Here is a 254,424-nt window from a genome sequence, read left to right as displayed (position 1 = left end):
CCACAATTTGGGGAATTGTGTGCATGGAGCCAGTAGGTACCGTGCTTCCCTGGTTCCTGCTGGTACGAGTCTGGCTCTTCCCTAAGTGTCGGATTGCTCTAGAAGGGAAGTTAGGGTCAATTTACGTATTATACCTAATGTCGTCCAAGGATTTTCCACGCATAGGACCAGGGTGCGTAGCCGAATGGCACAAACGCTCACGAAACGAAATGCTAGTCTACCAGACTACCTTTCGCGGCGTTTCGTTTTCGTTTCGCGTCGGAGAAATGTCATTCGGCTACGGGGCCAGTAATGCCCTCGCACTAAGTCCACAACTCCACATCCTTATAAAGGGTGACTTTTAAAAAAGCATGATATTTACCACACACCTTTGGGCCCTTTCGAGCACTACTGCCTATACTGCCTGTGTATCAATATGGTTATTATTTGAAATTAAAATTTTCGTCAAGGGTATTGCCTAGGTAGTTAAGATACTTTACGGTGCACAGTGTGTTATTTTACTGATCTGGGCGGCCAATATTATTTTTGATGTTATATTGGTAGTTCTAGTAATATTAAGCTAATATTGCATTTATTTTATCTATACGGTACGGAAATTATGTTGAAATTATAAAAAAAAGGATTTTTCAATATTAGCTCAAAGTAGGTATAATAATATATGTACAAAGTATATACAAAAGTTAAAAAAATCAGTCAGAAATCGTTTCACTTTCATCAGACGAAGACGGCTGCGGCTCTGTGGATATTTCATAATTATCATCAGACACCACTTCACCTGTATGAGGCTCCATGGGAAGTAGCATATCGAGAGTCTCTGTTGCGAATGGCTTTGTCTTTTTACGCGGTGTTGCTCTCATACCTGTTATTAGAGGATCCGAAGTCATTAGTAATCTGTTCAGTACATCCGTATTGCACGACACCCTCGAAAACTTTCGGGAAAAGTTTTGACGGTAGAGACGAAAATGTCTGTTTCGGGCTTCCGCAGCCTCTTCGGACAATTGCCCGATAGGCAACAAGGCATTCTCAATTACAACTGGGCCGTGAATCAATAACTTGTGCATCGTGGGGGTCATACGGCACCATGGGTAAAGTTCAACCTACAGTGTTGCTGTTTCATTAGTAAATATCGTAAATTTATCCAAATTAATTTTGTGGCCGCTAGATATAGTTTCCAAAATCACTTTACAGCGATTTATTAAACGTATATCAACACTCGACATTTTTTTTTAAGAAATCACCTTCTTTATTGTGTGCTGCAGCCCATATAGATCTTATTTCAGATTTAAACCGGCTAAAATTATGCTTGATTTCCTTTATTTGTTCCTCATTAAAGCTTTCCCTACTAAGCAAATCATTTTCAAGAAAATCCAATTTATTTTGTAAATTTGGCAATTTCGTTTGTTGCATCAACTCGAACAACTTAGATCGACTTATTAGCTTAACATTAGATGGCCCTAGAAACAATAAAAAATCAAAATAAGCAAAAAATAATAAATTTATAAAATCATACATTATGCCCATATAACGTTTGGATGCCTAATTTTCCATTTTCCGGAGTATTTCTGTGAAAAATCAAAGCTTAATCGTAAACTAGAATAAATGAGGTATGTGCTACATGTATTATTTCTGCCGGGACTCCTCGGGAACCACAACTAAATGTTTCCGATAAGTCAAAGTACGAGCAAAATGAGAACGTTAAAAGAATGTACATTTGAATGACTACCATATCTTCATAACATAATCAACCCTATTAAAAACATATATAAACGAAACATCCTTACCTGCCATCATAACATAAATTATATATTTTACCGCAAAAACATACAAATTCACTGTTAAAAGTCACCGATTTGATATGTGTCGTAAGTGCACTTCAAATACTTGATATTGCAACCAGCTATTTATACGAGGAAAGTTTAGCGATAAGGTCGAATACATTGACAGATTATAATGCGTCAATAAGTAGACTTTCTGAACCTACCTCATTATTCTACCCACAATCAGTTTTAAAAAATTGACTTCTGGCCGCCCAGATTAGTGATTTACCATTCCGTGCGGTGGTGGTTTCGAGAGGGAACTGCAGTTATCAATCTTAAACATGGTTCTAATACTCTTTGACATGATTACTATACTCTTTGACATGATTGACCATAAATTTCCCCCACACCCCCCACCTGCACCAAGGCTCTGGATGTGTGGGTGTGACAGAAAGAAACTTTTGGTCATTCAACCCTGTTCTTGACCTTTTTGGATCTTCTACTCTAGACACTCACCTACTAGTGTATTATAGTGTTGCTGCCGTGGTTTTACTTGGTAAATATGATTGAAACCTATGATATTCAATAATCGTTTAATATAATATAATATCAAATATGTCACTTTTAGTGTGTGTAATGTGTGTATGTGATTGAGTGTTGAAATAAATCTAAGTGTACATTTATTTTTAAGTGCATTCATTTAATATTACTTAATTTATTTGTTGTCTTTCCGTGGTATTAAATACAATGGTCTTAAGTAGGTAATTAAACAATTTTGTAAGCTACGAAAATTGGCTTCATTCTTTATGTTTTGAGGTATGTTGTTCTAGACTTAAATAAAATTAGCATCGAATAAAGGCCTTCGTTAAACATTTTTAGGTTAACACTTGGGCTAATTTTTTACGATGGCGTAAGTTGTGAATTGGGTTCGGATTGGCAGTTTTTTTTTTAAATAAATTTGGATATTTTCGCACAAATTTACAGGTTTACAATTTGTATATATCGATGTGAGTGTAGGTACCCACATAGTTCGCGCTGCCTGAATTTTAATTTATTTTCTAGCAGATTTTTTTAAATGTCTGTATGTTTCTTCAAAACACTGTAACGGTACTTAATTCAATATAGAGTAGTTCTTCGAAACCCTTCTGGAGTAAAGTAATGAAAAAAGTAATTTCTCTATAACATGTATAATGCTGAATTACTCTTTATAGTAAACACTTACCTAATCTCTAGATCTCATTATTATTAACACTTCATAAATAGTTAAATACTAAGGATCGTAATTCCCACTTGATCTATCAGATGTTATCAGGCGGGTCTATTAAAGTCTGCTTTTATGGAACCCAGAGGAAACCAAAATACAAAAAGACCTCAACGAGGAGGGTCGGCAACGCCCATGTACCTACAGTCGAGTTCATAAATATGTGTACATTTTTTCACCTAATTGCAACGAGCTAAGGTGAAGAAATGTACACATATTTATAACTCGACTGTACTATCAGCTGCAAAAGTGGATGGCGCATTTATCAATGATTTCATTCATAATTTTTCCGTGCACTTTTGCAGGTGATAGTACCTATCACATCGAGAGTTGCAGGTGCCCATAGGCTTAGAATTTGACGGCATGGAAACGGATGCTTGTTTGCGTCTACACCTAAGTAAGTACCTACTTAAAAAAAACTTGGATGAAAAAATGAAATTAACTAGACATGTTTTTGAAGTTATGAGGAGTACACCTATCATTCATAACGTAACCCTGAAGACCCTGAAGCCCAGGGTTCTTTGGGATCGATTCAGCTGATTGTGTCTCGAGAGAGTCGAGAGTCAAGTCTGCGTAAGGCACGCCTGATTGTGCGTACGACTGCGCGCATCAACTTGCGGGCCAAAGTTTAGGTACTCATTATAAAGAGTACTCTTCCCTAAAAAATGAATTTAATTTTATTTTCTAATTTTTTATTGACAATGTACCATCATCCACACTGCTAACTGAAAATTTGTAAACGCTATTTCAATGGCATGAGGTCTGCATATTAAAATTACTGCTGGACATAGCCAGTAAAGGGTTTTTCTTAAGTTGGAACTAACACATCTACTCGAAGTAGAGCAATTCATATTACGTGTCAGCTCTACTTTGAGTAATCTGCGCCTGAAGCATTCATTCCTACTGTGTTCTTCTCGTAGCCCGAAGGTAATGGGACATGTTTTAACGGGCTTCTAAATGTTTTCTACTGTACTTACCATTTTACTGTCTTTTTATTGCGCAAAAAAGTCAACGCAAATGAACCAAACCTATTGAATTCCGTTTAATTGGGTAATCGAGGAAATGCCGCACGAAGTTACTTAAGTGGCTAAAGCTGTGATTGTTTTTCACCACTTTCGAAAAAGGGTGCTGTTTTTAGTTTTAAATTTTGAGTTTGTAGGATAGCTTCGAGACACGGAAAATAGAACTAGTATTTGTATGCATAACGGCGTTAGATCTTCATGGTAACCGTTTGTAGATTTCCAAAGTGTCCTTATTGCAGATAAAACATACCCTTTAGACTTAGAACGCCACATTCTTCGATATACATAATAATTAAGAAAATTATTGATCTGAAAAAAAAGACCCTCGTTAGAAATGAATATGAGTAGAGTGTATTACGAGTAAGTAGCTTGCCAGGTTGGTTTATTTTGGGTTTATGTACGGGCTATGTTGACAAGTTATGTGAGGCATGAATAGTGCCGTTAAAAATGTAAGTTATTACCACGATAATTATAAACATTCATAATCTAAAGCCGCGGCCCGATACAATATGGTTAAGCAGACTTGGTTGGAGCTGTTTGGAAAAGCAGAACAATTTGACTGTGGCAGATATATTAAATATAACCCAAAATATTACCTCAATTTAGAACATAATTAATGGTTATACTGATTATTGAATTATTAATAAGTTTTGATTTTCTTATCATGTGCGAATCTAGTAGGTAATGAAATCGAAATAGTTGATTCGGCTTATTTATTGGAGACAGGCTGTAACTTTATAATTATTCTGTAAAATATGTAACCATGAAACCGGAACAAATCTTACTTTCTGGATTCAAATTTCCAAAGTCAGTACAATAACCTCTTAACTAGGATAACGAAACGACAAATATAAACTTTTGGAGCAAAACTGCGGGGTCACCGGCAACAAAGGGGAGCCGCAGGCTACCCACTATTTTACTCCCTTTCATGGTAAACTGCGAAAGCCTTTAGGCAGGCTTCAAGTGTCCTACTTCGCAAAATGTATCCTATAATGCCAAGGACACTTTGAAAAAAAAAAGAAAAAAAGGTAACAATCTTAAAGTTTCTTGTTACACCTAACGCTATTTAGAAACCTAATAATGAAATGAAATGAAATGAAATGAAATATTTATTTTCCAAGTAGGCATATTACAATGCGCTAATGAACGTCAAATAAAACTACGCCGGCTCTAACCCTACGCCTCAGCCTCGAGAAGATTTCAGTCCCCCCTCAGTTGGAGGGGGGTATCCACTATGGGACCGGCAAGAAACTCGGCGGGCCACTTCTTTTCAAAACATTACATCTTATAATTAACATGCATTAAAAGACAAGATACAATTTAATAAGCAAAAATATTCATAAAAAAAAATAACACTATGGAAATTAATTTCAAGAAATTATATAAAGTACAAAGCTACTAATATTACTTACTTTATTTATTTGATTTATTAGTTTTAAATAGGCCCTCGAAACATTGTACCAAGAATGCTGGCGACATTTCCTCACTGTATTACTTATATGTCTTTTCCATCACGGAACAATGGTGTTCCGGACCTTTGGGAGGCGTGCGCGGGGCCGAAGTCAACGCGTAGAGGCCCTTTTGACACTTAAATGAAATGTACCCACCGAGCGGATGCTGCCCTTGCCCGTATCATACACACGCAGAGGCAGCACCCGCCAGGGTGTAAGGACTATTTGACAATTAATGGAATGTAACTGTACCAACTCGCGTCTTATGCAATTTTCACTTCCACCCCTGGAGCATATAGCCCTAACGACTCCACTCTGGACGGCCAGCCAAGGCAAGCCAGAGGTAGAGAGTCCTGCCCCACCCACCCGCCTTACGGGTAACAGAACTCCCCAGGAGCACTCGGGTACGCGGGGTCGCTGTTCCCCAATGCGTTGACTGATTGCACTGGTAAAACCAGTGGTACATGGGGTCGTCACATCCCTATACCAAACCAATATTACTTATATTATTAGTAGGTTTCTATTTTATATCTAAGACGCTATTTTGAATATTGTCTTCGGTTACCGCGATAGTTACTCATGAAATAAAACTATGGAATAGTACATTACGATACAAGTGCGTAAAAAAGGAAGTTCGAAACGAGTGGCGATAAATTAAAACACGACCGAAGGGAGTGTTTTAAATCGACACGAGTTACGAATTTCCTTTTCGCACGTGTATCGTACGACGTTTTTCAGTACAGATGAGCCTCCGAAGTTTCGACCTGACATATAATGAACCACTTCTCGAACTAGTGCGTAAAAAAAACACCATCTGTACTGAAAATGAATTTTTCTCAAGCATGCAATGAAATATTGTCTTTACGTTCCTTAAAATGGGCTGGGAAGTATCGCTTTTTGGGCGCAACAACTCGAGAGGACTGTAAAGGGATTTCATATTATTTTTTAGGCCTAGGCCTGCAAAGTAACTTTTTTTTATAAAATATTGTCCTTTAGAGCATTTTTTTTTATTTCATTGTATGTTTGAGAAAAGCACTATACATGCCTCGGCGTGAAAACGGATTCCCGGCCTCGTATCCCTATCCGTATATACCCACTTGGCCGGAAATCCTCATTTTCCCGGCCTCTGATGTAATGTACTATTATCACCCTCGATTTTAAGTTGACCACGAACGCTGTAAAGTGTTCGAAATGTCGGGATGAATTGTAAATTCATTATACCAGAGATGTTAAAAAATAGGTAGTGCAATGTATTTAAATACAAAATGCAAATACTTTGGTTTTTTACCTATTTCAAATAAAATTACAAAATAGTTTTACAAAACGGTATTTGAAATACAAAATGCAAAATAGGTATTCTCAAAATACCTTTATTCAAATAAAATACTGTTTTGACATAAGGTAAAACTTTTATTTTAAAGATGTGTTTAAAAATACAGAATCACCAGAGAGCCCAGAAACCTGGCTCTATAAAATTAACACGTTAAAAAGTGAAGCCAAAAATGGACTGTCTCCATGTCTTTTACCTAATATTATAAAAATCGAATCTTATACTTTTAAACGAGCAATTCTTGTATATTTATTTATTTATTTATACCGACGATCTCGGAAACCGCTCTAACGATTTCGCTGAAATTTGTTATGTGGGGGTTTTCGGGGGTGAAAAATCGATCTAGCGTAGCCTTAGATCCCGGAAAACGCGAATTTTCGAGTTTTCATGAGTTTTTCTTTCGCGTTAGTAAACGTAAAATATGGTCGTTAATTTCGCCGCGCGCGCATCGATTTCGCTTAGCTCAGTCGTACGAGGTCGGTCTAATGTACACAGATAGATCGTAGGTGTCAGGGTTTCGAATCCCGGCCAGAAATTATTTTTTTGTTTTTTGTCTTTTTCTTTGTTTTGTATTTATAAGAGTTTTTTTTTATCTAAAGACGTGATATATTAAAATAGAACCGAGCGAAGCTCGGTCGCCCAGATATTGAAAGAGTTATATTGCAATATGTATGAAATATGAAAAAAAAAAATCCTAAAATAATAGTATATTAATTAAGCATAATACATTACAGCTGTACTAAATAGGAATGCCTACAGTCATTAGGTATACGAATCATATGGATTTTCCCCGATTTTTCAATGTTCACTGTCAGGGTGCTGGGTCTGGGATCTTGCAACAAATCGCTTACTATTTATTGAACCTTAATTATTATAGGAACCACTATATTGGCAGCACTGAAAATAAGTGTGTTTTTGTAATACATTAAATTAAGCGCTTCCGAATGTGTTGTCCCGGTCAGTACATAACTTAGGCAGACAAAGAAAAAATATAATACGCGCTCGGTACCATCTATCTTACGTCAAAAAGTGACAAAAAGCATTTTGTATTTTGAAGTGGTAGAAAATGCAAAATACTTGTACTAAAAAGTATTTCAAATAAAATACAAAATAGTTTTCGATAAAAGTATTTAAAATACCAAATACAAAATAGGTATTTTGTATTTCTATTTGAAATGCTTTTATTTCAAATAGTTAACATCTCTGCATTATACCTACTTACATACATACATACATACATACAATCACGCCTGTTTCCCAGAGGGGTAGGCAGAGATCACGGATTTCCATTTACTACGATCCTGACAAACCACTTTCGCTTCAGACACTTTCATAACATTTCTCATACACGCTCGTCGGTTTCGAGTACTTCTGACCTGGCCTCTTTGCAATATTTCCCCGATTTGATCAAGAAAAGTTCGCCTAGGTCTTCCACTACCAACTACCTACTTACGCGATAAAATCTGTTTTCATAGTTTTATTTTATGCTATATTTATGTTTTTCAATAAAAATACGTTAAGATGGCTTACCTTTGTCTAGGTAGGTAAATAATACTGAAAAACACGTAGTATAATCCGAAATTATCTCAGTAGGTCTTTCTGTTAAATTATCATTTCACGCTACAAGCATTGCATTATCGAAAGGATTTGAATAGGTTTTTCAAATCTATTACAACCCTCAAGTATGAAATCGCGATGAAGCTAGTTAAATTGTAGTTTCATGTCCCTGCCTAAATACTGGCTTACCTGATCTACGAGGACATCGGAAAATCTTTTTCGGAAATTTCTTCATTGTGGTTTCCTTTGCTAAAATTCAGCTGTTTAATACTACAATTGATGCGTTATGTTATGAGTAAGGTCTACAAATTCTTTGGTAACCTACCTAAACTTGTTAGTGAATTCCCGACATTCAAATACTTAGAAACTCAAACGCTTGCGTTAGGTACTAAGTTACCACACATTTAGAGTCCATCTAAATTTTAAGCCAACTTTGTGTCGTCTTAACAGATTAAAGTCAGATAGTACTTACATATATTATGTCATTATAACAATATCGCACCCTTGGTACAATAATGCAATATGTGACTTTACGTCGATATTCTTTTTATTGCGGAAAAAGGCTTAAAATAGTAAATTACAGTATACTTCAAGAAAATTATTTTTATCTCTTTTAGTTTTTGAGATATTTTTCTGAAAAACGACGTAAGTAAAAGCAATGGACGTAAAAGAATGCCACAAATGCATATGCTTCGTTTTTTTACGTCGTTTCCGCGAGCGCAATGCGGCGCGCATGCCGTCGTAAAATCAGTTGTGTCAGTGTTACCGGTACATTTACATGTACCGCACGATAGATCTAAATTGGCATGAATAGGGTGCAAAAATAATATCCCGAATGGAGAATAGTTTTAAATGTTATTAAGTCAGTCTTGCGTAAAACTATCGCATCTGCACATACATCTGTTGAAGTTCTGTTTTTTGGAGTATATTAGGCAGTCGGATGATTACATACCTACGATATTCTTTATTGATGTTTGGCATATTAATAACTATCTTATAATATTTTAAGTATATTTTACTGATACTATGAATTTAACGTAATTCTGACGTTTTTTAAAATATTTACATATAACGACGGATCATCACACGCGTCACATGACCTTTGGTAAAACAATGCCGTATGTGCACATCCGACGTACTATTTTCAAAAATAATGCATTAAATAAGACAGAGTTAAGCGCATAGAATTACTCGCATATACAAAAATACGCAAAATTGAACACTAAAAAGTTATCCTTAAAAATTCATTCGCGAAATCTTTAAACCTCTCTCCTGAAAAGTGAACATTTTGCAGATGTGTTGTTATTTGACCAAGGGTACGATATATTTTTCCCCTCACTAGCTCGGAAACACGTGTTTTGTCCTTTAATACCAGCGGGTAAAAACGCATTTTATCCACTAGTGGGTAAAGTAATTTGACCTTGAATAAAGTCAAATTAACTGCTTTAAAATTGATAAAAGTAGGTGAATCTAGTAATAAAGATGATTTACCACCTGTGGAACTACTGGAAGCAGTGATAAACGCATTTTTTGCGTTGTAGTTTCCTCGCTATAGTGAGGGGAAAAGTTTTGTGTTACACTCGGGTGCAAATGTATTTTACTTCTCGTGTGTTAAAAAACTCGCAAGTTCAGGATTCTATTCTCGAACCACTCGCTTCGCTCGTGGTTCAACTATAGAATCCTTTCACTTGCTCGTTTTTCAATTCCACACTCGGCGTTAAAATACAACTTTGCCCCCTTGTATAACAAATAACTATTAAGTACGTAATTTGTAAAAGGATCATATTACAAAAGATATTCATAAAAAAAGTCAAAACCGCGAACGCGATTTTAACTGAAAATTTCGCGCGGCCGCTGAAAATCTTGTTTCTTTTTCGCCCCCTAGTACGTGATGACAGCCGTTCTAGCCTAGTCGGTAGTGACTAAGGGTCCCCCCACATCTAGCGTCTCGCGAGCGTCGCGTCGGGCCAACTGTATGGAAAAAGACGCCGCGTCGACGCGACGTCGACGCAGCGTCAGACTTTGCCCATACAGTTGGCCCGACGCGACGCTCGCGAGACGCTAGATGTGGGGGGACCCTAAATGAAAGTACCTATGAAGCAGGAGGCTAAGGGCACAAATCCCGTTAAGGGCATTTATTTGTGCGATACCTATTCTTTACCCACTGACTTATGGACGTTTTCTATGTAGACTTATTTTTACAAATTGTGTTGGGTACGAAAAACTATTATGCAAGAAGAACACGTGCAGGCAAAACTTATACCGTAGCTCTTTGGCGCCATCATTGATTTTTGCCCTTGAAATCCTTTCTACATCCGATATCGGATCGGATAATGTTTAAACACTAATTTGCTTATGGTTTTACTTACCTAACATGACTGAGTATGAAGTCGTGGGGCATAGATACTGAAAGTTAGCTGCAGTAGGTACAATCGTATTTATATTATCCATAGAAAGTATAACTTTTCCGTTGAATGTGCATGCGGGGATAGTTTTACCAACGGTAAAGCGGGGCAAATCTCGACTGGGGGGCAATTATAACTAATCCATTTTTTCCATTATTACACTATGATGTTGAGTTTTACATGTATCCACTAAACATGCCTACCATATATTACCGGTGGACACTCTATTTAATAATGCAAACATTGTAAAACTTGCAAAAAATGGACCAGTTACATTTGCCCATTAGTCGAGATTTGCCCCGCTGTACCTTACTACTTTTGCGCAATGTTAATAATTTAAAAGTACAATAATTGTATTTTCCCCTCACTAGCTCGGAAACACGTGTTTTGTCCTTTAATACCAGCGGGTAAAAACGCATTTTATCCACTAGTGGGTAAAGTAATTTAACCTTGAATAAAGTCAAATTAACTGCTTTAAAATGGATAAAAGTAGGTGAATCCAGTAATAAAGATGATTTACCACCTGTGGAACTACTGGAAGCAGTGATATACGCATTTTTTGCGTTGTAGTTTCCTCGCTATAGTGAGGGGAAACGTTTTGTGTTACACACGGGTGCAAATGTATTTTACTTCTCGTGTGTTAAAAAACTCGCAAGTTCAGGATTCTATTCTCGAAGCACTCGCTTCGCTCGTGGTTCAACTATACAATCCTTTCACTTGCTCGTTTTTCAATTCCACACTCGGCGTTAAAATACAACTTTGCCCCCTTGTATAACAAATAACTATTATTATGTCGCTTTTCGGTGAAGGGAAACATCGTGAGGAAACCGGACTAATTCCAATAAGGTCTAGTTTACCCTTCGGGTTGGAAGGTCAGATGGCAGTCGCTTTCGTAAAAACTAGTGCTACGCCAAATCTTGGGATTATTTGTCAAAGCCGACCCCAGGCTCCCATAAGCCGTGACAAGTGCCGGGATAACGCAAGGAGAATGAATGATGAATTGTATTTATTTTCACACGTACAGAATCATAACACGTATGATATACGCGTTGAAATATTGGCTTCTTTCTACATCGTGTCGGTTTAAAGATTACCGCTTTCGTTTGGAAATGCCTATTTTTAACAGTTGTATCATAGATAGGTGTCGCAGAAAGCAAACCGACACTAGAACCTCAGGGTGGCTAGCCGAATGGCACAATCGCTCACGAAACGCTCACGAAACGAAGCGCTAGTAGATATCTATCTCTATCGCGCTTGCGTATTGGCGCGACAGAGCCAGCGGCGTATCGCTTTCGTTTGGCGTCGGAGAAATGCCATTCGGCTACGGGGCCAGGTGGTATGAGTTTCCTCTGCCAAAAATGTGGCAGGTCGTGCCGCTCGCGAATCGGCCTCCACAGTCACCAAACCCGTTGTCGAAGCAGCAATGTGTAAATCGTCTGCAATAGACGCAAAGGCCTGTGATGATCATAGATAACAATTATTTAGCAACCTAGTGACTGACGACCCAGCCACTGATGGGCTACAGACTAGAGGAAACTCATTACAAGTGGCGATAGGTACATTAAATTACGTAAATAGTGTGTTAAAACATTACGAGCTTCGAATTACCTATTCGCACGTCTATCGTAAATCCTTTAAGTGGGCGAAAATGGCACCATATTATGGACTTTTTGTTACCTGTGTATATCGCTGTTTAGTCCATACTGTTAATACAATGTTTAAGATATTCATTTTAAGACTATCGAAAAGTTACTTAAATTTTCTGAAGAGCTGTGGACCTCTGTATAAAATTGGATTACTTAAGAGTTGAATCCGTCCTCCGTCTTAATGTGTAGGTTACGTCAGGGCCGGAGTTCGTTTTGGGTTTGCATCGAATAGGTGAAGTTGCTGATAGTTAGCGAACTTTGTAATTATGTAGGCCGTACGTTGTATACCTATGTAGGTACGTAACATTGAAGAACTTTCAATTTAGTGAGGCTGGTAGTTGCGGACTTTCAGTCTAACAAGAATTAGACATTTAACTTTTAATTGGTCGCTTGTACGGTCTTCGGGGACTTTGGCACACTAAGTGTTTAACTATGTTTACGCTACGCTTTTAATAATGACCGGGGTTGGTAATGTTATCGGCGAGTTTTGGGATCAACGTAGACCGGTACTATAGATTAATATAAAAGCGGACTTGTCCTACATTGACATAATTTTAGTTTAGGTAGTCTAGTAAAATAAGGGATACTACATAAGTCGCCCCTATTAGCCCCATCCCCCATACTTACTCATGGTTATACACTTAATATACTTATCATCTTAAGGTTTCAAAATTTTTGAAAATTCATAAAACAACCAAAACGTGCGTCCTCACAAATTTTCATCGCTGAAACTTAAGATCCTACCTGAGACTAAGTAATTTAAAAATTGTAAGGAAGTTATAATGTCGGTAAAAGTTAAAAATAAAAAGTTTCATAACTTTTGTGGCTGCTAAGTTAGTTAGTAAACAGCAAAGACCGCTGGTCGTTGTTTGCTACGAAAATGTGCAGCATGATGTTTTCTCGTCGTCGCTAAGAGCTCGGTGATGGTTCATGTTAGCAGCTGGTAAGCGGACGTAGCGGGGCTGAGAGGTACGGCCATGTTGCGGCCGCGGACGGCGGGAAAACGCGGCCGCCCATGGGAGGCGTGCGGCACCGGCTCGAGGAAAGAGGACGGGGAGATGTGAAGGTTGGGCGGGGAAAAGAGAGGGCCGCGAGGCGGCGCGACGCAGAGGGCGTGCGGCCGCACGGGCGCCACGCACTCCTGCCTCGGTCGCGTCGACGGGCGGCCGGGATCGCGCTCCTCGCCACACTGACTCCGCACGCTGCCTGCACAGACTTTTCTCTTGCGTTTTTCGCCGCGCCGGTACCGGCGGGCACGTGATACCTGTTTTTTCTCTCTCGCTCAACTGTGACAGCCGGGTGTCGCGTGCGATCGCACTTTTCCCGCCACTTCTAGTGGAAATCGGACGGCTCACAAGTTTTTGGCGCGAAATGTGTTCGGATGGTTCCTAGTGTCAGAAGCTAGAATGACTGCACTGTTTGTTTGTGAAAAGTCGTTGGAGCTGTGTTAGTCGGTCTAGTAACTCTAAAAGAGTCGCAATAATGGATGACTGGGAGCGGCACGTGACGCCTCTCCTGCAGGACATGGGCTGTCCCAGCGAGGATGCTCAGGACGACTTCTTTAACCAACAAGACGTAAGTCATAACATAAGTATAAAATTTGCAGAACACTACGTCGCCGGTCGATGCAGCCCCTTCAACTACATGTTATGATAGCAGAACGTATGTCTGGGTATGATAAAAGTTGGCAGTTTCTCATCTGCAACTTTTGTATAACTTCACATACAGGAATTTTACCTACCTATTGCTTATAGCGAACTTTCAACATGTTATTTACGAGCTGTGAGAATATGTAATGCTTACAGGTGCTCAAAACATCATGCTCATGTAAAAGTTTACTCTACTCGCAGTAATAATGAAAACTTGGGTTGGGAAACCCCTACAAACTTGTTAACTCTCTAAGCTAAAAGCAATGACCTGAATGTCGTATCAAAATTACTAACGTGATGTTAAATGATAAGTACTCGTATGTTTGCATGGAACTATCTAGGTAAAAAAATGTACCTAAGCCCAACAATCGAAAGCCAAAGACAGGTAAACGTATATATAAGAACAACCCTACTCTCTTGAGTTTCAAACTTTCGAGTTTTCATTGATGGATAATATTGTTTAAGAAATGAAAAACAACATGATTTACATGAACATATTTACATAATTAAATAAGAAACTAAGACTAAACTTAAAGGCTAGCTAATGTCTAAAGTTTAAAGATTTTTATTGAACATAATAACATACATTTAGTAACAAAATTGTTGGTAATCAGCTGCATTTAGTATAAAGTGTATAAACTGTGTCGCAGCTATTTACGCCCACCTCGGAACATAATGATTTTTTTATTATTAAGTAGGCCGTTGGTTGTACCAAGGATACTGGCGGCATTTTCTCGCTGTCTCCCAATGCCGATACGTTATGCGAGGAAGTCGCCAGCTCTTCGGTCACCAGTTAGCAATTAACATATGTATAACCTGCTATTTTTACGAAGGTTGTTTTCATTGAAATATTAATAAATGGGAGATTCCACTGGGAGCTCAATGTCACCGCTGAATCTCTCAATTTGCTTGATATCGTCGCATTACTGGTGCGATTTTTGAGTGAGGTCCACACACATACACACACACTGAAATATAGTATACCTACTGTCTAGAACCTACCTAACCTCTCTCACTTAATACCTTGCAAACTTATGTGTACATTAAACGAGCTATTTCATTTACAAAAACAAAAACAATTATCCCAGTAGGTACTATGTACTATGTATATATATATATAAGTACTATGTTTTATTACACACTATATCCTATATATGTTGCCACATTTTCATCGGGTTTATTCTTATAACAAGGCACTGAAATGTAATAATTATCATCATTTCAACAGAAACAAATCGTAAAATATTGTTAAGCATTTTCTTCTATAGGTACCTTTTTTAACCCCCGACGCAAAAACGACGGGATGTTATAAGTTTGACGTGTCTGTCTGTCTGTCTGTCTTTTTGTCTGGCTGTTTCATGAAAATCGGTCTACTAAGTCGCGGTCGGGAGCATTTTCAAAATTTTAATTTTGTGGTTAGGTTAGGTTAGTTAGGCATTCATTTCTTGACCAAAAACTAATCTCTTCCGAATATTCCTTCTGTGACGTATGAGATTCAATATTAAAAATTAACTGAAATAGCAATAAAATGCTCTCATATTATGCACACTGTTTATGTAGCACAAGCTAAATAAATGTTAGACTCGTGAATTCAATAATAAAATGTCTAAAATATTACCTACCTATTTCCGTTAATCGGGTAAAAATAAGGGAATTCAATATAGTCGCCAACATCTCGTCTGCAATTTGAGAGATAGTGCATGACAAAAGTTAAAAACAAGCAACAAAATATTATCTACACCAGCACAACATTGCTGGAGCATTGGCGAAAACTTTTTAAGTAATTTAAATTTTTTGAATCAAAGAATATAATTCCATACAAATATGGCATTAAATATACAGCAAAATGTATTTGACTGAGCTAATTATATTTTATATTTTAAATACATACATTTTTCTAAGGTGAAAAAAAAATAACAGTAAGTATAATTAATATGAAAAAGGTAACATATATCCATGAGTAGGTATGCTTTACGTTGGTACCGAGCGCTTAAAAGTTGAAGCGGAAACACTACTTTTCCCGTCCAAACTTATCCACTCTGAATACTTACAAAGTAGGTTAATCTTTAAGCTTTTCTCTCGTAGTTCCGAGGTAACAATGGCTCCGTCCTGACTTAAGTTGACAACTCATGACCTGACGACCATTAGAAGCATTAGGTATGACCTCCGTTGCAAAAAGTGATGATGTCACCGATGACTATTTTGCCACTCGATTCGTACAAGTTAGAATATTATATATAAGCTGTCAGACTTTAGTTTTACGTATTATGAATGCTTAGAACACATGCAATCTTTTTTTTAGATTCAGTTTCGTCAACTATTAAAAACTATATATTCACGTAACATTACCTATGTTTAGTTTATTTCCCTTTTCCGATGGTATAAAGTTAAAACCAAATGTTTCTTACATTTATTTGGTTTTAACGTAAATGTAACGCGCGTGTAAGCTAATAACACTGACACGACTATAATACGTGCGAGAATCGTAGATATAGTTAATTTGAAACCGCCCTAAAGCGCTGGCCGCCCTAAATCTGTAAGTTGAGGACAGCTCGCCTACTGTCACTATCACTAGTTAGTGTCATTTTAAGTAAGTAAGTAAATATTATTTTCCCCTCACTAGCTCGGAAAAACGTGTTTTGTCCTTTAATACCAGCGGGTAAAAACGCATTTTATCCACTAGTGGGTAAAGTAATTTAACCTTGAATAAAGTCAAATTAACTGCTTTAAAATTGATAAAAGTAGGTGAATCTAGTAATAAAGATGATTTACCACCTGTGGAACTACTGGAAGCAGTGATAAACGCATTTTTTGCGTTGTAGTTTCCTCGCTATAGTGAGGGGAAAAGTTTTGTGTTACACTCGGTGCAAATGTATTTGACTTCTCGTGTGTTAAAAAACTCGCAAGTTCAGGATTCTATTCTCGAACCACTCGCTTCGCTCGTGGTTCAACTATAGAATCCTTTAACTTGCTCGTTTTTCAATTCCACACTCGGCGTTAAAATACAACTTTGCCCCCTTGTATAACAAATAACTATTATTGCACCACAAAGATAACAGATTTACAAAAAGCAAAATTACATTAAACATATAGGTAGCAACAGGCGATCTTATAAGCTAAGCGAGCTGTAAGCGATCTCGACCAGAGAACCTTAGGGTAGCAGGAAATAAAGAATAGAAATTTTGAAAATAGTAGTGTAAGAAATAATCAAAGGATTAGGAAAATTACACATATTTACACTAAGCAGGAGTGTCTGTTACAGTACATTCACATTTTGTCGTGCTTTACAAATTGTATGTAACGTTTTCCTGGATTTGTGGTTTTCTAGCCAGATTTTATTTTATCCCATGCAAGCTTTTAATCCTGCATAGTAATGACTTAAGAAAAATGTCAAAATCTTCCTTTTTTTTCAAGCTCCCATTATTATTTTTTTCTAAAATCTGTGAACGGTAATCTTGATTAATTTGAAATTGAGTGTATACTTATCGTGTAAGACTATTTTCCCCTAGCAGCAGTGGATATGGTATTTGCTCTATTTATTTAATCATATGTCATAAATAGATTCACAGGTATACAGTATATGTATATCATAAAAAGTATGTCAAAAATTGATGTCCAAGGTTCATTTCAAACACATTTGTGGCTCTGGATTGATTCGCCTACATGTGACTGTAGCGCCGAATCGCAAACTGTTCAACACATGTATACTGCCCTGCTAAGCCGAGTGGCGTTATCTCAAAACTAAGTGATTTTGAAAATGGAACTGTCAGTTATAGATACTTTAGTATAAGTTAGCTATGGATTTTCGTTTGAGGTAGCGTTTTTCGGCTTAGGAGGGCAGTATAGTTCAGGAGTGCCCTCTCAGAGCCTACTTGCTCGAACTTACCCGCTGTCAAACTACAAACTGCAGATACATATATGGTTATTGTTGTATGGGTGTCGTTGTCCTAGCTCAGTTGGTCATTCCATACTTACGCTATGACGGCCCGGCCACGACATTGGTCTAAGCGCGACAGCGGTGAGCGGCAGCCATACGTGCGAATGAAAAGTCCCATCGCTGTGTCTCGCTCCAATGTATGTCTGCCGCTCACCGCTGTCGCGCTTAGACCAATGTCGTGGCTGAGCCATGAAATGACCAATTTAGCCAAAACTCTAAATGAATCAACAACAGACATTCATGTAGCGCGTAGCACATAAGGCACTGGTCCCACCAAAAGTGAGTGAGCGATGAGCTATTGGCGATAGAATCGAACAAAATATAGGTAATCTAGTTTGTCCAAAAGAGTGCAATTTGGTGCTGATGCATGCCAGAACAAACTCTCGAAATATACGTAGGGTCATTGTGCCAGTTTCCGCCCACACAGTCTAGATTTCGTCCTCGCACCACAGAGTAAGATTTTTATTCAGTTTTGACCACATTCGTTTTATATTCTTATTATAATAATTACATCACATGAAATCTTTTGGATATAATGTAAAATACCCTGTAATGGACGGTGAATCCATTACGGACAAAAAAACACAAATCCTATAAAAATAAGCATCTAAAATTAGTTTCTAAAAACTGACGGCATTGTACCATAAACAAGAGTCATAGAACTGCTTAATTTTGAAGTTTCATTTAATTCTGTTAGTTTGTTACTCCAAAGATATAAAATGTTATTTTGCGAGTGTCCATAACTGGAACCGGAAAACTACATACCTCACCTACTATGATGGACAACGAACAATTTACGAAACCAAACAAGAAACAATCCTATGTTAAAATAAAGCAAACTTATTTTATTTGGGGTACCTATATAAAATTGACTCATTGAATATCAGGTAAAATTTTAAACTTATTTCACTGTCCATTATGGGGGATCCATTACAAGACAACTGACGTACATGACTGAAGAAAAAACACCTCGTTTTAATTTGTTAACTATGAGGAAACCAATAGCAGTATCTATTATGCAATACGCTTGTAATGTAAAAGAAGGACAGGACATTCAAGTTTTAACACGCTTAGTGGTAGAATTTTTACCATGTATCAGTGAAATATCAAAAACAGGCAAAATTTTATCTTAAACTGCCCATGATTGGGCGCGTCGCCTTATATATTATTTGCTGTTGCAGTGTGAATATTGAATAGCAAATAGGTACCTAAATCGTTTTTTTTTTATGGATTTATTGTGGATGAAGGAAGGGTAGGCCTTTGCCCAGCAATGGGACACAATTTAGGCTATTAAAAAAAGATCAGGAAAATGGCTCCAAAAGGGTTAAAGTGCAATCATCCCGTTGATAGGTACATGTGCTAGCAATTGATATGTTCGGTCGGTGCTTTTTCCTTCCTCGTTTGTCAAGTAACTAAAACAACGAACTCACTGTGCATGAATGGTCAATAGTAAGCAAACAATTAACACATTACTCGTAACTCATATAGGTATAAACATAAATTAACATTTCTGTCATTCCATTTGACCGCAAAGCAAAAACTCTGGTTGACAGCCCCTTATTGTGGTTAAGTGGGGTGTGGCCGCTCTATAAGTGGTCATTATTTCAATTTCATTTATGTTGTTCGTCTTTCTTATTTGTATTATAGGGCGGGGTAGAGCTTCCTTCATCCAATACCAACTACATGCATACATATTTCGTAGTAGACAACATTAAAATACGCTCTAACTACCAGGACGATCCAGTATCCAGCTCAGCCATGTTTGTAGTCAAACATCTTAGAAAAATTCAAGTTCTCAGCTTCCTCGAGTTAGTAGGCGATATAATGCATCCACAATTTCGCCGGTTACTGATATTTTTTTTGGCAAAAGTGAAATATTTTCTGATTGTTGCTAAGCATGTTAAGCAAAAAAATACGGAAGAACATCTTTATCAATTTTAATTTGGTAGGTCCTGCTAATGTTGTGGCATTTAAAATTAAGCTTATATTAGCACCTACTTTACTACGTAATTAAGCCATGCCACTGAACGGAAAACCAGAAGATTAGATTAGACTTGAAGATATATAACGTCTTAAGTCACTGACACACCACGTGCAATGTCGCCGTGCAGTTGGGTTGCAGTGCAGTACCTACGTCTGTATCTGTTCTAATAACGGCAATTGTCAGGTAGTTCATATATACTTATGGACAAACAACAAATTAATAACAGTTTTTTTTTTCTCTTGTACAGTCTAGCATTTATTTTATAAGTATATTAAGAAATCGCATGACATTTCTCGACTAATAATATTGTAATGTAGATAAATTTTGCATCTTTACGATCAAAGCACATGAATGACAGATGTAATCCGAGCTTTGAAGTGACTGCTAATAAACTAACAACAGCTTTATAATGTGCGACTAAAGATCAATCGAGCGAAGACACGTCTTATCATCATCAAATTAGAAAAAGCATCAATAAAATACTTGTAACGACTTGCAATCTACTTTTACCATCAAAAATTCGAAAACGAGCATTTACCTCCTCGGTATAATGGAGAATCAAAGTGGCACTTTTTTTCTTTTTTGTAGCTATATTTTTTTTAAGTTACATGATATACATACAGGGTGGCCCAAAATTACGTTGACAAAGAATAGTAAAATGTTGAAATAAACCAAAATATCGAAGTTACCGAAAATATTTTTTGAGCCTATATTTATTGTATATTTCTACATTCACCATGAATATTTCAACAGCATTCATGTCCATTTCGCAAGATTTGCTATGTAGACCAATTGTAAAACGGCGATTTTTTCAAATTCATACGTTCGATACGTTTCAGCCTACCTACGTAAATTCACCTCACTTAAAACTATAAATTATAGTTTGTAATCAATCTTAAAACCCTAGCCCGTTTATTGATTACAAAAATTAGGATATTTAAAAAGCTAACCGTGCAATAAGTTAGACGAAAGTCATACTAGAGGTGCAGAGGCATATCGTTATTTTTTTTTTCTTACATTTGCGTTTGTACTTCAAAGCCAAAGGAGGGCATTTTGAAGGCGATTCGATTTATTTTTTATTTATTTATTTATTTATTTATTTGGTGGTTTAATTTGTTGGACAATCATTCGTATAAGGACAGAAAAATAATTATACAAACGTTTGTCAACGTATTTTTGGGCCACCCTGTATATGTTAGACGGGCGGCACAGAACACCCCACTAGAAGCCAAATGCAAGCGATATTGTTCGAGACGCAAATCACCAATCCTTGCGGGGTGAGGCGGGCGCGCACGGTGCTGCCTTTGGTCGTTTCAAATAATGGCGCGCCTTTATGATTAGCAGTAGGGATGGGAATGGGACATGTCTATTATAGACAATGGTACCGGTACCAGTACTGTGGTGAATTTGTTTTGCAACAAATTACAATATTATAATTAAATTATAATAAGGCCTAGTTACCCTTCGGGTTAGAAGGTCAGATGGCAGTCGCTTTCATAAAACTAGTGCCTACGCCAAATCTTGGTAGTAGTTTCCAAAGCGGACCCCACCCCCAGGCTCCCATGAGCCGTGGCGAATGCCGATGCCGGGATAACGCAAGGAGGATGATAATTGTGATAGCATCTCAATAAAAATCATTCTAGTAACTAATAACTAAACTGTGCATTTTTACTTACGTTTACTAAGTTAAATAACCAACTAAATATTCTAAACTAATCAATGAACTAAATACCACTACAGACTCTCCAGATTCTAGATAATTATTCACTATTACAAATCTGCTTTCTTTTATATTTCATAAAATGGTAGCACATGGTACGAACGGCAGTACGAAGTTCCCGCAACAGACATAAACTAACATGGCCCCATGCCTAGTCGTTTACGTGAAAGGGATAGCATATCACATTGTTAACTCGGTAAAGAGGGATGGACGCGCCTCGGCGCCGCTCAGCACAACCATATTGACCAGTATAAATGAACTCCGCGGACAATAAACAATATTCAACAAAATAATTAATTTGACTTAACTGTGGAATGTTGTTCCATCTTTTTTACATGTAGAAGTGTTAGAAGACTTGCCACACCACTTTATGCTGTAAGAGACCATTGTTTGCAACCAAAATTGATTATTTAAGATTTTTTCCCGAGCGGACACGGACACTGTTAGCGGGTCGTATACTTGGGCGCTACTGACGGGCGGTAATGATTACCTCATAGGGATTATATTATAGAATCATGTATACAATGTACTTTTTTTACTGAGTCCCTCAAGCGTTTTTTATAATTTCCTCATGTTTCTGTTTTTCTCTACACATACTACTCTACTTACTCTCTACTCTACGTATAATTCAATTATAAAATGCGTACAAAGAAAAACAGAAACATGAGGAAATTATAAACAACGCTTGAGGGACTCTCAAGTAAAAAAAGTAAAATGTATTCTTCATAACATGCTTTAATATGCAGATGTTCTTATTTGTTCTCCGATCAAAATCGACTCTTCTAATGTTAGAGTCACAATACGCTAAGTTTCCAGGGATTTTGATAGAGTAGACTTTGCACGTGTTAGTATGCGTCATGATTTGATAGTACCTAAGTAGGTAAATTGCGCAGTATATCAAAAAAATGTCATCTTATCTTGTTTTGACTTTAGTCTCTAGTTATAATGCTGAATAGAAAATAATAATATGCCTATGTACCTCCTCTGCATCATTATGAAAAATAGGTATTTAAACACGACACACGTACCGCGGATACGAAGTAACTTTTTAATTAAGGGCAACATTGCCAACTTTAAACAACCAAGGGTTGCAATAAAAATAAATCTTACGACTTACGAGCATCATCGGTCGCAGCTTCATGGAAACGTACGTTAGCCGCGTGCCATGTGGCAGTGTGCCCATTACTGACAGAGGGTACCATCTTCCCGACTATTTAGTTAGACTACCATAAAATACCTTCTTATAGGAGCAGCCTAACAATCACTGTTTTGTTTTATTTTTTTCACCATGTACCTACTTATTCAAGTTTACATTTTAGGGGAAATAGGATTAGTTTCACAAGAGGGCTACGGGTTGAATAGGCCGCCGATTTCGTCACTCGAAATATCTACTGTGGAAAAGCGGCGAAATGCTTTTCTAAATAAAATAACAAGCTACAGAACATCGCTAAACACTAGTTAGTATCTACACAATACCTTAGAACCTAATCGTTATTTTAATATTAATACTTATATTACTTATAGAAGCTTTAACTCTCTTTTTTTGGGTTTTTTGCATTTAGGCACCGAACAAGTGGAGAATTATAGTTAAAAATCGAGTTCAAGTGTTTAACGTTTTATACTTTTGTATCTGGAGCAAACTGCCGTGTCTCTCAAAATATAAATTCTAAGTAAGTAAGTGTTTGTACATTTTGTACAAAGGAAAGCTCTCATGAATAATTTGCACCCAGTTCTGTCTAGACATGAGATGAGCCCAACATGATTGTGTACTCGTAGGTATTGAGTATGTGACCGACTGAACGTGCGTGAGTGTGTGTAATGATGCCTCTTAAACGAAACTGTTCCACTACTTTTGCTTGCACACAACATCAGAAGATCGTGTGTGAGACTGACTGAAATAGCATTACACGTTCGTACATTTCCGTATCAATACGAAGGCAATTCTTTTCGCACTCCATGTGTATCCAGTTATTAGACAAGATATCTAACGGTAGTATTACCTGTTAATTATAGTAATAATACAAAAAGTTACTCATAAACAACTTCCACTACTAGGTACACCGACTTATATACCTAATGAAAAGTCATTTTCCATATTCCACAAACTTCCGTGTTCTATTCGAGTAGATAAAACAAATGATAATGCCTGGATTGCTCCACATAATTATTAGACGTAGCTTGTCATTTGGGCTTCGAAAATAACAGGTTACGCCTTTGACAGTTACGTATAGCGTTCTAATTTGAAAAAAAGTCGTTAATGTTCTTCGTGTTTGGATGTTGTAAGGTTTCGTTTACTTACATAGCTGAAAGCGTGAATGCTACTGTGAAACCATTAATTTATAGGTTGTTTCCTGCTTTTTTAATAAATTTTGACGGCAATCGCCATTACTTATTCAGTAATCTAACTGTGAAACATGGTAACTGTCTAAGGAGGTACATGTTACACTTTCATATGAAAAAACATGAAATATTTGAAATAATTAGGTACTTAATTCAACGAATAAATTCTTATCAGAGCAAAAACAAATAAAACTTCATAACATAACAACATTAACAACACAAATTAATATGATAGCCGTAAAAATAATAATTTCATTAGCCTTTTGGCTTATGGCTTAGATCGATTAATACATATATATTATATTATTATACACGGTGTAACATGAGGAAACTGAAAGATTTTAACTAGGTACGCATTTCTGAGGGCAAAATAAAGATAAAAAAATTGTGTCATTTTTTGTTCGTTTTTTGGATGTATTTTCACATAAAAAGTTAATGTTATTCGTAAAACTGGCACCTAAAATAAAAAATATGTTTTTAATACAGTTGCTGTTTAGCGTGCGAGAAGTTGGTTTTTACGCACTAGTGCGTAAAAAGTATGAGTTTCATTTTACGACTACTTACCGAGTTGTTTTTTTAATATTAGTCGGTTTACTAAGACGGAATAAAACTATAAACATACTATTAAGGCTGTAAAACTATAAACATACTAATTCATATTTAAAACATTGATATTTCCTATGTAATTATTTACTTTTAGTCATATTAAACATAATTTATAAAATGGTTTATATTTTGAAAAAATAGGTCACAATGAGTCGTGTAAACAGAATGGAACGAAACGCGTCTTCTGTCAAATTAGAGTCGTCTCTTAATGCAAGCACGTTCAAAAACCTTAATATGTTACGCGATTTGTCATAATTATTTAATGTTATTTGCATCAAGGCATAAATGGGTCGATTGAATTAAAATATAAGTATACATTAAACAATCGTCCCAAATCATAAATGTTTGTTTTTATGGCACCCAATGAAATAAATTGTGTTGTATGAATAGCAAAATCGAAAATATGCACGCAAGTTTAAAAGATTCAAAAATACGCCTTTGATTTCTCAAATAATGCGTCAATGTCAATACGAAAATTGAGAGTTCAGATTGTTTTATTTCGTTGTAGTAGTGATTTTTCGCAATTTTGCAATGAGTTACTACTTATTTTTTGACATCTATCAATGAGGATAGTTAGATTATGTCCGATAACAGCATCATCGCCATCAAAATAGCGTTTTGTTCTGAGAAATAATAAGTAATTGTTATTTTTTTTAATGCTTATTACTCTGAAAGTAGGCGAAATCCAGAAAAGTTTAAGTATATGATATTTTACTCTTCCAATAATAATGCGGAATACGCTGTTAAAATTTTTCGGTTTCCTCATGTTACACCGTGTATATGTACAAGTACCTACCTACACTAAACATAAATTTGATCATAAGTAGGGGAAGGTTGCGATCATTGGACCAGCGTCTTGATTGGACCACTTAAATATTTCAAAATCTAATCGTGCTAGACGGAATCCAGTAATAATCCCCTATAGTGAGTTAGGTCCTGCAATTAAGAAAACCAAATATCTAACTGACAATTTTAGCCATGATACCCTTATTGAATATTACACAACTCACCTCGTCATTAACACTTAACATGACTGTTTTTAAACGCAAGCACTTTACCTAAGTGCTGCATACCCTTAGACTAATGTATCCGTGAGAAAGTCCAGTGGAAGTGTTCACTTGTTCACGTGTTACCGGACATGGTGACACGTGTTGGTCATTGGTCCAACGGGTACCCGCATTGTCTTAAAGAACCGGTACTTTTAATGTAATTTTATACTACAACGCAGCTGTGCTACACTCGGTTGGGCCGCAAAGGCCGAATTAATTTTATGCACATCATAACGAAAATTAAAACATTGATAAACAACAGTTTTATCCGATGGCGATGAAGGGTTCCTTTTTTAATGAAGCTAACTGCAGTCTTAAATGAATATTTAAGGTAGAGTCGCACGAGACTAATGCCGTAAAAGTAATTCACATGATCGTTTTTATCCTAGTTTTATAGGCACTTCTATAAATTAAAAACAGCTTAATTTGTTTATTTTTATTATGCAGAAACGTCTGCGAGCGATATTACATATTTTTAAAGCTGTTGGCTCCGGCAAAGCCAGAGGTCGCAGGTTCGAGTCCTGCCGCAGGTGTGAATTTTTCCAAGTTTACTTTACTTTAAAAATATAAAAACAGCTTTTTAAAACAGTATATTATTTTCTAGCTAAGTTTATAGTATATGATTATCAGTAATACTGATTGCGATCATGTGCAGTAAAATACAGAAATAACTGAACATCTGGATAGGAATTTAGCTGCAGAAAGTCAACAGGTATTTAGGGTTCTCTTCTTAAAAGTTAGAAGAGTATGTCCGCGTGCAGTCCGTGGGCGACGTTAACTGCTTATCCCTTCAGATGAATCCAGTTATTGATTATCACATGAATGCAGTAAAATCATTTTATTTCACCACATATCCATATATTAAAATTACCGAACTCATCTAAAATAGGCAGGAATTCTTCAAAATCTTTCAGTCAAAGTTATTTTACAGGGTCATTTATTTGTACAACTTCAATACTTTTTTAAATAGCTAAGGTAATTAGCGGATACTCACGGATATTCACGAATAAGTTTGACCAATATTTTTACTCAGCGTCTAGTACCCGCTTAGACTTAGATTTTTTAATAAGATTATCCCATACCTATTCCACATTTTGCCTTATAAAAGTAGGTACCTATATCAAAATATTCAGTTACTGCATTGCGTGGCCTTAAGCTATTTTGATATGCTACGATGGCTCGGATAGGAATGACTACACGAATACATTTTTGAAAAAGTTCTCACGTCGGAAATATTGTACAGTTACTAAATCTAATACGGGCGAATCTGGTTAGTATAGGAAATAATATATGTAATTGGATAACTTTTTGCTAAACGGCCACGTATAATTTCTGATTGATGTCCTCATAGTACATAGGAAAATGTGACCAATATTACAATTATCCTATAGACATCATTTATATATCCTATATTAATGAAAGTTCGTCATGTGATACTAGATTGAAGCAGTATATTCTGAGTAACAAACCAAGCCCAAATATAAGATGATAAACCCAATTAGAGCTATTTTACTGACGCACAAACATGTGTCAAAAGTTTGGCACGCGATTTCTCGAAGAAATGTTTTTTTGAGATTTGGCCGTTTAGTAGGCACGGGATGACATGGTCTTAATATTACATAAATTGAATGGCAGTTGCGCATACTCTTTTTAAAATAAAGCTACTTTAATTTATAAGGTAATTAAGCATTTTTAGATAAACATCAAGAGAAAATGTTAATTATTATACTCTCCTGTGTGCGTAGCCGAGTGCCCAAACGCTTCACGATTTGCTCACGTTTCGTTCACGATTCGCTCACGATTTGCTCACGTTTCGTTCACGATTCGCTCACGATTCCTGAGCGTTTGTGCATTCGGCTACGCAGAGGCACACAAATCTAGATTTTTTGACGTTTTAACAAACGTTAAGGCGTCACGGAAAATGACATTCATTGTAGGAAGAAAGTGAACAGAGCTCCAAAATTACATACATTTTCTGAGATATTTACAATATCGAGTACCAATCGTATTCTCAAAAGACAAAAACTCATGGTAGAAGCTATGAACTGCTGAATTCTTTTAGCCTGTCGTAATTGCTATAATCGATCGATGCAGTGGAATTGCTACGTACTTAATTCGTGAGACAAAAATCACAAAAATGTAGTCAGATCAAGCTAAGTTGTCAACGGGTTTGACACCACAGACTGCGTGAGGGTATTTTTGAAAATAATATGTTTGCTCAACGAGTGCAAATGCTACCCTATCAAAAACTTTACTTTATCACCTTAGGTTGGTTGTTTCTACTTGCATGCTAGCTACATTGGAACAAGTAAAAAAAAAAGATTTTTTTAAATATGATTTATTTAACATTATTTTTGCGCAGGAGACTTTTTTGTTTCAATTTGTACCTACACTTCCGCTGATCAGATTGTTGTGTTTGCGATCAGCAAGTTTTCATAGAAAAATGTTTCGCCACCAGTTTTCAAAATCTGAGGTTTTAGGAATGAATATGTACATAATATATACAGTCAATCTAGTAAGTGCCAGCTTTAATTAAACGAGTTTTATTTATAACCTCATTAAAATACAAAATGAATTTAATCACTTAATAATAAGCACTCTTTCCCGAGACTCCGATGGCGTGGAACATAGTTTCACATTACACGCATGAGCTCGCAGTTACCAAACAATACTGACGGCTCTCACTTCGGTTTAATAGAGTACTCGTACAAAGCTTCTTACAGCATGCTATTTACAAGCTTTTTCACCGCAATCGCTGGTAAACAGTTTTTCCGAGTAAGTACTACAGCCATTAATGCTAGCTTAACTATATTTGTATTAGACGACCGGTCTGGCTCAGTCGGTAGTGACCCTGCCTGCTATGCCGCGGTCCTGGGTTCGAATCCCGTATATATCTATTTAAGTATGTATATCGTCGCTTAGCACCCATAGTATGCTTTGCTTAGTTTGGGGCTAAGTTAATCTGTGTAACGTGACCCCAATATTTATTTATTATTATTTATTTATCTCCCTGTTTTTTCCGCCAGCAAAGTATTTTAAAAATCAGTCTGTATAATTCAGCTTTCTAGTAATTTCATGAATACATTATTCGTAACTGATTTTCGAGATACGGTTGAGTTGACTGTAGGATCAGAATGTACCTATTGTTACGATGGCCGATTATGGATCCAAATAGTGGAGGGTATGAGTGATTGTCAACAACTCGGACGTGATAGATTGGATCTGAACAGTCTGTTTATGCGCGTAATATGTCCTACGAGCTTATACCTACGAGAAAACCATAATTATGTAGGGAAAAACGCCTAAAAACAAAGAACCCGCCTTTAGGCTCTGGCAGTCAGTGTGTTCAAAGAAACTACTAGATAAAGAAAACAAGAGGAAGAATATAGGTATATTTAACTGCCTTTCTTTGACAATGTCAACAAAGTTCATACGCTAACAATTTACAAACAAGTTATTTTTATTATTTTATTTAATTTATACTGCCGATTGCACTATTGCAACTAGTTTCATGCTAGAATATTCATTAGCCGCATTAAATTCACAAGCTCGTTAAAAACTAACTATGTAACTATTACATGAACAATATCCGTACCTCGGTAACTTCATGTTTACATTTTTAGGTCTAGGTACCTAAAAATGTAAACATAGTTTTATCATTAAGAGGCAACAGGAGGGGTCAATTTTCCATAGAAACACTCTCGACTGTTCCTCGCTTTTAAGGTAAAGCAATTATTGTTTCGACACAGATTATTTATATTTTTATCTGTGTCAGACTGTTTTGCTTTTTTGATATTTTTATGTTTAAAGTCGCCAAGGCCCATCGAAAATGTTCAAAAACGGCATAAGACATTGATTATGCCACAGATAAAGGTGTCGTGTTCAAAATTGATAACAATTAGCCAAAAAACAAACAGTCCGACACAGATTATTTCATTGTTATTTAAGTTTTTGAGGAGGAAACAGGCGAGAGTGTCACCTCGATTATAAAGGATTTTTGCAACATCTTTTATCTAAGTTGACCTTGACGAACATTGTATATTTCTATAAATATCGTCAGGAAAAAGAAGCGCTGGTAGCCTAGCGGTAAGTGCGTGCGACTTTCGTTCCGGAGGTCGCGGGTTCGAACCCCGGCTCGCACCAATGAGTTTTTCGGAACTTATGTGCGAAATGACATTTGATATTTGCCAATCGCTTTTCGGTGAAGGAAAACATCGTGAGGAAACCGGACTAATTCCAATAAGGTCTAGTTTACCCTTCGGGTTGGAAGGTCAGATGGCAGTCGCTTTCGTAAAACTAGTGCCTACGCCAAATCTTGGGATTAGTTGTCAAAGCGGACCCCAGGCTCCCATGAGCCGTGGCAAATGCCGGGATAACGCAAGGAGGATGATGATGATCGTCAGGAAAAACACGACTATAACAGCCTTAATCAGATAGTGGTCAAAATGAATGAAATTTGAAACAATCACATTGTATCAATTGTATGATAGAGTCCAAGTGGTGGTCGGAAATATATTTCCCTCGTGTAATTGAAAAGGCTTTACATTTTAGCTTTTTCGATCCGGTTGACTCTTAACTACTTTTTTTTTCATAAAGAAGCTTTAATGTTTAGGGAAATTACAGAATTAATCTATCACCATGTTCTATTATATTAAGGTATTAAGTATGTAACTATGTATTCCACATGTGTTGTGTTCGCTGTGCGACGAAATAGTACATTACAATAAAAGTGCGAAAAAAAGGAAGTTCGAAACGAGTGGCGATAAATTAAAAGTATTAAAAAACGACCGAAGGGAGTGTTTTAAATCGACACGAGTTCCGAATTTCCTTTTCGCACGTGTATAGTTCGACGTTTTTCAGTAAAGATGAGCCTCCGAAGTTTTGACCTGGCATATAATGAACCACTTCTCGCACTAGTGCGTAAAAAAAAACACCATCTGTACTGAAAAAATAATATTAGCATGATTCAAAACTGGTTGATAATTCGACTTCTCCAATTAGGAGTACGTCGTTACATAAGTGTCTCAATTATAACTCGAACACTAACAGCCACTATCACGAGATCGTCAAGTTCAACAAACAAGTACAAATTGTAAAAGAATTCGTACATTGCGTGTTCAGACGATGCCGCCAAAGAAATTAGCATTCGGCCGACGCGTCGCCGTTCGACCACTCATTATAGAATGCTGACAGCGAACGTTATCTCCTTATCAAGCTAACCTTTCCGTGGTAAACGTTATTATAACATTTTATATAATAACACAAATGATAATAAGGCAGCGGCAGGGTCACTTTTTCACGCGAAACGCGTCTCTATCCTTAAGTTATTAAGACACATGTTATTGTATGATAATTACAATATTAAAAGTATAAATAATTCAAGCTATCGGTCCGATGGAAGCACGCGACGTACTTCCGGAGACTTTGGTCTAATTAATGCGTGCTTCGGACCCGAAGCGCTTGACGAACGACGAAAATTATATACGTAGCTAATTATTATTATACAAGTGGTTCTGCGTAGCCGTCCAGGACAATGAGGCCGGTGTGCAGAGCAACTTAATGGGGATAATATCCCATAGACAACTTTATTAAGTTTTTAATTTAGGTAAGAAGGTAACCTATTTTGTGCAACATGGGGTGAACGTTAAATACCTATTGCAAACGAGAGTAAGTTATATCCCGAGACATTCTGGAGCAATTTAAAGACTCGAGTTTACAATATTCTTACGCCAAGCAACACTTGCAACAAAAAAAAAACGATAAAAAAAGTCTATTATGGTGCAGTCACCGGCAATAACATCGCACATATTATGCATAACTCATAACCTAATAGTTTTATTAGGTTACACTACAAGATATGCTGGGTGTTTTCCATTAGTGCGTTTTCATATTATCCGATCCGATATCGGATGTCGGATCTATATCCCATAGATTACAGGCACCATCTTGGATTTTATCTATTGACATCCGATATCGGGTCGGGTAATGTGAAAACGCACGCTATCTAAGTGCGTTTTCACATAAGCCGATCCTTACTTAACATTTTATTTAATTCAGTGCGACAACATATACTTACTAACTAACTACTGTAGGTATTGATAATTTGTATGGATATATATGTGACGTTACTGGCGTTTTCTACGATCAGTTTAGTATGAAAGTTTGATGTAGTTATTATAATGTACCACAAAGTAGACTTAGGCGTCTATCGATCAAAGATAAATTGTAAGTAGATCCTTGTTTTGAAGACTAAAAAAAATTACGTAATGAATGAGGAGGCATACTCACATTTTATCCCGCCAGGCGGCGCCTGTGCAAGTGCTTAGGCATGTCACTGTCATTCATATGTAAGAGAGAGAAAAAAATATCACAATTTCGTTCTCACGTATAAAATTATTTATCTGTGCAATGGACTAATAAGGTGGCGCCATCTGTCATAACCTTTGAGTGTGCCTCCTCATTAAAGGGCAACCACGGCACGCCACAGTTTAGTTTAGCTTTCGATTTTTAAAAATACTCTACTCTAAATCTTTAGTAGGTAGTCTTACCTTAGTGAATAACACCTAATTTGTTTTTTTTTTTTTATAAGCATCTCAACGAAAAATGCAGGTATTATGTAATCCGTAACATGTCGTTTGGTTAACACAGGATAATATTTTTCCTTTTTAGGGTTTTTTATTTTATTTTAGCTACACTAGCTAATTGGCAAAACAAGAAGTACTCAGTGTGGAATTATTTCTAATACTAAATGACTGGCGATTATTACTCTATTGGCCTTCTGCATTTATTTTCATAGTGGGTTAGGTTCAATGGTTTTGTGGACGTGTCCTACGTCAAACTAACTACCTATAATCACAAGCTAATGCTGCCATGAACAAAGGTACGTGTGTAAACGAGCCATACACCCACTATCGTACTTCCTATCACCTTGCGGTTGGTCAGGCCAGCAATACTACCCTCATAGCAAAATAATGTCTATTCCCTCACTCACATTTCTATAAATTTAAGTCCTTTTCGTAACGGGACAGAACCTTGCACACAATCACGTGATTCGCAGTAAATTAGACCTATTGTCACCGCGATGAAGTTCAAATTTGATTGATTCGTTTATATCTAGTACGGTGTTGATCTGTTTTGATAGCTGAATATAGCTTTTAGCGTCGAGGTTTGCGCAAAGTGTTTTTGCTTCAATCGATATGCCGTTTCCATGAAACAATATTGCTGTCATGATGTACCTTCGACAATAAACAGCCGCAGTAGGAAACATAATTATAATTATAAAGATCATTAAATTTTACTAGTATAGGTTGAGTATGTTTCTTAAACTACTTATAAGAACTTTAAGTTTTGCGAGCTTTTAGAAGTTTTTAGTTTATTATAGATTCAAGTTAATGTACCAAAGATCATCTCATAATATGTATTTTACTCGAAAAGAAAAATAAGTATAAGTATACTTTTGTACATGTTACGAATATTTTTTCCATGCATTTTGTAATACTTAAGAAGACGTTACCTCTATAATGCCGATTAAGTTGTTTTTAATTACGTAGAAAAACTATTTATCAAGACAACTAGTAGTGCCATTTACACCCTGTTTCATATTACTTTTTTTTGCTTTCATATGATATTTATTACTTATATGAATTCTAACGGATGCGGCTTCGTGTCAAAACCAGCGTGTTTGAATCACCTGTTTGCACCTTTATACATTCTCATAGCGTGCATTTACGCAACGATCGACCTGCCCACTGTAAAAACGTTTAGTACTCACGTACACTTTAGGCGTTTACTAGTCTTAAACTAAAAGTAATAAGGTATACTTTCGTTTCTAAATCATACTTTACTTGTAACATTTCGCTTTTGGTCACTTCACTTATAAATCGGCAGGTGTCTATCATACTTTATATTACATTTTAACACAAATTAAATATCTTTTAAACGCAAGACGTTTAGCGTAGGCTGTTCAGCTGATAAATAATTATAAAGACTATACAAGATTTATAAATATAATTGTCTCAGAAACACATTAACATCACAAGCAAGCTAAACCGCAAACATTGTGTATAATTAGTCACTTAAGACCATTTAATGTTCCTATTTAATGTTCACCAATTAATCGTTCTGTCTGTATATTAATTATGTAGGTATCAATATTTATAAGCATCGAATGAGTTTGTATAGTTGACGAAAAATTTCATATTTGAAAATGTTATCGTTGATAGTCGGTCAGAGATAATAAGACCCAATTAAAATAAGTCCATCAAAACATTTTGTGTAAGGTCATTGCACCTGCTCTGTTAGTATAATTTATTCATAAGGTACCACAGACGGTCTCATAAAGACTACGCATTATAACTCTGCAAAAACTTTTAAAAAAATTCGCTCTTTTTATGTCAAAGTCCACTGTCCCCAGTATATAAAGGTTTGGATTGTAATGAAACTTTTCACTTGACATGGAGTACAAGTGTTCCGTGTGCAGTGAAGCCAAGTAATTATTTTATATAGCTCCAAGTTATATAACAAACGAAATAGGGCATATAAACAAGTTTTGTACGAAAATCATTATGAAATCTTTGTATGAAAAAGCGCCCTTGCTGAGTCCCCTTGTACTCGTATGGCAGGTACTTGATACACGAAGCTTTGTTTCGCCGAAAGTCTCTTTGCTTACATTTTCATAAGCAAGTATTTGTTCGGTTCTAAGAAGTTTTTAGTGTTTTTACATTTGTGATCCTGATTATAAACTCGTAGGTACCATAATAGTTGTTATATATAGGTACCATAAGGGTTAGTAAATTAATCATTTATTCATGTTCCATCTTGTAGGTAAATGATCTGTGAAAGGATCTGATAACTCGCGACGGTCACTCCAAAACTTGCCACTTACCTAAACTATTATCGTTCAAAGGTCCTAATAGTTAAATGTGTTTAGTACCATTTTAGATTAAACAAGTAGTTTAACTATTTATGTTTAAGGTACTATTTATGTAAAAGGTATCTATAATTTATGTAAAAGGTGTATATTAGAGATGGGCCGAATACGGACTTTGCCGAATACGAATATTCGGCCGAACATTCGGTTCAGCTGTTACCGAACCGAACATTCGGCCGAATATTCGGTTCCACTATATTTAATACCTAGCTTAGAGTTAAAAACTTTTCAATGGTTGGTAATGGGTACTAACTAAGGCTCTTAATGTTCCTATAATTTAAATAGTGCATAAGAACATTTTGATTTTTGTTTCTTAAGCTACGTTATTTTTACTTTTTTACATAATTATTGTAGGTTACTTATATTTAACGCATTTTTAACCCCCTTTGGTCCTTAGACTCCTGAAATAGGATGTTATTATCCCATGAATTACGAAACAACTTGCGCTATTTATTTACTTTGTTTATTCGGTAAATATTCGGCAATGTAACCGAACTATTCGGCCGAATACGAACATTGAAAAACTGGCCGAATATGCCGAATACCGAATATTTACCGAATATTCGGCCCATCTCTAGTATATATAACTATTTATGTTTGGCACTTCGGTCACGTCGGCTGTATTATAATTAGAGTATATGAAACAAAAAGAAAAAGCATTTATTCAAAAGTCATCGGTACATGTAAAACTAACTTAAAAATACTAATTAATATAATACTACTCTATTAAAACTAACATGACTATAAAACTAAATTCTATTCACAAAACTCGTTCCGAGCCCTCTCAGATGCAAAGGTGCCCATCACACTCGATGCGTTCCCACGCTGAATTGCGATAGACAGCCTTTGCATCAGAAAAGACCCGGAACGAGGGTCATGGCCTCTCTCGCTGAGCCGCCGCCCCAATTCGATCAAAAAGGCTCTCCCCTCCGCACACCAACACCCCGACGTCTCTACTGCCAACGGGACAAATAGATAGCGCGACAGCAGCGCCGAATATTTGTCGCGCTTCCGTGATGCTGCTAGTTCAGCCGCTGCTCCAGCAGTCCGGACTGTCCGGCCGATGCATACTAAACTATTAATTTATCACCCTTGGCGGATATAATAATTGTGCCTGTGAGCACCACTGGGCTTGAAGCCATTGGTACCGACAATCGTTGACACTCCTTGGAGAACAACACGCAACCGGCTCTGTCACACCAATGCGAAAGAGGGAAACAGAGTGTCAGAGAGGAAGTCTACGATTGTCTACGATACGCTACAGAGCATCAATGATTAATACTCTTGGCTGCCCGTCGTCTATAGTCTATAAACGAACTAGCCACTTACAAATGTAAACAAAGAAAATCTCGGCAAATTGCGAAAAGCTTCCATGCAACAAGAGCTAAACGATGCGGCGCGGCACATGAAACATGGAAGGTGTAAAAAGAAACGGATAAAAATATCAAACTGCAACGGCGTTTTTGTATTTTCTCGTTGTCCTAGTCATGCAATTTATCCTAGTTAAATCAATGAAATACTGCCTGTGTTAATTTATGTCTTAATTGATTTTAACTTTTAGCAGGGTTAAGGACTTTTAATAATATTCTATTTCGGTTTGTTTAGTAACGAATCTCATCCATAAGTTTAGTAACTAGCGGTCCGCCGATGCTCCGCACGGGAATTAAATAATAAATCTGGGCAACCGAGCTTCGCTCGGTTCTGTTTCGTATCCTTGACATATGTCGCCATCTAGTTCAAAAATGAATAGTACCTACATCGAGCGAAAGAATTCTCAGCCTTAACAACACAACTACTCCACACGAGATGGCGCGCATTTCGCCACAAAAACTCAAATAGTGTATTTTCTATTCGTTTTAGCCTTGACCTGTGTCGCCATCTAGTGTTTGCAATAAATAGTACTTACATCGACCGAAAGAATTCTGTCTTAACAGTACAACTACTGCACACGAGATGGCGCGCGAAGAAAAACGCATGAAAACTCGAAAATTCGCGTTTTCTGGGACCTAAGGATAAGTTAGACCGATTTTTCACCCCCAAAAACCCCCACATAACAAATTTCTGCGAAATCGTTAGAGCGGTTTCCGAGATCGTCAGTGTAAATAAATATATATATAAATAAATAAATAAATAAATAAATATACAAGAATTGCTCGTTTAAAAGTATAAGATAATGGGTGGGTGGGACAGTACTCTCTACCTCTGGCTTGCCTTGGCTGGCCGTCCAGAGTGGAGTCGTTAGGGCTACATGCCCCAGGGGTGGAAGTGAAAATTTGCATAAGACGCGAGTTGGTGCAGTGACTTCACAGCCACTGGGCAGAAAGCGGTGTACACCTCTCGACACCCTTGAGTTCTCACACCGGTGTTGCCCTTGAGCCATCTTGGATGTCGCTTTTTGTGGGGGCCCATCTTGTGGGGACGAGTCACCGTCTGCCGGAAATAAAATTGGATACCGTTTTATTAGGCAGGCGTCCGGTTTTTTATCCATAGCCCAGTATTTAGTCCATCACTTTCATCAAAATAGACCAGTTCATTTTAGATTCCATTAACTCTCAAATAGTCCTTACACCCTGGCGGGTGTTGCCTCTGCGTGTGTCCCATGATACGGGCAAGGACAACATCCGCTCGGTGTACCCCTTACATTTCATTAAAGTGTCGAAAGGGCCTCTACGTGTTGGCTTCGGGCCCGCGCACGCCTCCCAAAGGTCCGGAATACCATTGTTCCGTGATGGGAAAGACATGGTAATAGTATTAGTAAGTTCTCTGTAAAAGATAGACATTGCCATCGCAGACTTATTTATTTGTTGGCTTGGCCTACATAAGAAGATGTACAATTCTACTGTCATTGTTTTATTTTATTGTATCTCAATTGGTATGGGCAGCGTATTCGACTAGAGCCCTTGAACATTGCCATTTTTAGAGACTTAATTAACAAATACATATAAATAATGTGACAACATTAATTGCGAATAAAAGATTGAGCTGATTATATAATTATTTACTGATTCACTTTTTAGGGTTCCGTATTTGTGCACCTATACAATGTCTCTTTGCCTCTTGCCATCGCGCAGCGCGAATGATTCTCTAAAAAACAAAATCTACTAGTAATTATTATTGAAGCGACATCTCGACATAAATTACCTACGTCGGCGGGAATAAATCTCTGCCTTCGAGTGAAACTGTGTTTGAAATTGATTTATTTCGTCGCGGCTTCATGTAATCGGCACGGTGTGTGTTGGGGTGTCTCCATATGAGCCATAGATGGACTTCTATGAACATTAAATAAATAGTAGAAGGTTTTATTAATTTTTTTGACATTTAACTTTCTTGTACTTCCCAAGTTAGAAGGAGTATAGATATTGATAGAGATGGGCCGAATATTCGGTAAATATTCGGTATTCGGCATATTCGGCAAGTTTTTCAATGTTTGTATTCGGCCGAATAGTTCGGTGGCATTGCCGAATATTTACCGAATAAACAAAGTAAATAAATAGCGTAAGTTGTTTCGTAATTCATCACATAATGACATCCTATTTCTGCATTCTAAGGAACTTCCTTCCTTCCTTTTCCAAAGGGAGCTAAAAATGCGTTAAAATATAAAATACAATAATTTTGTATGAAAGTAAAAATAACGTATCTTACTTAACAAACAAAAACCAAAATTTTCTTATGCACTAAATTGTAGGAACATTAAGATAAATGGTGTACCTATTACCAATCATTGATACGTTTTTAACTCTAAGACAAGGATTTAAAATATGGCTCAACCGAATATTCGGCCGAATGTTCGGTTCGGTAACAGCTGAACCGAATGTTCGGCCGAATATTCGTATTTGGCAAAGTCCGTATTCGGCCCATATGCATGTTGTATTTGTTTTTATTCTAACCTCATTTATTCTTCTACAAAGAATATTTTTAAACAGAACCGATTATGCAGGAATATTATTGACCTATCCTAATAAGGTCAAGCGGGATAACTGCGACTACTAAAATATAAAGTACAACTTTGACTGCTTAAAACTACATACTCTATGTATCATCTACGGTAATTTTACTGACAATTGATTTTACCTTCACACTGTAGAATTAGTACCTAATTTTATTTTTTCTGAGTCTCATCCTAAAATATAGATTCCGTATATTTTAAAATGCGATTTTTATATGAGATGGCAGAAATAGTTATAATTAACCCGCCGAGGGGGAATTCCAAATATTGATAATAAGCAAGGATCGTTAACTGCGAGCGAAATCCATTGAAATGACGTATGACAACCAGTTAGCAACCCTAGTACTTCAATGGATTTCGCTCGCAGTTAACGATCCTTGATAATAAGTTTCATTACGGTGGTAAACCTACACTGCTAAACCGGATATCACGTGGTTTGTCAAAGTGTAAAGAACTTAAATAAAACACTAATTTTTATGTAGGTCTGTCCGTTTGTGTAAAAAAAACACATACAAGATGTCAGAGGGGTAATTCAAACTGGTTTCCATACTACTTAAGTAGTGATGGGAATCGTGCCTATTAGAAATCTGTCGATACTGTGTCTATAGATGCATACCGTGTACCCGCGCACACCTTATTTTCTGTTCATAATCAGAAAAATAGGGGCTAAATGCTTAAAATAATAGATAATACACGATGACGTTCAATAAAATAAAAGTATAGCCCTTTCCAGAGCCAGTATCACTAAATGACGTATTAATATCGATACAAAACCTTGAATCGAGTACATCACTAGTGTTGTTGATTTTTACATAAAATATGGCGGTAAAATTAAGACTAGGGGCAATTTAAACTATCGCTTAAATACTACTAAAACATGAAAATCAGAAGATTGAAGGACATACAAACATGAAATAGTTTATAATTATGCAGTAGAAAAAAATGTTAAATCACATCACATTAAAACCATATTTTTATGGAATGTTTGAGAGGCTGTCTCTCACGCGCACACTACCAATTTCGTCGAAAACTAGACGGTCGTGTAGATCAGAGATCATTAGGTCTATCAACGCCATCTACGGTGAAATGATGAGAGCTTATACGCTAGCTGGACATATATGGTACTACAGTAAATGATGTAAAATATGGAAGATATTTCGATTAGTTACAATTGCCCCTTAGTTACCATTGCCCCCACTGACCTAATCTTTTTTAATGAAATTATACTGGCAATTCTATACGTCTAAGCGTATTAACTCCTGACGTCTATAGACGTCTAGTGGCCGCGCACGTGTTAACATCAGTATTTAATAAGTCGATACCCTACAGTCCAATGGTACCAGTACCAGGTACTATTTCTCCTGTAATTACCTGCTGGCGGATCTTAACTTACGTTTCCAAGACAGCAATTCCCGTCAACTTTGTACAATGCCACGTCAGCAAATTTTAATTGATCCTATTTTGTTACCAACATTTTGTAATATAATTCGACTTTCGTAAGATATATACAGGATAATTTTTATAATTAAGAAAATATAGATACTAGAGAACCCTAATGACGAAATAAAACTTAATAAAATCTCAATTTATCAACAAAATCTTGGTAACAAAATAGGAATTAATAAAAACAAATTTAACTTTTCCCTTAATTTTTGTACAAACTTTTCGAGAACTGCTGAAGAACACTGCCTAGCACTTCACGTTTTATAGTCACAACATTATCTAAATAGGTAATGACGGATGCCTTAAAGGCCTTTTTACTATTTTACCTATGCTCCGACGACACTAAACAGTTTTATGCGCATTACAAGAACTTCATTTAAATGTTTTGTTTTCGATTCATTCCTGTTGGCACCTTGAACCGCTTTTAAAACAAATGAATACGTTAGCGAAAAATGAAGTTTTAAATGAGTTAAAAAAAAAACGGAGGAAAGGTGACATGAATTACTTTTAGACAGATAAAATTAAGTACTTAATTGACTTATTCTTAAAATCTAAGTCAATTGAGTATCTTCCATGAAGTCCTCATTTAAAGACCAAGGTAGACTTCTAAATTGGAAGAGGACAAGAGAAAGCTGATGATATTAAACGCTTCATCGGAATAGGAAAGCAACACATGCACCAGTAAAAATGCAATTTTCATTCGGCGGTATAGCAAATAGCATTCTAATTGACATTCATGACCGGAAGCTCTGTAGGTGTCGGTACCGCCCCTGCTGGCTGTATTTCTAACCGGGTTCACAAACGCGGGCGAGTCGGGGTCAAGTCAAACTCTAAGGGACCGGCCACATCTAAGAGACGCATGTCCTGAGGTGCGGAACGAACGTCCACGCCACGCCGCCTGAAAGTAACGCCGCCGCCACGCCACCTGGGGCGCGTCTTACGTCCTTCCTATACAAAATGTACTGAGGAGACGTTTTTTGAATTACATTCAGGCGGCGTGGCGGAGACGTCCGTTGCGCGCCCCGAGACAAGCGACGCTTAAGTGGAAACGCTGCCTAAGGGGGTTTGCCTATCGTAATATGATCCAGGTGGCGCCATCATAGCTCGTCGGGTCAATTTCTAGGCTAGTTTCCTATACTTAAAATAAAATATTTTATGCAGTGCACGAAATAAAGCACCACGTAATTAGAAGGAAAACATGGACAATAGTTATGTTTAAACATATTTTTTTTTTAATAAGTCAAAGAGAAAGATATAAAGTAAATTAATTGACCGTGATGTCACTCCTCAGTATTTCATAGTAATTCCCTATTAGCAAATCGTTTTGATATTTCTTAAAAAGAAGCTGATTTAACTAGCAGGAAACTAGCCTATTGTGTCGAATTCTTATTGTCTTTTTGGATTCATTGTCCTGGGTTCCAGTTGTTTGAGACAATCATTTAAAAAAAAACTTGAGATATGGTCAAGCTACGACGGCCTCATATGCAAACCGTTGACGCCAACCCCTTTCGTGATGACAGAATTCTATTGTTATATCCTTTGTTTAATTAAAGGCTATTGATTGTGATAATTATTGCAATTAATTCAGTAAATAATTACATTGCTGACAAGTAAATTAAGTTTTTTTATAGAAATTACCTCATAATGTTTCATCATTAACTAGATAATTGTGACTGTCGTTTCAGCTGAAGCGTGCTTGAGTCAAATACACACACCTACACACCTTGTTACTATTAAATCAGAATGCTGTGTGTATTTATTTTGCGTGTATTTGAGTTGCAAAAGTGCATGGCAAATTTATGAATGAATTCATTTATAATTTTTCCATGCGATTTCACAGCTCACTGTTTCCATACCAGCCCCTCTAGCACAACTTGCCTTGTAGCGCGCAAGTTCATACTTGAAGTCGCGCTTGATGTATGGACTCGCGCGCGACAAGGCAAGTTGTGCTTAAGGGCACTCTTATCCGGTCTATGAAACCGTCTCGGGATCATTTCATTCTGGTTTGCTGAGCGATTAAATCGTACACTTAGCAAGCGGTTGGAAAACACCCTACTCAATGTCTGACTTATTGAAAAAAAATGCGAAGTCTGCCCTACGAATTTGAGTCTTTGACTATTGAGATAAAGTTTGTTTTTGAAACTCGTCTGGTAGGTCGGATATCACAATGTGCCACAAATTACTATCTGAACAACTCTTCAGGTGATTTGATGAATTGGCGGATCTATTCTCATTCATTAAGTAGTTAGACAGTTAAAATAATGGGTTGCTATTCTGCTATATCATTTTAGATTTGTGATTTTTATTAGAACTGTTAGTGATAGGTAAGTCGAAGTGATTATGATACACCTACTGTGTCTGTAGTGTGAAGAATTCAAGTCAGTGATTGATGACAGCGTTTATTTTATGTTTACAAATACATAGATAGTTATGAAGCTATCGACTAATAATACACTTATTAACCTGTAGCCCTTGGTAAAGCTGTAAACTGCTAAGCCGCGGTCCTGGGTTCGAATCCCGGTAAGGGCATTTATTTGTGTGATGAGCACAGATATTTGTTCCTGAATCATGGATGTTTTCTATGTATATAAATATGTATTTATCTATTTAAGTATGTACATATATCGTCGCTTAACACCCATAGTACAAGCTTTGCTTAGTTTGGGGCTAAGTTGATCTGTGTAAGGTGTCCCCAATATATATATATATATATATTTTTTTTTTAATGTACTTTTTCCTGTTCTTGTAGTTCAGGTATCTTAATACTGTAATCGTTTATGAGTTTAAGTTTTAAATCAAATATCACTAAAGTTTCATTTAAAAATTACCTCAAGGTTTTCACGAGTCACGACATTGGTGCATCCACCTGCGCACTTCACAAAATTGCGTAAGTTTTTTGACAGGCTAAATTGGCTTCAATTATCGGTTTTTAGTATAGCTATCAGTCAGATTTTGTGATACCGACAACTGTCAATAATATATGTCTTTCGGTAATTGTCTTGTCGTATTTATACCATTTTGGTGTTAAAGATTACTGTGTATAGGCTTAGAATAAATTTAAAAGTGGAAAATGTCTGCCTTGGCTTACTGTGTATAGGCTACATTGTATGATGTGTATTAAGAGTACAAGTTAAAATGTAATTAAATGGTGTGTCAGAATTGAAATAGTACATTACGATACAAGTGCGTAAAAAAGGAATTTCGAAACGAGTGGCGATAAATTAAAACACGACCGAAGGGAGTGTTTTAAATCGACACGAGTTACGAATTTCCTTTTCGCACGTGTATCGTACGACGTTTTTCAGTACAGATGGCACTCCGAAGTTTCGACCTGTTATATAATGAACCACTTCTCGAACTAGTGCGTAAAAAAACGACCATCTGTACTGAAAAATATATTAAAGAAATGTGACTACAGTTAGACTAATATTATTAGTCCACGAACTGTCAAATCGTATGGGTTGCCATGACTACACACTAATATTATTAGGCTAATGTCTTTCGATAAATGGGCCCCTGTTGTAAAACCGTAATAATTATGTAACTAATGTACCTAAATATTTTTTAGGCAAAGTTAGTTTTTTTATATTCGTATTTTTTTTTAAAAAGACCATACACCTGCGACAGATGTTACTTCAATTGCTGCTTCACTTGATGATTGAGAAACGGGCTTTACAATTAACTCACACTAAGTAAGAGTCAAAACTGTGACATGTCAATCGCATATCGAACATACAAAGCCCGTTTCTTAACAGCAATTGATGTAACATCTATCTGTAACTATGCTATTCTGTTTCCTATAATAGACCTATTTATATGCCGAAGTTAACGGAATTCAATAAAATCACGGTGTATACTAGTCCTTATCCGACTGTACCTCAATCACGTCGACACAATTTGCACATAAAATCAGAACTGAGTGGTAACTATTAGCCAACCAACATTGTTATGGACTCGACCGAAAACTTTCCGACGACGAATATTTACAAACTTACAGACCGACCTATGTCAAGGATTCTCTTGTACACATACTCCCTTTTGTGTAAACTGGGCAATAGTCCAGCATCCCTTTTAAAAGATAATTACTCGGCTATGTACCAACTGTCACCCTTGTTAATGGATTCATTACTTTGAGAAACACTAATAATAAGTTTGGGCATTACTGTTTTATTCATTGTATTATTTGGCATTGTGGTGTTTGGAGGGATATTGGGTATTAGGTCGTTTTATTTGTGTCATTTAAATATCCAACTGGTTTAGGTAATTTTATTCGATTGTGACTCTGAATTAAGATATTTATTGTACAGATACACGTACTTTATAATGTATTACTAAGGGCTAACTTAGACGGTACGAGATCTCGCAAGCACATTGCATTTCATTACAATGCTGCATTTGATCTTCAATAGTCACTGTCGTCACTGACTGTTCGTTAGCAATGTATTTTATACGCTATTCATCAATAATGAGTTGACGACGACGCCGGTTTTTAATCGTTTTGTTTTATTAACTATCCACTATTTAGTCGAACCTATTTGCGCTGCTCTCGCTTAAATCCGCAACCCCTTTATCAACAAAACGTTTGATGAAATTGACAGGCATAAATAATATATAGGTATTTTCTTGGCTAGTCCGATTAATCAGCAGTTCTCACTTAGGAAAGATTATCAGTAGATTACATATACTCTGTAATATGACAACCGGTCTGGCCTATTAGCGCGTAGTGACCCTGCCTGCTACGCCGCGGTCCCGGGTTCGAATCTCAGTAAGGGTATTATTTGTGTGATGAGCACAAATATTTGTTCCTGAGTCATGGATATTTTCTATGTATTCATTATACCTCATATATCGTTGTCTGAGTACCTGCAACACAAACCTTCTTGAGCTTACCGTAAGACTCAATCTCTGTGTTAGAATGTCCTATAACATTTATTAATATTATTTATTTATACTGGTAGGTCTAACGTCTCAAACAATTTTTCAAGCTATAAAAACGCATGGTCATAAGGGTTATACATTATTATTAATTACTAATTAATGAATATGAATAACGGTCGGGTTGAGGGGGTCACCGAGGTGTCGATGGAGACTCGACCGACGAGTCCGTCAGATAGGGATCGGCCTGATAACATTTAACAAGCCTAACGTCATTGTACACTCGCGCGCAGACTTTCAACTCATTCTAATTTGAGGCAACGAAACGAACGGACTGCGTTGGATTGAACATTAACCATTAGAACATACTTATAAAACTTTCTAAACAAACGATTCGATTAATAATACCGCCGTTTGGCTTTGTACATGAAAATACATAAATTATTTATAAGTATATATTACAATTCTAACACATTTTTAGGACGAGAGCATTTTATATTGATATCTTTCTAAATTTAGATGAGGCCTTGCCCATATTAATCAGATACCCTATTAGAAATGGCGGGACATTGGTGTTAAATTATAAATATTATAATTACTGTTATTTCTATACCTATTTTGAATGCCGACGTCTCGAGTGTCTTGGCGGAGGATTCACAGCTAATATGTAATTATTGTAACTACCCGATAGAAATCTACCTACTAATGTATTATGAATCACAATGTGGTTTGAACCGCACGAATCATAATATTATGTCGGAAGATTTCATACATGGGATCCCTTTCTTTCCCATAAACTTATTGTTCATAATTTCGTTAGTCAGAAGTTGTTATTCATATATTTTGTGGTCATAAACATCACTAGTCATAATTTTTGTTACGAATAACGTTTAATGGCTCTAACAATAACAAACCATAATATTGGATATCATAATCTCAAAAGTCATAAAGTTGATGAGTATAAAATTGAAAAGTATTACAATAATTATTCAGAAATATTATTAGGCATATACTTTGAAGCCCTACTGATTGGTCTGCATATAGGTTTAATGTCCAAAATTCCTAAAGTATATTATATTTCAGACAAACATATAATTACACAGAAACATTTTGATACATAAAATATTATTTATGACTTCCAAACAAAAAGTAACTCCATACCTTAGGTAGGTTGTTAGTTTCCTTTGATTCCTTAGAGCGGAAATAGGAGCCCCGAGTAGCGGGGCTCTGTCTACTCATTGGTGGAATTAAATTGTTTTAAAAATAACCATTTTCCTCGTGTAGGTTCGTTAGTTTCCTTTTGTACCTTAGAGTGGAAATAGGAGGCCCGCGTAGCGGGGCTCCGTTGACTTATTGGCGAAACAAAATTGTTTCAAAAAATAACCCTTTGCCTCGTGTAGTTAGTTTCGTTAGTTTCCTTTTGCTAGTTAACTTTTGTCCTTAAAAGCGGATGTAAAATATTGGCGAGACCAATTGGTTTAATAGGTGCCAAGAAAATTTAATAAATACTGAGGAAGTTAGTAAGCCAAATTACAACTTACGAAAATGCAGACGAAAAAACATTGCAACATTTTTTATGGGAAACAATAGAGATCCCATTGAATGCAGAAACACATGGTTATTAGTGAAGAAACACATGGTTATTAATCATTATGACTTGTGATAAAGTCCTTAGAACAATTATTCCGAATAAAATTATTTCCTTCAACATTATGGATTTGTACAACTATGGACTTTGATTATTATGGCTAATAAATTTTATGACTAACAATAATTATGACTTTTTGTGGGGGCCCATCTTGTGGGGACGAGTCACCGTCTGCCGGAAATAAAATTGGATAGGTACCGTTTTATTAGGCAGGCGTCCGGTTTTTTATCCATAGCCCAGTATTTAGTCCATCACTTTCATCAAAATAGTCCAGTTCATTTTAGATTCCATTAACTCTCAAATAGTCCTTACACCCTGACGGGTGTTGCCTCTGCGTGTGTCCCATGATACGGGCAAGGGCAACATCCGCTCGGTGTACCCCTTACATTTCATTAAAGTGTCGAAAGGGCCTCTACGCGTTGGCTTCGGCCCCGCGCACGCCTCCCAAAGGTCCGGAATACCATTGTTCCGTGATGGGAAAGACATACAATTATGACTTTCAAAAATCGGAACTACAATTTCTGACGTTTAATTTTATGACTAGTGATAATAATATATGACTAAGAAAAATTATGACGGAAAACGTTATGGATAGTAAAAATCGGACTTAAAAAATTATGGGAACCAATAGAGACCCTTTCATACATATTTAATTTTAACTAGTATCCCATCAACCAAAGCCGAAGACAAAGAACGTTCACGCCGTATTATTTCCCTCTCAAAAGGAACTCCTTATACAATTAAGAGTATTTATCCGTTTCTGGCAAATTACCAGTGACGTAGAACCACTGATGCTATTGTTTACCAATCTCATCAAACTTTGTAAAATGGCAGCAATCTGCGTATTTAATGACCGACTAAACTACTGTAAGGAGCTTTCGTAATGACGTCCGCCACAATAACAGTTCTGTACACGCTTGTATCTCCACTTACAGTTGATTGTAAACAACTTTTAAAAAACTCCGTCCCTCTTTTATCTTTGTAGCAGGTACTAATTATATGTTATTATTTAATACAATGTTATTACCTAGTGTACGTCAAACTCCCTTATAAACGAGTGAGACGCCGTACGGTGGTTAAACGAGGTGAATACAGTAAGAATGAAATTAACCAGTGTATCGTTTTGTTCTATTCGGCAAGTTTTCGACACAAACGGATATTTAAGTTTTACTGTGGTTTGATTGTTGGCCGCTGAGAATACCCGATTCATATATTATTCATGAGTTTTAATTATGAACGTATCCAACTGACGCTGTGCCATAATAATTAACGTGGCTATTATTATCTGTGTCGAAATAAGTGGTTACCTAGTTATTACATTGTTATTTAGATTGGTCTGATATGCCGGCGTGCTGATCGGCTTTCAATTGACAAGTAAATTTTTATTAGCGACCACCGGCGAAATAGGTTTCGCGTTTCGCCGATGCCTCTGCATTCAATTCGAGATAAGACTCGTTGGCGAGTGTTTTCGTTTATTTTCTCAGTCTGTAATCATAATCAGTATAATCTTCGGCCGTGATGGCATGTTAGCAATTATATTGTACATGGATAAAACAAACGCCGTAAACGCTCGATTTTTGTGATAGTTACGTGTACGAGTATGATGCTGATTAAAATCTAACACGTCCTCATCGTTAATTTCACACATGAAATATGTGAATTCGTTGTTTAAATCATTTGTCTTCTTATTTACCTACGTGGGATTCTAAATGTTCCTTTCTTTTTAAATTTTATACCATAAAAAACTTTCTAAACATAAAATTATCTATATCATTTTTTTTATAAGAACAGATCCCAATATCAGATAAATAATCTGGTCGAATTAATTCTGCGTATGTATACCTTCTTAAGTACGAGTATGATCACCGAGCTAGCCTTAAGACAAATCACTAAAATATACGCTCAAAGTAATTACCTATTGTAGTAGTCATGCTATCGGCAATACGGGAGCCAATCGAAATAACGGAGGCACTCAGCCCATTATAGTGCCCCGGAGGCGCTGAGCGGTCAAAGGCAGTCCTTAACTCAAGGTCCCTTCGGGCATTTATTTGAGAATATTTTCCTAACTAATTAAAAGCGTTAAAATAAGAAGATAAAAACTTGAGTTCGTTATCGAAGGCATCGACCCGCTTTGTGTTGCGGCCACCAGCGCGCTCGCGCAGCGCGAGTAATTAACTAAAACTAACCAAGCCACAACAAAGGATGCAACTCGAAAAATGCACTTAAACGCATAAAATTGCTCACGCTGCAAAAAGGTGAGCTCATCGGGCCTTTTTCGGCAAGTTTAAGGAAATAAATTATTGAAAAATATTATACTTACAGAAAGTGAATAAATATTTTCCTGGTAGAAATAAATTAATTGCGTTCGAATTCAGAAAATTGTCACTGAAAATAATAAGCAAGTCACCGTTTTCAACCGGTATTTTAGTGACAAAATCCCGTATGCGAGATTCAAAAATCGCCCCCCTGGTGGGTTACGGAAAAATACTTACGTTTTTTTCATAATCCGGGAAACAATTTAATTTTATTCACGAACATAAATATCTACCTAATGTTATCGTATTTATGATGACAGCCAGATTTTCGTCAGGATCTTATTATTAATATGGGATTCCTACTTTTAGAGGTCTAGAAACACAATGCAAATGTCAGGTTATACCAGGTGTTTTCTCTAACAGGGGGAAATAAATTAATATAATATTACTTTTATAAAATTGCTAGACATAATTTTTCATACAAATATAACATTAGATTTAGTACCTACTCATCATCGTTGTGCTTGTCACGTTTAAGCATAGCAAAATTATCTACCTATAGGTTTCATCTTAAATAAACTTTAAAATCTACATATGTATTTATAATACAAACCAGAATATTAGCTAGTTTAAAAAGTCGTAGTAAATGTTTGTTAGCCTGCGGACTACATTTTGATCAGATCTATGCTTCTATGACATAGTGTCGTGACTTCTATGTAAATGTAACTCTCAATATCGTAAAACTGTAACATGCTAAACCTACGTGTGTGATTTGTGTGTTCATGTTTGCAATATACCTGCGTGATTGTCACTTTCCATTCCTTACTTCGAGTAGATAATAGATATACTGGTGTGATATAGCTAATCTGGCAGGACAAAGCGTTAACTTACCCGGAGGCCGGAGGCCAGGGTGCGTAGCCGAATAGCACAAACGCTCACGAAACGAAACGCTAGTAGATATCTATCCCTATCGCTCTTGCGTATTGGCGCGACAGAGCCGGACTACGTTTCGTTTTCGTTTGGCGTCGGAGAAATGCCATTCGGGTACGGGGCCAGGGTGGCTAGCCGAATGGCACAATCGCTCACGAAACGCTCACGAAACGAAGCGCTAGTAGATATCTATCTCTATCGCGCTTGCGTTTTGGCGCGACAGAGCCAGCGGCGTATCGCTTTCGTTTGGCGTCGGAGAAATGCCAACTAGCGCTTCGTTTCGTGAGCGTTTCGTGAGCGATTGTGCCATTCGGCTAGCCACCCTGGTGCCGTAGCCGAATGGCATTTCTCCGACGCGAAACGAAAATGAAACGCCGCGAAAGGTAGTCCGTCTCTGTCGCGCCAATACGCAACAGCGATAGATATAGATATTTAGGAGCGTTTTGTGAGCGTTTGTGTCATTCGGCTACGCACCCTGGCCTAATAGGCTTATTTAATAGGTAACTAATAGTGCACGGAATCATGTTGGAGTTGGCTAATAATTGTAAGTTGGTATTTAACTGCAGACGTAAATTTGTACAGGTCAACAAATTGGTACATTACATTAAAATTTGGAAAATAATGTCTGTTATGGAAGGTTTCTAATTTTCTATGTACTTTCGGAAAGTGTTACAATATTTAATTTAAAATCAAACACTAATTGAAACTTATTGGAAGTATAGTCACATGACTTCGTTGCATCTGTCGTCTCGATACATTTTTTCTGTTTTATTTGCCGTTCATCGTTGTAGGTAGGTACCTAGGTTTAGGCCATGGTCTGATTAAATTCAGGAGGTAGAGTTTTTTTAGACTTAACATAATATATGTAGTTTATACAGTACAGTGTGTAATCCATGTAGGTACACAATACAATAATGTGTATCAAAACACGAGAGCATATATTTTATTTTAATTATGTTATGAAAAATCGAATGAATTTGAATACTGTAAATTGTTCCTGCATTTTGCAAAAATCGTTGTATACCTACTGCAGAAGAAATCCTTTTTTACCCATTCTATTTACAGGATTTACAAGGCGGAATTGTTTTGTGTAACACTTGGGTTAGAGTAAGTTTCCCAGGGGGAACTTAAAGATGAACCTTTCGTGCCGTCTTTAGACTACAGGCGGGGGTAACAAGTTCGGATAACTGTTCGCCAAATATATTCCGTGTTGCGAATAAGATTATAATATTAAGGAGCCCGGGCCTCGGCGGGTTGAGCACCTATGTTTAGCAAATTATAATTGGAGATAGGCGGCTTCTCAAGTAACAGGTGTATTTGAAGCAGACTCTTGCATATCTCGAAACTCAGAGGAACTTTGTTGAACCAACTATTTGAAAGGACAACTCTGATATCTAATTTAAATTCTTAAGGATTCATTAACTCTTTTACAGCGTTCGTGTGGTCAACGGGTGGCTAAGGAAAATAAATTACAATGTGCAAAAACTACCTACATAACTACAAGAAAAACTGAGCCATAAATAATAGAGCTAAGACTTTTTTATACAATTTGATCATAAAGCTGTTTTTATAACTGATTAAATTTCTCTGACAAAAGCATAATGAATACCCCCAGGACCTTCCAATACAATTGTGAAGGTTTACTACATCAAATTGTTATTTTGATACTATTTGCGTTTAAAATTTCTTAATCCTATTTAATCTGGATTTTTTATATATATTCCTAAGTTTCTAACTACTTGTGTGAATTTAGTATGAGATATCTAAACAAACAAAAACAATCTTATCACATTCGCAATTATACAGTGAGATTATAAACCAAAACGACCTCACTCAATATCATCACACACGCGTGACCGAGAATGAACGAGACTATACAGTTCATTGAGTAACGCAACCAGTCCTGTCCGGGATCAACCTCATCTCTTGTTATCTCAGTTCATTCATTACCATCTAGCTTTATAAGAGTCGACGTCCCTGGAACATATCGCGCCTCCATTTTTTGTCACACCACTTAATTATCTGGATTTATATCAAGATAAAATCGAGTCTCTAAGAGATATAAAAGGATTTTTGTAAAAACAAAAGGTAAGTTTCAATTTGAAATGCGTTTTGGGGTCGGTACCGACAAGAAGGTACCTTTTTACGTGTCGAAGTGTGGAAGAATGCTCTTTTGGGTTTTGTCGTTTTTTTTTGTAGCCGTCACTTTGTTATAACGCATGGCAACTTGAATAATCTATACGTTTATGTGTTTTTTATTAACGTTGAATTTAAAAATAATAGGTGAGCTGTTATCACTCATCATCATTCCCTTGCCCTTTTCCCATTATCTTCCTCCATTCCTCTCTATTTCACCTGTTATCACTTCTAATAAATTTCTAATAAATCTTATGAACACTATTTATACGGTTATTCTTCTCATTGTAGCAATCACCCACTCAAATTATTATTCGGAGGACGTGTATAAATTGACGGACATAAGTAGGTACATAATTAGATTATCATTGAACATGGTTGCTCCTAGGGAAGACTAAAGTGTTAAATTGCGTAAATACTCAAACATAAAATGTTTGCCTAAAGGTGTATTGTATTGTACAAAATTGATTTGCTGATATTGAAAATGTGAATTTTACTGGCCTAACCATCGTTTCTCATACAAAACAATGTAATATGTATATCTACTGCCGATATGTATTCAGTAGCTGAAGGTAGTTTATGTGCTTAAGCTGACAGGACACCTCTAAGATTCCGCCAGTCACCACAGTGTAAGGAGGTCGTACACAAACAACTAGATTACATTCCTTGTGTATTCACGCACCCTCAAAGGGCTTACGTATGCAAGGTTGTCTTAGCGTAAATATAGTGAGTTAATACGACTTTATTGTAGTGTTCCCGGTTTAGGTAGAGTAAGTAGGTAACGCCAGTGAAACACAGGAGTGTTATATCCAGGATGATGTTACCGGAAGAAAAACACGCAGGTGCTTGATATAAGTCAACAATGGTAATGATAAATATTACTTACTGTATTTGACTTATGCAGCCAATTCAGATGTGATTAATTTTGCAACATAGCAAGCATACAGGCGTCAGTTTTTGCTTTTTACTTACACAAAAATGTATACATTACAAAAACTAAGTCGAATACTTATAAATTAAAATATAATAAGGAATTTGCTAGAATACGTTAAAATGTATCCCTTGCCTGATTGCCTCACAGTCACCGGCGCTCCGTTCTTTTATGAATTTTATGATAGTAGTGTATGATTCGTCTGATGGTAAGCAACTTTCTTTGCTCATGTAAACCTGTAATTACCGGCATTTGCGCCGAGTGCTCTTTTCTTGAATGTTGAAAGGACGTTGAAAGTCTACATTTCTACAGTTCGTTATTTCCTCAGTTTAGCTATCGCAGGAAGTTTCTGGAGAAACCTACGGTTGAGAAATGCAATGCAAACCATTAAACTGATTGCCCCAACAACACAATGCAGTTAAGTACTAACCATTTAAGTAGGTACCTATACTACTTGTACCAGGACATATCACTACACTACCATGTTTTTATCCAGGTTAACGAAGTTTTCCCCCTGGTTTAACTAGGGCAAATTACTTTCGTATTTCCGGATGTTCTCCTCTGCAGGTCGTAATTCTTAAACAATAATTATCTTCAAAAGTTGTGAGTTGGTTCAGCAGTATGATTTTACTGTCATTGCCGAGCTGTAAAGATGGTCTAGAAACTCTAGAAGTATTTCGTACGATTTCTTGACAAATGGGGTACACATTCAATTCAATTGTCGATTGTAAATTATACAGTCACAGACTACTAGTGCCATTACACCTAAGATGACCAGGTGGTTAAGCATTCCCACTATAAACATTTTAAACTTCATAATTATGTGTGATTAAACTTAAATTATTTGTCCATGTTCGTTAGGGCCATAAACAAAGCTCCAAGTGAGTATTAAAAATGATATAAATTAAAATAAAAGTGAGTCCAGTACCGGCACCGGTGCTTGAGTTTGAGTTTGCCTGTACCCTATTTGTCAAGAAATCGTACGAAATACTTCTAGATCATACAGCTCGGCAACGACAGTAAAATCTTATCTTACTTTGTAAGGCTAGTGACTTTAGGCATTCAGCCGATTAGCAGGACCGAAGTGATTTTGGATTGTATGATGAGGTGTAAACCATACAGTGCAACGTCTAAAACAGCAAGATTTGCAATAAATTTGAGTAAATTTGCAACGTAACGTTCATTCTATACCCCAGAAAATCACGGTCTGCTACTTAAATAAATACCATTTTTCGGCATGTAAATTTGAAATGCACTAAATGTAAGATTTAAGTCCTATCGCCGGCAGCACGACATGTAGGTATGTATTGGTACGTACGATAAGGTATTGCTCACAGACATATAGTTAAGAAGATTACCTACGCAAGGCCACAGAAAAACGTAAACATCATTTTTAGTTAAATGCTGATTTTTTCTGGAACCGTTTATCATTTACTATTCATTACTTGTAAAGTTGAAAGTAAGAGCTAGCTGGTTCATAAATAATTAATCTAACTCCAATATCTGCTATTTTTCATTCATAAACATACATATTAAGTTATTAAATTTACGAACGCATGATCAACAATATGCTAGATCCATATTTTTTTATGTAATTACAATTCCGTGCGTCATTCCCGGCATCTATTGGTTATTAATGTGGGATATTGCATATAATCCCGGACGAGCCCCCAATTTTGTCGGTTTTATATAGTGGTTTTATTTAAACACCAAATAATGACTATACAAATTATTCCTCAACGTTCGTCCGCTCACCGCTCAAACCGTTCTTCCATCGCCTTTCACACTTGTCATACAACGTTCCGTTTCATGCTATCACCTTACGTTCCGATCCCACATTAATAAATTATCATATGGCAAATAATGACTGTAAATATGTTCATCGTGCGTTATTTTGCTGCTAGAATTATCGCGCCGCGCTGTATAACTCAACTAACTCAATAAAATAAAATGGAGACTCTGTTTTACTATACAATAGGCTTGTAGACTGAATAAGAAAATCGTGACTTCCCGTCACAGCTTGCTTTCTTGAGAAAGCTCGTGTGCGTTGCGGCCTAACACCTGGCGCGGTGCATATATGATTCACGCGGTTCACTTATACTACATTTGATGTTTTTAGGGTTCCGTAGTCAACTAGGAACCCTTATAGTTTCGCCATGTCTGTCTGTCCGTCCGTCCGTCCGTCCGCCCGTCCGCGGATAATCTCAGTAATCGTTAGCACTAGAAAGCTGAAACTTGGTACCAATATGTATATCAATCACGCCAACAAAGTGCAAAAATAAAAAATGAAAAAAAATGTTTTATTAGGGTACTTCCCCTACATGTAAAGTCGGGGCTGATATTTTTTTTCATTCCCACCCCAACGTTGTTTGATAGGTATTTAAAAATGAATAAGGGTTCACAAAAATCGTTTTTTGATAATATTAATATTTTCGGAAATAATCGCTCCTAAAGGAAAAAAAGTGCGTCCCCCCCCCCCCTCTAACTTTTGAACCATATGTTTAAAAAATATGAAAAAAATCACAAAAGTAGAACTTTATAAAATAAAACTACCTATCTAATCTACCTATGAAACTGTCAGAAGATATTTTCGTGATTTCGGGGTTGATCCCATAGTAAAAGTTTCTCAGTATGACCTGGACATTTACGGGTTACAGTAAATGGTTTTCGTTAGTTGACATACGGTATTTCATATACAAATACGTAAATACATAGAAAACATCCGTGACTCAAGAACAAATATCTGAGCTCACAACTAATTTCAGGCACAAACTATCTTTGGTTATCTATTCACACATGGGTTACCTATTCAGGTATATATCCGAGGCACAGCTAAGAGCTTTCCAAGACGAAGTTGAAATGCATTTGCATGTGACAGGAGCCTGTGGGAGACGGGGCAGGTGTCGCTGATTGTACCCGTGTACCTGCTCGCTGCTGTGTAAGTGCGTTATTAGATGATCGATCGCGCATATCGTCCCCTTACTGCAAATACCGACTATGTGCAAAAAAGTGATTTTGAGATAATGCGATTTTAATATTTGAAGGTACGATTTCATATGATAACATGAAAAAAAATACTATTTGTATACAGCATTCTACAGCCCGTATTGTCTTGTTTAATACGTAATCGTAAAAAATATCCAGGCTGTATTTGATTGCCGATAAAACTACGATTTAAAAAAAATAGTAGCAAACTTAGTTGGTTTTTCCTGTAGAAATAAAAATGTGTATATTTATCTTATTTATACATAAAAAGCAGTGTTTCCCTTTGATTTAGCTTTGCTTTTCATACATTTTACTTATGATTTGTAAAAAAATAAAAAATATACAAAAGTTTTGAACTTATTTCAAAATATATTAAATATTCTCACAAACATAGGCGGTTTTAGCTGCAGGAAATATAGCTGCTCTAATTTTATGTTACAAAACTTCACTTATCATTGTTAATTAAAGTGGTGCATTTGTAATAAAAAGTTTTTTAACATTACTAACCATTAATAATACTTTATTTGAGGTTTTGAAGGGTTATTCTCAAAAAAAATTTTTTGAAAAAAATCCTCTTCAACCGGTTTTAGGAGATTTTTCACAAAATACTTTAACCGATTTCAGTAAAATTTAACAAGAAGTAACGCAATACCATTTTCTTGAAATCACAAAAAGAATTTTACAAATCGGTTAATGCGTTTTTGGGTAATAGCATAATATGCATAGGTACTTACTACATACTAGTTCACTGTCTCAGCAATCCGAAGTTCGCCATAATTTATGTTCAAAATTTCACTATCTACACTGTTACATTTAATATAGGTAAATAGTTTTTGTACGCTCAATAACCTGAAGTACAAGTAGTTTATTTAAAGTTTTGTAGTAATCATTTACGCCAAAGTCACTAAAATGTAGGCGTAGATGAGGTAATAAGTCAGAAAAAGTAATGTGTAACGGTAATTATGTACATAGGTTTCTGGGGCGATTTAAAGCAATCAAGTTTGCAATATTCTTACGCCCCCAGTTACACGTAGTGTTTTTCATCACAGTAGCAATAAAAAGAATAAAAAGTATTCCCGGTAGTCCAAAATACAAATTTGAACACTCCCTTGGGAAAAATACGCCTCCTGATACGCCTGCGTGCGATTGCACACTTACTGCGCAAGAGTGATAAAGAGTTATTAAACGACATGTTCATCGCTGGTGGAATTAGATACAAATACATCTGTTACACGGCTGACAATGCTAGACAAACTATAACTGAACTTAAGCCTGGTGTCCACTAAGCTCGCCGAGTCGAATCTCATTAATTCGCCTTTTGCATTTCTTATGAAACTACGTCCATTAGCGACGCGTCGAATCGGTTTGATCGTTCATTGTAAATGTATGCAGGGTTAGATTCGACGCGGCTCGACTCCACCTAATTGTCCTCAAGGCTTTATGCAGCCTTTGTGACAGAGATTTCATACCTAAAGAGTACCATGGGTGGTTTCAATCACTTAATACTGCAGTTGGTGAAGTGGTACACAGTTGTGACATCTGAAGTCTACTCGTACCGTAGTATGCTAGTAAGTAAAGTAAAGTTTATTCTATGTTAACTGTGTACATAAGATGGTATGATATACAGAAAATACAGTATCAACAGTGGCCCATTTCATATCATCTACAATATCAATATCATCTAATTACGTCTACAATACAGTTACTTTGGCGCAGTGAAATTAGTTTCGTAGGCCAAAATATTCCACTTCGAGTTGTTAAAACAATAATACATGTTATGCGATTACTCACAGACGTCTGAACCGATTTGTATTATTTATCGTAATTCAAAGATTAATTTAAGGTTATTTGCCACGCAGCTTAAGTTACCAAATTAAAATTAGTATAAATTAACTTTGCACTAATGCAATCCACATGATTTTGTGGATAAAATGCAACTCTCTCGTCCGTTTTTGAAGAACTAAGAGAGCCTTTACCAGTCGATGAAGTGGCAAAAAAAGATTTGATTTAAATGTAACACTGTAATTAGTAACGGTCATCGAAGTTATGAAACATAAATTTACACTAAATTCGATTGCTGTAGCTTAAACCGTTTGTGTTATTGTATTTTTAACCGACTTCAAAAAAAAGGAAGAGGTTCTCAACGCACGCTAATCACGAGAACATCATACGAAAAACGAAGCTTAATTTAACAGACAAACAATGGATTATATGTATAAAGAAGAGAAATATACAAACATTTATTTCTACAGGAAAAACCAACTAAGTAGGTATTCGACTGTTTCATTAAATCGTATTTGATCGTCAACTAAATACATTCTGAATATATATACGACAAAGTAGTAAACAAAAAAATACAGGTTCTAAAATGCCATACACATAACGTACATTTCTTCATGTTTTCATATAAAACTTGCCTTCAAACTTTAAAACCGCATTATCTCAAAATCGCCTATTTACACATAGTCGGTATTTGCAGTAATAGACCGTTATCCTTTCCTTTGTCACATTACATGCAAAACCAATTATAGTCCCTATAGAACTTTTTGGTAGAATGACATTGCTGATGTTTGTAAACAAACATCTTCTGGAAAAATATCTTAAAGACATTTGGTGTGTTTAGCCTGGCTTAAAATAAAGAATTTTGTTGATAGTTTTATTTGCAAAAATCAAATATGTACATATTAAACTTTTTTGTAGAACATAAGATAGCTACTTTAACAAAATGTTTAAATGCAAAAAAACACTATACACCATTAAAAGGTTCTACTTGGCGGATAAAGCATAAAAGTTTATATTAAATATTCATATCACATTCTGGCAGTTTATAATGCAACAAATTGACCATTAAGTAACTTTATGCGACAGCTATCTTTTGAATGCAGCGTCGTATCAATACATGGGTTTTAACATATTGTAGCCCTTGAAAACCTTATTCTATAGGTGCTAAAAACTCGATTTCGTCAAAAAGTCACTTAGTCGGTATTTGCATTAATGGGACGATATAGGATTACCTAGTATAATGGCGTTATATTGCTCACAGTACGGGAACATAATTAAATAAGGACACTTTTCTTTTTATACCACGTCGGTGGCAAACATGCATACGGTCCGCCCGATGGAAAGCAGTCACCGTAACCTATAGACGCCTGCAAATCAAGGACTGTCACATGCGCATTACTGACCTATTAGAAACTTGTACACTCCTTTTTTGAAGAACCCCATATTGGTTCATCGGAAATACCTCGGCTCATTCCACAGCCAGAGCATCCTTGGGAGGATTCTGAAACCGCACGGCACTGGATTCAGCACAATTCAAGTCGATCGTAACAATTAAATATAACACATTCAATTATGTACCTATTATTTAGTACGGGTACGAAACTCTTTCGAAAAGCTTTGAACTATCGAGTTGTCAATTGGGTTTCTAATTCTAATGAACATTAGCTTGGTTTGCTTATTATGCTAATGCGTACATACCTGCATACGTGCATTACATGATTTACATGAATCTATCAGCACGTACCTATTAGATTTTGTGTATTTATAAGATATAGGTACGATAACTCGCGTTGGTACGAAAATGCGTATTACGCATCCTTCATACATGAGCGAGTGTTTTCTCATATATGAAACATACACCATGCGGTTTCATGCTGATACCTACTCGTAGATGTGATTCCACCTTCATACGCCAATTGGTATGTACAGACAATATCAAAAGTACCGAAACAAAAATAACGCCTCAAGAGTAGCGATGTGCTGTTCCCGAAATTTTCCCGAGAACAGAGAAATCTATCGGAAACGTTCTCTGGGAGCTAAGGTAAACCCTTGTCGCAACTTGACGAATACTTATGTTTAATCGCTTAGTTACAGCAACCCTATAAAAATTTGAACGTAAATACCTACTTTGTAATTTTATAAAATAAATAATTGATTAAAGACAGGTAAAAACCTCACAAAATTCCCCAAACATGTTATTTGAAGTTAAGTATAAAAGAAAGACATGTAAATTTCCACTTAAAAAATAAGACAGACAGTGCACAAATTTTTGCTTGTCACAGAGAATGTTCACAAGAAGTTATAAATTTAAATGATCTGGAAATTTCTTCGGAAAGGAATTGTCAGAAGCGAGAACATTCTCATCGGCACTCAGAGTAATACAACAGGCTACTACTATTGATAGGTACTCACTGTACTTACGTACACTGACGTGACTGACGTTAGAATGCTATTTGAATCATGTTAAATGTTTAGTCTTCCTGCGTCTCGCCTGTGCTATTAATAAATAAATAAATAAATATTATAGGACATTCTTACACAGATTGACTGAGGCCCACGGTAAGCTCAAGAAGGCTTGTGCTGTGGGTACTCAGACAACGATATATATAATATATAAATACTTATATACATAGAAAACATCCATGACTCAGGAACAAATATCTGTGCTCATCACACTAATAAATGCCCTTACCGGGATTCGAACCCGGGACCGCGGCGCAGCAGGCAGAATTAATTACATGTAACTTCTACAATCGAAATGCGTGATATGTAAATTACATCAGTTAGATGTCACTTAGGCATTGTGTCTAAATCTACATTTACAGAGATTTGTAATGAGAAAAATTATACTCTAACTACATACTCTTTCGAGGTAAGCAATTAAAAAAAAAGTAAACTGTAGGTAAGTGTAACATAATTTTATGAAAAACTTAATTAATAATAGTTATGGTAATTTTATACCGTTAACGTATAAAATAGTTATTTACCTACTTATGTTGTTAAGGAATCGCGTAAAGTCTGTCTACACATATTTATGCGCCACTTAAAGCTGTTTAAATTGTGTATTTACATTATTTTATAGACTAGACATAACCTTTTTCACCCACCCAGGCATACCACATCCCAATTAGGTCTTTAATAAACATAATTTACCAATTTTCAATCATGAACCTAAAATAAAAACCTGTAGCTCTTTTACCTGTATTATAGAAATAGGTACCTAGTCGTAAAAACCAAATGTCAATAGATAAAGCTTTGACACTTCTCAACGACAAAAACGAAGTTAATTATACAACTGTTAATTACAAGAATATCGCGTGTGTTTAAGTAGGGAATGCATAATTTTGTAAAAAGTGTTTTGAGTTGATAAGGTTTACGTCGAATGTAAACACGTGTAACTGAAGTGGGAGGGATAAGACTTCCGTTCGTATCCGGCACACTTTTAGGGATCCTCACCAACACTACGGATGCCTCACGGTAAAGATTCATTAATAAAGGTTCATTAATTATTCCTCTCTTTTCCTTAAGTATTGAGAATATATTCATACCTATTCATAGTTATTATTAATATTTATTTTTATTTTGTTTGGTATTGTTAAATAATAACTATTTTAATATGGGTACTTAGGTAGGAAAGGGGAATGCTATAAACATTGCAGAAATCAAAGCACTCGGAAAAGAGAAGCAGAATATTTTAAGTATTTCGCGTAAAATTAACTAGTTTTGTAAGCGAGCGCATATTTTATTTAGTGTGTACCTCTGTACCAAAATAATTAACTTTATTACGTTCGGTACTACGACTATGATTATGCACTATACTGTATGCGTCTAACATCATTGTATATGTATATGCAATGGATACCTGTTTTAACATAATTGTAGGTACTCTATTATCATATAATGTAAATGACTTTTAAAAAGTCTATCAAGTTATAAAATGGCGTGTACAGAACCACACATCCTTGCCGCGATTCGCGCTCAACTTTCATTTGTTTCAAGTGGCCCCATATTCCGACCCAGTCATTAACAAGCTACTTATTAGGAACTGAAGTTTTTGCAGTACCATCAGTTTCTTGTGCGCAAAGACACATGTAAAAAAATAAGTGTTTCCATGTTTACTTAGAATAGTACATGAAAAACATCTGCATATATGTATTTAGCTCCAGATTTTTATAGCATTCACGGTATTTAATTAAATACAATAACATTAAAAAAATATAATGATGTGAGAACATAACACGCTTTACAGTTTTTTCTTCGGGATATAAAATTAGTAGGAAACCTATATTCGAGTATGTAGCTAAATGTATGTTTCTAACACTTACAGCTCGGAAATAGCTACTCCAGTGCACGACAGCGGTATGCTGAAGGCCCAACTGATTTAGCATGAATGAAACGGTAAATGTTTCGCATTATTTCTGGTGTATACGTATGTACTACACATTAGTACACGAACTAGCGACTTGTTGAACTAGTTAGGTACTGTTATAAAAAAATGTATCCCAAAACTCGGCAAACTATTGGGTTAAATGTCGTTTTCGTTGTTACGTAAACTCCTCCCTGGCATGCATTTATCATTATTCAAAACATATTCATTCTTTATACATACATCAATTAATATGTAGGTTGTCGCTAAGAGCTTGTTACAATTTATTTGATTAATGACTACAAGATTTAAACAATGAAGAAAATAGTGTTTTGTTCCTAGATAATGAGCGCTAAGCTGATACATATTAATGAGGACTGTCCGAGAGTTTTATGACCGATAGATAACAATGCACATTCAGAACTCGTATAAAGTATTTGTCATTAGTAAATACGGAAATAGTTCAATTAAAAAATCATTATTTTCTCAGCGGGAGATCTGCTATTCGAATGTGTAGAATAAATTATAGAATTATTTTTACTATATGATTTTTAAATTTATATTGTGATAAGCCATTGCTCTATTCACTCTTTGTGAAACAATTTTGAGTACCTACAATAGGTATTTTGTAACTTTGAAATTTTATTTAAAAACATGAACGTAATAAATTGGTCTTAAAACTGGTCGGCCATTTAAATCCCCTCTCGTATTTACATAACGTTACCCGCTCAAATATTAGATCTATATTCAGGTATCTGACCCGGGCCGAACACATGTCCACCCGGGACACTCCGTTGATTAAGCCGCCCCATCCGCAATGCGTATGCACGCCGACATATTACCAGGCCTCGAATTCTGATTGTTTAGAGAATTTATTACACTCGTGCCTTGTACAGTTAATTGAATCCAGCCTGTAGGATAGGCGCGGGCTGAATTGGCCGGCGGGGCCGCTTTTTGTTCCATAATAGATTTTGACGGTTACCACTGCAAATAACAATAGGTTGAATTTGTTGCCTACTTCACTTACCAGATAAAGTTAAATTTTGACTAAGTACCACTTCCCATTTACATTTTTAGACACGAATTGTCTTTCCTCTCTCTCTCTCTCTTCCAAGCTATATGAATCTCACATGGTGGTGGTGCCACTTCGCCCTATCTTTGACGTCGTCCTCGGACACTTTGCACTCAGCCAAGTCTTTTAGCATTCTACGTCCCTCCATCTTGTCTTCGGTTTGCCACTGCCACTCTTACCAGGGATGGAGAGTCGTAGTGCCCAGACCATCGCAGCCTACTTTCCTGTATTTTGTCCGCGATGTCGCGTATGTACGCCCAGGCTGCCTCGCAGTCGCGCGTACTCGTTGTGGATTTTATCAAGCCTGGTGACATTGCACATCCATCACCATCACAGCATCTTCATTTCGGCAACTTGAATAGTATTCTGAATTGTCTTACCTAAAGTCGGTAAGTTGTTTGTCAATAATATATATTTACTAGCTTTTACCCGCGGCTTCGCCCGCGTAATAAAAGTATTCATTAAGATTTTCATTTAGATCCGTAGGGACCGTAGGTTTCTCTGTAGGTATATTAATCTGCGATTATTTCGATTGCACATAATACTTTTGCTTGCAATGATTGTAGAAATATTACACATCGACCACAGCGTAGGTAATTCTATATACGCTGAGGAAACCTTTATAAACATCCCACATAGCCCGTATTTCGACACTATGATCGGTGGGTAAAAAGTACTTTTTTCTATTATCCCTTACAATTTTTTACATTTTGCTTATACTTATCGCAAACGTAATCTTCAAGAAAGCAAACAACGATCGTCTTAGAGCACATTGATTGTAAGAGACCGCCGACCGATTATCCGTATCCCTCTAACGATACCCATATTATCCGTATCCGTATCCGTATCCGTATCCGTATCCGTATCCGTATCCGTATCCGTATCCGTATCGCTGTCGCTGTCGCTGTCGCTATCGCTATCGCTATCGCTATCGCTATCGCTATCGCTATCGCTATCGCTAACGCTAACGCTATCGCTATCGCTATCGCTATCGATATCGCTATCGCTATCGCTATCGCTATCGCTATCGCTGTCCCTATCCCTATCCCTATCCCTATCCCTATCCCTATCCCTATCCCTTATCAAGATGTTTAATGATATAACACTAAGTTCTCGCGCTTCGTACACATATTTAAAGTCACATACAGGTCGAACGCGATTAACACTTTCGAAACCGGGCTCTACGCGGCGCTACGACATTTTCGCTACATACGGGTTTCCCCATGTAATCGGCTACGCTTCTACGAGCGGTGTGCCCGACAGTCGGGTTCTTGGTAGCGAAAGTGTTATTAACATTATTTTTACCTTTTTTCCCAACGTTTCGGCCAGGCTGCACTGGCCGTGGTCGCGGAAGACTGACGTCCCAGCAAAATGTCACCGGAGATGTAAACAACACAAAACTACCCGATATTAATTTATATAAATGTTCGGGGTAGACAAATAAATATAATCTACCCGCTTTTAGTTAATGTTTATTTCCCACCATGTTTATTTTAAAGGTAAAAATAATGTTAATTAATCGCGTTCGACCTGTATGTGACTTTAAATATATGTTTAATGATTTCTTATCAAGTGCTAAAATACAAAGTTTCATGGTTTTATCTTTTAAAATTAAGAAATCCCATACAAACTTTCAACCTCTTTTTCAACCCCTTCATCCCTTTTTTTCGAAATAAAAAGTAGCCTATGTTCTGTCTCAGGGTCTAAAGATTGTCTGTTCCAAATTTCATCAAAATCGGTTGCGTGGTTTAAGCGGGAAAGCGTAACAGACAGACAGACAGACAGAGTTACTTTCGCATTTATAATATTAGTATAGTATATTAGTATAGTATGGATGGATTGCAGTTGCCTAATGTAATGTGATTCACTGTTGCTGTTAGAAGCTTTATTGTTAAAGATTATAAATGTAGTTATAGGTTTTTCTATTGTAAGAAAAGAACTAACTCAAGACATGAAGCAGGTACAGTGTCTAAATTTTATAAACTGTATTATTTACTAGGTAGTTATGCAACTTACATAGTTTTATATGAAAACAGTATGTTGTGGCATTCGAGGTTCCCATAATTCCTCTAAATTGTAAACTACTTCAAGAAAATAAAGGTTTATAGTATGGTCGTCAGCTATCACAAAATAACATACACACTAACAACAATAACAAACACTAGTTTAAAAGACAATAAACTAAGTATTTCACAATTTAATAATAATAAACAAATTTGGAATGCAGTGTACAATTGTACATAGTTGACTGCGACACCTTCTTATTTTTTATGTCAGCTTGACAGGTTCCTCTTTAAGTCTCTGGCCTTTTCCAACTGCTGTCTCATCAGCCAGATACGACTAGCCATAAAAACACACAGCTGTTCCAGATACTAAAAATAACGTCACTGTATCGCAGTCAAACACACTCAAGCATAGACAATCTGGATATTTGACAATACTTGACATTCCATCAGACACGGCCGTCATTGGTCATAATATAACAAACGGTTTGCGATAGGTTTATATTTCAAGTGCATAGGTACCTATTATGACACAAGATGGCAATAAGTTGAAAGTAACTCGATGCGGGTTAGCGGCTGCTTCACCTTACATATTAACGGAACGGCTGGTCCGTGGTCAGCATGGGCTAGGGGCCACACCTGCCTCGGGGCTGACATGTCACCCACTTTTATTATAACGTATTTGTAAAGATTTTGCCTCGATTGTCCATAATACTATACTATACTTACTATTATCCATACTAATATTATAAATGGGAAAGTGTGTGTTTGTCCGTCTTTCACGGCAAAATGGAGCGACGAATTGACCTGTTTTTTAAGTGGAGAGAGTTGGAGGGGGCATTTTCGAGAGAAGAATAACCAAAAATATTTTTTCTATGGTAGGTAAATTTTATGTTTTTCCTACTCAAGAATTACGAGCCCTTTCGATCTAGGACAAAAAACAAAAGACAAAAAAATGGTCACAAAATTTTCTATTATTTTGCATACTTTCCACTTTGTAACCGCTATACAAAATGTTTGAAAAATAGTAACGAAGTGGAAAATATAATTTGGGACGCTTTTTTCCGCCTATAATAGGATGGAAAAGGGCTCGTGATTCTGAGTAGGAAAAACATTTAAATTTATCTATTTAAAAAAAAAAACTTTTTGGTTAATTTTTCGCGAAAATGCCCCGGAACGGAGAGAGTGACAAAGACTACAATTTTTTTGTCTTCTAACCCCCACTTCCCTAAAATGGGGAGTGAAAGTCTGTATGGATCATTCCCCAATTTTCGAAAATTGCGAAGCGAAGTCGCGGGCAAATGCTACTAATATTATAAAAGGGAAAGTGTGTATGTCTGTCTGTTTGTTTGTACAAAAAGTAGCCTATGTCACTCTCCATCCCTTCAACTATCTCCACTTGAAAAATCACGTCAATTGGTAGCTCCGTTTTGCCGTGAAAGACGGACAAACAAACAAACACACACACTTTCCCATTTATAATATTAGTATGGATCATAGGTACCACTTTGTAAGTAAATATTATAGGACATTCTTACACAGATTGACTGAGTCCCATGGTAAGCTCATGAAGGCTTTCGTTGTGGGTACTCAGACAACGATATACATATATAATATACAAATACTTATATAAGTACATAGAAAACATCCATGACTCAAGAATCTCCATGATCCACATCCATGAAACAAATATTTGTGCTCATCACACAAATAAATGCCCTTACCGGGATTCGAACCCGGGGCCGCGGCTTAGTAGGCAGGGTCACTACCCGCTAGGCCATACCGGTCGTCACAAATGTGACCACCGGTATCATAATTGTGGTGTTTCACTATTAAAATCTAATGCAGGGTATAGCTATGCTATTTATCTGGCTAAATAAAAACAATTTGAATATTTTCAATATACCTCAGACCAGAGAGGATAATGGCAGGATAATGGGGACTTGGTTGGTTTATATTCTGAAAGATTTCAACGCTTAGGTAAAACAATACTCAAAATATCTTACAGAATATAGTTGTAATTATGTATGTACTTCATAATAAATAAATAAAACTGGAAACTTATTTTGAGAACATTTCAATTGTTAAGAATATTCATAGTTTTAGATATCCATAAGCGATAAATTATGATTATTTTGCTACTTAAGACCCCTTACTCCTTAGAGCGCTCATCAATTTCACGAAACGGCCATCGATAGATGGCGTTGGCGCTCGGTACGCGAGCACCGGCAACTCAACGCGCGTTTCAACGCAGACACGAATAATCTTGATAGTTTTGAATTAAATTGCTAATAACATAATTTTCAATTTTATATGGGGACTCTTTATTTAATTTCATATTCATGGTATGGTAGTAGTAAATAAGGTATATGAATGTAGTAAAAGTATAGTATTAGTCTACATGTACATATATAAATTCAGGTTTCCTAATTGATTGATTCAACAACCAACACCGCTGAGCCGAAACTACGAAAGCTAGAAAGTCGAAATTTGTATAGATTGCATTAACAAAATTTCGAAGAGATAAGAATCGATTATGAAAATTTACACCCCTAGTAGAGGGAAAAAGGGGTGAAAGTTTGTAGCGGGATCAATTTGTTTTTTTTTTATTAGGAAAATTTTAGTTAGGAACTTGAAATTAGAGAATAGTTTAATAGTGATTTCTGTTTTTTAGGGTTCCGTAGTCAACTAGGAACTCTTATAGTTTCGCCATGTCTGTCTGTCCATCCGTCCGTCCGTCCGTCCGTCCGTCCGTCCGCGGATAATCTCAGTAACCGTAAGCACTAGAAAGCTGAAATTTAGTAACAATATGTATATCAATCACGTCAACAAAGTGCAAAAATGGAAAAAATGTTTTATTAGTGTAAAGTGTAAAGTGGGGGCTGATTTTTTTTTTCATTCCAACCCCAACGTGTGATATATTTTTGGATAGGTATTTAAAAATGAATAAGGGTTTACTAAGATCGTTTTTTGATAATATTAATATTTTCGGAAATTATCACAGTTATAGTGACTTTCATATTTTTATAAGAACAGCATGCACTTACGTCCAGAACAGTGACATTTGGTGCATTGGAACTGCTCATGATGTGTCACTTTTTAACCGTCGCCTCAAATCTGAGAGATTTGAGGCGAGGTTCTCAATTCGTCTGTATGTTTATTTATTTTTTTCATTTTTTTATGTTTGTTCCTCGATATCTCCGTTGTTACTGGACCGATTAAAAAAAAAATTGAATGTATATGAATACAGATTGGTCCCATTTTTCTCAGAACCCAGTTCTGATGATGGGATCCTGGAGTAATCGAGGGAACTCCTCGAATCTGAAAGGCATACGTATGGTGATTTTTGTGTTTTTAAAGGAACAGCATGCATTTAGGTACGGAACAGTGACATTTGGTGCAGTGGAACTGCTGATGATGGCCAGAACGGAACTTCTCAAATCTGAACGGCACGCTTATAGTGACTTTGGTATTTTTATAAGAACAACATGCACTTTCGTCCAGAACAGTGACATTTGGTGCAGTGGAACTGCTGATGATGGTCAGATCAGAACCGATCTTCTCAAATCTGAACGGAACACTTATAGTGACTTTGGTATTCTTATAAGAACATCATGCACTTACGTCCAGTCCAGAACAGTGATATTTGGTGCAGTGGAACTGCTGATGATGGTCAGAACACTCAGAACAAAACTCTTCAAATCTGAACGGCACGCTTATAGTGACTTTGGTATTTTTATAAGAACAGCATGCACTTACGTCCGGAACAGTGACATTTGGTGCAGTGGAACTGCTGATGATGGTCAGAACCGAACTCCTCAAATCTGAACGGCACACTCATAGTGACTTTGGTATTTTTGTAAGAAAAGCATGCATTTAAGTTCAGAACAGTGACATTTATTTAGTTATGTTTGTTAAGCATAATTATTGAGTTTTCAAGTCAAAGTTTGTCAAGCTTCGATTTCTTATAATCGGATTCATGAGGAATTGAGAAACTCCTCAAACCTTAGCGTTATACGTATATTGATTTGTGTTGCCATCAAATAATTAAAGCATTAAAAGCAGTTTTAAAAAATACCTACACATTTCTACATAATCCAACATTCGCAAGTAGCTTTCACCACAACCCGAAAGGCGGCGGTTTTTTTTTTTAAAAAAAATATTAAACGTTTTTTTATGGGATAGGAGGCAAACGAGCAGATAGGCTGCCTGATGGTAAGCGATCACTGCCGCCCATGGACACCAGAAGCACCAGAAGTGTTGGAGGTGCGTTGCCGGCCTTTAAGATGGATGTACGCTCTTTTCTTGAAGGTTTGATGGTCGCATTGGTCCGGAAATACCGCTGGCGACAATTCATTCCACAGTTTAACTGTGCATGACGTGACCAAATTTGCAAAACGTTGCGTCTTAGAAACATTTTAAAGGGTGAAAATCAAAATATGTACACCGTGTCCAATAAGTTTGAATACAGCACAAATAGCCAATAAAACAAAATGAACAAATAGTTACTACATTATTATTATATTTTATGAATGGCACTCTTATTTACTACATTCACAACAAATGTTTTGGAATAACTCCAGCATTAACTTGTTTACCAGCCTCAAACGCTTCTCAAACGGATCACACGCGGCACGCACCGTTTTCTTCACATTTCATCCCAAATACTCTCAATAATCTTTTTGAAATGATCTAGGTTTATGATTTTATAAAAATTTAGTCTTCAAAGCATGTATGACCATACAAAGTAGTCTAATACGCCTAAACCTGGAGGCCTGGGTGGCCACTCATGTTTCGGATAAAAAACTGCCAAATTAGTCTGAAACTACGCTAGAATACCATTTGCCGAATGTGCTGAGGTGCGTCTTGTTGGGACACATGATACTCATTCCCAAGCATCCTTTTTTTTTTTTTTAAGGCATTTTTTCTCCAAAACCTTGGTTTTAAAGAAAAAAACGTTGATTTTAACGCTTTTATCTGTAAGTACTGAAGGTAGTTTACCTCGCTTACATACTGCATCCCACACCTGGGCCGATGGTGAGCTCTGGAACCTAGGCACATTTTTCTAGTTGCCCGGAACGTTATCTATCCTCGGTACCCATAATAGTTTATTTTGGACACGTGGCGTCTGTTTTATCACATACAGATTCTGCTTATAAAAAATAACTCGTCACCTGCGTGCCGAGCAAGTATTTTGTTGGCACTTTACCTCTTTGTTTTTCTTAGACACTTCGGAAATTTCATGAACTTTGTGCTTGTATTTTATTAAAAGGAATATACTCTTCAGTTTAAATAAGAATTTGATGGCCTGTGATCCCTATATCTTTAGAACTGAGGTAAAATGTGAGTATTCGGACTTATTGGACACGGTGTACATGTTCGTTCTAAAAGTAGCTGATCAAGCATCGTCGGTTTGGAAAGCCTGCGGTAAAATTTTTGCTCATTACTATACATATTCGATTTAAAGGGTTTTGAGATTTAGGAAATAAAACAACGCTTCATTAGATTTAATTTAATAGCATTATGTAATTATAATCTCAATGTAAGTGCAAGCAGTCTTATTTACAATAAACTTAAAAGCGGAAACAAATATATGCAGAAAGAAAAAAGAAGCTGTCAATACTGAATCCCCTAGGGTGGCTATGTATGAATAGCACAGAAAAGTATTAAAATAAAATAAAAACCGGCCAAAAGCGTGTCGGGCCACGCTCAGTGTAGGGTTCCGTAGTTTTCCGTATTTTTCTCAAAAACTAACCTATAAAGTTCAAAACAAATTTTCAAAGAAAGTCTTTGTAAAGTTCTACTTTTGTGATTTTTTTCATATTTTTAAACATATGGTTCAAAAGTTATAGCGATTATTTCCGAAAATATGAAAATTATCAAAAATCGATCTTAGTAAAACCTAATTCATTTTTAAATACCTATCTAACAATATATCACACGTTGGGGTTGAAATGAAAAAAATATCTGCCCCCTCTTTACATGTAGGGGTACCCTAATAAAACATTTATTATTATTAACGACCTTCCACATATTTATAATGAGCCCAAACATGATGGGGTTATGATGAGGAGAATAGCAGTTCTGTTGACCACCTCCTGACTCCATCATGAGAACTTGGACCTCGTCTAGTTCGATGGTGCTCGTCAGCCCAAATCTAATGAGCCCGAACATGATGGGATTATGATGAGGAGAATAGCAGTTCTGTTGGCCACCTCCTGACTCCATCATGAGACCCTGGACCTAATCTAGTTCGATGGTGCTCGTCAGCCCAAATCTAATGAGCCCAAACATGATGGGGTTATGATGAGGAGAATAGCAGTTCTGTTGACCACCTCCTGACTCCATCATGAGACCTTGGACCTCATCTAGTTCGATGGTGCTCGTCAGCCCAAATCTAATGAGCCCGAACATGATGGGGTTATGATGAGGAGAATAGCAGTTCTGTTGGCCACCTCCTGACCCCGTCATAAGACCTTGGACCTCATCTAGTTCGGTGGTGCTCGTCAGCCCAAATCTAATGAGCCCAAACATGATGGGGTTATGATGAGGAGAATAGCAGTTCTGTTGACCACCTCCTGACTCCATCATGAGACCCTGGACCTCATCTAGTTCGATGGTGCTCGTCAGCCCAAATCTAATGAGCCCAAACATGATGGGGTTATGATGAGGAGAATAGCAGTTCTGTTGACCACCTCCTGACTCCATCATGAGACCTTGGACCTCATCTAGTTCGATGGTGCTCGTCAGCCCAAATCTAATGAGCCCGAACATGATGGGGTTATGATGAGGAGAATAGCAGTTCTGTTGGCCACCTCCTGACCCCGTCATGAGACCTTGGACCTCATCTAGTTCGATGGTGCTCGTCAGCCCAAATCTAATGAGCCCAAACATGATGGGGTTATGATGAGGAGAATAGCAGTTCTGTTGACCACCTCCTGACTCCATCATGAGACCTTGGACCTCATCTAGATCGATGGTGCTCATCAGCCCAAATCTAATGAGCCCAAACATGGTGGAGTTATGATAAGTAGAATAGCAGTTCTGTTGAACATCTCCTGCCTGACTCCATCATCATGAGAACCAGAACCTCATCCTGGTCCCAAAATATAATAATAATTCAAACTCTCAACAAACTTCACGTATAACTTAAAATCCAAAATCATATGAAAAGCATGTCGAATGCTAAAATTGCATAAGGTGTAAAAAGGATCAAGATTTGTTTAGTCGCAGTTTACGGCACTTCTCGGAACTATCGAGCTGCTTACGAAAGCTAGGTGCGCCGGACGATCAAACGCAGGTCCGTTGTCTTCGAGCGCTCGGCGCAGACTGAGCGGGCTCGCGTTAGCACAGTGTCTTTTATTCGAATTTTAGGTGTTTTAAAAACATATCTATCGACAGAAAGGTATGTCTTATATGTATGATTTTTTTCTTATAGGTCAATAAGAAGTTCTAGTTTAGGATAATATTATTTAAGAGTTACAAAAAATGCAGGAATCGCAGGAAAAATACATAATGTAAACCTCTTTTTATCGAAAAAATGGGGAGGATACGGAAGGTTATTTATCCACCATTTCAAGTAAATCTTAAAATGTCAAAGTATTAGCTAACTCGTACAGGATATAACAAATAGGATTGTGATCATTTATTACCCCAAATAACATTTTTAACAGCACAATCACGATTCTAAACGAGCTATCCCACTGTGAAAATTGAAAACGTCTTCCGAAAAAACTGATTTTTCGGAAGTATAAAAAGACATATTTTAAAGTAGTACCAATTGACTTTCTAGCTTAAGATATGTACTTTTAGGAACATTATCATTTTTTTAATAATCATTTATAGTTTCTTTATAATTTTGAATGAAAAAGGTTCTATTTTGCAAAAAACGCTCGTCTTTAGGAATAAGGCCTCTTAACCATTATAGCGTTGCTCTTTCGTACTCAAAGAGCAACGCTATAATGGTTTAATAGAGGTTTATAAGTTTGTTTACAGATTATACCTACCCACGATATATCCATTACCATGATTTAATATTTTTTTCCCCTCCCTAGCTCGGAAACACGTGTTTTGTCCTTTAATAGCAGCGGGTAAAAACGCATTTTATCCACTAGTGGGTAAAGTAATTTGACCTTGAATATAGTCAAATTAACTGTTTTAAAATTGATAAAAGTAGGTAAATCTAGTAATAAAGATGATTTACCACCTGTGGAACTACTGGAATCAGTGATAAACGCATTTTTTGCGTTGTAGTTTCCTCGCTATAGTGAGGGGAAAAGTTTTGTGTTACACTCGGGTGCAAATGTATTTTACTTCTCGTGTGTTAAAAAACTCGCAAGTTCAGGATTCTATTCTCGAACCACTCGCTTCGCTCGTGGTTCAACTATAGAATCCTTTCACTTGCTCGTTTTTCAATTCCACACTCGGCGTTAAAATACAACTTTGCCCCCTTGTATAACAAATAACTATTTCAGTTGAGACTGTCGTACAATACATATTTCTGTTGCCATATTGGAAGAACCGAACTTTTATTAGAAATTAATATGGGACGACTCGTTATATTTTTCGTCACGTTCCTAAATTTGTCCGATTCTGCTTTCGTCAGCCATTTTTCATTCGTCAACTTAGTCTGTACTCTGCAGTCATTATCGTCTTTGACCACAGATGTCATATATACCATAGATTCTGCGTTCAAATGAACGTCACTGCCACTTTTTTCATTCAACCAAAACATAAAAAATGCCTCGTTAATATTTAATTGCTTAGTCAAGAGCCTGTATTTAAAATTACTCAACTTCAGTACAAAATTTGTCATTATCGTCTTGTCTTTGACCATAATGAGTTGTTGGCCTTTTTCTTATTTCGACTCAATCGTTTTTCGTCATTTCGTATTTGGTCATATTCTAAGTTGGTATTACCGACCTAAGACTGAGAAAAAACACGAAAAACATTTAACAGCGAACATGCCGAAAGAAGATTATGACGAGTGAGGAACGAGACGGATTAAGATAAAGATGAACAACGGAATTGACCGTAGTTGAGATAGACCATCGACGATCGTGACCGTGTGATAAAGAATGGCTGACGAAAACAGAATCGGACAAATTTAGGAACGTGACGAAAAACGAACGAGACGACCCAAGAATATACATTAATATGATGCATCAATATATGATCATCAGACACGGTGGCTCGGTGTCAACATACCATACCTACCTTTTTAAAAAGCGGACACATTATACACGGTGTAACACGAGGAAACCGAAAGATTTTAACTACGCATTTTTGAGGGCAAAATAAAGATAAAATGTTATATGACGTCAGGCAAATTTTGCCAAAAAGTATTTTTTGTAATTTTATTTTAAGTTTTTTTAGATGTATTTTCACATAAAAAGTAAATGTTGTTCGTAAAACTGGCACTTATTTTTTTTTAATATGTACTTTTTTGCAACGAGTCACTAGTTATATTTTCATATCTATCAATAAGGACAGTTAGATTATGTCCTATAATGGCATCATCGCCATTAAAACAGCAGCGTTTTGTTCTGAGAAATAATAAGTAATTGTTATTATTTTAAATGCTTACCTAACCTATATCTCTGAAAGTATGCGAAATCCAGAAAAGTTTAAGTATATGACATTTTACTCTTCTAATATAATGAGGAATACGCTGTTAAAATTATTAAATTCGGTTTCCTCATATTACACCGTGTATGTTTGATTTTGCTCTTGACATTGAAGTTTTCACAATGTCACACAAGTTGTTTTTGTGTAGGTAGTTACAATTGAGAGTTCATTTCTTGTTTCGCACTGTTAAGAATAATTTGTAATCTTGTTGGCACCTTGTTTTTAATATGAGTGTTTGCGACTTATTGACATGGCACGTCACAGTGATATATGTTAATAAATTATCATTTAGGTACATTAACCAAAGGCGAGATTGGTGGTTCAAGCTGTGTAACTAATTAGGTATTTATTGGAATGCCGTCGACGGAAGACTTTTTAGTTAAATTATAGGTACTCAAACGCCATGCAAAGATACAACAAAGAAACATTCTACCTGTTATATTTGTGTTTTAAAGTAGTTAGGTATAAATATACATTGGACGATAACCGCACTAACACCATGTCTTGCATTTAAGTAACTTTTTAGTACCTACTAAAGTGTCTGACGAATTGATTATAAATGTTTGCGTCGGTTAGGCGTCTTGAGTAAACTAATCTCTACTCTATCTATAATCAAATATACCTACATCACCTTATTACACTAGTGCCAATATTTGGCTAAGGCCAATAATGAAAAATCCCTCAACAGTACCGAATAAGCAAAATATATGTAAATTGCGTGAATAGAACTTTAAATAGCAGCTAACGACTTTCAGATTGGCCATCGTACCTATCTGTATCTACTTATGAACGTTAGCTCAAAGAGCACTATAGGTTCATTTCCTCATGACATGATGCATGTTTACATTTTTTACCTTTTTAAAATAAACTGCTACCAGATAAGTAGGTAAGGTACTTACTCTTATATTTTTTGGAGGTGCGGATGGACCCAGTCTAAGTTTGTGAACATGTTTTCCAATATCGTAATAATAGACTTAGGGTTGTTATTTTTGTGAGCTCTGAGTAGCTACGACATATTTGATGACCTACATGATTTTAGATATACCGTATATTTATAATATTTATATTACCTATCATGAGATATTTTATTACCTATTTAGTATACTTACTTATTTATATTTTAAAGCAATAAACTAGGCAGATGATCTCGATTTACTAATAACAATACTTTTTGTTTGTACATCTATTTCACTTTTCATATTATTTATATGTACATAGGTACGCACTTAGGTAAATACTTAGTCGATATCGACTCGACTACAAACACAAAAATATATCTGAATGGAACTCAATGGAACAGTTTGACCTGCAGCTTTTTGCTTTGTGAGAGTTTTTATGACCGCTTTTGTTTACCTAGTCTCATGTAGATCACGACAAGACAGTTTTCGTCGACAGTTACAGACAATAGTCAACGAAAAAATGATGACTAGAAGCAAGATATTTGTGAACGAAAAATATTCGAAAACTACTGATGGATCTTACTGCATTATAATATATGGGGTTTAGTTAATAACACCGCTAGCTGTTCTTTGAACTCAATGTTAGGTACATATAAAGTTGAAATTGTAACTTGACGTGTTTGAGATGAGATTTTACGATCTGGAATGAATATGGTATTCAAGCGAGTCAGAGAACGGTGTCGAATTGTAATTGTCCTCAAACTGTGTTTACACTTCGGCGGCAGGCGGCGTCTATTGTGACGGAGGACGGAGGTGAAGTCACGACCTTAACCCCCTCGCCGGTTTCTGATTCTCGGAAAAACCTAAAAACCTTAGCCAATCCAATGTTAATTAACCTTTACTGAGACAAGCGACAAGCGTATCGCTCCACCGGCTCCGTTATCTGATCCATCGTAAAAATTAATTACGTACACATGTTCATAAATATCTAAACTGTTAGCATTTACGGCTAACGTTCGCAGTCAGTTCACGCGAACACTACGAACTCGTTCGGTAAAAAAGGCTTTTTTAGTACAGATATGTTGTCGCTTAAGCTGTTATTTGTACTAAGTCTAATATTTCTACACGCACTCCGTTGCACGTAATTAGTAAGGCAAAAACTCAACATGTCAACCACTAGTTTTATTTAGTGTCTGTTTTTATGCTTCCTGCCGTGCGAGACGCCTGGGTTCACCCATGTATTCCAAAAATGCAGAATTGTCTTATATTGCTTGTTATTAATGATGACAGATGTCTTGGCGCCAGCTCTATTGCTTTTTGTGTTTGATAATAGTCTTAAAGCGGTTATAATATGGTTGCTATTCGCTGAACTTCAACGAGAAATCTCGTGATCCGATCGATCGGATGTGAATACTAGAGCTATGGAGACGCAATTAGTGTCATGGCTTTAATTTTGAAGAATATTTTAAATACAATACATATTTTAAAAAAATGTAGATATGTATGAGGTAGAAAGGTACTAATTATTTACATTATGAGTTTATTGTAGTAGTATATGCCTTGATCTTGTCACTTTATGCATAATTTGTCGCTTTTATAAAATAGAAGAAGAAGGAAGTCTTTAAAATGTAACCTCATGACTTATGCTAGTTATGCTCAACAAAAAGGTGTAAGTAAGAACGACTTTATCCACAACTACATATTTTATATTCGGTTCTAGAAGGTGCAGTCAACCAATTGGAACCCTAGGCCGCTCTACAACCATGTCAAAATTACAAGCAGTAAGAGATTTCTTACAATTTAATTTATAACGTCACTATGACATAGTTCTACAGTGGCCTAGGGTTCCAATTGGTTGACTGTACTTCATCATATTAACATCTTTATTCATGGGCTATATACCTATTAGGTCGAAAAGTGAAATATGCCTAATATGGAAATAACATGGTCTTATGTTCTTAAGTAAGGTAAATTTTTATGGTCTAACTCTAAGGTAATTAGTACCTATCGTAAGGTCGCATCACCTTATACACCTGCGAAACGTGGACAAAGACGAAAAGAGATAGAGAGAGATTGGAAGCTTCGAGATGTGGTGCTGGTGGAGAATGGAAGGGATTAGTTGGACATAAAAAATATCAAATTTGAGAATTCTAGATAGGATTAAAGAAAAAATAAATATATTAAAGACAATAGAAAACAGAAGAGGCGTACTAGTTGGACATTTGCTACGACACGACCTGTTCCTCAAAAACATCGTAGAAGGAAAAATAGAAGGAAAGAGGGGAAGAGGAAGACCTAGGAGAAACTATTTCACCCAAATTAGAGAAAAGGTTCAGGTCGTGTCGTACCAGAAGGTGAAGGAGTTGGCAGAGGACCGGACGAGTTGAAGACTGTTCCACCGACAAGAGCACAGCTCTTAAGTTAGAAGTACCTACCTAGAAGTAGTAACTCTAAGGTAATTTTGAATTTTATAGGTTATACAGAGTTGAATAAAAATAACCGTTCGAACTTTGCATAGTGACATTAGTAACTTTTGAGGTCATAATGAACACTTTCATTATGGGACCAATGCAGAAATCGCAAAAAAATTTGGCTGTTTTAGACATTTCGACTGCCATGACGCCTCTCATGAATTTCTATGGAACAGTCAAATTTTTTTTCGCAATTTCAGCTTGTTGCTCTAAACAAATTTGAAAGATACTCCAAAACAAATCTTAAAATTTGATGAATTTGAAAAATTGTTACTAAAACGAAAATTTTCTTCTCTCATTGTCCATTTTCATAAGAATTTTTGAGTTTTAACACAGAATATATAATAGTACAAGTACAGAAGGCTCACTCCTTTGATGTTCACAAAACGCCGCCATTCTAAATTCTCCCCTACATTAACAAACGGACCGCACGCGTGCAGACGACATTGAATTCTATTGCGCCGCGCGAAGGTCGTCGCCACTGAATGGGCCGCGAACTCGCGGCCGCCGGCATGTACTTGTAGCGTGGCGCAAGGATCGCGGAGTGAGCCGCCCCTGGTTTTAACACAGCCTTCATCCTACATGCCCACTAGCACGATATGCCTAGGTATCTCGCAGTTATACGTATTGGGCAATATAAATCGTCGTACAAGAAAAAAAGTGTTTTCACCTGCTGTAATTTTCACAAAACAACAACAGTTGGCAGTTTAACTTATTGTTACACAACACGCGTGTTTCAACTCTCAATGACTGCTTTCATATTGGTGTTGCGGTTTCGAACAAAATCACGGGACAGGAACTTGACAGTTCATATTATTTAGAAGTCTTCGTTGTTACTTTTAATTCAGCATACGAATTACAATTGCTGTGTTTTCATGTCCACACTGAAAATACATGTTACGTGTAGTCATACTTGTTATGGAGAATTTTTGGCCAAAAGCTGCACTTTTGGATGGAAGCAAGCCGCTTTGCATGGTGATAGTAGACATCATAGTAAACAATTTTTTCCGAGGATATCGAAATTTCATCCCTTAGGAAGCCGAGCGTAGCGAGGTGTTTTATGAAAATGAAAAAAATTATATCTTTTTATTGTATCGTCCGATTTTGACAAAACGTATCTCAAATGAAAGGTATTGATTTGTGTAATTTAAAAATAAAAAGAAAAATAAAAAGAAAAATAAAAAATACAAAGAAAAAAAATTTGAAAGAAAAGTAAGAAAAAATAAAAAAAGTAAATTTACGTCTCGCACTGAATAACTTCAAAGAATGACAGAAAAACCGGCCAAGTGCGAGTCGGACTCGCGCACCGAGGGTTCCGTACAAACCTGCAAGGTTTACAAAGTTCGTTCATTACGACAATCGAGTCATAACTATGGTATTATAGACCTGAGTATTTGGTATGAATTTCAATTTAATACCTCTACGCGTTTATGAGGAAATGGGTAGTAAGGTTAAAATTATTAAAAAAAAATATATTATGTGATGTAACTAAAAATTTATGGTTTTCGTAATTTTTCCTTTATCTATGCTATAAGACGTTGCTTCGTACCAAATTTCAAGATTCTGAGTTCACGGGAAGCACCCTGTAGGTTTTGATTCCCTTGCAAGTGTCGAAAATTTGCGGCATAAACGGCTGTATCTTTTGATTGCGTTGGCTTAGAAGTTTTATTTTTTCACAGCTTCAAGGGACAGTAGACCTGAGTAATTGATATAAATTTCAGCTTCATACCTCCACGCGTTCCTGAGAAAAAGGGTCTTGACAGACGGACGGACGGACGGACAGACGGACAACAAAGTGATCCTATAAGGGTTCCGTTTTTTCCTTTTGAGGTACGGAACCCTAAAAATGTACAATGTCGATATACGAGTTTAATCGAAAACAGATAAATTTTTAGTTGAAAACTGAAAACCGCATCGAAATCAGATTAGCATTTTTTAAGATACAAGTTGCCAAAGTTGGGAAAGATCGCTTTATATGGCCACTTTGAAATTCCTTTGCCAGAAAGTCAGAAATAATATGTTTTTCTGACACAGAAAAATACATAGTAACAGTACACATCAAAATAAAATTAAAAATTCCGAGGATATTATAATGTCATCCCTTAGAACGACGAGCGTAGCGAGGTCGGTTACGAAAACCGAAAAAAAAATCTAATTTTTTTTGTACGTCGTCCGATTTTGACAAAACATGTTTCATTTGAAAGGTATTGCTTTATGTAACTTAAAAAAAAATATTGAAAAAAATTGGAAAAAAATGTAAGATTTTTTAAAAAAAAACCTTAATTTTCGTATCACACTGAATAACCGCAATAAACGGTAGACACGGTGTATAATTTCGGGATGTATATCTAGATTCCTGAAGTTTTTTCTTCGATTTTTAGATCGCCTAATATTTTTTGGCATAATGATCATTTGGCCTAATTTAAATGTCCTAATATTGTTTCGCCTAACGCCGTTAAACCCACTTTTTTAGAAGCGATTCGGATTTGTGTGAGGTCACGGTTCTAACCTAACCTAAACCTACCTTTCTAACAGCGAATCGCTTCTGGGTAATGTCATTTTTGGGGCAAAATTTAAATTATGCCAAATGATCGTTAGGCCAAAAGAGCGTTAGGCATTTCATAATTCGGCCAAATGAGTTAGGCTAAGTGATTTTCGAACAAACGTCATTAGGAATGTAGAGGTAGTCCCATAATTTCGATATATGATTTTTTAAAATTAAAGACAAATAAATGCATGATTATAAACTAAAAACCGAATCGAAATCGAATCAGTAGTTTTTAAGATGCAAGTTGTCAAAGTTGGCTTAGTTTGTTTATATGGTCGCTTATAAATTCCTTAGCCAGAAAGTCAGAAACATTATATTTTTCTTACAGTTAAAAGTATGCATAGGTAATAGACATCATAATAAACATTTTTTTACAAGGATATAAAAATTTCATTCCTTAGAAACCCTTAGAAAGACGATCCAATAAAAAAAACTGCCTTTTTTTTGTTTTTCGTAACAGACATCGCTACGCTCGGCTTTCCAAGGGATGAATTTTTTATATCCTCGTAAAAAATTGTTTATTATGATGTCTATTACCTATGCATATTTTTAACTGTAAGAAAAATATAATGTTTCTGACTTTCTGCCTAAGGAATTTATAAGCGACCATATAAACAAACTAAGCCAACTTTGACAACTTGCATCTTAAAAATTCGAATTCGATTTCGATTCGGTTTTTAGTTTATAATCATGCATTTATTTGTCTTTAATTTTAAAAAAACATATATCGAAATTATACACCGTGTCTACCGTTTTTTGCGGTTATTCAGTGTGATACGAAAATTAAGGTCTTTTTTTTTAAATCTTACATTTTTTTCCCAATTTTTTTCAATTTTTTTTTTAAGTTACATAAAGCAATACCTTTCAAATGAAACATGTTTTATCAAAATCGGACGACGTAAAAAAAAAAGAGATTTTTTTTTTCGGTTTTCGTAACCGACCTCGCTGCGCTCGTCGTTCTAAGGGATGAAATTATAATATCCTCGGATTTTTTAATTCTATTTTGATGTGTACTGTTACTATGTATTTTTCTGTGTCAGAAAAACATATTATTTCTGACTTTCTGGCAAAGGAATTTCAAAGTGGCCATATAAAGCGATCTTTCCCAACTTTGGCAACTTGTATCTTAAAAAATGCTAATCCGATTTCAATGCGGTCTTGAGTTTTCAACTACAAATTTATCTGTCTTCGATTAAAAAAAACTCGTATACCTTAGGTCACTACGAAAGTTTTGAGATACAAAAAAACTATTAAATTTATTTAAATATTTTTTATTACATTTTCTCAAAATACTCTCCATTAGCTTCTATACATCGGTTCATCCGCCTAAACCATGAGTTGAAGCATTCCCGGTACTGTTCCTTAGGAAGGTCTTCAACGGCCTGCATATAGGCATTCCGAGCATCCTCAGGGCTATTGAATCGCGTATCACGGAGTCCGAGTATGATTTTAGGGAAGAGGAAGAAGTCGCACGGTGCTAAATCTGGGCTATATGGAGGATGGCACAATTCTTCAATTTCTGTACTCTTCAGAAATTCTTTAGTTAAAATGGCCTTGTGTGGCGACGCATTGCCATGGTGCTAAAAGAGCCCTCTCAAACCCGATTTAGGTCGTTTTTGCTTAAAATTATTGAACACATTAGGTAAACATACCTCAGTATACCACTGAGCATTCACAGTTTTTTGGTCATCTAAAGAAATTGTAACTACATGACCACTTGCAGAAAAAAATGTGGCGACCATTTTCTTCCCACCGCTTCGCCCTCGCTTCACCTTCGTTGGAGGTTCATCATCGGGAAACACCCAAACCGTCGATTGTCGTTTAGTTGGTGGGTCATATTGGTATATCCAGCTTTCATCTCCAGTAATAATGTTAAAAATTGACCGTCCTTCACCGCGATCAAATTTTCGGAGCATATCTTTGCACCATGTCACGCGAGCTGTTTTTTGTTCAGCAGTTAGCGAGTGAGGCACCCACCGAGAACATCATTTCCTGACTCCAAGTCGGTTGTGTAAAATTTCATTAATTGCTGGCGATGAAATCTTTACAACCTCTTCTATATCTTTATAAGTTACTTTCGGGTCCTCTTTAATAATTTTTTTAACAAGCTGGACGTTTTCTTCTGTCACCGCAGTAGCAGGCCGGCCACTTCTTTCGTCATCATCCAAGGAGAATATCCCGCGTTTAAATTGAGCAAACCATCTAAAAACTGTTGCACGCGATGGTGCATGGTCCCCAAATGCCGAAACTAGTCGTTCTCTGCACTGACATTCATTCAACCCAAATTTATAATCGTACAAAATCATTTCTAAATCTATGGTCATTCTGTTTTCTTTATTCGAATTACAAATAAATTATATTTAAAATATTGTTGCATTCAGATGCATTCTTTTTTCAAATTTTGAGTATCTCAAAACATTCCTAGTCGCCCACGTATCGACATTGTACATTTTGTCTGTCATTCTTTGAAGTTATTCAGTGCGAGACGTAAATTTACTTTTTTTAATTTTTTTCTTACTTTTCCTTCAAAATTTTTTTCTTTGTATTTTTTTTCATTTGAGATACGTTTTGTCAAAATCGGACTACACAATAAAAAGATAGAATTTTTTTAATTTTCATAAAACACCTCGTTACGCTCGGCTTCCTAAGGGATGAAATTTCGATATCCTCGGAAAAAATCGTTTACTATGATGTCTACTATCACCATGCAAAGCGGCTTGCTTCCATCCAAAAGTGCAGCTTTTTTTTCATAACTAGTATGACTAGTGTTTTATGAAACTGAAACGGCTTGTTCCTTTGAATATATTTGTGTAAATATATACCTAGTGATGTCAAGCGTGTCACCATGTTAAACACTTTTTCATTAGTGTCATCACTTCGTTGTACATAAAACATGCAATATGTATTATGTCATGATGTATGTACATGGTATGGATACCTATTACACGTACCCTCAAAGCATCTCAGGTTAAAACCAAAGTCAAGTGTAAGTACGGTAGGTTAGGTCTATACTTATACCTAATGTATTTCTAAAAAAGTTTTGCTTGGAACTAACTAATCGCATTTCACTCAAAAAGTGACAATGACGAAATAGCTACAATAGTTTTATTTTTATTACATGGCCATATCGAATACGTCACTTGGATGACGCGAAGCGGTCTCGTAATAACTCTTTTCTTTTGTTTGGTTCTTATGAAGAATAAGGGTCAAAAAACTTAATTAGGTATAAAATACATAACCTCCTATTGGGTAAAGAAGTCGGTTAAAAAAACATCATCGGTGCTTACTATGGGTTTTAATCCTTCGCGTTTTAATACTTACCTGGTACACCTATGTCAATAGGTCGTATTTCTTTGCTTAACAAGACTATATGTAGGTATTGAATTTTCGACACAGTTTTACGCGAATTTGTAAATACAACGTTAAATTACTGGTACTTTGAACTGAGTGTGTTCATGTGTTGTTACTAATATTTAAATTTGTACGGTCAAGAAATTTGCCTAGAATAAAAGTTATGTACCTATTGAAAATATTGTCGAAATGAAACCAATACAGTATTGCTTTATTCGTATTCGAACAGTACATTAGTATCGGCAATACTATATTATACTGTTCGAATGCTTTTCAACATGTCCGGGTAGGTCCTAGTACTCCAACGTTGTGTGGTCTGTGCCAGTGCAAGATAATTATGATTGTCTAAGCCCGCACGCCACTAAACGGCCTGCGGTCAGGGCTTATCCGGCTCTTGATAAGAGACCATCGAGAGGCCTGAAAGGTAGGCCTGGTGCAATGCACGTTTCCAAACCATCCAACGCTCAACGGATTGGCATAAACGCCAAAGCTGAAGGCCAATCTACACGTTGCGAGAACTCGCATGCGAGTTTCATTACGTTGCTGTAATTGATCGATGCGTTGATTTGAACGTAATGGACCCTAATAATTGTAGGTATCTACTACAGTCTGCATCAAATCAAAAGTAATGTTAGTCACAGTCAAAATGTTTGCCTAGTTTTATTGCATGCGAAGGTTCGTAGCTCACAAAGTTAGTGAAGTTGACTAGTTCGTCAAACGTAGTTGGTGCTATCGGTCGTAAGCTTTGTAAATATCTAAAAGACAGGTGTGTTTCTATTATACATAGAATAATCAAAATATTTATCTCTAGATATTCCGCAAAGTATTCTGAGGTGGTAGAAAATTTTAAACGTCATCATGAGATACTTTTTTATGCAATGTCACAAAACACATACAATACGTAACTAAATTATGTATATACATAAAGTGACCACATCACGTTGTGAGTTACATTACGAACGTGTTTGAATGAACCAATACAATTTCGAAACAGAATAAAAACACCAACAATAAAGTGGTTATTCTTATTTCATTAACCGGGCTCTCTTCCGTAAAAGTACCTAATTATCTTGTAATTTCAGACCCTAATAAAGACATTGAATTGGGTTATAAAACTCTAATCAAACATTAATAAAAGGTAAAGATAAAGCAACGGATAAAAAGGGTTCGTCATTGGACTGACAGGCAATCATCACTTTTTTTTATGTAAATGAAATTCGTAGGCCAATATCACCTGTTAACTAAGGGGTGAGGTGAGTTGGTGTGAGGAAGGGTCAAATCAAAACCTGGCATCTTTTAAACTTGTTTATTTTAAAACGTTTTATATGTGGAAAAGAAATGTTTAAAATGGCACATATATCGATTCCAATATGTCGCAGAAGGTAAGTGACAGAAAACAAACAATACAGGTATTGGTAGGTATGGGATAGATCCCGTTTGTGTGATTTTTTTCTTCCGGCCTCGGAAATGATGCTTTATTATAAAAGCACTCATCATGCAAATCATAATGATAATTCAACAAGTGCAAGTACTGTCCCAACCAATATTAAAATTCGTATATTGTAGCAAAATGGTATTTTTTTATACTACATCGGTGGCAAACAAGCATACGGTAATTTTGGACATTGCCAAAATATTTTGATGGTTATGTTATCGGATCTGCATGTCCATGTAAGAGCATTGGCGTTAAAATTAATTATTAAAACTAATGGGTTCTCTTCAAATTCTTAGTTTATACAGGGTGAAATGAAAAGGGTCAGCCATACTTTGCATAGTGACTTTTGAGATCATAACAAAGTAAAAACTTTTATTATGGGAGCAATGCTGAAATTGCGAACAAAAATTGACCAGCCAATTTTTTTTTCCAATCCATATATTCCGAATGGCGCGATGCCGCTCATTTTTCTGGAACATCAAAATATATATTTTTGCATTTCAGTATTGGTCTCATATTAACAAGTATTGGTCTCATATTAACAAAAGTTGTTCATTATGACCTAAAAAGTCACAATGCAACGTATGGCTGGTCCTCTTTTTTATTTCACCCAGTATAAGTTAAAATTTACATATTTTTGTTGTTTGTATTTTTATTAGTGGATCAGATATAATTTCCTAACAATTTCCAAAACAATCAATGCCCTCGGCTGAAATGAAAATTAGAAGTTTTTAACTGTTGTCCTCTTTCTGCAGTACCTACGCCCTAATTCGAAATATAAAAAAATCGACCCATCCTAATACCTGCATAATAACATACATAGGTACATTAAATATAAAAAAGTAATAATAACAACGGGGCCCGTTGACCACGAATGCTGTAGTGTTCGAAACCTCCGGATGTAGATATACTTATTTATTGCAAATCCATTATAGGTACGCGATATAATCCGTTTCCATAGTTTTGTTACATGAAAAACTTCATTTGTTTAAACAAAAGCCTGACTACTAATAAAAACTGAATTTCCTTTGCGAATCTGTTCGATAACTTTGAACGTGCCCGCATCTATTCACCGACCCCGTTTAACGAATATCGACTTTAATACATTAAGTCCAGGGTTCATAACAGAGTGGAGGGTAGTCGTCAGGGGTTGAAGTTTCGAAATTAGCGGTTGCATGAACTAATCCAACGAAATGGTGTTTGAGATGTAGCTGTATGTACTTAGGTATAGTGTATTTAAGTAGATAGGGTAGGTACATACCTACTCGTAGATTCTCTCTCAATTTATTGATATAAAGGTAAATTTTGGCATTTGTACCTATTAGATAACATTATGATAAGACAGATACCTACCAAAAGGTTAAGAATTTTCAGTGATGGGAAATAATTTTGTCTCTGAATATTTCAATATTATGACTAATAAAATAATTTAAACAAACTAAAATTTTGATAAGGGTCATTTATTATTAAATTTATTAATTTACAACATTAATTGTTTTTATTAGATTATTTATAGGTATACTATGGGTACCTACCTATATTTACTGCACCTTGATGTGTAAGTACCTAGGTATTTTATTTAAAAAAGTTTAGTAGTTATAAATTGTACTGTTTTGAAATTTTAGTGCATGTTTTTTTTTGCTTAAATATCAAACTATTTTTTGTATAATAATATATTGTGCGTATTGCATGTTACACGAGTAAAAACTAGCAATAGAATAGCATTCGAAAGCTATTATAGATTTATTTATCCCGGGGGTGGTCGAGCGCGTAAATCTGACGAGGCGCGGCATAATGAAACAACTTGTCCTCGGTCAGGCCATTTTTTGCCACTAGAGATTTGTTTGCTCGGACTACACCGGCTCGGCCTGTCTGCCCGAGACCCATAAACATGTTCCCGTCGAGCCTATACTAACGCTTTTTTCCCCCGCCCCACCCGGACGTGGGTGGTGCCTCCGAATAGGCGGTACTTTCAAAGTAGAGGGGATAAACCCCACCAATAGCCTTCCACATTTCCGTTCGGCGTTTCGAAAGGGATAGAAAACTCGCTCCGCTATTGGAGGGTTAAGTCAAACTCCGCCCATGAGGAGGGGTCTGATTGGTGGTGTCCTTCGGCGGAGGGGCGTAGCGGGTCGGGCGCGCGCCAGTCTGTGTCGAGATCCGAGCGCGCGCGCAAGCTTAAGGCCGCTCGCACACGAACAGCGAAGCGATGGCGACGCAACGCGCAGCCGCGGCGCAAACAACCTGTGATACGTTTACTTAATTATTTTTCAATATTTGTAGGAATACGTCCGTGTTTATAAGACTTTGAGAGACAGTGTTTTGTGAATCCGCCCATATGATCGTCCCGATGGCAGCATACGCACAATTTGGCTACTCATACCCGCCCGCCTCGCAGGTTAGTTTCATTACCACCTACCTACAACATCATTTATCATCTTCTTAACTGCAAGATACGTTTTGTCTAATGCAGAATAATCCAATATAATCAAAAAAGTTAATAATCAACAGGCATATTGTCATATTGGCGTGTAATATTTCTCTAAACGTTTGATAGCTAATGACACTTGAGTTGCGACAGGTATAATCATCCATAAAAATTAAAGAAATCAATGATCCTACTTATGACACATAATCTGGTTGGAAAAAAGACATAATCTTATTAGAAATAAACATTTAAATAGTCGCATCTACTTGTTATAACATTCATATTAGAAAACACATTTAATAGACATAACAGTTCTTTCATAATACGTTCTCATGGAATGCGTCTATTTATTTATGCAATATTACTTCTAATCACAATTTTCACTTAATAGCTATAAGATTAATTCATTTTATACAGGAAAATCCTTCTAGGTAATTTTATTTCATATTTATTATTAATAATAGGTATGTTATGAGAGCAAAAACTGTTTGTAAACAATGGGTATCAATAAATAACTTTCTTACAAGATGTAATTACCACAATTAGGTTGGTGATAATTGTTTTTTATTGGAAAATTGTTAACAAACTCATTTACGTGAATTGATGATAGGTATTTAGGTAGGTAATACCTACCTAGTAATTATAACTAAGAAAGTTCTATGAATTTATTTGCGCGCACACCAAATACTAAATTGTCTTGCTATTATTGCTTAATACGCAACAGGAGAGGTCAATTCTCCATAAAAACTCTCTCGACTATTTTCTAACTGGCTTTTGAAGCTAGAGCAATGTTTTTTTTTTCAATTTTAGCATTTCCGTGCCTGTTGCCTCCTACAAATTCTTAAAAAATACATTATTTCTAACGTAACATAGGTACATTTCATTTTAACTCATTAAATATGTTAAATATCCTACTGTTGCCGTTAATCATCAATATTTTCATAGGTAATTAAGCATTAAAATAAATTAAACCGACTAAACTCTCTTCCTAGTACCTAGTAGTAGTAAATTATCAATATAATTTATTCTTATATCTTCTTATATTTTGTTTGTTCATTACTTTATACAATACCACATAAGTGCTTTGGTGTAACACTGTAAACTTTTGTGTTAAAGTTTTGAAAAACAAATAAATAAATAATGCATACACATTATATCACCATATAGATAAATAATGTCCTGTCATCAGTAAAAACAAATATTAATAAGTAATAAAAAATACACAGGATTGAAAAAATGAAAAGGAGACGGGCGTGTAGTGTAGCAGGCTTGTATTTTGTGAAGAACATCCTACTTAAACAAACTTTTGTTCAGCTTATTATTTTATACAATTATGGCTGTTGTTATTATTATTTAGTTAAATTTAAGGTCAATTTGTTCTACATATAACTTGCAACATATTACATTTCGAGTAGCTATTGATATATTTTTCTTATTTTTCACGTTCCTATGATCATTATAATTATTTCTAACTACCACAAAAGCAACTAGTAACCGTACCGCGGGTTTGACGCGGCCCTATTTACGTGTGCGTGACTTCATTTCACCTATGTCTAACTAGTGGTAGCCGTATCATTTAGTCTGTAGTCGATATTTAGGTTTCTTTAAAAAGTATTAAATATTAAAATATTTGCCTATCCCAATTAGTAATATCTAGGTAACATATCATTTCCTGCAGAAAAGTTGCCGTTATACTTACACTGAATGCATAAAAGTAGGTACATATTCCTACCATCGGTATTTAGGTCCCCTTTTGATAATTTTACCTTCACACCTCGGACACTGGCGATCAAATATATGAAAGAGGCGCGTTTCTACGCACACAGTCTAAGCTCCTGTAGGTGAACGCGTACCATGCTTGTATGAGTGAGACATGACAAGTGGACTGGTCGCGGACTTGACAGGCGGTAACTGTGAGGTAACCGAGAGCGGATGGGCGGCACTTTCAGCGGGGGCGGGTATGTACGATAGTACTCTTTATTATTATATACCATAGGTATCCACAAATGTCAAACAAATTAACCATTTGTGTTTAATATATTAAAATTAATACATTATAATCGCTTTTAAATGTTATACCTACAGTATTTGTTTATACTATAAAACAAATTTATTCTTATGTCATCAAATTGTCATACCTATGAAATCAAATAAGTACGTACTTACAATTCTTACGTGAGAGAATAGAAGAATTTGTAAACTTGTGAAGTGACGAAAGAGAATTTGGCGCTACCCCAGGCACGTCAAATCACGTTTATTTCTTAGCTTTAAATGTTAAAAGTTTGCCAACCCCAGCTTAATGCAACTGACGTCTTGCTACGTTATAGGGTACATATTTGTTATTATATTTATAGGAGGTCAACAAGTAGACTTATCCCCTGATGGTAAGCGAATACAGTTGCCCATAGACACCTGTCTAGTTGTAGATAAGTGCGTTGTCAAGATTTCAGATTAGAAGTATATAAACTCTTTTCTTGAAATAGTTGGAATACTGCAGACGACAGTTCATTCTACACATTGGGCGTGCGAAGAACTCGTAATTAACTGCCATTTCGTGCACATTGTCTGCACACAATATAAAAATTGCAAATTCATAACAATCCAAATTATGAAACTAAGCTCGTTAGAAATCCTTTCTTTGGATTCTCGCCCGCAAACCGCAAAGCCATCTCTGGATATTTAGCCAAAGTGCTAATCGCTTACGCTGCGTATCCAATGTCTCTGCCACACTAATAGATATGGAAGCGTGATAGAAAAAATAGGGCAGCGTTCGCCACGGAGCGAGGGATTAACAACTACCTTGCCTCTATTAAAACTAGAGACGTAAAACCTAAATTATTAAATAATACTACAATTATGTCAACTAAGGATAGGGTCCGACTGATGGTAATCATGCAATGTCCTTAACAAACTCCTGAGGTGTTACGTGTGTTTTGCCGGCTCTAATACTTGGCACCCTCATTGAACTCATTTCTATTAGCAACACTGCCTAAGATAGAGGTAAATATATGTCGCCAAACCGCGTTTTGGGGCAAAATTACTACATTTTTTTGTTCCTGTTTAGACGGCTATAATCGCTGAAATCCGATGCCCGCATAGACGGAGATGCCTATCACAGGCAGATGGCGCCTCTACACCATCAGATAACGCGCAGGTAGACAAATAGTTAAACATTAAACTTAGCCTTTATACGTTTTCGTGTGACACATCTTTAATCTTAACGGATATTTTGACCGCCAATCGCAAAAACAATACTTCAAAATGTCTATAAAAAGTTAATGTCGTTTTCCCGTCCGTGAAGACGGCGGAAAAAATACAGATAGATCTGAGGTGGCCAGGCGAACTGCGACTGAACGAGTCACTTATTAACTCAGAAAAATATAATATAAATCACGTCCATCCAGGTAATATAAACAATTATTAATATTCTGACTTACACTCACAGCGTTATGTTATAGGTAAATTAAAATATTCTTATGAACATTTTGGATACCTAGGGACCGATTTTTGTATCTCGAACGCATGAATTCGCCGTTCGAAAGTCGTAGCATTAGTTACGTCGTTTCCCACAGACTTTCAAACGGCGAATTCATGCGTACGAGATTCAAAAATCGGTCCCCTAGTCGTTCGAAATTCGTACTTTGTTATGTTCAACATCACCTCAGAGCTCAAAGCAACTATTAGGTGTGTCTTTATGAACAATATCTAAAAATAGGTAGGACTAAATAAAGTAAAAAAATACCGTTTCTCGTATTACCTACTAATTAGTAAGAGGAAATTTAAAATATTTTGTTCGAGTAGGTTTTTTTACAGGTTTACAGTATTATAATAGAAAATTGTCTAAACTCATGAAACAAGTCACAAAATAGACCCAGAGCCCAGGCCCGCCAGACCTTCCTCAAATTCTCAAGGATGAAACTTTGGGACAATGTAGAGTTCATATCGGCGGTTAATGTGTGCATATTTTCTAGTTCGGCCCATCGGCCAATTTTTTGCTATCAAGTGATGAAGGTGAAAAAAAAAGTGCTTACTTTCCTTAAATTCTCAAGGCTGATTTTTATATATGTGTTAGAGCACGTTGTTAGAAATTGGTTATCATCAATGCCAGACCGTTTCCGCCGGCCATAACTTTTGCCAGACGCGACAAAGTTGGCAAAAAACGACTCTAACTTACCTCATTTTCTCAAGCCTGATTTTGATATATGATACGCAGGGACCTATAACTAGACCGTTTGTAAGCAGCCAGACCAATCGGATGGACCCAACCATCCGCCAGACCGACTTAAAGTTTCGATATGAGCATTAGTAGAATTGAAATATTCTGGGTCTATAAAAGCTAAAAACTTGAATTTTCTACATTAAGCTACGTGTATATTGTATACTTGACGTAATAAGCGACTTTAAAAATTTTACTTCTAAGGAAATAAAAAAATGAAAGTTTATATGTGGTGCAAGATTAATTTTAAGCTATGAATTTTATTTACACTGCGTAAGTACATGTGTATTTTATTATAAATATAACTTTTACCAGACGCGACAAAGTTGGCAAAAAACGACTCTAACTTACCTCATTTTCTCAAGCCTGATTTTGATATATGATACGCAGGGACCTGTAACTAGACCATTTGTAAGCAGCCAGACCAATCGGATGGACCCAACCATCCGCCAAACCGACTTAAAGTTTCGATATGAGCATTAGTAGAATTGAAATATTCCGGGTCTATAAAAGCTAAAAACTTGAATAACGAATTGAATTTTATATTATAAATAACGTAAACAAGGAAAAAACAAATTGGTGCAGTGAAAGTTTATATGTGGTGCAAGATTAATTTTAAGCTATGAATTTTATTTACACTGCGTAAGTACATGTGTATTTTATTATAAATTTAAAGAAGAAAAGTAAATTAAACTTTTTTTTCGGTCGTCGAACAAGGTGGTTTAAAATTAGTTTTAAGATCGATCCTTTTTAATTTGTGGGCGAGGGACCTCACACTATGTATAAAGGCACTATGTGTATGTTGCATATAATGTCAAATCCCTCGCATACTACAAAAGTTATTTAAGCATTTATATAAGTTCAGTTAAAATGAGGTGGAAAGTATAAGTGTATATATGTTGTGTACACACGTAAAGTATTCTAAACTTTTTATAACGGCATACATGTATTTGAAGAATGCCAAAAATTTATTCGTGTCTGAAAATTCAGCATCTCCGACATGGGTTATAACGGGGTTGATGATGTTCGTATTGAGTACAAATGTTTAAACTTCCTAAACTTGTAATTCTAAAGTTCGTCACTTAGGTATGTTACCATGTTTTGTAGGAGAAAGGAAATTCGTTTAGTTATATACCGTTGTAACATTGATTCTTTACTTCTTTGAATTGAATATTTAATTTATAATGCACTGCACCAATTTGTTTTTTCCTTGTTTACGTTATTTATAATATAAAATTCAATTCGTTATTCAAGTTTTTAGCTTTTATAGACCCGGAATATTTCAATTCTACTAATGCTCATATCGAAACTTTAAGTCGGTCTGGCGGATGGTTGGGTCCATCCGATTGGTCTGGCTGCTTACAAACGGTCTAGTTATAGGTCCCTGCGTATCATATATCAAAATCAGGCTTGAGAAAATGAGGTAAGTTAGAGTCGTTTTTTGCCAACTTTGTCGCGTCTGGCAAAAGTTATGGCCGGCGGAAACGGTCTGGCATTGATGATAACCAATTTCTAACAACGTGCTCTAACACATATATAAAAATCAGCCTTGAGAATTTAAGGAAAGTAAGCACTTTTTTTTTTCACCTTCATCACTTGATAGCAAAAAATTGGCCGATGGGCCGAACTAGAAAATATGCACACATTAAACGCCGATGTGAACTCTACATTGTCCCAAAGTTTCATCCTTGAGAATTTGAGGAAGGTCTGGCGGGCCTGGGCTCTTGATCTAAAAGTCTTCTTATCCATATACCTACCAGTATTCAATGAGCGGTGCTCCGGAAAACATAATTAATTAGTAGACTGATCTCAATTATCGAAGAAACTTAACAAATGTGTAATTTAGTCTATAAGTACATATGAGGGTTATGCCGAAAGTCTTTGGGTGTGTAATGATTGGTATTGGAATTTTTTGGATTGGTACCTATAACATTTGATATATCAACATTTGGTATATATTTAAAGGATATAATCTTTCATAAGACATAATTAACATTTGGTATAATCACAAAATATCTACTTTTATTTTGTATAATCATTATTTCGTATAACACTTATTTTAATAACCATTATATGGTATAACTATCTATCAATATATATATATCAATATATACGACTAGTATAATATAACTAGCAAACAGTATAAAACATTTCATATATGAATTTTATTCTTTTTTGAAGGGATCACAGTTCTAACCTAACCTAACCTACTTTTCTGATAACAGTACATTTGTTTAAGGGTCACAGTTCTAACCTAACCTATTTTTCTGGTAGCAGCGCGTTGTGTGTAGGGGTCACATTTCTAACCTAATCTACTTTTCTGGTAAATGATGGATCTAATTTATGCTACTTTTTTTATTTATTCTAACTGTGTAGAAAGTGTTTAGCAATCAATTCTTCAGACTCTTTCGTACTGTGATTTAACATTATTTTTTCATTGCAAGAGTTATTGTATTTATAGGTGGTACTAATTGAGAATCTTTACTGTTTATTTACCGTCATGATCGTCATAATTTGTTTATTTTAAGATCCAAGCATGTTATACAACTATATGGATACCAAATTCGATAAATTGTATAAAATAATCGATTTTTTCGCAGTCAGAATTTCTATACAAAACTGCTTTTAGTAAAAAAAATATAGTAAATTAATTATTCACAAATGTCTCATAATTTATTTTGGATATGATCTGTATTAAAATATCCCACAGAATAGAATAACATTTGTTCAAATCGCATGAGTAGGTAGAGCCTGAGTAGCTAACAACTTTCGGAACAACCCTCGTATACCTAAATATGACAATTCAATAGGATTTTTAAGACACATACCTACGCATAGGACATAGTGTTGTTAGTGTTAATTAGTGAAGTAAAACTTTTGGATTTAACTTAATTTTTATTAAATGACTAATCGTTTCAATATCCTTGGATATCTTTAGTTAGGTTTATTATTAAATAGCCTTGCGAGTGCCAAATGTAAGCTTATTTATGTCAGAGAACTAACACATTCTTCTGTTTTTTCAGGGACGAATTTTGGAATGCAAGCCAATAAATGTTTTCCACAATTCTCTTGTATTTTTAATCTTCACCCTTCATTAATATAGGTAGGTAAAATATTAGATTAGATGACTTATTTAACGAAAAAAATTACAGTATAAGCACGATAGTACTCTTTATTATACAGTGCATGGTATAAGTTTGCGTTTCTATACGAAAATATAAGATCATGATCGTCATAATTTGTTTATTAAAGGCTGCTTTAAAAATAAACGTCAAAATAATCTAAAATTGATAGTTTTAGTCGGTGAAATACTACACTTTCCGTTATCCAATAGATTTATTTAATTAAAATTTCAGTTAGAGCATCTTATTATCTTGATTTTTATAAGACTGCATTTTTGAAAACCACGTCACTAAATTAATTATGAAGTTTTCTCTAATGCACGTTTAGAAAAACTCACGTATAGAGCTGAATTAGTCGATCTTATTTGTAAAATATGGAGAATTTTGAATACTAAAACAGGTAAATTTATAATTCGTATACCTTGTACTACAAACTTCTCAAACTACATTTTTATTATAAGGTTTTAAAAAGGAGTAAACAAGGCTAAGAGGAATTAAATTTTTTTCAGAAATTACCTAAAATTTAGTGACAATTTCTTTGAAAATCTACATCACATCGAAATAATTTTTGTACTTAATTAATCTGCAACGTTTACTTAAATTGCTGTTATGCCTTAGTGATTATAAATTGCTATTATTTATTTTTGTCAATTTTTTGAAAACAAGATTTCACCGGAACAATTATTACCACTTTTGGACATTTTCTCATATTTTGTTAGACCAAGTAGAAAAAGTCCTATAATGTGATATATATTTGTAAACTACTAGCAAAGCCCTTTAATTTGATACACACGGTATGATCAAGCGCTCGGTTGCGATTTCACTGTTTTTCACACGAAAGCCCTCTTAAGTTCAGTATTCAGATTATTTTAAACTTTCACAATAAACAGTTTATTTATATAACGTCTAGACCTTGAAGGCTTTCGGCCTGCAGTGGTGTTTTGAACTACTATTGAAGAATACAATCAGTTGAAAGGGGGTTGTCTTAGGGCCGGTTGCACCAAACCGTCTGGCACCGTTAAAGCGTTCGTAAAATTTTATTGTATGAGAAGTTCCATAGAAATCTGCTGAGTGACGATGATGTGTCTGTCAAATGTGGTTGGTGCAACTGGCCCTTAGTAGCCAAGATAAAAAATGGGTACACCATCCTCATGGCACCCACACAAACACAATTCTTATATTACTAACATTTTAAAAAGTTCGGTTTACACTGTTCTTTTTCCACGTAAGTACCGGTTAATTTTCAGAAAACGCGTGTTCTATACGGAACAATGTTATAAAAAATACAAAAAAAAATTGTCAGAGGCATGATCGACATAGACCCATAGGTAATGAATTAAAGGAATTAAATTAAATTTAGGTCTACGTCTCCACAAAAAAAATACTACAGTGACAAGATTTCTTAATTGGTAGTTTTTTTTATACCACGTCGGTGGCAAACAGGTATACGGTCCGGCTGATGGAAAGCGGTCACCGTAACCTATGGACGCCTGCAACTCAAGGGGTGTCACATACGCGTCATGCGTGTCAGGGGTGCGTAGTTTTACATATTACAACATCAAACGCAAAGGTACACGTGTGTAGGACTGTACTAGTAGGTGTGGTGTACCTTACCTACGGCAGTTTCGATGATCTTTATATTTGAGCTTACGTTCACTAGTATAAAATGTTATCCTGGAACCACTCTCAGGGACTAGGTACCTGTAGGCCTAGCACATGATGGCCGCGAGAGTATGTCGTCGCGAGATAGATGACACGTTTTCTTCTAACTGTATTAATGACATAAGGACGGGTAGTCTATCTCGCAGAGAATTATGGTGCTTGTTTTTACCATGTTTTTTTTTTTCTAAATATTTTTTTTTTCAGATGTCCAAATAACACGACAATAACGGTTTTTCGTGATTTGTAACGTTTCAATAACAATAACGTACATTTTAATTCGATAAACATGTATTGAGGAATCCCCGATGCAGCGTGGAGAGGCGGTGGTGTTGCCAATAATAAATAGCGATAACTACCAACTACAGATTGTGTAAATGTTAGTTTTATAAAACCAGAAATTAAAGTTTCTGAATTAAATTTGTTTAATAATTAACATAAAGTCTAAAAAACCGTATAAAGGTTTTAACTGTTCTGCAAATTTTGATATTTCGACCTTTAGAAAAAAAAACATACCTACAGAAAAAAAACTGTTTTTTTTTCACGGTATTTTTTCATGTTTTTTTTTTCAAGCCAGAAAAAAACCGTTTTTTTGCAACCCTAATAATGAATCCATTCATTGTTTATGAACTGTTAAAAGGGTGTTGTATAGTGTTCCTAATCTAAATATTTATATACAGGTTAGGTACTATCAGCTGCAAAAGTGCATGGAGAATTTGTCAATGGATTTATTCATAATTTCTCCATGCAATTTTGCAGCTGATAGTACATAAAGGTATAATAAATTCGCTTGTCTAAAGCCCTTAGCACATGAACAAGAAAACCAAAACCTAACTTTAGAAGTTTTATATTTATAATACATCGTTGCGTTTCAACTCGCCAGTGTGATAGCGCCCTTAGGGAAGGAAGGTGCAAATCTAGGAAAAAAGAATTATAAACTATAATACGATAAGTCAAGTCACACATTTCGAAAACGTGATTATTGATTAGTACGATTTTTTGAATGCCATAAATTAATAATATAGGTAGATATATTAAAATCAAGCATATAAATCACCGTAGGTATATTTCATCATAAAATTGTACAAAATAAAGGACGGCGCCAATTTTCAAATATCAAATATCAAATTTTTATTGCATATCATCACATTACATAATATTAGGTGGAACTTACAAAAGGTGGGTTCACATGTGACACCCTGCAAGGGCACAGCAAATATATGCTTAAAATTAACATGCACTTCATACTTCTAATTATCTAATCATGTTTATCGTTAAAAAAATCTTTTACTGTATAATAACATTTATCTATTAAAAAACTTTTCAAATATTTATTAAACGTCGGCTGATTTTCAATGTTTTTTAGGGAGTTTGGTAGGTGGTTGTATATTTTTATAGTCATATAATGAGGGCTAGATGAGACTATTTTTAGTTTTGTTAGAGGCAATTGTAGTTTATTTAAATTTCGGTTGTTTCTCTTGATATTTGCTACTGTAGGAGTAAACAACTCAGTGTGTTTCTTAACAAATTTACATGCTTCTAGGATCTGACGGTAAAGTGAGTATTTGGTGTTTTTTGAAGAGTGGTTGCAAACTATTTGATCCGAATTGGTAAGTATTCTAACACATCTTTTCTGGAGGATAAAGATATTTTCCATATCATGACTATTCCCCCATAAAACGAGTCCGTAGGTCATTCTTGAATATGCGTATGTATAGTACGCGGAAAGGGCGGTTTGGAAATCGGTCGCGCGTTTGATGTGTTGTGTTGTAGTGCGTATAGAAAGGAGGACAGCTTTTTTGATAGTCTCTGGATGTGCGATTTCCAGTCCATGTTACTATCTAGGTCGATACCCAGTACGGTGGCTGATCTGATTCTACAGACTCTAATGTTGTGCCCTTGTGCTTAAAGATTATTGGTAATGCTGATTTTTGGTAAGGTTTAAATTGAATTATTTTGGTTTTTTCAAGGTTAAGTTGGAGATTGTGAATATCTAACCAGTTTTCAATCTTTTCCATTGCTACAGTCAATTTGTTTTCAGCTTCAATTTTTACGAAACTGCCACATATTTGATGTAACATGGCATAATTCTGTATAAAAATTGTTTCGTTATTTTTTTTTTATGAGATAGGAGGCAAATGAGCAGACAGGTCGCCTGATGGTAAGCGATCACTGCCGCCCATGGACACCCCAATCACCAGAAGTGTTGGAGGTGCGTTGCCGGCCTTTAAGATGGATGTACCTCTTTTCTTGAAGGTTTGAAGGTAGCATCGGTTAATTCATTCCACAGTTTAGCTGTGCGGGGCAGGAAGTTTCTGGAGAAACGCACAGTTGAGGACTGCCAGCATTTTAAGGTACCTAACTATCTCACTGTAGGTACCTATTATAAATATGAAATGAAATGAAAGTTTTTTATTTGAAACAACATAATTTTTACATTTATTGCAGTTATAAAATTTAATAAACTGTTCCTAAAAGTATTCCACTCAGCAAATAGTATTTATTTTAAACACATGGAATATTGGTCACAATAGTTCAGTCGCTACACATACAAATCGATTCGATTTTATAAAAGGTTGGTAAATTGGTAAGTCGTATTATGGGTACAAAAAATCTTGTATAAGTCAATATTTTTTTAACACAATTGTCTAAATGAAATTGCCAAATGAATTTTATCATACCTAATTTATTAAGTACGTACCTTCTATGAGATATGAATTTATAATGTAAATTTTCGACGTGAAATTGATTTATAATTTCTCAGCTATTTTTAGCGATAACTTTGATTCAAGGATGCAAGTTAGCAGACATTTCATAACAAAGTCTGATTATTTTTCCAGAAAACAATATTCATTCATAGGAAAACAATAAAACAACGAATTTAATAACGGATCGTTAAACCTAAAAAGTTGGTCTAGATACTAAAGTACTGATATATCTTATAACAAAAAAAACATATGTTCGAACAATTAATGTACTTCAATAATAAAAAGAAACAGATTCAGATTCTATAATGATAGGTAAAATATATTTTACATGTATAAAATAAATGCATTAATTTAAACTTAGTGAAATTACGATTAATATTTTGTACATAATTATCATAATTAACCATACAATATATAATTCATGGTAGCATTTTAATTATTTTTGGTGATTGGGTTAGCCACTTTTAATTGACAAGGAACTATTTATTATATTTATTGAACGAATCAGATTGAATTACCAGTTTCTTTCTGACACATTCAAGACTTGTATTATTATAATAATTATATTATGTCGGTCCAAATATTTGAACAGAACGAACGAACAGAAATACGTTATGTTAAGATTCCAAAATTAATGAAATGTGTGTCACAGCTTTACCAATAAATATTTACTTAACATGTAAAAAATACACTTAAAAATAAAATAATAGTCATTTAAAAAAAACCGGCCAAGAGCGTGTCGGGCCACGCTCAGTGTAGGGTTCCGTAGTTTTCCGTATTTTTCTCAAAAACTACTGAACCTATCAAGTTCAAAACAATTTTCCTAGAAAGTCTTTATAAAGTTCTACTTTTGTGATTTTTTTCATATTTTTTAAACATATGGTTCAAAAGTTAGAGAGGGGGGGACGCACTTTTTTTTCCTTTAGGAGCGATTATTTCCGAAAATATTAATACTATCAAAAAACGATCTTAGTAAACCCTTATTCATTTTTAAATACCTATCCAACAATATATCACACGTTGGGCTTGGAATGAAAAAAAATATCAGCCCCCACTTTACATGTAGGGGGGGTACCTAATAAAACATTTTTTTCCATTTTTTATTTTTGCACTTTGTTGGCGTGATTGATATACATATTGGTACCAAATTTCAGCTTTCTAGTGCTAACGGTTACTGAGATTATCCGCGGACGGACGGACGGACGGACGGACGGACGGACGGACGGACGGACGGACGGACGGACGGACGGACGGACGGACGGACAGACAGACATGGCGAAACTATAAGGGTTCCTAGTTGACTACGGAACCCTAAAAATCACCACACCAACACGTATAAAATAAATGTAAAATATTAAACTAAATCAAATCGATAATTCTATTAAATGTTAGAATGATAAATATAAATGAATCATCATTTATAGATCTACCAGCCTCAATACATCAAGTTAAAATTGTATGAAATTACTTTGCACTCTTGTGGAAAAAATGCAATTTTGCGGTCCGCTTTCCACCATTTTCCAATTTGTACCATTGGTGTGGTGAAAAAAGACTTATCTGAGCAATGAGTGTGTGTGTGGATTGAGTGAGCACCTTCCGAAAATAAAAAAAAATATGCTGATCATTTAGTAAAAGTTCTAAAACAATTGTAAAACGAATCTCTGAATTTGTAAAAAGATAAGATACAGCCATTAACATGTGCTCACTCAGTTCTCACAAACTACCAACGAAAACAGTGAATATATTCATTTAACATATAATATTTATATACTAACATTTAGTAAAAAATAGGCCAACCTACCTCTATAAATATTAGATCACCTAGTGACGTATTTAATTTTTTACAAATAGTTTCTTATGCTCACTCAATCCTCACACTTTTGAAAAGCCGAATTCTGATGAAAAACATACGATTTAGACCGCTATTGTATGTGTATAGTTTAGTAAAAGTGAAATGGGAATTTGTAAAATACAAAACGAACCACTAACGTGTCAGGTTTTTTTATAATAAATTTTTGTAAGTGCTCACTCAGTCCACACGTTTTGAGAAAGTTAAAAATGTAAATATCTTACGATTTGTAGCACCTAAGACACTCGAAAGTACTTCAACATTTAGGAAAAATTTTTACTAAATATCCACCATCTAATATTTTATATTCGTTGTCTGGTTTTAAAGATATTCAGACATAACTTTTCTCATACAAATGTATCAAGTAGGGTGACCACACTATGTCGGCTCCTGATTTTCCCCACCTTCCCATTGTCATATTGAGATTGGTTCGTTTTGTATTTTACAAATTCCCATTTCACTTTTACTAAACTATACACATATAATAGCAGTCTAAATCTTATGTTTTTCATCAAAATTTGGCTTTTCAAAAGTGTGAGGATTAAGTGAGCATAAGAAACTATTTGTAAAAAATTTAATACGTCACTAGGTGATCTAATATTTATAGAGGTAGGTTGGCCTATATTTTACTAAATGTTAGTATATAAATATTATATGTTAAATGAATATATTCACTGTTTTCGTTGGTAGTTTGTGAGAACTGAGTGAGCACATGTTAATGGCTGTATCTTTTGATTTATCTTTTTACAAATTCAGAGATTCGTTTTACAATTGTTTTAGAACTTTTACTAAATGATCAGCATATTTTTTTTTATTTTCGGAAGGTGCTCACTCAATCCACACACACACGAGCAATGACCATTGTCAATAACCTACGGTGCCTTCGATATTCGAATTTAACTATCCCGGGAGAGACGTTTAACCTATTTTGGTTCATGCATCAGTTCGACTCAAACAGTTGGAACCACGGGTCGTATCAGGCAGTTAAAGTGCAACTTGACGTCAACCCTGCCACGGCTGGTTGCGATCAGTCAATTAGACGGAAAATTGCACCCGGACAACGGTCGCCATTGTTCCAATTCCAATTTTACACTCGTATGTAGGGTCACCTTACTAAAAGCGAACTTCCATTGCTTTAACAAAAAATGTGGTTTTCTAATGTCTGCAGTGGAAAATCTGTGTAAAACGGCAAAACCCGAATTTTGAAATACAAGCAATAGAAATTAGGCTTTTATTTAAAAAGTGATATTTACCACTCGATTTCAAATTAATTATTACATGTTTAATGGTTATTTGTGGAGATATTATTAAACGAAATAAATAAATTCAAAACAGTTTACACATGGTATATTTCCACATAATTTATGTTAGGTATGTTAATAGTTATTTGTTATACAAGGGGGCAAAGTTGTATTTTAACGCCGAGTGTGAAATTGAAAAACGAGCAAGTGAAAGGATTCTATAGTTGAACCACGAGTGAAGCGAGTGGTTCGAGAATAGAATCCTGAACTTGCGAGTTTTTTAACACACGAGAAGTAAAATACATTTGCACCCGAGTGTAACACAAAACTTTTCCCCTCACTATAGCGAGGAAACTACAACGCAAAAAATGCGTTTATCACTGCTTCCAGTAGTTCCACAGGTGGTAAATCATCTTTATTACTAGATTCACCTACTTTTATCAATTTTAAAGCAGTTAATTTGACTTTATTCAAGGTCAAATTACTTTACCCACTAGTGGATAAAATGCGTTTTTACCCGCTGGTATTAAAGGACAAAACACGTGTTTCCGAGCTAGTGAGGGGAAAAGTATATTTATCTCTCAGCTGTTTCAAATAAAATCATAATTATAAGCGAATTTTTAGTCTTTCTCTAAAATCTGATTACGAAATCTTGATGTCTGGTAACCCTATAGGTACGTCAATAAAGTTGAGAACGTCATGACTTCACGAGTCGACGAACGTGATAATTTGGCCAATCACGAATGCGATTAAATTATTTCATTAATCTTTTATGTGATTTTTACTGACACTAGTTTGCAGTTGAAAGTCGTTCTTATTGTTTAGAAATTTTATCTTGATTCGATTCAACTCAAAGTAATATTTAGTACCTATATGCTGGTGTTGTTTTGTGTTCAGGTATTTATTATTCCGTTTTTATAAGTTTCTATCATCTGACTGATGTATGTAAGGTACAGAGGCGCAATTACCTGCCTGGGGGGCAGTTTTCAACTAATATTTTTTTCCATATTTTACACGAAAACGCGTGCCATATACCAGTGGACACTTCACTGAATCTTCGTCGAAATGGCCCCGCTGTACCTTAATTGTAATTAGTAGAATGTCTACTAAAACCTTTCAGACTGTGTGGAGAAAATGTTAGTTGTGCGTATTGAAATGTGACCGAAATTTGAAATGGGCTATCATAGGTGATGTGTTCTCACCACATAAATTTTCCAGTGCGTCTCATCAAAAACCAACCAAAAGCCTAACGCGCTGCGATGAACTCATTATATCATCCGAATTCAGCCGAATATCGTGCAAACGGCAACGTTGTGTGTAAAGTGGGCCCATTTATCTGCAAATCCAGTGGGAGGTCACGGCAAAAGTCCACAGCAAAAGCCCGGGCCGGTAGCACAATTTAATTGAGTCCTGCGACCTCATAATCCGAGTCGCTGGTGCCCGCTAAATGTTATTTATACGTCGGCCGCAGCGCCAGCGCCCGCCGGCGCCCGAGCGGCCTGCCGGCACCCCCCGACCCGACCTTCCATGCGTCGTCGCTTTTACTGTTTTTCTCCGTGCCCACTCTAACCCGGCAGTTAATTTGCAGTCCGATTATTGCTATTGGCTTTATGCTTGTTATTAAACTTGTCGATAATTTAACATGGAGCACGGCTTCTAAATTGCCGTGTTTCGCCCGATTAGCTCGCATTGCCGCAGATTGAGTTAGTAGCGATTATTCGTCGCCTTTCCATTTGATTGTCAAACCATGTACGCGACGCACACGGAGCCTTCGGGACTTCATATTCGAGTGAGTCTGTTTTATTTCAACACATGACTTAGTTGCGCTACACATACCTGTCTGAAAAAGGTAAGTGTTCCTTCGTCACACCATCGTAAGCGTTTAATTTGAACGTCATTTCTCGCGCTCTACAATAAAACAGGTGCATTCAATGTTTTTCTGGAAAAGAATCTAGTTAATCGAGTCGTCAAGGTCCGTAATTGTTTTTAATACTATTTAAATATCGATTTCTCAGCATCACATCGAGCAGGAATTTATTATCTAGTAAAGTCCTGGGTTTTATGTTACCAGTTAACGCAATATGACTGTCATTTGCACCTAATTTGGAAAGGAAACTTAAAAATAAAGACGCGTTCGCAATCTCAATGGCGACATTAACCGAGGCATTGCAATTTCATGGGATGAGATGGTAATTAAATGTAATAGCTGGTGACGTTTTTTAACAGTTGACTTTATTAGTAATCTAGGTAGGTGCTGTCGCTATTAACACACTTTAACGATCGGTCGGTTTGGAGCGTTGCAGAATTAATGCCCGATGCTGCGATTGTGCCGTGCGACTACGACCATAAATGAAGTTGCCCGGTCACTATAAACTACTGGGAATTCGGCTATTGGAATTATCGATGCAATCCGAGAGATAATTGAATGGACGCGTTAAATAACAATTAATTGCGGGCGCGATTGATATTTAGCGAAACAAAACGTAATATCTGGCTGTAGTTTAAATAGGTCATATATCGTTATCGCTTTGGTGAGATACTTTGCCGGCACGACTGGTCCCGCGACGCGCAAAACGCGCGCCCGTGTCGCCGCTGTGTCGCGCCCGTCACGCGTCACGTCGTGAGTATCGACCGACGTGACTGACGGTGCGATCGATCCCGTCTCGTCCTCGTGCCGTGCCGCACGCACCTGATTATAATGTTAAACGATCCCATTTGGCTTTATATGTAAATGATGAATTATGTGATTATACCTACGTGATTTTGTAAGCTACGCATTGCTCACGACTCCGGTACCGTGTGTATAGTTCAAGTGTGTATATCCTGACATCTAAGTCACTGCAAAAGGTATTGGCATATCGAAAAGTATAATGTTGGAAGGTAATGTCCTTGTTACCTTCCTCCTGCGGATATAACATAACATTACGTGTCGTTAGATTCCTATGAATCATGACAATTTCAGTCGTTTGTAGAATCAGAGGATTATTTATATCTTTACAATATATTGCTCTTTTGGAATTTTTATGATTGCTACCGCGAAATAATAACGAAACGCCCTACACACCGTGACATAGATATATTTAAACATATACTTGGTATATTCCTATTGGATTTTGGTTTCTGAATATCCATTCCCAGTTAGGATCGATCAGCTCGGCATCTCCGTGTTCCGTCTAGCACGCAAACGTCTGAAGTACGGTCGGCAATATACGAACTGATCATTAAACAGTGCAGTAGGAATTAGGTACCTACAACATACAGAGTTTGGAAATAGTCTTAGCAGTTTTTGGGAACAAATTAATACGACTAAGAGACTAGTTTCAGCAGACTTAATGGTCTATATCACGGTCAATATACCTCAGTCATAATACTTATACGACTGCTGATTTAATTACCATTTTGAATCAGTCTTAAAGACTTTAGCGGTTCACATTCTGACTTGAGCTCGCTAGAAAGAAATCGCCAACGCCTTAATTTTTTTCAACAAATTTTGCACACTACTAAAAAGGCAATTTTTGATTGAAAGTTGTCAGTAGGTAATTCAGGATGCTCTCTAACTTGGTCATAATTGGGTCATGAATTGGAGACCTACCGAGGAAACTAAAATTCGCAAATTGCGGGCATCCTTTTATTTTATTATTAATACATACACGGACAAAAATATACATAGAAAAATTCCAAATTCACAACTAAGATTTTCGTGGCTTTAGCCCAGGCGCTCTAGCGCTCCGAATCATTTCGTAGTTTTCCCTCTCTACCGCTCTCGGCGCGACAATAGCGTATTATTTGCCACGGAGTGTCCACGATTGTACTACATTTGGCTAGCTAGAGCCAACTGGTGTACCTACATTTATTTCTGCTGACGCTACGCAGAGCCCCGTCGGCGTCGCTCCGACGTGGGCCGTGACGCGAGACAATCCTGTGTTTCGAGCACAAGGACTAAAGTACTATCTTTTTGCCCTATAAAACTGTAAAAGCCTGAAGCATTGGAGCTCAAAATCGAGTAAAATAATACTAATGGAGAGGATATGGCTCAGTTTGTGTCACGTGCTCAATCAGAAGCGAAAAACGTAGCAGTAGTTTAAATAATAATTTTAATTAGGGGTTTTTTTAGAATATGACTCGCGTGATTTTAAACGTTTTAAATATTCAATACCAAGTACCTAAGGATAAATTTTTTACATTTACCTACGTAAAGTTTTTTTTTAATTTTCCATTTAGGGCCGGTTGCATCAAACCGTCCGTCACCTTTAAAGCGTTCGTTAAATTTTATTGTATGGGAAGTTCCATATAGACGTCTGCTGCGTGACGATGATGTGTCTGCCAAATGTGGTTGATGCAACTGGCCCTTAATCTTACATTTCTGGTCAGTAGTAAATAGGGATTAATAATTTAGATCCTAGGTTAAATGCATCGCACAGATCGAAAACTGCAAATTCACGACGCTATAAACGAACTTGGATTTGTTTCTAGTGGTGTCGCTATCTTTTATTACTCTGTTAACGTAGTACCATCAGACGCGTCTGAACAAAAATATATTTTATTTACTGTGGCGCTTAAGTCATGTGATGCGTTACTTGTACAAATTCAGTGGTAAGAATGTCGTATGCGCCGGTATAGTTCAAGTCCAATTTGGTTTGAGTCGAGGGTCCTGAAGACGACAAGGATTTATATTTATGATAGGTGTAATAACGCCGACGGAAACCTGACGATGGAACCTCCCTTTGTGTATACAAGAATGATCTTGCTGTATTTACTTGTTTAATGTGTAGGGATTCCGCAAAGTTAATGTTTCTTATACAGCAGAAGGGTCAGTTAAACTTTAAGAGATTGTCCCATTGACCAAGGATGGATGTTGATTCATCAGTTAAAAAAAACTATTTGCTTAGTGAAGTAAAAAAAACTATTAATTATAATTCCAATAACGTAAATGGTTTCCTACTTTATTCTTAGAAGGTACTTTTCATTTTCGTAGTTTTTTTACTGTCCTTTTTCTCAAGTCTAGTTTACCCATATCGTCATCGCATTTACTCGGATAGAAGTAGACAGTGTGCGCGATTTAGGTATGTACTAAGTATTGTATATTCTGTGGTCCTTCCGTCCTTTTTAAATCGGAAAACGCAAGTTGGGCTACCAATGTTTGCATTGCAAAACGGTGGATTGTCTCGCTAGTCTCGCTACCGTACATAAGGTAGGTAGTTTTGTCTAAATTTGTTCGACTTTTATAAGTTACTAGCTTTTGCCCGCGGCTTCGCTCGCGTTAGAACGACACAAAAAGTAGCCTATGTCACTTTCCAACCCTTCAATTATCTCCACTTAAAAAATAACGTTAATTCGTCTCTCCGTTTTGCCGTGAAAGACAGACAAACAAACAGACACACACACTTTCCCATTTATAATATTAGTATGGATAAACACTTGTATAACCTGGAACAAGTAAGTACATGTAATTGTAATAAATATACATATTATGATATTTATAGTAGTCAATATTAAGTAGGTAAGCCGTATTTTTTATACACAAACATACTTAATGCTCCAAAAGCAAAAACACTAAAGTTACTTAACTTAAGCACAACATTAGGTACAGGTAACACTTGATTATTTGACACCTGATTAACACAACTAAACTAAATCCATACTAATAATATTATAAATGGGAAAGTGTGTGTGTCTGTTTGTTTGTCCGTCTTTCACGGCAAAACGGAGACACAAATTGACGTGATTTTTTGAGTGAAGATAGTTGAAGGCATGGAGAGTGACATAGGCTATGTTTTGTCTCTTTCTAACGCGAGAAAAATCGCGGGCATTAAGCAAGTAGTTAATAAATGAATAAAGATTCTAAGGGAGTTCTGTCACCCGATGAAAGGTGAGCCTTTGCCTTGCCTGGAGAAGAATATCCAGGCCCCGTAGCCGAATGGCATTTCTACGACGCGAAACGAAAACGAAACGCCGCGAAAGGTAGTCTGGCTCTGTCGCGCCAATATGCAAGAGAGATAGAGATAGATATCTACGAGCGTTTCATTTCATGAGCGTTTTGTAAGAATCATATTCAAAGCTTTAATAAGGGCAATAGCTCTTGTACACGTTTTGTGATCATCAGATATAAGGGAGTAAAACTCATAACGGCGAAACAGGGTGCTGTTTTAAAAGTTTATTGTGCTTTTCGTAGTGATTTATGTGTACATCATCATCAAGTCATCCATTTTGCAAGTTAGTAAACGGTAAGTTAACTTTTACATATTACAATTATTTGCTTATCTATTATGAAAACTGTGTGGGAATCCAATTTCATGGTGAAATGTGATATAAAATGTGTTGTATTATTAATGCGCCCTTGTATTTCAACGGTTTTGTACTAAAAATGCGGTTAATTAATTTTGACATGTCTTGAGCAAGGCTGTTATAAGAGTAAAAGCAGTAAGCACATCATTTACAAATACTCTATAAGAGTAAAAACTTTATAATAGCCACCGGTGTTACTTATGATTCGCCATTTTATATATCTTTAGGGTTCCTTCTCACAATTAGTGAAATCCCGAACCTTAACATCTAGTTAAATATTTGTAACGGATACCAGTTAAAAATTCATAACGTTATCGTTAGAGAGCAGATTTCAGGTAGCGATTTAAATATTAATATGAATATGACTCGCATACAATATTTATTATTTTTTCTACACACGAAAAAATGTATGGGAACATAAAAGTAAAACCCTTTTTGGATGCTTTTGTGAATATTGGGCAAAAATTATAATGATAATAAATAAAAATAAAAAAAAATATTTATTTATACTTATTTTAATATTTCTTCTGCGCATTGCACAGTAAAAACTTCTATTATGGCTCAAAGAATTAAAAATGAAAATAATTCGCTTCTTATATATATTTAAATTGAAAGTCCATTATTTAGAATAAAATACTTTTTTTTAAATGTAGTTTGTTGAAAAAATAACATTAATTTAATCTAATTATTCAGTGAAGTTTGTGGTGTGCGATGTAGGTAATAATAATAGACTATAAACCACATGACATGTATTTAAAAAATTGCACTAGTCATATCCATATTAATATTTAAATCGCTACCTGAAATCCGCTGTCTAGTTATCATGTACTTGGCGCAAACCTTTGAAATTGCATTTTTGTTCGAAAGACCGTTCTTTTTAAACCGGTATTTTGGGGAACGCTTTGATAAAGGTTTGGTTCGATTAACCGGCATAGAACAAAATAAAACCGTGTAGTCCGCAGCATGTCAGGTAATACTGATATTTTCAATATTTCATTAGGAAGTTATACCTAGAATTTTCAATTTAATCGATGGAATCAGGCGTTACTTTGCGGAAATCCATGTTAATCGTAAACTAGAACTTTCCTTTGCTAATCCGCGAATAGATAACGTGCAAGTCAATCAGTGCTAACCTGTTATAATTACTTGCGTATTTTTTGCATGCAATTAAAACAAACTTGTGCTTCGGAATATTTAATCTTCTGGTGCCTTATTTTATTACTTCCTATTGATTTATTGTAAATGCTGAGTCAAATACTCTATTTGATATTTATTATTATAATCGATGGAATCAGGCGTTACTTTGCGGAAATCCATGTTAATCGTAAACTAGAACTTTCCTTTGCTAATCCGCGAATAGATAACGTGCAAGTCAATCAGTGCTAACCTGTTATAATTACTTGCGTATTTTTTACAAAAAAATTAATTGCATGTAAAAAATACGCAAGTAATTATAACAGGTTAGCACTGATTGACTTGCACGTTATCTATTCGCGGATTAGCAAAGGAAAGTTCTAGTTTACGATTTATTATTATGGTTATTGTTACAGAATCTGTGGATGAGATACATAGTCAGCCGTTTTTAGTGACGTGAAGATGACAACTCTTCTCCTCCTCTTAGTAAGTAAGTGCTATTGAAAACCACAGACGATTTCAGTACCGCCATCACAATGGACTTTGTGTCGATAACTATAAACAGCCTAGCCTAAGACTTCAAATTAATATTTTTTTTTTATTACAGATGAACTACAAAACGGCACATATTCTGATGGAGAAAATCAGTTACACCCAAAAATAAGCCCGGAGTGGTGGATCAAAAAACATGCAAAATGGAAGAGGACGCAGGAAATAGTTTAGGTTGTAAGAAAATCACACCAAGCAAAGATGGCGCTGATAATTCAAAACAAGAAAACGAAAATCAATATATCTTTTGTGAATTTGATGAAGACCTCGATAAAAGAAATTACTTATTACTTATTTTGGAAATTTACTGATAGGTTAATTACAATTTCTACCACCGTGTAGGCGCTCTGAAGAATATATTAATATTTTGAAGTATGTAGACTCATTGAAACAGCAACATCGTGAGCAATAGAATTGAAAATATTAATTTTATAAAGTTACTTGTATCGGTTTGGTTTCGTTGCACATAAATAACTAACTAACTAGTAACTAACTAGTATGGCACTGTGATCCAAAGAGGATCTTGGCCTCCAAAACGAGAGCACGCCACTTATCCCGATCCTGCGCAGCTTCCTGCCAATTATCGGCTTGTAGTTGCACATAAATAAATATCTTAAAAACAGTGAGTTTGTCTTTATTTGTCCTCAATTTTAATCTGTCTTAGTCCCAAAAGGACTACATATAAAATCGGTTTCTTCTTAAAATAGCCGAACATTGTATTCACTTATTCAGATCGTCCAAAATTCACAATGATAATCCGCAATAAAATATTTTTATTTTATTTCAGACCAAAGTCCATAAAGTAAGGAATACACTTTTGGATCTTATTCTAATAAAGTTAATCTTAAAAATGAATATTAGTAGGTACTGATGGATAAAAAAACTGAGTGCCTTGGTAATAGTCTCTTATACGCTCAGTTATGTATAATTGGCCACCTCCGAGTGCATGCTAGTCTGGTATAACCGGTGGACACTCTATTTAATAATGTAAACATTGTAAAACATGGAAACAATGGACCAGTTACATTTGCCCTCCAGTCGAGATCTGCCCCGCGGCCCCGCTGTATATACCTTAACATTTTTCACCGCAGAGCTACAGACACCTTAAATAAGAACAAAAAATATAATTATTAAGCTAAATCCAAACTCAATTCGCTGTCGGTGAGGACCATCTTAGCCTGGATATGCTTATGCTCGTGGCGGATTCAATCGCTCCAATTCTATCAGAAATCATTAACTTTTCCTTTACTTCCGGTACATTCCCTGTTATGTGGAAATTAGCTCACGTCATACCCCTTCCTAAAATTTCTAATCCCACGTCACCTTCCCAATACCGTCCCATATCCATCCTCCCAGTGTTATCGAAAATTGTCGAACATTTTGTTAATAACCACCTTCTCTCATATTTCCACAGGCATGAGTTGTTGAATCGCTTTCAGTCGGGTTTCCGTCCCGGGCATAGTACTGTCACGGCTCTGGTGAAGGTTACCGATGACATTCGTCTTAATATTGAAAATAAAAAGCTTACGCTTCTCGTACTTTTGGACTTCAGTAGTGCTTTTAATACAGTAGATTTTGATATCCTTCTTCATATTCTTCGTACTTTTAATGTGTCACAGACGGCTTTATCTTGGTTCCGTAACTACCTCTTTGGGAGACGCCAGCGTGTCAGGGTCGACGACAAGATTTCGGATTGGTGTGATCTGTCTGCTGGTGTTCCCCAGGGAGGGATACTCTCTCCTCTCCTATTCTCAATTTTTATTAATGGCATTACTGAATCCTTAAAGTGTTGTTTTCATCTCTACGCGGATGATTTGCAAATTTACGCGTCGGCTAGCATGGACGAGTTTCCTCATCTTGTCAATAAAATCAACAGCGACCTTGAGTCAATACGTCTCTGGGCTCACAAGTTTGGGTTGAAAGTGAATGCGTTGAAGTCGCAGGCGATTGTCATCGGTGGCCCTCACTTTGTGTCCAAACTGTCGGAAATGGTGGTACCCAACGTAATTTTTGATGGAACAATTATCCCATTTTCCGCTACAGTGAAAAACTTGGGTATCACCATAGATCAAACTTTGTCCTGGTCAGCCCACGTCGCTGATGTTAGCAATAAAGTGTTTGCGTCTCTCCACTCGCTGAGGCGTTTACAAAATTTTCTTCCACTTCAAACAAAAATAACACTTTCTTCGACATTGTTGCTTCCTTTGTTAGATTACGGTGATATCGCTTTTCTGGACCTTAGTGAGGAGTTGCTTGACAAACTCGAGCGGTTGCAAAACTTGTGTATCCGTTACATCTATGGTTTGCGTAAGTTTGATCGCGTATCCCAGTTCCGATCTCAGCTTGGCTGGCTGCCGATTCGCCGTCGTCGAGACGTGCATGTCCTGTCACTGCTTTTTAATGTCTTATTTAATCCGTCTTCGCCACGCTACCTTTCCGAAAGATTTAGTTACTTGGCTGCTGGCAGTAATCACCGTTTGCGATCTAGCGCCAATCTTGCTCTTGCAATTCCACCCAATAAGACGCGGACATACAGAAAATCCTTTTCTGTCTATGCCGCTAAATTGTGGAATGAGATACCGGTGTCCGTGAGGCAATCCCAATCTGTAGCAGCACTCAAGAATAACCTTAAAAAACTATGGCTTTCCGACACTTAATTTTTTTTTTTATCGGATTGTTTTTTTTTTTTTTTTCTCTTTTTTTCTTTTTCTTTAATTTTTATCTATTTTTTTTTTTTTATTGTCGTCTTGCTTTGTGGTTCGAATTAATATCCATATACTTTTTGGTCTAAGTACCTATATAAATATATATTTTATGAGTATTTGTTTATTTATTATTATTATATTATTATATATGTATATATTGGTGTATTAATGTAATTGTATATGTATATATTTGTTACCATGTGTATACAAAATTTGCATTTAATTATTTTAGTGGTTGTACATTTTTGAATTCGTCACTCATCGTTAATTCGCTTCTACTCATTTCCTCAAAGGTTGACTGGAAGAGATCCCATTAAGGGATAAGTCCGCCTACATTGTATATTACTGACTCTGTAACTGTGTCTCTTTTGTTTCCTTTATGTACAATAAAGCTTATACATACATACATACAATTCATCATTTAACGATATACCTGTATTACTGTCACTGCTGCTTGCCTGCATATTCTTATAATTATTCCATAATGGCATCCTCTACGGAACCACTAATCGATAAGTTGGGATCAGATTGTTCACATTCGCTGGATTTTCAAAATGACGAATCAAGTTTTATAAAAATTTTAATACGACACTTTCAAGAATAATGCCTTTATAATTATTGTATAAGAGAAAATGTATTGCTTTAATTCTTTTAAACACTTTATAAAATGCTATAATTTGTTTGCTGGATAGACGTTTTATAATATGCTCCTATGAGGCATAAAGCATCATAGTTATCTTATGCATTACTTTTATAAGAATAATTGGCCATAATAAAAGCTTTTATAGTGCTTTGAATATTATACAGCGAAAAGGCATTTTAAATGGCTTCTATAAGAATACATATTTTTAAACCCTTATTGCAGTCATATAAATTGGACTTATTAACGTGTACATGGCCAAGTTATAAGAGTAAATGTACTATTGGCCAAATCCTCTTATAATGAGCTACTATAAGAGTAAATATTTTTAAACCCTTATTGCAGTCATATAAATTGGACTTATTAACGTGTACATGGCCAAGTTATAAGAGTAAATGTACTATTGGCCAAATCCTCTTATAATGAGCTACTATAAGAGTAAATATTTTTAAACCCTTATTGCAGTCATATAAATTTGACTTATTAACGTGTACATGACCAAATTATAAGAGTAAATGTACTATTAGGCCAAATTCTCTTATAATGAGCCGCTATAAGGAACTCTGGCATAATGAATGCTATTTTAAAACTACTATGAGTGTTTAGCCATTCGGCTACGCATCCTGAGTTCCTGAGCCGAGACCTTCGTTTACCGCAGTTAGATGTGAAACCGTTTGGATTTGTCGAGTTGGATTCATATGTAAAGTCTAGTGACGCTCTCCTTCCCTCAGCCATCGCACTGGCGTTGGTCTTGAGCCATCTTCGATGTCGATACAATTTTATTGCGCAGTATTCAGTTTTATATCCCATAGCCAGGTGTACATGTAAAATCCATTGATTGTGCAATGTGCATTGTACCCAATATCCTAGTTCATTTTATATTCTATAAGTCTCAATCTTAATAGTCCTGGTTCTTAATCATAAAAACCGGCAGCGCACCTCCAACACTTCTGGTGTTTCGGGTGTCCATGGGCGGCAGTGATCGCTTACCATCAGGCGACCTATCTGCTCGTTTATTTTACAATACTAGGACACACGTAAGATGGAAGTGATTTTTTTTTAAATAGGAGTTAAAAAAAATCCTATGACTAGCATTGTAGACACCATGGGATAGATAACAAAATAGTATAAAAACAGTTAAGAAAAATTAAATATCTAATTACCTACTTAATTTTCTTGTTCATACCTAATTTAAAGAAAATTACGCAGTAATTGGCCATTTTTTTCAAAGTTGTCCACTCTACTTTTATGTAACATGGGTATTTTTTATGCGATTCATACTCAGGATCGCGAGGTCTATCGATCCTGATAGGAGTAAAAAATGTCCCGAAACTTCCATACATTTTTTAAACCTTCCATTCCGTTACCGCCATACAAAATGTATGAAAAAATGGTAACGGAATGGGAAAAAACCTTGGGACATTTTTTTCCTATTAGGATTGAAAGATCTCGCGATTGTGAGTGGAAACCACATTAAAAAAATCCAAATAAAAAAATGGTAACGATTGTTGTCTAAATTCGATTCGTTGCCAGAAGAGCAGGTGAGGTGGTGGATAAGAGTACGAGGACAACCTCAGTTGAAGAAGAAAACAGTTGACAACCATTATCGTGTTTGTTTTTTAATAGAGACGTTGGTGTTAATTCCATATGCAATACTAGTATATCCAAACTCTTTATTTGAATTCTGCACATCTAATTACGGCGCAATGTAAGGTTTTACACTTCGACTGGCAAGTTTCTTAATAGCTTATGTGCATGAATAAAAATGTGATGTGACATGTAGAAATGGTGTGAATATATGTTAAAGAATACCCGACATTACGCTCATGTCCCGCATAATTAAAGATAAATAAGCAAGTGAGTTGCCGCCTCGACCCTATCAAATTAATACACGACTCCCGTTCGTCAATGCAAAAGAGAGCAAGAATGGCGTTTACTGCCCAATCATTATAATGATCGGTTATCGATTTGTATGGCGTGCCTCTCTAAAGGACCAAAATTTGTGCGCCCGATTACCTGCCCGCGGCGGCTCCGTAATCTATGCCTACCGTCGTCACGATATCATCGACTTATCTCGTTCCCTCTTATAATTTTGGAAAATTCATATAATAACATCTGATAACAATCTAATTATTATAATGTCCTCTTTAACATATCCCGTTGGAAGCGAAATTGGAGCGGCCGGTTCCGAGCCGGGATAATGCCTTTGCTAATGCAATGGAAATTATGAGATCATCTTTATGCCTTTAACTGTGCTTTTAAAATAAACACATTACTACGCCTTTACTGTCCGCTGGTCGGTTTTATGATGGCGCATTCCGACTCTGAAACGGGCTTGATATTCAAATGCGGATGCCAAATTACAGGTAGCTAATGTTTTTCAATTACGATCTTCAACTTTTAATGCACGTTTGCGGGTATTTTTTACGCACTCAATTATAATGGCAATTATACTGGCACTGATAGTACTTATAATAAGAATCGGAATGTCTTGATTGTTTTGAACTTGGATGTAAAAATAAGGAAGAATAAAAATAGATCATCATATAAAATTGATGGCGTTATTTAGAGCGAGTTGTAGCTGTCTATAGATGGCACTATGACAGTGGACGGGGAGTTAGGCAAGGGGATGGCGGCCGTTGTCCGAAACTCATCAAATATTGATAGCGGACTGAAAGCGTACCGACTGTACCTGTGATGTAGCGAGCCATCCAATTCGAAAGATTTACCTACTAGACGAATACCAAATGAGACCACGCCCTCGGCAGTGCCTGGACAAAGAAAACAGCTCATAGATTCGGCTTTGGAAACGGTTAAATATTTTACTATGCCTGTACTTATGGAATTAAGAACTTTTGACAAGAACGCTATGGGCCTATGACGGCTATGACCCTATGTTGTCTAGTTTTATTTTATTGTTACTTAATTGTCAGTAATAGATATTTATAAGAATAATTTCAATACTTTGCATATTAAATAAATAAATATTATAGGACATTCTTACACAGATTGATTGAGTCCCACGGTAAGCTCTAGAAGGCTTGTGTTGTGGGTACTCAGATAACGATATACTTATATTATATAAGTTATATACATAGAAAACATCCATGACTCAAGAACAAATATCTGTGCTCATCATACAAATAAATGCCCTTACCGGGATTCGAACCCGGGACCGCGGCATAGTGGGCAAGGTCACTACGCGCTAGGCCAGATCGTCAAAATATTTCGAGTCCGATCATAAATAAATGTTTCTATGCCAATTAACTTGGCATAGGTGATGATAATTAGATTATTATATTGATTTAAACTGACACGATTTGACTCATATTATTAAAAAAAAGGTTAGCTTTTAGCATGCTATAAGAATTGAATAGGTATCTATATTGTACGTCAAAAAGTAAACACGAAATAAATATATGAACAGGGTACATGCCCAACCATTCAGTAGGTACTTATTAGGTACTACAATGCCTATTTTTCAATAGTCCAACAGGTAGACAAGCATGGTTCAAAACATCAGACCGGCCCTTCGTACTATTTGTAGGTGCGATAGGGACGTCCAGATGTTTTATCATTTATCGCGCGAACATAATACTTACCCGCCTGGTGCTCATATTTTTTTACGGAAATACATTTTCCATTTGAAACTTATGATCTGTACGTTATCACTGAGCAAACAAAATCTGCCCTTTCGTGTCCACATGACAAAGTGCTTCGCCTAGCGTTGATTAAATCCCCCAAAACTCTGCAGGGACAAAAGCTGACACTCACTTTTCCAACAGAAATATCTTCACCAACCCCATTTCAAACTATCCTCCCACATAAAACATTATTAATCCTCACGAAGAGCCCCTCTCTTTGCTGAACACTCTTCATTTGACAGATTGGTCTGAATTACTAAAGCTTTTTTTTTAATTTAAGGGCAATAGAAATCGCAGGATTCGTTACGAAGTGTTTGCACTGTCATCTAACTGGGATAGCTTTACGTCCAAGTAGTTTTTATTAGAAGTTTGTTGACCTAGGCGGCGGAGCGAGCGCCCCTTGGTACACATTGATATAATATCGCTTATATTTGATTTGATCAACCCTCAGCGCTTGGTTACAGATGCTTTGTTATTGTTATAGATTTCCTCTCAGTTTGATTGCTCTTTAATGGTTGTCTATTGTTTGCCCGACAGTCATTTAACATAATATTCATTTGCCCGAATCTAACTTGCCTGAATTTCATTTGCCCGAATGATTTGTTTACCATAAAAATCATATGACATACTCGCTATTACCTTCCATAATCATACAATGCCATATTATTTGTTAGCCATATTATTAAGTGCAATAATATGGTTTCATAGAATATTCAAACGCCATAAGTTTATTGCCATATTAATTGTTGCCCATATTATTACCTAACCTAACCTACTTTCTGATAGCAGTTTCATTTTCCAGGGGTCACAGTTCTAACCTAACCTAACCTACTTTTCCAGCAGTTTCATTCTCCAGGGGGTCACAGTTCTAACCTAACCTAACCTACTTTCTGATAGCAGTTTCATTTTCCAGGGGTCGCAGTTCTAACCTAACCTAACCTACTGTTATAGTATTTTCATTTTCCGGGGGTCATGTTCTAACCTAACCTAACCTACTTATCAAGCAGTTTCCTTTTCCAGAGGTTCACAGTTCTAACCTAACCTAACCTACTTTCTGATAGCAGTTTCATTTTCCAGGGGGTCACAGTTCTAACCTAACCTAACCTACTTTCTGATAGCAGTTTCATTCTCTAGTCCTTCTAGTACCTATTATAGTAGTTTTCGATTCTGCCATTTCCAGCACATTATGGAAATTGACTTTTCTGGACGCTAATTTGTATGACAAATGATGGTATGGAATGTGGTAATTACGGATTTCGATGATTCTGACAAATGACATTATGGAAACTGACTTTATGGGAAACAAAGTTTCTGGCACTAGATTAATATAGTAAACAATGATTATGGCTTTCAATATTATGTTACCCAAATAAAATTATGCACTATCGTACCGTATCAGTGGTGCATGTCATTCGAGCGTTTTCGTACCAAACATCGTATAATCTGCATATAACGCAGTTGAGTGTAAAGAACATTTTCTCACATAACTTGAGACACATTAATGTGAATGCCTGGAAAAAAGTTAAAACATCATTTTTTGCTTTCTATAGTTACCCTAAGCACTATCGTACCGTATCACATGTCATTAGCGTACCAAACACGTATAAGTGCATATACAGGTACTGATAGCTTTGTAATGGTTCCGACAAAGCTGTTCAATAACTAGACGTACCTCGGCAAATTGTCAGTGTCACACAGATAGCGGGGTTTTCAAACAAAGACAATCATGTATTAATAATAATGTTGGAACGCGATATCTAGCTCACGATAGGCGGACAAAATCTGATTTCACACTAAATGAAACATACATTTTCCGTGGTGTTTCGGTGGTCGGGATAAAGGTCGGTTTCGTTCTGTAGTGCAACACCTAAACTCTAACGAGGCCGGTCCTAGTGCGCCCTCGTTCGGTGCGGACTCGTCCAGGGGGGTGGGGAGCGGCAGATATGCCGATTAGACTTGTATAGTTGTAAATATCAGTGTCGCGGCTATAATGACACATAGTGAACACGTTATCGTTGGCTATAACTAATTACAGGAACGCACGCGATGCGATAGCGATGTTTACACAAACGGGGCCGGGTCTTTGTAATCGTAGCCTGGCGTCGAATGATGCGCGTCGCTGCGCAAGCTCGGGTTACCCGCTCTGACAAACTTACATGTGCTGGGTGGTAATTGGCTGCTTTAAGGATCGACTCCAGAAGAAGACATGACCAAATAAAACTGTGCTAAAGACCCGCTTATGTAGTTAACATACTGTGTAAATGTTAATGTTAACATTCCTCAGATTACGAGTAAGCATGGATTTAGTTATAGGATATAAATCTTCTAAATCTGCGCTGTACTACTCAATATAAATTCGTTATCTCGTAATTTAAATATAGAACTGTTCAAAATAATTTGCACCTCTGACGATGCCATGAAACAAGTAAATAAACCCTGCACTAGGCCCTATGAAGCTATAACATAATGAGCATAGCTGGGCACCGTTAACCAAATAGTTAACTTTACATACAATCAATATAATAAAAATAATAACATTCATATCATTAAAGCGATACTTTCACAAATATAAATACAAATATTATACAAATAATATATTAAAACATTATGCACGTGGGCGAAGGAAAAAATTAACTTGTGCTTTAAAGATTTAGTTGCATCAGTATCCACTATAACGTATTATATTTCTGTAAAAGGCATTCGAGTAGAATAGCTTGTGCAGTGAACTCTTTGAGAGCTGCCACTGTGGAAGGAAGTACTCAAGAACAAGGGATCGAGGAACGTAGTTCCAAGACTGTGTCAGGAGAAATTTGCTGGATAATTGGGAGCGGAAGGATCAAATTAGAAAAAAGGCACTTCTAAAAGATCTGCGCTGACGTAGAGGAAGCCATTTAAGTCTGTGGCGATAAAGCGAGACATGGTCAAATTTGCTGCAAATTGAAAGTCGCCATGGTAAACGAATTCCCGATTCATTGTTAGTGTACGCAAATCCACAAGAATATTTAGAGGTAATATTTCGCTTTGTAGTTAACATACGTGTAAATGTTAATGTTAACATTCATCAGATTTGCCGTAAGCATGGATTTATAGTAGCGTTCAGAACGTGTTTTAAATGGCGCTGTGCCCTACTAGATTAACGATTTCGGAGAAATTTAACGGAAGTTAACGAGTCCGTTAACATTTTTTCAAGTTAAATATAGAACTGTTAAAATCGAATGTTAACTTCTGACGATTAACGGATTAACAAGTAAATAAACCCTGCACTAGGCCCTATGTAGCTATAACATAATGAGACATAAGTCCATCGTAAGAGATATTATAATAAATGAAATCTCAATAAATACTTGTTTCGTCAATTGTTCAAACACGTCCAGTCAAGTCAAGAACCTAACTTATTCAGATATTGACCTTCTCAACTAAGATATTGACGCTCGCTGTACAAAACAAAGTGCCCTTTAAAGTCTTCTCGCTCTGTTTAAAGAAAACAAGCTGCAGGCCCTCACGTTAGTGGTTGAAGTGGGGTCCGGTGTGTGCATAGTATCTTATGCTATTATTTCTGAGTCAAGCTCGCTCTATTGACCAAAATCTGTTGACGTCCTCTAGAGCTCTCGGCCTTTAATCTTTCGCCGACCGAGATTTGTATTTAAACGGGGTGAGTGTGTGTTCTGTGTGCTGAGACATCAGTTAATATAATTAGGTACTTTCCTTGCCTATTAGTAGCTGTACGTTGTGAGCTGGAACTTCAAAGTAATAGAGCTTATGTTGTGGCTTGGGGGAATTAATAGTCACGGCCATGGTGCTTACGAATGAGTTATTTCTCTGAGTAATTATAGAATATATAAAGTACAAACAACCAGTTATTTGGTCGTTGGACAGAGAAATGGGACATAACCTACCTACATGAACAGATCTGATACTGCAGTACAGAATGGATATCTCCGATCTACATACGTGATTGTGATTACCTGAAGTGCCTTTCTATTTAACAGCATGTACCAAGTATTAAATAATATTTATTATTTGATATATATGTATGTATTTGTATGTAAAGAACTTAGTTGCATAAGATGCAATTTGAAAGTCGCCCTTGAGGACAACCAAAAAGGGGACAGCCAATTTAACTGTCAACTTTTGTAACTAAAAGCTAACATTTTTCTGAAACTTATGCACTACAGATAAATAATTAAATTTTTCCAATTAATTTCATCGTGCAAGTTTCTTCTCTAGAAACTGATTTAGATGTACTCGTTTCTGCAGTATTTTCTGCTCATAAAATACCATTATATCAGTCACCGGCAAACATGAGGTGACAATGGTAGGTACGTGGGCGTCAATAACACTTCCAGCCGAAATTATTGACCACTGCTACATGTACCTACTTCTAAATAATATACCTCGGCCTGTCTAGGTACAGTACCAAAATCTACATTTAAATATCAAGTAACACGTATACTGTAGGTATTGTATAATAAAAACAATATCTTTAGCTGCTTACTCCATAACCAAAGCACCGAGTGTTGACTATAGGCAACAGGTATTCGTATTCATAAATGTACAAGTAGTATAATTTCAATACGATATCACAGAAATATTCTTATGGATATAGCAAACATTGGAGCTGCCGGCGTATCATGCTTCTAATTTTATCACTTATCCACGTGGATAAGACATGTGTCACGCTTTGGCAAGTATGTCAGTGTGAGAGTGACAGATGTCTTATCCACGTGGATAAGTGATAAAATTAGCAAGTATGTCAGTGTGAGAGTGACGGATGCTTTATCCACGTATCATGCTGCCAATTTTATCACTTATGCACGTAGATAAAGCATCCGTCACGCTTTAGCAAGTATGTCAGTGTGAGAGTGACGGATGCTTTATCCACGTGGATAAGTGATAAAACTGGCAGCATGATATGCCGGCTGGAATACATAAAACGCATTGGTCCTCTTCCAAACTCCTATAATACATTTTTCAAACTTACTAGTCTAAGTCCGTTTTTACATTATCCGATCCGATATCGGATGTCGGAAAGATTTCAATAGAATAAATCCAAGATGGCGCCTGTAATGTATGGGATATTGGGCCGACATCCGATATCGGATCGGATAATGTGAAAACGCACTAAGTATTCAGATATTTACGACCGCCTTGGCCGTTCCGATAAATTTGATGGCGACTGTATACGACGGAATTACTTACGGGGTGCCTTATGGCCTACGGAACTTTAAAGTGACGGATTTCGATAATTAAATATTTTCAGGAAACAATAGTTAGAGTATATTAAATTTGATTGCAGTTGCTCGTGGGCAGCAGCGGGGCGGGCGCGGGCGGCGCGGCCACGTCGCCGGACGGGGGCTCCAACTCGGCGCCTCCGCTGTCGCCCGGCGGCTCCGCCGTGGCCGGAGGCGCGCTCTCCCCGGGCGCCGGCAGCCACGCCAGCACCCCCGCGGCCTCCTGCTGCGACACGCCGCGCCCCATCATCACCGACCCCGTCTCCGGCCAGACCGTCTGCTCCTGCCAGTACGACGGCGCCCGCCTCGCCCTCTCCTCCTACCCTCGGCTCTCCAGCGCGGCCGTCGGCGTATACGGCACGCCATACCCCTCCACCGACCAGAACCCATACCCTAGCATCGGTGTCGATAGCTCCGCTTTCTACTCCCCATTGGTATGTATCATCTCATATTAAGATCTAGAATTCATTCTCCCCCAAAGACCAGATTTTAATAATGCGAACCTAAACTATTCATATAATTCATATCGAGTTTGCCTCGGCGCGCAGTTGGATCTAGTCTCAGCGTTAACATCGAATGTTATTCCCTGCCTATACTGTGCAAATTGTTACGAATAGGTCGTTTGCAGTTTGTCCGCATAGGAGGCCGGGTTTATCGCTCTCGGTACAACGTGTTTGGCTTTTCTGGCGAGCGAGAGGAGAGCACCAGAACCGGTCCGGACGCGCCGGGCCAGAAAACCACCGACACCTCGCAGCGCGCGTCGCCGCCCTGTCACGACACATTAATATTTAAAACTCAGCGGAACCCAAAAAACAAACCGCGATTATTATACCAATTACGTTTATCTCAAGTTAAGTTTTAAATGACGTCTCAACTTAATGCTCAAAATGTCATTAGACGTTTTCGGTTTTCTTCCTTTCATTTGAAGATTTTGAATGTCAATAAATTATATTCCAAGCCAGCTTTATTATAAAGAATGTTACGAAGCGAATCCAATTTGTGGTTGCGCGAAGAATGGCTTGCGCTACTGTTCAGTTTAACACCTTGTTTGGTGCAAGGGGGACAAATGGGCGGTCGTCGCATGCGGCGGGTATAATCCCTATAAGGGTCTATAGCCGCCCGAGGAATCGATTGTGCACTTGGTAATCGGAACTCGAAATATTTTTTAATCACTAAGAAACTGGTCGCAGATTTCACCGGGATCAATTCGAAGCGTTTTATCCGATCTGAATTATGCGGGGAGATGCACAATATGTGAAATCTGTTAAACCTACGAAATCCTATTGAACAAAAAACATGATCCGATTTTTGCCAAGTGCTAAGAGGAAGTTTTGTGGCATGTAATATTGCGGTGTAGCGTTCATAACGGAAGTTTTCACCGACCATGACGCTTGGCTCCATTTAAGATTTTAGTTCACTTCTTTGTTTAGTGTTTTTCGTCGCGGTTTACATATTGCGATGATGTAGCATTAAGGTTTGCAGATCGCGGCGTAGATAGGATGGTAAAACCTGAAATTATTCCAGAAATCGTACTTAAATATAATATAAAACGTACGTTCAACTCGGCAATTATAATATCATCTGACAACTCGTGTCGGTAATTGTGGATGCATCCCAAATCGCGCTTCTGATCTCTATCTGTCATTGTATTTAACGAGCTCGTGGCTACCTACGAGTTCACTGTGACCCTGCATGCATGTTTAATAACAGGTGTTTAAAGGTATGTACTGTCATTGTGTGCTCTGTGCTCATACCTAACTCACGACAAGCCGAGCCTGTTCCGTGCAAGCGACAATTTAGCGAACAATGACGATGCTCTACCACAAATACGACGGTGCCCGTTTGTGGCTGCGTATGTCTAACTAGACCCTTCAGCTAACATAGTCTGTACAATCATCGGGAGAAGGTTTAGTTTCTACTGAAAGTGCATGCGATCGCGTGGAAAAAATATGCAACTGCCATTTTTGTACGCTCGCGACTCCGGTGGCGCCGTCTGTGCGACCCGCTAACAATACACCCAGCGCCATCTTTTATCTATTGTGCGCTTTTGATAATCAATAAAAGCGGGTTGTTTGTGCGGTGGCGTTTAATCTGAGGTTTCAATGTTGTTGACTGCGCGCAACAGTGAAATTAACACGTTTTCCATTCTAGTTTTAATAAACGACACATATGCCTTTGTCATGCTTAAAAGGGATATTTCAAAAAAATCTTTAAAATCGAGGTTCCGACATTTCCCGAAACAATAATAAAGGCTTTAACGCACAGATTTTTGAAAAAGTCATTGCTCTATATTCAAAAACCAGGGAGGAAATAGTCGAGAAAAACATTCCCGTGCAAGTACAGGCTCGGTTAAAATGTAATATTTCTTCTTCGGTTGAGACAATCAAGTTTTATGATACGACCTATAATGGTGCTCGGGTCGGCGCTCGCTGTTATCCGTAGGGCGAATAATATTTGTTCGAGTGCGATTCTATTAAATGATCAAATGATATGATAGGACTAGGCGAGAACGCTCAAACACGAACGTCATGAACCTAGATAAAGATCTCCATAAGGTATCTTAATTTTATAATATCAGTATGTAAGTAATAACATACGGTGATCGAAAGGAAAGCTATGTAAATCTGTCCTTAATTTACGTGTATTACAGACTACACAGTATAATCTCGATTTAATAAAGTTCTGGCAAATTGTTAGGAAGCTTAATATCTTTCGTCGGCATGTGCCCGCTTTATTGCGAACGGAAATCTTGGAGCACCCCATCCCCATATTGCGTTATGGCCGCCTGATAGACATATGACGGCGACATTCCAAATTAACTGCTACTCGTGAAAGCGCATCTGCCCTTTATGTTTAGAATAGATATTGTACATTTTTGTTCTTGTAAGACCGATTGAGTGCTTTTAAAAATACATAGCATAAGTACTTATGTTAATGGATAGAAAAGAATCTAGTTAAAAAGTAGGTATCCATAAAAAAAATCTGACTGCTTATAATTACACATAATAAGTAATCTACATTTTAGATGATATGTTCGGTACAAAATTATATAAATACGTATGTAAATACTTAAACAGAATTGTTATTATTCCCAGATGTTCGTAGAAAGTGAAGCTCCACGATATATCTTACCCGACACATATTAGAAGTGCAATATTGAAAACTCAACTAGTTATTCTCGGATGCTGTGACTACAACACGAGCAAAATCACACGAGTACGATCATCGCAAGATGAAGTGTGGCGTGAAAATATTCGTCTCGCGTGAGGCATTAGTTTCAATCGAACCATTTGGCGAAACAAACCGTCCCACGTTATTAAACATGCAAAACGTCTAGGTCTCGCCCGCGGAGGTATCATCAAAGCATTAGAATTATACTTTCCTTTTAGTACATTTGAATAAACGAAAACGTTTACCCGGCCGCGCTTATAATGCAGATCTTAACTAAAGTAAACAGATACGGTCCTCATCTAAAGGACAATTGCAAAAAAAAGTTTCACGGCCGTTTCATTAGACATCGCGATTAAATTAAAAGTTAGATAAGCGGGGAAAAAACGAGCAACGGCCCAGGCCGACTGTAAAAACGTAACAAAATGCCAATTTAAATAAGTCACTAATCTTAAGTCAAAGAGAATAAGTTTAGAAAAAGGAGAGCAGAAATTCAATAAAGAAGGGCGATGGAGCGAGACGGGATGTGCGCGAGCGACGGGCTGGACCGAGAAGGAAAAAATAAACAAATCTGAAGAGGAATCAGGCGAATTGAGAATAGCCATTAAGGTGTTAATGAGGGTCTTATTAAGCCGTCTACTCCCCGTGGGTGGTCGGCTTGTTGCCCGATTTGTTCATTAATCACTGCGCATTAACTCCGACCTAATTACCCGCCGTACGATATACACTTACTTACCACTATTGTCACTTTTCGACTACTGTTTTAAGTTGCTATAAAGTCGCCGTTACCGCCCCTCGGCGATAGTTGGCGGCCTAATGCGCCTTGGGAGTCATTTGAATTGATACGGGACAGACGTGAATTTGGAAATTTAAGGTATTTTTTATTTCATGCATGCATGCGTTTCATTTTCGTTTCGTGAACTTAAATCACTGAACCGAAAGTGTTATTTTTACAGAACATATATAACGAGTGCAAAAATGTATTTAGCGTAGATACGTAAATAAATGTACAATACATACATATTAATTTTCACCACTCTAACTGGTAAAGGCTCTCTTTGCTATTCAAAAACAGATAGCAAAATTGCATTTTATCCACAAGAGTGCAAAGTAATTTCATACTTATTTTAACTTCATGTCTTAAGCTGACTGATGAAATGAAAATGAAAATGAAATATTTATTTTTCAAGTAGGCATATTACAAATATTACAATGCGCATATGAACGTCAAATAAAGCTACGTCGGCTCTAACCATGATGGATTTTATTTATTTTGATGTCTTATAGTCAGTATTTTGTCCGTGTTGGTGTGGGGAAAAATGTTATGTTTCACTCGGTGGCAAAGTTTGTTTAACCTTCGTGCCTTGATACCCTCGCAACGCTCAAGATTCCACTTCGCGGTTCAATATTGGCACGTGCGGTTAAACGACAACTTTGCCCCCTTGTAAAACAAATAACTATTGTCACACTTTATAAATAGCTAGGTAAAATATTATCAATGGTTCTTTCAACACTCTGTCAATTAAATAATAATAGACCATGCTCATAATTGCTGTCACTAATGACTAAATATTCTTATCGTGTCTTAAGAAGGTAAATTCTACGGCTCTAGACGCCGTCAATAGGTAGCAGGCAATGTGCGTACCTAGACAAATACATAATACCCGGATCGACATAAGATAATATTTAATACATTTAAGGTAATTTGAGACCTTCGGACGTCTTTACTATAGCAGTAAAGTACGTGAAGTGATTGAAATCAGGAAACATCGTAATTTCAATCAAAATGAAGGGCACGGGATTTCATTTCATCTTCGTGGAATCCGGTGATTAGCAAGTGCAAACGTGAGAAAACTTCCGGTCACATACTATCCGATGTCGTGAGTGTTGTAAGTAGGCAAAGTGGCAACCCTAGCGTAAAAGTGACTAATAGTCACGTCCGAAATGTCGGATTAAGTATAAACGTAAGTTTTACGCGATTAAGTCCCGTTTTAATTTAATAATGTGAGTGAAGATTGTGTTAGTTTAAATCAATATATAAAAATATTGCGTTTAATTCTAAGTTATTTTAACTATTGGGTTGGTAAGAAAGTAATGAGCGAATCATAACCAATATTGTAATTTTTATTTAATTTATTATTTTAATCATTTATCAAAAATATAACCGCCTTCGTTATCTACTACTTGTCTCCATCGTTCTGGTAAAGAATGAATAGCATCGGCGAAGAAGTTCTTAGGTTTAGATTCAAAAAACTCAGCTATGTACTGTCGTAGATGGGCTTGATCATCGAACTTTTTTTCATTCAAGGCATTGCTTAGCGATCTGAACAATGCGTAATCCGTAGGTGCCAAGTCTGGAGAGTACGGTGGATGAGGTATCACTTTCCAACCTAGCTCCAATAGCTTTAGCCGAGTCACTTGCAATGTGTGGGCGAGCATTGTCGTGTAAGAAAAATACTTTAGCATGTTGTGGACGATTCTGACAGATTTTTTGGTTTAAATTTTCAAGCTTATTACAGTATACCGATGCGGTAACAGTCATTCCACTTGGTAGGAGTTCCCAGTGAATAATACCATGAATATCCCACCAAACGGACAGCATAACTTTTTTCGGGTGAGGCTCTGTTTTTGGTGCCTCTATTCCTTTTTCGTTTGGAGCTAGCCACTGACGTTTGCGTGTGTGATTTATATATAAGACCCATTTTTCATCTCCAGTGATAAGATGGTCCAACCAGTTGAATGTGCGGCGAAAAGACAGAAGTTGTATGCAGATATCGGCACGGCGGTTTAGTTGATCTCTATCAAGTTCGTGTGGTATCCAAACACTGTATTTGTAGTTTTTTCCCAACTCGTGTAAATGTGTTTCTATGGTGACATGAGAGCAGCCTAACTCGGTAGCAAGAGTACGACTCGTTAGCCTCGGATCTCCTTCAATTGAGGTTTTTAATTTGGCTACATCAATCTTCACCGGTCGACCAGACTTAGGTTACGAAACCGCTGGAACCATCGTTTCGCCGTAGCCTCAGACACAACTTCAGGAGCAACACGCTGACATATATTACGCACTGCTTCGGCGGCTGAATGGCCAGACTGAAATTCATATAGTAAGCAATGCCTTACATGCACTTTTAATTCGTCCATTTTCTTCCTTATATTAGCTCGGCGACAGCTAGTGAATGACTGACGAGAAACTGTGCGACTCGCCCTTTATATACTTTCGACCATAGAAGATTTTAGAACTCTCTCAAAAATTTTATGTGGAATTCAATCAATCGCTCATTACTTTCTTACCAACCCAATATAATTACTAAATTAGTTTTTGCTGTTGTTACAAATACGCGTATGTGTACCTAAGGTATGTGTATGGGTATGAATGCGAGTATGACAATAACAGATATGAGTATGGTAGCCATGATTATGAATATGGTATAGGTAGAGTGAGAGTAAAAGTTTAAATTATGTTATACCTATAACGCAAAGTGTAGATATGTGAGCTTTTCTGTTTCGCGAAATGTGGCACACTGTTATCAAGGATTATTTATATAGGATTTATAATCTTCATACTAAGAATCATACCTCGATTTTTTTAGCGCCACCTATTAAATACTATCATAACTACACTGATGATGCCTACAAATTTATATTTTTCAAAATGTGTATTGACGTGATATCATGATATTAAAGTAAAGAAATATGTCATTTGTTCTTATAAAAAATAAAAACACGCAAAAATATTTACGAAAATATGATTTTGGCCACTTCCAGGCTGCGAACATCGTCATCTAGTTTTAAGCCTAAAAGGCCCTTACATTTCAGGGGTACGCTTTTTTGTATGGGCTTTGTCAGTCCAGTATTTAATAGTTCTTGCTATTATCAATAAATAGTTGGTAGGTAGTAAATTGTTTAAACTGAAATTCCTGTGTTACTTTACTTACTTTACATATACTTACCAAGTTTTAGGACACAATGCCACAAGTAGGTATTATTGTTTCAAGTCTTCGCTAGTGGACCTCAATAACTTTAGGTATAACTTAATGTTATGTATCTAAGCATAAAGTATAGAATCGACCCTTTGGTAACTAATTATTTATAGACATTTTTAATTATAATGCATCGATTAGACCAAGTTGAGTTTACGTCAAAATAATAATTTGCCATAATTTTGTTGCAAGCTTAAGCATAAATATTAATATTTTTATCGCCGTATTACATCGTTGGAATACTTATAACGGAAATACGAACTTATGTTAAGGTGACCCCATGCTGCTTGAAGAATGAGTCCATAAAAAGTGTTCTAATCAGCTATAAACATCTACTTTAAGCCTATTGAAACATGAATACGCAAAAGCCATTTCGCTTAACGGAAATTGCTGTGCCCGATTGCATATTATCGTTAAAGTGCTTTTGGACAGTCCGTAAAACGTCCGATTTGTGAATGTGCGAGTGGCTTGTGGTGGTACTGGCAACATATGTAGATGCAGCATTACCCACTCTATTGCCGATCAATTAGTCACTGCATCTTCACAGGCTGACTAATGCTCTTGTTGTATTTTATTTCTTTCCTAATTAACTTAGGATGGGAAAGCGGAGCACTCCGCTCACAAATAACGTGATCGATTGATATCTAGCTACTTTGTTTAAGGTAGACTAAATGTGGCATCAGTTGCACATGTGTGCGCTGCCGGCCATGATGTCCCGGTACTCAAATATGTTAGTATTTATCGATATATTCTATAAATGGATAAGGTATCTAGATTGCGCGGCGTCATAGATAAGAGGTGTTGTTGATACTAATATCATAATGGATGTAGTTGTACCCAGCGTTGCCATATGGGTACGCATCGGTACGCACGGCGTACTATTTTATCGTCGTGTGTACCCGCGTACTCACCAGCCGTTTTGCGTACTATTTTATAATTTATCAACTGTTACCTACTACTCCTCTTGAAAAGAACAAATCATTTTAACTTTTCCGATTAATATTATTTAGGAACGCACCCATACTTCTATAGATTATCTGTACTGTGCATCCAAGTGCGGCAATACACAAATATGACACAAATCAAGATGAAATCAAGAGAAGTTGACGTTAATGACGTTAAAGTATCATCAAATCTAATCGATTAGTCAATGCAATATCGAACATGTTCGTTACACCTTACGGTTTGATTTAGTTTGTCTATACGGTGATTATATTATGATTGTATGTGCCATGGCGGCATAAAGTCGTTTTCTTTTCTTTGGCGGCTTACCGGGCTTACGGCTTGTTTTCTTGAATAATTTGAAAGTGAGTTTTAGTTTCATCGATCAAGAAAGGATCAATTGTAAGTATTAATATAGGTAATTAGGTCGATGTTATCTGCGGAGAAACAAAGAAAATTTTCACCGCGTAATACATGTACTATGGATATGGAGGTAATATGGATTCATATAGTTTTCACCCCAAGGAAAAGTGGTTTTATTGCTTAAAAGCTATCTACATAGAAATATATGAACTAATAAAGCCGAACAAAAGTCAATCATAAATGTGTTTTATAAGTATTATCTAATAAATTACTGACCTGTCTCTAATATAATATGTGTTTGTTCTAGTAAAACGTACGTGCCCCTCTTCATATTAGCCCAGCACAGGCCAACATACGGGACGCAGCTATACAACAGAGCGAGATATCAGTATTGCGAACTCCCTCTAACTGCTGCGTCCTCCTTTAAAAAAAGCTGCGTCCCGTTTGTTGGCCCATTTTGCGCGAATATGTAGAGGAGCCTTACCGTTTTTCCGGTTGCCAACAAGGCGCTAATGCCATAAAGATTCGTCTATAAACTAACCTTATCGATAAAGTGGTACCTTTTACTAAAAACAAACGCAAATGGCTGTATTACTTTCTTTGCAATCTCTTTATGAAAAGATATTTTTTTGACGTGATAACGTCTAATAACCGTTACTACGGGCTGCATGCACGAAAAAGATGACGTCATTGTCCCGTTCCTCAAGGCCACCAAGCAAGAGCAAGTGGTTTGTGTATGGACGGTTGGGGTATAAGCAAAAGGGGCCCGATTTTAGAACTTAAAAAATGTTTGTTAAAAATTTTCATTTATTATTTTTGAGTGTTTGTAATTTAAAAACATGAAAGATTGCATTAAAATAAGCAACTTTTATAGAATGAAGTTGCTTGAAAAACCTACTTATTTAGGAGTTAGAGCAGTAGGTACGAAGTTGCGAATGTTCCCATAGTAGTTACTAAGGCGCCAGAGACTTAGAAAATTTTCGATGATTTTTTTTACTAATATAATCTATGTTAATAGTGATAAATCATAATATATAGAACACGTTTAAATAAGGATGTTTTGTTATATAAACTTTTTCTTTTCCTTTAATATTTACTGAGATATTAGGGTTCTAAGATTAGTAAATGGCACTAGCACTTTAAAAAAATTAACGCGTGTCTAGCAAACGGTCTAGGATACAAAATGATGACTTTTATATAGGTATAGGTTAGGTTCGTTAGGTATCTTCAAACGGCCGAAGGCCAAACTGCACAGAATAGGAGCCCTGCGTAAGCGGGGCTCCGTCGATATCGCTTTCTGTCTCTGGCGCCTTAGTAATGCTACGGGAAAATTTTGCAACTTTGCACCACTCTAACTCCTAAAATAGCAGGTTTTAAAAACTTTAATTTATAAAAGATGCTTATTTTAATGCATTCTTTCAAATAAGAACAAAAAAACGTGAAAAAAGTCCCAGAATCGGGCCCCTTTTGCTATACTCTGACCGCCCCTGTCTATACTACTGTAATGTTTGACGTTATCACGTTAAACTACCGTCCGTAAACCGACTCTACAGACAACCAATTTTTATCATGAGTTATATATGTATGTATTTCTTGGTAGACTATACATTTTGATTTTTGTCATTTTCGTGTACCCAAACTTGAACTGGCGTACTATTTTTAAGAAGTGTGCGTAACGGAACGTCAAACCCATCTGGCAACACTGGTTGTACCCACTAATAAAGAAATAAATACCGCTTCGAAAATATTATCACGTTATTCTGAGAGTACAAAATACTTGTAGCGATATGGTTATTAGACTAACTTTTAATCAAGTTAAAATACTTTTATTGACATCGTCTTAATTATTTTTAAACTCGCTAACCACACTATTATTGTGTTAATATTCCTAATTCGGGTCAAAAGTTGTGTCTATTAAACTTCGTTTGAAGCCATTAGCCGTTGTGTAATTTTAAGTAACTGCTATTGCTACAACCTACATACTTAACTTTTCACTAGTTTTGAATCCCAAAATTTTACAGGTCGAACTCACGGCACCTTGTTAGTAAGTATGATACACGAGAGATACTGATAAATGCATAACTCACAGACTTACATATGTAATTTTTTTAATCTCGGCGTATCACACGCGGTAGAGGTATATAATGTATGAGGCAATGGCGTTGCCGATGAAAATGGGTGGGCTTATCAGTGGGTCTATCGACGATTTGACACAAATTCGTTATACTTAGATTATGTGACAAGCGATAAAATGTTGTAAGGCACCGCCTCGCCGTGATTGACACCCGCTTGTTGACTCGGCGATATGACGTAGGTGGGGTACTTCTGTACCACGCTTATCTACCGGCCGGCATTGTGGCGATACCGTCTAAGTGCTAGATGAGCGACTTAGCGCTAGAAATACACTGCGTGTTTGCAAATCGATACGCCGCAGTTCTATCAGTGACAATGACATTTTATAAACAGTCGCGGTCGAACCCTCGTCTCACCTCGAAAGCGTTAATTGCTCCGCAAATATACTCATCTTCGCACTAAGCGTTTACTTGCCGACTTTAATGACTGGGCAAACAGCGGCCGTGCGGTCAGCCGCCGGCTCGCTGCTAATAAATCTCTGGCTTTTCCCCGATTTCCCGGCGTCCCGCCGCGGCGCTGGCCCCCCGTCCGCCGGCACTCTTATAAATTACCTACACGCTTCTACTATAAATCAAACAATACCCTAGCTAAATGTATTTACTATTGTTTGAATACACTTCCAACACTATCATGGGCAGTATCTTGACCGCGGTGATGCGATAATTCACTCGATCATTTGCGGGGTCATAGGTTGTGGCGTTAGTCAGCGGTCTGGGCGGCGGGAGGAAATGTGTTAGTTATGACCCTTTGTCTGTGGCGGAAGCGAAGGATATTGTGACCGGTTCCGAGCGAAGGCATCGCGATCAATCTTCAGAGAAAAGATCTGGACGCGTCTCGGAGGAAGTGTGCTAATTGCGTGGTTAGTGCAGTCGCCGGCTGATCGGCCTCCGTCCGAACCGGCTCGTGTCTGTTTGGGGTGGTACTCATGTAAATAATTGAAAAAATAGGTTTATTGGGTTTATATATGAAGTATATGAACACATGGGTTCCTCTCCAGTAGGTAAAATCTCTATGTACAGTAGTTTTCATTGCGTCCTTTCCGTAAAAGGAACAACTTAAATTTAATTAAAAAATTATGTATACTCTTTGTTACAACTGTTAGCGATTGACTTAATGATATTTAATTAAGTAAATAATACGTAATTAGACATGGCCGGACGAACCAAACGTTTAAAACCCCAAATTATTAAATTATTTGCAACGTTGAACTTAGGGCCAGATGCAGTGACTGTAGGTGAATTTACAAGTAGACGGCTCGCCTGGTGGTAAGCTATTACCGCTGCCGATGAATACCTGTAATACCAGAGGAGTTGGATTTTTCCTTCCTTACAGGCGTTGCCGGCTTTTTTGTGCATAAATATACCTACATATATACCCATGAAGGTACGGAACGGAACTCTGTTATGCGTGGCCCGACTGGCCCGACATGTTAGTACTTAGCTGATTTTTTACGTTTCCTTTTATTAGGGTTGTCAGAGTCCTGTCTGGTATCTAACTGGTTGTTATTGTTGAATAAGATTCACCAAAAAAAAATTGTAGGTATACCTATGTACTTGGGATACCCCCATTTGCCAGAATTTCATTTGCCATAATTTTATTTGCCATCCTATTCAACAATCATAATATTGTTTCTCATAACATCTTATGCCATAATCATTGTTTACTATATTAATCTAGTGCCAGAAACTTTGTTTCCCATAAAGTCAGTTTCCATAATGTCATTTGTCAGAATCATCGAAATCCGTAATTACCACATTCCATACCATCATTTGTCATACAAATTAGCGTCCAGAAAAGTCAATTTCCATAATGTGCTTTAGCAGAATCGAAAACTACTATAATAGGTACTAGAAGGACTAGAGAATGAAACTGCTATCAGAAAGTAGGTTAGGTTAGGTTAGAACTGTGACCCCCTGGAAAATGAAACTGCTATCAGAAAGTAGGTTAGGTTAGGTTAGAACTGTGAACCTCTGGAAAAGGAAACTGCTTGAAAAGTAGGTTAGGTTAGGTTAGAACTGTGAACCCCGGAAAATGAAAATACTATCAGACAGTAGGTTAGGTTAGGTTAGAACTGCGACCCCCTGGAAAATGAAACTGCTATCAGAAAGTAGGTTAGGTTAGGTTAGAACTGTGACCCCCTGGAGAATGAAACTGCTGGAAAAGTAGGTTAGGTTAGGTTAGAACTGTGACCCCTGGAAAATGAAACTGCTATCAGAAAGTAGGTTAGGTTAGGTAATAATATGAGCAACAATTAATATGGCAATGATTGCATATGGCGTTTGAATATTCTATGAAACCATATTATTGCACTTAATAATATGGCTAACAAATAGTATGGCATTGTATGATTATGGAAGGTAATATTCGGATAAACAACGAGTATGTCATATGATTTTTATGGTAAGCAAATCATTCGGGCAAATGAAATTCGGGCAAGTTAGATTCGGGCAAATGAATATTATGTTAAATGACTGTATTCAATGACGCCAACGCCATCTAGTGACAGCTAAATATACCAGTAAGGTTCGTGTATAGGAATAATAGCATAATTATACAAAGAACGCATAGATGGTGCTCAACTTCGCTGCAAGCGACTTTTTCGCTGAGTTGACCATCGTCTTTAGGCCGTATCTGTACTTACACTCACGCCGTGTCTTGCGTGGGCGACGGTCGCGCGACCGTCGCCGTCGCGTCTCATACTTCCATATCGATAAGGTTTGATTTCGTATGCGTCGCATCGCCGTCGCCCACGCAAGCCACGGCGTAAGACACATCTCCAAGACAGCATAATTATAAAATTAAATATACCATACACTAAAGAAGAAGCGATCAAGCACACCGGTGGCGAAGCCGGGTCTCCAAAATAACAAGTCAAAAAATATATAATAAAATAATTTGATTTGTCCCTACTTCGACAATCTACATTACAAAAACGCAAATAAACTAACATTCAAAATTGAAAACAGTGTCCTTAACATTAATATCCGATGTGCATCGGTCGTCATATAAATACTTGTGACCATTTAACAGCATAAAGGTGCTTATTCAGTTCGTTATCTGACCGGAAGTGAAAAAAACGTGATGCTAAGTGTAATTTTTGTCCGTCCGACTCACCCGACGAGCTGAGCATTAGCTGAATAAAAAATTAGATGAATAAAAACACGGTGCCGATGAAACATGAGATAGTTTTAACTAGATTATATTGTTTTTATTTTAATTTGTTTTTTAGGGTACAGCCTGGGCACAGCAAGGTTTACGAGACGAGACAACAAACGAGTAGATCAGGTTGATATGTAGTGCCTTACTAATTGACATTTAGTATAGAGACGGTCAGGCGGTCGAGGTGGTGTAGAGGTTACTTTAGCCCCTTTAACTAAAGATCCGGGTTCGATTCCCGGCTTCGTCACCAGTGGACTTCATCGTTTTTATTATTTAATTATTTCAGTTTATAATTTAGTACCTAGAGACCATTACTAAATAAATAAATAAAGTTTATTTATTTTATTTTTTCTTTAGACTCACGTTTTGACAACATCACAAGCGCGGCTAGAAATTGTAAATATCGCTTCATGTTTCGTGTAGAACAACCTCGTTTTTATGTTTTACCTCCATAAATACATAAAACGCGAATTGTACGCCAATTCTTTGTAATCAGACTAATGAACCGAAAGGTTAATTAAAGTTTTACAACACCATTATAATGCCTACTATAACGGACACGACATACACACGACTCGGCGGTCAAACGGTGATAAATTAGTGACGAACCGCACAGGAAGTTTACTATTACTTTTGGTCAAGACAATAAAACGAAAAAAAGTTTAGTTTACCGATTTTTATTTAAATACTTAAAATATTTAGTAGATGGTCATGTAAATAAGCAGCTTTAAATGGTAGATTTTAAACTCATTAGCAGACAATAAAGGTGTCATCTAATGTTTAGACTTTAGAGCTTATTAGTAGAACGTAGACGAGCGTATACTCGTGCTGCCCATAAATATTAGGAAAGGTAATGCGCGTATAAGCTTGTAACACAGAAACGACCGTAGACAGGCGCGTAAAAATAAGCTAGTTCTAACTAAGTTCTCCACTACGAGTAGCTTTTACATAGGCTTAACTAAAAAGAGAAAGCAATAATGTTTTTGAAGCCTTCGTATTTTACTTAAATGGTTCATTCATCTACATCCATTATATAATGTACTTAAAAAAAATCTACACAGCACTTTTCGTCACAGCTGCTTCATCAAAAAGAACTGTCATAGGGGCAACCATTGGCCTCGTCGGGTATGACTAGGAACAAAATACACTCTCAATATAAACCAACCTGTTACTGCTTCACATCGTAGCCACAATCACACTATCACGCCAATTCGAACCTATACTGATATTATTTCCGAAGGATATCACTCAAGTACAGTGCATTTCGCTCGTGCCTGCCCGGAGCTATTATAGCGCGTGTGATACGCACAACTAGAAGTCATTAAGATATCGTGTCTCATGTCTGTGTTCGTTTGAATTGGCCTGTCTTTGACAAAATAATCCAACCAATTAGATAAAGCCAATCTCTGAAATGAAGTAACGAGTTAATTATGTTATCTAAGACGATTACCGCGCTCCCATCCCCATGTTGAGTTGGAGATTAACTTACTTAATGACGATATTTCAAAAGGATCTCAATATAGTGGTCTACGGGTTATAAACTTAACAAAGTGACGTTGTAGATTGTGTCTGTATAAGTTAGTAAATGTGATATTAGTCAGTAGGTTGTACCTGTAGCTATCAATTTTTTTTATTAACTACTAGCGACTGGAACGAGCAGTTAGTTTCATATAAGTGGATATGGCAATTTCACTATCGAAATTAATGTCAAAAATACCTATAGTTATCAAAATAAATACTTAATTAAACACTCTTGCCCAGATTCAAACAAAGTATCTTGAAGTTGGCAATGCTAGTTTTAATTAAGATATACCTACCTCCTACCCTGTTAGGTTAGGTAGAGTAGATACTCACGTGTAATTCACAGTGCCAAATAACGAAACATGTCAATTTACTTTTAATAGAAATCAAAGATAAACTACATTTCGAAAGCTGCATCCCTGTAAACAGGATTATTTTTAAACCCATCAGCAGGCCTAGCACATGATGGCCGCGGGAGTATGTCGCCGCGAGATAGATGACACGTCTTTGTCTAATTGTATTAATGACATAAGGACAGGTAGTCTATCTCGCGGCGACATACTCCCGCGGCCATCATGTGCTAGGCCTGCTGACGTGTCATGTAGAAAAAAAGGGCAAAATTACCGTGAAACGACAAAGTTAACGCCGTTTATAATATTATGACACCGTTCCTTAATCGCACGACCACCGGGGCTCGGCTACAGTTTGGGGAATAAATGATAAGTCAACGGTAACAATAGATGAATGAAGACGTTCTCGCATCTATCTAGTAGTGTCACAACGGTGCGCGAGCGGAGCTCGGGCCGCTCGGCGCGCTCGCCCGCGAACCTTAGTGCGATTGCTCAGCTCCACAGTAAGTTGCGAGTTTTTTGCGGGTTATTGTAAACTCGGACAGATGTCACGGCCAGGGAGGCCGCGACAAAAGCGCTCCGGGGGCGCTTTGTCCTCCCTCCCCCCACCATTATCCGACACCTCTCCACTATCAAAATAATACATATAAATTATTCACTTTATTTATTAGAATGTTCATTGTAGAATAGTTATTGCTCTAAATGGTTTTTAATGTCCCTATTTTATAAGTAATTTATACGTCAAGCTTCACAGCTGCATTTTACCCTCGGCTATTAGCGGGGCATCAGATAAATGCGTTATACGACCACCCCGGAAACTCTTATGGGCCGTATTCAATTTGACTTATTAATTCGTATTCAGATGGATTCAATTTGGCCGCGTTAAGTTTTTGATGGATTCATTAACATATAGCGAGTACTCGCTTAGTGTGACGTCTCGGAGAGAGAGATGCTCGGCTGCGGTCGCGGCCGCGGGTGAGCCGCACCGAATCAATCACGGAGGCTCAATAATTGATCTCCCCTAATTACGTTTCCCCACGCGGCTCATTAAAGACAGTCTGTTGTTTGTTCTCCTAATTAAAGTGGAGGTTTATCGGCCGGCCTCTAATTGATATCATTGCTGTTTACGATCATTGAGTTACGAGGCCGATCGATCCAGTTCGGCACTTAAACGTGACCGCACACTGCCGCGGCGCGCGACTTGTTTAATCCCGCTTTATTGTTTATTTATTTATGGGAACTCATTTACGACATGCTAATTCGCGTTTGAATTAAACTTCCAAAATAATCAACGTTGTCTGGATGCTTGATGGAATAAAAAAAGGAGATACATTACTGTGGTGGTCAATATAAATAAGTTAAGCTCTTTATTTTAATGATTTAAACTAGGTAGCTAAAAGTAGCTCACCGTGTAAAATCATTCGTGATTTGAAAATATTAAGCAAGTAAAAGGAGCAATAAAAAGGTATGTAATAAAGAAACAAGTCTGGCAAAAGCTATTTTATCGTGACTGACTGCAAGCAAAGCAAATTGCAATTATGAGCAATCGTTCATTTTAATAATGCGTGTTGTTAGTGCATTGATTAAGAACACAATATCATGCCCAATAAAATAATATCAACTCGATGGCGGCGTCAACGTTCTACCAAGTGGAAAATAACCAATTCCGTTTAAATCACAATCTAGCAATTCTTTGATACCCGTGAAATTGCCGTAACGAAATAAATGTTAAATAAAACGTAAAATAAAATTATTGTGCCTCCACAAACAAATAATTGGAACGGCAGTATAGGTGGAGTGGAGCAGCGCCCGCGCCCGCGCCCGCACCCGCTCGTTTTATGGCTTATTTGGGGGAAAGCTTTATTGAACTTAGCCACGTCGTCTCTTGCTTTACAAATATCCCTTTTAATGCCATACACACAGGCTCGAGAATGACGCCGGACCCTCGACGGCGTCTCCACCGCACGGCATGAAATGACTTTTTCGTTTGTACGCGCTCTTTTATCCACTTAGAGTCATCTTTTTTCCACTTGCAACAATTCACTTTCAGATTTTGCTAATACGTTGATTCATACACTCGTTATTTTTATTGTATGAATGAATAATATTACTAGACTCTACATAAGAGCTACCTAAGTAACTTGTTTTTATTATGGAGCTTCAATGTGAATCTGGGACCGTTGAAATTTTAACTAAAATTTTTCTTTTTATATGTAATTCAGGGTGCCCATGCATGTATTTACTACTGAAATAGTTAATGATAATATTTAGTACAAAGCTAACAATTTTTAATTTTCCTTTTTTTTTAATTATAAATGGGCTTACTCTTGACCACAGACTAGCCAAAGGCAAAGACGTGGCCTACGATGGAGTGAGCTCGCCCAGAAGATGCCTATTCACTCTTGATTTGAAGGTTGCCGGGTTATATGAGCTCGGAAATATAGCCACCGGCAAGGAATTCCACTCCTTGGCAGTGCGCAAAAGAAAAGAAGAAGCAAAGCGCTTCGTGCGGATTCGTGGAATATCCACCAAGTAAGGATGGAGACCGGCCGTGCGTCTAAGAGTCCGATGGCAGAATGGGGACGGTGGAATAAGCTCGTGTAGCTCTTGAGCACACTCCCCGAAGTGCAACCTGTAAAACACCGACAGACTAGCGACTTTCCGCCGATGGGCCAAAGACTGTATGTAGCTTGGCCGTTAGCTTCTTGTCGCCAATCATCCTCCTGGCTCTGCGCTCCACTGAGCCTACCTTTAAAATGATGTAGTGTGATGTTGGAGTTAATAGTTTTTGATTCGTTTTTATTTTTAAAGACACCAAGTATTAGTGCAAGAGATATAGATTTAAAAACATCAACTGTGTGAGCAGCTTCAAGAAAACCATCTCTCTAGATGTTGTGCTGATGTCGGAGCGCATTCCTACTTGTGTGGTACTAGAGATGCTGGATGGAGGCCTGGTCCCAAGGCCAGACGCATACCATCCTCCTCTGGAGATATCGGTTCCAATGGATGGTATCACAGGTCGAGCTCCAACCGAACGCCTGGAACCTGGTAATGTAGACAAGCAGCAGGATTGGAACTTTCCCAAAGGTAACTATGCGCTTCTATATGAGTTAATCTCGGCGGCCTGTTGGGAGGAAGTTCTAAGCTCTGTGAATGTCGAACAGGCGGTCGATATATTGTACAAAAAATTGTATGAGGTTTTTGATCTCTGTATACCGAAACGAAATCGACCGGCGAAACCAAGTAGACGTTATCCCGTTTGGTACACTTCAGAGTTGATCAGTGACCTTAAACGAAAAGGCGAGCTTCACAAAAAGTGGAAAGCCACTAAAAATAAAGACGTTTACAACGAGTTCTCGAATTTGAGGTCCAAAGTGAAGAAACGTATAGCGTCGGCTTATGAAGATTACCTCGACCGAATTCAGAGTAGACTAAGAGAAAATCCCCGTGCGTTTTGGCAACATCTTGACAGTCTGAAGACAAAGGGTGGTTTTGTCTCTAGTATAGAGTCTGGTGGCCAAAAATACACTGGAAGTAAGGTTGCTAGGGCTTTTGCCGACTATTTTTCAGAGGTTTTCTTGCCTGACATACCCAATCTGGACCCGAGCAAGCAATGGAGTGGAAATCAAACTCCTGATGCTAACCTCATTCACATTACGTCCATATCAATGGAAGAGGTGGTAACAGGCATTAAACGGATGAAGTCTAAGTCCTCAGTTGGGCCCGATAACGTACCGGCGTATATTTTGAAAGGATGTGCAGAGAGTCTTAAGATTCCTTTGCATTTTATTTTCAACTTGGCTCTCGGTTCTGGGTGTTACCCGCATCAGTGGAAAGTTTCTAGAGTAAGGCCGATTCCTAAGGGGAGTGATCTTACTGTGGTGGAGAATTACAGGCCAATAGCTGTTCTTCCTACGCTGGCCAAATTGTTTGAGTCCATACTCCATAAAACTCTGTCAGTACAGACTAGACCTTTTCTGTGTGATGCGCAGCACGGTTTTAGGCCGAATCGCTCTGTAAACACGAATCTTCTGATTTTAGTCGATAGCATTTCGGAACACCTTGATAGAGGTATACAGGTTGATGTGCTGTATCTTGATTTTAGAAAGGCTTTCGATCGCGTAGATAATGATGTATTGCTGGAAAAGTTAAGCCGTATTGGTTTTTCTACTGGATTGCTAAAATTATTTGCAAGTTATCTACGTGATCGACAGCAATTTATCCGACATGGTTGCTTTGTATCGGCTCCATACCATACGCGATCGGGCGTCAGCCAGGGCTCCATACTGGGACCATTCCTGTTCGGAATCATGATTAATGATCTCCAGTCAGTTCTGAAGTCATCTCAATGTCTCCTTTACGCCGACGATTTAAAGTTAGTTTACGGGGTGGAGCAAGGAACTGACTGTGAATCGTTGCAAGCGGACATCAACCTGGTGTATCAGTGGAGTATGGAAAACAGGCTTCTTTTCAATTCTGCCAAATGTTGTGTCTGTACTTTCAGCCGCTCACAGGCTCCAATACTTGCGCAGTACTTTCTGGGATCAGAGACTATAAATAGAGTATTTTCAGTTAAAGATCTAGGCGTGGTCTTCGATACGCGTCTCACGTTCCACGAGCACATAGTGTCTCTTGTGGCCGACTGCTATCGAAGACTAGGGTTTGTAGTCCGTAACATGCGGGAGTTTAACGATCCACTGGCCATCAAGCTCGTGTATAACGCTTTGGTTAGAAGCAAATTAGAGGCTTCGTCGATTGTATGGCTACCGTATGAATCCACATACTCTTTAATGCTCGAGAAAGTGCAAAAAGCTTTCCTAAGGTTTTTGTACAAAAAAATGTATGGGTACTACCCGCTTTTGTATCCAACCAAGTACCTCTTGGGAACCCTTGGATACAATTCATTGGAAGTCAGAATGACCTTTAGTTTGTTAGGTACTGCGTGTCGAGTGCTGCGCGGAGAGTCAGATTGCCCGGAACTAGTTAGCCGCCTCGTGCGACTGTATGTTCCGGGAGTCTCCAGAATAGATCTCAGGCCTCGGCGACGCGTTCTTTTAGCGGTGCCGGCTGCGCGAACTGTGTCGCGAAGGAACTCTCCACTACTGCGTGCTCTCTCACTACTGAATGCGCTCTTGGCGTCAACACCCGAGTGCGATCTGATTGCATGGCGATGGGCGGCTGTGAGGTACTTAGTGTTATATTGATTGTACCTTTCTAATTTTATACGTTGTTATATGTTATTTAAGTTTCATGGCGTATTAGCTCACTGTAATGTCATGTTAACGTATCGACAAAATAAAAAAATAAAAAAAAAATCTCTCAATATTTCCTAACGAAGCCGTCATCGCAATTCTTGGGCTCCACGGCTCTTCCAACGAAAGATATCACCCAACAGAGCATACAGCGAGCGATAAACTAACCATAACGGTACATCCGCGCCATAACATAATCCAATCACCAAACTTGGCCCCTAAACTAACAGACACAGTTTATGAAGCAGAAAATGGCGCTACACGACACCCAAGTATCGAGCCTTTAACTGCAAACAGTAGCCAGGAAACCGGAGTGCGGGATGATGGAGTGTAGGCGATTTGGCAGCCGAGCGGGGCACAGAGGCGCCTAGCCTGAGGCTCGCTCCGGTCAGGGCCAGTAGCCAACAGTACGATCCTTGACAAGTACTTATAGTCTCTCTATCGCTCTTCCGTATTCCGCGGTCCGCGGCAGAGCCAGTTGCGCATCCGGCGTCAACGATTGCACTTTTGGCTATAGGACCGGTACTCAGTAAGCGGCTTCCAGCCACCAGCGGGGCAAAAGTTTATGAACCGTCAAATAACTTATCACCAGTTAATGCAATGAAATAAACGAGCCTTATTTATGAACCACCGATCACTCTTTTAGGGTTCGATTTGAGCGGCATAGATTAATCCCGGGGCCATTAACTGAGGGGCTTAAAGGGTTATTTCGCGTGCGAGGTAGGTACCTACTTACCGCGATGGAATTGCAAAATATGTCATATATATTATGGTTTTACACTGCTGTTATTATAGAATTATTATGAGTTAGTCCATATTTTGCAATTATGTTCTTTTTTTATTTAAATAATGGTTTTTAATATAAAATTATTCCTAATGTAGGATTTCAAAATTTATGAAGCTGCTATTCAGTTTGTTAATTTTGTTATAAACTCCCACATGCATAAGTAAGTTCGGGAATTCAGGATCTACAGTAAAATGGCGCATTTCTCGAGTTCCTTTTTAACATTTTTCCATTGAACGTTTTGTTTTTTACAGAACCCTCCACCGATTTCCGCGGCTAGGGTCGTCTAGTTGGCTTTTATTTATGGATCTTCTCGTGCGTGTGAATACGGTTAAATAGTGGGGGCAGCCCCTTCGCGTCTGTTTATATTTATTTGGGGTCCCGTAATGAGTCTATCTGACTCGCGAACCCTGTAGAGAATTGATTAATACCTTGTTAGACCCAGTGTTACGGAAAAAGGGGATTCCGGATTTCAACGTATCTTTGCTCTTTTGTTTAATTGAAAGTGTAGCCGTGTTACATGGAAAATAGAGCGCATTTTAAAAACAGGCTGCTTTAAGGGTTAGTAAATTGCATCGTGTTAACTGCGAATAAAAGATTGTTTATTGACTGAAGATAGATGGAATGGTTAATTAACAGTGTATATATTTTAATTACCCGTTTTGGGTGAGAGAATAGTCTATTTATGTAACCATATAGCCATAAGGTGTCGACTGTGCTTTGAGATTGTGACGGTGACTTTAACACGGTCTACTTGGTTGGCAATTTTGGCATCCACGTTACAGCGATTTTTAACGTGATTTTAACTAGCAAACATTAGTTATTCTTAATCACTTTTCGTTACATAATTATCTGTACGTAAAGTATAACACATTGCAGTGCATTTTAACTTTTACTCCTACTAACATATTATTCAATTGCATGATGCACGAGTATATTTGTATATGTCAAAGAGATATGCGTTCTTCCGTACCCCATGTCCACCAATGAGAACTCGATTTAATATCAACATTGGCACCTTCCTACCCTCACTCAGCTTATCTAATTCTAACACATCTGCTCTTTTTTTTCAACATGTCTGGTGGCATTTGTCAATCCACAATTCCACACTCGAAATACAAAAAGTTAATCCAAAAGTGTATTGTGACTATCTTTTCTTGTATTAATAATTATTTCTATAAATACTTGAATAATAAGACGTTATAAAATGCTTTCAGTTACCGAGATTACAAGAATGCAAATCAATTATAAATCGATAGGTACATATTTATCAATTTTATCATACACATGTATTATTTAGTACCTACCTTCTTAGACTGAAAATTTACAATGTGCAGTGCCAAAAGCATAGAATACCAATAAAGTAAGATAATAATGATCGTTATGAGACTTATGGGTATTTCGGGGTATTTTTTTTAATACACTAAATATAAAATTATCTATTATGGGTACCTTATCTTAGCCGCTCAATTGCTCAAAAATGTTGAAATCTTAATTTCTCGCTTTATGAGTATAGTAATTTGGACCTTTCATGTAAAAAAATAAATTTGGTTAAATCACATTAGTAAGTTTCATTACACGACTAATTATATTTCTCGAGGTTATAACATCCCTTTTAAACCCTAGTCGTGGTATTGGTAATACATAACATGAACAGCAAATCTAAAAAGTGTCTATTGTAAGTTTATTTTCTTGATTTTTTTTGTATTAGTTATGCAATTTTAATTTAAATAAAACGCTATTTTTAGGGTTCCGTACCAAAAAGGTACAACAGGAACCCTTAGTCCGTTTTCACATTATCCGATCCGATATCGGATGTCGGAAGGATTTCAATAGAAAAATCCAAGATGGCGCCTGTAATGTATGGGATATCGGTCCGACATCCGATATCGGATCGGATAATGTGAAAACGCACTTATGGTGCGACTCTGTCTGTCTGTCACATTGTTAAATATCTCGAGAACTACTTATGCTATCGATATGAAATTTGCAATAGTTATAAACATTGTGGACCTCTACAAGTTGAAAGTATTTTTTTTTAATTAATTAATATAAATGATAGAAAATGGCCAAAATGAAAGGGGGGCAAACTGAAAATTTCGAGTAACTAGGTCAAGTGGGGTATCGTTAGAAAGAGCTCAAATTGTACATATCAACCCCCCCCCCCCCCTCTATCTCCGAAGTTTACCAACATAATTTATGAAATTTTCACCAAACATAGCTATTAAAATGAATATTACAGGAAAAATAAAATCGTACACGTATCTTGAAACTTTTTTATTTATTTATAAAAAAACCTTTCAGATTTACATTTTCAATTTCAACACCCTTGCGGGTGTTTATTGTACCTGTATTTTTTAACAAAATAACAATGAAACTACCTGCTTTCAAATAGAAGCAAAATGGTTAAAATCGGTTCACGCAATAAACAATTATTCCATAAAAATCATCTTCCATACTAACTCGCGCGCATTAGTTCACTCAATTTGCCGATAGATGTCGCTGTACGTTGAACGCTCATTTCCTACATCGCGTTTTTCCTGATATAATGAGGTCGGTTCAGGAGCGTCCTTGCGACATGTCGTAAGTCGTAAACTATTGAAGTCGAATAGTCTTGATTTTATTTGGACGTTGTCTAACAATAAAATTGTATATTAAAATATTACTTGTTATGTGGGAAATTGAGTCTTGAGGGATTTAGTCAAATCTGTGGTTCTATGAATAACATTTTGATGATTCAACTATTGAAAGTTTGTACGGAACCCTCGGTGAGCGAGTCCGACTCGCACTTGACCGGTTTTTTTTATTATAAACTGGCCTCGCACCTGATGGAAGTGGCGACAACGCCGAAATATCAGTAGTAATTTTTCATCGCACGGGTGTATTTCGCGAGCTTCCATTCCAACATCCCCATCAGAGATCCTAGTCATGAGCAGTAATAAATTACAAAGAGCAAATCTAAGTGTCTAATGAGATATTTTTTACTTGAATTTTCTTTGTTTCGCAGTTTATATTAATTCGAAAAAAAATAGGTACCTACGTTATTAAATCAGAGTAGTAATTTTCATTACACGCGTATATTTCGCGAGGTTCTAACATCCCCATTAGATGGTAGTCGTGAACATACATCATAATATATATGTTGGAGGTGTCGGCGCGTGCTGGCTAATGTTGGGGGCGAGACAGTCATCACTCTTGGTTAGCGCACCACAGTCAGCCCCAAAGACGCACTTTTTAGGGATCCGCGAAGTGACTGATGACTATTATTAAACTGGTTCTTAAGGGTTTTGATACTCATTTTGTGTGTTCCTATAATTTTGTAATTGTAAGTTTTTATTACATCTTACTTTTATTGCTTTCGTAACGATAAAATGTTATATTTTAATATGAATAAAAAAATACGTACATATATATCTTCAGTTTCAAATAAGTACCTACCTATATTAGATCATGTCGTTTTAACGTTTTATATTTAATTTTGTATTGTCATACAGAATCATGTCTGGGGCCCGTTTCTCGATAGGTACAAGCCTTGTATTTCAAGTGTGCTAACTGTCAAATCATATGGATTTCCATGGAAACACACTTGTAATACAAGGCTTGTACCTTTCGAGAAACGGGCCACAGGGTCTCTATTAAGACATGAATCTAGGAACACTTTTTTTAAATCAATTTATATACCTACATAGGTACGCAGAAGAAATTATGAACGGTGATTTGCTTTCGATAACCATTCCTATCAGTATCTATTTTATAGTCAATCTATACATGAAATTGATAAATACATCTATTTTCAAAGCGCGTACATACAAATGGTATCACTTAACTAGGTATACACTATATAATTCTTAAAGTAATCTATATAAAATTCTTCAGATGCGCCAAATAGGCTCACAGTAATAAATCTCTTACGCAATGCCAATGGCAGCTCTGGGGTAATTTTTATCTCTGGCGGCACCAAAGAGTTGCGGAAGTGAATTTGTCTCTGATGCTGTGGGGCGCGCACAATGCGCTTTGACGTCACGTCCCTCGGCGGAAAAATGAATAATTATAATGATCTGATGCGTGTGGAAGTTACACTAATGTCGATTTTACAGGGACCATTATTCTTTGATATTATTTGGGTTGTAATTATTTAGGTGGGTATGATTTTTTTTTATTTCACTATATGAAATAAATTGTTGATATCAAGGTAAAAAGATTTAAATTACATGATTTATTTATTTATTTTCTTTTGTGAAAAATATATACATACCATCTCAGGTAAGCTCGACGTAATAGGACTATGTACACTCAGTCAAGCTGTGTAAGAATGTCCTGTAATATTTATTTATTTATATCAAAATACACCCTATTTTGATAGCGGGTCAGTAGGTAATGGCAGCTACCAGATCCCGTGCTGCAATGGTATTAGAAAACCTTCCTTCGATTTTTGAATTTGAAAATGGCGAAAATTGGCGTTTACAGATTTTGGAAAAAAGGATCAAAAACTTGTATGGAACCAAAAAAAATGCCAACTAGAAAATCCACAAATCGATATTTTCTTTAAATACCTACCACGTTGGTGGCAAACAGTTTTCCCATACAATTTGTATATATATTTTTAATTAAATTATTATATAATATATATCAATAACTCAATTTATAATATTGTACAGAAAAGTGTCTATACCTTAACTCTGTCGCGATGAATACCTAAAAGTTGAATTTAAATAGGTATTAATACTCAAGTATTTTATACATTACATGCCTAACCATTTTTAATATGTCATAATACTGGGAGGCTACTCCCATCGTTAAACTTTTTTATGTATGGTGCCTTATCTGAAAACAACCCGTAAAGTTACATTTAAAACTTTTCTTGTTAGCTAACTACGTTGACAACATAGTTCTGTCACATCAACATTTTTATCAGTATTCAACGTTAGTTTACACCCAATTAGCAACATACCTACATTTTTTCCATTTCAAGTATGACATGTATACTGATAGACGGTTTTATAACCAATACCACAGAATATATAATTGTTAGAACCTAAGAGTGACTCCACACTAGCGTCTTTTGTGCGTCGGCTCGGCTCTCAGTCGGGCGTTATGGAAAATAGTGTTGATAAACGGTGCGCGGTGTCGCTAAACAACGTCACAATCGCTTACCCTTCATATTAAGGAAGGAGGTAGGGCATAGCGCATGATATTCCGCTTTGTGTGGTAGGGCACAGCACAGCGGATATCGTCTCGCTCGAATCTAGAGCAGAGCCCAACTGGGGAAGTACCTCCGCCTTACAGAAGACCGCAGCCAAATAGCACTAGACCCTACTCATAGTGTTGTGTTCCTGCCGGTGAGTAAGGCTGCCAGAGCTCAACGAGGGTGCGGTGTGCTGATGACGGGAGGACTTACAGAACTAACTTGTTCCGTCTATTGTCCTTTGAGTCGTCGGCAACCCGAACTCTCCTTGGAACTTGTACACTCCTTTTTGCTGTGTACTGTACTTAACACAGCAAAAGGGAGTGTACAAGTTTCTAATGGGGTGGCAACGCGCATGTGACACTGTTTGAGTTGCAGGCGTCCATAGGTTACGGTGACCGCTTTACATCAGGCGGACCGTATACTTGTTTGCCACGACGTAGTATTTAAAAAAAAAAATTAAGCGTTTTGTAGCTGTCTCTCTTTATGCTCTTCTGTAGTGGTGCGACAGAGGCAGACTGCAACGATCGTCACGTAGCGTCAACGATTGGCACTTCGGCTACGCCGGCTCATGCCGACGCATGGGGGACTCTTGTGTGCGATGGCCCTAAACAGATAACTACAGAGGTACGCAATGCCCATGTACGACACAGAAACTGCCAGATGTAAATCACATCTTAGTTAATTTGCAAACGATTGCTCTAGATTGTGATTATCCTAGAGCTGTAATTAAATTATTATACCTTTTATAAATAGGACAGAAAGAATTTAATTGTGTTATCTAATTTAAATAACAGTTTTTAAGCGTTCCGTACAAACTACAAAGCTATGAGTGGCGGAACTAAACTACGAAGATTCAAAGCTTATTTTAAAGGAAAGTTATTTTTGTATTCGATGAAATATCTATAAGAAGTAACTGGTAAAATGTAGGGTAATTAGTTTTCATTGAGATTGGTTATTATTGCACCAGACCACCAGCAAGTTTTAAGTTTTACTAGTTAAATAGTCAATAAAACAACCAAAAGAGCCCAGAGCGTCAAATTGACTTGACAGGCATTTGAGTCATGGAACTAAATATGAAAAATGAATGTAAATATAATTCCTAGCCAATTAGTCCCTTAGAAGCTTTAAACAAGCAGAATTAACGACCTAGTGCAATAATTAAGTTATTACCTTACAATGCCTACTAACACCTCATTTAAAATGCTAATAAGTGCTTGCGTCCTTAGCGGGGGATATGTTGGGTTTACTTACCTGAAATTGTATTTATTGTCCTATTTGCCAAGTCTAAGTGTAGACTAGGCATCCATTAGTATAAATAAAACTGCGTTAGTGCAGAGTAATAGTCAATTAATTTATTACTATCGCAGTTTATGGCATTATACACTTATTGACAGGCTTCATTTCAATTCGTAGATTGTGGTCGTTAGTTTTTTTAACCCATATTGATTACTTTCATCCCCATAGCTGCTAAAAATGGCAAGAAAACTTAAACAGTATCTTGTGCTCTACCTACCCCTCTTAGGAACACAGGCGTGAGTTTATGTATGTATGTTATTCACGTTAATTTAAGAGATACCTCTTAAGACAATCAATGCGTTAATGTCAAAGGTAATGTTTACTTATTTAACGTGTCGTCAAATCATCATCATCATCATCATTTCAGCCATTAATCGCCCACTGCTGAGCATAGGCCTCCCTTCGTGTACGCCACTCATCCCGGTCCTGGGCTAATCTCATCCAGAAGTGTCGTCAAAACAATGACTAATCAATGTACTGTTGAAATTAATCCGGAGTATCGATAAATCACCAAGGCTCAGAAAAACCCCCGTGATTTTCAAATCACAATCATAATAAAGAACTCTTTTATTACAAGTTTGGAGAGAATATGGTATAACTAGAACAGGAGAGTGGAATAATAAGTCTCAGGACACAAATGCTTACCGTTTCAATTGAGAGTAATGAATCCTCTCAGAGCGGCAGATACGAGGGTGTTAAAACATTCTGTTACCGGCAATTACTCCAAGGTTCGGGGTTAGTAATAGTGCCCGGTTTCGTGTGCCCGAATGCTGTGTTTAAGAACAAGAAAATGTTCCACACTTGAAAATTACACCTAATTATAATATGGTAAAAGGCACAATGAACTTAAACGGTCTCGCGCAAATGCTAACTTTAAAATTTAAACCGTTTCAATAATTGCCGGCAAAAACTTTTGCGATACGTACCTACAGGGTGTAACAAAAATAGTAGATACCGCTTAAAGGCATATTTGGTATAGTGTTCTGATCTGATGATTAAGAAAAAAAAACGCGTAAATTATGACTTTTATACGTGGAGTGCTGGTTGACATAGAGCCCTATAAAAAAAATATTGTTACTGATTATGAAAATGTAAAAGTCATGAACTTAATTTTCAATCAGATATTTTCCTAATCAGGCAGGCAAGCATGGTCGCGCGATAAATGATAAAACATTAAGCATCAGGATAAAGAATAAAACATGTTTTATCATTTATTGCGCGACCGTACTTGCCTGCCAGAACACAATACAGAATATGTTCCTAAATGGATTCCTATTTTTGTGACACCATGTATAGTTTAAAATCGTTCAAGCCTGCGTTTATTTTATATCGTTCAACTCCGTCTTCGCTTAGCGCCATTGTTTGTAAATATACCTCCACTAGTATCCGTTATCCAAAAAGAGGGGGAAAATAAGCTGTTTTATTCAGTTATCTCGAACCAGCGCTCCATATGGGGGTATCATAATACTTTTCATTTTATTATCACGCTTTTCGCAGGGGGCCAAAGACAGGGGACGCTGAATCGTTCACACTTTTAATTTAGTCGCGTCTAATGTATGCGAATAGAGGGTACTGAGGGAGCCGGGGCCTCACTCGAGCACTGTTAAACAACTATCAGGCTCGGAGGGTGCGTGAGCCTTAATAGTTTTCCCCTTACTCCATACATTATGCAAAATACTCCAGTGATATGTCAGCCCGTACACTAGGGAGTTTTATTGTTGTTCCTGCGTTTATGCCCTTTTATGAAGTTAACTTTAATTAAATTGGAGCCGTATTTGTAAGGACGATTGACTGAGAGGTATTAGGCGGAGATTTATCTGCTTACACACGCTTAGTCATGTGAGAGCCTGGGCATTAGCTGGCGACGGATTAAAAAGATTACTTCCCAACTCGAGTTACAATGCCCATTATTTCATTAAAGTTTCGATTAATATATATTAATGAGTATTATAGTGATTTTAAGTATTTAGTCCAATACGAATAGGTATGTTCCTACCTACCACATAAAGGCGCTACTTGAACGGTCCTATATAGTTATAAAAAAACTTGCGGAACTCAATAGATGACAATTTGGCAAAAGAAATATAGGTCGGTAGATAATTGGTAAAATTGATATGTAATTAAAAGAAATATAATACTTACATGTCACAAAGTAATGAATGTTGATATAATACTCTCTTAATTGTTCTGGATGACTATTGTCATACATTTCAAATTATTACCTACATACTTTCTAGTTTAGTAGGAACATGTTGATCGACCTAAACCATAGCGACTAATAGAATAGTAAGATAACTGCGACCGAGGCAAACTTAGTGTAAGTTGTAAATAAAGTGATGATGGGTATAGTAGCAAGTTGTATGTTTATTATGTCGTGCGGTGTTTCAGAGCAACCCTTACGCACTGAAGGAGGGCGGCGGCGAGATGTCGGCGTGGACGTCGGCGGGCCTGCAGCCCTCGGGCGGCTACTACCCCTACGACCCCACGCTCGCGGCCTACGGGTAAGTCCCTCGGGCCACGGGACCCCAAAGGTCCATTGCCAGCGCCACTTTAGATAAAGCCCGCGCCGCGCCGCTAGGATTAACATAACACTTCCCTATCGAGACTTATCTCTCTAAGAGATTGCTATGCGAAGGCTCGTGTTTGTTGCTCGCTTTGACTTTAATAAATTTTGTTGTGTTGTGCAATTGTAACCCTCCAGTTGTTGAGCCACGTTCTCGCTGAGTGACAGCTCGTAATAATATTAATGCGTCGAGATTCGTCTTTTGTTGCGATGTGTTGTGTGGTGCACATGTTCGCTCTAAAACTCGCGCGTCCCAAGAGAAACCAACATTTCTTTTTTTCTTTTTTTCAACTTTTGATTTAGTTCGAGACTTTGACTGACTTTAAGAACTGTAAAGTGGACATTACAGTCGGTATCGTGACACCGCTTGTCTCGAAGAGCTTAGCATTATAAGTCTTTAAAAGGCTGTTTTAATATGTAACAAAATCTTCCGTATAGAATTTCCACTTTGATCTTGCCGTTTTGACACGGACTAATGTTATAAGATAAGTTCACACTCTAGTAAGTTGCGGACTAAAAGTTTCAATGCCCCGTCAAACTCATGACAACCGACACACTTCACGAGCGGGGAAACTTTTGATGTGCAACTACGTAAACAGCTTCGGTTACAATTTAATTACAAGTATAATAGACATATCTGTACCATTCTCAAATGTACCTGTTGGTATATCTACTGAAGATATCATATGTTCTCATAGATATATTATCGGATCGTTTCATATTCAATATATTATACCTACGATACTTAGTTAGGGCCACTTGCACCAATCACGTAACTCAGGGTTAGTGGGCTGTCAACTGTCAAATTCCATATAAAATGGTGGGTTAACCCTCGATATAACCCGCCACTTTCGTTTGTGCAAGTGGCCCTTACACAAATAAAAATATAATTAATACACCAACTAGAGTACCTAGTTGTTCCTAATTATCGTTATAGAAACTCTAAAGCGAGCCAGTGAGTCTTAAAAAAAGCGGCACATAGTAATAAAGCAAAGAACGACAGATTTTAGTAAATATGTATTATTCTACACTAAATGAATAGTCATCTCATAACAAAGCTACTTCGTTCGTGAAATACATATTTCAATTTATTTACTGTTGTAGAAATCAATAATACTTACTCTGTAACCAAAGAGCTACCTGTACCTAACATAAATACCCAAAACACGTTTTAAGATAACAATAAAAAAGAAATAAAAACCCTCTATGACGCTTAATTACCATGATTCTCAGTAGACGAATCTATTTACGAAAATAGATTGAACCGTTTAAGTGTCAGCTGGCAATAAACGAATATAGCAACAATGCGTACGTATGCGTCGCAGGAATGTGGTATTGAGACACGTGAAAATTACGTAAGGTACATAACATAAACAACAACAAGGTACAACAGCTTCAAGAAACAGGTATTCAGGGTTCTCTAACGTCACAATGCATAAATGGCTCTCCTGATGTTCCTTATGTCCATGAGCGGCGATGACTGCTTCCCATCAGGCGGCTCGTATGCTCGTTTGCTGACTATAATAAAAAAGCTTCAAATTCTCTAAATACACCTATAACAATGCTATAGCAACAATCGGGCAAAACAACAACGCTGAAATTCCTGTAAAAACTGTCATACATGATTTGCCTTCCACATTTTTAACTCTTAAAACTGGTTGCCATAATCCTTTTCCCATTTGCTTCAGCGGCATGTACATTGTACGGCGGTACGTGCGAGCGACGAATGCCCACGTAGCTACTAGTGCTACTACCGGGCGAGCCTCCCTGTCGCTCGCGAGCTCGCCGCGGTCGAGCGACAGAGAGTAACTGTTCACATCCATTTCGCGATAGTGGCTGATTAATTCAGAGTTTTTCTTTGATCGGACGCGTTGCGTTGACGTTTTCGGCAAACTTATCAACCCGTCAGCCGCGACGAGCGGGGCGTGCCAGACGACGCTTATTTATACTATACTCAACCGCCAACGTGCCTAATTTATATAAATTTCCAATGGCCGTCATAAGACTGTCATAACAATGTACTATATGCTCGCATCAATCAAGCAGAAGTTTCACGGTAACCTAAAGATTTATCCCTCCATGAATCACGTTAAAACTGCCTGAAAATAAAAACAAATCATGATACATCAAAGCAGAGTTATGCTGACAATCCGGCTCCGCTCGACTTAATATATAGCGGCGGGGCGTTATAATCTAAAAATAATTAGAGGAGACATTAGTTTTTATGCGTAAAAAAGACGCAGCGATACCGGTGCTGGGACGCGCACGGAAATACTCGGTGATATATCGCCACGCGCGCAATTGTCCGCTGCGCTGCGCGCACAGGGTGATCTACGTCCGTCATTCGCCCGTAAATGTTCACCTCCGGCTCTTACAAGTCCCACTCGCAACACTGAGCGTGAAAACATCTCTCAAATCCATAAAAAACTGTCTCATTATACCATTTCCGTACATCGATCAACTGCATCAACAAACAATATTCATTCACTTGCAAACCACGTAATTACCAGCAGTTGGCAACGAAATTGTTGCATATTCATTTCAAAAGAAAAACTTCACAAGAGTCTCATAAAACGTTCCGGGCCGCAATAAGTTAGCCGGGCCGAATAAATAGGAGGAGCACAAAGGAACGGGTACGGTGAAAAGCGTACATAAGCAACAAAACTTGGCTGGCTGTAGGCCCACTTCAGTTAAGTACCGTTGGCTCGACGTATTATTTCGAACAGCCTGTAATCTGCCACGCCCGCCGCGCGCCGAAATGAAAAATTACTCAGCTATTTTTAACATAAGAGTGGAGTACAGAAAACGTACAAAAATTAGAGAAAAGAGGGAGCACTTGTGCCGCACCATTGAGATCAAAATAAGCAGGAAATTACTCTCAAGCGAGCGGGCGTTCTCTATGGGAATTATTTGTGTTACTGTACTATAGGAGCGATCTGGGCTGTTGAGTTTCAAATAAATCGAACAGCAAAGGGCGCAATGATGGCACTTGCGATTAATGAGGTGCTTAAAAATTATATGTATTTGTATATACCTCGTTGAAAACTTTTTTAGTTCTTTATTGTGATATTGCACGGTGATTATCGTAAAAAGCTGAAAGTAGATCTAAACATTATAAAAAAATAGGAAGAACTGAATTTATAGCGAATAGGAAATCCTAAAACAAAACATAGTAAATCAAAGCATGTACAGAAACATGAACCAGTATAAACTATCAAAATGGTCAAAGTAACAAAAATATTTTGTAATTTTTATTAAAGCTATTTTTAGTTGAAATAACTATGAAAAAACCGGCCAAGTGCGAGTCGGGCTCGCGCACAAAGGGTTCCGTAGCAGCAAATATAATAAACTTATTATGTCAATTTATACACCTGACTTTGAGAGCTGATATCTCAAAAACCGTTCACTTTAAGAAAAATGTTTTTTAGAAAACTTTATATCATTTTAAAAGACCTTTCAATTGATACCCCACACGGGTATGTACATCGAAAAAAAATTTTCATCCCTCAGTTACATGTATGGGGGCCCCACCCCCAATTCTTTTTTTTACTATTTAGTGTCATAATTTTGTAGCGGTTCATACAACACATATTCCCATCAAATTTCATCACTGTAGTACTTATAGTTTCCGAGTAAATCGGCTGTGACAGACGGACAGACGGACAGACGGACAGACGGACAGACGGACATGACGAAACTATAAGGGTTCCGTTTTTGCCATTTTGGCTACGGAACCCTAAAAATTACTCATACACAATTAATAAGGAATCAAGTACCTACAGACCGCATGTTTAAAAATTGTTTGTAAGAACCGAAAATTATACTTCTATACGAACATTAGGAACAGTAGACTCAACGTAAGAAAACGACGCAAAAGGGAAACAAAAGACAAAAGGACTACGTCTCACCCTGTCGCGTAAGTAAATGGAAATGTTTTCTATCTCGGTGCTGACAATTTACTAATGTGGTAGTAGAAAAAACAGACATTGTCATTTCTGTTGCCACTTTTTTCTATATTTGATAGAGTACGAGTATTTTATCATTACAATGGAATGTATTCTCTCTCACCTGGACAAATTTATTCGTTAAAAAAACTTCTTATTGTGCAGCATAGGTTACATATGTAGCGGTTAATAAATATACGTTAATATGTTCTAACACATAAATAAGTAAGAAATGTATTAAAGAAAGTAAAATCCAGTTTATAATTCCAGCGCCAAGTAAAAAGCTCTGTGTAAAACAAAAAAACGCTGCCGCAAACACACGCGTCTCATAAAGGCATAAGTTCCACAAAAGATACGTACGGAAAGCGATACAACAAGGAAATAAACGCAACAATCTCGTTTCTAAAGCGTCTACTCGACGCGCACTCGTGTTACGAATCCTAATTCTAATTCGTCCCGAGCCTCCCGTTGGGAAGAGGGGGTGTATTACTTATTTACGCGGACGTACATAGCGGTGCGCTTTACGGGGGTGGGCACGTAGAGGCCACAATTCCCCCAAGTGGGCAGATCGTAAAAACCCCGATACCGCGAATTGAATACTCGGGAATACGTAGTGATGTTTTGGTTGTACGGCGCACGCCGCCCGCCCAGCCGAGCCGCGCTCAGCCGCTCGCTCGACTCGCACTCGCTCGGCGGCGGGGCTCCGTTTATTGCCTATTGATAGCCTCCTTGTTATTAAGCAGTTTACCTAAATTATACTGCCTCTATAGCTACAAATAAATTTCGTTAATGTTCCTCTACAACGACTGTTTTATCTGGGATGTTTCGCTGTAAAAATGAGAAACAAAGGTCGACATTTCAGAAACGAGTGTCGTGTCACATAAATATGCAGCCTCAGTTGACTTATTGTGTAAACGTAATAAACGTTCCCATAATGCTCCACAATGATACATTTGCGTTTTAAAATGAGTTGTCACGGGGGCGCCTATTTTTAAATGGCGGGTAACGAATTTGGGCGCGTTACTTAAGTTTGTTTGAATAGATTTGAAACGATCGAGCAGGAAACGTCAGAGCGTATTAATCCCGGCATTAGTCGGCGGCCGAATATAACGCATAACTCAAAGCGCGCCGTCGGTTTTATGTTTTCGTCTCCAAATTAACGTTTGTACAAAGTATTTCCGGTCATGAAAGTATTAACATATTGTGGGAGATGTATGCGTCTCGGGGAACGGCGTAAGAGTGCGGCGACGGTAAATACTTGCGACGTTGTCGGCGCGAGCTGCTGCGTCACCGAGGGCGGCCGTAAGTGGACTACCTAAATTAATTAGAAAGCTTACGGGCCGAGCTCACAACCGCTTCAGTGCTATCTCTTATACATATGTGTATGCCATGATAAAAGGAAATCTATAAAAAAAACTGCTACAAACAAATTAACTGCTGCTGAAGGTACCTACTCCTCAAAATTTTAACCAAATATATACCCTGAAAATCGCGCATAATCGTTGTTTAATATTTTAGTGTTTTTGTTATTTGAGCCATAATCATAGGTATTGGTAAAAAGCTTGCTTTACAGGCCATGATAAGGTACAAACTGTAGGTTAGTTACACTTTTTAACGAAGATTTAATCAAAATTGTATATAAAGTCTGTAGGTAAATATAATTGTTGAAGTTGTCAGCTCACATGTAGCGGGCCGCTGGAGCGCTGAGCGATCCGGCGCCGTCGTCGGAAACCGCCGTTTCTCAAGAGCTTATTCGTGTTCAAACTAATGCGGTTCGGTTTCAGAGGCTTTACATGTGATGCGCCTCTGACACGCGTATTAAAACGTTTAAAATGGTTTTTAAATATGTTCTGGTCGTGGTCGTTTGCGCGAGTGAAGGCAAGATGGCGTCGCGATCGATGCCCACGCCCACGCCTGCGCTGCACGCCCTGCAGTTGCACCGCTGCACCGGACCGCCCTCTGACGCGTATGCTGGCGCGAACGGAGAACTTTGGAGCAACTTCAAACAAACCCTGCAATGTGCGCGGTTAATCTTTACAAACTTCTTTGATTTCAAGTTGTATTAATATTGTCTTCGGTTACCGCGATAGTTACCCATGAAATAAAACTATGGAAACGCGTATAATGAATTTACAATTCATCCCGACGTTTCGAACACTTTACAGCATTCGTGGTCAACGGGTGACTGAGTATTAGGTATACAACTCATTAGTAAATAAATACATCGTGAAATTAATTAGTATCTAGTACCTACGTATATAATAGAGTTTTTCAATTAATAATATTTGAGGTACTTGCTAAAATAATATCTATATGCAAAATAAATCTACCTATATATTCGACTAAGTAAGTACACTAAATGTTTCCAATACTTCCTTGATAATGCAACCAATTTTTCAATACCAAAACATCGTACCTACTTTATATGAATGCGTTAACATGCTCACATGCTCATGACGGAAAGGGCGAAACGTTGTTTACTGCTTATGTATAATAAAAATGCATAACTACTTTCAAACTTGGGCAGACAGATACCGTTTCTCAGTTTTATTACCATTCTATAAACCAGCCCGACCAGTATACGAGCACAAAATAGAGTAACTTACAGTAGAACAAAATGCCATCACTTTGCAAATCACATCACGTCATGCTCCGCTCGCTGAGTCGAGTGCTCCCCGCGCGTGTAACATCCAACTTTAAATTTCAACTTCAGTGTTCAGTTTTGCTTGCACCGCTCCCAGGATCTCGGTTCATTTTTTAACTATTTTCACGCGCGAACCTATTTATTGGGCCCCCTTAGACCGCGCCTTTGTCATGTCGGCACAGAAAATCGAAGTCAGGTACGAGTAACAATCGCCAGGGGGAAACGCCGCCACAAATACGCTTAGATGTGGATGCAAATGGGACCGTAGGCCCTAAAAAGTGTATCGAGCGCTTCGTGCCGCGATAGCTTTATTTTTGCTGCCGTTACGAGAAATCTATTGCCTCAAATAAAACGCCTATCTGTTACGAATTTAAAAGCCACTTTATTGTTCGTTCAAACGACCCGGCTCATCCACCGTAACTACATTTTACATAATGTTATTATTTTAGAAGCTCTCCGTAATAATGTTTAGAATTTATGTACCTAACCCATCATTAACTTGACGTTAGATGTTGTTTTATACTGACAGATAGACCATTATCATCTGTTTTATTAATTTGTCCGAATTTACTTTTCTGTTATCTTACTTTTAATGCTCACAACTAAAAGGTTTTGTTTTGGATAAGGACTAATTTTATTCAAGTGATATTTATGTACACACTGTTTCTTAGGATAACTTGGCTCAACAACATTTAAGCACGTGTTAAGTTTTATTTGTATTAATTCTAAGGCCGGAAGCGTATGCAGTCTGTTTTCCCGTTAGGTATGTAGATAAATTTTTGTTTGTCGACAGATATGGAGCGGGGTACGATTTAGCTGCGCGGCGAAAAAATGCGACGCGGGAGTCCACCGCCACGCTCAAGGCGTGGTTAAACGAGCACAAGAAGAATCCGTACCCAACGAAAGGCGAGAAGATCATGCTCGCCATCATCACCAAGATGACGCTCACGCAGGTCTCCACGTGGTTCGCCAACGCGCGCCGCCGCCTCAAGAAGGAAAACAAGATGACGTGGGAGCCCAAGAATAAAACTGATGACGATGACGACACCATGCTCTCCGACGATGAAAAGGACAAAGACGAACAGGACGACAAAATCAAACCTCACAAAGGTACGCTGACGTTGACCGTGGCGCGTCCGAGAGTAGACTTCACCGGCCGCCCAATAAATCTATCAAACCTTTGCTTTCCAAACAAATTTGGGTGGCCTTAAACAATGAAGTCACTGCCGGATGTTGATTTATATTTATTATACTAAATTAAGTACCCAATATATCGTGCGTGTTTGTATAATATGACTGTTTCAATGACTGCGATGCGAAATGCTTCATGTCCGTTACAATTGTTTTGTTGAACTGCCGCTGCGAATTATAATGAATTATTGCACTACGCTAATTTTGTGCCGGTGTGGGTAGTGCGTACTATTTCATGTTCGAATCGCACCGATGTTATTAACCGTTTAAAATTGCTTTAATTTGGTCGGTGTATAAATCGTCCAGTGAATTGGCTTAACGCTGAGGGCCGGAGGGTGAGCGGGACCCGGAAGGAGGCGAGCGGCGGTGGAGGCGGCGGGCGGCGGGGACCCAGCCGTGTAACTGTGCGTAACCGCTCCTCGGTCCCGGATTTCCTATTCGTAGTAAAGTGGGCGGCGCCAAGGTCCAAATTTCATATAACGTTTCTTCCGTTCGTCGGAACACGGGGCGACGTTCGGAGGTCGCGCTCAGCTTGTACTACGATCTGCCCTACTTCGTGCTCTTGCCAAAGGATTTGTCGACTTCGTGGATCGTTTCTTTTATGAGGATATTCCGCTGGAACGTAGGTAAGTAATACGGTTTCGGGGATTTATAATATGTCCCAATTGAATACGGCTCGACGGGATTGTCGTCACTTTTTCAACATTTTCGTTTGTGCTTATGTTTATATATCGTCGTTAGCTGCTGTGAAAAGCTCCCACGCTACCGCTCTTTAGTCTCGGCTGTCGACAACATAAGTAAGTGGGCATTGTAACAATAAAGATGGTTTCGGGAGAGTGTTTTCATAGCGGCAGTAATGGAGGGGTGTCACGGGTAACGCGCGGCGTATGTCGCCTAATGAACGCGCCTATTGTGGACAGAAGCGCACGATTCGTGGTTTTAATGCCATGACCTAACAATAAAAAGACGTAAAACCATAAGTGTTCCTAACACACATAGGCCTTTCTAACCACCGGCTTAGAGCGCTGCATTCGCGTGGAGTTAATAAAAGGACACGCGGTAGAAAATGGATGCTGTTGACAGAGAAAAGTTATGAGTTTTGCCACTTTATAGGGATCAACTCCGGGTTTAGAAAGTCGAGTGTAACTGGGGTGAAACAGTCGACTGAAGATTGGATTGGGCTGAGTTTATAACAACAACAAACATGACGAACTCTCGAAACAAATCATTATCCAAAATACGTTGTTCAAAATATACTGACTATTTAGGTTTTACGAATAGACAATATTGTGAGTTCTTTTTATTTCATGATACATCAACGAGTAACTTGAAAAAATATCCGAATGTTGTGTTTTCTGGGTCTAATAATGACTCCTGCTAGACCAGACCGGAACCAAACTAGAACTTCCGACATCTCTTTTCTACATGATATTAACCGATCAGCCGTCATAAAGATGTACCTATCGGATGTCCCTTTCAAATGCGTCTATAAAAAATATGTATAAGTAGCTCAAACTTAAATATCAGTGTCTAATGGGTAGCAAACACAAATAAATCCTGAAATTCGCCGAAATTACTAATATACCTACCTACTTAGTACCTACATACCACATTAGTAGATAAATCGCGGGAACGCTGAAAATGGTTTAATTGCGTACTTAGGTATATTACTAACATTTGTACCTATGTACCATTTTCAATCAGTTCAACTTCCCTACTTCCTATAAGGTCTTAAAAGTTAATTGTTTCACATATTTCGTTTTATTACTTTTATCTTTTTTGCGTGTCTGTAAATTTCACCACGAGCTACATATATTACTTACTTATTTATATTCGCATTGTAAAACAATAACAAAAGCTCAATTCTAAACAGTTGAGCATTTGTCCCCTGTAAATTGCAATTGCACTGCATTGTGCGGCGCGGCACGCGTCGGGGGCCCGGAGTGCCGCGAAGTGCCGACTGCGACCAAGTGCCGCCGAGTGCCACACTCGAATAATATGCGGTTAAAAGGAAAAATAATCTCTCAATATAGGTACTCAAATTATACTTGTTACGAGATATGCATGTACTTATTGGTGATTCAAAGCAAAGAAAAACACAAATATTTATATCACGTAATAGGTACAGACGAGTTCACATTTAAAATTAGTCAATGACAGAAATTGAATTTTTGGACGCGGTTTTATAAACGCTTACAAAAACAACCAAAATCATTAAATTTATTAAAACTTAGAGCATACCTAAAGTATGCATTACGAATTATTAGTTAAAAGTCGTTAGCTAACCCTTCGTGATGAATCAGGCAACAACCCTCGGCTAATGCGTTTTAAGTAACTGAGTAGTATCAGTGCAGACATGCCATTACTGCACCCCCGGACCAACAAGCGTATGATTGCCTTTAGGTACTCTGCTGCTTGGGATATCTGATACACCATTTGTACTTTTTGACATTCGAGAGAAATTCCCATATACCTACTGTAACGTAATTGTTCTGTTTTTATTTTAGTTTGAAGGAAATGGTCAACGTTCAATACAGGAACTTAGCATGGTACACGTATTTCTTTGATACAAAAATTTTAATACAGATTTAATATCTATTGTGCAGATCCATATCGTAACTCGTAAATAATGGATTTAAGTGGTAGGGATTTAGGATGGAACAATAAAATGAAAGATAAATAATTAAAAAAAAACAACTATTTAAGATGACGAAAAAGATAGTTTTTATACCTATGTAGTATGTACACACGAAGTACACAAAACGTGACATGATGCATAAAATAATTAAGTATGCCTGTTGTCTGCCTCTATTTATGACCAGTTGTTTTGTCTCCACTGTGTCTTTTACTGAGGTGTGCCAATAAACAGTATTCTATCTAAGTATCTATCTATCTATATCTATAATGTTACAAAGATCGGTCGTCCTTAAGTCGTTATTCGCGTACCTACACCTACATAGATGTGTATCTAAATATATCTCAGAGATGGGCCGAATATTCGGTAAGTATTCGGTATTCGGCATATTCGGCAAGTAATTCGGTTTCAATGCCGAATAAACAAAGTAAATAACTAATGTAAATCTTACGTATTCCATTGGATAATATGCTCCTATTTTAGTAGCTTTTTAAGGAACTGCAAAAAGAGAGAAACCTATGCGTTAAAATATAAATACAATTGATTTGTAAAAAAGTTAAAAACCTCAGTTTAAGAGTTGAGAAGAGTTCAGAGCGGTTTTAACACTTTTAACGAAGTTTTAGTTGTCTACTAAATCATAAAAACATAGTTGCAGTAACATATGTAACCATTATCAATCATTTAATAGTTTTAATGAACATCCCCTTTTAAAAAACGGCTTAACCGAATATTCGGCCGAATGTTCGGTTCGGTACGAGCTGAACCGAATGTTCAGCCGAATATTCGTATTCGGCAAAGTCCATATTCGGCCCATCTCTAATACAGAGTATAATATCCAAACAATACGCGACACAAGTAAATCTGCGAGTAAACAACGGAAACCCTACAGGATATTACAAAAACAGAAACTTTTATACCGCTTAGCCAAATCCCATGGCACGACAACCGAGCAAATAAACCATAACGCTTCTCACTCAACATGCATAGCCGTTCTACTAAAATGTCAATGTTCGCGACGTGTAATATATCATTTTAAGTCACGGCAAACAAAGCCAATATAGAAGCTTTCACACGCCAACCCTCAGTCGTCGGTAAACAAACATCCAGAACTATCCCGCGCTAAGCCACTCATGAATAAAGCCTTCGGACCCCACCAATAAATGTTAATTTTTGTCGTAAGCACACGCATCGCAAACAAAATATTAATCCGTGGCGTTAATGGAAAGCTACAGAAGTAATACAAACAAGTGGGCTGCGAGATGTAATAAATTGCACTGACCTCAGTTGCAAAGTGCAGCGAGGGTGGAGGGCTGAGCCCCTCAGACGCGTTTTTATAATGTCTCACTCCGTCCGCGCTCCGACTAAAGGAAAATACCACTCGGCGGGCAGCGTTTCCGCGCCTCCCGCGGCGTGCACTTTGGTACATCTAGTTTGCATATCTGGGGACAACGTTCAACGCACACAGTGCTCGATAAATATTTATGACGGATAACCTGAACCGCTGCGCTTTAGCTAATTGATAAGGTTCGCGTATCGGTTTAGCTTACCTACTACACCTTACTTCCAGTATCAGTATGGGGTTTATAAGAGGGGAAATTATGGTTTCAATTTAGGTATATCACCAGTATGTAAGTAATAGATTCCGTTACGTACAATAAGATTCAGAGATAACTCAGGTCAGAGGGTCAGTTATCTCTGAAAGATTACCGTACGTGTATACGCGTGCTCCTATTCACAGAACCTGCGATGTTTCAAGATTCTAAGTACTTAGCTCAACTATAGCTTACTACTTATAACTGTATAGGTAATAAGTCTGAATTAACTTTTTGTTTCCAGTAAACGACCCTTTCAATTTGTTAACTGGCACCTTCTTAAATAACGTTTAACATATTGTTAAAATAAAACACGATGAAATCGCCCAATTTTCGCTTATCTCCGCTCGTTGTGGGTTTTTATTAGATTAATACAATGAAAATTTAAACAATTTGCCGGATAAATATCTTCGCGCGAAGTATCAGTGGCGTCCCTATTTATCCGTAGTGAAGGGCACGCGGATAACCCCTCTTAAAAGCTAGGAGCAGTCAGCATTAAATGGAATAAAGAGAATGTAGTCGAGCGGTCGCGCCCTCCGCGTCGCCTCTGAATTTCATTAGGCCTGCCGCCCGAAACCCGCTTTAGCGCTTTACATCGGAAAATGGTATTATGGTAATTACTTGAAGCCTTATAAAATTTTGTTGAATAAACATTTACATGTAATTGTGGAATAACTACAATTTCCTCTCGAAACATCAGAAATGATAAAATCTAATTTTATTTCACTTTTAATAGCAGCAGGAAAACTTGACAGTAAAATTGTACAAACAATTATTTGAAAACATTTTTACAAGTATTTAAACTTTGCTTTCTAAAATTAAACATGGGTCGATGTTAAAAATCAAAGAAAAAAAAGAAACGACGTTGACCATTAATTGTCCTAGCGAACTGTAAGAGAGCCGCGGGGCCCGAGGGAAATGCGAAATAAATGCTCTTCTTAAATACGGAGCGACGGGCGGCGCGCCCCGCGGCCCTCGTTCGCGCCCCAAAGTGGTATTTTCACTTCGCTAATCGGATAACCACTTAACGAATGGGTCACTGCACGCCAAACGTATTTTCACACGACTTTTCTGAAGGGAGGGCAGCTTCTTACGAGCTAAAACTTACGTCCCGGGTGTAACGGTCACGTTACCGCTCAAATCCGAATCACATTGATTTTATACGGAATATAAACATTTTAAGCTCCTTTTATCGCTGTGGCATAAATATTAGTGATGGCATGGGCTATTGCGACTAATCTGATTGCGTTCGTTATAATAGAATGTGAAACGTGATCGTTATTATCTTTTTTTACAGATGACGAGAGGAAAGGCGACGAGTTGCTTCAAGGGATGCACCACCAGCTGCTGGGATACGGAATCAAAGAAGAGGCGAAAAGGGGATCCGATTGCGGTGTGCCGATACCGGCGTCGAAGCCCAAAATATGGTCGTTGGCTGACACAGCGGCATGCAAGACGCCGCCGCCAGCGGCGCAGCCATGGCCGCAGCACGGGTATGGCGCGGGGCCCGAGCGCGGCGCAGACAGCGGCTCCAATGGGTTTGCGCTGCCCGCGACTGCGGCTGCCAGCCCTGCCACCGGCTCGTACGGCCGGTACGGCGGCTTCCCCGGCCAGTACGGCGCGCAGCACCCGTGCGTCCACCCCGCCGCCTTTCCTGACGTGCAGACTGACACGCCGCCGCAGACGCCTCCCAACATGAAAGTGCCCAGCGTTGCCAACCCGCTCGGTAGCGGCGGCGGTGCGCCCTATTGCTTTCCGCGCCACCAGCAATCACCGCAGCGCGACCCCTACCACAACAACCACCACCCAGCAAACCATCAGCCCAACCAACCACATCACAATGAAGGTTCGGCCGCGTTCAAACCCTTTTATAAAAGGTGAATTTTTTTTTTACTTGTCAACTCACACACCCACACCTTAAACACTCGGTATACAAATAGTAGGCGAATTAACTCCCTTGAGATGTTACCTACACCACGTGAAAAGAGTGAATGTTTCCTATTCCAGTTCACTACAACACCCCAACGGTTTCGTGCCGGCCGTCTGAAAGCGGACCGCTCCACCGGCGGTGAGTTTCTGATTGATTCAAATTGATGAGCGCCGGCAGCGGCGGCGTTGCGAGCGCCGGGTAGATGTAGATGAGGTACGCCCTCGTAAATGGATGATCGCGGCGGAGATATCGCGAAAGCCATAAACAGAGTTGTGGTTTTAGTAGCGGAGACTCGCGCCGGGGTGTCATGTCGGTAATTGAAAACAATGGAGTCGACTCGAGGCGGAAGGGCGACACGGCACGAGGGCGGCGAGATTGCAATCTTGCGTCATTTGTCAGTGTCACCGAGACGCACTGTGTACCTCCTACGCACGCTGACCTGCCCAAATTAGCTGCCATTTGAACTCATAACGTGACTGATTAGATTTGTTTTCCACGAGATTTTAATCAAAGCCGTCGTCATAATTAAAGTACGTGATACGACACTAGGCCTCGAATAATTTCCAGTTAAATTGTTTTTTTTTTTATACTAACCTTATTTTCTCTACCTACATTCTCGCGAGACCGAACAATTGTAACTAATCCAAATTTGGGTAAAATTTGGTCAAATCATCACGAATAATGGTGAAGAAAAGCCTTACCAACATAAGAATGATGCCCATCTGTAGTGCAAACGTGTGAAGTTGAATTCTATCTAGTTTCCGAGTAGGGACGCATTTTTCTAAGAGACGTCAAAGGTTTTCTAAGAAGAGTCTGCGGTATCCGCGCTCATTACAATAAATCCCGTCGCGTCCGCCGCCGCACAGGACGGCTTCGCGAGGAATTTTGTTTTAGCCAAACGCTCACAAATTCACTTCTATAACCTTTTGTATTATTTTGGTTTTCACGCCTTTTTGTGCCCACGAATTCCATGACGCGAAAATAACTCCTTATCGCGGCATTCTTTAAAGTAGCCCCAAAAAGAACACGAAATCGACAGTTTTTGCTTGGACTTAAATAACATACCTACCTTTTAGTTTAAGGTTATTATTTGTTCTTCTGAATGGGCTACCGAGTCAAGATTTTATACTTAATTCGATAAAAGTAAATTAAAAGATAAACTAATACTTAAGGGTTCTTGACCATAACCATAATCACATACACTTGTAAAAGACGAGACTCACAGCTCGTAAGCCATGTAAATGGTCACTCACACTTAAACAAACATAATAATATGTATAATGTTAGTTTCGACATGCATTATTCATCAGTTATTAGTAGGAAGTAAATCATCCATACGGATTTAATCCACGACACACCCAGCTCTAATTCCATTCACTACACCTAATTTAAATAAAACAGCGTTGGAATTGTTCTGTCTAAGACAAAAAACGTTAATGTAATAGGTACAATAAGTATTGTTTATGGCGGCGTCAGCGGCGCTGCCGTGCACCGACCGCGCGCCCGCGCCGCGCCGATAGCGCGCGTGGGCGCGGAATCTCAATGGATCCTCTTCATTCACAACACTACCTTCGCATTAAAGCCGCTTTACTTTTTTTTAACCTCCAATCTTTCCCCTTATCTCTTAAACCTCACTCGAGTCCTCTCCGCTTCATTCAGGCCCAGGTCGCGGACAACCCGTTTGACTTCTTTTTTCATTGACGCCGTACAAACCTTAGATGACCGCAGTCGAGGTCGAATTTTTATTTCTTTCACATTTCGGTTTTCCGGTCCGGGCGATTCGTTAATAAATTCTCAGATAATGAGACTGAACGTTTCGTCACCTCATCTCGATTGCTTTAGATTTTTTCTTTTTTAGTTGATATGTGTGAACGCAGCGGCGGGCCGGCTCGGACGACACCGCGATAGAATCGAAACGGCTATCAGAACCTTTTTTTTTGTTAATTTAAATACCGCTATTCTTTTAAAACTAAGTCTTTTTTGTTTGAATGTATACACCGGCGTGGACGGGATGTGCTTATTAATTTGTGTTTCCTGTTGTTGTTTCAGGTAAAGTAAGTGAAGTGGGTCGCTGCGCCGCGTCTCGGACTCTGGGCAGTGTTCAGTGTTTCAGCCTGTGACGTCACGTCATGGTGGTTTCGACACTAGGAATAGCACTAGCCCTTTCTTAGGCTCAAATGTGAATGATGGTCGTCGACCCATTGTAATTGTACCTACTTGTTTGGTGCATTGATATGTAATTACATTGATAGTGTACTTCGAATCCTTAAATGCACAGAATTGTATCTTATGATATATTGTATTTTGTTATCTGTACTTGAGTTATGATCTAGGATTGTCGACTTTCGTCCTACTTTGTACTTAAAACGAATCACTGTACGAAATCAATATTGCTCAGTATTTTTGTAGATTTAAGAGTATTATGGAAGTATAGGTAAATTATTTGTATATTTGCAAGGCTCGGCGCCGCGGCTCGGTGTGCTCGTAGCCAGGGCGTGGCCGCCGCTGGTACTGTTTGTTGTTTTACTAAGTTCTTCCAATGTTCATTTGACTAAATGTAATTTCAAAGCAATAAGTTATTGATTAGTTCAGGTGCCAGACAGTACTTTTACTAGTTCATAAGATAAAGTACGCTCAGTACGTAGGCAGTAAGTGAAGTATAGTTTGGTTTCGTACCCTATATCGTGAACTATTGTTTATTTTTGTTAAAAAGAACTATATGAATAATCGATAAACAACCATCGGTTCGGTTATTGTTGTTGCCCTTGTATATAAAATGTTTTGTAGATTTTCTATTTTTAGTTTCTCAAAAAGTGTACAAAGTAATTAATATGTTTTCGCCACTTTCGATGTTGTTGATGACACTCGGAATGATCTTTATAAATATTGTTTAAAAGTATTATTAGTATACCTTGTAAATATATTCAGAATCACGATTTATTTTTAAATATTGTTTGCGGTCACTAGGGATCTTTGGTCAACGTAATGTGTGTTGTATTTAAATGTAATCGTCCGTTTTGAAGGTAAATGAGTTGAGACTTGAGATAAATAAATGAGTTATTTGATGACCAATCAAATGTAGCACACATTTGATTGGTCATCAGTCACATACCCTCGCGTCGCGCGTCGCACACAGGCGTGACACGCTCAGTTCTTATTGTTGTCGTTGTAAAAAGAAAGTATATTTTACTTGCATGTTAATAGTGCATAATATTCATTATTACATAAGCTACGAATATGCTCAGTAACTGGCGAATAGAGCATACATTTTTAAGGAGTGATATTCCAATATAACAGGCTATTATACCTATTTACGACCAGAACCCTTTTCATAAAAGTCTAAAACATTAATGTTACTAATACCTCATAAACTCATTTCATATTATTTCTTTTTTTAACTTATTATACCTAAGTACAAGCTAAAATGTCTCAGGGAAGAGTCGTCGCCTTCTGCAACCTTCAATTTGAGTCAAGTCAATTAAGAAATAAAACCTGAGCAAAAGGTATCATCAATGCTTCAAGGTATTTAAAATATTTTAATATTTTACACGAGACATGAGAAGATACAACCATTACTCCGGACATGACTGACATCAGATATAGAATTAGGTAGTGAAATTACGACACTTATCCCTTTTACCAATGCGCAAGCGTTTTCCATGTCCCGAGTGAATCGACGCAAACAACGATTGAACTCGATGTATAAATCGCAAACAACTCGATGCTCTTCACTCTTATTATTATCTAAAAGTCATCTTATTATTCTTTGAGTAGGTACAGTGTTTTATACATCGAGCTATTTCTTAATTTAAAGGGGACAAATGGACGTATTTGATTTTATAGGGTCACTGACATTATTTCAAGTTATTTCGAAGGCTAACGTTTAACGGAACAACGCAGATAGTAAACAAATTTCAACGTGACCAAATCGAATACATTCGCTTAATATTAAATGTTCTATATAGTTATTTATAGAATATTATATACCTATTAATTATTATTATGAGTAACATTATGTAATGATTGTAATTAAATCTTTATTTCAAATGTGAAATTTTTATTTATTTTTTCACTTGATTGGATTTTATTAATATTTGTTCGATCAAAGAATTAGTTATTTATTATACTGCAAGGAGCAGGGACATTTATAGAACCTGATTTCGACTTCGGTTTGCCTTATTGACTGATGAGTAATTTTCCGGTTTATGACGAAATGAAGAGGCAGACTGCCTCCGACTTGCCTCATATAGTACTATCGTCACAGCTTCACACATTTTGGTAGGGATATGATCGAACCTTATAAATGATAACCTGTTTTTATTGTTCTCCTTTAATTAAGGGAAGGTTTATTAGGTCATTTACAATTAATTTATCTAAGAAACTAGTGTATTAACTGTTTCCGTCATATGAGTTATGCAAAAAATAAATCTATTGGTTCACCACCATGGTGGTTGTACCACAGCTTTTATTATTTCCTAACTTGCTACAGTATTTATTTTGACATGTGCCGTCAGATAGGTATGTACATATGACCAAAGACCTATATAACTCCATCTAGATGGATAAAGTCTAAGAAAAAAACGTACCTCAGTACCATATAGATAAAGCAGTGGTGACCTAGATGGCGTTACACCTTTGGGGTAGGCTCAGCTAGATGGCGCTAATATTAAAATTTGTCATTTTAAAACATATCAAGCTCAGAATATGGGCCAAATTGTCAAAACTGAGGTTCAAAAGTTTTAAGCCTGTGTGGAGAGATGGCAGTCTATGCACTGTGATTACACATTTTGCTTTGACAGTAACGCTCTTTAATACTCGATCCTCTTTGATATGACATAACACTGTTATGTTATTCTTAAGATTCTCTCACACTTCGGTATTGGGGCATTCCACGAGAATGCAATTCTTCTAATACTTCTGAAGACGCTAAGAAAGCGAAGTTGTGTCTGACAACCTTTCATGACTTGGTTAACCAATTGGCAGTATTTTCTCGAGATTTACGGAAGCATGTCGTAAGCGCCTTTCTCGTGGATTGCCCCTATTATGTATGAAAACGAATGTTTTTTGTAAAAATACTAAAACTATATTCTCCCCATTTAATAAAGTAATGACGTGTCAACAAATGAAAACACGGAGTTTATCTCTTTAATTTTCAAAACTCATGGACTGTATGTAGGCAGGCTTTTGGCTGGTACGTAGTAGGGCATACAACACATAGGGAACAAATCTTGATAGAGCACCATTTTTCTTTAGGAATAGGAATAGGTACATATTGGAATATATTTTGACAATTGTACTGTAGACATAATTTTGTAACGTTTCAATCAGTTATGTTCGCTATCCTAATGAAATGTATGTTAGTATATCATCGTATCCTTAGTGACTATATCAAGTTATTGTACCTATCTTAGTACCGATGGAACTCACATTGAGTTTGTATAACCAGCTAACTAAAAGTATTACAATAAATACATAATTTTATCTATAAAAATAAAATACTATGCTCCCTTTATATTTAGATAATTTATTAAGTACAAACCGATATTCGAGGCCCTTTTTTAAAGATGTAAAATTAATTACTTGCCTGTATATGTTGCCAATATTATACTAGCAATCCTACATATCTACTCGTATATAGTTATCATACACTAATAGATATCATTAATGCAAATATATCCACACCATGTTGACAGCTCATGGACGAGACGTGACATTAAATTAAAATACTGTCTGACTAGTGGTGGTGACCCTGCCTTTAAAACCGATAACCCGGGGCCTATTGCATAACAATTTACAACTTGTATTACAAGCGGAACTCTCTTTCTTATAAAATGAATTGGAGGGGGACTACCGCTTGTAATATGAGTTGTAAATTGTTATGCAATAGGCCCCCGGTTGTGTATTATTTTATATAAGTATTAACCTTTTGTATGCGCTTGTCAAAAGCTTGTAAAAGTTTTTTTCCGTTAAGTTCGACACGCAGTTAGGTTCATCATCAGGAACCACCCTGTATATCGCTTTTTGTTAAATTCGAATATTTATTTCCATACATAATAAGTGGATTAATTAGTGTGAGAGGACCTTAATCATAACATTAAAGTCATTGTCAAGTGTTTGACGGCAGATGTCAAAACAAATAACATTAGGAAATGGTAAGGGATGCCACACACGTGTTCAGTAATTAAATTACCTATTTTTTTTTAATAATTCGATAACCGTAAGCGTTAAGAGGCTATTAGTTTCTTAGAAAAAAAAACACAATCTGCTCCTAAGCATACGGAAGGTTAACATTGGACATCAAATAGCTCTGCTGGGAGTATCAGGCAGTGGCGTCAGCTTAGCTGCCTCTTCAATCCGGGGGCTTTCGACAGCAACAATATTAATAAGCATAATTGAACTTATCAAAACTCATTATTTATATTCTAGAGTACCTATACAGTATACAAGTATCCTTCGAATAAAAATGAAAATATGGTATGGGTTAAGCGCGAATGACCTGAATCTTACCTTACTAAGGATCAACCGAGATAAACACCGATGTTTTTTTTTCGTTAAATTCGACATGTCGTTAGGCGTATTAACATGTTACTTACATTAAAAATAATGTCTAAATAAGTTACATGGAGGTAATAAAGGTCGTCATATCCACACTTGTTTAATAACTAGAGAAGAGATAGAGATCTTAGAGAAATTAATTAGAAGATCCATAATGTAGGTTCCTAGGTATCAGAACATTATTTTAATCTGATCATATACTTTATACTTCAAACCAAATTATAGACTATTTACAAACTACCAACAGCACTTCTCGGTCTCGTTGCAAAAGTTCATAGAGACATAATATGTTTTGTTGCCACATTCACTTCAGTTTAACACAGTTGAATGATGGTTTAAAACTTTATAAAGTTTTTAGTAAAGAACTTCTCGTATACATGGTGTAGGTATTTTGATAGCGGGTCAGTAAGGGCAGCTATGAGATTCCGTGATCCTACGCGAAAATGATCTATTTAAGGAGACCTTCCCTCGATTTCAAATTAATGAGAACCTAACCCATTCCTATCCAGGATCAAAAGCTTACATGGGACCAAAAAAAATTTTCAGGTTAAAAAAGTTACAAATCGCGAAAAACTTTTCCCATACAATTTGTATAAAAAAAAATATATGGTGTTTTTTTGATGCCAATCGATTCCATGCCTATTCAGTATCAATACTTGCTTAGGGGTCAACTCACGGCAATGCACTAAAAACCCACAAATCAATGGATACACATGGGGAAAATGTGGAAAAAGTTTTATTCAATGGATACAATTTACTATCGGATTAGGAAAATGTTGGAAAAATACCATGTTTTTTTTTTTCATACCTCTTATTCAATTTCTGGCTCTTTTACTGTGCTTTTGCGGTATGGGTAGTATCCCATTTTCTAGCAATTTTTTGAGCCCTTTAAAAGAAACTATCGATACTGATTAGGAATGGAATCGATTGGCATCATAAATACCATGTAAAAAATTTTTTTTTTCATACAAATTTTATTGGAATGGTTTTTCGCGATTTGTGACTTTTCTAGCCGGAAATTCTTTTTTAGTCCCATACAAGCTTTTGATCCAGTAGGAATGGGATCGATTGGCGTCAAAAAAAAAGTTTGTCAAAAATGCACTTTTTCTCGCACCCTGTATGTTTTTTCCAAAATCTGTAAATGCCATTTTTCATCAATTTGAAATCGATGGATGGTCTCCTTAGACCATTTTCGCGTAGGACTACGGGATTTCATAGCTGCCCTTACTGACCCGCTATCAAAATACACCCTGTATACTTAGGTAACTCTGGATTGTTCAACAATAATGCAACGTACCTACGTAAATTCTACTTTGAAGAAAGAGTTTTATACTTACCAGTATTTATAGGCGTGTATTATGCAGGTGTGATTTTCTTCGATATATTTAAACTAGCTTTTGCCCGCGGCTTCGCTCGCGTTAGAAAGAGACAAAATGTAGCCTATGTCACTTGCCATCCCTTCAACTATATCCACTTAAAAAATCACGACAAAGACGGACAAACAAACAGACACACACACTTTCCCATTTATAATATTAGTATGGATGATCTAAATCCAAATAGCGTTTGAAATTTGTAAAGTATTGATTTGTTATCGTTTACCCATTTTATTAGCTACGTACAAGGATATTTTCTATTTAAATAACCATTAAGATATGAAACATCTCATTGCATCCTCGGCTCTAGCAAGGAAAATAGTACCCTACGGTGAGTATTAAGTTTATCTGACGAAGTATACCTACTTAGGCCCGCTTTAGTCACTGGTCCCAGCATGTAAGCGATGAGCTATCTATCGGCGATAGAAAGTACCAAAAGATAGTCGCTCCCGTCCCGTGTAAATTAGGAAAAGATGATACAGGAGGGGTCAATTCTCCATACAAATGCTCTCGTCTCTTTCCTCCTGGTTTTTGAAAGAGCAATGATTTTTTCAACACAGATTACTATTATTTTTATCTGTGTCGGACCGTTTTCATTTTTTTTATATTCTTATTTTTAAAGACGCTAGAGCCCATCAAAAAATTCCAAAGACGGCCTCATTGATCATAATCAAGGTGCGCAAAAAAAGGTGTATTCAAAATTGGTAACAATTAGCCAAAAAAACTAAACAGTCCGCCACAGATTATTTCATTTTTATACAGATTCTCAAATATCGTTACGATTTATAAGTTTTGAAGGAGGAAACAGTCGAGAGCCGGAACCTCGATTTTAAAGATTTTTTCGCAATATTTTTTAACTGAGTTGTTCTGAATGGACAATTTCTTTTTTCGATAAATCTAGTTAATAACACTAGTATATTTAACTAAAATTCCCAAATTGAAAGGGGGGCTCAATTCCATTTTAGCATTTTCGCTCCTGTAGCGTCTTAATAATATCAATTCAAATTATGATTAAGACTGTGTAAAGAGGGCCTTAAACAGTAGTGCTGTTTAAGCTTCAAGAGAGATACATTAAATACCTATTTACTTAGTACTACGAGTAATTTCAGGTAAGTAATACTTACACACGATAGAATATTATCGATCAACTTATTAAAATATCAGTGAGATGTACTTTTACTAAACTACTTACTATAGCTTAATGGGGGCGTATAGTTTCTATTCTAGGGTATAAGGTAAAAGGATATATAAGTTTCTAGATTAACTTGTAGTGTAGGTGTAGCGCAGCTTTCTGAGTACGCAATGGTTAAATAACACGAGACTGTTTAGGTATAATTAAGATATATTAAATAACGTGCATCCTAAAGTAAACAAACAAATCAAGTGACATGATATTGTCATGCAGACAAAAATAAGAACAGGCGAAATATAAAATTCAAATACTATGAAGCATAGACATGCTTGCTGTAAGCCAGTAACATAATAGGTAATATGCAAATAGTAAGATTATATAAATACACATTACATTTAAATCTAACACGCCCTCTTAATGTGTATATTATAATTATTATCAACACAGATCAGAAGATAGTAATGCACAAAACATAATATTAAAACAAAGAATGCATTCCTAGACCGGACATACACTCGTAATGCTTTACTTTCGGTAAAGCCTTAGTTAATATATCTGCCAACATGAACTCAGTTGGCAAATACACCAACTTAATCTCCTGATTTTCCTTTAAGACATGCCTAAGAAAATGATGGCGAATATCGATATGTTTCATAATTTTCTTGAGTAAGCGGTTCTATTTTCACAGTAGTACTCATTCTGTTGACCTCTCTACGCCAACCTTTACTTCCGTGTCAACCGTACGTACCACAAAATACGTTGACCTAAAACTGACTCGACTTCAATTTTAAATATACCTAGGGCTCTCTGGGCCCATAACCATTGTAGCGCAGCTTTCTGAGTACGCAATGGTTAAATAACACGAGACTGTTTAGGTATAATTAAGATATATTAAATAACGTGCATCCTAAAGTAAACAAACAAATCAAGTGACATGATATTGTCATGCAGACAAAAATAAGAACAGGCGAAATATAAAATTCAAATACTATCAAGCATAGACATGCTTGCTGTAAGCCAGTAACATAATAGGTAATATGCAAATAGTAAGATTATATAAATACACATTACATTTAAATCTAACAGTAGGTGCCTACAATATTTATGGCTGGACTAGGTGGGTGTACGCAAAGTTTTCGCAATACTTAAGAGTTTTCTCATCTCGCGTAGTTGCGCAATTTAATTAGTATTATGTAAGTTGTAGAACTTAAAGAACATTATCAAATTTTTCACAAGAAAGTGCCTGTTCAGGTGCATTTTTTTTAATTTAGAGCGCTCGAGATCGTCACCCGATAACCGCGAAATGCTATTTTGAAAATACGAGCGACAGAAATTGGTACCTAAGCTAATGGTGATAATCACTTATCTAACATTAAGGGCATTGGTAAATGTAAGGGCACTGTAAAATGTAAGTAGTGGATTTAATACTGAATAATTAAAAAAAAAACCGCCTTCCTTTGAGGTTCTGGTGATAAATACTTTCAAATGTAAGATTATGTTATCAATTTGTCTGTATATTTTTTAATGTTTGTTATTCGATATCTCCGTCATTTCTGAACCAATTTTGAAATTTGGATGATTCTGAAGTACTGATAATGATTATCAAAACGGAACTCTAACCAGGGGCGGCTCACTCTTCATCAGCAGTTCCACTGCACCAAATGTCACTGTTCTGGACGTAAGTGCATGCTGTTCTTATAAAAATACCAAAGTCACTATAAGTGTGCCGTTCAGATTTGAGGAGTTCCATTCTGACCATCATCAGGAGTTCCACTGCACCAAATATCACCGTTCCGTACGTAAATGCATGCTGTTCCTAAATCACCATATGTATGCCTTTCAGATTTGAGGAGTTCCCTCGATTTCTCCAGGATCCCATCATCAGAACTGGGTTCTGAGAAAAATGGGACCAATCTGTATGCATATACGTTCAATAAAAAAAAAATCAAAATCGGTCCAGTAACGACGGAGATATCAAGGAACAAACATTTAAAAAAATAAAAGAAATAAAAAACAACAAAAAAAAATACAGACGAATTGAGAACCCTTTCCCTTGAGATTTGGAAGGCGGTTAACAAAAGTAGCAAGCGGTCGTGGACGTCGTGGTTCAAAAATCCGCCCCTAGATTATTGAATTCAACAGCAGCAGCATCACAGTCAATAGGTAGATTTACTGCTGACTACTGTTTCACACATAAGTATAAGGTACAGCGGGGCGAATCTCGACTGGGGGGGCAAATGTAACTGGTCCATTTTTTCCATGTTTTACATTTACAACATTTGCATTATTAAATAGAGTGTCCACCGGTTATATATGGCAGGCGTGTTCAGTGGATACATGTAGAACTCAACATCATAGTGTAATTAATGGAAAAAATGAATTAGTTACTAATTGTCCCCCAGTCGAGATTTGCCCCACTGTACTTTAATTAGAATATTTACGTTAATTATTTGCGTACCTACTTAAGATAATTGATTAGGTAGTTACAGTTAGGTAGGTATGTGAACGTGTAAGGACTTCTAAAGATGACGTTAACAAATGTACATCGTTTTTTGAATTTTTTCGTGTAGGTACATAATTTTTATATATTAGGTAGGTACTTCTTTGTTAGTAATATTAGAGTTAGGATCGTTTGTTTCTTTATCTGTTTGTTTTCATATTTTTAACAATAATAATAAAAAAACCACTTCTGTACAATAGGCGAGACGACTAAAAAAAAACTAATTAGTCCGTCAGTTAGATTATCAAAGAATTTTAGACACGTATTTTTTATTTTTTCTCGTAAAAGAAAAATGACGGTACAGTGCGTTGAAGTTTCGCGTGTATTTTTTCATTAATTAGAAAAGCGAAAATGATGTGTTCAGTATTTTTGGAAGATCTAACTGACGGACACAACAGAATGCCATTTTTTGTGTAGTCGTCATCCCTATTGTCAGCGCATTGCCATGCAGGAAACTGTGTAAATATATTTTCTTTAATGTCAATATCCAGAGAGGAAAATAAGCCTACGTTTGTAAGTAGACGTGGCCGGGCGGCCTTCCTTCCCTCTTAATACCTGTAATACGTCTCCGACGCTAAAATAACCTACAACACTCATCGGTTGGTAATAGGCATAGCTGGTACACGATAGCTTTACGAAGAAAGCTTTCAAAAAAATGCTTCGTGTTCCCGGGTAATATTTACCCGAGATCCTGTAGCTGTTATAGCTTTATTCAATAGACTACAACGGTTAACACTTTATCTTATTAAGTATGTATTATAAAGCTCGGTTTTATAACGAGCAACCTTTCAACCAGCCCCGAATCAGTTAACCAGTAAACGTCTGAATCTTTAAGAATAGGTAAAAGTCGACCGGGAGGGTCCTCCCCTCTTTTAACTCTTAAACAATGCTTAAAACGTAATAAAAAAAAGGTTTTTTTTTATTTTAAGAGTGCCACTCGATATAGGCATTTGGTTTATTTAATTATAGTAATTAAAATGGAAGTTAATAACGAGCGTTTTCGTTAACTAAATATTGTTATAATAAATTTTATGCGACTCGAGTCGTATGTCCATTTTTGTTTCTTTTTGTTGGGATTGACCTGGATTGAATGGGCGTTTTTTATTAACAGTGACTGAATGGCTGGCGCCAGCCGCGCTCGAACACGGCCGAACATGATCATTGCATTTATCATTGCATTTGCATGTAAATGGGGGCAATAAGTCCATAAAAATAAAACATTACTTTCAATTAAAAACAACCTGCTTCAATGTTTTAGGGCCCTAAGATGCGAAATTGCTTAAAACGATATAACACATTAAGAAGTTGAAAATTAAATTGAGTAACAAATGCGATTGAATGCAAACTGGTGCTGATACAGTTGCAGCATCGTTCTGTCTAGTCTCGCGACATTAATGTGGCAGCCAATGTAACTCATTTTGTGATTTTTTTGTAAGAACTAAGAAAAGAGTCAACTCCTCCATACATTTCGTGGACATCAATTCAAATGGATTAGGCAGCATGTTCGATTAAAGCTCCTAGTCGGCGTGATGTTTTCTAGCAATACGCATATTTATTTAAATTTTAAATACACAATTTACTCTACCTTCCTTAAGTATCGCTCCATTGAAAGATGAAAGTCTAATAAAATCCGATTTTTGAATTTACAGTAGTTTTATAATGTGTAGTAAATCGACATTTTCCGCCAGAATTGCGATCGCTAGGGGCGTGACGTGACAGGCGTGCACCTAGCGAATAGGACAAGAGAAATTACCTATATTACCTAAAGCGATCCTATTTATTTAGAATAATTTTGAAGTATCTAGGTAATAAAGATAAATAATAATAAGACAAAAAGGCTGCATCATATTGTTGAATGGATTGTTTAAGAACCTTTGCCATTTGCCATCTTTCCTATATCGACCTTATTATTATACTTTTTTTGTTCCCTGTATATTGTACCTACGTTTTCGGACCTACTTACTTAAGGTATAGCGGGGCAAATCTCGACCTGGGGGCAAATATAACTGGTCCATTTTTTCCATGTTTTACAATGTTTGTATTATTAAATAGAGTGTCCACCGGTTATATATGGTAGGCGTGTTCAGTGGATACGTGTAGAACTCAACATCATAGTGTAATAATTGAAAAAATGGATTAGATACAATTGCCCCCCAGTCGAGATTTGCTCCACTGTACCATACCTACAGAATTCCAGTTTATATTAACGCTATCGTTTCTGTGGAGGAATACATCGTTGACACATTTATGCTCGCCATAATGAATATTCTCCACTCGTCGCCTTAATCAAACCCGTCACAGCGCCAATTGAAACCGCAATAAAACGTCCACGGCTCGTAAAACAGCAATAAGCATAGACAACAAATAACGTCTAATAACGTAGAACCAATCATCTGTTTTATAGGTCCCAGTCAGTCGGTGAAAGCGCTAAATTATATATGAATACGCCCTTGCGCCCTTAACAATAACGTCGTATTCAATATCTTCTATATTTGTACAGCATGCATGAAGATCAGACAACACTGAGATTTACTAGTTAGAGATTTCATCCCTGTTTTAGTTCGTTTTAATCAGAACTCTGTTAGTAGCGACATAATGCCGATTTTGCAAACTATACTAGATTCTGTTATATGACAGAGAGATACGCAGATTGCGCATGGTTGGCGCGCAATAAAATTGTTTGTTTAACTCTATATTTAATTAACCCGAGATATAACCTGTGGCTCTCTTCCTCGGTAATAAAACTAATAAACTTATATTGTCAGAAATTGAGTACTTCATATCAGTATTAAATCAGGTATTTATGGCGCAAACCTAATCAAAATCAATATACAGAACCACTTACCAAGTGTAGAATGGTATAAGTACCTACTAGACTGAAAGAGTATGAGCTACCAGTGCTCCGACTAATCCATACTATAATATTATAAATGGTAAAGTGTGTGTGTCTGTTTGTTTGTCCGTCTTTCACGGCATAACGGGGCGACGAATTATTAATGATAATAGATATAGAAGTCAATACCTATATGCCTTGACGGTAGCATCTTGCACCTATTAAATAAGTAGTAAAACCACCTAAGTAAGTATACATAGGTTCTTATTAAGGTGGTATGAAAACGATTGAAATACGACTGGAAGAGGTAACCAAATGTCATTGATACACGATTTATGACATGACAATTGCATAATATTATATTAAACGATTATAGAATGTCAACTGAGTTTTATTAAGAATAAGTACCTGCTACAATGTCTGTAGACATCATAAAACCGTTATACACAGATTTTCTTTTGTTCAAAACCAGATGACGTTACCTTATAAGCTTTCGTGGCGAAGAGAAGTCTCTTCAAAGTAGGCAGAACTATCTGAAGCGGCTGCGGTCTCTAGTGCACGTTGGATGCGCTACGCCTTGGCTGCAGGCGAAAGCTCAAGTTGCAACGATACGCCGACAGATGGCATATGTAAGCTCTTTAGGTCTTATAGAGGTAATTTTATATGTATTTTAATTTACTAAAATTGTATATCGCTTTGGTGAAAATTCGTAATTGCATAGATCTAATTTCATAGTTATGCATATTAAATATACAAATAACTGATATAGTCCGACATATTGTTGAGAGGTCTCTGCTCCATGAGATAAAGGTAACAAACCTATATCAAAAATAAACATTTAAAATGCAAAATGGTTCACTTTGCGGAACCTATAGGATTTAACGGTAGCAACTCGGGCTCAGCGCCCCCAGCGGGTAATTCAAATAAATATTTAGATTTCCAGCGTCGTTTACTGCCCGCCGAATGTTATTCCGCTATTGTTCTCGTCTCATCCAGTCTCTCTTATTGTACGGGTTTTTCAGATACGCTTGTAAAATTTATTAGGTGTACACGGCAATCGAATTGGTGGGCGATCGGGAACATATTGGCCGAATAAAGGGTCATTGTCGGTGATATATTTTATTAATTGGCGTTGTATGTTTCCAATGTCGTTGCAGGTTCGAGATGGACTGCGTGATAAGTGCGAGATACTTATATAATTATTATAAATATATTTATGAAGATATATAACTTACATTACATTATCAGAGGTAAGTAGGTAATTCAAAAGATTGTAAGTACACAAAAAAATGGTCATACTCTTTGAAAATTACTAAGTTACCTTTAGAAACCATAGACAATCATTAATAGTTCTAAAGAAGATTGTAATTTGAATTTTCTAAAATTAAGTTGGTTCTGAAAGTGTAAAAAATAGGTTACTAAATGATTGTGTACCTAAACATTAAAATCCGTAACAATATTCTGGAAAAGTGGAGAGATGGCGACTGATTTTGAAAACGATTGTCCTACTAGGTTTTTATTTAATAGACATACTTATGCGTCCCCAAAACAGCCCTATAGTGTCTACCTGTCATCTTCAACGATGGGTTGCGGTTTTATCATCAGCCAGCCAAAGTCATGTATGGCGAGATTGATAAAGTTGCAACCAACCATCATGTTAGTGCAAATAATTGCTTTACCTTGTGTTTTCCACGCTCTCTTTGATAAGGGCAGTTACATATCTTGATGGCGGTTCTCTGATACATAAAAACTGATGTTAACTGACGACAGACTTTCATTTAACCAATAAATCAAGAATCGACTAGGTAGTAACCTTCCCAATTACATATGTTTACCACAATTGAGTACATACCTAATACTCGTAAAAGTCGTAAATCTAGGTATATAAAGTTGGTAATATATTTTTCAGTACAGATGGTGTTTTTTTTACGACTATTGCGCGAGAAGTGGTTCATTATATGCCAGGTCGAAAATTTGAAGGCTCATCTGTACTGAAAAACGTCGTACGATACACGTGCAAAAAGGAAATTCGTAACTCGTGTCGATTTAAAATACTCCCTTCGGTCGTGTTTTAATTTATTGCCACTCGTTTCGAACTTCCTTTTTTACGCACTTGTATCGTAATGTACTATTTCATTACATATGTTGTTCTTTTTGCACTAGAAAGGTACAAGAATTACGATATTACGATACAAGTGCGTAAAAAAGGAAGTTCGAAACGAGTGGCGATAAATTAAAACACGACCGAAGGGAGTGTTTTAAATCGACACGAGTTACGAATTTCCTTTTCGCACGTGTATCGTACGACGTTTTTCAGCACAGATGAGCCTCCGAAGTTTCGACCTGGCGTATAATGAACCACTTCTCGCACTAGTGCGTAAAAAAAACACCATCTGTACTGAAAAGATACTTTTTAGCAAAGTACCTTTCTTGTCGGTAGTACATTTCTTGTCAGGTCGAATCTTTAAATCTTCATACATAATATATTGTAGGTACTGAATAATGTCGTAATATGCACATGCGAAGTTTTAACTTATCGCCACTCGATTCGATTTTCCTCTTTTCCGCAATGTACTAATTCTCGTAAGAAGCACGCGATGTAATATTTAAATATAAGTTTAAAGAAACAATTGGCGACCGCACCTCCTAACTCCTAAAGGTGACGCGCCAACTCAGTAACTACAAGTGTACTTAATATGTATTCTGTGCTACACGGCGAGTACAAAACGAGCGATTAAGACGATGGCCTCAGCTGGCCCTCACCTGCCGTACCTAATCACTCCAGATTTCCGCATTATACCGACAGGCAAATTTATTCATAGGTGCCCCAACATTTATCACCGCGGGCTGCGAATAGTTTTTCACATATATGAGGAAATTGCGAAGGCAAAATTCTATCACGCTCCGAGGGCCGGGCCGTTAGAATTCCTTGCACCTTGCCGAAACCAATAAATCAAACTATTGCGTAAGACCCCGCTGTATGCATGGCCATCGGCTCCTACTCCTGTTTTATTTATTACAACACCAAACAGATTTTTATGTACTGATTTATGCGTTATTATGAGGTTTTGGCATGTTTAAAATGTTAACCACTTCCAAATGTTCCATATAGCCGGTGATTACGAGCGGGTTATCAATCTTTTCTCTGCAATTAGAGGGTTAGAACCGTCGTAATCCCGGGCCGCTAGTTATTTATTAACTAGTGTGCGATCGATCATCGGACTTTCGTGTTTAAATTTTAAATCAAATAAGAAATTATATACGAATTAAGACTCTATTAAGTATTTATGAGTACCTCGCTCCTATCAGATGACTTAAACAACTCATTAATATAATCATCGATGTAACAAATCACCGACTGTATTTGTCTAATTTGTCCCAATGAAAACATTAAATGTGTCACAGAAAGCATATTAATAAATTATAACAGTTAAATGTCGACGATAATTATTTATAGTGACATAACGTGTTAGATGTCATGTTATTGAGTAGAATAGTAACCGATAAATCTCGTGGACTTCGATAAATAGGTTTTGTCACCGATAACAAACTAGTGGGCAGCTACCAGATGCGTCGGGACGGCACGTATCACAGCTATCGACGCATCGATCGCCGCCCGGATTCCTTGAGCCCTCCGCTTCGACACACCACATCGATTTTTCAACTAGGATGCATTACCGTCGAGCCAACATTTAAACTTAGGATAGGACCAATAAGTAAATTATCTAGTTTATTGTGTCGTCCTATGTTCACTGCGCACGGCAATAGTAGCACAGAATATATAATAGTACAAGTACAGAAGGCCCACTGCTTTAATGTTCTCGTAATGCCGCCTTTTTAAATACCTACAAAATTCTTACGAAGAAACGAGCCGCACGTGCGCGGCGTCCGGCGATAGGGTTACTTATGGATTGAAACGAATTAACACTCACATAAAATGTTATATGTACTATTAATTATTATATTCAAGTCTTGGGTACTTTCTAGGTACAAATACTGTATTCATATATTATTGTTCAAGTTCCAACATTACAAGCCTTATTGAACTTTTCCGTGGGACTTAATCAGTAGTAGATCTGTGTAAGAATGTCCTATGGTATTTATTTTATTTTAACTAAATATTAAGTCATTCCATACGCGTACATCGAATCTGAACCTTAAAAAAAACTCGCGACGTAAAGTAACAGTAGAAAGTGCGAACGTGCATTCCGTGAGAACGCGCGCCACCCCTGAGTAGGCCGCGAACTCGCGGCCGCCAGGATGTACTTGTAGCGCGGCGATAGAATCGCGGAGTGAGCCGCCCCTGATAGTAGGCAGTATGTAGGTAGGTACTGGTAACTTTGCTTGTGAATATTCCTGATACTGCTTGTGTAGGTAATATACAACGCGAAAGCATGCAGACTGTGGATGTGATTCAACATTTGACAAATTATAAGTAAGTATCGATAGTATTTAAAATAGTACACGATACAAGTACGAAAGAAAGGACGAATTTCCTTTTCGCACGTGTATCGCACGACGTTTTTCAGTATGGCCATCTGGCCCTTCGAATGTTCGACCTGGCATATAATGAACCACTTCTAGTGCGTAAAAAGAACACCATCTGTACTGAAATAGTTTTTAGTAACTTGTGTACTACACACATACTTTTTACTTGATTTGACTGTATCCACGAAGGACACTGCCCTTTCTCGTTAAGTTTCAGCTGGGCTTATAGCCCTAATTATGTTATGCGTGGGTCTATCAAGAAATAGTCATAAAACGTAGAATATATTGTTGATTGAATCTAGATTACAAAACCGACTTACGCAGTAGGTACCTATGGTAAAAATGTAACGATTTAGTGCGTTTTCACATTATCCGATCCGATATCGGATGTCGGACCGATATCCCATACATTATAGGCGCTATCTTAGATTTTTTCCATTGAAATCCTTCCGACATCCGATATCGGATCGGATAATGTGAAAAAGCACTTATCCGGCCTAGACGAAGTGACAATTGATGCCGCTAATATCGTAATATGTGGCGATCGCATTCGCAACGCAACCTGGGTCAGTCACGCCACTAGAGAAGAGCGGAGCTATATTAGTTACGATACGCTTACGAAGAATTTGTCTATTTAATTGTAATGTAATAAATCTCTCTCTCTCTCTCTCCCTCTCTCTTTTGATCTCGCTATTGTAGCTAGTAGTAGTTAAGTAATTAAACTATTGTACCTAGTAGTAGTTAAGTGCCTAGGTAAAGATTGCTGCGCCCTTGCAGGGTCCATATTATGTAGCTAATTAAGACTATGTAATATCATAATATGTATGCAATAAATGTTCATGGCTTATGACTTATGAAGCGTAAGCGATTTTCAGGTTGTTCAGGTACCCTAAGGATAATTAAATAGGGAGCACTATATATATTTAAGAAAATACTGATATTTAAATATTTACTTTATTTCAAGAAAGGGTAGGATAAAAGGATTTTTCGTAAATAAATGTTATTTTTGTATATTAAGCGTACCTAATGTTTTCAAGCAGTATTCGATTACCTATACGACTTTACGAGTAATATGTGCATAAAAGTTATCTACTGTACCTACAAAGTTACAAAATCTTTCGAAAAGTAAGTTAAGAACGTCTAAATGCAAAATTAGTAATATTTCGCCTGTCTCCGCTCCCAGACGCGCGCTCAATCAGAACGGGGAACAAAGACGTATCTCATTATCAATTCCGCTTGGATCTGCCTGAAGTTGAATCTGGCCCAACTTCAGACATACTTTCACGGTGGGAAGTCGGGAATCAATCAGGCATTCCTACACGCCGCTGAGGGTTCAAACTTCCGTTAACTTCAAACTGATTTGATATTGATTTAGTCATACAGGTGAGCTTTCGTGTCTTCTCGCGACATTACGACGTCTCGGATTGCGGTCTGAAGATGTCAAAGAGCACTACATATATTTTGTTGTACTTTTTATTACACTTAGGATTACCTACTCGTAATATCCTAAGCTACGTGCATATATGACTGCCACTCATCTCAGCATGGGCAATTCTAGGGGAAAACGTCGGTTTACTACTTACTACCTATATATATATATATCTTACGAGTATAACATTATTACAAACTTAATAACTAGGTACTAATTACTGTACCTACTGAACGGAATTCTATACAATTTTTATCTACCAGTAGAATGTCTATTGATCATAAAATTTTAGCAAGCCTTATAGATAACTTACTGTCATATTGTAATAGTATATCAAAGAATAATCTATCCTTATCGTAATAGAGTCAAATTTTAACTTTACGAACTCTAAGGGCAGGGCTGACACACGGCCTACAACCCAACTGTACCTTGCCTGGGAACTGCATATCGACTGCAAACCGACTCAAGCTTAACTACAAAAGGCATGTTGGTTATGGTTTACTGATCAGGAATGTGTTGAAGAAAAAACGCGGACGAGAAAATAGAGATAGATATCTACTAGCGCTTCGTTTCGTGAGCGTTTCGTGAGCGATTGTGCCATTCGGCTAGCAAAGTAACATTCGCACCAAATATGCTCTACAAGTAGGTATCCTCACTAGTACATCCTGAATACCGTATGAAGGAGGTCTTAAGTTAGTTTTACGTTTTATCAGTACAATCGCAACATTTTACAATAATCACTATAGTCACATGACGCCGCCGTACGCTGCGCACTCATCTTACTTCACAAAAAGATTAAGCAATAAACAAAAAATATGGTGCCGACGTGTTTGATTTAATTTTCACATTAACAAAAGCAGACAACATATGAAACAACATAAATTGGACCCCGCCGCGCCGCGAGCCGGCTACAACCAGCGTCGTACTTTATTGTGAGTCGCAACAAGCTCGGTAACAAGTTGTTCGATCTGTGAATTACGGTGTTACGTAGCTGTCAATTTTGTGGTATAAAATTGTGCGGCATGACAAAGGCAGCTGTCATCGTGTCGCTGGAAGGGTCAGGGCGTCCCTCGAGGCTAAGCCGCGGCCGGCCGCCGCAAGCACGCACGCCGCCGCACTTGCCTAATCCTCACCTACTCTCCGTGCCACACATAAACCCATCTAATTGATAATAAAAAGAGGAATTCCTCCTGAGGTCGTGAGCGCTGTGCGGTTACAACGGACGGCATTCTAATTGATTTTTACAACCCTTCTAATCTAATAAGACTTTATAGGGTTAATCGCTGCTAAATATTGTTTAGCGCTAATTATGTGCAGGCTGGCTAAGTAATTTTATTGAGGGAGCGAAGGGGCGCGCCCTCGTCTCGGAGAGTCTCTCAATTTTAACGCCACTGAATCAAATCGATGATGTGAACTAAATCACCGCGAAATAAAAACGCAATGCACCGAGTTATTGCGGAGTAAAAGTATAGTAGTAAGATTTATTGTAATGGCTGTTAGCAAATCCTACGGAGTGTATAAAACGTGACAAGCGACGGCCTACGCCGTAGGTATAAACAATGATAGAAAAATAACATATTTTTTTCTTGGAATTTCATTCAGCAAGACACTTTTACAGCACTAAGCAATTAAGTTGTCTACATAATATCCAATATCCACAGACAAATTAAGTTTGATAGTCTTCTGTCTTCTCTGAGACATACATACCTATTATTTGACGAATTCAATTAAACACAGCGCAGGCAGAGTCGCGTCTTTAATGTTTAACTGAGTCCAATATATTCGGTCAACGGGGCCGAAAGTATGCTATGCCTCCGTCTTAGTTATGAGGAATCCTCATCCTACGCTATGAAGATTTTCTCGAAATATGTACGTCAATAGTTCAATTTCACAAGGCATTAGTCATGTAAGCGCACACAAAGGGGCGCGTCCAGCAGAGCATTAGAGGAATTTCATCGTTTATTCCGTTTCGAGCTCGTCTCTCTAACCCGGACAATATTTTTGTGAAACGTCTTATTTTATAGTGAATAAGAATTTGTTGGGACTCCTTGAACGTGTACAACATAATGTTATTATAATTTATGTCATACTAAGCAGGTGAAGATATACGAGCGAGTCATTCATTATATTAAACATGTTTGCTAAGTCGATTTTGTTATTTTTTTGTCGCTCGGCCGTGGAGCATCTATCACGCAGCGAGCGGGCGCTTTCTCGCTCAGCTCTTTATTATACCAATGATTTCGGACGCCGCGCCGGCGCAGCCGCGCCCGCGACCGCTCTGCGCTCGCGCACGCCACTCGGTCGCAGAACCGAGCGCAAGGTCTGCGGAGCGGACCTCATCAGTATAGCTCACCCGAAACTCTTTACGGCGAGCCGACCCACGACCTAATGGAAGAAGACATGTCCGATAACATTCCTCTACCTATACCTCACGAAGATACATTTCGTGATATCGCTAAATAAGAAAAACATTTGCGCAAAATGCGAACATCGAAGCAATCCATTATGCGACGTCGCCGACAGAATGGGCAGCGTTCGCAAAGCACTTTGTATTAAGTCAACAAAATTCAAAAACCATTCAAAGGACATTTGTTTTCATGAATAATAATATGTAAATACTTTATTATAGACACGAGAGGAGAGCACTCAGGACTACTTTCCCGCCGTGACTGTGTACATTGGGTGGCCAAGAAAAGTGGACAATTCGTATTTCTGAGGCTCACATTATTTATTTAAAGCAAGGAAGGGGTCGGATATTTGGGTAACATTTTACACATGGTCAAACGATTAACTAGTGTGAGTGTAGTTAGGAAAAGCCATTTTAAAATTATAAAAGTATTTTTTTATTACCTTATAATTGTAATACTGATCGCTAAGAAACTGTATTTGGGTGAATCAACTTTTCTTTGCCAGCAAAATTACGCATACTTCGACTACATGTGGTCAGAAAATTTAATTTGTATTTAGTGTAATTAGTTTATACTTATTATATTAAAAACAGATATACAAGCTATGCAATACATCATGTTTTTATAGGATTTGCTATTTTATTACTTTATTTCGAGCAGTGACCCAGTGGACATAGCTGTCCCTCACTTTTGTATGAAAAAAGTGTCTCTTCCACTGGGTCACATATAGATTTAATTGTAAATGTTTTTTTTTAATTATTCCCTTAATGTAAAATAAAAATAAGGATCTTTATTCACGATGGCCAGGTTAAAACTCACAAAAGTAGAGCTAATAATAAGTATGGGCAATTCTTGCAAAAAGCAAGAAAAAGTTGATTCACCCATTTCGATTGTGTTGTTGGCCAAGTAAGATTTTTATCAGTAGTTAGAGACTCTTATGTATATTTTACATTACTCGAGTCCTCGTAGCTATTCCTGAGAAGGTCCCGAAGTGTACGGGTCGGAACGCACGCAGTCCACCCGAGAGTTTTACAGATTTTAATTTTCCTTTTGTCTTTATGGATCACGAAATGTTTTGTGTACGCATGCCCCGGGAGACTGGCCCCCCGCCGCGGTTTCCTTCCTACATCGCCTCACAACAAAAACTCTTGTTATAAAAATGCACGACTAACAAAAACGCTTACGTCGGGTGACAAGTGTGCTTTGTTTATCTGTTGATATGTTCACGTTGTTTATGAAATGTTTGTGGCACCTGATGACTGCGCTGTTTTTAGAGAATCTGCTTACGAATACTCCTCCTCCTTCGCTTTTAAATGCATTATGTTTGTCCAATTAATAATGCGATTCACAGTATCTATCAGTATCAGTATCTTGTAATGGTTATTTACTGCTGCGTTATAAATGTTATAATACAACCGTTTGTTTCTTAATAAAGTCGCTAAATATTAGTAAACAATATTAAACACACAATAATGTTACTAATTAAACTGTAAGGCTACCAAGTAAGTATTAACACTTGATGCGCCAAAAGTTTCATTCTAGCAAAACTACGTCTTTACCAGCTCAAATTCTAAAACTGTGTTTTTTTTCCAATAGCTAAACATACGAAATCCCTAGGTCGATCTAACCTAAGTTAATAAAAAATATCAAGTTCGCTACCAACGCCAAAAGGTGGGTGTGTCACAAAATCCAGCTAAAAAAATCTCTCAGGCTGGGAACTTTATTAAGTGACACCTCCAAATAAAACGGTGTCATTATCGGGATATCATACTAATGTTAAATGTTAAATTTATCAAATATACGGTATTTGGAAGAGAACGTACAAGTTGACAACACGTGTCCTCGCTATCTATGCGAGCGGATCGGACGCCCTGCAGCGCGCCTCGGCCGCATTACTTACCGTGACCTAATGGGTAGGGATAAATCAAATTAAACAAAAAAATATATATGCGACCTGTGTATATATACCTACTTAAACTAAATTCAAGGAACGTGACCAAGTACTGAAACTTTACCTACTCGGGAGAGTTCATTTGCAATCCATTAATTGCAAAAGTTATTGGGCAAGCTCAAGACAAACTTGAGTGCAAGATACGTACCACGATACGAACTTAACAAAATGCCCAAAACCCGTTGCGAAAGAAAGCCAAAATATCTATATTGCACAAATTGTAGTGACACCATGATTATCAAAGTAAACAAACGTCTTGAGCAAATTATAATAACCTTTGCATTGTCACCACGGTATAAAAGACACAAATAATAAAGTTATGAATTTCCCTAATGCGATTAAATGAAAACTGCAACAAATTTAATTCTCCCACGCAGTCCCGTCCAATAAAGAAAGACATTACGTCGGGCCCAAATACGAACCGAACTTTTTCAACCTCTATAATGCGCTTTGAAACACGAACTTTATTTGAAGCAGGACTCGATTGAGTTTGCTTTAATAAAGCAGTTCGCGATACGAGGTTGAGTGAGTAAGCAGTCGAAATAGAAGTAATTCATAAAACTGAGCAGGGCCTTTGATATGAAAATACGGTTAATCCACGGCACGCGCGCCGGGCTGCGGGAGGCGGCCTATGTTTGTTTGTTTGTTTGTAGCGTCATGTTGTTATTTATTGATCACAACTTCGGACTTTTCAATACTCAAATTTATTTATACCGCACTCGTACACCATTAAAAAATTATAATATACCCAAAGATTGATGACTATAGTAAGTGTGTTATATCACTAGAAGTTATTTTTAAGATATATTTCATGAATGTTTGGAATGCTCGTACGTATGTATTAAGCTTTATTGGTCACCATCGGATGAAATATGACAATCGATCATCTATTAAAGAATATTTTAGGTACGTAAGACATAAGTATGAGCGCTTCATAAGCTTGATTTTCGATATCATTATAATTTGATGGTTGTCGAGTGCAAAACAATATCTTCTTCAAAATAAGTTCTTTGTTATGTAATATAAAGTACCTACAACGCAGCCTCGACATAAGTAGCTTACTAGATTTCACATTTTGATTGCCACCCTTGTAAAGTTTTATTAAATGTACGCTAAATAAACTGGGCAAAAAACCCGGCCTTCGTTTCCTTTTTTTAGGTTAGCTTTAACAATATTAATGCAAGAACATCATAACGTCAAAATGTGATAGGTATTATAGGTACTTTTTACCTATCCCCGATTAGGGTAACAACAAGTACCTAAGACATTAAATTAACCCTATAACAGTAAAAGGGCAGGCCAACGGTAAAAAAGGGCATTATTAAAAGGCACTTGGAGAATTCTGAAAAGCGTAAAACATTGCGGTTTTAATGTTTGGGAAAAATTATAAAATGCTTCAGTGGCGCTGCACGACACCGTACCTGCTTACGAGTACCTACATCGAAGGTACCATGCCGTATAATCAGAGATCGGACAATTGGGTGTCACATGATTAAAGTAAACCATAATATTATTGTACGTTAATCACGACGTCAAGAGTCCTATCTCTGTCATCATCAAATTCAAATACCTATTTGTGACAGTCATTTGTATTGGTGCCCCCAAAATCGATATGTAGGTAGGTACAAAATTGTATATATGTATATTCTTGAATATATTTGAATCTTAGATCCTCTGCGTAGGCCTGCTTCATATTTACGATTACACGTATGTGTGAGGTGTGATGGTGGTAACAGAGTTTGGAACTCTTTGATTTACAATTTATGTGACTATGTTTATATTACTACGAGTAGTACGAATATGCCATCGTGCCAATCGTTTACCCTCCGTACCGAACGAAACAACTGTCATCGTCGAACTGATATGACAGGACACAAAGTTTGTTGCGGGACTTGCGGGCCATGGCATGAATGGGAGCGCCCGCGCCGAGCGGTGACCACTGCTCGGTCGCCAGATGCGTGCGTCTTGTCCGCAGAAATACAAAAACACTGTCAAAAACAAAATTTCACTGTACATTACCGATGATAATATTAACAACGATATTCGTACCCTAGTTTCCTTAAAATTGGTAACATACGCTCAACGTCACCATTAATTCCTGTAATGAGTTTTGGGTGAGCATCGCCTTCGTGTCACATCTAGTAAACATGACACGACATGGGCGCGCCTATCGCGCACGATCAATGATGTATCGAGATGTGTGTTTCATTAAGCACCGAGAGCAAAAGATCAAGTGCCGCTAGAAGTGACTTGTTTCGAACGAAGCAAATACCAGACAAAAACAAGTCGATATTTAACGGATTCACCCTGGAATCCTTGGATACATAAAACTAAGTAAACCTTTGCTCAAATTTATCGCTTTCCAAAAACACACATCGTGAAAAAGATTGACGGATGGCGATGTTAACTGCAGCCGCATTAGGTACTGTTATTGTTACGGCGTCGTTGTTGCCGTTGCTGTGTCTGTCAAATCCCTTGATAAAATGAGTGACGCTCATAACCACGTTACTTCTAAGATTATGCTGTATGACGTTCATTTCAGCAATCGCCTACTTATGTATATCAAGTGAAATACATATTTTTGTAGGTACCTACGTGATGCCTTTTTTCAAAAAATACAAATAACAATAAACAGAGATCGGATTTTTGTGCGTGATCTCATACTAAAAGTCATTAAAATGACGCAAGTCACTAAGAATGTCGCAAATCCGTCCGATCTCTGGTTATAAATTTAATGAGCCTACTCGTGGCCACAGACTAGCCGAGGCGCAAACGTGGAGCTCGCCCAGAAGATGCCTGTTCACCCTTGCACCTTGATTTCAAGGTTGCTGGGTTATTTGGGCTGAGAAGTATAGCCGCCGCCAAGGATTTCCACTCCTTGGCAGTACGTATAAGAAAAAAAGAAACAAAAGCGCTTCGTGACAATGGCCTTGCGCCTAAAAGTCCCATGGTAGAATGGGGTTGGTGGAATAAGCTCGTGTAGCTCGTGAGCTCACTCCTCGAAGTTAAACCTGTAAAATATCGACAGACTGGAGACTTTCCGCCTTTATTTCAGAAATAAAAGGACTATTAATTCGTTATTTGTTTTACAAGGGGGCAAAGTAGTTGTTTAACCGCACGTGCCAATATTGATACCTGAGCAAGCGAAAGATTCCAATATTGAACCGCGAGCGTAGCGAGTGGTTCAAAAAGTGGAATGTTGAGCGTTGCGAGGGTATCGAAGGCACGAAGGTTAAACAAACTTTGCCACCTTGTAAAACAAATAACGAATTAATAGTCCTTTTATTTCTGAAATAAAGGCGGAAAGTCTCCAGTCTGTCGATATTTTACAGGTTTCACTTCGAGGAGTGAGCTCACGAGCTACACGAGCTTATTCCATCAACCCCATTCTACCATGGGACTTTTAGGCGCAAGGCCATTGTCACGAAGCGCTTTTGCTTCTTTCTTAGGGTTCCGTAGTCAACTACCCTTATAGTTTCGCCATGTCTGTTTGTCCGTCCGTCCGTCCGTCCGTCCGTCCGTCCGTCCGTCCGTCCGTCCGTCCGTCCGTCCGTCCGTCCGTCCGCGGATAATCTTAGTAACCGTTAGCACTAGAAAGCTGAAATTTGGTACCAATATGTATATCAATCACGCCAACAAAGTGCAAAAAAAAAATGGAAAAAAATGTTTTATTAGGGTACCCCCCTACATGTAAAGTGGGGGCTGATATTTTTTTCATTCCAACCCCAACGTGTGATATATTGTTGGATAGGTATTTAAAAATGAATAAGGGTTTACTAAGATCGTTTTTTGATAATATTAATATTTTCGGAAATAATCGCTCCTAAAGGAAAAAAAAGTGCGTCCCCCCCCCTCTAACTTTTGAACCATAAGTTTACAAAATATGAAAAAAATCATAAAAGTAGAACTTTATAAAAACTTTCTAGGAAAATTGTTTTGAACTTGATAGGTTCATTAGTTTTTGAGAAAAATACGGAAAACTACGGAACCCTACACTGAGCGTGGCCCGACACGCTCTTGACCGGTTTTTCTTATACGTACTGCCAAGGAGTGGAAATCCTTGGCTGAACACATTTTTGACAATAAGTCCGCTTAGTTACATTCATAAAGACGTGACGTGTGTACTGTAGGTGGGTGATCGTGGTATCTGTGTCGCTAAGGTGGGCTACACGCTGGTTTGTCACATGATAAAAAAAAATACTAAAAGCATTCCAAGTGAATACATCTTCATGTTACAAAATAGAAACTTTACTCCAATTTTTTGCTACATATCTGTCAACAAAATAGTGGACATAACCACAGGGGTCACCAAAAGGGCGTCTTGACAATATCTCTTCCAGGAACGCGCGGGTCCTTGGCGTCTCCGGCGCGGGCGTCCTTGCCCCGCCATCGATCATGTCTCACTATCACTACAACCACGTGATATTAATTATTAAGCGAAACATATGAACGAAGATAAAATAATGAGTTTTTAATTATTTCTTTTACCTACCTGCTATGGGTTCGGGGACGGCCAGGAAGTGATTAGGTTTTTGAATACCACGTCAGTGGCAAACAAGCATAATATTGACGGTAAGCAGTTCTCCTAGTCTATGGACGCCTGCAATGGCAGACGTGTTGCCGACTTTTGCTTCCCTTAAATGCATGTTATTGTTTCTTTTAACGAGAAATTAATTTATGTGATAAACAATGGTTTTCTGACTCTAGGGAATAATAATAAAAATATTTTACGTCGATTTTAATACTAAATCAGTGTTAGAAGTTAAATAGGCTAAATCTTATTTATATAAATATATCATTAAGGGATGACGGCAGGGAGGGACGAAAAAAAACTGTCAAATTCAATAGACAAAAATCTTATTTAATCATTAAGAAACTATATATTTTAGTATAAGTAAAATAAAAAACAACATTAAACAAAAATTATATTCCGTTTTTATTATAATTACAATACGTTTTGTACTCGCGATACAGCTTCTTCCTAACGTCTTCCATATCAGTTTTTAACTTTTGACCTTTCTGGTTGCAGCATTCCACTTTCTGCGGAAGTCCTCGATGTTTTTGGCAACTTAACCCGTCTTTCTTAAGTCACCTTTGACTTGAGCCCAGTAATGCTTGGACGGCACTGCGGAACGTTTGGTGGGTTCAGCTCCTTGGGCACAAAATCAATTTGTTGATTCTTAAGGAACTTTATGGTGTCTTTTGCTTAGTGAGCAGGAGTAAATCAGGCCAGAACAACGTAGGCATGCTGTGCTTTCTAACGAAGGCCAGTAGTCGCTTTTTCAGGCATTCTTTTATATAAATTTTTCGATTGAATGTACCCTTTGTCACAAAAGTTGGGCTCTTGTCGCCACATTTGCAGATTGCCTGTCAGACTAAAAAATTACTGTTAAATTTTCCAAAGCTACCAGTGGTTTCAGAATCTGAAAGAGATTCACTTTTACTTGCCATGTAAAATTTTAGACCTAGTAGCGTTGAAAAATCAGCTTTGTTATACGTTTCATCGTCGATTATCAAATGCAATTTTTTCGTGCGAAAGAAATCGTAGTTTTCGAGACCGGTTTTTTATTACTGAACGTTGCTTACACCTTAGCTTTCTTGGTTTTCTTCCGTGTCTGCAAACCAGTTTTTTTAAGCTCGTTGCACCATAGACGCATTTGTGCCGCATTTATTTGCGATATCTCTGACAACCATACCTACTTCGATTTCGCCGAATAGTGTTTACAATTTTTCTGTCGAGCCTAGGGTCACTCTTCGAGGTTTGCCACTTCGAGGCTTCTCTGCTGAGATCGTTTTTCAATATGAAATCATCAGAAATATGGCGTAATTTTAAATCTTTAGCGATCAAACGTGTACAACGTTACGGATTTTCACGCCATTTGGAAACGACTATATCGCGGCGTTCTATTATATTCATCGTTGCAAGTAAACAAATCGTAATATTTTAATCCATAACTAATATTATAAATGGGAAAGTGGGTGTGTCTATTTGTTTGTCCGTCTTTCACGGAAAAACGGAGCGACGAATAGACGTGATTTTTTAAGTGGAGATAGTGGAAGGGATAAGGAAGCAATAGAAAACGCAAGAATGACACTTTATGTTATGTGACACCAAGAAAATGGTAGCCATCTTGTTTGGAATACACATGACAGCCGTTTTAAATGTTCAGTTTTTTCGTTACATGCCTTATTGGTAATAGTATATTGTGCAACAAGCGAAGTAAGGGGAATTTAGTCAACGAGTGTTAATAACTCGCGACAGCCGCAGGCTGGAGAGAGAGTTATAGACACGAGTTTACAAAATCCTTACCTCCTGAGTTACACACAATATTTTTCATCATATTTGAGAGGAAAACACAGAGGAAAAAAATCATAAGGCAAAACCTTCAATTAATGGCGGCGCCGCTGCAACCAGTAGTCTATCTTCACCTATATCGGATTCTTTATATAAATCCATTGTTCTTGATTACAAACGCTTTTTGAGCACAAACAAACACTAAAATACTGCATATGAATTAAATGCAATGTTCAAAGAAGCATACAATTTGAACTTAATTTACGTGTCTGTCAAAAAATGTTGTCAACAAGTCAACATTCTTATAGAAGTTTCCTGTTGTACGGCCCGTTGCTATGGCAACGCGGTCAAACGCAAATCGAGATGGCCGTCACAATTTCCTGTCAGATTGTAAATAAAAACGATTTATCTGCGTGAAATTTACAAAATAAATGTAAAACACACTAAAATCATTGTAAACATAAATAAAATGCAATTTTTATAATTTATAATATTTTTTTATAGCTTAATACTCAAACTCTGGTAATAGTGCAACAAAAATCCTTGGCTGATTGAAACATCCTTTGCCTGAAGTATTGTACGGATAGTATTATTTTTTTAAACTAAATCCATTATTTCCTTGGGAATAAAATGTTACATTATACTTCAGTACACGTAGTGCAATGAGACCTTTAAACAGCAAATGTAATGATTTTTTTTTACTGCTATTAGAAAGGTACACCGTTTGTGAAGCCCCTATGGTAAAATGTTTAAACATAAAATAATTACTAACTCTAAAAAAATCTGCCTAAATCATACACTAAAATTCGCCATCATCCAGTTTTTTCACACTTTTCCGCCATTTTACCTATCTTAATCCTTAATTCTCAAATGCATATTTTTTTATTTGTGGTTGGAAATAATGTTTTCATTTAGTTTTTTAGATGTAGGATCTAAAAAAAAAAATAAGAAGTCCAGCTTATATTTTGGCTAGTTTATTCAAAAATATATAGATTGTAGCCATATGGCAACATCGTGCATTTAAGGGTTAAATAGGTTCTCTCCGGCGGAAACACAACAATATGAGTAGAGTTTATCGGCGTAATGTTTCTGTCAGTCGTTTGTTTGTAATGTTATGAGGATAGATATTTAGAAAATAAGACAGTATAATGCTCCGGGAAATCCCTTCGTTTCAAATGTAGCTTATTTAGTCAATTAAAATACCTATAGTACAATTTAGTTCAAATTAAAACAAGTGCTGGACCATGGAACACCGAAAGCAAGCTGGAAAACCGATATGAACCTAGCAGAGCCTGTTTAATTTAAATACGTTATAGTTTTAATATTGTAATAGTGTCAATAAATGATTATGACTACGTACCTTAATTACTCGAACGTTGTATCGTAGATAATTGCACAAATATATGTAAACAAGATGAGTAAAGTTATACATAATTGTACATATCAACCTGTCTTTAACATCTAATCTAGCAACATATCTTTTTCTGAAAGAATAAAAAAATATATATTGAACAGTAAAGATCTTCTGAAATTGTAAACAGTTCATTCCATCTGTCTGTACCAAGGGAACTTAATTCCGAAATTTACTAAACTATATTTAGGTCCTTGCGAACAAAGCTTTAAAACTTGCCTGCCTCGCTATTTCCGGCCGGAGGTTAACAGCTATGCGAAAAGTGGCAAGGTTTTTTAACTTTTTTTGTACTGTTCATTTAGTCACGTCCAAACATTTTATGAGACTGTCGTAAATACCCCGAAATGCTTTTGGGACCGGTTTTCTTGCTGTTGTTCATTATTTTTATATCAATCTACAATATAATCAGTCTATTATTTCTATTTATTCTTGGAATACGATGTAAATGGAGTTAAATATTCTTCGGCATTAGTTGCGCGCCGTGATTCACGCTAGCGCCTATTCGTTTACGCTCGGCAAGATGGCATTGGACTCAACGGCCCTATCCTTTCAACGTAGGCGTCTATTTTCTTTATTCCGTAACAATTGTAAATAAACCTTAATATTTGTCCTTTAGTACACTTTTTATACATTAAAGTAGTAATACGTATAAGGTAACGCGTGAAATAATGTTACGAATGACTTAACAAAAACTTTATTCAAAGCCACTAAGATGACTGGAAGTTTTAAGCAAAACTACGTGAATTATTGTTGTAGCAGTTAATAGTAAATTCCATTCAAAATCAATGACTTAGTGTGTGATCAAAATGTTTTTCAAACACAATTACAATAGTTTTTGTCAATCGTTAGATTTATGGACATTATGCACATTCGGCACAATTGAGATCAAATTTCGAGTGGACGTCTCTTTTCGCCAGACAATGGTTATTTCTCGATGAATTCGACATACCTGTCCTTAGAGTGGGTGAGCATCGGTTATTCGTTGGTCATATATGTCTACCAAGCGAATTTGGTTCTTATCATATGGACGAGAAGAGTATTTAAACAAATATCTGTAAGGTAAGGTCTCACGGTGCAGTGACCGTCGCCTCCCGCGTCGCCTCGTGCGATTATTACGTCCCCACATTGTGCTCCATACGTCTCCACTGACAATATTTTACTTCATACCTCGTTTCACGGAACTCGAGCATATTACGTCAAACAACATTCGGACATGTAAGCAAACATCTTAATGTTTACTAATGAAACATTTCGGAGTACATTGATTGATGGTGCGAGAGCGTTTTGTGTGGACTGGTATTATTCTATTCATAAATCGCGCCGCGGGGTGGCCGCGTCTGCGTTGGTGGCTCCTATTGTCCCAACAATTGGGTAAAGGTAGTGCGATTTTTTTGGAGTGGGTCATATAAATTTCATGCGTATTTTAGCTCGGCGTCGCAGATGGAGTGAATGATTAAGAGGTCGGCGGAGGGGGACGCGCCGGTCCCCGGGGAGACGGCTGAGTGTGGTGCACTGCTTGCAATTAACTCTCCTGTCGGGGCATTATCTCGGCATTAGATCCTCGTGTCACCTCCGCCCCTCGCTTACACCTCTTACGAAAAACCTCTACCGATCAACTCTAATATCTGACATACGAAAAAAGTGGTGTTTAGGGTTCTGTCGGAAATAATTCTACATTTAATTTTAAAATAAATCTACTGTGTACCTTATAGTTATCTCAAGAAAATCATATGTTTTTACAATATGTAACATTGTAATACAGGAAATATACTTATAATACAGGAAAAATGCTGAAAAAGTGATAGTCAGTTTGAGAAGTAGATTATAGCCAACAGTACCTATCTAATGTATCACTCCTCTTAGAGGAAACACCTGGTACCGGTATACCTATCTATTGGTTTCATTCCTACACATAATTTAATGAAATGAAGATGACATAGTAGTTTAATTTAGGATCCGCTTTTTAAATTGTTTATTCAATAAGTAAATCCTACCGCAGTCTACGTAACATCATTCAATAATGACCAACAAAAACTTCAATGTCAACGCAACGGCTATGATTGCCTTTTACATTTCTAATTCTCGCGAAATCGTATCTATCTCGATCTTGTTTTTAAAATCAAGTTTAACTCATTATAGATAAGGTATACTTTCCAAAGAAGGTAATAATGACTGATGACTTTGAAAAGGTAAACATGCAATATTAAAGTGCACAGGGTGAGATGGCCTGGTGTGGGCCCATTGTGCCCGCAGCCCCGCGTATTCCTAGCTTATTTAATGCAACGATGCACGCGTAAACATCTAAATAACTTTTGTGTGACACTTCTCCCCCTCCCTCTAATTTTACTAAGTAGCCGTATCTCTACTTTACAAATGTATCGGGGAGGAACATCTGAACCAAATGTGCTCTCGCCGAGACAAGTGTATTCGCTGTCTGTATTCAATTGGTGAGCGTTATGGTTTAAATTAGTCATTTCGGGTGCGGAGTGAAATCACTGTTAAATCTGTACGTATTTGTAGGAGAAGCAGGGGGCAAAGTAAGGGAAATTACCACCAAAGTAAGTTTTAAGTAGTAGTAGTTGAATAAGTATGATTAGAACCAATTCATGGTTTAATGTACATACCGTCCTAATGTACCTAATTACTATACGAGTTATAATTTCCACCTCTTCGCATACTAGCTTTTAATAATTTTAAGTGATAATAAAAACCTGATTTAATTAAGTTATCACAGAACACTTATAAGGATTTTAGTGTCTTATTCCTTTCATCCGATTTTTTACAAATACCGAAACGACAGAGAAATTCTGAATAACTAAAGAAATGGGGACCTTCGCAGCGCTAGTGACCTGTAATTGCTCGTTTTGTCGCCACAGAATATTTAAAAGAAACTCTGTACCTACTGTTCAGTAAACAACTAAACATGTATGAACAGAAGGAAAGCCTACCTGGTTTCCTACTCTAAAAAACATTTTTACTTTTATTTTCTATCCGTCACAGAAATTACCTCCCTCCTGAGACATTTAGCTGATCCTAGTCCATCCAGTAATATCATCATATATTTCGTTCATTCATGTTTCGTTGATGAATGTGTCTGGTTGTGCCAAATTCAATTTTGTGGTCGAGTATCTTGAAGATCTCAGTAATTATAAGAGGGTAGATAAGAACATTGACATTATGTAATTTAGAACTGTACTTAGTTGAAATGATAATACGATAAGACTGGGGTGCGAATTGCATAAGCGCGGAGATATTCACACTGAAGTGAATAGACAGCAGCCAATATTGTCAACGATGCGATACCGCTATCTGAGAGAGCCAATGCGCCTGGCGCGCTTCTGCGCTCGCACCCTACCCGGCTGCCACTCTCCTGTCAAAGCTTACGCAAACTGACAACCTCCCAATAATTCGTTGCGAAAATGTGTTAATCGCAACACTTTCACGCTCGACGACTCCGAATTAGATTAGCTCTAACAATGACGACATCTGTACTCGAATAGGACTCGTCATATTTTGACAGGTATCGTCACGTGTTAGGGGCCCACATACACGTGTTCCCCGCGTCCCACGTTCCAGGCTTCATCACAAAAGTAGTGATTTCACGCGGCGCGAACATTCATCCGATTGTCGTATCCACTATCTCGTATTAGCGAGGCTATCATGAAAAAATAATGCATTTGGGATTTGAAGGCTCCCCATGTGTGCCAGCTTCCTTTCACTATTCGTATAAACGAAACGGGATGATAAATTTATTTAATGTATACAAATGTTTGGACATTTTTATTTTGCTGTCGTTTAGACGTAGGTAACATAATTTAGTTCGCCATATGTTAAGGCGATGTACGAAGTAGGAAGTGGAAAAAACATTTAACGACCTGTGAGACGAGGTATGACAAACCGGTCTTCTTACCGTTTCATCTCAATAAACTCATATTTTTTCTTGACGCAAAAAGTTATTGATAAATGCATGCGTTAGACGACATGGGCAATGGAATTATATCATTACTAACGAGCCTAACCTTGTCTGGGTTGATTCGTATTAATATAAATTTGTCTTGAAACTTTTTAACGTGCGTGTAGAAGATTTATTACCAAAATACTATTGTTGTGCTCGTTATTAAACAATGATGTTGATATTTTTTTGTTGATTCTGTTAGTTAGTTGGTTTACAAGATTTAGATTGCCTTAAAGGTCTTCGATTTCGAGGGTAGCACACCTAATATGAGTAATATTTACGTTTTGCAAACTATACTACTCTACAATGTCTACATCTAAGAGATCTGAAGAGATAAGGTATCTATTATAAACACTTAATTCTATCTTCATAGTTCCTGATGATTGCGAGAGTTAACGAAGATACACCGTGATGGCTCTGTCAGCGGTGTATTCTTCATTTCATGCTATCGAGGTAGTTAATTCATTTACGCAGGTATCCCATCCTAAATGTTCTCGACCTTCATCATAGGCTCATTTTACGGGGTGTACCTGCAAGCTTTGTGTAACACTTTGGCGTTAAAAAATCACATTAAAGTGTTATGCCAGTGAATATCGTAAATCCTCCACACCGACTCTCACCCTGAACAATAACCGCGACCGCTTGGCACAAACCGAATATTGCCGAAATAAAAATTTGCCGCCTCATTAACAGAGTGTTTTAATTCTGGGTTTCCTTTTAATTGATCCCTGGGTAATTATTCACAGGGGTTATATATAAAGTAATTATAGCGAGCCCTTTTTCCGCCCCTAATCACCGCCGGGTGTCGATGACGGCGCGCGCAACTGTGTCTTAGATCGCGTTGACAGCTTTTTAATATATTTTCTTGTTGTATGTAAATCGTGGATGCCGTGCTACAGATGTCGGCGTTTTTCACGTCTGTAAAATGCGTAGTAATTGCTCCATCGGTTGAAGGGTAAACTGAAAAATTAAGCTTTTAAGCGTAGTGTAGGGCCAGTATGTTAGTCGTTAGTTGATTGTTTTAATGATGTTACGACTATTGTTGCGAAAGGGATCGTACCTAAACGCATGCGCCAACAGCCAACACACTCTGACACATTAATAACCTAAACACAAAATTAAAATTGTGAAAAAACCCCCGACCGCGATATAGTGGTCCGATTTTCATGAAACATGGTTAAGAACACTCCCGACTAACTCAGCTTTCAAATAAAAAAAAAACCAAATCTAAATCGGTTCATCCGTTCGGAAGCTACGATGCCACACACAGACAGACAGACAGACAGACACTTCAAACTTATAACACCCCGTCGTTTTTGCGTCGGGGGTTAAAAATGTAATACGAACCATTTCACATAAAAACTGTCATAATCAAATGTAACTAGATAAGTAAGTTGAAATCAACTAAGACTAGCTTTTCACAAAGAGATACAAAATATTTAATTTGTCCAAACATTTTAACATACATATATGTATTTATTTAAACTTCATTGCAAATGTGTCATGAGGCATTCTCCACGCTTTCCTGGGGACCAAGAGAGTAATATTTAAATATCTCGCTTGATAAACCGACACTATTTTAGTTGAGGTTGTTCTCATAGAAAACGTTGTTCGGTATGTAGATATAGCCTAAACATTAACGGGTTTAGTTAATATAATTACTGACTTCTACATATAATATACGTAGGTACTGTATAATTTTCTGCCTAATTATTATAAGTTAACATTTTAACTATTTAATTAGCAGTGGTCTTATCTATCGACTCGGCCTACAGACAGATGTAGTGAGAAAACCTTTTCCTTCGTATTTTTCTGGAAATGTTCGTATTTGTCATGCTAGTTCAGACAGTGTCAGTGCGTCTTGTACTGACTGAAATAGCATGACACGTTCGTACGTTTCCGTAAGAATACGAAGGAAAATATTTTGTTATAGTTGTATTTTAACGCCGAGTGTGGAATTGAAAAACGAGCAAGTGAAAGGATTCTATAGTTGAACCACGAGCGAAGCGAGTGGTTCGAGAATAGAATCCTGAACTTGCGAGTTTTTTAACACACGAGAAGTAAAATACATTTGTACCCGAGTGTTACACAAAACTTTTCCCCTCACTAAAGCGAGGAAACTACAACGCAAAAAATGCGTTTATCACTGCTTACATAGGTGGTATCTTCTTATCAATTTTAAATCAGTTAATTTGACTTTTAAATCAGTTAATTTGACACTAGTGGATAAAATGCGTTTTTACCCGCTGGTATTAAAGGACAAAACACGTGTTTCCGAGCTAGGGAGGTGAAAATAACTATTCCCACTATATCTGTACACGGATGTTGTGGTGTCAGCGTGTCACGTTAACCATGACGTCCTTTACTAATAGCTGAAAGTTATGATGTTAGTGTTACAATAAAGTGCTTGTCAAGTCAATTTTCTACATGTTTACGGTTGTATTGGCAGTACCTACACAACCATTGTTTCTGAAACTACATAGTGAACGTATTTAAGGTCATCCTTTCCAACCGTTCTTTATGCAATAAAATCGTTTTAAGACGCTACAGTAGCATGCTAAAATAGAGGGAGCCCCCCTTTCAATTTGGGAATTTTAGTTAAATATACTAGTGTTATTAACTGGATTTGTCGAAAAAAATTGTACATTCAGAAAAACTCAGTGAAAAGATATTGCGAAAAAATCTTTCAAATCGCGATTCCGCTCTCGACTGTTTCCTCCTTCAAAACTTAATCAATTGTAACGAAATTTGAGAATCTGAACAACAATGAAATAATCTGTGTCGGACCGTTTTGTTTTTTGGCTAATTGTTACCAATTTTGAATACCACAACTTTTTTTGCACCATAATCAATAAGGCCGTTTTTGGATAGTTTTGAAGGGCTCCAGCGTCCTTAAAAATAAGAATATCAAAAAAATCTAAACGATCCGTCATAAGTAGATAAAAATAATAATAACTGGTGTTGAATAAAATCATTGCTCTGTCTTCAAAAACCAGGGAGGAAATCGTCGAGAGCGTTTGTATGGAGAATTGACCCCTCCTGTATCGTCTTAGCAGAATATTACAATTTAAAAAGTTGATTAATTTTGCGTGTCATTAATTTAATCTAGAAAATCGCCGAAGAAGGTTCTAATGTTCAGATTTTTAATTTATTTACATGTTCAGTACCATGGGCCACACTGTTTGTTGTACATTTGTAATTCTTATTACAAGGACATAAAGACTACCATGGTTAGTTAAGAGTGTTGCTGTTAGTACCTATCATAATTTCCGAATAAAAACCGATGTGCAATATTTATACAGCGTGTGTATATTTAAATAACGATTAGTATTGGACCTAAGGAGCCTAACTACATGGTTTTTTCATTGAATAGATGAGATATTTTTTTCATACATAATAATTCAGCACGCAATGTATTACGTCCACATCAATTAGCGTACCTACCTAAACGTCATTACGACATGACGTTTATGTCATGTCAAGTTAATATGGACGGCGTACATTGCTGCTTGGTCAGATTTAAAAAAATATAAATTACTCTTAATTAACAACACTTTTTAATAAAATGATTATCCTATATGATTCGTATGATTAGTATGATATGATTCGTACATTGCTGCTTGGTCAGATTTAAAAAAATAATTACTCTTAATTAACAACACTTTTTAATAAAATGATTATCCTATATGATTCGTATGATACTATAACTGGATACATTATTCGCCCGTATGGAATCCACACGCTGTATTGAAGTATTACCCTACAGCGTAACTACGTAACAAAATTTCTCGTCCTTATTTGAATGAAGTTCTACTACAACTAAAAAACAGTAAAATACTGTTGGTTATTTTTTTTATCTAATTGTAAATAATGATTATGACGATGTACAATTAACACAAATAAATATATTCTATTCTATTCTAGGGTATCAATCAAGATTGGACTTATATTAAAATACAAGTTTCAAATGCTTATCTATACTAGAGCAACCGTTCACTCAAGACGCTCAGTTTATATATTTAGAAACACTGCTCATAGAAATCACTCGCAATAGACACGAGATGATTATATCAAGCAGCTGTACAAGTAGGTATGTACTTACACCTAATATGAACCAACCGCCCGGCACTTGGGTACATCCCATCATACCGACACATGCGTACAGCGGCTCCGGCTCCCACAACGTCCACAAACAACTACTCCAAGCGCCAAAACGACCCACTCCGCTCAATTAATAAACCAACATAAATTAAAATTACCCTAAACTGCATTAAAAAAGCCTTCACAGGATGAAAATGAGATTTATATCTGTTAAGGCGAAGTTGTTCGTCTTCATAAAGCCTGACGTTTCATTTCTGTCTAGGCCGACCGGTCTAACACTCCCCGACCCTCCCCGCCTCACCGTCTCACCCTCGAAGGGCTCCCCTTGTTATGCATAAAATCTTGTCTTATTACTTTCAACTTTGCTATTATATTTGACGAGACGAAGTTGCAAAGTTATTCAGTTATTAAAATTTTTGGCCGCCGTCGCCTGCCGGATGAATCTATAGTTCGAATGTAAATGCGGGTGCTTAAATTATAAGACGAGAACTTATTTGATTGAGCAAACCTTAGGATCTACGGATTAATGTTTGAAATTTGAACGACGCAGTTTTCATAATTCGCTCTTTGTTGCGTTACCGTTACCGAGGCGGGGCCGGGGCCGGATTCGCGGGCTTGACGCGTCCTTTGTTGGCGGTTCTTGTCAAGAGCCTAATAACGAATACGACAATTTTCACAACTTATCATTTTAGCATTTAAATGTTTTACTTGTTTCCATTACTCATTTCAATTTTGCCAGAGGTCCTTCCTTCCATGATATTTGTCAATTAATATTATTTAAATTGTTGCCATGTATTGAATAAATACAATTGTAATTTCTAATTCCAATAAGGTCTAGTTTACCCATCGCGTTGGAAGGTCAGATGGCAGTCGCTTTCGTAAAAACTAGTGCCTACGCCAAATCTTGGGATTAGTTGTCAAAGCGGACCCCAGGCTCCCATGGGCCGTGGGCAAATGCCGGGATAACGCAAGGAGGATGATGGTGTTGCCATGTATTGAATACTTTGTTTCGTTTTAAGCATACTTAATTAAATTATGACTCATATTTATGAGTAGACCTACATCCATATAGAGCAAGAACCCAGAGCCGCCAGACATTCCTAATATTCTCAAGGCTGAAACTTTGGGATAATGTAGAGTTCGTATCGACGTTAGTGTCTGCTTATTAGCTAGTTCAGGCCCGACAGCCATTTTTCTGGTATTACCATTTTTTTTTTGTTTCGACAAAATTGAACTCTACATTATCCCTAAGTTGCATCCTTGAGAAATGAGGAAGGTCTGGCGGCTCTTAGTCTATGCCAGTGCCATATCAGCTACTCGATATGATTCAAATTTTAGGTTTACTCAATCAAAAACGTCACTTTCGACACTGACGTCTGTGATCCAACAGCATCAAATTATATTAGTACAGTCAACAACACAGCTGTAAATACAGACAAAGTACCAAAAATATGTATACACACCTTAATGTACAGGCAATAAAGTTCTGTATACAAATTTTTAGCACTTTGTCTGTATTCACAGCTGTGTTGTTTACGGTACCTACCTACTACCTATAAGTGTCACTATTATCGACAATTATAAATCAATATTACTATGTTTGCCTCTTCACTCAGATGCCAGTACAATGATCCACAGCCTCAATCACAAAAGCAGCTCGAGGCAAGGCGCTATTAGTAGGTATTGCAGTATGAAAGGCAGCCCGGTTAAAGCGATTATTCAGTAACATTTCAGGATTATTGGGAGTCTCAGCACGCGTCTGGCGAGAGTACGAGTAGCGAGGCTACGCGGAGCGAAAGCGGGCCAACATCTGTTCCGTTTGTAGCGACAAATTAACACCGCGTAGCACCGCGCTGAACGAACCCTAGAGCTTCCCTTAAGCGCCGCGCCAGCTGCTCCCAGCACTAAATTCCACGTTACAATGCTTTGTTTTAAAATTTGTAATCATTCTCACATTTTACGATCCTGAACGGTCCGTTTCGGAAAATTTGATACGACTATAAACCCTCTAAATTGTGTTAGCATTCCGGTTAATTAAAAGTTATGAATTTAAAGTTACGGCCAGAGTGACGTACTGGAGTTACTGCGGCGCTGACTCGTGGAAATATTTTATTGTTTGTACGGCAGTCCCATCTGCTGAATCTTTGCATGTATTTGTTTTATCTGCCTAGACACTCGGAGCTATTTACCGAGTTGCATACTAGTTATAGTATGCAACTCGGTAAATAGCTCCGTAACATGTTAATGTTTACACGAATTTTGAACGAATAAACTACTTCTGATGCAACAAGCAGCATTAAAAGTTCTTTTAGCTTTAAAGTTATTATTTTACAGGGTAGTAATATAGTATTTAACGACTTTTAGTATTTTGTCCGGATAATAAAAATGATGATTTCATTTAATGAAAATACGAGAAGTATTTGTTGCTTATTTATTAAGGTGATTAACGTATTATTTTGGATGTATTTTTCTCTAGCAAACATAATTTCCTATTTGTTAATACGTCGCAGTGTCTGGAATAATAAGCAACATCAAAATTACTGCGTTAATATTTTAATTTACTTCATTAGTCTTATTTATTTAAGGTTATCGTGTATTTTAACTCTAAAAAGCCTAAAAACCATGCCGAGCGATACCTTAAATTATGATATGACTAGCTTTTGCCAGCGGCAACAACCGAACATTTTAGGGAAATCATTCAGATCATCATTATCATCATTAATTATTACATCTTTTTTTCAGTTTATTCAGAAATACATCTGTTTAACTAATATCAACCAAATCGTTTTATCTTTTTTGTTAATAACTTTAAATTGATTTGTGACCATTAACAATGGTTTATTATTTAATTCAAGCCATTACGGCGCAGATATCATATCACACAAAGCTTCTTTTCAAACTCATCTGCAATAAAATGGTATTACGTCAATAAATTAAAAAAAGCCAGTCACAATATTACGTTCCCACAATGATTAAATGTGGAACGAAAAAAAATTGACTTATGAAAACAAACACATTATACGTATATGAATTCGTGCAACTAATGACATGGCGAGGGGTAAGAAATAACATTGTTAACAGCCATAGTTCGGGCGCAGCACAAATATGGACATACAGCAGGAGCGCTTCACACATTATGTAGACTTGCTGCTGACTTGAAATCCAGTAAGTTTCTGTTCTTCTCTCACGTTTACTGTAGACGTGAGCCAGTTGGATGTCATTTATTTATGTTATTGTGCGTTTAAATAAATATAAAAGTAATCAATCAGTTCCTTTAAACTCGAACTCGACCTTTATAGAGATTTGTAAAACATGTTTCAATTTTTCATAGTATCACGAATTCAGGATTCGAATCAATATAAGGCTCTATGACTTTTCTAAAACTTGTCTCATAAACTTAAACCTACGGCATCACCTAGTCACAAAACGGTAGGCGGCGCTATCGATACTTTAATATTCATGGAAATTCTTATACGTTTTAATAATTTTATTTTATAAATTTTCTAGGAGCATATTTAATGAAGTGGGTCTTCTGTAGTCGTGTGCACTGTGGCAGGGGTGTATGTGCCAAAAGTTGGGTATAGAGGACGTAAATATGGCCGCAGGGGGTCCCGGCGCTCACTATAACGCGTACGCTCTTGTTAACATTAGCCCGCTACTTAATACCTTGTCGTTCTAAACTCGCTTAAGTGAGTAAGGCTGACACGGTGTTAATTAAATAATTACTCTAAATAATAACTCGGAGGCGGCCCAGGAACGCTTTAAGCTCTATGTGGATTTAGGACGCTTCGCTTTGGGAACAAATATGGCTTGGAAATATTTTGTTATTTAGACGTTTACGAACTGAGTTTGCAATTTCTGAACTTAGTAGGTTTTGTCTGAGTTTAATAGAAAATAACTATATTTCCTTTATATAAAGCAAATAAGTAAAGCGATTCTGTAGGTACTTAAGTCACTTAAATACCTACTCTGATTTTAAAACTCCAACTTCACCGTAGGTATCTACGAGGAACTCTAAGATTTAGAGAAATGCGTGCATGTTCGTTCACAGTCTAAAATTGACGACTGTCTTCTCTTACACACTCACTACGTAACAAACAACAAACAAGGTCTTTTGATTCGATTTTTGCACGTGCTATAAAAACTCAGCCCTGGTTGAAATACTCTTTGGTGGTAACATGAAAGGTTCAGTATTTTACAAAGGGTCTGCCCTGCGGTCGGGCCTCTGAGGGCTGGCGGCGCCGGCGTTCAAGTGCCTCTTGGATTTTGCATGCATTTTGAACGCGAGCCCGCGGGCTGGTCCATTACAACCAATGTTATTCTTTTATACTCCGCGTTATTTAAATAAATTGGAAAAAGGAAACGAGAGTGAAGGCACAGAAGCTTGCAAGTGCTTTTGTTTTGGCAGTAGCCCCAAGTAGTTTGTTGTTTATGAATAAAGTTAGAGAACCATATTTGCGTTCGTATTTTCGTATGTTCTTGTGTTGAAAACACGTCTGTCGTTTTCTCTAGGTACATTTCATGATTGTACCTTTATTCAGTCTAGTAACATAATAAAACGTAATGTCACATTATGTTCTTGAATAATAAAAACTCAATGCATATTTGAACCCAATACAAGGACCATCGACAATCTATATTTGGCTTGAGCCTGCACTAAATAATTACCTGTTAAGAATTTTACAGCATAAAAGGGAATACCTATAAAATTTTATTTGAAGCTTGGGCACTTTATGAACAAGTTCTATTCAACAACAATTACATTATAAAACTTAATAGCATAATAATTAAAATTGACTATATAAAAAAAAACTTAAAACTAAAATTATAACAAAATATAACTACTGAAAAAAGGTGAAAAAAATAAAATTAAAAGAAGACTCCGTCCGTCAACTCTGCATTAGCTCTCTAAATTGAATTGTCATCAATATTATCTATCTTAAGATCCTAGATAATAAGCAACTACTTAAGCAAGGCTCTGGAAAAACTCCCGTCATCTTGAAAACTTAACCATTACAGTTATACCATTATAAATTGAAATATATATTTTACACGAAAGAAAAAACGACAAAGCCCACTGGTGGTCGAGCCGGGAATCGAACCTTCAGCTTACGCGGCTAACGTCATTACCACTAGACCACCCGCCCGCCGTGTACCTACCCGACGAAATTTGTCTAGTGTATTATATGCTATTATGTTATCTCTGATAAGGCTAGGCGCATTTTGACTAACTCTTTATATAAGGGCGAGCAATTTAGAGGCTTACGGTATAGCGAGAGAGATGGTGCTGCCAAGCTGCCATTTATAGAACTAGGGAACAAATCAAATTATTTTATTGAATATTTTTTAAATTTGTTATTTTTCAGTTAGTCACATTACTATATATAAACTATAAACTGAAATAGATCATAAGTACCTACATGAAAGAAAAAACGTCAAGGCCCACAAAAAAACAATCCAAAAAAATATTCAATATAACCTAACCACAAAATTAAAATTTTGAAAATACCCCCCCCCCCCCCCCCCCCTCGACCGCGACATAGTAGACCGATTTTCATCTCTAGACAATTAATAGGTAGGCAGACCTATACACACCTACACACCTACACATGCATGGTTGTATTAGCAATTCAGTAACTGTTCTTGATTGATTGTATCAAGGTTCCATAACGTAGCGTTAAACAATTGAATATTTATCGATGCTAATCGCTAATCTCGTTCTACTTTCAGCAGTGCAGTATAGTTAGAAATACCTAGGTCAATGTTAATGAAGGTAAATTATGACCATTGATAGGTCTTGAATTTCAGCTGAAATTATATCAATACCTACCATTTTTAGACAGAACTAGTAGTGGGCCTTAGAACAACGAAAGAAGCACAAACAGAAGTAACGGCAAAACTGATGATCAATAGTATATCTTAAAGTTTAGCAATAGCGAATATGAATCTCCATCTAATCGCTAAGACGCCAGAAGTCAAACCACATTGCCAAGCGATGGATTAAATAGCTAGAGTCCAGGTAGGATAGCAGTAGTAAAGAAGATTAAACACGCCCCAGTGAAGGTTTAATAGGAGGTTCCAGTCTGCAAGAGAAGACAAGCTACAAGTTGACATGTTTGACGAAGGCGTGACCGCGGCGCCTAGACACTAGGTCCCTGATTGCATTATTAAGCAACATCTTAACCTTAACCAACTACAGTCAAGGTGTAAATAAGATCAAGTACACACCAGTCTAGGTTTAACAGGAGGTTCCAGTCTGCGAGAGAAGACAAGCTATAAGTTGACATGTTTGAAGAAGGCGTGACCGCGCACTGCCCGAGCGCCCACGGCGCCTAGACGCTAGGTCCCTGATCGCATTATTAAGCAACATCTTAACCTTAACCAACTACAGTCAAGGTGTAAATAAGATCAAGTACACACCAGTCTAGGTTTAACAGGAGGTTCCAGTCTGCGAGAGAAGACAAGCTATAAGTTGACATGTTTGAAGAAGGCGTGACCGCGCACTGCCCGAGCGCCCACGGCGCCTAGACGCTAGGTCCCTGATCGCATTATTAAGCAACATCTTAACCAACTACAGTCAAGGTGTAAAAAAGATCAAGTACGCACCAGTCTAGGTTTAACAGGAGGTTCCAGTCTGCGAGAGAAGACAAGCTATAAGTTGACATGTTTGAAGAAGGCGTGACCGCGAACTGCCCGAGCGCCCACGGCACCTAGACGCTAGGTCCCTGATCGCATTATTAAGCAACATCTTAACCAACTACAGTCAAGGTGTAAAAAAGATCAAGTACGCACCAGTCTAGGTTTAACAGGAGGTTCCAGTCTGCGAGAGAAGACAAGCTATAAGTTGACATGTTTGAAGAAGGCGTGACCGCGAACTGCCCGAGCGCCCACGGCACCTAGACGCTAGGTCCCTGATCGCATTATTAAGCAACATCTTAACCAACTACAGTCAAGGTGTAAAAAAGATCAAGTACGCACCAGTCTAGGTTTAACAGGAGGTTCCAGTCTGCGAGAGAAGACAAGCTATAAGTTGACATGTTTGAAGAAGGCGTGACCGCGCACGGCCCGAGCGCCCACGGCGCCTGTACACTAGGTCCCTGATCGCATTATTAAGCAACATCTTAACCAACTACAGTCAAGGTGTAAAAAAGATCAAGTACGCACCAGTCTAGGTTTAACAGGAGGTTCCAGTCTGCGAGAGAAGACAAGCTATAAGTTGACATGTTTGAAGAAGGCGTGACCGCGCACGGCCCGAGCGCCCACGGCGCCTGGACACTAGGTCCCTGATCGCATTATTAAGCAACATCTTAACTAACTACAGTCAAGGTGTAACAAAGATCAAGTACGCACCAGTCTAGGTTTAATAGGAGGTTCCAGTCTGCGAGAGAAGACGTCCTCCCAGTTGACATGTTTGAAGAAGGCGTGACCGCGTACTGCCTGAGCGCCTGCGGCGCACAGACAAAAAAAAAACTAAATCCAAATCGGTTCATCCGTTCGGGAGCTACGATGCCACAGACAGACACACACACAGACAGACAGACAGACAAACAGACAGACACACACACAGACAGACACGTCAAACTTATAACACCCCGTCGTTTTTGCGTCGGGAGTTAAAAATAATTTGATTTGTTACCTAGTTGTATGAGTACATATACCTACCATTATAATCAAACGACCTTTGTCATAAATGAAATAAATAAAAAAATATTAGTTGATCGGTCACAATCGGATTTTTCCTATAGCTAATTCACAATAGATACGTTTTAATTCACTGTTTTATCGATAAATAAACTTCAAAGTTCCAAATAAGCTGTCATTTTATTCATACTTATAGGTATTATTATTAACCGACTAGCCAAATATGACTGTACCTATACTTTTATAGTTGCTATCTGTCAAGGCATACAATTAAAATAAACAACATTACAACAAAAGCTCTTAATAAATCCATCCAAATAATTTCAATATAAGCCAAAAACTTACAAATGAAACAGCGTTCGCGCGGTTATTTGTTCGCGAGGCGGGGCGAGCAGCGAGCACCGACGCTATGTAAAGCTTACCCTCAAGCACCTACTCTATTGACTTTCTTCCGCCACTTTCTTATCGTGTTATGATAAATGACACCCTCACCGACCGAGAACAGGCTCTATGTCCCGCGGCTTAAATATACGTTTCCTTTAGCGCTTCATCCCGACCATAATACATTTCACAGCAGCGACGGTACTTCTTTAAATAATAAAAGCTCTTTGTAAAACTTTCCCTCGTTGAGCGTTCTAAAGCTTTTCGGTATCCTATAATTAATATTCATGGAGGCTCGTGCCGAGGGGCCATGTAATTAATAAACTTATATGATACTTTTGTTTGCAGTGTCATTCGAAGGGGGTCTGTTTGGCAAGGCCCTCCTTGTATTTCCATATCCTTCTTGTGGGTTATTGAGACGCAGGATAGATGTTCGCAAAGCTGGAAAGCATGATGTTGGGTAGGTAGGTAGGTACATATGAGCCGGAGGCGTACATCTGACCGTTTCGTGTATTTGCTGGCACTCAATGGGATATACGTGGATCTCCGACGTATCTAACCGTAATTGGTTTTCACTCTAGTCTACATTATTAGCATCTACTAGGAACGCATAGGAGTAGTAAATACATCAACACCCAAGGATTCTAATGAGTATAATACTCGTTATGATTGCATGATGGTGTTATAATGTATGTAGAACATAATATACCATTTGAGATTATTAAACTGTTAAAACGATCTTTGGTCCCTAATTTTGAAACCTATTTATATAGGCATAGATCTTAGAAAAGCGGACATATTTTTTTCGAAGTTACTGTAAAATTAGGACCTAATACTGTACAAAAGTAAAAAACGTTATGGTAGAGCGGATTAACCAAAAAATCCATAATAATATTATAAATGGGAAAGTGTGTGTGTCTTTTTGTTTTCCGTCTTTCACGGCAAAACGGAGCGATGACCCGACCTGACGTGATTTTTTAAGTGGAGATAGTTGAAGGGATGGAGAGTGACAGAGGCTTCCCACAGACAGTCTTAAAAATTCATAATCTTAAAAAAAATTGTATGCAATCTGACAGTTCAAACTGACACTGACAAGACACTGACAGATCTGTCAGTGTCAATTTGCATACAATTTTTTTTTAAGATTATGAATTTTTAAGACTGTCTGTGGGAAGCCATAGGGTTACTACTTGTCTATGTACTTTTTGTCTCTTTATAAGCCGCGGGCAAAAGCTAGTAGGTACATAAAAGGCTTACACAACGCAGAGGACATAATCAATATTCTAACTTTTATTGTGAGTCATCATAAGGTTATGTCTTATTAAGATTGTCTACATAACACCTACATATAAATTCTCATAAACGTAACCTTAGATCTATTTATCAAATATAAACCACTATCTACATTGAAACTTAAAACCGATATAAATTAAAGCTTCATATCAAAGAGACAAGTATCGTTTAATTTAATTTGAAGACACAGGTAATTTGACAAAACTCCTGTAATAAAATTATCGAGCATTGACCGAGTGATAAGTGGGGGAAGCGACCGGATACACCTCGCATGTTAATACACGTAAAGCGAAGATTATCCATAAAACTCACAAAAGGTGCCGAGTTGTCTTCGCAACCTGCCCGCCCGGTGCCGCGCCCGTCTAACCGCCGTTTGATTACACACTAACGCTAGCCTTAGCTACGCTTTGTTTCCCATGAATAAAGTTAAGACTTTGACTCGGATCAAAAACTTCTTCAGTAAACCTTTCCTAGTACTTAGCTCGAGTATTTAGATAGATCTTACTGGTATATTATTCGATCCCATCTGTAGGACCGAAACGTACATTAATAGAGATGGAATCTTTTTAGAATAAGAATAAGACATTTATTTGCTAGAATACTTGTTATAACTAAGGTACAGATGTTCGTGTAAGTAAAAGTAAACGTATTCAGTCATCGTCATGACGACATGCAAATGTTTCTTAAAACTAAGTAATTATTAATTATACAATATAACTAATATTAAAAAAATGAAATCTACACATTCATCAACAATAATAATAAAATAAAACTATGGAAACGGATTAAATCGCGTATAATGAATTTAAAATACACACGACGACGCACGCACGCAAGCACGACGAAGGCTGTGAGGCATTTGTGTTGTATGGTGTTGGACATTTGCAGTTTGTTTCTTTGTCAATTTTGTGTAGATTAATTGGTTAATTATTTTTTAACAGAGTAATGGTAAATTTTTTGAATATTGTATAACTAGCTTTATTAATAGTGTGTGAACCTGCCTTAGAAATCTATATTATTTGTGGTCATGGTTCGTTAATATTTCTTGTAAGTGGGTAGCTTTTGCACATTTTAATTTTTCCTCAGTCACCCGTTGACCACGAACGCTGTAAAGAGTTCGAAACGTCGGGATGTATTTTAAATTCATTATACGCGATTTAATCCGTTTCCATAGTTTTATTTCATGAGTAACTATCGCGGTAACCGAAGACAATATTAATAATAATAAACTTCATTCCATTATTAAATATTACATAAATAAAAAAGTATGTCAAAGACTAATATCTTCTTCTTCTTCTTTACATCCTGTTACCCTCTGCTGGGGTGTAGGGCTCGAATGGTATTTCTCCATTTACTCCGGTCTTGGGCAGTTTGGGTGACCTCCTCCCACCCCATGCTTAGCACCCTGAGCTCCTGCTGAACTGATTTAGGGCGGCATGGTTTGCGCTTTCCGGGTACATTCCAGGTGAGGGCCTGGAATAACCTGGAAGACTAATATAATTAAAATAATTATTCAACTTGATTTATAATTATTCTAAATCACAATTATTATTATTCCAATGTTTCTATATATTTTAAAATTATAATTTAAAAAATTAAATTGGGACTTAAGCTGAGGGAAAGGTCCTCCGATGCTCGTGCGGGATCGTACCTGGTGCAAAGGTTGTCCATTGCCATCCAACGTGGCAATGCGGCAAGTTTGATGGGCACCTTTGCACCCGGTACAGCTCGCGGAGGTCTTTTTTATTAGTTTATAATATTTTAATTTAGTTTTATTTAAATTTGTAAGGTAAGTACTTTAGTTTTAATTTTTATATTTTAATTGTTTAAGATTGTACATACTAATAGTCACTTTTTATTTATTGAATAATTTTTTTATTTTACTTGTGTGATAGATAAATATTTTTAATTCTTGAAAAATAAATATTTATAATATAATTATAAAATTAAACAAATATTCCATTCATTCACTTCCGTTCAATCGTTCATGCTTCCTTCCAGTTCCACTACCATCCATCCCTCATTCATTCCACGATTTTGGCGGTAGTCACACATACCTTTGAAGTTGGCTCCTTCTTCATTTTTAGCCTCCATTTTGAAAAGTTTTCTTAAAAAAAAATTTTTAACTTACAAATCGAGACAATTTTCTAAATCATACATTTATAACTTCAAGTAGTTAGGTTACACATAATAAGTATAGTTACGTATATGTAAGGCAATCAATAATTTCACCCTTTAGAGTATTTCGCTACCGTCGCACAAAATTGTTTTTCTCTATAATATTGTTTACTCGTATTAGTTAAGTACGCTTCTAACCCCTACGTACCTACCGTTAAGTAGGTCAATATCCCATGACCTCATATTACGAGTATAACTATCGTGTATCATCATCATCCTCCTTGCGTTATCCTGGCATTCGCCACGGCTTGTGAGAGCCTGAGGTCCGCTTTGACAACTAATCCCAAGATTTGGCGTAGACACCCGTTTTACGAAAGCGACTGCCATCTGACCTTCCAACCCGAATGTAACTACATAGGCCTTATTGGGATTAAATAGTCCGGTTTCCTCACTATATACCTCACCATCATATAACTATCGTGGATCTAGTCTAATTATTGTTAAAATAGATAATACTGAAAGATCTGATTGCTAAACCAGATTACTCTATCGAGAATATTTTAAGTAATCGATGTCATACTAAAATGGAAAAATATTGTTAAGAATCTCGTAACTTCACAAATTATTTATATAATATTTGTAAGACAATGTTAAATATCTCATAATTTTACCCAAACATTGATATAATTTTTGTATGTTGGCAACCCCAAGAGGGTTGTCAGTCAGTTCGCGCGCGAAGGCGAGCTGTCAGTTAGTTTTCTCGGCGTAAAGAAGTGAACTTTGTTTTCTGTGACGATTCGTAAAATAATAATAAATAGCACGAAGGACCCCTTTTGGAATCTTAATTACTATGTTGGTAAAAATTCAGAAGTGACATAAGTTCTCAAACCCACAGAATTGTGTTTTGTAAGTAAAGGATCAAGGACAACTTGGTATGTAAGAATTGTTTCTCTTTTCAATCTGAGCCGGCTTGCTACTCATACGATTTCGTACTTAATTATCGATCGTAGTTATCGGGGGTTACTGATATACTGAACAATTAACATAAATAACATGTTTTGTGCCCTGAAAGCAAACAGAAAATGTCGTAATATTTGAGGTTATTTGCAAGAAAATAGTTATGTTCTACTACTAGCTCGGACAAACTCGAGCCTCGATTCAACATAAGGTGGATTAAGTAACTTGTGTTATTGTTTACGGGTTAAGATATTCTCGTAGCATAGTAACTAAATTACGTAGAAAAGTCACCCACGAATATCGATAATATGTGTAGCGAACTGAGCGTGCTCTACCTATTCATTATGTTGAGAAACATGGTGAATACAACAATAATCATGTCACTATTAGCAATGATTTATATTTAACTTTATTTTCATTAGCACACTTGGTAATAACCGGCTTTGTCAAAGAGTTCTTTCCTTTCATATTGTTGTTCGGTAGTAGCCTACTTTTCAGTTACGGCCTTGTAGTCAGTGTTACGTACCAAAGCTTATTTGTTATTAAACCATAATTGTAATATTCTTACACACTGATTTACTTTAAAATGGTTAATAATATCATTGATGAATGTTGGATGATTGTAATTACAGCCATACAATTTGTCAATGAATAAAACACAACAGGAATGTAAAATGCTCTAAATAATTCAAATGAAATTATATTGAGTAAATAAATCACAATATGAAGTCCTCTGAGTTGTAATAGATAATAAAAACTGTATCTGCATAGTAGCCTGCACAATGTGCCAAGCGTACATTATCTACTTAACTGTCATTACAAAAACTTTAGAGCTGCATATAGAGCTCATATTTATAGGGTTTTAGCATATATTTCGGTTAAATTGTTATGATTTCATAATAAAAATACAATAATGATAAATAAGTTCTTATGAAATCCGGTTATTCAACGGGCCAATTTGGGCTAATGAAATTTTGCTTGCAATTGCTACCTCAAGAAGTCAAGATGCTAGTGTACAATTTTTCAAATCCTAAATAGTATTTGAGATGAAGGAATATAGCAAGACAATCCATTACAAACAGTAGCATAGCGGGAAAGTGGCTTACTCGTTGGTTATTGATTTGGTTTTGTTAATGGTGGCTTCACACAGTTTCAATTAAGTGATTCTGCCAAAAGCTTATGACATTATCATGTAATATATACGGATCAGTTTGACAGTCCAGCGAGGTAATGTAGCCAGCGCCTGCGACACCTTACCGCAGGGACTTTTAGTTTTAGTTTTTATTTATTTACTTATTTCTATATATAGGATTTTTTACATTTAACGTTTATATAGAACTAAAATAAAAGTGACTAGTTATACTTACGAATTATTCATCAGAATATTTTAGTGGATTAAACTGATCAAGTACTTATTATACTAACTACATTCAATAACTAGTGCTTATTGGGTTTTATCATCCTCAACTCAAAACAATAACAAAAAAATAATATATTTTACATTCTGACATTAAGATTCTAATAAAACAAAGACAGAACAATTTCACTTATACATAATGTTTTCGCCCATCTTTATTAAATTGGATGTCCACATTCCTACGGTCCACGGGTCGACCCATATTGTTGGTATTACACATTATTAAATTCTCAAAACTGCATTAAAAAATATATATATATAAATGTATAATGATAAACGAACTATTGCATGCGGTACCTAAGGGTTAAATTGATTTAACATCAAGTAGTTTAAAATAAATCTATACCCGTCAAATAAAATTTTAGTACAACCAAACAATCTGATACAAATTGTTAATCACACATATACGGGGTGGGTCATAATGCGTTTATACATGGTGACCCATATAGTTCCCATGACTATAATAAATAAGGTTTTTTTGATCACACAAACAGGGTGGGCCATAATTCATTTATAAATGGTGACCCATATAGTTCCCATGACTATTATAAATAAGGTTTTTCTTTAATCATGTATATACAGGGTGGGCAATGATGCGTTTGCACGTGGTGACCCACTTAGTGCCATGTTTATACCTGATACGAATATTTTTTTATCGCACGTATACAGGGTGGGCCATAATGCGTTCATACATGGTGACCTACACAGTGCAAATGGTTATACTGAATACAATTCTTTTTATCGCACGTATACAGGGTGGGCCATAATAATACGTGAAAACAAGTAGAGATCGTTCAAGTTCGTCTGAGCGCTATAGTCGAAGGAGAAGTAATTCTCGAAAGCATTTATCTAGTAGTAGTGAGAGTATTAGTGACTTTCATGATAAACGTCATAAATATCGACACCGTCATATAGTTCACAATGTGTTTTAATTTGAGGAAATTGATTGTTCTTTTTTTATATTGTTATATTGTTTTGAATATTGAACTGCTTAAGTTTATGTGAAACTGTGAAGTTGTTATGTTTGTGTCTACTTATAATTGTTGAAATTTATCTCAGATAACACCACTACAGTTGTACTGGATGAGGCCGAAGCCCTTTTGTGGCAAGCGGTAGCCAGTCATTTCATCATAACGCTGGACGAGGCCGGAGCCCTTGTGTGGCAAACGGTAGCCAGACATTTCATCATAATGCTGGACGAGGCCGGAGCCCTTGTGTGGCAAACGGTAGCCAGACATTTCATCATAATGCTGGACGAGGCCGGAGCCCTTGTGTGGTAAACGGTAGCCAGACATTTCATCATAATGCTGGACGAGGCCGGAGCCCTTGTGTGGCAAACGGTAGTCAGTCATTTTATCATAATACTGGACGAGGCCGAAGCACCTGGTGTGTGCAAGCGGTAGCCAGATTATTTAGCTTATACTGGACGAGGCCGAAGCACCTGGTGTGTGCAAGCGGTAGCCAGATTATTTAGCTTATACTGGACGAGGCCAAAGCACCTGGTGTGTGCAAGCGTTAGCCAGATCATTTAGATCATACTGGATGAGACCGAAGCATGCGCAAACGGTAGCCAGTCATCTCACCGTAACACAGGACTGAGGCCACAGCACCACCGGTTGTGTAAGTGGTAGTCTGACATTCTATCGTTAACGTTGAACGACACCTAAAGGTTTATACATGTGAGGTGATGGTAAACGGTAAGCAGACTAATCAGTATTATATTCAATAATGAAATTTCAGAGTTCATATCGTCTTGAAATTCTTGAAGAATTTAACATCTTTATGGATAACTTGATGATGTGAAATGTTCATTTTAGAACTTGATCTGAACCAAGTGACATGTTCTCGCTTAATTAGGTATTCATCTTGTTTGATTTTTGGTCATTTTGACATTATACACCACGAATATGTTATTATTTTATTTAGTAGGTAATTCTATTTTGCAACATTTGTTATTCTATCCTAAAATGGGCACACAAGAGTACCTTACTTCAGAGAAATTTAACTAACGAAGAGGTTCGATAAATTTCCTTAAATTCGTGTTTTAACTGGACGGAGACTGAAGTAGCTGGTTACAAGCGGTAGCGAGATTGTTATTTTTCTAGAAATAAGTTGGAACACTGCTTGCGCAAGAGCACTCGTGGTGTCCAGCCCTGAAAGTTGTTACTTACTAATGTTGATCATATCATGACGAGACGTTCGTTGCACAGAACATAATGTCTCTGATTTGTTATATGATTATTTTGTGTCTTTCTTCTTTCTTACAAGCCGGCGAGATATTTCCTTAAACAAGCGGATACGATGGGCTATTGTGTTTCTACCATTATTCATTTTGGATGGATCCTTGAGGTGGACAAGAATTCAGCGTTCAGTTGTATAAGTTGCTGGCTGAAGGGGGTGAAGAAAAAAAAAACATTGGTCGTAAACGCTGAGACTGCATGTTGGCTTAGCGCAGGACGTTTTCGTACTATTTTATGTATAATAATCTACAATTTTAATTTTGCGTCCATAACAAGCTTAAATTCTATGATATTGAAATATCGACTAATAATACAATATTTAGGAATATCGACTGAGTCGCAGTTTTAAGTCTTTCCCTTATAATTCGAATGCTGCATACTGTATGGTCATTTTTCACTGTAAGTTAGCATATGAAACAAACTATTTTCAGAATTATTTGGAGGTACACCTCCTAAAGTAAATTTAATTTTATGTCAAATTTAGATACTCAATTTGCTGTTTTTTTTGTCTTTTTATTAGGTTAATTTTAAATTGCGGTATTCGTATTTGGGATTTCCTTTAAAAACCTCGTATTACTAGTAAATTTAAAGAACAAAGATAAAACACTTTTACATAGTCATGAAGTAGTGACGAAATGATAATATTTTATATGAGATGCGAAATGCAAAGACTTATAATGTTAAAGCTTTAGGATATTCGATTGCAAAAAAAAAAAAAATCTACAACGGAAATAAAGTTTCGCGCATTATAACGGGGCGAGTTAGATTTATATTTATATACTATCGGAAATGTGAATCTTGGTTGCAATTTACAGAACATTTGTTATTCACTTTATCTTTATTCTTGACGAACATTACAAAACCATTACTTAGAATAGCTTCTGTCTCCTTGTAATTAAGTGATTGAAGAAAAGTATATGTGAGCTTTTTGGGCTCGTTGATTGATTCGCCTTTCGACAATTCTTTAGCATTGCATTGTAGATTGTAGGTTGATGCTTTATTTAAGTTGGTCTTCAAAGCGTTTTGCAATTCACAGCGTGATTCACATAGAAGTAAGCATAAAACTGCTCTAGTATCAGCCAGCTCGTATTTTTATACAAATTACCTATGATTAAGCGATAATATGGTACCTTTTGCTTGAGAGTGGCACATAAGCAAAATTTGAACCACACTTGAAGAATCACATCTACGGGACATACTGGTATTACCGCATTAACCTTACATAAATATATTAAATTAATACTAGTATTACCTATGACCATTTTAATTAACTCCATAGTTATTATAATTTACAATGATTTTGCGTATCTGCACGTAATTTTATGGCACTGATGTAGTTTTAGCTTCTTTATAGTGTATTCATAAAATACAAGTGACTTGAGTCATATATAACATCTTAAACAATTACTATTTTATATTGATTATTGATACGATTCTGGCTGCCACGTGACAGGGTTAGCCAATTGTGGAGCCGTAGGATATTGATATCATGGTTTTTCAAAATATTTCCTATTAATAAACTATTCTTATTTTTACAATAATATTTCACAAAAAAAAAAAGTCCCTAATTCACCCATCTATAAAGATCTTGAACTAGAATCTATTTTGTATAAAGGGCTAAACTGTTTGAGAATACTCTGAGGTTCCCAGAATCGTAGATATTACCTGGTGGACGGTGCAATATTTTAGTTGTTGTATTATTTATTACCTAAAACTAATCAAAATTTAGCAGTTGATTCAGATGAGCTGTAGCCTGTTATAGAATTAAAATGTATTTATTTACTTACAATTATGATTTTGTTTACACTAGTACTCTTTCTCCACACTTGCATAGCGTTTGATAAAACTTACTATTTATTAAAGAAAAAAGTGTACAAGCTACGTAGATTCTAATGAACAAACGGGTCTTAAGGTCAATCTATGTTGTGTTTATGCTACGATTGGCTGTACTAGGTACGGTTCTAACTCGTGACAACCTCGTTGAAACAAGTGGAATCTGTTTTAGTTATAGGTAAAGCGTAAAGACTTCATTCCCATTATAGTCATTAAAATTAGGAACAACATCTTATAGACTGATTCCGTATGTTGTAATATTCTAATTTTCAATAATAATATCTGCTAATCTACACAATTTTACATCCTACTAGGATCACTGAATCGGAATGAAGACAGGCTATGATACTTGAGCTATGGCAGATATTAACGACCCATGTCTGTAATTATTCACTATGGATGTAAATACACACAGCTTGTTCTGTATAAATAATACTTTAGCACGTTGGAAGACGTCAAGAAAGATACCGATTTTAATATGCTTATTGCACATGTGAAAACCATTTATGGAGCGGTAATCCCCATCGGCATCGCGGCACATTTGACGTACAGCGATCGTACTTTATCATCATATTTATTCAAAACTGTAGACAGACGCCTATCCGTTAGACTACTTCTCTTATTGTATTTTTTTTTAGTCGAGGTGACAGCAAAATGTAAATTGGGTGCATATTTCACGATATTGTAGTACATTTATGAGACTAAATGCACATTTCTTTAACTGCGAAGCGCAAGATTAATTAGAAATTATATTAAATAGGCTATAATGAAACTAAAATGAGATCACATACTTAAATGAGTATGTGATAGATTTAAATGCACGGCTTCTAAATTTATTACAACTTAAATAAGAGTGTCCACATCATTACAAAACTTATTGTGAAAAAAAGTAAATACTTATGCGAGTTAGCTAGGCTGTAAAACACACTCGAAGTAGCAGGAACCTAGGAACTAAAAGGTTACGACATGGTTTAGGACACGCTAGAAATCGTTAGTAAAGAGATCTTCTATAATTAATACGAGATGTATGATCGATATTTAACATACGTCAAAAATGAAAACAGATGAGGTTCTAGATTGGGTTCCCGTGGCACACCAGAAGTGGCCGGGGATGGATGGGAATAGTAGCCGTTGCCGGGACGTTAACGAGTTTTAAAGTAGCATTTTAGCTGTCAAAGTAATGGTCCGTGCAATATAATTCGTTTGCTTATTATGATTATTATATATTTTGTTGAGTGTTCTTTGTAAATTGAGTCTATTTAGTTTTAGTAATAATTATAGAAGAAACATTGTTTTTGGCACAAAATTATATAGGAATATAACGTCTGGAAATGAGCAGTTGCGACTAGAATTTATTTTAAAGTTATAATAGGTTTATATTATATGCACAATGAGGAATTCCAATGAGTGATTAATTTAATATTATGCAATAACCTACTTAAAGATTTGGATATGTAAATCTGATGTTATATATGCAATATAAATATCTGTGGTTGTAAAACAAGATGTAGACTATAAGAAATTTAAAATAAGTTAGCTGTTACCATGGCGGGCGTAAGAAACTATGAGATTCATTTAGCAAGAAATTGTGTATCGTCAAAATGATTTCATATTCAATTTAATGTTGTTCCATTGTTTCAATGTATGTTATTTAATGTAGTTCCAACTCTATCTAGCAAGAGAGAAAAAGTGAAATAGTCGTGTATCAATGATCTGCTAAATTAGATGGAATACTGAGTGTTCTTTCTCGTTTTAGAATAAATTTACCTAATATGTCCCAAATAAGTTTATAAGATATGTCTGCGGATTCAGTGCAGCTCAGCAAAAGAAGGTCGTTATACTGCTATAGCGCAGGTATAATACGCTATAGGCTACGAAATGTCCATCGAATGAGGGCATTCTAGCAGAGCAGGATGGCCGAGAGGGCCAGAGGTATTTACAGTTGAGTGGCACTGGATGTACAGATATATACATATATATACAAATATTTTTTTCTCTTTCTATTCACTGTATTGTCGTTTATTTATTTATTTAAACTTTATTGCACAAATTATCAATAAAAAGTACAAATGGCGGACTTAACGCCTTAAGGCATTCTTTACCAGTCAACCATTGGGCAAAACAGAGATAGTTTGGTGCACAAGATTATAAAGCCAGTATGAGATTGTGATGATTAAATACAAATCGATACCTACTATTATAAAATAAACATACACAAATATAATAAATAAACCTACATATACATTAGTATAATACACATATATAAACATAATACACATATACATAAATAAATAAACGTACCTAGTGCGAGACATCAAGTAGACTTCAATTTCGAATGTTTGCAAATAAGTGCTTACGCAACTCGCTTTTAAAAGAGAGCTTGCCTGATAGGCAGAGGGAGGGCATTCCATAGACGAATTGCCTGACAGCTAAACGAGTTGGACAATTAGGTAGTGGTTCGTCGCTACCTACTAACATCATCCTGATTGAATTACTATGACACCTGACAAAATGGCTTGATTTGTGAATAACTGATACTAGACTGATTGTAGAACATTTTAATCCAGCTGGGTTCGAGTGATCTGAACTAGTTTTTTTTAAATATCAGTATGGTTCAAGGGTACGTTCATTCCAAGTTTTTGGGTAGATTACTTACAAGCTAATTTTAAAACCAATTGTTAAAGCTTGTTTGATTCCTTTTATCTATGTTTTGTGCCTGGGACAGGCACTGGGTCAGGATGGTCGACTGTTAAGAATCTCGTAACTTCACAAATTATTTATATAATATTTGTAAGACAATGTTAAATATCTCATAATTTTACCCAAACATTGATATAATTTTTGTATGTTGGCAACCCCAAGAGGGTTGTCAGTCAGTTCGCGCGCGAAGGCGAGCTGTCAGTTAGTTTTCTCGGCGTAAAGAAGTGAACTTTGTTTTCTGTGACGATTCGTAAAATAATAATAAATAGCACGAAGGACCCCTTTTGGAATCTTAATTACTATGTTGGTAAAACATGGAATATTTATTTTAACGAATGGAAACTGCACCTTACTCACATTTCTTTTTCTTTCGAAACTGCAACTGCGATAATGGAGTTGCTTTCTCAGCAGTTATTGTGTAACTTGTGCAAAGCAATTTAAACAATACCTACGCGACGTAGGTATTGCCACGGGGACATAATAACGCGCGAACAATGAAGATGGCGACAACAAATATAAATTTAGGTCATACACGTGGTACAAAGCGAAGGTTTCATTTATTCATTCATAAAGGTTAAGTATTTCAGCTATTGCAGCAACCTGTCAATTAATATTTACACAATAATTTTACGTCGGTGTGACCCATTTGTATTCTTTAGAACGCAATTTAAACCACAGTTAAAACAGCACAGCCGGCCCCTGCCTCATAATACCTATTATAACGTGTAAGGAGTAAAGAGTCGGCCTTATCTCCTACACAGCCCGATTCCTGACCACTTTAATGGGAAAAGCATGTTAGAATTAAACTAAACAAAGACGACGCATCAATTAGGGGCATTTCTTTTTTTACCTTCAAAAAAGGGCTTAACTTTTTAAACCTTGTTCGTTGACCGACTTGCGCTCGAGCCTGTTCGTTATTTTACTGACTTTTTTGATTAGATCGATCTCGATGATTCTTGTAAAGGATACAATTAAGCCGATAAAAAGATAAGTGGGTGCAAACATGAACTTGGGACTTGGAGTATACGACACCTACTAATTAAAAGACACGAAGAGTACCCACATTACAAAAATCAGTGCAATTTTTGGAAGTGTGGCCAATGTTTAGGCTCTCTTATAAAAAGCTTGGCAAAGTTCTCGAAAGTGAAATCATTAAGCAACACTTAATACAGATGTAGTGGGAAAAGATTTTCCTTCGTATTCTTCATTACGGAAACGTACGAACGTGTCATGCTATTTCAGTCAGTACAAGATGTACTGACACTATCTGAACTAGCATGAAAAATACGAAAATTTCCGGAAAAATACTAAGGAAAAGCTTTTCGCACTACATCTGTAAATTTAGGAAAATAAAAGTATAAACACTTTTGCACAAACCTATCGACTAGAAACTTGCTGGAAAAATTCTGAACTGGCGTATGTAAACACGAAATTTCGTTTTCAATCGGAACTTTAAATAAGTGTACGTAAAACAAAATTAATTTAAGATTATTTGTAATTAGATAGAAATCTAAGTAGTAAAATTTTGTTAACTATAACGAACAGACATTAGACGGCCGATGGTAACCAAGAGGACGCTATACCTACGTTAAAAATGAAGTGCAATAAAACTGGCCCGCAGGTAATTAAGACAGGGCAAGTATTGACGGATCATAAAGCTAAAGGATTCAAAACAACAAACTGCAAAGGTTTACGATGGTGACCGTCCCGCTTTTATTGTAGTTGTAAAATTCAGGATCCATTATTAATTATTACAGACATCATTAATCTACTAATCTATTTAAGGACGTGGGATAAGAATCTCATTTAAAGTATTGAATGAAGAGTGTCCGTAGTGGACTCGAGATAGGCTTAAATTAGCTCGGCTAACCCGGTGACAAACGCTTAGGAACTGACAAGACATATTCGACTTTATGACATAATGATTAGAACTCTAATCGTTTTGAGTTGGAGCTGGAGTTGTGCTTCTTGGGGACGGTTATTGGTGTGCCTGATTTATTACAGGTTGGTGTTTAAACGACAAATGCATCGAAACAGATAGGAGCGACATGTCGGACATCGGAGGACCGGTGTCGCCCAATACACATCGCGGGGCGAGCTACCAACGCGACGCAGGATATTTCACCATAACATTCATTTTATGCGCGACTTATGTAAGTATTAGTATTACATACCTACCTACTTGAAGGATATATTCCTTTTGTCGTCACTTCATTAGCATTTAAAATCGTTCTGTTTTGTGGTATTAATACACATAGTAATATACTTAGTATTTAATAATATTACACGAATTCATAGCAAATATGAAGAAATAATCCGTCTGTCCGGCCGTCCATCTGTCTGCCCGTATGGCACATCCATTTTACTCTAACTATGAAATACTAATTTTAATAATACGATACAGCCAGCCTCTTAATTAAGTTTAGTAACAAAATTGGTAAAAAATGTTTTAGATATGGGTAGTCTAGACAAATTGTGTCTTATTGTACATATACGAGTAGGTGCTTGTGTACTAACAACTAGACATACCTACTTAAGATTTACTTGCACTACCCTATCAGGGTGCCATGTGTTACATAAAATATTATTGTATCAACTGTTTACCATGGTTAATGTTCATGGTATTCTATTCTATTCTACTCCCTAACTCCATATAGGTATGTATATCTAAAAGAAAAAATATTATCATGAAAAATTTAAGTCTAGAATAAACACTCACTTTACATAAATGACACCTCATAAAGTTATTCAAATATGTACTTACATTTTTAAAAGCTGAAAATAAAACCGCTATAACATTGTTTTTACTATAATCGAAAGCTATTAATGACTTTACAAAAAAAACTAGTTTTAATGTTAAATCGATAACTACCTCTAAATACGAAGTTAAGTGCTGCGGAAATACACCCAGTTGCTTTTATGTTTTTTTTCTATTTCATAAAGTCCTCCATCATACGTGGTCCACAATATCCACTTGGCCAGTTATTAACATATCTTTAGACGCGTCTCTGTGGACCATCTCACGTGTAGCGTCCTAAGACCGGATGGGAGTTTCTTTAGAACATAATCTTTACTACAAAACTGTGATCGGATCACTCAGTAACGAAGCTACAGAGGTACGGAGATATATTTAAATAGCTTTGGATAAATCAAATAAGTATTTATTGAATAATAGCTGATTGTGTCTTTGGATTTGTTTTGATGAATGAACGCGGGGGACCTTTGATAAGGCAACGAATACGAGCTCTGTTAAATGGGAAATACCTTGATGAAGAAAGTTGTTGTTGAACATTGTGTATTTTAGAAAGTACGTATGTGCGCATGGTTTATTACTCTAGTTTATCACAGGTAGGTATAGTATATGTATGTATACGTACTAATATTGGAGTTAGTTATTTAAGATAGGATCGTAAGGGGTAATTGCACAAAAGATCCCGATGGGTCGAAGTGTATCCGTAAGGGCCCCCGCAGATTTAAGATAAGATAAGATAGTTATTTAAGATAAGTCATAGAAAGTATTTGTTCCTTACATTATTACAGGACCGCAATAAGTGTAATACCTTTACTAAAACTATGTCATTCAATGTGCAACTTATTACCTTTACTAGGTACGACAAAATTCGAACGAATTAAAAGTATGTATCAGGTTAAGGATCACAGATATCCCCTACACGACACAGCGAAATAAAACAGTAATTTACGATGTAAAGGAAGTTTTTGACAGAGTTTCCGATTAGTTTTCTGTAAAACATTGTCAACTAAAATGCCTAGGCAATCTTGCGATGCTCCTCGTGTCACAACCTTATTTAATTTATCCAGCGCTCACTCTAAAATATACTGAATATTCTAGTTGAACTTTTAATTGATCGATGATCAAATATCGTTGAAGCCTATCGTCATCAGTGCTAACTTTACAAAGACTGGCAATGGCAGCAACTGTCAGAATTTTTATATTTTTGGTAAGAGACCGTTCAACATTACGCACAGAACAATATACAGATAATTAAGATTATTTATCCCCCCAGTGTCAATCAAAAGTAAGCAAAGCTCTTATCCCTCCCCCTATGCTTAAATAAGTAAACTTTTCCTTTTAAACCTTTTAAAATGTGTTGATTTTTCAAGCATAGAGCAGGTTTCCATTTGTTTAAAAAAGTAAATATGTAACTAAGTACGGATACCTATTTATATACGAACATTTGGCTTGCGCCTCTACAAAATGTAGTTGATAAACCAATAAATCAATGTTGCGTCATCATAATTTTTTAACATCCTCTCCTCATACTTATCTTAATAAACAGTCAACATTGAGCACAATTTCCGCCGAAAAATCCTGATTAATTCAGAGAAACAGTAAATCCATCAAGTTGCAACAACATGCATCCCGAGTACGGAGCGAGCTCCGCAGAAACTATTGTGATGTAGGGAAGTTACTTAAGAGTATTGTTCGTATGAGATTGCTGTTTACCTCTGTTCTGTTAGTGAGGGAAAATGTCCCTGCTAAACCTGTTATTACGCGTAGCTTCTAACTTTACCTAGGTACTAATGGAAACTAATTCTAACTTATCAATTTTTGTTGACGTCAAAATGTAGATATAATTATCTGAAATAATCTGAATACTCTTGTACTGATAAAAATAAAAAGTTTCCTACCGATACTACACACCTGTTTCACTTAAACTTACGATTAACAAAATGCCTCGCAAGTAAGTAAATCGAATTTAATTAAAAAACTTAAGCCATTATAATAGTAAGAATTGTAACATAAGTCAGCACAGGCCCCGTAGCCGAATGGCATTTCTCCGACGCCAAACGAAAGCGATACGCCGCTGGCTCTGATGTCGCGCCAATACGCAAGCGCGATAGAGATAGATATCTACTAGCGCTTCGTTTCGTGAGCGTTTCGTGAGCGATTGTGCCATTCGGCTAGCCACCCAGTTGTACTTATTACAATAAACAAGTACCTACCAAGTACCTATGATGACGCATACGCTGAGGTGCCTTCTTTTATAAACATTCATGAATCACTCCTGCCGTTGACTATGTAATAATTCAAGTGGACTGATTGGAATTGGACCAGTTATCCGGAAGTCCCAAGATCGATTCTCAAAAATGTTACACTTTTTGGGGTCGTCTTTGCGCATCTTATGGCTCCTCTAGACTGGTTTAATGGGTGCAGTGGTCCATGATCAGCGATGATGTCGGGCCAAAGTCAAAGAAAAATGAGACCGTAAGTAATTGTGCGCGTGCCCACGCCATCATTGCTGAAAGAACCATTAGGTAGGTATACAAGGTTTACAAGGTGTAATAAAATTACTGATGATATAAAATAAAACGAAAATATCTATTTCTAAATTCGTTAACCTAAAAGTATTTCCTGCAGTAGCACATAGCCCAGCCCTATTACCTGCGAACTGCATAGCTTGCTCTATTCCACCACCGCATAGTTTTGTTCGCAACCTCTCATCGGCCCTCCAGCAGTTAAGGCGCAGCTCGCTAATTGGCAGTTTTTCAAGTGTGTTTGTTAACGTCGGCCGAACGTGGACAAAGGAAACAATGTTCTCGTTAACAAAGAGGATGAATTTTGATTTATTTTCACAGTTGTTACCATATTTGGTTTATTAATAGAAGGGCGAGTAAGGAGTGCAGAGTGGCTCAAAATACGTTAATGAAGACTTGTTAAACTGGTGCATGTTGTTGGTTATTTAGATAAACTTGCGCGTAATGAAGGAAATTTTAAAGATGTTTTTTTTTAGTTAAATACCTCATTGAAATGTATAGTTAATGCATTTTGTAGAACTTAGGTTCTTCGTACTACTAGTGAACACCCAACAAGGTGCAGCAAGGTGCAAGGTCTTCACATACTCGTAGCAAGATGACATTTACAATGCCCGTCAGGTATGGGCACATTTTGCCACCGAGCGAAACACATTTTTTTTTTCTCTACACCAACATACTAACTAAGTATAAAACAGCAAAGTTAATAAAATCCTTAAATTATGTAAATATTTATGATTTAAAATAAACATTTAATGGTCAATTTAACCAGTCAGCCGTTAAACTTCGTATGATGCACTCTTGTGAATAAAGTGAAACATTCTCATTTGTTTCTGAAGAATCAAGGGAGTCTTTACCAGTTGGTGTCACGGTGACATTAAAGATATACCAAAAGTCATCACAGAGCACACACCGGCCTGCCCTTAAGCGTGAACTCAGCGGAACTGCATCCGTGCTTCTTGTTAACCGCCGCCCAGCTTAAAGCAATTTGCCGGAGTTGGTGCCGCAGTTTTATTAAAAGCCCTCCCAGTTTGCACAAATGCTAATAGTTTGTTATATTAAAATTTGCTCGCTGTGATTATTGAGCTGAGTCGACGAGTGGGTACGACTAAACCATGTAGTTGGAAAACGTTCTCAACGAATTAATACCTTAGTTAAGACGATACAGGAGGGAAAATGCTAAAATAGAAAGAAGCCCCACATTAAATTTGGGAATTCTAGTTTAATATACTAGTGTTATTAACTAGATTTATAGAAAAAAAATTGTCCATTAAGAACAACTCAGTTAAAAGCAATTGCGAAAAAATCTTTAAAATCGAGGTTCCGCTCTCGACTGTTTCCTCCTTTAAAACTTAATCAATCGTAACGAAATTTGAGAATCTGAATAACTATGAAATAATCTGTGTCGGACCGTTTAGTTTTTTTGGCTGATTGTCACCAATTTAGAATACCACACCTTTTTTTACGCCATAATCAATAACGCCGTTTTTGGAAATTTTTGATGGGCTCTAGCGTCTTTAAAAATAAGAATATCAAAAAAATCAAAACGGTCCAGGGAGGAAATAGTCGAAAGCGTTTGTATGAAGAATTGACCCCTCCTGTATCGTCTTGTGATTGACTATACATATACATATTTAAAATGTTCACGCAGTCAGTACTATACCATCGAGGAATTTATGCAGGATGATCTACTGTGCCTATAAATAAAAGTTATATACCTACCAGTGGCGGAGCGTCGATACAACTCGATTCCCAACGGGTTCCCTAAAATTCTCTAGTATCTGTAGAAGTCCATACAAAACAGATGCCAAAAACCCCTCCGGCTTTACCAACGAAAATTTTCACGCCCCGCCACTGATACCTACAATGTATGTATAGGTAGGTTAAAACTTATTGCCTGTACTATCATAATTTAGTTAAAATGTAGTTACGATTCAGTCTTATGGATTTCCGAAACCCTACCGGGGTGCCATGTGACTTTTTATTGTTTGTAACATCTATTATTTTACCATCGTTTGCAATAAAGGATTGATTGAGATTTATATGATGTACCTACACACACATCATTTGCCTCCACTTTGCCTCAGTTCAGAGTTTGCTCAGTTTTGGTCAGCTCTGTAGGTAGGTATAAATGGTATAATCATGAGTTAATACCTATTGATTGCAAACTCATGGGCCTCATGGCCCCCAATCGAAAGAGAAAAAAAACCGTGTAATGTTACGCTGTATACATCTATAAAAATAATATCTATATACTTTAAAAATTTGTGTAGTAACTTTGGTTATTCCGAGGTTAGAGTAATCTGTTTAAGGTGCTCCCTCGTTATTCATTTACTTTCATATGCTTTCCGGAAATTTTTCAATTCATCGACATGTGAAACAAAAACAAATGTGATATTTTTAAATAATAAAAGCAAATAAGAACGGGCTATGTTACATCGACATAACATTGTGTCTGGTCATTGTGTCAGGTGTTCGATCATCTCGTAGGTACTCGACAGTATTTTATTCCCGTAAAGGGTGAATTTCAACATATTCGAAATTTGCCTAATTTTGGTGGATTTTTTTAGTTTTGTAATTTTTGTTGAAATTATGTACTGATGTTACATAACTAATTATTACCAATGTTATGTATCAATGACCTTTCATTATAATAAGTAGTTTTAGAGAAATTACGATTTCAATGACATGGTCGCCACCAAAATTGGTCTACTCACAAAAATAAAAAATAAAATCAAAAATAAAGCCTTTTATTCATTTTTCTATTATTTTCTACTTGAAATAATAAACTTTTAACATGTAATAAATACTTTTCAAATAAAAACAAAAACGTTACTGCCCTCAATTTGTTCACCACCAAAATTTATGCAATTTTGGTGGAAAAAGTATTACGTTACGACCCACCAAAATTAGATATTTCTGTGTGGGGCGGACAAATCCAGCAAGGTATAACACTTGTTATGGGTCATGTTACGACACGTTTGTTCGTCTCGCTGCGTCTCGTTTAACCATAAAAATGATTTCAATACTAACCACCAAATATGGTTCTTTCCCCCGGACAACTTTTGGTGCTCAGTTATAAGTGTCAAATTGTATAATAATATTGACTTATGTCATCTTAAAATATACTTAATGTAATAAAGAATGAAGTTATGGCAAGTTTTCTGTATAGCTGCGGATTTACTGGATTTACCATAGCAATAATCCGTTAAAAACAGGCTCTGGACGCTACACCAAAATTAGAATTTCGATGGAAAATTATTTTTAAATAAATATACATAACACTTGTAACAATTTGCAATGTTGCCGAAGGTAGTTTTTAGGATTGGTTTTCATAAAAAAAATAAAAACCCGGAAACAATTAGCCCACACAATGATTATCAGCTCCGCCACAAAAAAATCGCGCTGAGAAATTCACCCTAAAATAGCACGACAAACAATCCACAGAGTAAGACTCAAACCTTGTTGCATTTAAGAACTAATCCGCGACGAGACAGCTTGAGTGTCCAAGGAAACCCCCCTTTATTTGCGTGCGTTTATGGTTCATTTTCTCCCAGTAAAGATTTGGTGGCACATGTGTAAGCACGCCGAGACGAGAAGTTTTCAGATTCGCAATCACGTAGCCGTGAAAGTTTGAAGTAAGTATTAAGTTTAACCTGAGGCGAGGTAAGTGGGGTTTGGTTAACACTATAGTGCTGACGGAGCGTTGTGACACAAATGTGGAGTGCTGTACTTTTAACGATTTTTTTTCTTTGGCTCTTTGGCTATCAGATAAGAGACAAAGAAAATACTACTGTTTTTTTAATTAGCTTGCACACATTGAAACCAACTGATACTAGTTAGTTAGCTATTGTAAGTATGTACGCCTCGCATTTACGTTTGGCGTCTTAGGTCGCTTCAAAAGACCTACCGCGAACGTTGTATCTGCCACTCGTGGCGACCGTTGCTCAACTGTCTGTGTCTCACTAAATAATTGTTACTTACGGAAGAACTAGAGAGTTGCGTATCGTTCACCATGGAGTGGAGTTCGTTTACGGAACCCTATTATGTATTTTTTAGAGTGAAAGAAAAATATCTGCAAGCCTTTTGCACGCTTTTCCTCTAGTGGTAATTAATGGTGTAGGTAGACGACAAAATGTTGTGTAGAAATAATGTAAAACTTAGCTGACATTAGGAAAGTCGCTTTGACAACGTCGGCCATAACAGGTGACGACCCTCTTAGTGGCCCTTGTCGTTCAAATAGTTGATAATCGCGGTAGACTCCAGAGAGTCCACTAGCCATGTCACGTCGACGGCACTGCACCGTCGGGTGTCTCGCGGCGATTAACTCGCGGCTTGTAGACTGCCGCTCCCCGTCTCGCTCTATTGTTTCCGATACAATAAGAGGAAAACAGAACCCCTTTTCTCCCTTAAGTATTTAAAGTTAAAAAATTATACTCACTGAAACGGTATTTTTCTCTTGATTGCTTAGGTAGGTATATAATGTACACTATTCATGTGTTGGTAGTCTTCAGGCAACTTCAGAAGAAAATCTGTCACAAGGTCAACAAGCGAGGATTTATTTTACGCTTCAGATTTTGTTAGTGGTTCACATGCCATGCTTATTGTTTGTTTATTAAAAAATATTTACCTTTGGATATCTCACAAACTTTTGAATCATTTGATACCACTGCCATCTAAAAGAAAGAAATACCAATACCACATACTTATGTAGCAGCCATATGATGTTGCTACTCGATGTACAGTCAGCAACAAAAGTAGCGGATCAAACAGTGACCGTTACAGTGCTCTAGAACCTACTACATTGTAACAAAAAGAGATGGCATAACAACGGCTGAGCCTAGCCATACAGCGAGGAAACGCGGCAAGCATCATAGGGACGATGCCACGGGCAAACGTAGAATTAATATAATATTAATATAAGCTGTATTCTGATATGTATTTGATGTAATTGAGGTTGAATGTTTAAGAAACAGTTGTTTATTTTGAAAAAGAGATGTGTGTCTGTAATACGCTTTTTTGGCTGGGTCCCCTCAGAATCGTTTTAAGCGGGTTCTACTGTAATTCATTGTCATGTGTACCTGCTGTTTTAATATCATAGTTTTAATAGAGCAGCGTCACCTATAAATTTACACATGTAAGTACCTAAACTATATTTTTGCTTATACGCCTTGGATTCTTTTTGTGCTATGTGACGGTACATATTTCGGTAGTTTTGATTGACTTAAATATATTATTTATTTGATATCCGTTCTACAACATGGTTTTATTAAGTATAAACTTATCTATTTTTTGAAAATCTATTCAGGCTGTCAGATACTTTTAGTGCTTTGTTTCATCCGCTACTGTTAATGCTGACTGTACCAAACAAGTACTTAAACATTTTTCCACCAGGAATTTCAGCAGGGGTGAAAGTTTGTGCGGAAGTTCATTAAAAGTCGGATGATTCCTGAGATGTCCGCAGAAATCCCTCGGGAACGCATGGATACCTTCGTAAGCACCAGAAAATTAGAACTGAACGTAGTTATGTAGCTACGTACAATCATTTAGCTTGGTGGTTACCTAAATACCGAGCTAAATGATGGTACACTACATAACTTTGCTAAGTGTTGAAGGTAACGCTATCCGCCGTACCGCCTAGGTACTACATATTAAGAACTTCGCAGAAAAAGTCATAGCGGGGTAGGTACCTGTAGGCCATAAGGAATTATGTAACCTCAACAATTGATAAAGATATTAATACATATTCTATTCATATTGATACGTTGCATATCGATTGAATAGTTGAAGTGCCTACAAGTAAATAATTAAAAAACAAAAAAAATCGATAGATCTCCTTTTCTTTCTTAATCGAACTGTAATAAGTTGCATTTTAAGAAAGTTGGTAGAGTTCATGTTTCATCTAGATTTGACAGAGATTTTTTGAGAAAAAATCCTGCTTGTGCTAAATGTACGAGTAAGATAGGTTGGTAATTTGCTATCTGTATTGAAGCATTAAGTTATTAAGAACCTACCTATAAGAAGAACCTAACTATATGTATAAGAATTTAACCATAGAATAACACCTCCATCTAAATATTACTCGAATTGGTATACAAAATAACACAGACCACATCGAGCCATTAACTATCGAGCACTTTACCGGTACAGGTGTCGGTAAATCCTGCAAACTAAGTACCTAAGTAAGTTGTAAGTAACTAACCGCCTGGAATCTGGAATATATGTGTGTTTAATAAAACATCCCACTTTGTCGATTGCTATAAAGTCGCTTTGTCAGTTTATTCATATAAAGATACAAGCGAATTTCGTCTTGGTAAGCGTAAAGTGGGAAGTTTTTCTAAACACACTTAAATATGTAGCCGTATTGATTTAATGCTGTAAGAATATTACCTTTTATTTATATTTCGATTTATATCTGTCTCCAGTGTACTCTCTGTTACCACTCAAAACATTGTTCCGTACTCAAAAAAGATACGGTTAACGTATAAAGAGGTAGAAACTGTAAAGTGGCATGACGTGGCACTTGAATAACAGCGCTAATCACGGGGTTGTGTATCCAGCCCGATCAACCATCTATCACGCCACCGTGCAATCGGAAACACCCTGTATAATGAGTTAATAACATAATTACTGGCCGAGGATTCCTCGTACGTTTACAATTGTGGGCCTCTAGCCAAGAGCACAATCGACGCACAGCGGCCCATTTTTCGAAGCTACAAGTTACAATTTACAAGTGGTCCGTCTTAATTACAACGTCTAATATGACAAGTTGGAAAGATACTTCCTCTTGTAACTTGTAACTTCCAGTTTTGAGAAATGGGCCCCAGGGCGAATGATAAGTACGTATCGGATCTGTGGCACGAATACGATAAAAAAAATATTTTAGCATCATGTACTTTATAAATGCTTACAGATAAGTAAACTTATCATAGCACTAAGTTAAGTAAGTATTTATCGATCCCCGTAGTTTGTTCGGTTAAGAAAAGTCGTGAAATAAATGGGGTCCTATACTTTCTGTAACTCTTTCCGCACCGATTCAAGTAGATACCAACTGTATCACGGTGAAGCAGGATTCTCCTGGTCCTTGTTTACATTATTGTTTAAGATTATCTTGTACATATATAGATATTACATCGTCTATAATAAAATAGAGAGAGATAACTACAATACGCTACGGCGCGTAAACGATTGCCCTGATGTACTCTTGGCTAGGCCCTGGGCTGATTACCGCTATACTGGCAATTTGTTACAATCATTTGGTGCCAAGTGTGAAATGAAATCAAAGCTGTTTGAAATTAATAATTCGTGACGTCATGCTAATTGGATACTATTCCTGTTATTTTCTATTCGGTAAACTTAAACGTATAGTCGTACTACACACGTATACGTAAACATATTACGTGCCAAATAAAGGTGTTTATTTCCCATATATTTCCGTATTCATTAACGCCATCGCGAACATACAACTGACCAATCATCATCCTCCTTGCGTTATACCGGCATTTGACACGACTCATGGGAGCCTGGGGTCCGCTTTGACAACGAATCCCAACTAGTTCTTACGAAAGCGACTGCCATCTGACCTTCCAACCCGAAGAGTAAACTAGACCTTATTGACAGTTTCGGTGCTATAATACGCAAAAGAACTGCCTCCCTGATGCGTCGCGTGCGAGACAGCTCCAACAGCCTTGTGCGCCTAGTGTTGGAATCGCCTGCTTGTGCTATCTGGAGACACTGGGATGGTGTACATATGGAATCCAGAGGCCAAGTGTATAATTTATTATAGTTTTAGTTTTTTTTTTTTTTTAGATGTAATAAATAATATGTAAATGTAACTAACATAGGTTTAAGGGAATGTACACTAACACTATGGATTTTTTCCGAAATAAAAATTATTGAATTGAATTGAATTGAATTGAATTGGAATTAGTCCGGTTTCCTCACGATGTTATCCTTCACCGAAAAGCGACTGGCAAATATCAACGCACATAAATTCCGAAAAACTCATTAGTGCGAGCCCAGATTCGAACTCGCGACCTCCGGAACGAAAGTTGCATGTACTTACCGCTAGGCTACCAGCGCTTTTGCAACTGGCCAATATGTTATGTATTTGCTAATGTGTTAAATTAATCTCACACCTTTTTAAATAAAATAAAAAACACTCAATTCTGATTGTACAATAGTTGAATATTTTCTACAGTCGTGTATTAAATTCATGTCTAAAATGTTTCATACGTTTGCAACATTCAACATGTGTTGTGAAGCACACTGCACTCACACCGAAACCTGCTAATTAACTGACACGCTTATATTGACCAACACGCTGCTATTAGTTAAAACTTTCACATATTTTTTTCAGAATACACAGTATTTAGTAACAATATCACCTCCCTAACGATTGGAAGTTTTTACACATTTCGTTAGCAGAAATAAATTTTGGTGTATAAACTGTTATTAGACTAAGACGTAATAGGTTAAGTTTTAATAAACCAAATAAACGTTTGAAAAAAATCGCGGGAATACAAAAAGCTTGTAATAAAAGGTTTCTGGCATAACCTCATACGTTGTAAATGAACATAATTAATATCTTACCACGACTCCAATATTATGAGTAGGTATTAAAGCTTGTTAAGATATTTCTGTTAGCGCAACAAGGTATGTAAATATAGCCCTTTAGCACACAAGGATTAGGTTCCCGTGCTAATCTCGCTCCCGGTGCCTTTTGGCCTGCCGGCCGCGCCGACACCCCCGCGCTCACTGTTGCCACATTTTATTCCGATTCAAAGCGCTATAAAAATCCAATTTTAAAAAATTAAACTTCCATTTGACGCTCTGTGCGTGACGAATACAGACCGAACGGAAGGGGTTCATACCCCTTGCTTTAAAACGAGCGCTAACGCTACAATCTGTGCTCAAAATTATGGTGACAGACACATTTTATAGCGTCTCCGTTGTATATTATGAAAGTAAATTAATTTATTGTCGCGTTAATAAACACGGATATAATTTTTAAATTGGTTACGTCGAGTTAAAGTCTGGAGTTTATTGAGCTCGTCTTGGCCGAAACACTCGCGAGATTTATGGAGTCGGTACTTGACTACTCGTTACGTTAACAAGCGTCGAGATATGTAGGTACATACCTACTACTACCTACATGGACAGAATAGTTAAAAGCTTCACGGATTTAGCTTTGTTTCTGACATATGTATCCAACTTTTTTACACTCGTATTCTATTATTTATATATGCTAAATTAACAACGGCCAATTTAATCATTGTATGTATTTTGCGGTTAGTGATTACTTCTTGTAACGAATATATTTGCATATAATACGATTACTGACCATTTTAAGTTTATTTTGTGGTTCGGCAACTCATTTGACCGCAATGCTCCCACGCGGATTAGTTTGTATAACAGAGTAATTGTTTTTGCTAATAAAATGTAAATCTTATTTCGAAATTGCAACATAGGTATAGCACTACCAGTTGATGAAATATTGTATTACATTTAATATATTCATATATGTGCCACAACGTTACGATAGCCTAAGGGGGCATCCATTAATCGCGTCATACGTTTTTGGCTTATTTTAGACCCCCGCCCTCCCCCATGGTGATCTTTGGTGATATTTTCAGGACCCCCTCCCCCCCGGCCAATATGACGTGTAATTTTTTGGCAACTTGAGTAGATTTTTTTCGAATACATGAATCAACGAATCAACCAAATCTTGGCACTAAAAATGGCGCGAAATTCAAATTTTCTTAGGGAATCAAACCTTCGCCCTTAGCTTATCTTAAATCTGCGGGGGCCCTTCCGGATACACTACCCCCTACGATCCTAAGATCCTTCAGGTATTCAAGAGCTTCTCGACCATCTCCACGTATCGGATGATGAGGCTCATGGGTAGTCTCTGAAGTCCTTTGGTACCAGGTAGCCTGCTCCAAAGTTCTTCATTCTTTGTCTGGCGAGGGCGTGACATTCACACATTAGATGTCTGACGGTCTCTTCCTCTCCTCCACACATGCGACAATCCGTGTTGTCAGCGTGTCCCATCTTGGCCAAGATTCCTTTGACCCCGTAATGGCCTGTGAACACCCCCGTTATAATTTGGAGTTGTCTTTTGCCTAGCTTTCCTAGCTTTTTGCTCCATCCAGAGTCAACCCTCCGCATAAAGAGCTTTGAATGCTTCAGATTTACCAGGGCATCCCACTCTTTTTGGTGATTAGCCTTTGTTCGGTCTTTCATAGCCGTTTTAATGGTTCCTTGTGAAAGGCCCACAAAAGGTTCCGGACTTATGAAGTTGTCTTCAGATCCGGCCTTGGCAAGTTCATCAGCATTTTCATTGCCAATGAAGCCTTCGTGCCCCGGTATCCATACCAGTTCCACCTTGTTTTGCCTTCCAAGCTTGTTAAGAGCTTGGATGCCGAAAACCTTCGCCCTTATATCTTTAATAAATTTTTAAGTGTTATGGCTCGTCGATGATTCCGCCAACAACGTCAAGGTTTAGGAAGGGACAGGTTTTATGAAGACAATTAGCCGTTGAGCCCAACATTTGTGAAATTTGTCGCCTTTTTAACCGCCGCCCAAATCTCAATTCGTCTGTTTTTTTTTTAATGTTTGTTATTTGATATCTACTCATTATTGGACCGATTTTGAATTTTTTTTTGACTGAATGTATATACACGATCTCCAAGCATACAACTGGAGGGACGTCGCTAAGGATCGGGATGATTGGCGTACACTCGTGTCAGAGGCCAAGACTCATTTTGGGTCGCTGCGCCAATAAGTAGTAATAGTAGTAGAATGTATATACATACATATAGTGATTTTTGTGTTTTTATGAGAACAGCATGCATTTATGTCCAGAAGAGTGACATTTGATGCAGTGGAACTGCTGATGATGATCAGAACTGAACTCCTCAAATCTCAACGGCACACTTATAGTGACTTTGTTATTTGTGTCCATGTCTGTTGAACGGACTATAGAACTAAGTGCAGTAGAATTGGAGCAATTTATTGTTGTGTGCGTGTATAGGCCGCCATTAAGTAATTTTGAATTATTTGAAAGCATAATGGAATCTGTGCTACTGAAAATATCGCCTTCCAGCAAGAAATTACTTATTTGCGGCGACTTTAATGTAAATATTTTAGAAAATTCGACATTAAGTTGTAGGCTGTTGAATTTTTTCAAATCATGTAATCTGAACCACATTTTTATGGAGCCTACTAGAGTGACTGCTACTAGTGCAACCTGTATAGATAATATTTTCACAGATATTTTTCCTATTACAAAAAATGTAATCAGCAATTTAGAGTCCGACCATTTAGGTCAATTAATGGTATTTGAAGCTGCTAGGAAAAATACCTTGAAAAAAACAGATAACTTTTGTACCAGTAACCTCGGACCGCGTGGAAAGAATGAAACAGAGTTTAGTTCAGGCGCTACCCGTTCTGTCTCCAAACATGAGTCCTAATGATATGTATAATTCATTCTTTCACACATATATGGAAAATTATAATACGATATTTACAACAAAAACGGTCACGGTTAGTGATGCATCAGTTTTTAGTGAGTGGGCAACTGCAGAGTTACATCAACGAAGACGTGCATTGTATGCCTTGTATGAGGAACGGCGGTTTAATACGAGTGATGAATTTAAAGAACATGTCAAACAATTTTCATACCGCTAAACGTAATTATTTAAGCAAGAAAATTAAAAGTAGTTCCGATATAATTAAAGCAACGTGGAAAGTAATTAACGTGGAGACTGGTCGGTCAAAGCAAAGAACAAATGAACTGAAATTAAAAATTGATGGCAAAATTGTAGATTCCAATTTAGAAGTAGCAACAGAATTTGAAAAGTTCTTCACTGATATACCAGTTTCCACAACTAGGCACTTAAATTCATCACCCGCATCTGCCGTTACATTGTTAGAAGATAATGTCACAGAATGTAGTAGAGACCTTGTATTTGAACATGTTAGTACCTCAGATATAATTAAGGCATTTCAATCAATTAATGTTAAAAAAACTTGTGACCTCTGGGGAGTCTCTGTCCATGGTGTTAAATCTTTAATAGAAATTGTAGCGCCTGACTTGGTAGTTATCTTTAATAACAGTGTTGATTGTGGTGAGTTTCCTGATCTTATGAAACACAGTAAAGTCATTCCATTATTTAAATCTGGTAGCACATCCGACCCCACTAATTTTAGACCGATATCAGTGTTACCGACATTCAGCAAAATTTTTGAAAAGTTAGTGTTATTTCAGCTATTGCAACATTTTAACATCAATAATCTAATGCACAATAAACAATTTGGTTTTACACGGGGTCGCTCAACAACCGACGCTGATGTTGAGCTAATCAAACAGATTTTCGATGCCTGGGAGGAGTCACAGGATGCCTTGGGTATCTTCTGTGATTTATCTAAGGCTTTCGATTGCGTCTGTCATGAAACACTGATCAGGAAATTGCACTACTATGGAGTGCGAGGATCGGCACTGAATTTAGTCAAATCTTACTTACACGATAGAATACAAAGGGTCGACGTGAATGGACAGCGCTCACCGGGGTCACTAGTCTCTATGGGTGTACCGCAGGGATCAATATTGGGGCCTTTCCTGTTCCTTATCTACATTAATGACCTGCCATATCTTGTAAAGACCCACCATGATATAGTATTGTTTGCAGATGATACTTCCCTTATTTTCAAAGTCAAACGTCAGCAACAAACTTGTGAAAATGTAAACAATGCTATTTCCGAAGTAGTTAATTGGTTTAGTGTTAATAACTTATTGTTAAATGAGAAAAAGACTAAATGTATTAAGTTTGTAACGAGTAATGCTAAAAATGAACAAGCAAGTGTCGTTGTGAAGGATGAGGAATTGGAACTGGTAGATAGTACAGTTTTTCTTGGCATAACTTTAGATTCTAAACTTCAGTGGGGTCCCCATATTGCTACCCTCTCGAATAGACTGAGCTCTGCAGCATTTGCAGTGAGCAAGATCCGTCAGTTAACAGACGTGGAAACAGCTCGATTAGTTTATTTTAGTTACTTTCACAGCATTATGTCATATGGTATTTTACTATGGGGCAGTGCTTCAGATATAAATACCATATTTTTTCTGCAGAAGAGGGCTATTCGAGCAATATACAAAATGAACCATAGAGACTCACTTAGAGATAAGTTTAAGGACATTAATATAATGACAGTGCATTGTCAATATATTTATGATAATATTATGTATGTACATAAAAACATTTGTAAATTTAAGAAAAACTGTGATGTACATAATATAAACACTAGAAATAAGCATAAGCTTGCAGTGCCCTTCACTCGGCTCCATAAAATTAAAAAATCATTCATGGGTAATTGTGTAAGATTTTATAACAAACTTCCTAATGCCATCACTGAACTGTCTTTTAATCGATTTAAACATTATGTAAAGCGTATACTGATCTCTAAAGCCTACTACAGCACACAAGACTACATATGAATGATGAAACACCGTGGGATACAAGTATTGTTGAAAACCATTAATTATATAGCTTATTAATGATGATAATTATTGATAATTCAATGTATTTTTATACAATTTTTTTGACATTTAGAATTTATTCTAGAAGTTTTTATACTAGTATTTTTTTATACAATTTAGATTGATATCATTTTATTAAATCAATGTAGTTTTAAAACAATATTGTTTATTGCACCAATAAATTGCTCTGATATTTAGAATAAGATGAATATTGTACACTGTTGACAATTTAAAAGTGCTTATTGTAAGCCTATTTGAATAAAGAATATTTTGATTGATTGATTGATTGATTGATTTTATAAGAACAGTATAGAACAGTGACATTTGGTGCAGTAGAACTACTGATGATGAGCAGAACGGAACTCCTCAACGACGCGTAGCTCATGTTAGGAGATTTATTTTCTTCGTTATGTTCGTTCAGAATGTTGGATTTTCATGTCACATTTTGGACCAGCTCAAGTTCTAGTGAAGGGATAGTTTAAAAAATACACATTTCTACATAATCCAACATTCGCAAGTTTCTTTCACCAGAAACCCAAAAGCGGCGTTTTTTTCTTAACAAAATATTTAGTGCCATGATGGTTGACCGTCCGTCTATAAGTAGGTATACGTGATGAGGGCAAACTAAAAAAAATCTTTGAAAATTAAAAATAACCGTTTTGCACCCAGCTGCTCTTTGCACTGCACAACGCAAGTGCCAACTGCGAGGCAAATTACGGCGCATGAATTTTTAAAACTCAGCTCAGGTTTTGACAGTCTGGTTATGTTAAAGTTGATATATTAAAAAAATTGCTCAGAAATATGATTTTTTGTTTACTAACTATAACACAGTGTATCACACAGGAACAAAAAATACACGTGATATGTTCCTGACCCCCCACCCCCATGGTGATATTTGGTGATTTTTCTAGACCCCCTCCCCCCTATACAGTATGACGCGATTAATGGACGCCCCCTAATCTATATTTATTCTGTCTATATGTTTAAGTATGTACTGATTAAAATATATTAATTTAAACTAACACGATTTGCACTCATAATTTTAGAACTAAACGGGACTTCGGGACGGGGAATCGCGTAAATACTTACATTTATATTAAAATTAAAATTATGATGTAGGTACTGATTCATTATTAAAGAAATAATTCATAAAAAAAAGTTTGAGTGGCTTCGCAAATAAGATTGTGAACATATTATTGCAGGTGGCTGCACAACTTATATATAGAGAAAATAGTATAGACAGGTGTAAATAATGATATTTGAAACGCGTACTTTTATTAAAATCGAGCAATAAAGCGAATTCTGAATCCTCTGAAGTTTAATGTTATGATGTGACTTTGTGTAGGTGTACCTATTTCTAGGGTCCCTCCAAAGTATATAGTCAACGTCAAAACAATGCAATAGGATAAGGTACAAAATATCTGTAGCTTTACAAGGAATAAGTTACGAAGCATAGCTCCATGAAATAAACCCATATTCCATCCCTGTCGCTACGTTCCCATCGCTCGCTTTCAAAAGAGATCCAACCTAATTTAGTTACTTTTAACTTTGACAAAGCATCTACATAAATATAATTATCAAGTAATAATGTTGTGGAAAGAAGTGAATAGGAAACTATTTTTTTTTTAAACTACGTAGACAAATTGTATTATGCAAGACCTAATCTTACCTATTTTCAATTGGTACTTAATTTGACCACATTAATACAAACCCAACACTGATCCATAAATTTATGGACCATAAATCTCTGTAAAGGCACTGTGTGAAATCATGTAATGTATGTACCTACCAACCAGCAGTAGTAGAGCTTAGTTAGGAGTAGCGTGATCAATATCCAAAATTACAGCTCTATTTCACCTGTCAATGACTGTCAAATCGCGGTTTATCAAAAAGTAACTAAAAGAGAAGAAGAGGGAAGGAAAGGGAGGGGTGGGCAAAGAGGGATCGAAATTTTAGCAAAGTATTTGCGCAGAGTACACAATTTGAAGCCATAATTTTTACCGATCTAAATATTTAAATGGTCGATTGAACATAAAAGTATTCATTTTTAAGCTATGCCAAAATTATTTCTTCTATTTCATAAAGCCCTAAATGTGTCGCATTGAGACAGAATACAAAATTATCCTCTTTAGATATAATTAAACACCCATTTGTAGAAACAATATTTGAAGTGAAACTCATTCAGATCGAACACAAACACATCGCCCCGCTAACAGTTTTCCACGACTGTCCCCTCCCGATCGTAATAAACGGATAATACTCTATTTCCTCAATAGATTCCATCGAAACAATTTACGAGTCAAATCTAAAAATATGTCTTTTCGATACCGTGCTGGGTTCCGTCACAGATGGCCTCACAATATCAGCCCTTTAGAGGGGACACTTATTCTGTAAAGTTTAAATAAAAATTTTAAAAAGCCGGCAACTCTTCCGAAGATTAGGGAGAGAAATTGGGAATTTTCTTTAGTGAAGTTTTTAGAAACTTAGGCGCCACCCTTCATCTAGCGGTTCTGATTAAGATTTTGGTTACCCCTTCTTTGGGTTGAATGAATAACTAGATTTTTGTTGTGATACAGAGGTAAAACAGAAGAGCAATCTGTTAATAAGTAGTAATTTGTATCGAGATGAAACATATTACTTGCGATCGTTTATTTGTATCGCATGTCTTCGAGCGCAACGGATCTTCATAAGGTACAGTAAGCTCAATGATCAGAAAAATCACCAATCACATCAGATCTGACCAGAAATATATGACTATTGTCAAGAGGCCGCTGATATTCTCATGTATGCGGTGACAGTTTATTAAAATAGTTCTAATTCAATTCCGAAACATGGCGCGTAGTCAAACCATATATTTCTGGTCAGGGTCAATATAAAATTCATGTTTATAACAACTCTTGCCGTTAAAAACTGAAATTACGATGATACTTAGCTTCTAAAAATTTTATTCTTGAGTAGGTATACTCAACTTACAATTACTGGGCCTGAAGTAATATTACTTCAGATTACCTTCCTTGCATACTAACATACGAGTAGCATTAGCATCCAGTGTCATTCTTGGAAAAAAAAATACCTACGTTACTTCTTTCGATTAATTACGACGCAGGAAACAGCAAATTCTTAAGTATAGGAATAATAAGCCACAGAATAAAAAACATTAACATTGCTACACTCGAGCTACGTCGTTTCCTTGTGATCTGAAACGTCAGCAAATAGACTAACGACTACAAAAACAGTCACCCGATTGTCCATTAACACAGCTACTGGTCCCACTATAAAAGTTTATTTTAGCCAACGAAATACGTTTTAAGAGTCATCCTTCTGTCCATCAGTGGGAGGTATATTTGGCCGACGATGGTCATAATCATAATCATAATACGGGATGAAGATGTCACCTGACAGTGCGGTTTCCAAAGCCGAGGGTCAACTAAAACCCCAGGTCTAAGATATTGATTGAGTATTTGGAAATTCGACTACCGCATGTGCCAACAACCATCTCTACTAATCTGCTAAATTCCTTTTTCTCTTTAAAATATCAGGTGATTTTGTATTTCTTATACAGTTATTCAAGATATTATTTTAAATGATATGTAATGCTCGTCTGCGTCTAACCCTAATATTTCCGCAAATTCCTCTCAGCGAAGCCAAACAACGAGCTCGAGGCGACGACACCGAGGTAGCGAAGTTGTGGCTAGTTATGGGGCAAAAAGCTATGATAATGACAGAGTCCATTGCAAAGGGCGAGCCGCGCTACGCGTGCCGAATAACGATGTCATGAGTAGACTAGGAAACGCGTAGAGGGACTGTAATAGTTTGTGCTATTGTTATTTGTGCTATTTTGTTTATCACTGTGGTGTAGGTACTTTAGAAAGTTCTTACGAAGTTTTTGCATTTTATTTTTTCTACTGTCATAAACAAGTTGAATGTGTTAAATAGTCTGGCTAATGAAAGTTGATCCCGCAAAAACGTGGCAATTTCAAAAAACTTGGAACTGGCAACACATTGATTACATGGATTTATTTTTTATTTATTTTCAGCACTTATTTTACAACTTTTTACGGTTTAATTCATTATTATTTTATAGATTACGCTGTTAACTTTTACCGAAATTCGTTAAAGTTATAATCACACTGACAGATGTCAATCGATTATATGACATCCAGAGTTGCTGTTTAAAAAAATACTGGGTTCAACTTTCATTAGGCAGACTTAATAACACACATTAGACTGGGCCGGGTTGGGTCCGGAGCTTTAGGAGGCGCATCATTTTCTATGGCAAGGTCACATGAAAACTAAACACCGGAAGCTTTGGTCCGGTTCAACGTGATATTACTGACTAGATTGATACTGGCTATTTAATTATTGTTCATGACAAAAAAGGCACAAAGTTGTTAGTAGTCAGAGTGCACCCTAGGCTCCCGTGAGCCGTAGCGAATGACGCAAGGATGATGCTAAAAAAGGCACAAAGGTTTGGAGGAAACTTCATAGGGATTTAGTAAAATGTATACTCGATTTTGTTATCAATTGTCGCGTCTATAGCTCCCTATGGCTACAGCTGTTGTAGCACCGCACTCAGCGACCCCCGGCAGCGGTGGACACACGTCGACATCGTTCGGGGGCACAATACATGGTATTACTGCTCGCCGACTGATCTCCGCTACTCAGGCTAATGTGGACGGATGAAAAACTTATTTACCCACTACTCGACACTCGTGCTTAATATGTACAAAGTTTTATATTAAACAAACTCACGCATAATTACGAATAAATGTTTACTTTGAACAAGAAACACTAATTAGGAAATCAGTCAATTTAGAGCTCACTTTATAGTAGGTTATTTATAATTAGGGTTCCGTAGCCAAAATGGCAAAAACGGAACCCTTATAGTTTCTCATTCCGTCTGTCCGTCTGTCCGTCTGTCCGTCTGTCCGTCTGTCACAGCCGATTTACTCGAAACTATAAGTACTACAGTGATGAAATTTGATGGGAATATGTGTTGTAGAACCGCTACAAAATTATGACACTAAATAGTAAAAAAAAGAATTGGGGGTGGGGCCCCCATTGTAACTGAGGGATGAAAATTTTTTTTTGATGTACATACCCGTGTTATCAATGGAAAGGTCTTTTAAAATGATATAAAGTTTTCTAAAAAACATTTTTCTTAAAGTGAACGGTTTTTGAGATATCAGCTCTCAAAGTCGTAAAAAGTAGTCCCCCCCCCCTCTATTTTTATAACCTATAAAATTCTAAAAAAAATAGAGGTGATGCATGCTAATTAACTCTTTCAACGATTTTTGGTTTGATCAAAGTATCTCTTATAGTTTTTGAGATAGGTTGATTTAACTGTAATTTTGGTTAAATATTTGCTGCTACGGAACCCTTTGTGCGCGAGCCCGACTCGCACTTGGCCGGTTTTTTACCTATTGAAATTACAAATTTAGTTTGATACCTAAATGGCTTAACAACTAAAGTCTCTGGGTGTACAACCAGGGGCGGCTCACTCCGCTTTTTTTCCATACATTTCGACGGCCGCGAGTTCGCGGCCCGTAAAGTTTGACAACCTTCACGCTGCGCAATAGAACTCAATGTCGCATGCAGTCCGTTGACAGGTTGTTCAGAGTGAGCCTTCTGTACTTGTACTTTTATATATTCTGTGGTACAACTGTACATATTGTAGAAAATTTATTACATAGATGAGTAATTAAATTGCTATTAGTTTTTTTTTATATACCACGTCGGTGGCAAACAGGTATACGGCCCGCCTGATGGAAAGCGGTCACCGTAACCTATGGACGCCTGCAACTCAAGGAGTGTCACAAGCGCGTTGCCGACCCATTAGAAACTTGTACATTCCTTAATAACTATTTTTATTTTACTTATTTACATAAACGATACTAGTAAAGTAACCCTTATATTGCATCGATCATATACATAACATTAGAGACATACTATCAAACGAGAGATATAGTTTAATTAGATACATACTTTCCAGTGGTAGGGATGCACTGTGGGGTGGTACACCGAAGCGAAAGTGTAATACAAAAGGCTTAATACGGCACTCTCCACACCTAAATAGTGTCGTAGGATTATTAATAAATGTTTAATGACTATTATTAAAATAAATAGTTATTGACGTTTTACGTCCTTCTACCACATATTCGTATTCACGATATTAACTAGGCAGTAAACTAAGAATCGGGCAAACACGTGAAAAGATAATATAATTTTATGTTTCCTCTACCGCGAACGTAATGATACTATTTTTATTGCAAACAGTAATAATAAATTAAACTTTTGATTTATTAGTAATTAATGTTTTTGAGTGTGTGCTTCCAGCCCAAATTGGGGGATCCAGGAACTACAAAAACATGAAGCTTTTGTGTGATACAATCTATTTATAGTGTCGGGGTACAACGGCGTTCCGCTTAGAGGTAGGTACTTAACATTTTGTTCTTGTGAATACTCGTCACTTATCGATGAAATAAGATTAATCAAGCATACGTAGTTAAGGAACTCACCACTACGATACTGAACCCTAACATAAGATAAATACTCAATGATGTTTTGGACTGGGCCCTTTATATTACAGGAAACTTCCCTGAAAATATGTATGCTGAAAGTAATCGTCTCTGACGAGAACGTGTTAAATAAGTAAATCAAATACATATTTATAAGAGATCTAGATTATATTTTTTCACTTTAATGAAAACTTTTTACATTACACCTTTAATTTGCAGCTGATTTGAGATTCAGTATCAGATTGTAACATTTTCGATGCGAATTGGTTCCAATGTTTATAATTAATAAGCAAACGCCATTTGTCACTGTCAGTGGGCACCGAAACCAATACAGTTTGTAGTCACAAGATGTAAAGCCGATTCCCAGGAGGGCGACATGTTTATTTTCCACCACTGAAAGCTTTACCGGGGAAAGGAGTAAAATGAAAAGTAGACATGGGTCCGATAAATAATTGAAGGCTTCGATAGAGGACCGGGATTCCCAGGTCGAGCCACGCCCGCCAGGATCTTGAGGGAGCCATCCTTCACGCCTCCCCTGCTACTGAATTATTCCGCAATAACACACTTGTTATAGACGTTTCTCGAGGAGTGATACTTTTATGATTTACTCCAACTTTTATTGGCACTTAAAGAAAGTATAGGTACGATTTATTTCCCGTTCAATATAAGCTCCGGACTATATCATT

General features: G+C 37.0%; 1 protein-coding gene across 4 annotated transcripts; it reads left to right on the top strand.

Moving 5' to 3' along the window:
* The first annotated feature begins 13,564 nt into the window (after nucleotides 1–13,564).
* Nucleotides 13,565–171,439, top strand: LOC125240810 (homeobox protein araucan). 4 transcript variants are annotated; one of them, XM_048148929.1, is made up of 7 exons: nucleotides 13,565–14,004; nucleotides 122,823–123,191; nucleotides 153,282–153,394; nucleotides 160,838–161,154; nucleotides 166,760–167,339; nucleotides 167,470–167,530; nucleotides 169,442–171,439. In XM_048148929.1, exons 1-6 carry the CDS (start codon nucleotides 13,912–13,914, stop codon nucleotides 167,507–167,509), a joined length of 1,512 nt encoding a protein of 503 aa, XP_048004886.1. In that variant the 5' UTR covers nucleotides 13,565–13,911; the 3' UTR covers nucleotides 167,510–167,530; nucleotides 169,442–171,439. The 4 variants fall into 4 exon arrangements, with proteins under 4 accessions (XP_048004886.1, XP_048004888.1, XP_048004887.1 ...); XM_048148930.1 differs by lacking the exon at nucleotides 13,565–14,004 and adding an exon at nucleotides 87,483–87,744; XM_048148931.1 differs by lacking the exon at nucleotides 167,470–167,530 and having other exon boundaries at nucleotides 13,566–14,004.
* Nucleotides 171,440–254,424: the final 82,985 nt, after the last annotated feature.

Source organism: Leguminivora glycinivorella, chromosome Z, assembly GCF_023078275.1.
Source record: "Leguminivora glycinivorella isolate SPB_JAAS2020 chromosome Z, LegGlyc_1.1, whole genome shotgun sequence".
NCBI lineage: Eukaryota > Metazoa > Arthropoda > Insecta > Lepidoptera > Tortricidae > Leguminivora > Leguminivora glycinivorella.
This window is presented reverse-complemented; position numbering and strand designations above follow the sequence as displayed.

Bases quoted from the DNA above. Each gene is read 5' to 3' on its own strand.
- LOC125240810 (XM_048148929.1), top strand. From the start codon at position 13,912: ATGGATGACTGGGAGCGGCACGTGACGCCTCTCCTGCAGGACATGGGC. The intron at 153,395-160,837 runs GTAAGTCCCTCG...GTTTGTCGACAG, and splicing joins CCCACGCTCGCGGCCTACGG to ATATGGAGCGGGGTACGATT. The intron at 167,340-167,469 runs GTGAATTTTTTT...TTCCTATTCCAG, and splicing joins TTCAAACCCTTTTATAAAAG to TTCACTACAACACCCCAACG.